The sequence below is a fragment of the Peromyscus maniculatus genome, chromosome 17 (assembly GCF_049852395.1).
Source record: "Peromyscus maniculatus bairdii isolate BWxNUB_F1_BW_parent chromosome 17, HU_Pman_BW_mat_3.1, whole genome shotgun sequence".
In the NCBI taxonomy this organism is placed as follows: domain Eukaryota; kingdom Metazoa; phylum Chordata; class Mammalia; order Rodentia; family Cricetidae; genus Peromyscus; species Peromyscus maniculatus.
In genome coordinates this window covers 39,129,907-39,395,775 of record NC_134868.1, presented here as the reverse complement: position 1 = coordinate 39,395,775, position 265,869 = coordinate 39,129,907, and the positions used below count along the sequence as shown (strand labels likewise).

At 46.0% G+C, this 265,869-nt stretch overlaps 3 protein-coding genes and 2 long non-coding RNA genes across 16 annotated transcripts; 3 read left to right on the top strand and 2 right to left on the bottom strand.

Annotated features, from left to right (window-relative positions):
• Positions 1 to 29,139: 29,139 nt before the first annotated feature.
• On the top strand, positions 29,140 to 79,559 carry Gtf2e2 (general transcription factor IIE subunit 2). 5 transcript variants are annotated; one of them, XM_076553526.1, is made up of 8 exons: positions 29,140 to 29,290; positions 34,449 to 34,618; positions 51,942 to 52,033; positions 56,337 to 56,444; positions 62,528 to 62,710; positions 64,207 to 64,300; positions 77,307 to 77,422; positions 78,835 to 79,559. In XM_076553526.1, the coding sequence occupies exons 2-8, from the start codon at positions 34,453 to 34,455 to the stop codon at positions 78,949 to 78,951; spliced, it is 876 nt and encodes a 291-aa protein (XP_076409641.1). In that variant the 5' UTR covers positions 29,140 to 29,290; positions 34,449 to 34,452; the 3' UTR covers positions 78,952 to 79,559. The 5 variants fall into 5 exon arrangements, with proteins under 5 accessions (XP_076409641.1, XP_076409642.1, XP_042118505.1 ...); XM_076553527.1 differs by lacking the exon at positions 29,140 to 29,290 and adding an exon at positions 29,326 to 29,433; XM_042262571.2 differs by lacking the exon at positions 29,140 to 29,290 and adding an exon at positions 29,428 to 29,628.
• On the bottom strand, positions 40,616 to 49,108 carry Smim18 (small integral membrane protein 18). The gene is made up of 2 exons (XM_015992799.3): positions 48,892 to 49,108; positions 40,616 to 41,966 (listed from the first exon to the last, which is right to left on the bottom strand). Exon 2 carries the CDS (start codon positions 41,929 to 41,931, stop codon positions 41,644 to 41,646), a length of 288 nt encoding a protein of 95 aa, XP_015848285.1. The 5' UTR covers positions 41,932 to 41,966; positions 48,892 to 49,108; the 3' UTR covers positions 40,616 to 41,643.
• Positions 79,560 to 86,280: 6,721 nt separating the features above from the next.
• Positions 86,281 to 247,496, bottom strand: Rbpms (RNA binding protein, mRNA processing factor). 7 transcript variants are annotated; one of them, XR_006064801.2, is made up of 9 exons: positions 247,117 to 247,488; positions 174,803 to 174,880; positions 172,690 to 172,728; positions 171,299 to 171,361; positions 139,692 to 139,842; positions 109,751 to 109,887; positions 99,855 to 99,994; positions 97,624 to 97,693; positions 86,281 to 86,406 (listed from the first exon to the last, which is right to left on the bottom strand). XR_006064801.2 is itself a non-coding variant. In XM_006973952.3 (8 exons), the coding sequence occupies exons 1-7, from the start codon at positions 247,180 to 247,182 to the stop codon at positions 97,631 to 97,633; spliced, it is 597 nt and encodes a 198-aa protein (XP_006974014.1). In that variant the 5' UTR covers positions 247,183 to 247,486; the 3' UTR covers positions 86,281 to 86,406; positions 97,624 to 97,630. The 7 variants fall into 7 exon arrangements, 3 of the variants coding, with proteins under 3 accessions (XP_006974014.1, XP_042118506.1, XP_006974013.1); XR_442677.3 differs by lacking the exon at positions 99,855 to 99,994 and adding an exon at positions 91,847 to 91,950 and having other exon boundaries at positions 247,117 to 247,486; XR_006064800.2 differs by lacking the exon at positions 86,281 to 86,406 and adding an exon at positions 91,909 to 91,950.
• Positions 86,406 to 90,278, top strand: LOC143269047 (uncharacterized). The gene is made up of 2 exons (XR_013045358.1): positions 86,406 to 86,658; positions 88,881 to 90,278. It is a non-coding gene; the product is annotated as an uncharacterized LOC143269047 (long non-coding RNA).
• Positions 247,497 to 251,153: 3,657 nt separating the features above from the next.
• Positions 251,154 to 256,186, top strand: LOC143269116 (uncharacterized). Of its 2 annotated transcripts, none has more exons than XR_013045476.1 (3): positions 251,154 to 253,492; positions 254,182 to 254,269; positions 254,957 to 256,186. It is a non-coding gene; the product is annotated as an uncharacterized LOC143269116 (long non-coding RNA). The 2 variants fall into 2 exon arrangements; XR_013045477.1 differs by having other exon boundaries at positions 251,155 to 252,997.
• Positions 256,187 to 265,869: the final 9,683 nt, after the last annotated feature.

Sequence of the window (265,869 nt, the reverse complement as noted above, 5' to 3'; positions counted from 1 at the left end):
TCCAGCAGTCCCCTCCCAGGGTCTGGGAAGAATCTACAACCAGCTGATAATTAATCTTTGATGAAAAGAAATGAATCTATGTACACAAAACTCCTTAGTTCATACACTTTATTATTCTGTGATAGTTCTCTCTACACAGCTTCTATTCTGCTCTCATGTCTAGCTCCTTTCTTGCCTGATTTCTCTCTACATTTATCTGCTGTCCCCTCTAGGTTCTATCTTAATCCCTTCATCTAGTTCTGTCCCTTCTAGGTTCTCATCTATCTAGTTCTTTCCCCTATCAGCTTCTCTCCCGTCTCCTCTCTCATCTGGCTCTTCCTCATCTTGTTCTTCCCCATCTGGCTCTTCCTCATCTTCCATCTCGTTCCTCTAATCCTCTCTTTTAGCCCTTCAATCTAGTTCTTCCCCATCTCAGTTCGTTCCTCTCAAGTTCTTACCCATCTAGTTCTTCCATTCTCTTTTCTCTTCTCTGACCTGTGCCCTGGAAGTCCTGGTATATAAAGGGAGGGTCCAAGCTAAATTGTGTAAAGCTATTACTTAACGTCCACCTCTTCTAGGCGGTGTCTCCTTGTGGAATTTAAGTCAGGAAACTTGCAGGTGGGCTGTTAATCATTGTTAGTCCTCGGAAGCTGGGCACCCACCTGGGTGGTGTTTCCTGTAGTCCTTGAAAGTGGCTAAGGGAGATAATCTGATTCCAGAGAAAGCCTTTCCAAATACCTGGAATGTGTATGTCCAGAGAGTGATCAGTCTACACTGTTAGTCCTTCTTAAGGGAAAGTCAATTGGAAAAACTATGAAGGTACACATGATTTTCATAACAGAATACAGCTGATATATAACAAGCCAAGTAACACCAAAAACTCCTTGGAATTTGGCTTCCTCTAGAGGAATTCCCAGATCCCTCCAGGTAGTGACTTTGCCATAACCAGCTGAGATCTTATGATAGATTCCTGTGGCCTGCAGCAGATGTCCTTTGAGCATAACAACTATGGCCATTTTCATCAGAGTAGACAGGACTCATTGCAAGAGACACTCAGGATGGGAAGCCTGTGTGCATTTCCTCGTAGAAGGCAGGAGTGGAGAGTCTCATCCCTCATCAGAGACCTCAGCCCCTCTAACCTGCATTTACCTGACAGCTGAATGTAGTTCTGACCCAGCTGAAGATAATCTTGTCTCAGAAGGAGCTAGACTAATAAGAGTATAGAGAGTGTAGAAAGTGAAGTGAAGAGAGTGACTCCATCTGTACAGCTATGGGAAATCTTCATCTGTGTTGGTGTGAGCCTTCTCAGTGGGGCAGCCCTTTGGGGCTTACCCATGAACCCTTAAGGATCTCCAGCTCATCGTTTTGCTGTTGGCCGTGGTTAGAGGACTGTAACTTTGATCTGCTATGACACCTTGTCTGGGTAGGTAAACATACCTCTTCCCAGGGAAAGTTCACACAACAGAACTCGTGTTTACTCGGTCCAGTCAGTGTATTGTCAATGAGTGGACCAGTGTGGTCTCTTGTGGAAGGGAAAAGAAGTCCAGTTTGCTGTAAATCAAATTTTAACAGGCTGGAGAGCACATCCCTGAGACGAGTCAGCAAAGGGGTATTGCTGGCCAGGCCAGCTGAAAGCAAACTGCTTTTAGTGGCCCTTATTGGTAACATGGACAAAAAACCCTTGCCAGGCCGTCAGGTGCATCCTGGGTCTCAGTATTCTGCTGCTGTGAAGAGACAACATAAACATGCAGCTCTTATAAAGGAAAGCATTTAATTGGGTCTTGCTTACAGTTTCAGTTCATTTTCTGCAATTTTTTTCTTTCTTTCTTTTTTTTTTTTTTTTTTTTTTTTTTTTTTTTTTTTTTTTTTGAGACAGAGTTTTTCTGTGTAGTTTTGCCACTTTCCTGGAACTCACTTGGTAGCCCAGGCTGGCCTCAAACTCACAGAGATCTGCCTGGCTCTGCCTCCCGAGTGCTGGGATTAAAGGCGTGCGCCACCACCGCCCAACGTTAGTCCATTTTCATCATGGTGGGAAGCATGGCAGTGTGCAGGCAGACAGGGTGCAGGAGAAGGAGCTCAGAGTTCTAAATCTAGATCCATGGGCAGCAGGAAGAAGAGAAAGACACCGGGCCTGGCTTGAGCATTTGAAACCCCAAAGCCCACCCCTGTGACACATTTCCTCCAACAAGGCCACACCTCCTAATCTCTCTCAAGTAGCACCACTCCCTAGTGACTGTTTAAGCATTGGAACATAGCCTATGGGGGTCGTTCCTATTCAAAACCACCACAGAAAGCAAAGGTGTTAGATTACGTGGAGCCAGAGTTGCAGACAGTTGTGAGCTGCCTGATGTTAGTGTTAGGAAAGAAACTTGGGTGCTCTGGAAAGCAGCACATGCTATTAACTACTGAGCCATCTCTCTAGACCCCTGTTAAAAAAAGTAATAATAATTAAAGTGAAATGTTAAAATCTTAGATGGACTTATAATTAAAAAAACAAAAACAAAAACCTGGAGCCAGATACTGGGGTGAAAGCTGAAAGATCAGAGAAGCAGAGCAAGCCACAGCCAACCTCGCCTCGCCAACTCCTCAGCTGATCCTGTTTCCTCAGACTGGAAGCCTCTGAGTCCTCACTGGAAAGGATCTCAGCTGAACTGCTTTAGTTCCTGTTTCCTCACACCTTATATACCTTTCTCCACCCAGCCATGTCACTTCCTGTGATTAAAGGTGTGTGTGTGTGTGTGTGTGTGTGTGTGTGTGTGTGTGTGTGTGTGTGTGTGTTTCCCAGTACTGGGATTAAAGGTGTGTGCCACCACTGCGGGGCTGTTTCCAGTGTGGAACTGAACTCAGAGACCCAGATGGAGTAATAGGATTAAGGGACAGTCTGGCCTTTGTGTATAATCTAGTGGCTGGCTCTGTCCTCTAATCCCCAGGCAAGTTTATTAGAGTACACAATATATCACTGCAGTGAAATGATAGTACAAGTTAGAAAGTAATATGGTCAAGGTTGACAGCAGGCCACATAAATAAAGGTATTTAAATGACCCCATTATTGTTTGGAGCTTTCTTTTATGGGATTCAAGAGGAGTCTGGTTACTAGGGGCATAGACTGGGTAGTTCTCTAGTTTGTTTGACATTACACAACCATTTCTCTACTGTACATGTCCCCTTCCATATTACATCTGATTATGATCGTATCCACACTCATCTTTACACAGGCATATTTGGTAAATGGGACTTTCCCTGAAGGTTCACTTTGAGGACACAATTTGCCGTATTATACATGCATCCAAACCCAGTTCAGCAGGTTAGCCTTCCTACTTCCTTCAAGTGGTAGAGTATGACCTAGTAGAATCTGTCCACATTGAATGGTTATTAAGGGGAGGAGATACTTATTCCACTATTAGGGGCTTCATGCATGTGGGGCCCTAGCTTGCTAACAGGTGGCTGGGTGCATTGTTCAGAGGAAAGCGCATGTATAGTACATGCAGGTAAGGGACTCAGTTTCCAAGTGCGTTATTAAAAGAGGAGTGTGTGTATAGCCCAAACCAGGAGGAGTCCCAGATTACTAAACTATTCCTTATGCTAGCCTCCCTCATATCTGGTAAAAGAGTTGCAGCTGGAGTTACCATGTGGTTGGGACTATGACAACCACTATCATTCTCCCAGGATCAATCTGCCTTCCGCATGGGGACATGGTGGGGTTTACCTATGCAGTATTTACATTTGACAAGATCGAGACAGATGGGTTTTTCCCACCATCACCAGTATGGAAAGTCTGCCTGCTAAACGTGTCTATTCTCTGATCTGGGGCATGGGCTCAGAGACCCATGAGGACCGGGTGTGAGATGCAGCTGAGCTGAAGTTGTATCAGTCACCTGACCTCCAAAGGTTCCCGACTCTGGTGCTCCACAGTGAGATTTTGTGTTCCTTGATGTTAGTGTCTGTTTAGAACTCGTATTACTGGGATCTTTCTCCTTTTCCCAGCAAGTAAAAGAGAATTCTCTTTAAGGAAAAATGGGGGGCGGGGGTAGACAATGTGAGGATGTTGAAAGTGGCCTGTCTGTTATTCAGGGGTTTCTGGGTTTGTAAAGTGGGTCAACCCTAGAGCTGAGGCCCTACATCTCTGTTTTTGTGATTCAAGCTAGGCTTTCTCCCCTCAATCTAGAATTTTCCACTTACACAGAGAATATGAGATTTATAGACCCGGCTGTCTATCCTACCCATAGAACACCTTGCTCTGCCTACCCTCATTAATTGCTGACTACTTCCCATTACAGAAGCAACACTCACTTGCCTTTGGCAAGTAATTGCTGCCACTTGGCCCGTCATCCTGAGATCCGGAGTGTTTTATGAGATGTTTATAGTAGGAAAACAATAGAATTTATGTATGTCAGGTCATTTTCAGATTTCCTTGGTTTATTGGTGACTTGAGATGCCAATTTTAGATTGGTAGGGAGAAAAGACAAGATGAGGATGATTGGGAAGACATTCTGTGGTGAGCAAGAAGTGACAACTTAAAACCATTCATCATCCTTTCAGAAGTATGGTTGGGGGAGGTTGGTGAGCTGGCTCAGGGGTTAAGAGCACTGGCTGTTCTTCCAGAGGACCCAGTTTAAATTCTCCAGCCCCCATAAGGTAGCTCGAAACCTTCTCTAATACTAGTACCAGGGAAACCAATAACCTAATCTGACCTCCAAAGGCACTGGGCACACATACATTCAGGTAAAACACACATACGAAAATAAAATCTTAGGGGCTAGAGAGATGGCTCAGAGGTTAAGAGTACTGACTGCTCTTTGAGAGGTCCTGAGTTCAATTCCCAGCAGCTACATGGTGGCTCACAACCATTTGTGATCTGGTGCCCTCTTCTGGCCTGCAGCCATACATGCTGTATACATAATAAATAAATCTTTAAAAAAATAAAATAAATAAAACCTTTTTGCCGGGCGGCGGCGGCACTCGCCTTTAATCCCACCAGGAGGCAGAGCCAGGCAGATCTCTGTGAGTTCGAGGCCAGCCTTGGCTACAGAATGAGTTCCAGAAAAGGCACAAAGCTACACAGAGAAACCCTGTCTCGAAAAAACAAAAAACAAACCAACAAACAAACAAAACAAAACAAACAAACAAAAAACCAACAACAAAACAAAAAAACCTTTTCAAACTTTAAGTATGTATTGGACTGAGGAGACAGCTAAGTGGATAAAACACTTGTCATGCAGGATGAGGACCAGAGTTCAGGTCCTTGGGGCCCATGTGAAAGTGGAGCAGGGTTTGGGATGTAATAGTTAAGAGGTAGAGCATGTCTGGTGTGCATAAAGTCATGGACTGGAGTCCTGGTACTATAAAAATAAAAATGGGGCAGGCATGAGACATGTCTGTGATCCTGGCACTCTGGTAGCAGAGACAGATTCTCTGGGGCAAACCTGGCTAGCTAGACTAGCCAGAATTGGCAAGGTCCAGGTTCAGTGAGAGACCCTGCCAAGGTAAATATAAGGTGGAGGAAGACACATGATGCCAACTTCAAGTCTATACATGTTGCTGTTTGCTTTTACTCTTTTGGGAGGGCCCACTGCCCAGCTCCCAAATAGATCACACATACAGGATTATTCTTAATTATAAATGCCCGGCCTTAGCTTGGCTTGTTTCTTGTCAGCTTTTCTTAAATTATCCCATGTACCTTTTGCCTCTGGGCTTTTCCTGTTCTCTTATTTCTGTATATCTTACTTTCACTCTTACTCTGTGGCTGGCTAGGTGGCTGGCCCCAGATGTCCTCTTCTTTATTTTCTCTTGCTCTTTCTCTTTCCTCCCAGATTGCTCTTTTCTACCACTACTTATTTTTGTTTTTCCCTTGGACACACATATACATAAACATAAACACATATATGTATACATACTACACACAACAACAAAACATTGTGTACCTATGACATCTTAGGTCTAATAGTAACAATGGAACTGCTAGGAAGTGTGTAAGTAAGTATTAAAGATGAAAAGAGAAAAACAAGCATGTTTTTACTGAGGGATAGCTCCACTAGCAAAGGAGTAGGGTCAGGATAAGTGTTCTGGGCACAAAGATGATAACTGAAGGAATAATTTTATTTATTTACAGATTTAGGAGATGAAAAAACAAAAAGATTTGAGTATATCAAACACACACACACTACCAGTGAGCTACACTCTCAGCCCTAACACTGAATATTTTAAAATCTTTGTTTTTCATTTGGATGGGGGTGATCTGTTTAATTCAAAATTAGGGGTAAGGATGTGTTTGTCCCCTTTAACACCATATGGACCTTAAGGTAGATGCATGGTTCCTCTGATGTATAACCCCAAACTTGAGGACTGGCTACAACCTACCCTCCCAGCCTTACCTTCCTTTTCACACACTCCACTTTCCAGTCAAACTGGAAGAGCAGCTCCTGGAGCCAGTCACCACCCTTTGTGGTCAGATAGGCCAGTTTCCTAGATGCTGCCTCTCTGTCCCTGGTACCTCGATTGCCCTATAAACCTGATCGCTCCTCAGAGTGAACTCCTCCCCACAGTGAAATCAGGCTTTCTGATGTCCTTCCAAAGTGTTTTCTTTTCTTTTTTAAGATTTATTTTTTTATGCTATACAGTGTTCTGCTTGCATGTATGCCTGCATGCCAGAAGAGGGCACCAGATCTCATTACAGAATGGTTGTGAGCCACCATGTGGTTGCTGGGAATTGAACTCAGGACCACTGGAAGAGCAGTCAGTGCTCTTAACCTCTGAGCCATCTCTCCAGCACCATTCCAAAGTATTTTCATTGAATTTCCAGAAGTCTTGGCTACCTTTTGCTCTGGTCCTTTTAGACGTTGTGATTCTTAATCATGCTGGTATTTATTTATTCTTTCTCAAGCTTAGACATGATGAATGTTTCATAATTACTTTTAAAATAAAAATATTCACTGGAGACAGGTGAATCTAGATGTCCTAGAACTAGATCTGTAGATTCAGGCTGGCTTCCAACTCAGAGATCCATCTGTTACTGCCTCCCAAGTGTAGGGATTAAAGATGTATACCACCACTGCCCAGCTACTTCTCTCTATTTATAAAGGCAATACTCTGGACATGTATATTTAGTGAGCATAGTCTGTATGCCAGGCTGAGTAATGGAGATACACACTGTTGAAGAAGTTTCTGGGAGACTTTGTCTTTTAGGGATCGTTTAGAAAGCCATTTGTATTAGTCAGTGTTCACCAGAGTAACAGAATTTATAGAATAAATCTAGATATACATAGAAAGGGGATTTATTACAATGACTTACAGGCTGTGGTCCAGCTAATCCAACAATGGCTGACAGAAAGTCCAAGAAACCAGGAGTTGTTCAGTCAATGAGGCTAGATGTCTCAGCTCAGTATATGTTGAAATGCCAAAAAGGTAGGCTTTAATACCAGTAAAGGGAACAGACTTGCTAGAGAGGCAAGAGCAAGCAGGCAAAGAGCAAAAGCTCCCTTCTTCCATGCCCTTATATAGGCCTCTAGCAGAAGGCATGGCCCAGATTGCAGGTGGGTTTCCCCAGCTCTAAAGATCTAGATTAAAAGTGTGTCTTCCTACTTTAAAGATCCAGATCAGGCCGGGCGGTGGTGGCGCACACCTTTAATCCCAGCACTCGGGAGGCAGAGGCAGGCGGATCTTTGTGAGTTCGAGGCCAGCCTGGTCTACAGAGCGAGATCCAGGAAAGGCACAAGGCTACACAGAGAAACCCTGTCTCGAAAAACCAAAAAAAAAAAAAAAAAAAAATCCAGATCAGAAGATCTTCCCACCTCTAATTAAACAAAAATCCCTCACAGGTGTGCTCTCCATTTTACAGTTCTAGTTAATCCAGAGATAGTCAAGTTGAGAACCAAGAATAGCCATTACAGTGCTATTTCATTATTGAGAGTTTCTCACTATCATGGTAGGATAGTTCAAATTTTTTAATTACATATATTTGTGTGTGGACATGCAAGTGTTTGAGTGGTAAGGGGGCACCTTGAAGTTGATTCTTTCCTTCCACAATTTGGGTCCTGAAAAATCTACTTGGGTTGTCAGGTATGGTGGCAAGCATATTAACTTGCTGAGACACCTTGATAGTTCAGTAGGATGGTTCTTTTTTTGTTCCTTTCTTTTTGCTGCTCGTTTGATTTATTTATTTATTTATTTATTTATTTATTTATTTATTTATTTATTTATTTATTTATTTATTTATTGGTTGATTGATTGAGGCAGTCTCATGTAGCTCAGGCTATATGAAGTCACACTGCAGCCGAGGACCTTGAAATCCTGATCCCTACACCTCCACCTACAAAGTCCTAGGATTTTGCAGGCCACACCATGCCTGGTTTTATGTGGTGCTGGAGATCACCCTGAGGGCTTCTTGCATGCCAGGCAAGCACATAGCCTCCTCCTATCCCCACTGATCTTGAAAAAGCAAAAACCATATTATAAACTACATCTGTAGAGGATCATATTAATGAGATTATATTGCTACCAAACCACAGAAATAGCTTAATGATTATAGGAATTTATTGGGGGGTTAACTCACAATACAGGAAATTCACAATACAGGAAATAGGAATTGAGGCATGGTCCAGCACTATTCTCTGGAGAGGTCTGCCCTGATCTGCTCCAGCATCCAAGACCACAAGGTAGCAAAGAGAGTGATCACATACATCATCCCAGTTTTTTTTTTCTTGCTTTGTTTGTTTTTTCGAGACAGTGTTTCTCTGTGTAGCTTTGCGCCTTTCCTGGAGCTCACTCTGTAGCTCAGGCAGGCCTGGAACTCAGAGATCTGCCTGTCTCTGCCTCCTGAGTGCTGGGATTACAGGCGTGTGCCACCACTGCCCGGCTTATCATCCCAGGCTTTAAGGGGTCCTTTCCAGGCAGTGCCCTGGGTTGGGGGGGGGGTGAGGTACCTAGCAGTTACCTGCTGCTTCACAAGGGGCAGTGTTTCAGGATAAGGCACAGACAACCACCCCTATATTTCCCCCTTTTGTGTAAGGAAAAAAGTTCTATCCTAACATAAAACTATATACAATAGAAATAATTATCAAGGAGAAATAAAGGCTAATGACATAAAAAAATGGAACTACAACCAACAAAAGCAACATCAAACAAGAGACACATACTAAAATCCAGAAGTCTGGAGCATGGGTAGATGGCAGGTTACAGAGATCATTCCAAAAGGTGCCCTATCCTGAAGACCCTGAATCTAATACTTAATATGTTCTACCTAAGATAGAAGAAGATTGTAACTGTAACTGTTAAGTCTTCAATCCCATAAAAGACCTGAGAAGGAATATAATAATACCTGAGAAACAGGAGGATGCAAGCAACTTTCTGGAGTCTTGCGAGAGTAGACACAGACAGCTGGCAGCCTGGACAGTCACCTAATGTTTCTCAGCATCGTTGGTGCATTCAAATTGGCTACAGGCCTAGAGTATCTGACAGACCATTTTCAGAAGCAGGAATTCTGAAAGACCATCTTACCCTGTCTTGGCAGAGTTCAGCATTTGCTTTTCCTTATATCCTGCTTGTCCAGAAAGGACAGCATTGCATTCTTACTGTCAGCAGTCAAGGCAAGGGCAGTTCTTTGCCCAGTAGGCCATTTTGTGCCAAAAAGACCAACTTCCAGATGGAAATGTCTTAGAAGCCCAACATTCTCTCAGGATCAAATTGGTGCAGCCAGAAGCAATCGTGTCTCACGTCAACAGAATTCTAAGTTATTTAAATGCCATATTCTCTAGGTCTATGAAGTGTTTGAAGATTACCTGTCCATCTGACCTATGTATCTATAAATCTGGATAACCTGACTAACTATAGAGATGACAAGCATAAGTGACTATAAATCTATAAGTCTTATCTACCGAAACAACCTAAGGACTAAGGCTTCATGTAAACAAGGTAGACAGTCTGTAAGCAAATGTACGGTAAAAGTACAATGACTTCAAAATTGTGAAAATACACAAAATATATTTATCAGAGGTAGGAATGTATAGTGCAATATGCAGTATGACAATAACCCTAAATATATATCAGTATGCAAAATATCCTAAACAGAGGTAGAACATTCATACAGTATGACAGATATAAATTTACATTTGTGTCAATATACCAAATATTTCAATTAAGCGTAGAAATATATGTACATTACAACAAATATAGTTCTGTATTTGTATCGATATACAAATTATCTTAAACAGGAATATAAACATACCTTGCATTTATATCAATATAGAAGAATCCATAACAGTGCAAATTATCTAAGGCTGCTATTTTACTAAATTTGTTTACTAGTATAAATAATAATCTACCATATTTTCTTATACCTATCTATTCCACTTTTTCTTTTCTTTATTTTTTCTGTTTTTTGAGACACTTTCTTTTCTTTCTTTCTTTTTTTTTCTTTTTTTCTTTAATGCTGAATGCCATTTATTGAAGGAGGGGGGAGGTCTTAAATACAGGCTTACAGCACAATGGGAGAACCCTGGAGGGCATAAGTTCGCTACTGATGTTTTACAATCTTGCATCTAAGCTGTTAACGCCCATTATGCAGGATACACAGGCAAGGAACTTCCCTTAAGCATTTAGGAGGGTGGAACCTGTCAGGGAATTAGCATAAGGAGGATATCAAGGTCAAGGTCAGCAAGCAAGGCAACAGTTACCCAAAATGGGAGCCAGGGCCCTACAGGTCCCCTTTTTACTAAAAAATGAGCTTCTGACTTAGGTTGTGTGGGACGTCAGCAGGTCACCTTAGCCGTCATGGAGACGGCTGGAAAACATTTTGATGTGATTCCTACTGGGGATGTGTGTGTGTGTGTGTGTGTGTGTGTGTGTGTGTGTGTGTGTGTGTGTGTGGTGTGTTACTAGGGGTGGGGGACTATGTGACCTAGCGATCTACTTCTTAGCATACACCCAAAAGAACTGGAGGAGTATCAAACATACATTGCAACATTTTGCCATCCTCCAAAAGCAGAAATAACCCTAAGTTCAACAGATAGAGACCTAAGCAAAGCGCAGTATGGGAAATCCTATTCGGCCTCACAAAGGAAGGAAATCTGATAACACGGTACACAGGGATGAAGTCTGAAGACGTCGCAGTCAGTGAAGTAAGCCAGACACGAACAGTGAAATGCCATCACGCCTGTCTAGACCAAGGCTCTTCTATTTCTCCTGCTTGCAACCTTCTTTCACCCCAGAAGTTTTTATATGGCCCTAAGTACATAGATCCATAAAATAGCTAATCATTTATTAAAGATGAAAGGATATTTGCATAGTAATGAGGTAGACATTCTTGTTTATTTCTACATAGAGAATTAAGTCTGGCTGAATACTTGATACTGTAGTACACAGAGCATCTTCAGTGTTTTGGATTTGGTCAGCATTTGATCTTACAGCTGTCAATGGTAAGATCACCACTTCACACACACACACACACACACACACACACACACACACAAAGCTGGGCAGTGGTGGTGCACACCTTTAATCCCAGCATTCAGAAGCAGAGGCAAGCAGATCTCTGTGAGTTCAAGGCCAGCCTGGTCTACAAAGTGAGTTCTAGGACATCCAGGATTACACAGAGAAACCCTGTCTTGAAAAAAAAAATAAACAAAAAAAAATTGCCACTTTATAAAAATACATAGTACAAGTGATAGACATATGTTGAGGGCCATTTCTGAAATTGTTGGATATTCTATCTTAAGCCAAATACACTGAATGATTTTTTTAAATGAAATTTAAGTCAGTAACTCAAATAGCAATTTTGAAAGATAGATATTATCATCTAACTATGTGTACATACTGTACGTCTCTATGTTAGTATGTGCACCTGAGTGCCAGTGCCCACAGAGTTCAGAAGAGGCCTTTGGATCCTCTGGGGCAATGAGTTACAGGAAATTATGAGCGACCCATTGTGGGTGCTAGAAACCAAACTCGGGTTCTCTGGAAGAGCAGCATGCCCTTTTAACTACCGAGCCACTTCTCTAGCCCTTAGATAGCAATTTTGAAAAACAAACATTCCAACACAATACAATACAAAGATACAGCAATTTGATAATTACATGCTGAAGAACGACAGTAGGAAAATAGTAAAACACTTTGTTTTCTGTAATTAAAACATTTCTTTGAAAACATTTTTTAAGATTTTATTTTTTTAATATATGTATATGAGTGTTTTGCCTGCATGTATGTATATGGACTGCACGTCTGCTTGGTGCCCACTGAGGCCAGAGGAGGGTGGACTTACAGATGGTTGTGAGCCCAGGAATTGAACCCAGGTCCTCTGGAAGAGTGGCCAAGTCCTCTCAACTGCTAAGCCATCCCTTAAGCTCTAAATGAAAGCATTGCATTTTTTAAATTTGTTATTCTCTCTCTCTCTCTCTCTCTCTCTCTCTCTCTCTCTCTCTCTCTCTCTCTCTCTCTCTCTGTGTGTGTGTGTGTGTGTGTGTGTGTGTGTGTGTATGAGCATGCATGTGCAGCAGTGGTGTGGAGATCATAGAACAACTGGACTGGAGGAGGTCAGTTCTCTTTCCACCAGGTGGGTCCTAGGGATCAAATTCAAGTCGTCAGCCTTGGGGGCAAGCATCTTTACCTGCTGAGCCGTCTCACCGGCCCCTAAACCATTACATTTCTGTAGGAGCAGGATGGAAAGTGTGGTTTATAGAATGCGCTAAGCTAGAATGAGCCGCGGTGTCTCAGGCGGTGTGGATTGACGCAGCGAGATAACATGCACAGGTATCAAGTGTCTGTGTTAGACTCAGAACAAAGGCTGCACCCGAAGTCACTTGGTGCAATTCAGCCGAGCCCTGCCCAAGACATCTCAGGCTCATTACAACCTTGGCTTTCAATTAATTTTTTGCTCTTTATATACACAGAATTTTTTTTTTTTTTTTTTTTTTTTTTTTTTTTTTTTTTTTTGGTTTTTCGAGACAGGGTTTCTCTGTGTAGCTTTGCGCCTTTCCTGGAACTCACTTGGTAGCCCAGACTGGCTCTGCCTCCCAGTGCTGGGATTAAAGGCGTGCGCCACCACCGCCTGGCCTACACAGGAAAATTTTACACATGACAAATTTTTCACACACTAATGGGGTTGCAACTCACACCCAGTTAAGCTGTACCCTAGCTAGGCTTTGGAAATTTAGAGAGTAGTAAGACAGTATCTGGGGCTGAATGGAAGAGGGAAAGGCAAGTTATTCCCAAACAGGTAATAAATTTTAGATTATTTAAGAAGTTCTTCCTTAGGTGATTGACAAGAATGGTGATAACCAGGAGGAAGAGACAAAGCGGGAAGCAGAGAGGATTTTTTTTTTTTGAACAGGGCTTCTTTATATAGACCCAACTTATATACAACATGGTGACTTTCAGCTCATACCTTCTGAGTGCTGGGATTAAAGATATATGCTACCTGAAATTTGCAGGCAAATGGATGGAACTAAAAAAAAATCATCCTGAGTGAGGTAATCCAAAACTCAAGTTTTTGCTCCTCTGAGGATATCTGTAAATGACTTCAAAGGGTGTGGGACTGGGAGATGGCTCAGTCATTAAGAGCACTTTCTTCAACCGGGCAGAGGTGGCGCACACCTTTAATCCCAGGACTTGGGAGGCAGAGGCAGGTGGATCTCTGTGAGTTTGAGGCCAGCCTGGTCTACAAAGCAAATTCCAGAAAAGCCAGGGCTGTTACACAGAGAAACCCTGTCTCAGAGGAGGGGGCCAGGGGAAGAACTTGGACAATAGTGTGTAGTGAACTTTACATGCCAGTAGAAGACATGTAATTTTATCAGGGTTTTGTCAAAGATATGAGTCTTTGTGTGTTCCAGACAACAATGTCCTTCAGGTAGGTCTCAGAAGCATCCTCGTTAGGTCTCTCTGGTGGCAAGAAGGAACAGATATAAACTCTGGATGAATCAAGTCATCCGGGGACTTAGCAGAGGGTGCTATTAGGGGCAGCTTGAAGAGGACGAGATGAACTTGGGAAAGGGTGGAACCAAGAGAGCACGTGACTAGACGTGTGTGAATTGGTTGGTTGTTGGTACCCTTATTCTGATGCTCACTTGGGGTTTTCACAGGTTCACATATGATGCTCCTCACAGTCCTATCTACCTAGGGTTCAGTTATCACATTTACAGGAGAGTAACCCAGTTCCCAACGGTTCCTTCAGCTTCTTCTGGCTTAACCATAGTGATGCTATCTCTCCATGTCTCCTGAGGAAAGTCAATGCAGAGAGAGGTAGTTAAGTTCCTTTAATTTATGTAAGTGTGCTTTTATTTGAGTTTTATTTTGAAACAGGGTCTCACCTTGTAGCCGTGGCTGGCATGGAGCTCACTGTGTAGGCCAGGCTGTCTTAGAATTCATAGTGATGCTCTTGCCTCAGCCTCCCAAGGGCTGGGATTGCAGGGGTAAAGGTATCAGGCCTCATTTTCCTTTCTTTTCTTTTCCTTCTCTCTTTTTCTTTTTCTTTTTTTTTCTTTTTTTGGATTTTGTTGTTTGTTTTTTGAGACAGGGTTTCTCTGTGTAACAGGTCTGGCTGTCCAGGAACTAGATTGATAGACCAGGCTGGCCTCGAATTCACAGAGATCCACCTGCATCTGCCTCCCAAATGCTGAGATTAAAGGCCTGACTTTCTTTCTTTCTTTTAGTCTCGAAAAAACCTAAATAAATAAAAAGAATATTTAGTTAGTTTTTATTGAAACAATGTCCCTATATATAGACTAGGCTGGCCTTAACTTGTAGCCATCCTCCTGCCTCTGTCTCCCAAGTGCTGGGCTTACAGGCATAAACCATTGTACCCACCCCTTCTGAAGAATGTTTCTTTTCTTTCTTTTTTTTTCCCCCCGAGACAGGGTATCTCTGTGTAGCTTTGCGCCTTTCCTGGGACTCACTTGGTAGCCCAGGCTGGCCTCGAACTCACAGAGATCCGCCTGGCTCTGCCTCCCGAGTGCTGGGATTAAAGGTGTGCACCACCACCGCCCGGCTCCTTTCTTTTTTTTAAAGACAGGGTCTCCTTATGTAACCTTGGGTGGCTTGGAATTCACTCTGTAGACCAGGCTAGCCTGGAACTCAGAGATCTATCCACCTCTGCCCTCCGAGTGCTGGGATAAAACACATGTGCTACCACACTTGGCTGGTTTTCATTTATTTTAAATTACATCTTTTTTTTTTTTTAAACTCTAAGGAGGTCCCTGAAAGTGGAGAATGGTTGTTATAGTACATGTTTTGGGATCACAAACAAACATATACCAAGCAATGAGGCCATGGTGTGAAGGATGCTTGCTAGCAGCCTAATCGGGCTGTGCAATTGAGACAAAAACCAGAGTTTGAGGAAATATGATATCAATGCAACTGAGAAGAGCTGAGAACCAGGATCTGAAGATCGTTCCCTTCCACTGGGGATATGTTGCCTGGGTGAGCAGTTTCCTCTGTGGACAGAACTTGCAAGGTGGGCACCCGTGAAGGAGAGCCATTGTTCATCACCACGGCTAAGCCAGAAGAAGCTGAAGGAAACATTAAGAACTGGGTTACTTTCTCTGTAAATGTGATAACTGAACCCTAGGTAGATAGGGTTGTGAGGAGAGTCATATGGGAATCCATGAAAACCCCAAGTGAGCTAATTTAACCAAAAGGGGCTTATCTCCCTCACCCAGGAAGAGGTCTGGAGGAAGTACCTGCCCATGACATCCATGCTCCACACTCTGTGCATCTTTCCATTTCACTCTCCTTTTGAAGGCTGGTTTCATGTGTGACACATCACTTCAGGTTGTATGACTACTGTTTCATCCCTCTCGTCACATCTGTGTTCCAAACAGGTTGAAGTGTGAGGAAGGAGTGTTATCTACATCAGGAAACAAAGACCTTTCTAGAAATCCCCAACAGGTTTCTGCTTATGTGGAAGCCACGTGTCACACAGACGCACTAGCTCAAGGAACCTGGCAGAGCTAACGTTACAGATGAACACACCATCTAGACGAGCATCAACCTGAGCGAAATTTAAAAAGCAAGACAGCAGGGGAATGGTTAGGAAGGGAACCAGTACAGTGCGGCGTGTATTCTAAAATATGGATGTTATTATTTAATAAGGCAGGGCCAACAGACAAAAGGTAACTGCCTTTGGAATGTAACCAATCGTCTTATTAAAATAAGAAACACAGAGCCAATGTAAAAGAGAAAGCCGAGAGGTCAGAGCTCAGAGCTAAAATCTTACCTCCTGCAGTGCTCCTAGCTTCCCCGAGAGAGAGCTTCTTCCTGTTTGTCTGTCTTTAAATAGTCTTTCTGTTCTGCCTTCTCATTGGTTGTAAACCCAACCATATGACTGCCTCATCACTGCCTGTAAGTACCGCCCTCCAGGTCTTAAAGGCGTATGTCTCCAATACTGGCTGTATCCCTGAACACACAGAAATCTACCTAGCTCTTCTAACCACCACGCTCTTGCTATGGTTCTAATAGCTCTGACCCCAGGGCAACTTTATTTATTAACATAAAATTAAAATCACATTTCAGTACAAATAAAATATCACCATACCCGGGTTTTGGGGAGGTGGCTCAGGTGGTAAAGTGGTTGCCTTGACAACATAAGGACCTGAGTTCAGATTCCCAGCACCTACCTAAGAGCCAGGTCCGGGTCTGTAAGCCTAGCACTGGGACGGGAGGGGTGTGGACAAGATAGGCAATTCCCTGGAGCTTATTGGCCAGGCAAGCTGACCCTTTCAATAAGCTTCAGTTTTAGTAAGAAATGATAGTTTCAAAAGAGAAGGTGGAGAGTGACTGAGAAAGACACTTGTCATCAACTTCTGACCTCCACACAAGTACACATATGACCTGCAACATGTGTGAACACACACACACACACACACATACACATACACACACACTCATACTGGAAAATACTGTTAGTCAGACATGGTGGCACATGTCTCCCATCTCCAGGAGGCTGAACCAGAAAGATTGTGGGTTGAGAGCAGCCTGAGACACAGAGATTTCAAGTCCAGCCTGGGCTACATAGAAAGATATTGTCTCAAGACACCAATACAAAGTTAAAGCACATAGCTATTAAACTCCTAGATCCCGAGAGAAGGAGACATGTCATCCCATGGGGTGGTGGGGATGGGGGGTGGTGGTAACCGGGGGGGACACACGACCCTGAGGAGGCAGTGGGGTCAGTCAGCAAGGTAAGAATGAAGGACAAGTGTGGACAAGAGATCTGATTATGGTTTCTATGGGAATAAACAGGCAAGGCTGGGTAAGCAGGTTTAGGATCGCCTTATCTGGGTGATTTGCACGCTCCAGGGGCACAGGGGTTATCTATCCCTCTTTGTTTGGTACCTGGCTGATTTGGGAGTCATTAGAAGCTGTGCAGAGTGTGAGAATTCAGTAAAGATGGTGGTTGGGGGTAAGGCCTGGCCTGGTTGGTTTGCGCTTGAAAGGTAACCTCACCTAGGTTTTCTTCACCCACTATTTATTGTATCTGGAAGTTGGCCAGTTCTGGGAGGGGCCAGCCACACCCAGTCTGAGGTCTTCCTCAGAGGCCAAGGCATCAGAATATGGAAAATAAATAGGGATGAAGCTCAATGGTATAGTTTGCCTAACATGCTTAAGGCCCTGGGTTCAATTCCCAGCATGATTAAGTTAAAAGCCACCTAGGTATGATGGCTTATGCCCGGAATCCCAGCATTTAGGAGACAGAGGCAGAAGGATCCCAAGATCAAGGGCAAAACCGAGCTACATAGCATGACCCTATGTCAAAAACCAAACCAGAATGTGGAAAGTCAAAGCCATGTTTATATATGCAGCATGGCGGGTCTCATTCTCTAGATAAATAATGCAAAATCATGACCTCAATAAAAATAGGGTTACCCCCCAAAATATTCAACATCAATTCTGAAATGTCCCTTGAGAACAAGATGTAAGAGTTTTTATTTTAGTGTGCATTTTAATCACAGGAAACTGAATCAAATCTAAAGCATCCCCCTCTCTCTCCTCTCCTCTCCTCTCCTCTCCTCTCCTCTCCTCTCCTCTCCTCTCCCCTCCCCTCCCCTCCCCTCCCTCCCTCCCTCCCTCCCTCCCTCCCTCCCTCCCTCCCTCCCTCTCCTCTCTCTCTCTCTCTCTCTCTCTCTCTCTCTCTCTCTCTCTCTCTCTCTGTTTTCCTGAGATAAGGTCTTCTGTGTGGCCCACACTGGCCTCACAATCTTTGGTGATCTTCTGCCTCTGCTTCCAGTAAACTGGAATAACTGGTATGAGGCACCACACTCAACTCACAGGTACTGTTATTTTTATGTGTCAAATTGCTTTAAGACTTTGAACTGTCTTAATCAAAATACTGTTCATCCATCAAGTTATCCTCCCTCTCTCCCTCTCTCCTTCCCTCCCTCCCTTTTCCTTCCTTCCTTCCTTCCTTCCTTCCTTCCTTCCTTCCTTCCTTCCTTCCTTCCTTCCTTCCTTCCTTCCTTCCTTCCTTTGTTTCTTTCTTGACAGGGTCTCACTATGTAGCTCTGGCTGTTCTGGAACTCCCTATATAGGCCAGGCTGGCTTCAGACTCAGAGATCCACCTGCCTCTGCTCTGCCTCCTGGGTGCTGGAATTAAAGACACGAGCCACCAAGCCAGACTAAGTTATTCACTCTTATATCTATGGCAATTGCTTGACATTATGCTTAATTTGGGTTTTTGACATTTGGTAAACTGATTCTTTTAGTGAGCTAGCACCATCTAGTGGGAGACCATTGGAAATGAGACTAAGTGGTCACTTTAAGAAAGGCTCTTTCCTTGATTACTGAAGTCACATCAGTTTCCCAGGATGCAGTTTAACATGGGTATATGACTAAGGCAGTGTGTTAGCCAGGGTTCTCAGAGTAACAGAACCAACAGAATTAGTATGTGTTTTAAAAATTAAAGATTTATTTTTATTTTTATGTGTATGGGTATTTTGCCTGCGTGTATATCTGGGTACCTCATGCCTGGCCCACAGAGGCCAGAAGAGGGTGTCAGATCCCCTGAGACAGGAGTTCTAGATGGGTATAAACTGCCATGTGGGTGCTCAAAAGCTAATCTTGGCCCTCTAGAAGAGTAGCCAGTGTTCTTAACCAGCGGGCCATCTCTCCAGTTCCCAAACGAGTAGATATTCTAAAAGGAGACTATTAAATTGGCTTATGCGGCAAGCAGAGCTGGTGGGCGGTGAGTCATTAGACAGTTAGGATGTCCACGTGACATTTGCCTTTCAAATATGCTCAGTTTAACCCAAACAGTCCTTACAATATCATGTTATTATAAAGATTACAAGTGTTCCATGTGAACTGACATCTCACCAAACGGAAATGCTACATGCTTCTCCTGGGGAATCCTCTATGGTGAGGGAGCTTCAGGGGTGAACTTGACCCACATCTGCCGTGAGGTCCTTCAGCTGTAGCAGCCTGGGAGGCTGGCTTTGTTGGAAGTTCCAGAAGGTTCTTGAGAGCACTGTTCAGTGGCTAGTGCTCACAGGAAGGTGGGCATGTGTGAACTCAGCGACAGTGTAGGAAACTCGCCGCTCGGCTCGCTAGAGCCAGAGTCACACAGCGGCTGGTCTCAAAGTACCCACTGGGGATGGGAATCGCAGTGGAGGCTGGAGATGCTGCTGTCCTGGGGAGCCACCTCCCAAGTTCCAGTTTTTTTTGTATTGTTCCAGTGGGCATTAGCTTTGTGTTATCTGGGCACACAGCTTAGGGCTGATGCATTAACATATCAGAGCCCGCCTGAGGCTTGGCTCAGAGTTGCCTTGTGGCTGGCTTCTTATCTTGCAAGCATTGCATTATTCCAATTCACACAAAATGGTTTTCGAGTTACACAAGCATTTCAAGTTCACTATGTTCCTAACAGCTTACACAAGAAATAGAGAGATATGAGATGTCACCATTAGATAGCCCAAACACAGCTCTGTCCATGTCATTGATACCTTAGAACATCTCTGACAAACCAGTACAAATAATGAGATTATTCTCTTTCTTTCTTTCTTTCTTTCTTTTTTTTTTTTCTTTTGATTGCATTGGACAAGGGGTTGGGGACTGAACTCAGGCATTTGAATTTTCGGTTCAAGGGCTATGTAATGACCTGAAAGTTTCTATTTTTGCAGCTGCTGGGAGAGGCATCTTGGTACTGCGACTGGCCCGAGAGACATGAGACTAGGAAGCCACATTTGGCTCCATTTTTAAAAATTAATTTAATTTTATTTTATGTGCACTGGTGTGAGGGTGTCAGATCTCCTGGAACTGGAGTTATAGACAATTGTGAGCTGCCATGTGGGCGCTGGGAATTGAACCTGGATCCTCTGGAAGAGCAGTCAGTGCTCTTAACCACTGAGCCCTCTCTCCAGCCCCTTGGTTCCATGTCTTATATGGAAAATCTGGCCCCACATTGGAATGCCACAAAAATAACAACATGGAGACTTCTTATTAATTATGAAATTAACTATTAGCTTCTTATTAATTATGAAGTTAATGGCTTAGGCATTAACTTAGGTTTGTCCCACTAACTCTTATAACTTAAATTAACCTGCTTTTTATTAATCAACGTTCTGCTGCTGGCTGAGTTACCTCTACTCTGTACTGTATGTCCGACCTCTTCAGTGTGCCTATATTTCTTCTCCTCTTCCTCTCTCTCCCTGGAAATCCCACCTATTCTCTCCTGCCTAGCTATTGGTCATTCAGATTTTTATTACACCAATCACAGCAGTTCATCTTCACACGGTGTACAAATATCCCACAACATTGCAGCAGCCAAAGAACGGGGTTGGTCCTGAAGGATGTTAAACTGATCTGAAATTTCTTTAAGGCTGTTTGAGAGCTGCTGAGGCAGAGATATTAATTGATGTAGAAAAGTCGCTGGGTGGTGGTGGTGGCGGCGGCGGCGGGGCACACCTTTAATCCCAGCACTGGGGAAGCAGAGGCAGGCGGATCTCTGTGAGTTCAAGGCCAGCCTGGTCTACAGAGTAAGTTCCAGGACAGCCAAGACTACAGAGAAACCCTGTCTTGAAGAGAGAGAGAGAGAGAGAGAGAGAGAGAGAGAGAGAGAGAGAGAGAGAGAGAGAAGGGTTTTATTTAGTCTAGCTGTTTGAGTTTTGAGTAGTGACAGATGTCTATTCTTGGTTGTCAACTTGACTATATCTGGAATAAACTATAATCCAGAAATGGAGGGCACACTTGTGATCTGGCTCTTGAGGCAGGAAGACAAAGTACTTTTGATTCGGATCTTGAGACAGATGACACAGGCCTTTAATCCAGATCTTCAAGTGGGAAGACACCTTTAATCTGGGCCACATCTTCTGCTGGAAGCCTAGATATGGAAGAAGGAAGAGATTGTTCACCTGCTTGCCCTCACCTTGTCAGCACATCCATTTCTTCACTGACATTGGAGCCTGCTTCTTCAGGTTTCCAGCATCTATAGCTAGCCATTGGTGGACTGCAGCCCGCATGTTCCAATAAAGTCCCTTATATACATATATACATACACGCATAGATACATACACACACACACACACACACACACAGAGAGAGAGAGAGAGAGAGAGAGAGAGAGAGAGAGAGAGAGAGAGAGAGAGAAGAGACAGACAGAGATAGAGATTCATTCTGTAAGTTCTGTGACTCTAGAGAACCCTGACTAATACAGTTGAATGGCCCATAAGTCCCCTTATTGGTCACCCAAACTTCTTTGAAAGGTCTCTCCTAACTGCCTATATGTGACAAAAAGGGTCATGTATAAAGGGCAGTGGTTATTTGGGTCTGCCCTGAGTGAGAGTGAGCTAGCACCCTGAGTGCTAAGAGAGGCCCCTCCATTCCCTCTAGAGTTATATAGTGCCTCAGAGGAGGGTCCATCCAGGGGCCACAATAAAATCTAACAGATGACAAGCATCCAGAACATAAGTCAGCCATTTGGAGATTACATATTTTTGGATTGTGTTGTGTGAGGGAGGCATAACTGTACAACCTTGTGGAGAACATTAAGAGACAAAGTGGCACAAGCCTTTAATCCCAGCACTTGGGAGGCAGAGCCAGGCGTATCTCTGTGAGTTTAAGGCTAGCTTGGTCTACAGAGTGAGTTCTAGGACAGGCACCAAAACTACACAGAGAAACCCTGTCTTGAAAAACAAAAACATAACAAACAAACGAGAGAGAGAGAGAGAGAGAGAGAGAGAGAGAGAGAGAGAGAGAGAGAGAGAGAGAGAGAGAGAGTTAACAAGGAAAAGGTTTTACATCAAGGTTAACTGAATTTTGTTTAGTAAAGTTAAATGTAGTTTTACAGCTGGCTGAACCCTGTTGTACCAGAGCTTGGTGAAGAATAAGGTAACTGTAATCAGCTGTTTGTTACATCATGGTGAGAAGCAAGTCAGCATGTAGGTGCTAGAGAAGGAGCTGAGAGTTCTTACAACTTGACTCACAGGCAACAGGAAGTGGTCTGAGACACTGGGCATGGTTTGAGCATATATGAGACCTCTTAATAGTGTCCCTCCCCTTGGGGCTCATTCTCTTTCAAACTGTCACATACACAAAGTGCTGTATACCAATAGATTGGAGATACACACGAATAGTTTTTCTGTTTTTGTCTTTTGAAATAATGCCTTTAAAAAAAATTTCTGTGTGTAAGAGAGAGAACTTTGGTGGTGGTATGTGTGTGATATCTCTCTCTCTCTCTCTCTCTCTCTCTCTCTCTCTCTCTCTCACACACACACATACACACAAACACACAATTTAATTTTCTGTGCACTGGTGTTTTGCCTGTGTATGCGTCTGTGTGAGGGTGTCAGGTTCCCTGGAACTGGAGTTACAGACACTGGTGAGCTGCCGTATGGGTGCTGGGCATTGAACCTGGGTCCTCTAGAAGAGCAGCCAGTGCTCTTAACCGCGGAGCCATCTCTCCAGCCCCACAGGATCACTTGTCTGTGGAGGTCAAACAGACGACTTCAGGTGTCAGCCTTTGCCTTCCTCCTTAAGTCACCTAGGTCTTTTGTCAGCCTCTGTGTATGTCAAGATACCTGGCCCATGAGGTTCTGGAGGTTCTTCTGTCTCCGTCTTCCACTTTGCTGTGGGAGCACTGTCATTACAGACACATAAACACATCTGGATTTTCCTGGGAGTTCTAGGGGGATCTGAACTCAGACCCTTGTGCTTGCAAGGCAAGCGCCTCACCTACTAAGCAATGCTCCTAGTCCCTGAGACAGAATCTTGACATGTGGCCCTGACTGGCCTGGAACTCCCTATGAAGACCAAGCTGGCCTCAAATGCGCAGCAATCTTCTTGCCTCTGCCTCCTTAGTTCCGGGGTTAGAGATGAACACCACCATGTTTGGCGAGTTGTTTACCATAAACTTATAGATGTATTATGATGAAGCAATATTTATGGCAAGCATTCCTTTAAAAGTGACGAAGGAAATGATCAGACCACTCATAGAAAAGAACCTTCAATGGCTAATATTCTTCAAAAGGAAGTAGAGGTGTGTATTGGTGATAGAGTATTTTCCTACATTGCTTGAAGCCCTGGTTCAATTCTCAGCCCTGGGGGTTGGGAGTCAGGACAAGAGTTCAACCTCCTCATCAGTCAGGCAAATAAAAATCGATGTGAATGATGGAGAGATGTCTCCGTAGTTAAGAGCAATGGCTGTTCTTTCAGAGGACAGGAGTATGGTTGCCACCACACACATAAGCTGACTATTGCTATTTGCCTATTACTCCAGCTCTAGGAGATCTGATGTCTTTTTCTGTCTTCTGTGTCACTGGCACACATGTGAACACACACAATACATATAAGTAAATAAGTAATATAAAACTGTTTTAAAAACTGATGTAAAGAGAAACCTGCAGGGTCTGGGGATGTAGCTCAATTGACAGTGTTTGCCTAGTGTGCTTGAAGCCCTGTGGTTGATCAGAGTGTTTTAAAATCTTTAAAGAAAGAAGTGTTAAAAATAAAAAGCAGCTAAATTGGTGCCTGCCAGATAAACCAAAGCCTAAAACTAGCGTTCCTCAGAAACCTGGGAAGTGGGTTTCTGTTTGTCAGGAAGAACATTACTTCCCTTCTGCCCCTACAGCCCACCTCTGGCAATGGAGCATCTAGTTACCTATCAACACAACCCCCCCCCCCACGCTCTCAGGCCTTTCTGGCCTAAAATTTTCCCCTCCCCGCAACCCAACTTCCAGGTTGTTCCCACTGACACACTTCCTCCCTCTGCTCTCGGTCTCTTCAAAACTGGCAAGGCTTTCTCTGCCTTTTGCTAGTCTCTCTGTCCCAGAGACAGCCGTGGAAGTTTTGAATTTCCCTAATAAATCTTTCCTTCTACTCACGTGTAACATGAATCTTAAAAGGTCACAAATTGCTTAACAGTCTTATTAATTAAAAAAACAAACAAACAAGCCCCTTGATTTTTGGGTGAAAGCTGAAAGATCAGAGAAACAAAACAAGCCACAGCTAACCTCACCTCGCCAACTCCTCAGCTGATCCTGTTTCCATGAATCCTCAGACTGAAAGCCTCTAAGTCCTCACCCTGGAGGGTCTCAGTTGAACTGCTGCTTAGTTCCTGTCTCCTCATGACTTATATACAGTCCTCCACCCAGCCATGACACTTCCTGGGATTAAAGGTGTGTGGGCTTTCCAAGCAAAGGCTTGAGATCTCAAGTGCTGGGATTAAAGGTGTGAGCCACCACGGTCTGACTCTATTCCCAGTGTGGCCTTGAATTCACAGAGATCCAGATGGATCTTTGCCTCCCAAGTGATAGGATTAAGGGTGTGTGCCACCACTGTCTGGCCTCTATGTCTAATCTAGTGGCTGGCTCTGTCTTCTGATCCCCAGATAAGTTTATTAGGGTACACAATATATTAGGATACACAATATATCACCACACTCGTGGAGCGATCTAGTTCAGTGGTTTCAGAGTTCCCTTGCTTATAGATCCCAGCCTACTCCCCTCTACACCCCATCATTTCTCTCTCAATCTCTGAGTGTATCAGTCTGATGGCTATTCCTGGTCATCAGCTTGACTGTGTCTGAATGAACTATAATCCAAAAATGGAGGGCACACTTGTAATCTGGATCTTGAGGCTGGATGACACACACCTTTAATCCAGACCTTGAGGCTGGAAGGCACACCTTTAATCTGGGCCACACCTTCTCTGAGAATACTATATAATGGAACTTCAGTCAGCATATCCACTCCTTCTTCGAGATCCCAGCAGAGCAGCTGAGACACCCAGCCTCGTGGGACGGAGCAGCTACTAGTTCTTGGACTTTCCATTCATAACTAGCCATTGTTAGACTGCTGCCTGTAAGTCATTCCGTAAGTTCGGTGACTCTAGAGAACCCTGACTGATACAGTCAGGTGGGAAAAGTTCTGGTTCCAATCAATGTTTATTGTCATGAAGTTACATTTCCTGAGGGTGCAGGGGACCATCACAGAGGTGTATCACAAACCTTCTAGAGTAAAATTAAAAGGTCACACAATAATAATTTTTGATATTATTTCCACATTTTAAATACAATTTTCAGGCATAATTTTATTTAATCTTAACCATTGTCTAACTTGAGTAACTCATTGTGGCAGTACTAGAGATGCAGAGGTTTATTTATTTATCTTTATTTTTTTGGTTTTTTGAGACAGGGTTTCTCTGTGTAGCTTTGCACCTTTCCTGGAACTCACTCTGTAGCCCAGGCTGGCCTGGAACTCAGAGATCTGCCTGCCTCTGCCTCCCGAGTGCTGGGATTAAAAGTGCACGCCACCACTGCCCAGCCGAAGTTTATTTTTAAAATGTAATGAGAGCCTTCTCAGAACAGTTGTACTTGACCCAAAGACCAAGGGATCTAGATACTCTGGTGAGTATCTGAGACAGAGGCCCCTGGATTAGTGTCTCACCCCAGTGATGATCAAAGACACAGGTACTCACGGACATAAGGAAATCAGAATAAGCGGAGCCAGGCAGTGGTGGCACACCCCTTTAATTGCAGCACTCGGGAGGCAGAGGCAGGCAGATCTCTGTAGACCAGGCCTACAGAGTGAGTTCCAGGACAGCCAAGGCTATACGGAGAAACCCTGTCTCAAAAAAAAAAAAAAAAAAAAAAGTAAGGAAAAGGGAGACACTCCAGAGAGTGGGAGGGGATCCTAGGAGAGAAAAAAGCCTTTACTCTCTTTGTCAAAGGGCTTTTATAGGGCCATGGCAGACATTGGAGAAAAGCTGAGGCAGCTGCTGTTGAGATCCCTGGGCTATCAGAGGCTCACCCACTGGAGGGCCATACACGCTATGCATGTCTTCCTGGCCTAAGCAGGGAGGTGAGCATGTGCTGTTAATCCGCACCCGGCTCAGGTAGGGTGGAGGAAGCCCCCTCTGTCCACCTCTGGCTCCAGCTCTGTTAGTTATTAACCTCGATTGTGTGCACGCTGTTAGTCACTTGGTTGCACCGGAGCCCTAAGACCTTGCAGGTGTTGCCGGTGCTGCTCATTATACTAAGCCTCCCGTTCCACAGCTGAGACCTGGCTGTCGGTAGCTGTTCAGCTAACTCCTTGTCTGCAGCATCGCCAGATCATCTGCGTGTCTTTCCACATGTGGGTTGAAGCCTTCTTAGACGCCATCCTTTTTTTTTTTTTTTTTTTCTTTTTTGGTTTTTCGAGACAGGGTTTCTCTGTGTAGCTTTGTGCCTTTCCTGGAACTCACTTTGGAGACCAGGCTGGCCTCGAACTCACAGAGATCCGCCTGCCTCTGCCTCCCGAGTGCTGGGATTAAAGGCGTGCGCCACCACCGCCCGGCCAAATAAATTTTTTTTGGTTTTTTTTTGAGACAGCGTTTCTCTGCGTAGCTTTGCGCCTTTCCTGCAGCTCACTTGGTAGCCCAGGCTGGCCTCGAACTCACAGAGATCCGCCTGGCTCTGCCTCCCGACGCCATCTTTATTTACAATTTGGTCCGTTACAAAAAGCTTCATCAGGAGCAGGGATATGTAAAAGAGCAACGGTACCTCGCATACAACCCCCAGGAGGGGTTTCCTGGAAGCTAGCCGGCCAGCTTGATGATACTAGCTTTGACTCTGAGCTTCTGTGTTTTCTTTTTTGTCTTTTTTTTTTTTTTTTTTTTGAGACTGTTTCTCTTTGTAGTTTTGGTGCCTGTCCTGGAACTCGCTCTGTAGACCAGGCTGGCCTCGAACTCACAGAGATCTGCCTGGCTCTTCCTACCAAGTGCTGGGATTAAAGGCGTGCGCCACCACCTCCAGGTGCTGTTTCTTGTTGGGTCTGCTTGGCTACCTCATACCCACCTTCGAGTTGGTTTCTCATCCCTACAGTTTCTGGTCTGTTTCAATGCTGATATTCTTTGTAACCTGAAAGGCCAGTCTCTGTAACATATGTGGGCAAACTGAGGTTTCCACTGGGGATCTTTCCCTTAGTAGCTTGTGCTGGATAGTTTTATGCCAACTTGGCACAAACTAAAGACATCTGAGAGGAGGGATTAAGAAAATGCTTCCATCAGATGGAACTGTAGGCAAGCCTGCAGGGCATTTTCTTCATTAGTGATTGATGGGAGAGGGCCCAGCCCATTATGGGTGAGGTCGTCTCTGGGCAGGTGGTCCTGGGTTCTATAAGAAAGCAGGCTGATCAGGTCATGAGGAGCAAGCCAGTAAGCAGTACCCTTCTGCTTCAGCTCCTGCCTCCGGATTCCTGCCCTGACTTCTCTCAGTGATGGACTGTTTCCTGGAAGCGTAAGCTAGTGATTTCACCCTTTCCTCCCCAAGTTGCTTTGGTCTTGGTGTTTCATCACAGCAACATTAACCCTAAGACCGTAGGCAAGCATGGCACCAGATATATGCAACAGGGTGGGGTGGCCTGTGCGGTAAAGAAGCTGCCAAACAGCCAGGCATGGCGACACACATCTTTAATCCCAGGAAGTGATGGCAGGAAGCAGAAAGGTATATAAGGTGTGAGGACCAGGAACTAGAGCCTTGTTGAGCTTTTAGGCCTTTAGCAGCTGTTCAGTTGAGATCCATTCGGATGAGGATTCAGAAGCTTCCAGTTTGAGGAAACGAGATCAGCTGAGGAATTGGGGAGGTGAGGTTGGATGTGATTTGTTCTGCCTCTCTGATCTTGGAATGCTGGCTTTTGTCTGACCCCCAGAAATCCCTCTATAGACCAGATTGAGCTCATTTCTGGATCTTTGGACTGACTTTTGGAGTTAGGAGAATTGTAGTTTCCTTTGGACCTGACAAAGACAGAGCTGTTAAAAGCTAGCTCTTGCATCATTAGGATCCTATTTTGGGGGAGAGAACTGAGACTCCAGGGCAACTTGTATTAATTATTAAACCACAGCTACAGACATCTGAGCACTGGCTTAGGCTGTATGAACACTCTAGGGTGCAGGATGGACCCATAATTTTACTCAATCTCCACCTCCTTCTCATGTCCATGAATCAAAAGTTTTGTCTAAGACAGTTCACAGGTATGGAAAGAGCCCATGTTTGAAGGGCAGAAGCTGCCCTCTGTTTGAATTTGCCTTTGCTATCTAGGTTTCCCCCCCCCCCCCCCACTTGCTAAAGAATGGTGGAGTAACATTCTCTGAAGTTTAGGTGCTGGTGAGTGGCATTTAAAGTAGAGTCAAAAAAGCCTGGCATGGAGCTCATGTCTGTAACACAGCACTCAGGAGCCGGAGGCAGGAGGATCTCTACAGCTTTGAGGCCAAATTCGCCTATAATTCAGGTTCTAGACCAACCAGGGCAACACAGTGAGTCCTTGCCTCAAAAAACAAAACAACAAAACAAAACAAAAAACCCTCAATAAATAACCATAAAGAAAATATTGATAATGTTGCCAGTTGGGTTGGACTCCAGAGCCCGCTGGAGGATCTGGTCCTAAGCTCTGACTTTCTGCCAAGAAAAGGCGTTTCCAATGCCGGGCGGTGGTGCATGCCTTTAATCTCAGCAAAGTCAGGAGGATCTCAGTGAGTTCGAGGCCAGCCCGGTCTACAGAGCAAGCTCCAGGACAGGTACCAAAACCACACGGAGAAACCCTGTCTCGAAAACCACCCCCACCCCACCTCCCCCCCCCAAAAAAAAAAAAGAAAGAAAGAAAGAAAAGAAAAGGTGTCTTCGCATTCTTCACTAGAGATGTGTATCTTGGCGTCAAGTTGCCCTCCGGTCGTCATGGAGACTTCGCACGCCCCAGCAGGCTCCGCCTCCCCCCTAGAGCAGGGGGCGGGGCGTGCAGTGACGCACGCACGCACGTTGGCGGAGCGGCGTCGCGGTGGTTGCCGGGAGCCAGCGTCCGGCCGCCCGGACCAGGAAGTGGAGGGCGGAGCCGGCTCCGCGGCCAGTGGCTGGAGCTCCCCTCGGCAGGTCGGCGCTGGGCGTGCGCGGGGCGGCGGCGGCGGGGCCGCGGACGAGGGGCGGGAAGCGGAGCCGCGGTGGGCGGGCGGGCGGGCAGGCGTGCGTGCGGCCGAGGCGGAGGCCGGGAGGCGGCGCGGGCTGCGGGCGCTGAGGTAGGAGCCACGGCGGCGGGCGAAGCGGCGCGTCCCACCGGGGGACTCCGCCGAGTCCCGACGCGGCTTCCGAGTGGACGCGCGTGGACGCCACGCCGCCGCCGAGCCGTTCTCCAAGCCGAGCACCTCGAAAAAGGGGCTCGCTTCCAGCCAGCATTGTCTTTTAGGCCGGAGGTCCACGCGGCAAACTTTTGGGTGGGTGGGTGGGTGGGGAGCCGGAAGATGCCCGGTGCCGCCCCTGGGCCCCGAAGTTTTCGCTAGCGAGTGTGGAGTAGTGGGGGACCCACGGCGTCCCCTCCCTCCCAGGGCTGGAGTCTGCCCTGCCTTTTCTAATCCTGCCGAACTTGAGTCGTGTGCTTTCTGCGGAGTCCGAGAGGCGTTTTCCAGATCGGAACGCTGCTTCGGTCCCTTTCCTGGTGCGCCAGTGGAGAAGCCGAAAGATAAGGGTAGACAGGCTACAAGATTGCAGATTCTGGGGTGGAAGGAACTGAGCAGTGGGAGCCTGAAGATTTTCAGTTTTAGCCTCTCAGTATCTATCCCCTGTGAAACGTAGCAACTCTCAGTTGGGGATCCTGTTTGGTGGTTTTGATTGACCAAAGTAATGTAAAGACGTGGGGTGTAGTTTCTCTAGTACAGATGCTGCAAAAGGAGGGAAAATTAGCTGGAACAGGAAAGAGTAAGCCGCTCGCTCTGGGTGCCTTTGTTGGTACCACAGAGACCTCTTCCAGCAGCGACCTTAGTTATGCCTCTCTAATTCAGGTTTTACGTGTTAAAATTAAGGATAACACTAATGCCTAGTCTTTTTAGAGTTGTGGACATTATGTACTGTCAAGTTTTTGTAAATTGTACAGCTTGGATCTGTCCCAAAGTCTTCTTTATTAAAAGGCCAGGTTAATCACCGGACCTTACGAAGTAAAATAGAAATGTTCCCTGTTTTAGGAGTTGCAGTCTGCCCGTTTCCTCGTCTTCTCACTTGTGAATTTTTTCTTATTCTTGTTTTCATGCTTTCCTTCCTCATTCGAATATAACAGTTACTTTCATAACTACTTTCTCACTTTAATAGTTGAGCCAAACATGTACAACATTGATAGCCTCCCCGCCCCCAGTGTGAAATTGAATTTGAAGCAGTTCTGTAGATTATTATTGCCCGTATGTTAGGAATTGAAACCGAGAGAGGCAGCTGTTTTACTCTTAGACCAAGGATTCTTCAACGTTTCTGACCTGAAGTTCACACTGATTTTTTTCTCATTAGGAACGCTCTCTTTTCTCTTTTGATGATCAAGGTTAAACCTGAGGCTTCATAAAAGCACACCGCCACATGCTACTGTCCAGCAAGCTAAGTCTCCAGTCTCCATCTTACTGGGTTTTTTGGAAACAGGGTTTCTCTGTGTACCTCTGGCTGTCCTGGAACTTGGTCTGTAGCCCAGGCTGACCTTGAACTTACAGAGATCCTCTTCCTCTGCCTCTCAAGTGCTGGGACTAAAGGTGTGTGCCACCCCACCCCCCTCCCCAGCCATCTTCCTGATTTTAGTACTCAGTGCATATGGAACCAGTTAGGATTCTTCAGCTTCCCTGAAGATGTGGAAGCGATATTTACTCAGTAAAACCTGAACTTGAGGTTATGATGTTTTCCTAGGCTGGTGACTTTTAGTACTGGGCTTTAGTGACGCGGAGCTCCCAATCCCTAATGAGATCATAAGGGCACCATTGATACTTCATTGTGTACTGGGTTGCTAGGCATTTATGTTCAGTACAAAGGATGTATTAAATGCATTTTGAACTTGAAATATTTTCAGTTTACCATGGGTTTATTAGGTATAACCTCATTGGAAGTCAGGGATCCTCCGTATACTGGTCTTTCCTCCTCTTACTGAACATTAAGTTCAGTACTGTGAAATTCAGTCATAGAGGCAGGTATGAGCTTTTCTGAGACCTCTGCTGTGTGCTAGGAAGAGTTGAGAAAAGAATTTTTGTAAGATTCTTTGTGGTTCAACTGTAGTTCTCCTGGTTGTGTTGCGAGTGCTTAAAATTGTAGAGTTTCGTAACTGGGAAGGAGGAAAATGAAATGATAATTTCTGCCTCCTTCCAAATCAGGAATTTTCTGTAGGACTCCTGACCCCCCACCCAGTGTCTTGTTTGGTTCTAGTTGTCTTGGAATTCATTATGTAGACCAGACAGAAATCTGCCTGCTTCTGCTTCCAGAGTGCTGAGATTAAAGGCATACACCACTATGCCCAGCTTCTGTAGACATTTTAAATGCCATAACCCAGCTTTCTTAGTTAATAAGAGAACACTGGTTCTTAAAATACACCATTTCAGCTGGGTGGTGGCGCACGCCTTTAATCCCAGTATATTGGGAGGCAGAGGCAGGCAGATCTCTGTTGAGTTCGAGGCCAGCCTGGTCTACAGTGCGAGTTCCAGGACAGGCACCAAAACTATACAGGGAAACCCTGTCTGAAAAACAAAAACAACAACAACATTTATAGCAGTTCTGGTTTTCTTCCTCCGCTCCCTCCCCCATTCTCCCTCATTGAGCCTAAATTTGCTTCCTAATTTCTGCCCAGATTTTTGTTTGTAGAGCACTGGCCCATAGCAGAAATATAATGCGAGCTCCAATTGTGAGTCATGCTTGTAATTAAAATTTGTGTGTATGTGTTTATGGTGCTGAGAATTTAACCCAGGGCCCTATGCAAGCAATGCATGTGTTCTATCAACCGACCTATATCTCCAGCTAGAGAGAGAGAGAGAGAGAGAGAGAGAGAATGTGTGTATTTTATCTGTGTGTGTGTGTGTGTGTGTGTGTGTGTGTGTGTGTGTGTGTGTGTGTGTATTTTAGACAGGGTTTCTCTGTGTATATATTTTTAAAAAATATTTAATTTATTGCCATTAAGTTACAAATCTGAATCTACACACTATGGCAATCACTGGTACTTTTCACCACTGGAAATCATGTGTAGGCATGTGGCTACCTAAGGAATATACTGTAGTCATTAAAGAAAAACAAATCAAGAATTTTGAGTACTTTAAGTGCAAGTTACAAAAGTTCCCTTTAATTTTTATTATATAGATCCCAATAGATAATATGGACATTACTACAGATTACTGAAGATAACTGTCATTCAAGATTATTATTAAATTAGTTGCATATTTTGGACTACTCTAGAGACAGCTGTTAGCATTGGTAAGGCCGCAGAGTTGGTTTAGGGTTTCTCGGCTTTTCTATAAAGTTGGCACGGTTATTATGTAGCATTCGTGTTTTCCCCTCAGCAAAACTATTTCTGCTGCTCTGTGGCTTGGCAGGAGTGGCCAGGGCACTGTCCTTTCCAGAGCTGCTTCTTGCCTTGCTAACGAAGGTGTGCTCTCCTCATCTAGTTGATAAGCTGCCCTCCCTGAAGGAGCTGGCGCACTTCATTAGTAACATGACATGCAAGCAGAAGCCAGATTCCAGGTTACCCTGTAGGCAAATCTCGTGAATGTCAAAGTATAGCAACACAGGAGGGCAAGTCCTCTGTCCACTGGTAATCTCTGCGGCCTTTTTTTTTTTTTTTGAGACAGGGTTTCTCTGTGTAGCTCTGGCAGTCCTGGAACTCACTCTGTAGACCAGGCTGGCCTCAAATCCACCTGCCTCTGCCTCCCGAGTGCTGGGATTAAAGGCATGTGCCATCACTGCCCGGCCCTCTGCAGACTTCTGAATGCCATTTATTGCCGAAATGGGGAGACTCCAGTTGGCATCTGGGTCCCCGAGGAGGCACTTACTCATGAGATAGTCCTGGAAGTCCTTGTGTATGTCTGCTCCGGCCATGGCCATGCCACTTGAGGTGCATCCGCTCTTCAGACTAGTGACACTAGATGTTTTTAAAAAGTAAAAATTGGTGAAATTGGACTGACGAGCCGGCTTGAAGTGCAGCTGCTTAGTTTTAAAAAGTAAAAGTCGCATTGAGGAGCTGACTCGGCAGGTAAAAATATGTGCTGTGCAAGCCTCAGGACTTATGTTAACTCCCCGATCTATAATCCTGTTAACTCCAACACGAAGATGGGAGGTGGAGACAGGAGGATTACTCTGAAGGTCCCAGGCCAGTTGCTGTGAAGTGTGCAGAGTGGCAGAATCTCAGAGAAGGTGGAAAAGCAAGAGCAGGTTCTTGTCCTGGCTTCCACACACTGAGGCATATGTATTCATTCCTGCATCTCTGAGGAGCTGGCACGCACACACAATAAAACCTGAAATGATAGTGAAATATGTTATTAAAAAAATAAGATCTAAAAATACTGCTTGCACATGCAATTAATACAGAGCATCCCCTTTGCACTTACAGGGTTATTGTTGGTGCCAGGTCTTAATGTCTGTGATTCGGAAACAAGGTCTAGTGAGGCCCAGGCTGGCCTTGGGGTATCCAGCTGAGGATGACCTTGAATTTCTGATCCTCCTGCTTCTATCAAGTGTGCTGAGTTTCCCAGCATGCACCACTATACCCATTGTTGAAGATTTAACTGGGGCCTTGTGTGTGATAGGCTAGCATTGAAGCAACAGCTACATCCCCAGCCCTGCAGTCTGATACCCTTTTTATACTTTATCTGAATTCTGACTAGCACATTTCAGCTATAAACAGGCACATCTAGGTCATAGTTACCACAGTACTGGACAGCGTAGCTGTAGGGCTTTGGAGAATACTTGTGTTTTTATTGACCTCACTACTGCCATTTTTTTTTTTTTTTTTTTTTTTGGTTTTTCGAGACAGGGTTTCTCTGCGTAGCTTTGCACCTCTCCTGGGACTCACTTGATAGTCCAGGCTGGCCTCGAACTCACAGAGATCCGCCTGCCTCTGCCTCCCGAGTGCTGGGATTAAAGGTGTGCGCCACCACCGCCCGGCCACTACTGCCATTTTTAAAGTGAATAAATATAAATGCTAACAAACTAAATAAATTTTATAGGAACTAACTTGCCAAGGTCTGTAGACTTGGCATGCAGGTTTGAGTGATCTCAGTTTATATTAAAGGTGTGTGTTTGTTTTTTATAGCATTATGGATCCAAGCCTGTTGAGAGACAGAGAGCTATTCAAAAAACGAGCTCTTTCCACCCCTGTGGTTGAAAAACGTGCTGTGCCTTCTGAGTTGCCCTCTGCCTCATCCAAGAAGAAGAAAGCAAAGGTCGAACATGGAGGGTCATCAGGCTCTAAACAAAATACAGGTCAGTGGGGCTGTTTTAGGACTGTTTGCTTTCTTTTTCTCAGGAAACTAGCAATGGCAAGTTTAGTTTATATTTTGAGACAGGATGTTTTAAAAATTAGGATATTAACTTTTTAAAAGTAAAACTATCAGGTCTGAAGAGATGGCCCATTGGTTAGGAGCACTGGCTGCTCTTCCAGAGGACCTGGGTTGATTTCCAGCAACCACATGGCAGCCCACCACTATAAACTCCAGTTCAGGGGATCTAACAGCCTTTTCTTGTAGAAGTAACCGTCTGATTAAATAAGACACAGAGCCAATGCAAAGATGAAAGCCCAAGAGGTCAGAGCTAAGAGCCTTACCCTTCACTGCTTCAGCTATCCTCTTCAGCCAAGAGACCTACTTCCTGTGTGTTTGTCTTTATATAGACTTTCTGTTCTGCCTTCTCATTGGTTGTAAACCCAACCACATGACCACCCCGTCACGGCCTGTCTGTACAGACCTCCAGGTCTTCTATGGTTGGTATTGAGATTAAAGGCGTGTGTCTCCATGCTGGCTGTATCCTTGAACTCACAGAGATCCGCCTAGCTCTGCCTCCCAAGAGCTGGGATTAAAGATGTGCGCCACCAATGCCTGGCTCTGCTAGGGCTTGCTATTAGCTCTGACCCCCAGGCAACTTTATTAACATACAAATAAAATCACATTTCAGTACAAATAAAATATCACCATATTTTCTGGCCTCCATTGACACTGCGTGCAAATGGTGCACGGACACACAGGGCAGAGCGTCCACACACGGGCCAGAGTGTCCACACACGGACACACGGGGCAGAACGTCCACACACGGACACACGGGGCAGAGCGTCCACACACGGACACACGGGGCAGAGCGTCCACACACGGACATGGACACACGGGGCAGAGCGTCCACACACGGACATGGACACACGGGGCAGAGCGTCCACACACGGACATGGACACACGGGGCAGAGCGTCCACACACGGACATGGACACACGGGGGCAGAGCGTCCACACACGGACACACGGGGGCAGAGCGTCCACACACGGACACACGGGGCAGAGCATCCACACACATACTGTTAAAGGGGAAGAATGTGTTCTGTGATACAGCCAGGAGGAAAGGTGAAAAACAAAACAGAAGCGCCCTTTCCTGAGGTTTGGCTTATATAACACATGGCCCTTCACTGAGGTTTGGCTTATATAACACATGATTCACATTTTTATAATGTAGCGTGGATATTGTTAGTAAATATGGTGAACTGTTACTACTGTTTTAGAACATTTCCATCATCCCTCAAAGGGCTGCTAGGTGCTCATTCGCAGTGACTTCTGACCCCAGCCCCAGATAACCAGTAATCTCCTTTCTGTCTACATATTTGCCTTTTCTGACAGTTGCTGTAGACAGACTTGTATATAGAGTGATCTTTTATATGTGGCTTATTTTACTTTATATGTTTTTTTGTTTTTATCCATGTTATGGGGTGAATCAGTACTTTATTGCCAAAAAATATTCTTTGTTCTGTGGATGTATCACCGTTTGCTTATTTATTGGTTGATGGAGTTTGAAATAGGATCTTGCTACATAGCCCAGTCTGGCTTGGAATTCACTAGGTGGGTCAGGGTAGTCTTAAATGCAATTATTCTCCTGCCTCTGCCTCCTAATTGTTTTTATTTCTATTGAATAGAGAACTTAAGAATGGAATTTCTGGACAATGTGAATTTATCTTTAGCTTTTAAAGAAACTATTAAAATATTTTACTCTTGGGATGTGAGTTGCTTTAATTTCTATGTGTTGTTAGGCCACTATATAAGAGTTACTTGAACACAAAAACTGCAGTATCTTGGTAGTGATCTGACAACCTAGGCAGTTACTTCATAACTAACATATGGGTAGCATATACAGAATAGATATACTGGAAAGAGATGACCCATGGCCCAGGATGGACAGAACAAGATAGAGTTCATCATCTTATTCAGAATTGTGGTCAGTATAAAACTGAATTTGCTGGGGCATGGTGGCATACACCTTTAATCCTAGCACACAGGTGGCAGAGACAGACTGATTTCTGAATTCCAGGCCAGCTAGAAATACATCAACCCTGCCTCAGAAACAAGCATGATTTATGAATTATTTCTGGGTTTTCCATATAATTTTTTAGGAATATAGGTATCTGAAATCATGGAGAGCAAAAATCACCGGAAAGGGGCTGTTATTCTCTTTTTTTATCCAACTTTTGAGTTCTCTTAGGACTTAGAACTCTTGTGGCGCCGGAGAGATGATTCAGTAGGTAAAGGGTTTGAGGAATTGAGCTTGGATCCCAAGCCAGGGTACTGGGGAGGCAGAGACAGGATGATGCTTGGGACTAATTGGCCAGTCTGGAAAGCTGGTGATCCCTAGGTTCAGTGAGAGACTGGTCTCAAGGTTTGGTGGTGGTTGTGGGGGGAGGGGGGGAGGTGAGGGGGAGACAACACAAGGTGGTAAAATCCCTTGCTGTGAAACCTAACAGACTTGAGTTCAGTCCCTGAAACCTGTGATGGAAGGAAAGAACAGAGGAATCCTGAAAGTTGGCTTTTGACCTCCATATATGGGCCATGGTACATGCACTTACATACACATATGCACAAATACTAATAAATAAAATTTAAAAATCACCCCTCTTTCTGACGCAGCTTCTATGATGCTTTGTTGTAATAGCATGATTACTGGCTTGCCACTGTCTTTGGCCTAAACTCTTATATAAGTTCAATAAACGTTTGTTAAATGGCTAAATTACAAGATGAAGTAGTGGGGGAATAGTAGTGTCTATTTAAAAGTCTAGAGATTAGGGCTGGCAGGATGACTCAGCGGATAAAGGTGATTGTCACACAACTCTGGCCGCCTGAATTGGATCTCCAGAACCCACATAAAGGTGAAAGGACGGACTCCACAGAGTTGTTCTCTGACCTCACATCATGCGTATGTACACAAAAGTAATAACAAAATCTAGACATGAAAGATCCAAATGTGGTTGTACTAGTGTTAGGAATAGTGCCTGGTTACATGGTATTTTATATACTTAGGTATTACAAGCCCTTTATATTATTAGTATTATCATTATTTTGAGAAATGTTATTACCATAGTCCAAGACTGGCCTGGAACTTACTGTGTAGCCAGTCTTTCTGCCTCAGTCTTCTGACTGAGGGTAAAGGTGTGAGCCGCCATGTCCAGCTTTGTGTTTCTTTGTGTTAGTTAGAAAAACATGGGGTTGGGGATTTAGCTCAGTGGTAGACTGCTTGCCTAGCAAGCGCAGGGCCCTGGGTTCCGTCCTCAGCTCTGGGGGGAAAAAAAGCAGAAAAACATGTAAAAGATAACACTTTGTGGATGTGATTGTATGCTGTCAATTAGTGAGTGTTCTTTAAAATTAACAGATTTCTACTCCCTTCTCTTTACATAATTATGCACAAAAAGTCATTAGTAGTGGAGATTTAAAAAAAAAAAAAGCCCTTTGCAAACCCTAGCACTCTCCACAATCGTGTAACAGATTTCCTAGGGAGGACACCCCCCTACCCCCCATACACATACCTAGTTACTCAAATAGGGAACTGATTGAGAGAACAAAGTACATACACTATCAAAGTCCTACTTGGTGAACCAATGAGTTTTATTAGGGTTATTTACAGGGGCAGAAAGGACTCAAAAGACAGTTGTATCACCAAAGCTGGAAAACCTAGTAGGCAGCTCAACTGGTTGGGGAGTGTCCATTCCAGATGTCTCAGCTGGTTTGGGCCTCTTCCAGGGAGCTCAGCTGGTCTCTGTTCCCAGGGGGCTTGTCTGAGTGTGACTCTTAGCAGTCTTTACTATTTATATATTCTTGGGGAAAGAGAGACCTAGTAAGTCTAGCCAGTTTCAGGGACTTCCTGTAGCTGGTTTGAGTTGTTTACTTTCTATCATGAGCTTCCCTGCAGGATGGAATGTTTTATCTCCAGGAAGCTGCTAGTCAGCCACAATCCTCTTACTGTATCAGTTAGTCTGCATTTGTCCAGTCTTTGTGTGTATAACCTTAAACTAGCATCTATTGTAATATTAACTGTCAGAGCTGGGGAGACGGCTCAGCAGATAAAGGGCTTGCTGTGTGACCGTGAAGACCCGAGTTTGGATCCCCAGCCCCTTACATAAAGGGGAGACAGACAGGAGGCTCCCTTGGCCTGGCTTGCCAGCCCTTCTTGCCAGTCAGTGAGATCCAGGTTCAATGAGAGCAGTAGAGGAGACACCTGCTCCCCCCCCCCCCCCCCCCCCCCCCCGCCTCTGCATGCCCGCGCACACATACACCAACACATACACACAAAATAAAACGGTGAACTTCAGAAGACAAAATATATTCTGTTTTGTAGTAGTATTAAGTGGCCTTTTAATCTAGTAAGCTGACTGGTATATTTAGTGAAAGGTGTATTTTCATTTTTTTTTAATATTGGAAATAACCTCTGTCCCCTGAGCTTCTTTGTTTTTTCCTTTTTGCAGTGCTGGGGATTGAACGGAGGGTGTGCAGAGTTCCCAGCCCCAGCCGCTTGCTAGCTTCCTTTTTCAGAGGGAATCTGTTTCATTTACTCTTCTTTGAACAGTTATTTCTGTGTATGAGTGTTTTGACTGTGTGTGTGTACGTATATCACAGGCATGCAGTGTCTGTGGAGGGCAGAAGAGGGTGGTGGATCTCCTGGAACTGGTGTTACAGACAGCTGTAAGCTGCTGTGGGGATACTGGGAACTGAACCTGGGTCCTCAGAGAGCAGCAAGTGCTTTTAACTGAGCCATCTCGACAACCCCTGTTTCATTTGCTTTTTAAGATGTAATTAAACATTTCTTTAACAATTACTTTATGTGTACAGGTATTTTGCCTTCATGTATGCCCATGCACGACATTCATGCCTGGTGCTTGGGGAGACCAAAAAGGGCATTTGATTGCCCTGGAACTGGAGTCATAGATATGAGCTGCCATATGGATGTTGGGAATTGAACCTGGGTCCTCTGGAAGAGCAGCAACAGTTCTTAATCCTGAGCTATCTTTCCAGCCCCTAATGTAGTTTTTAAAAATAGCATATAAAATAATGGATTTCTTTATGACCTTTTTATGCATGTATAGAGATGATTTATTCTGAGATAATTTCCTAAAGTAAATTTGTAGCTGTTGTTTATGGCTTGAAGGTAGTGTAATGGTTTTCTTAGATTTCCTCAGAGGTAATAGCAAAGCAATATTAAGATTGTAAAATACATTATCTGCATAGCCATAAGAGCACTTGCTGTTCTTGCAGAGGAGCCAGGCTTAATTCTCTGTATGTACATGGCCCTCATCTGATGCCCTCTTCTGGCCTGCGTGAGCAACAGGCATACAGATAGTGCACATAAAACCAGGCAAAACATCCATGTGCATTTAAAAAAGAAGTAAGTCAAAGGAAACTTGTGTATTTCTCTGTTTTAGCCGGGGTCTTGCTGGCCTTGGCTTGTGGCAGTCTTCTGCCTCTGCTAGGATTGCAGACATTACACCTGGCATAAACTATCACGTTCTTCTTTTTTTGAAGTTTGTGCGTGTGTGCGTGTGTGTGTGTGTGTGTGTGTGTGTGTGTGTGTGTGTGTGTGTGTGTGTGTGTGTGTGTGTAGGTCTTCCACGGAATGTGTATAGAGGCCAGAAGACAAGTGCAGGTGTCTTTCATTGGCATCCATCTGGAAACAGGGTGTCTTGTTGCTGTGTAACCCGGCTAGCTGGCCCATGACCATAAACTTCAGGAGGTTGTCATGTCTTTGCTATAGGAGCCTTGAGTTCTGGGGATCTGGATTCAGGGTCTCATGGTATGGCAAGTGCTTTACCCACTGAGTGATCTCCCAATCCCAAACAGCCACAGTTCTTAATCGGTCTCGAGTTTCTAATGCTATTATTAGAGCCAGGTGTGGTAGTGTGACCAGTAATCCCCGTACTCAGGGAGTGGCGCTTCAAAATGAACCAAACATTCCAAAACCCAGACGTGTGTATGTATTCTTTTTATGTATTATTACACTGTCAGCTCCAACAAACCCTTTCCACCTGTCTTTGCAAGTTTCTGTATTGAGTATCCTTAGGTCTTGATAGCGTGAATAAGAGAAGTAAAAATAATGAGCCAGGCATGGTGGCACACATCTTTATTCCCAGTACTTGGGAGGCAGAGGCAGGTGGATCTCTGAGTTCGAGGCCAAGCCTGGTCTACACAGAGTGAATTCCAGGACAGCCAGGGCTACAAAGAGAAACCCTGTTTCAAAAAACCAAAAGTAAATAAATAAAATAAAATAAATACTGTCTTCAATCAGTTTTAAAATACTGGATTGTAATAAATAGGGACTCTGTGCCATGGTGGCACATGCCTGTAATACCATCGTTTTGGAGGCTGAGGCAGTATGGTTGCTTCAAGATTGAGGTCAGCCTGGGCTACATATCAAGGCTATCTCATCCCCTTCATCTTGCTATAACAAAGGGACTCTGTAGTGGAAATGTCCCCCCTCCCCCAAGACAGGTTGGCCTCGAACTCAGAGATCCGCCTGCCTCTGCCTCCCGAGTGCTGCGATTAAAGGCGTGCACCACCACTGTGAGACCTGGAAATGTTTTACTCGGGATTTAGAGGCACATTTTAAGTAGGATTTTACTATCTAAACACTTCTTTTTAATGTGTGTGACCAGGCACAAGTTACTTTCTTTAGCAGTTAGCTCTGCTGATGTTGTAGTTTGCCTGGAAACTGGAGTACTGTTGCTCAGTATTCCCTCTCGTGGGTGCTGGGAATAGTTCGTGTAGTTTTTGAGATGCCGTGTTAGGTAGACAGTAGTTCCCGTCATAAACTGTGTATTTAAGGAAGGACACACACACATACACACACACAAGTGCACATCTCACTTGTTTTCTACTGGAAATCTTTGAGCCACTCAAAGTCAGCATCAGTGTTGTCCTAAGGGTTGCCCTCAGGAAATTCCGTTTTCCTCAAGAGGCAGAGAGAGGCCTATAAGCTTCTGTTGATCTTCTGAGGAGGGCTAGACCACCTCACTGTCCCGTTTCCGGATGTTGTCCATCATACTCCGGAGAGGGTTGGGCTCGCTTTTCAAGTCCTTCACAGTTTTGTTCTTGGCCCAGCAGCAGCAGTCGAGTGCCTCGTAGAGGAAAGCCAGGACGACTAAGGACACCACGGTGAACATGAACAGCAGCAGGATGACAAAGCAGGCCGTGTTCCAGTTGTCGTGGAACGGGTAGATGGTTTGCACTTGGAAGCCCAGGCCCTGGGGAACGGAGGGCGTGGTCTCGTTCCAGTGGCCAGAAGCCATCCTTGGGGCCCCACTTGTTTACTGCTGTTTGAGATCTACACAGAGGGAGAAAATGAGTATTTATAACCAAACGAGAGACCTGTGCCTTCAGATCTCAGCACTGAAGTTCCTTAGTGGATTCATAGAGTCACCGTGGGCTTTACCTACTGTCTAACGTCTAACAAAAGTGATGACTGAATCACATTTCAAGTTTTTTGTGTTTATGCCAACCAGTAAATTACACCCTAGTTTTTATGGATTTCACTTATTAGATAGTGTTTAGGACTTAGACACACACAGATAGAAGAAAATTTTACGTATGGGATTTACTGCTAATAAAGAGTAAAAACAGGCAGCTTGAAGCTTGACTAAAGCAGTATCGGTGAGCAATTATCCTTGGGAAGTCTTGTCACGCTTCGGGTGCTTCTCACCTGGGTTAGGGTGTTTCTGTTTCCTTTTGCCTCTTCCGTCAATTTGGATCTGAATCTAGAAATTGTAGCTGAATATAAAGTAACAGGAAGAGAAAAGCCAAATCCTGACAGTTTTCAGTAGGAGGACAAACTAAAGTTTAAGATGAAAGTTGTCTGGGATTACTAATTAGTTGTAGATAAAAGTCTCGAGTGTTTTATAAACCTAAGTGACTGTGGACAGTCATCTTTAAAGTGGATAAGTTTAGGGCTGGCGAGATGGCTCTGGAGGTAAAGACGCTGACTGCCAAGCCTAATGACTGACTGTGATCTCCAGGTCTGCGTGGTGGAGAGAACTGACTGTAAGTTTGCCTCGGGCCCCCAAGGCATGGGAAATGTGCCCCCCCTACAAATACAGTTTTTAAAAGCAGATAAATTGAGTTCTTTAAGAAGTGTCAGTTATTAATTTCATAAAGTAAGCTAATGAGTTAAATTTCTGTTTTTATACGAGTAGGCTCCTTCCTTGGCTGCTTTTTTTTTTTTTTATGGTGGTCCTAAATTTGGTATGTAGTTAAGGATGATTTTGAACTTTGGATCTTTTTTTCTTTGCCTATTTAGTGCTGAGATTATAATAGTATGTTATTATCCTTGCTAATTTCAGTATTTATAATGTTGTTAACCTGATACTTGTTATACCTTACATGAGAAGGTGAAGATTGAAAAATTGCTAGTATAAAATACGGTAATTAGCCGGGCGGTGGTGGCGCACGCCTTTAATCCCAGCACTCGGGAGGCAGAGCCAGGCGGATCTCTGTGAGTTCAAGGCCAGCCTGGGCTACCAAGTGAGCTCCAGGAAAAGGCGCAAAGCTACACAGAGAAACCCTGTCTCGAAAAACCAAAAAAAAAAAAAAAAAAATACGGTAATTAATTTTCTTTTTCTTTTTTGGAATAGAGTCTCACTATGTAGCCTTGGCTGACGTGGAGACCTGGCTGGCTTCAAACTCAGAGGTCTGCCTGCCTCTGATTCCCAAGTGCTGGGATTAAAGGCGTGTGCCACCATACCCAGTCCCCCATTATCTTGATTTTTTAAAAAACATTTTTAAGGAGTTACTAAATACCTATCCAGTATATAAAAGAAAAGAAAAAAGGAAATAAAAACATGATTGTATTTTCTTAATTCACTGATACTTTTATGCTTTTTCTTTACTACATACTTGTAAACAGTGTTTCATGTGTATTTACAACAAATGTTAATTACCCACTGTGTACTGAGTGGTTTTTCTAAATTATAGAGATGTCTTTTATTTGTATATTTTGTGTAAAGAAGACTTCAACATAGTACATGAAGAGTATAACCCTGACATTGTTACACGCCTGTGATCCCAGCACTTGGGAGACAGATGCAGGAGGAACCTGAGTTTGAGGCCAGCCTGGGCTACATTGGGACTTCCAGAGAGGTCTCAGCTGTACAGTGAGACCTTTATCATAAAAGCAAGTAAGGCAGGGAGGTGGTGGCGCACGCCTTTAATCCCAGCACTCGGGAGGCAGAGCCAGGCGGATCTCTGTGAGTTTGAGGCCAGCCTGGGCTACAGAGTGAGTTCCAGGAAAGGTGCAAAGCTACACAGAGAAACCCTGTCTCAAAAAACCAAAAAAAAAAAAATAAAATAAAAAAAAACAAACGAAAACAACAACAACAAAAAGCAAGGAAGAGCAAGTGCTCCAAGTTGATCTTCATTTACCAGGGTTGGCCCTTCTGTGCCTTACCCGCTTGCTTCTGTCACATGCGTCATTGGGTATTATTCAGTCTAGAAATATTTCAGTACTTATTTCTAAAAGATGAAGATGTCTCTAAATACAAGCAGGGTGTTATTTCCACACCCCAACTGTGAAGTCATATTGGTTAAATTTGTCTTCCTAATACCAGAATGTTATAACTTTTACCAAAGTTACGTTTTCTAAGTTCTAAATCAAGTTTGTTTTTACAAAATCCAATCTCTCTGGCTAGCCTCTTGCTGGCTTCCTGTATTTGAAGGTTAGATTTATTAGCTGAAGTCATAAGTAAAGGCTTAAATACATATTTTGTGTGAACTTAAGAGACTTCTGTTTCATGGTACTTGATTACTTTTCATTCTTTAGTGGGTGACAACATGCTTAATGGGTGGTATGTGACCTTTTTTTTTTTAAAGTTTATTTTATATGCATTGGTGTGAAGGTGTCAGATCCCCTGGAACAGGAATTACAGCCATAATCTGCCATGTGGGTGCTGGGAATTGAATCCAGGTCCTCTGGGAGAGCAGCCAGTGCTCTTAACCACTGAGCCCTCTCTCCAGCCCCGTAACTGACTTTTATTATTTCCGGGACATATCAAGTTACATTGTCAGTAAGTGACGTATGCCACTTCGCACTACATTTCATTCAAGCCGTGTCTCAAGACCCAGGATTTCAAAGTGACTTTATCGGAGTGGGCGGGGGGGGGGGGGGGGGGGGGGGCTGGAGAGATGGCTCAGTGGTTCAGAGCACTGGCTGCTCTTCCAGAGGACCTGGGTTCAATTCCCAGCAACCACACGGCAGCTCACAACTAACAACTGTAATCAGTGCCAAGTGATCTGACACCCTCATACAGACATACATGCAGACAAAACACCAATGAACATAAAATAAAAATAAATCAAAATTACCTTATCCTTGGAATGTTCTCTTCAGAGCAAATTTTTTTTTATAATTTAAAATTGATTTTTCTCATACAATATATTGTGATAATGGTTCTTCCCCGTCATATGCCTTCTAGTTCCTTCCTACCTTCCCTCCCATCTGGATCCATACCCTTCCTGTTTCTCCTTAGAAAACAGTTAGGCATTTCTGGAATAATAATGAAATAAGATAAAACAAAAGCAAATCGGAATAATACAAAAACCAAACTAAAAAGAGCCAAAGGAATGCACAGGAAACAGATGCAGAGATACACCCATACACGTCAGGTGTGCACACACATAGGGATCCCATAAAAACATAAAACTGGAAGCTGTAATGTATATGCAAAGGACTTACAAGGTTCAAAAAAATGCCTTGACTTAACATTATGAGCCAGAGATCCTTCAAGGAAGCTACTGAGTTCCTTTGGTGTTGACCATCTACTGTTGGGCATGGGGCCTGCCCTTAAGAGTGATTTGTTTCCCCAGTGAGAATCCCTTGGAGAAAACTAAGTTTTCATTCACAAGTGGCTATCAGTTGGAGATAGCTTCTGGGTTAGGGATAAGATGCACCTGATGCACACCCTGTGGGGCACATTTTTATGAGAAAAAAAAACAAAACCAAAAAACCAAAAACAAAACAAGCTGCCTTATGCTTTATGGTACCGTTGTCATATAATGCAGTATTAAGTTGTGCCTCTTAGGTTGTGTGGTGTGGATGCCCTGATAGGCTGATCCAGTGTATGTGTTGTCGAGGTCTCTGAGTCTAAACACCATGGACACAAACGTACAGGTACTCAGAAACTTGGTTAGAGATGGAATTTAGGTGTGTGGGTTGTGGGTAGGTGTGGTATATATGTGTCATGGCTAGGTCCTTTTTACCTGGCTTCTTTAATAAAGGTACTTGTCTATGTGACTTTACAATGTTTGTCTTTTGAAACACCTTTAAGATTTATGACACTAGTATAATGTGAATATTCATGCAAGGAACCTATCTATATATTGTCAGTTTTTATGTTAACATGAATGAATTTTCAGATTTTTTTTCCTATTTTTTTGGCGGGGGCGGGGGGGGGGGGGCGTTCTGAGACATGGTTTCTCTGTGTAACTCAGAGATCTGCCAGTCTCTGCCTCCCAAGTGCTGGGATTAAAGGCAGGCACCACCACTGCCCAGCTTCAGATTCTCTGAAGAGCAGAGGTAACAGTGATGGATGGAAGACCCAGACTTCACCAGAGCCTTGTTTGTGTTAGGAGCTCCCTGCCTTTGCCTTATATCCCCACCCTAGATAGTGTACTTTATTTACATGTGAGACTTCATATAGTCCTTATGCTTGCAATGACCGTGGAGTAACAGTATGCTTACCAAAGGCCCTTGTGTTTTGCTGGAAGTGTCTGTTTAGAAAGGAGTGTTTATGAGTGGTGGTTAGAATAAGAATGCTCCCCATCGGCTCACATATTTGAATGTTCAGTTACCAGGGAGTGGCATTATTTGAAAAGATTAGAAGGTGTGGCCTTGTTGGAGGAAGTGTGTCACTGGGGGTGGGCTTTGACATTTCAAAAGCCCCTGCCAGGCGCAAGCTCTCTTCTTGCGGATCAGGAGGTAGCTCTCAGCTACTGTTCCAGTGTGCCTGTCTGCCTGCTGCCATGTTCCTCACCACGATGATGGTGCTAAACCTCTGAAACTTTAAGCAAGCTCCAGTTAAATGCTCTCTTTCCTGAGAGTTGCCGTGGTCAAGGTGTCTCTTCCCAGCAATAGAACAGTGACTAAGAAAGACCGTGTATTCCAAGCTTAGGTTGTATGTTAGGACGTTTTGCCACTTTCAACAGTGTTGAAACTGGTGAGGAAATCAAGACATTGTTGCTTTAGTTAGCTCCTCTACATACCTGAAACAAGTCACACGTGTGGTAGACATCACACCCCACCTTCAGTTTACTGTGTATTCCTCCAAAGTAGAGAGAAGATCCAGTAATCTGTTGTGTGTTAGATTTAAGGTAAAGACTACATTTTGTGGCAACGGATTTGGTTTAACTAAGCACTCAAAAAGAAGTACATCATCAAGATTTCCTATTCTAGACTACATTTTTCCAGTTAACATGAAATTTGTTCAAGGAAATGCTGTAAGCATGTTATAAAAACTGGGAGAAAATGATTAAAAATAGAAACAATAATAGTCTTATACTTGGTGGATCCTCCCTTTATAATTTTATTATAGGAATGGGAAGCCTTAAAGCAAATCATATAATTTTAGGTAGGTTTTATTTCATGTTATTTTTGCTATGTTCCTTTTACCTGTTCAGCTTTTTCAAAAGGCCCCAGTGGAATATTTATGGTCTTGTGGTTTTGGGACCCTAGATCACCAGATTAGAAATTATGATTTAGCTCTATTTATGGTAAAAAGTTGTAAATTGAATTCTCTGGAACTTTTAAGTACACCACTTTGAAATACGATCAGTTAATCATAATAGCCTTTAAATGTAGAGCAACTCATTTAATTTAAGCTCTGAGACTCTGAGATAGGGTGTACTTGAAAGATGACTTGGTGAACAGTAACAGCCTCCATTTATGCTAATTATAGACATACTATATGAAAATGTAGGCCGTTAACGAATGCTCAACCAATTTGAAATGGTAAGGTGTAAATTAACTTATTTGACAGTTGTTCTCTGTGTTACTTGGCTCCCATATTTCCTGTGGTAAGCAAGAATGGTTTCTAGGTAATTAACCTGCTGTGCTGAACCTGAGAGATGGAGTATCTTGTTACAGCAGCCTTTTGAGTTTTTCAAGATACTGTTTGTGTAACCTGAACGCTGATGAGGAAACAAAAGGAATAGAAATTATGAAAACAGGAGAAAAAACCCAAACCTTAGTAGTAAATATCGATAGCATCGAGGTGAAGGGTGAAAGGTGGACATTTATTTGGTTAAGTACAGTCTATCGTGGAGAGCTAGCATCTGCTGAAGAAGATTGTCATCTTCAGATGCTATTTACAGAAATTTGGTTGATTACTCTGAGCCAGGAGAATAATTTTACTACATACTATTACTGTTCTTTCTTAACCAGCTCTTCTTAGGACACATTTAATTTTAAGATGTAGTTTATCAAAAATTTGTATGTATCTAATACCAGTTTAAGAATAATTTATTTTGAATTTTTATGTGGCTTATGATGAAAAGATATTTTAAAAGATTTTTGTGTAATAACATGGCTTATATTTTATGGTAAGGTAGATTTTACTGTGAGGAATTATTTTAATGAAGATGTTGGGGAAATCTGATGTTCTATAAATTATCTTTGCTTATAGTATGATACAACTCATAATGATACGTGTTAAAGTGTTTTTAATATAAAAATTATAACTGGTATTTTCTTGGCATTCTCTCTATTAGTACTCAAAGTCAAATACAAATAATTTGAATTATCTTTCTCCATAACTGCTTTTTACCAGGCAATATAATTTGTACATATAATCAGAAAGCTTTAGCCAAGGCTTTGCTATTCTAGATTTTTTTTTCTTTGAGAAACATCCTTTGTTAAGACAGACCGGACTTCTGAAATGAATTTGCTTTGAGAAAATGAAATTAGCAAAGACCCAGGTTAACATCAAATGCTTTTGTCTTACTGAAGGTCCGAATAGATCAGATTAGTAGAAAATGTAATGAATTTTCCATTAAGGGACAGATGGTAAGGATGCTTATCAAATAGCACAGGGCAGTCGTCATTTTCATGATAAAATCCTACAAAATAATGGGTTAATACATTGCTTTTATGTTTTCTGTAGGCATAATGCTTTCTGCTTGATTTTTTTTTTTTTTTCATGGTAAAATATTTTCCTACTGCTTCCGAAGGATATGGATACTGAATAAAAAGGATCAAATAAGCCTACCTCTTGTCTGGAAAGATGCTGCTGAAGCGATGGTATCGTCTGTTAGTAATGCAGTCCAGTGCACAGCCAAGATGGAGCTGTGCTTCTATTGGTTGGCTGTATAATGCAGCTGACTGTTTCCTCTGTGCTCATTTGCATGAAGTCCTGCCGTCTTGAGGAGAGAGAGGATCATTCATAAATTGAATAGAGCTGTCTGGGGTATCAGCTGCCACCCCTCTTAAAAATGTTTTTTTGTCTTTAAGCTAATTTTTCACATAGAAACAGATTGATGATTTGTTTTTTATTTTTTTTTCCTATAAAAATTCACATCCCTCTGAATAGTTCAGTGCTGGGGCTAGATTACAGTCTCTAGAGGCAGTTACCTAGGAAACAGCAGCCAAGGTTAACCACCTTGGTAAAATGCTAACAGGAAATGGATATAAAATCCCATAAATAAGCTTAAAATTAACCAAAAAAAATTGTTTTGTTTTCCCTCAATATGTTCTCAAGTCTTGACTTCTGGAGTTATGAACAAATAGTGATTGTATTTGGGAGAAATTTTGAGGGAATAGAAATAATGCTTTAGTTCTTTTTTTTTTTTTTTCCTGAGACAGGGTTTCTCTATGTAGCTTGCACCTTTCCTGGAACTTGCTTTGGAGACCTGGCTGGCCTCGAACTCACAGAGATACACCTAGTTCTTTAAGTTAGAGTTAGTTTAGGTTGGTAGTTTTTTTTTTTTTTTTTCTATTCTAAATTTTAAGATATGTTTTTAGTGTAACTGACTGTTCATTGTCATTTTTAGTTATGGTGATGAGAGTTTGGCCTAATAACAGAATCAAGAATTATTTTTAATTAAAGGAATAGCTCCTTTTTAATTTAATTTTTTTTTAATTTTTTTTTTTTTTTTTTTTTTTTGGTTTTTCAAGACAGGGTTTCTCTGTGTAGCTTTGTGCCTTTCCTGGAACTCACTCTGTAGCTCAGGCTGGCCTTGAGCTCACAGAGATCCGCCTGGCTCTGCCTTCCGAGTGCTGGGATTAAAGGCATGTGCCACCACCGCCCGACTTTTTAAACATTTTTTTTTTTAAATTAATTTTTTATGTGTACTGGTGTTTTGCCTGTGAGGGTGTTGGTGTTGCAGACAGTTGTGAGCTGCCATGTGGGTGTTGGGAATTGAACCCTGGTCCTTTGGAAGAACAGCCAGTGCTTTTACCTCTGAGCCATCTCTCCAGTCCAAGGAGTAGCTCTTAAAAGGGGAGAGCTGGGCGTGGTGGTGCACACTTTGAATTCCAGCACTCAAGTAGCAGAGGCTGGCCTGGTCTGCATAGTGAGTTCTATTGTTGAGATAGGGTCTTCTGTAGCCCAGGATAGCCCTGGACTTGTTATGTAGCAGAGTATGAACTTAAAATAGTGTGTGTGTGTGTGTGTGTGTGTGTGTGTGTGTGTGTGTGTGTGTGTGTGTGTGTAGTGTGTTTAATGGATGGATGCCTTTGGAGTCCAGAAGAGGGTATTAGATTTCCTGGAGCTAGAGTTCCAGAGTTGTGAGCTGCCAGATGTAGGTGTTGAGAACTGAATTCATGTGACCTCTGGAAGAACAGCAAATGGGTTTTTTTATTTTAATTTTTTTGAGATAATATAATTATGCCATTTCCCCTCTCTTTCCTCCTTCTGACCCCTCCCATGTACCTCCTCTTTTGTCATCCTCCTGCCTCAGCCTACCAGATTTCAAGATTATAGATTATGCCACTACCCCTGGCTTTTGAAATCGTTTGGAAATGCATATCAGTAAGGCATTCTTAATATTACTGTTAGTTTTGGAAGCATAGTAGACTTTAATATGCCAATCGAGTTACTTTTCAAAAGTATAAGCTATTTCTAAGGGAAAATTCCAAAAGACATTGCATTTTAGTATCAAAGGACAGAAAACATTCAGTAAACACTTTTTACTGATTTCAAATGGGGTATTATGTGGCATCTAGAATCTGTTTTGGATCTCTGACAATTGCTATATTTGACTTGTGGTTGTGGTAATGCAATCTTCTGTTGAAATGCTTATTACCAAGCTGATGCCAGAGATGGCTTCCCCTCTTTTTTCTTTAGTCCCACTCTCCTTGTGTATCAGCTGTGTGGGCAGTTGGTATCTGACCTGCTGCCTTGCTAATAGAATGTGTGTGTGTGTGTCGGAAATGCTTTTCTTGTATTTATAGTGAATTCTGTAATGTTTCTGTCTGGCTCAAATGCATTGTGATACAGCGATGGCATCAGGGCTCTGTCTGTAGGGAGGCGACAAAATGGTAAACATTTTGAAACAGTATGTAAAGATTTCTGAGAGAGGAAGTGGGGGGTAAGGGAGATGAAGAGGGCATTATGGGGTGATAGATGTCTATCCATCCATCACTCATTTCTTATATTTATAATGTTCTCTTGTCTAATTATTGGAGGACTCTAAGCAAGTTTAAGGTGGGAGTAGAATGTGATCAAGGTATTTGTAAGAGAATTGTATTTTGAGCTGGGTGTGGTGGCACAGGCCTTTAATTCTAGCCGAGGAGGCTGAGGCAGGTGGATCTCTCTGATTTGGAGGCTAGCCTGGTCTACTAGTTAAGACTCTTATCTTAAAACAGACAACAACAAGTTTAAAGTGTTTGTATTTGGGCTAGGGGTATAGCTCACTGTTAGAGTGCTTGCCTAATCCACACAGGCCCTGAATTTGACCCCCAGCACTCTCCTTCCCCAAACTATTTTAATGCTTTTAAATTATAGTTAGCCTAGGATATGTCATAATCTTATAGTCCCAGCACTTTGGAGGCTGAGGTGGAGGATGGTGAGTTCAAGACCAGTGTGTACTAGAGTGAGACCCTCTCTCTAAAGAAGGGTGGGTGAGGGGTGGGAATTGATGATTCAACAAACATACATGGATTTTGTGAGTTTTGCCAAAATATTACAGGATAGACTTCATTAGATGAAATAATTCAAAGAAAAATATTTTACCAAAGTTAAAATCATTTTCATTGCTCAAGTCATAATAGCATATTATATGAAAATATTATAATAATTCTTTTGAACTTTATTTTCAGATCATAGCAATGGATCATTTAACTTGAAAGCACTATCTGGAAGCTCTGGATATAAGTTTGGTGTTCTTGCGAAGATTGTGAATTACATGAAAGTAAGTACTCACATAACAAAAGTCCCTTTAGTTTTTTTGACAAAATAAAAAGGGAGTTAGAAGATGGGGTTTTCAGAAGTTAGGTATTTATATAAATATGCCAAGATTTATCAAATTATTCATTTTAGTATGTGTAGTTTATTATATGTTGATTATACTTAAAGAAACCCCTAAAATATTTAATGTTTCCAGTCTTTTGCCCTCTGTTAAACTGACATTACAGTAATGCACTCAATTATGTTTGATTTAATTTACATTATAGTCAAGTATACAACTTAAGCTCACCAGTTGACTTAAAAAGAGTACGTCCATGCAGTAGACACATGGCCCAGAAAAACATCTATGAGAAGATGGGCGTAGTTTTTAAGCTAGTTCCTTCATTCATATGAGAAATAAAAACTGCACAGTTCAAGCAGATGATGGCGACTGATTCTCTGCTTGGAGGTTAAGAAACTCACCGAGGATCTTCGGAAACATTGACTCCAAAGAATTAGAAGCTGGGTGTCTGGCTGTGTCTGAATTGTGGAGTTTGTACTTGATTTCCAGTAGGAACATCTTAGTTTGTATTTCTCCGTATCAGATGACAGTAAATTCTGACTGTTGAGTCCAGTCACCTATTGCCCTATGTGTTAAACCGTTATGACCATCTACTTCTGACAGTTGGGTGACTCCTGGAGCTGTCAGTCAGTCAGTCGGAGGAAACTGACAGTGTTTTTGCCTTCTGATTTGAGTTGCTTTGCAGTTATTGAGAAGAAGTTGATTGGGGTAGGTTGATTCAGTTCGATTTGTATGTAACAGTGATCCATCCCTCAAGGAAAGGAATGTAATCCTTTTCTTTTGGTAGTTACTGCTTGTTAGTTATTGGCAGGATGATAAAATGGAATCTGGCACCAAGTCTGCTGTTTTTAGATTTTGTAGGTTGAAGTGCAGAGAAATGAATGTTCATAAAGCCAAGATAATTCTAATGGAGGTTTTGTGATGAGCACAGTTGTCTAGGTCATGGGCCACAAACCACCTGGAGCTCCAGCTTTGCGGCAGCCATCATTTGACACACACCCCAGTGGGGACTACTGACTGTCAGAGGGTTTGGTGTGTGCTCAGTCACTGTTTCCGTCCTCAGCGTGCACACACACACACACACACACACACACACACACACCAGTGGGGACTACTGACTGTCAGAGGGTGTGGTGTCTGCCCAGTCACTGTTTCCATCCTCAGCGTGTACACACACACACACACACACACACACACACACACACACACACACACACACACACACACACACCAGTGGGGACTACTGACTGTCAGGGTTTGGTGTCTGCCCAGTCACTGTTTCCGTCCTCAGCCTCTAGAAGATGAGTCAGAAAGGTAGGAGTAGAGCTATAGTGTGCCTGTGTGAGGCCCTGGGTTCGGTCCCTAGCACTGCAACACTAGGAGACTCACAAGTTTCATCGCCAGTGGCCAGTGCGTGTGGTGGTCGGGGGACAACTCAGAAGTTGGTTTTCTCCTACATTGTGGGGTCTGGGGATCAAACTCGGGCATTGGGTTTGGCATCAGGCACCTTTACCTACTGGGCCATCTTACTGGCCTTTTTTTTTTTAAGACCTGGTCTTAAAATGTAATTCTGCCTGCCTCTGAGATAAAGGTACATGCCACTTATGGGTTTTATGTAGCATAATTAGAACAGCAAAATACCTTTGTTACCTAAAGGAAATGGCTCCCCAGTTGATACTGCTTTAGCTCTTTATGCATCTTTAATTTTTTTTTTTTTTTTTGAGCTGAGGACGGAACCCAGGGCCTTGTGCTTACTAGGCAAGTGCTCTACCACTGAGCTAAATCCCCAACCCCCTGTTTTTGTTTTCTGAGCTAATAGTTACGGAATGAACTTGGGAATCCTGAAGAGAATTAGTTAGATAAAGATTTTTTTCCTAGAAATTTAAATTTTTATTTTATTTTTATTTTGCTAGTGTTCTCTTTGCTTTTATCACACTCTCCTGAGAACAGTGTGCTCCTGGATAATACTGACTGGAATTGAGGTGTGTTAGGATTGGAAGAGGAGATAAAGATTTTTTTCCTAGAAATTTAAATTTTTATTTTATTTTTATTTTGCTAGTGTTCTCTTTGCTTTTATCACACTCTCCTGAGAACAGTGTGCTCCTGGATAATACTGACTGGAATTGAGGTGTGTTAGGATTGGAAGAGGAGAAATGGTTTAAAAGACTCAGGGCTTTGTGTGTCCTAGGCAACCACCCACTATTACTGAGCTACATTTTAGGCTGGCCTCAGATGCACTCTTTGGAGGATGACTTCTGACCCTTCTGCCCCCACCGCCCAGTGCTAGGGTTGTGTGTGTGTGGTGGCATGCTGGTTTAGGCTGTGTGTGTGCTAACCAAGCACTCTCTTCAGTGATCTCTATCTCAACTTCATTATGAGATTTTTTTTTTTTTTTTTTTTGGGACAGGGTTTCTCTGTGTAGCTTTACGCCTTTCCTGGAACTCACTCTGTAGCCCAGGCTGGCCTTGAACTCACAGAGATCCGCCTAGCTCTGCCTCCCAGTGCTGGGATTAAAGGCGTGTGCCACCACCGCCCGGCGAGATTTTTTTTTTTTTTTTAAAGATTTATTATGTACACAGTGTTCTGCCTGCAGGCCAGAAGAGGGCACCAGATCTCATTACAGGTTGTTGTGAGCCACCATGTGGTTGCTGGGAATTGAACTCAGGACCTCTGGAAGAGCAGTCAGTGCTCTTAACCTCAGAGCCATCTCTCCAGCCCTATAAATTTGTCTTTTTAAGAAATATTCTTTCACCTAAATTTTATAGATACATGTCTAACTTGGCCCCAAAACTGGGAGGTTGGGAAAGTGTAAGTATAATTGGCATTTCATTGTGTTTTATCTCTGCATCTTTAGAATATAGTAGTCAGTGCTAAAGACTTGGATGAATGAAGAGCAAATGCACAGTTAATGTTTTTTGTTTGGGTTACATTCGATTTTATGCTTTTTCCCCCTGCTTTTCATGGAACATTTTAGTTGTGAAAAGTTGAGAATTAGGAGTTTTACAGGGCTGGACTGAAGCCCAAAGAAAACAGGTTCTGTTGCTATCTGAGGTAGAGCCTTGCGGTTATTTTTGTTTTGAATAAGGAATATATCTCTTAATATAAAATGTAGAATAATATAAAAAGGTTCATACACAGAGGTCATTCTTCCTCCTAATCCTACTGTCTTATCCCTTTTGGTACCCTGTCCACCTTTAGATTGTGGATGTGTTCCACGAGAAGCCATTTTTTAAAACATTTCCCTTCACCTCCAGGTACACACCAAAATGGATGTGGTAGTGAATCTTAGAATCACAGTGTCTTCTGAGACGCCTGTTCAGGAGCCACACCCTCTTCCGAGTCACCTTTGACATTCATGAATCTCCAGTACCCTTCTGCTTACCTATGTGCCTCTTCTTTTAATAAGCCTAGGTGTTTTTGATGTCAGACCCCAGACTAGACAGGTTTTCAGGTATGAGTCCTATCTCCAGCGAGCATTGATGACTTCATTGTTTGTGTCGTCCTGAGCTTTTTGCACAGTGGAGGACACTAGAGGCCGCCTCTTGTCAAGCGTGACCATATGTGTGACTGTGGTCCAGCAGGGCAAGACCACAAAGAGAACTCCTCTGCTCAAAACCTCTGTGTGTAGTGTGGTGTGCTGCAGTTATTATTCTTGTTGATGTTCTTGTTATTGTTCTTGTTGATGGCAGGCCATTAGAGTGCATTCTGTCTTCCTTAAGGGTTGCCTGTTTCCTTCTACCTTAACCAGTGGACGCATCAGACATTGCACTCCTGATCTAAATCTCTTTTTCTGTTAATCTGTGTTTCCCTCCAAGTTTTTTCTTTTCTTTTTAATTGACTCTTAAAATGACTAGAAAAATTTGTTGTTGCTGTTGACCTCCTTTTCAACACATTGGCATCTTGTTATGTAGCCTCCATTAGTTTGAACTAATCATGTAGGTCAGGCTGTACTTGAACTCATCATGTAACCTAGGCTGGTCTTGAACTTGTAATTTTCCTGCCTCAGCCTTCTACATGCTGGGGTTACAGGTGTGTATCCCCACTCCTGGTTTACGGGTTAGTTTGTGGTATTTTTGTTTTCCTTCTGAGTTTAATGTTTGATTTTTATCTCTCTGGTTTTGTATGATTTCATGTTGTTGATCCTGGTATTCATACTTACTACCTCAGATAATAGTGTTGTACATTCCTGAGAAGATTAGTTTATGACTGACTTGATGCACTTAACATTTGAAACTTCCCTCAATAGACACGGCATCAGCGAGGAGACACATATCCTTTAACTCTAGAAGAGATTTTGGATGAGACACAACACTTGGATATTGGACTCAAGCAGAAACAATGGCTAATGACTGAGGTAAGAACGGGCTCAAAACTGTTGTGAAAAATAGGTGATTACGAAAAGAGGTATTTGCTACAGCTCTTTAGAGGGTTTATTTGGAGGGGGTTGGAGGGTGGGGGTGCTAGAGATGAAACCCCGGGCTCAGCATGTGCTAGGACATTCCACTACTGATAGAGCACTCTGCCATTGAGTCATCTCCAACCTGTAGACACATTTTATTGTTTTTCTGGGGAGAGCTGTGGTGTCTGTGTGCCTGTATGTGCGTATGTGAGTAGGGGATGGAGGGAGGGATGAGAGGGAGTCAGGGAGAAGGGGGCAGGGAGCAGGTGCAGGTCTCATTTGGTAGTCCCAGCTGACTTCTGACTAGGACTTCATGAGTCGTCACGCCTGGCTCAGAGTGTTTTTTAATGAATACTGTTATCTGATCATATTTTTACTTTTTCTTGAGACTTGATGTAGAGCCTTTGTTTAATTTAAACATGCACATTTCTATAATTTGTTTAGCTATTTTCATATAATTTTATGTTTTAAAATGTCTTTTAAGACTACATTAAAGTTGTGAAGTCAATTACCAATTTTGTTATAAATAGTATTTTGAATAATAAGCTCATAACTTTATATGGCCATTAATTGTATATTGTATATATGCTTTAGAAAAATTAAAAGCCTGTGATGTTAGGGACAGTAAAACATACTATTGCATTATGACCACTCTATATTTTGGTAGCTGAGTTATCTCTAATTACTGAGAAAAATGATCACGAATGTTATATTTAAATAATCACCATTTGAAGAAAGCCCGAACCAGTCGCGACCATGCCAGTTTGCCAGTGAATGACTTCTGTTTGGGTGTTCACTTCTTTAAGTTGATGCTGAAGCATCCTGTTTTTCGGGACCAGGGATGAGAGTGAGGACCAAATAGGAGCTGGGATGTAGTGGCACAGGCCTGTAATTCCAGCACTGAGAGGGAAAGGCAGGAGGATCAAAAGTTCAAGGACAGCATCGATTCCAGAGTGAGTCCAAAGCTGGTCTGGGCTACAGTTAAAACAACAAAACAACAAATAACACCCCCCGCTCCCGTACCCCCTATATAACCAGATGTAATAATTTCATTGATTTATTTGAGGCAGGGTCTCACTCACAGAGCTCCCCCTGCCTTTGCCTCTCAAATGCTTTGATTAAAGACATGTGGCACCAGCACTGGCCTGGTTCAATTCTTTTACCAAGGAAGGTGTAGTTCTTGATTTTTGTACTATAAAGTGGTGAGCTAGCCCGAATTATTGAAGGTCACAGTCTTCTATCAGTTATTTGGCCACTGCTAGAAGCAGCACCTGCCTGAGGTCAGTGGGGTTTTGTTTTATTCTTTTAAGTCCTGGTTTTTTGGTTTGGTTGGTTTTTTTTGTTTTGTTTAGTTGGGTTTTTTGCTTTGTTTTGTTTTGTTTTTGAGACAGGGTATCATTGTATAGACCTGGCTATCCTGAAACTCAACTATGTAGACCAGGCTGGCCTCAAACTCACAGAAATCCACCTGTCTCTGTCTCTTGAGTGCTGGGATCAAAGGTGTGTGTGACTTCTAGCTTAAATGATACTCTGTAGTTCAGGCTGATCTCACACTTGGCAGCAGTCTCCTGCCTCAGCCTCCTAGGTGCTGAGATTATAGGTATGAGTCACCACAACTAGCTTATATCTCAGATTTTAGCAACATTATAGTTTTTAATTTTTTAAAATTTTATTTACCATTATTAGTATAGGGTTGGTAGAGTTGGTTATCTAATTCCCACCTTTACCAGGGATTCAACTTGGGTCATGAGGCTTTTGTGGCAAGTGCCTTTAACCTCTGAACCCTGTCGCCAGCCCAAAGACTATTTTTATTCTTCTTGGTCTTATTCTTACCGCTGTACATTAGAGGTAAAGTTCCTATGCGCCTTGGCACTGAAGAAAGAAGTATGTAGGCTTCCTTTTTCCTTTTGTCTTGGTTTTGTGGATTGAACTCAGGACTTCATCTGTGCGAGGCAAGCGCTCACTGAGCTGTGCGTCTAGGTTTCCTCTAACTTTTTACTTGGAGACAGTTCTCTCATAGCTGCACAGGCCGGCCTGAGCTCATCTGTAACCTAGTCGTCTTGAGTGTGTAATCCTCCTGCCTCAGCCTCCCAAGTAGCTGGGGTTGCAGGTCTGCCACCAGCCTGTCTTGGAGGGCTTCCCTTCTGCTAGTAGCTGCACAGCAAAACTTGAGTAATTGTGTGTTCTCCTGACTTTACAGGTAAAGTTCCCATGTGCGTTAGGCTGGTCCTCTTCTGTTCTTTCTTCAGCTGCTAGTGCCAATTGATACCAGGAGAGGACTGACCATTGATTTCCTGCCCCCATGATGTTCTCCCATTCTAATGCCAATGTATGATAGCCTGTACTTTGGAGGAGGGATTGGCATACCATGTTCATTGTGTCTATTAATAGGTTATTGAGTGTTATTCAGTTTGTCTTCTAAAAGAATGAAGGTTCTTCAAAGCATTTGTGATAAAATGAGTGTCTCTCTAAAGAATGTATGCAAATAATGCACAGTGTAGTCTGATTTTTCTTTGGGCCATCAGCTCACAAATAATGACACATGAAAGCTCGACCTTAGCTTCAGCTTGTCCCTGTTGTGGAATATTATTTTAAGGTGTACGCTTGTTTATGTTGCATTTATTTAACTCTGTGAAACTGTGTTACTCTGTCTAAAACACCTGATGGTCTAATAAAGAACTGAACGGCTAATAGCAAAGCAGGAGAAAGGATAAGGGGGGGCTGGCAGACAGAGAGAATAAATAGAAGGAGATCTAGGAGCCAGAGGAGGAGGTGGACTCCAGGGTCCAGCAACCCAGCGATACAGCAAGCGATAGAGTAAGGGTAAGGTTTACAGAAATAAGAGAAACAGGAAAAGCCCAGAGGCAAAAGGTAGACAGGCTAACATAAGAAAAGCTGGCAGAAACTAAGTCAGCTAAGGCCAAGCATTCATAAGTAAAAATAAGCCTCCATGTGTGATTTATTTGGGGCCTGAGTGGTGCCCCCCTCAAAAAAGACCAAAAAACATGTCCTACTTGTAGATGTAACCAATCGTATTATTAAAATAAGAAACACAGAGCCAAGGTAAAAGAGAAAAGCCGAGAGGTCAGAGCTCAGAGATAAAATCTTACCTCCTGCAGTACTCCTAGCTTCCCCGAGAGAGGGAGGTACTTCCTGTGTCCCTGTTTAAATAATCTTTCTGTTCTGCCTTCTCATTGGTTGTAAACCCAACCACATGACTGCCTCATCACTGCCTGTAAGTACCGCCCTCCAGGTCTTAAAGGCGTATGTCTCCAATACTGGCTGTATCCCTGAACACACAGAAATCTACCTAGCTCTTCTAACCACCACGCTCTCACTATGGCTCTAATAGCTCTGACCCCCGGGCAACTTTATTTATTAACATAAAATTAAAATAACATTTCAGTACAAATAAAATATCACCACATTTCCCCTTTTCTATTTTAATAAAAAGAAAAAAGGCAAAAGGTTATAACTAACAAAAGAAAAACTATATACAAAAGTACAATAACTATATACAATATATACAAGTAACAAATACCTAAACGATGTCTAGTCCATTTGTATTTGACAAATCAGAGAAAATAATTCCCTTATCTATCCTATTTTAGTAAGTCCAAAATGTATCTAATTCACTTTCTATCCTAATTAATCTTCAACTATAACTAACTAATCTTCAACTCCCTCAGAGACCCAAGAAGGAAATAATATTAGCTAACAAAAATAAAAACAGGAAGTGCACAAAAGCAACTTCCAAAAATTTTGTGAGTTGACAGAAACAGCCAGCTGCCTGGACAGTCACCTGAGGTTTCTCCACAGTGTTGGGGCATCATCTTCAGCCTATAGGCTTAGCGTATCTGACAGACTCATTTGTGAAGTAGGTTGTACACAAGGTCAACAGTTCAACCTCACACTGGGTGAGAGCAGTCCATGTACCAGAAACACCTGAATTCCACTAGTGTCATGTCATGATTCAGGATTTTAAATTCTGGAAATTGTTGATGGTTTTTGAATTCAGCTGTCCATTCTTCTTGGCTGTGTATATATGGCTTCATCTAAGCATGCCCTTCTCCACATCCCTCTATTAAATGCCAGTCTACTATTGAGAGGCGTGAGCTTTCAGTTGCTGTTCCATTGCACAACAGAAGCCATCGGCCCACTGCCTGTTCAGCTGCCTTCAAAGAAAAGGGCACTGTACCTTTTCCAGATTGTGAAGGCCACTTCAGGGATGGTGCCATATTGTCCTGGCCTCAGAAGATGCCTTCTGATAAAGCCATAACCATACTTGTTTTGGCAGGAATCGGTAGTCCTTTGTTTCGTGTTCTGTCTGTCCATTTTGTCCTGTTGATTTGAGGATACTTTGTTGTCCAGTGGCTAACTTTTGCCACAATGAAAATTAACTCCATATGCAGTTTCTTCAATGCCCATATTTTCTCTTACCACACCTTCTGCATACTCCAGAAGGAAGGGGCATTCTGTTGCCATTGTTCCTTGAAGAAACATTGCTTCTAGGATTGACCTGTTTACAGTCCCTTTTAAAATGTCCTTGCTTCCAGCATGTAAGAGGCAGAGAGCAGGTGGATCTCTGTGAGTCTGAGGCCAGCCTAGTTTACAAAGTTAGTTCCAGGACAGCCAGGACTATGCAGTGCGACCATCTTTAACAACAACATATATTGAGATTTCTCCCATAAATTTAGAAAGACCCTCACCTTATGAAAATCATTGCTGATATGCAACTTTCAGCTGATCCCTTCCAATAATGGATAACCCCTTAATACTGGAGGCCCCTTACACGAAACCGAACTAAATTTGCATTATACATTTACATTCTGAAATATAAGATTAAGGATACTTGAGAACTACATTCTAGATACAATGTAAGTCAAACTTTTACAGAGCTTTTATGTATTTCAAAACTTCCTTAAAATACTGCTTCACATGTACACATTTGCTGAAATAAAACTTCCACTGCATACTAAAATATTCAGTAAGTTTGTCTTATTCATTAGTTACTTTTATATTAGATTCAGTTGTAAATGAGACACATGGGAAAGAAAAACGGAGAAATTTCTATGCTAACAAAGAATTGAAAAGTCAAGTTTAGTGACAGATTAAAGCTCGACCTTAGCTTCAGCTTGTCCCTGTTGTGGAATATTATTTTAAGGTGTACGCTTGTTTATGTTGCATTTATTTAACTCTGTGAAACTGTGTTACTCTGTCTAAAACACCTGATGGTCTAATAAAGAACTGAACGGCTAATAGCAAAGCAGGAGAAAGGATAAGGGGGGGCTGGCAGACAGAGAGAATAAATAGAAGGAGATCTAGGAGCCAGAGGAGGAGGTGGACTCCAGGGTCCAGCAACCCAGCGATACAGCAAGCGATAGAGTAAGGGTAAGGTTTACAGAAATAAGAGAAACAGGAAAAGCCCAGAGGCAAAAGGTAGACAGGCTAACATAAGAAAAGCTGGCAGAAACTAAGTCAGCTAAGGCCAGGCATTCATAAGTAAAAATAAGCCTCCATGTGTGATTTATTTGGGGCCTGAGTGGTGCCCCCCTCAAAAAAGACCAAAAAACATGTCCTACTAGCTCTTATAACTTAAATTAACCTGTTTCTATAATCAACATTTTACCATGTGGCTTTTTACCTTTCTTTTATTCTGTCTGTCCGACTCCCTCTGTCCTGTTGGCATAATTCACTCAACTAGATTCCTCCTCCTCCTCTTCCTCTCTTCCCGGGAGTCCCCCCTATCCTCCCTGCGTAGCTATTGGCTGTCCAGCTTCTAATTACACCAATCACAGCAGTATATCTTCACCCAGTGTGCAAATACCCACAAGGGTACAGGTTTTTCTTTTTTTCTTAAATAAGAAGCACTATGCTGATCACCTGTTTTGGGATCCTAGATGTCTAATATTTTAGGTCTGCTAGTTTATGTTCCCAAGATACTTCAGTTTGCCCCTGTGCTGGGGAATGTTAGAATTTCAGAACATACACATGAGGTTTCCGTTAGTAAATGTAACCTAAGTGTGGTCTTATTACAGGCTTTAGTCAACAATCCCAAAATTGAAGTAGTAGATGGGAAATATGCCTTCAAGCCAAAGTACAACCTGAAAGATAAGAAGGCCCTGCTCAGGCTTCTGGATAACCACGACCAGCGAGGGTTAGGAGGGATCCTGTTAGAAGACATCGAGGAAGGACTGCCTAATTCCCAGAAGGCTGTCAAGGTAATCTCCCTTTTCCCTCTTATATCATTACTATAATTTGAATTAGTAATGTTGTCCTTTACTTATTTATTTGGTTGTTTATTTTCTTGAGACAGGGTCTCACTATGTAGTCCTTGTTGTCCTGGAACTCACAGAAATCTGTCTGCCTCCACCTCCTGGATGCCACCATGTCCAGCCTCTTAGGTCTCTGTGTGTGTGTGTCTGTGTGTATCTGCCCACGTACGTATGTGTGGTGCTCAAGGAGAGGAGAGGGTGTTGGATCCGCTGGAGCTGAAGCTGCTACGGGTAGTGTGGGCTGCCTGATTCTGGTCCTGGGAACTGAACTCGGATCCTTTGGAAGAGCAGCAAGGGCTCTTACCCACTGAGGAGGCATCTCCAGGCTTCCCTGAGGTTTTAGACATTTAAAAAACAGAACTGAGTTATTTTTAAAGACTTTGTCCTGTATATACTGGGGTTTTACTGATCCAGTTTAATCTGAGCTTTGGCCAGGCGGTGGTGGTGCTCGCCTTTAATCCCAGCACTCGGGAGGCAGAGGCAGGCGGATCTCCGTGAGTTCGAGGCCAGCCTGGTCTACAGAGTGAGATCCGGGACAGGCACCAAAACTACCCAGAGAAACCCTGTCTGAAAACAACCTGAGCTTTGTGGGGCTGGACAAATGTCGGTTTAGCAGTTACGACAAAAGACGACGACTTGCAGAGGACCCAGGCTCGCCCCACCAACCACATGGTGGCCCCCAGCAGTGCCTAACTGCACTTCCGGGATCTGCCGCCCTCTGCTGACCTCTGACGGCACTGGGCCCACACAGGATGCACATACGTGCATTCAGACAAAACACTCATGAACATAAAATAGTCAAAAAACACTCAAAAATAAGATTTGAACTTTACTCTGTGCCACAGAGCAGGAAAGAGAATCTTTGCGTGATGTTGACAGGTGTTGGGGTTTTGTTTGTCTTTATGAAGCTGCAGTATGATCGGATTCTTCAGAAGGTTTCAGGAAAGTTTTTCTCAAAGACATGAGTGTTTCTCTTGTAACAATAATGTTAGATAATGCTTTACCAAGGAACTAGATGCATTAAAACCTAATAACATTATTGCTTAATAACCTGTCTGCTCTGGTACCCTGAAGGGTTTGCCGTAAAAGTTATGGTCATGAAGATTACATTTTCCAATTAAATTCGAGAGTCTCTTGTAAAACCTGCTTGTTGCCATTGCATGTTAGGCATAGTTAGTGCGCTCTCTCTCTCTCTCTCTCTCTCTCTCTCTCTCTCTCTCTCTCTCTCACACACACACGCACACGCACACGCACACGCACACAGACACAGACACAGAAATTCAGCTAAAACCTGGGCATGTAGACCTTAGTGGTGTACTGTAGGCTAAAGAGAAAGAAGCCTTTGTTCTTTCTCTCTCTCCTGTGTGTGTGTATCATATATATATATGTGTATATATATATATTTTAAATGAGTAATTTGATGTTAATTTTTTTTCTTTAAGGCTTTAGGGGACCAGATACTGTTTGTAAATCGTCCCGATAAGAAGAAAATACTTTTCTTCAATGATAAAAGCTGTCAGTTTTCTGTGGATGAAGGTGAGCCATTTTGTGCAGATGCTTCTTAAAATTGGAAGTTTTGTTTTTTTTGTTTGTTGAGACAAGGTTTTTTGTGGATGTTCTGGACCTCTATATATAGACCAGGCTGGCCTCGAACTCACAGAGATCCGCCTGCCTCTGCCTCCCGAGTGCTAGGACTAAAGGTGTGCACCACCACCGCCCGGCAAGAAACTAGAACTTCTTGATAGCAGTTCATGGAGCCATTGGAGGAATAGTCTTTCTGTTTAGTAATATAGGACCACGTATTTGTATACTCCTCCTGCTGAACTAGTGCTGTTTCCTGTCTCTTAGGTGCTTTGTCTGAGAATCCATTTTCTGTTTGTGTGCTCTTATTTGCACTTAGTTAATATTGCATCTAGTGTAGTTTGCCATTTTATGTCCTTAGTTGGTCTAAAATCTTTGTTATTGTTTGGCTGACAGAGATGAACGGGAGTTTTTATTCCCTCACCCCTCCAGATTGTAAGTAGTCATATACATATGGTGAGATTTCACACACCGAGGAGCAGCTTTTAAGTAGCTTGACACTTACTCTTCTAGTTGGGTGTCTCTGCACTTCAAGAAGTCTCTAATGGTGTGTGGTGTGTGACTGTTTAGCTCCCCACTGTGTATTGTGATGAATAGATTCTTAGGCGGTTGGCAGTGCTGTAGCTGGTAACTTGCATGTTGATAGTGTGTTGGTGAAGTAGCCTCATAACTCAGGAAGATACTGGAGAGGCTGTTGCGGGATACTTGAGCACACCGTGTACACCTCGAGAGTGTGTTAGTTACTGGAAAAACCTGTTTCTAGCTGTGGTATGGCTCAGCCCCAGCACACCTGTAATCCAGGAACTTCCTGCTTATTGTAAACAGGATTAAATAAAGTCAACCATAGGTCAAGAGGCAGAGCAAGCAACCAGCTGACGGGAAGAGAACAAGAAATAGCCATCGAAAGGAAGAGAGAGTCAGGAGGATGGAGAGGGACTCACAGGAAGGAGAAGGGAGGAACATTCAGTTTGAGGAGTCTTTTATGAGATGGCATAGGAGAATGGAGGCTTCTGGGACATTGGCTGAGGAGGAAGGTCAGCTAGGTTCTTTCTGCCTCTCTGAACTAGCAGGCTCCCCCCCCCCCCCCCCCCCTGCATCTGGCTCTTGAGTCTTTATTGGTAAAATCAAACGATTGAGATTTTGTTTAAAACAATAAGAGGCAGACTAAGAAAAAGTCTTGCTTCTTTTAAGATCTTTGTTGAGGGCAGGTGGTGGTGGTGCACACCTTTAATCCCAGCACTTGGGAGGCAGAGGCAGTGAGTTCGAGGCCAGCCTGGGCTACAGAGTGAGCTCCAGGAAAGGCTCTAAAGCGACACAGAGAAACCCTGTATTGAAAACCCCATCCCCACCAAAAAAAAGGTTCTTTGTTGTTGCTTCAATATATTGTGAAATGTTTTCCTAGATTTCTCAGTACTGAGCCGTGCTCACCACTCCTAGAATTGACTGACTTCTGACTGGTGTCAGATATTTGGTCTCCGTCTCCATCTTTGTCTCCCAAAGATGGAAAACGATTTTGAGCAGTGGAGGTTTTCAACCATCTGTATGGGCATGGGGAGCATTCTTAAGAAAAACAGCAAGAAAGCCCAGAGTTTCAGGCTAGCAAGCATGCTTATGGTTTTGTAAGGTTGGAAAAGGACAAGGAAAGTTAATCTTTTGAGTTAGAATTCAGAAAGGTAGGCAGGCTTAGGAGTGAAGATCTGGAAACAACTGTCTGTTTCTGGATTCTTTATAGTAATATAGCTCAGATTTTTAGTATATGTATATGTGTATGGGTGTGTACATGTGAGTGTGTGCATGTGTGTGCACGTGAATGTGTGAGTGCAGATATCCTAGGAAGCCAGAGGTGTCTGCTTCCCTGGAGCTGGAGTCACCAGTGGCTGAGAGACACCTGATAATGGGTACTTGGGTCCTGTGCAAGAGCAGTGTGCACTCTTAACCACAGGGCCATCTCTCCAGACCCATTGCTAAAATCTTTTTTCAGCTTGGTCAGTTTTCTATTTGGTGCTTTTGGGGTGTTATTGATGAGTATTATGCTGGATCTATACAAAAGGAAAGACAATAGGCTCTTCCCTGCCCTTCTCCCCTTTGTTATCAAAGTCTTAGATTCCTTGAATCCTTGAAAGCATTCACTAGGGGTATTGGGCTGGTTGCTTTTTCTTTGATTCTATCCTTAGTGTCTTCTTTGCTTTAAGTTTTCTGTCTTGTGAGTCTGTCCTAATAAGCTCTTTCTTTCAGAATCATCTATTCACAGATTGCATAAGATAACTTCTAGAACCTTTAATTCTATCATTTTACTTCTTTTTTCCCCCCCGGTAGCTGAGGACCGAACCCAGGGCCTTGTGCTTGCTAGGCAAGCGCTCTACCACTGAACTAAATCCCCAACCCCTATTTTACTTCTTATTAACCAACTTTTCATACTTGGTGTGGCTTTCTTAGTTCTTTGTCAGACTGCCATTTGACTTCTGTTGCTTGTTGTTGTGTTTTGTTTTTATTTTGTTCTTAGAGACAGGGTTTCTCTGTGTAACAGCACTGGATGTCTATAACAGCCCTAGCTGTCCTAGATCTCGCTCTGTAGACCAGGCTGGCTTTGAACTCACAGAGATCCCCCTGCCTCTGCCTCCAGAGTGCTGGGATTAAAGGTGTGCGCCACCACCGCCCAGCAGTGTTTTTATTTTAATAACGTAATCAGATCACTTGCTACCTATTAAAAGTTTGACTGCTTAATCTGACCCCTGACTAAGCAGACATAAAGGCCTCACAGTTCTAATGGTTTTGTCGATTTCCTTCAGCACTTTGTGTAATTGTTGTTCCATGTTTTCATGCATTTTATCTGTGTCTGGTCTTGACGATCGCAGTTTAAGGGCTGTATTCATACTGCATCAGTAAAGGGTTCCTTCCGGTTGTGTTGTGACTTCACGGCAGTCCAGTCCATACTCTGTCGGAGTCCGAGCTCCAGCTCATGTGTAATAACTCTCCCCTTTATTTGCCTGATGCGCGTCTGCCATCTTTTACTTCCCACTTGTGTCCATGTGGTTTAGACACTTCTCTTGTGGTGGCCCATCGTTAACCTTGGCTTTTACAGCAATTTTAATTGCTTATTTTATGTATATGGGTGTTTTGTCTGGATGTGTGTCTGTGCACCGTGTACGTGCCTGGCAAGGGAGTTGGCTACTCTGGGATTATGTTCCAGTTGTGAGCCACCGTGTGGGTGTTGAGAGTTGAACCTAGGCCCTCTCAAAGAGCAGCCAGTGTTCTCAACTGCTGCCATCTCCATCTTTAAGATTTTGAGCCTTTCTCCTTCCAAACCCCCTCGGCGCGGTCTTTCTCTCTCCCTCTTCTCTCTCTCCCCCAATAAAGCTCTAGAAAGGTAAAAAAAAAATTTGAATCAGTTCTAAATGCCATTTTTTGTTTGTTTTTGTTTTTGGAGACAGGGTTTCTCTGTGTAGTTTTGCGCCTTTCCTGGAACTCACTTTGTAGCCCAGACTACCCTCGAACTCACAGAGATCCACCTGGCTCTGCCTCCCGAGTGCTGGGATTAAAGGCGTGCGCCACCACTGCCCGGCAACGCTTACATTCTTATATATATTTTGTTATTATTTACTGTGTAGTGGCGTTTGTGAGCCATGGCACACATATGGAGGTCCCAGAACTACTTGCAGAAGTCAGTTCTTTCCTTCTACCTGAAAGAACTGTGGGTCCTGAAAATTGAACTCAGGTCACCAGGCTTGGTGGTAAGCTGAGCTACCTTAGGTCGCTTTCAGTCATGAAGCTTACATTCTGAGAGAGAAGACTATACAAATTTAAAAATACTACAGAGGATAAAAATCTGAGGAAGGGGGCTGGAGAGATGGCTCAGTGGTTAAGAAAACTGGCTGTTCTTCCAGAGGTCCTGAGTTCATTTCCCAGCAACCACATGGTGGCTCACAACCATCTATAATAAGATTTGATGCCCTCTTCCAGCACATAGGTATACATGCAGAGCACTCATACATAAAATATAAATAAATAAAATTGTAAAAAAAAAAAATCTGAGGTAGGATGTTAAGTTTTTCTCATGTTCAAGGGAGAAGGTGAGAGGTTCAGAGATGGCCTCTGTGAGAAAAGATGAGGTTAGCTGAAACCTGAGCTGGATGGAGGCAGCCTTGCAAAGCCGCAGCCTTGTGTCCACATGTCCTGTTGTACAGAGATACCCTAGTCTATTGGTGTTTGTCTAATCAGATTGAGTGAACTCTTTTTTCATGACAGCTATTTTGTAATGCTTTTACTCTTCAGAAATTTATGCAAAACATTATATAAGCTTCCTTTTAAAACATTTTATTTTATGTATATGGTTGTTTCGTCTGTATCACATGAATTCGTGGGACCCATGGAGGCCAGAAGGCGGCTTTGGGTTTCTTGGAATTGGAGTCTCAGATAATGGCTACTGAGTCATCTCTTCAGCCCCAACATGAACTTATGTATAATTTCTGTAAAAGTCAGAAGAATGCCCTAAATGTAAATGGCTATATTTAATGTTTTTCTTTGATTATTTGTAAGTACTCAGACATAGTTATGCCAGAAATGTAATATAAATGAAATAGCTGTTTACCTTTAAATGTGGAGTCACCATGAATATGATAACTATAGAAAACCAGTAGATGTTTGATGTATGGGCAAGCATATGTGCTGTAACTTGTGATTTCCTTAAGGGGTTCAGAATTCTTGAAGTTCTATAAAGTGAAAAGTATACCTTTTCTTTTTCTTTTTTTCCGAGACAGGGTTTCTGTGTAGTTTTGGTGCCTGTCCTGTATCTCGCTCTGTAGACCAGGCTGGCCTCGAACTCATAGAGATCTGCCTGGCTCTGCCTCCTGGGTGCTGGAATTAAAGGCATGTGCCACCATTACCCGGCAGTGAAAAGTACACATTTTCTGTGGTTTACAAAGGTAAGCCATTCTGTACACAATATACAGTGTTTGTAGAAAATGAAATATTAAAACACAATACTTGTAAACAGTTTTGGACTATAAACTCAGTTTACTATAAGGTATTTATATATACTTAAAAATACTATAAGGTATTTCATCAACTAATACCTTCTAGGAAAGATGTTGGGAGCAGAATTTTCACCTTTGGCAGTATTGACATTTGAGGCTGATGTTGTTGCTGTGGAGGGTTATCCTGTGTGTGTGCAGTATAGAACATTGATCTTTGTGGGGTTATCCTGTGTGTGTGCAGTATAGAACATTGATCTGTGGAGGGTTATCCTGTGTGAGTGCAGTATAGAACATTGATCTGTGGAGTGTTATCCTGTGTGTGTGCAGTATAGAACATTGATCTTTGCGGGGTTATCCTGTGTGTGTGCAGTATAGAACATTGATCTGTGGAGGGTTATCCTGTGTGTGTGTACAATACAGAACATTGATCTGTGGAGTGTTATCCTGTGTGTGTGCAGTATAGAACATTGATCTGTGGAGGGTTATCCTGTGTGTGCAGTATAGAACATTGATCTTTGCGGGGTTATCCTGTGTGTGTGTGCAGTATAGAACATTGATCTTTGCGGGGTTATCCTGTGTGAGTGCGGTATAGAACATTGATCTTTGCGGGGTTATCCTGTGTGTGTGCAGTATAGAACATTGATCTGTGGAGGGTTATCCTGTGTGTGTGCAGTATAGAACTTGATCTTTGCGGGGTTATCTTGTGTGTGTGTACAATGCAGAACATTGACCTGCATTTCTGGCAGGTTTAGCTGCCAGAGACACAGCTTCCCCATGGTGGGAAGCCATAGCTGCCTTCAGACATTGCCAAATGTCCCTTGGGAGACAGACTTACTCCGGTTGAAGACTGGGTTAAAGGTTCAGTTCATGTTTATGAAAGAAGAATGGATTGAGATATGTTCGTGACCTTTACCTTTTTCATGAGTTCAATCATTCAGCACATTGTTATAAGGGATAAAGTGAATAAGGTTTTTGTCATTGAGCTTATACACAGAGTGACATGAGACTATATAATACCAGTTTGCTAAGCTGTGCTATTCAGGATATGAGGTGTATTTTGACTTATATGTTCAACTTATAATGAGTTTATCAAGATGTAATCCCTCTCATTCTGAGTCGAACATCTGTATGGGACAAGACGTTGCATTATAGTTTTTCATCAGACAGTGCTGTAGAGGCATTGTAGGGAACAGTCATGGACAAGAGCCCCAAGGATAACATAACATTTTTCAGTTGAGGTCAGTATAGGTCACTGATGTGGAATTAACTTGCAAAACAGTTTCTGTTGGTGAAGTAAATAAGTATTTCCATGTCAAACCAATTGAAAATGTATAGATTTTGGATCTGGGGTAGAGCGTTTGCCTAGCATCTGTGAGGGTCTGCGTTCAAACCCTAGCCCTGTATCTCTCCTCAGTCATGGCACAGTTTGATATTTGCCTTTGTAGGGTTGCATCAGTGGTGATGTTGGTTTCAGCCCACTAGGTGTCAGTCTCCAGTGCAGAGCAGAAATGCTCTTGAATGAGCAAATTTCAAGCAAGTCAAGATCCTTAATTTTGTCTGTAATAAAAGTATTTTATATCCTATAGTTTGTTCTGTAGTAATTTTCGTAATCAGGGAAGTAAACAGAACACTTGGACCAAGGCATATATTTTATTTCATAAAGGCATTTATCTCCTTAAAGCAGGCTCTTACTCATTTAGATGTAATAGGAATGTGGTGGTCAAGAGAATGTAAGAGAACAATCCAAGGAATCAAACTAGCTTAGGCAAGATCCCCTCTGTAAACTGGGAATAATGGTGTCTTTACCTTGACTTTATGAAGATTAACGAGTTAAGTCAATAAAAGGGAACCTGGCACCCAGATGGCACACAGGAATTTCTAGCTGCTAGTAGTAGTATTGAAAATACAGTGTCTAAGATACAAGCTGTTTTCGCCATTCCTATCTGGCTCCTTGTTATCTTGACTCAGGTTTTTAGCTTTGTGTTTGATTAGTCAGATGGGAGAGAAATAGATCAATTTTAGTAGTGTGGGGCTGCAGTTGGAACCACCTTCTGCAGCTACATACAGTGTAGCGGCCTTGCTGGTCCTGATGAGATCCCCCAAATCTGACTATCTCCCCATTGTTGGTGTCTGTTTTAGAGTTTTTATTTTTTTATTTTTATTAGGGTCTTTATTGCTGTGAAGAGACACCATGACCACAGCAACTCTTATAAAGAAAACATTTAATTGGGGTGGCTCACTTAACAGTTTCAGATGTTCAGCCCATTATCATCATGGTGGGAAGGAAGAATAGTGGTGTGCAGGCAGATGTGGGCTGTTACATCTTGACCAGAAGGCAGCAGGAAGTTGACTGAGACACTAGGTGGTATCCTGAGCATAGGAAACCTTAAAGCAGGCCCCCACAGTGACACACTGATTCAGTAAGGCTATACCCGCTCCAGCAAAGCCACACCTCCTAATAGTGCCACCCCTTGTGAGATTATGGGGGCCAGTTACATTCAAACTACTGCAGCTGGTAACTTTTTTTTTCTTAATTGGAAGCTTGAACTGTTCCCCTTTTATCCTTAGAGTTCAAGATTCCCTCTAGTAGTTATCACTTTTGAGTCCTTACTTTTGGACTCTTGCTCTTTTAAATGGTTATTTAGTTTTATTTTTATAGTGCTGTGGATGAAACCTAAGGCTTTGAGCATGCTGGGCAGGTTTTCTACCACAAAACAACATCCCCAGTCCAGAGCACTAGTTTTGATGGCTTGGTAACATTTTGCTTCATGCATGTACTTTAGCACAATTTTTATGTACCTCTGCAGATAGAAAGCTTTACTTATTTTGCCATGTGCTATTATAAATGATGCTTGGTGTCATGCATGCATATGCCTATTTTGTTTGTTTGTTTGTTTGTTTGTTTGTTTGAGACAGGGTCTTTCTACATAGTCCTGGTAGTCTTGGGAACTCAGAGATCCATCTGCTTCTGTCTCCTTGAGTGCTGGGATTAAAGGCGTGTGCCCATGGGCGGCTTGCATATGCCCATTTTCTTGAAGAGGAATTTTACTGGGTCAAAAGACATATGTAAACAGATCTCAACATCTTGTAAAACGTCCATGGTGAACTGTGGACAGATGTAGACATTGGTACCATTTGTAAGAAGACATCTGTTTCCTTTCCTTTCATCAATAGTAGGTAGTCTTTGTCTATGTTGTCTACCTACATCCCACCTATATTGGTTCCTTTGCTCATTGCTCTGACTAAATACCTGACAGCAGCTAGAAGCAGCTTAGGAGGATTTGTTTTGGTTCACAAATTAAGATAGAAAGACAGACACAGACAGAAAGATAGATGGATAAAGGCTGTCCTGGCAGGGAGGCATTGCAGCAGGACTTGGAGACAGCTTGTCACACTGTGACTGCCGCAGTGAAGCAGAACAAGGTGCTAGTGACAGCCTGGGACCTCAGCCCTTCAAGGTAAGGCACCATCTCTATTCAGAGTGGGCCTCACCTTCCAGCTCATCTCAACTGTCAGCTTGGCCCACTGAGAAAGGGGCACTTCAGTTTGAGGAAGTGCGTGTCTGTGGGACATTTTCTTGATTGCTAGTTGATGGAGGCAAGAATAGGTTGATGTGATTAGTGTCATCCAGGTGGTGGTCCTGGGTTCTATAAGAAAGCTAGTTGAGTGCAGGGAGGAGCAGGGAGGAGCAGGGAGCAGGGAGCAGGCCAGCAAGCGGAGTTTTCCTGCCTTGGCTTCCCACAGCATGGGGTTGTAACTGTCAGCAGAAAGAAACTTTTCCTCCCTGTCTTGACAGAAAGCAAATCAGAACAGCTTTGCTTTAGAGATGCCTTCTTCACAGACATAACCAGAGGTCTGCTTTGTAGACGGCTCCAAGTCTGGTCAGTCCAACAGAAGATTGTTGTCTGTCCACCTGTCTGAGACCAGGTTCTCACTGTTTCCCAGGCCGGTCTACTCCTGAGCTCAGTCTCCTGAATCCCAGTATTGTAGTGGTGAACTACTGGATCCAGCTTAAGGAGTTTTTTAAGTGACTTGACAACCTTAAAGGAAATAAAGATTAAGCCAGATGTGGTGGCACATCCCTTTAGTCCCAGCACTTGAGAGCAGACAGGTGGATCTGAGTTCGAGGCCACTCTGATTTACAAAGTTCAGGACAGCCAGGGCTACAGAGATAAACCCTGTCTGGGGGGCGGTGGGGGGGGGGACGACAAACAACAGCAACAAAAACAGACCAAACTAAATAACAACAATAAGAAAATAAAGATGATCTTATTTTTTAATTTGTAGTTTCTTAGACCAGTTGTATAAAATTAAAAAGTTTTTCACTTTGCACCATTGTTAGTTGAGCAGTTTTCTTCCTCACACAGTTAAAAGGCCATTAAATTTGGAATCCTCTCAAACCCTATTGGAATTTTGCCTTGTGATCTACCGTTCACCTTAAATATATGTGTAGCTCTAGTGTGTCCACAGTTCCGTAGATAACAGAACCGGCAGTGGCTGTCGGCTCAGGCAAGGCAAAGCCGCAAGAAGAGGGTTTTCTCTCCAAGTTGCTGGGCATGGTTGGTGCCTGTCCTTCTAACACGGGGCAGAGGTGGGGAGTGCCTGATGTTGGAGGAGAAGGCTGGAGAAGCCCCTCCCTCCCTCCCCTCCCCTCCCCGGAGGGACCCACAGTGGAGTCTGGGAGCCTTCGGCAGGAGGGACAGCAGAGACCAGACTGGAGGTCAGCAGCCGCTGACGATCACTGCTGGAAACCCACTCTGTCCGGACGGAGCCCAAGGGGTGGCCCAAGGAATTGGAAGTTGGCTGTTGGTTACGGGTACCGATAGCACAAGAGCGTGCTCACCAAGCTCACATCCTGACTAGGTTGACTCAGTCTCTGCAGGCTCGGCAGAAGGAAAGGCGTTCCCATTTCCAGGCAGACAGACTACCTCTGATTCCAACTGTCCTGCAGAGGATGTCCTGCTTAAAAAAAAAAAGCATAAAGAGACAAAGGAGACCAATATGGTGTTGAGACGAGGGCAGAATTCTTTCCTTTCCTTTTTTCCTTTTTTTTTGGGGGGGGGGGGTCTAGACAGTTTCTCTGTACAGCTCTGGCTGTCCTGAAACTCACTCTATAGACCAAACTGGCCTCGAACTAAGAGATCCTCTGGCCTCTCCTCCCGAGGGCTAGGATTAAAGGCTTGTGGCACCACTGCCTGGCTGGAACCAAACTCTTAAGATACAGATATTTGAACTTCTAGATCCAGCATTTACAGTAACTGATAATCTTAACTGATAATGCTGTCTAGTAGAAAAGGCCAGTCCACTGTGTGATGAAGGAGAACATTTCAGCTAAGAGTGCAGGGACAGAGCTGAAGAATGGCTCCAGTAGCCTGTCAACAAGCGTGGTGTGACCAAGTGAGAAAGAAAGCCGAAATACAAACAGGAGAAATAAATAACACGAGATAAATCACCCTCTCCAAACAAGCGGAAAACAGGGAAACACCCGGCAGAGTTGGGACTGCTGAAGCCTGACGATGAAGAGAAAATAGTGAAGACAGTGAGGGGAGGAGTCATTGCAGAGGAGCGAATCGTCACAGCAGAGCTTTGGAAAGCTGTGTGTGTGTGTGTGTGCGCGTGCGTGCGTGCGTGCGTGCGTGCGTGCGTGCGTGCGTGCGTGCGTGCGTAAAATCCATGTTGAGTTGACTGTTGCTTATGGTATGACATAAGAGCCTGCCTGCCTTTTGTACTTGTAGATTCAATTTTTCTGGAACATTTCATATTTTTCTTTCATTTTTGTGTATGGGTGTTTTTCATGAGTGTATATCTGTATTCACTTATTATGTGCCTGGTGCCCACACAGGCCAGAAAAGGGCCTATTCCTGAAATGAGTTAAGAGATGGTTGTGAGCCACCATGTGGGTGCTAAGGAAGCCAGCCCGGCTTCTCTGGAAGAGCAGCTGGTGCTCTTAACTGCTGAGCCATCTCTCCAGCCACTCCTACATGGCCTTGTTCCATTTTCTGTTTGTTTTCCCCCGTTTTCTGTTATTACAGACTGTTTTACATAATGAAAATCAACTGAGCTGGGTGGTGGTGGTGCATGTCTTTAATCCCAGCACTCAGGAGGCAGAGGCAGATGGATCTGAGTTCGAGGCCAGCTTGGTCTACAGAGCTAGTTCTAGGACAGCCAGGGCTACACAGAGAAAAACCCTGTCTCAGAAAAAAAAGAAAAGAAAAGGAAAGAAAAGAAAAAAGAAAGAGAAAGAAAAAAGAAGAGTCAGCCAAGCTATTTTATTTTGACTCATGTTAAGATAATCTTATCTGCACTCTATACTCTGTTTTGTAGGATGATATTTCTGTATCTTTCTGCAGCGGCTTTGATTACTGTAACTTTGTAATGTGCTTTGTTCTTAGCTTAAGATTGCTGTCGTAGTCTTTTGTTAAGGGTCACAGATTGGGTGAGTTATAAAGAAAAGAGGTTTATTGGGGGCCTTCCTGGTAGAGTTCTTGGGTGTTGTGGGGTATCATGTGTTGAAGGTGTGGGAACATACCGAACAGTAGCTGGACTGGCTGTATGACTTCTGACCCTTGAGACAATGCGTTCGTTACATGCGTGTATTCACATGGGTACGGCCTTAGTCACCATTTGTTTGTTTTAGAATAAAAGTTTGAAATTTTTTTTATCTTTTTTATGTGCATAGGTATTTCACCTGCATGTATGTCTGTGCACCACATGTAAGCAGGGCCATGGAGGCCAGGAGAAGGTATCAGAGCCCCTAGAATTTGAGTTCTAGATGGTTGTGAGCTGCCATGCGGGTGCTCGGAGTCAAATCATGGGTTCTCTGGAAGGTAGCCTTAACCACTGAGCCGTGAGCTAGCTTGCAGAAGGAGCGTGTGTCAGCCAACAGGAAGGTTAATGGACTGGCAAGGGGAGAAGAGGCATGTCGGTGTAGGGGTTGGCACAGTAGTCAAGGCCTGCCCTGCAGCCTCTGAGCTGCGGTCAACAGGAAGCTTAGGGACCCACCTCAGCATTCAGAAAGGACCCTGTCTGTCTCAGTTCCCAGAGTAACACTGTAAGACTTGGCCATCACAGGGGTGTGTGTGTAAGGAAAGGTTGACCGGGCTGTTAATAAGCGTGGTCATTAAGGATGTCTTTAGGGGAATTCAAGTGCACGGATTTTTGTTTTGTGCATGTCCAGTACAAGAGTGACTGTGGGGGCCAGACCCTGCCTTTCTCCACCTACCCCTGCCTTTCTCCACGTTCCTATGGAGCATTGCTCCACCTACCCTGCCTTTCTCCTTGTTCCTATGGAGCATTGCTCCACCTACCCTGCCTTTCTCCTTGTTCCTATGGAGCATTGCTCTACCTACCCCAGGTTGGTTCTTTTCCTTTTTTTGCTTCACAATGCCTTGGTTAGCAGATTTCAGAACAAGGAGAAAGATGTAAACAGGCGTTGTCACAGTGCCTCGCCTCCATCTAAAGCTTGGGGCCCCTCTCCCTGAACACTTCTTTGTATCAGTGCAGAGGTGGAGGACGCTGAGCTCAGGGCCTTGAGCAGCCAGTGTTGGAAGAATTTGCCCCAAAAGGAGGGAACTGATTTTAGGAGTAAGAGTGTTAACTGCTTCTCTTCCCTTGGAAGAGGGGGATGCTTCAGCCACACTGCCCTTCTCTTACTGTTCCTGAAAAACAGAATGGCCTTTCAGATCCGAGACCCTCTGGTGCTTTGTCCAGCCCTGGAGTATTCTTGCCTCCCCCTCCCCACTCCCCTTCTGTTTTCTTTGTGGAGACTGTGTCTCATTATGTATCCTGTCTTCTTGGAGTTTGCTACATTAGGCCAGGCTATCTTTGAGCTCACAGAGGAAGGCCTGCTCAACTACATGTATTTCTTTGGTTTTTTAGTGAAATCTCAGTTGTGCTAATTAGGCGCAGGGCAGACAATATTCAGGGTGAACTTTGATTACCATGGTTTGTAAAAATCCACGACGAAATAACTGCTGTCTTGTGTATAGAGTTCCAGAAACTGTGGAGGAGTGTCACTGTGGACTCAATGGATGAGGAGAAAATCGAGGAGTATCTGAAGCGACAGGGGATTTCTTCCATGCAGGAATCTGGACCAAAGAAAGTGGTATGTAACTGGAGAGCAGTTAGTCCTTCTCTGCGCCGCCTCCTGCTCTGACAAGTGAGCCTGTGATGCCCTCTACTAGGTTTTCTCTGGGCCTCATGCATTGACTTGGCCGGAGAAAGCAGGTCATGTCTGATGTACTGAAGGCAGTGAACCTGCCTGTCGTGATGCCTGGGCCATCATCGTGGCAGCCTTGTGACTGGAGCCCCAGCCATCCTTCTTCAGGGCCTAGCACTTGTCCTCTCTGGTCCTGTGCACTTCCCTGGTGTCATCCTCACGGGCTGGTCTGTCTGCACCTCCATTTCTTCCGCTGCCTCTCCATGTTGATGTCCTGCTGATCCTGAATTGTCCTGCGTTAGGAACCACGAATAGCTGTCTTTATAGCCTTTTAGTTGGACTCCTGTGGATATTAAAACGAAGGCTGGGAAATCCCCCTGTACCTGGTAACCACTAATTTGCAGTCCAAGAACAGCAGGGTGGAAAGAACTGCCAGCACTCTAGACTTGGGGCCCTGCCATCTCCCCTTCCCTTGCATGCTTTGTAGCTTTTAGTTTTTCCTTTTTAAAGAAAAAGTGGTTCTCAGCCAGGCAGTGGTGGTGGCGCACGCCTTTAATCCCAGCACTCGGGATGCAGAGCCAGGTGGATCTCTGTGAGTTTGAGGCCAGCCTGGGCTACAGAGTGAGTTCCAGGAAAGGCGCAAAGCTACACAGAGAAACCCTGTCTGGGGGTGAGGGGAGATCAAATACACACACAAATACACACACACACACACACACACACACACACACCACCCCTTAATACTTTATCAGTGTTTAGAGTGTTCTAAAACGTGATATTTCAGGTCTACAGAATATAGAATAGTGCAAAGCTTCGTGTGCCTGTGCGTTTTCTAGCCCTGTCATTCATCAGTATTTGCCGTATTGACTTGAGCTCACTTTTTGAACTCTAAGTGGCAGGTACTTTTTAGACTTGTAGTGGAGACAAAGCACAGAAACCCACTGCCTCTTATTTTCCTGACTTAAGGCATTAAGCATAGTTGTGTTATCCTTTTGTGCCCTGCCTGTTATTCCGGTGGGGTTTGTGCCTTGTGCTGTCAGGGCACCAGGGCTAGTTGGAGGCTGGGTGTGTGCTGTGAGGGGGTGTGTGCTGTGAGGGGTGTGTGCTGTGAGGGGTGGGTGCTGTGAGGGGTGTGCGTGCTGTGAGGGGTGGGTGCTGTGAGGGGTGTGCGTGCTGTGAGGGGTGGGTGCTGTGAGGGGTGGGTGCTGTGGTGGGGTGGGTGAGGCCGGACCTCCAAGCAGGGGAAATTAAAGGGCTCTAGACCGCGAGTGTCTGCTGCGGTCTCTGGACTTGCTCGGTCACTCTGAACTGTGGTGTCCCTGGAGTCACTGTTGTTCCCCGTCTTCCTTTTCCTGCAGGCCTCCATTCAGAGAAGGAAAAAGCCTGCTTCACAGAAGAAGCGACGGTTCAAGACCCACAATGAACACTTGGCTGGAGTGCTGAAGGATTACTCAGACATTACTCCTGGCAAATAGGGACCATTTCTATCCTCAGACAAGGTCACAGACACACTGTCAAGATCTTTCCTGATGCTGGGGTCTGAAGACTTCCTGCCTTCCCGTCTGCTCCTTGGCTCTGAGGACAGGAGCGGTTGAGTTTACAGAACAGGAGCGGATTACCAAATGCAGCTACCATCATCACCCAGCAGACGAGTGGGGAACGGTTCCTGTTAACTCCTGCGGTTGCTTGGTTTTATATTTTTTCTAGAAAGACACATAGCATGGCATGCAGGTGTCTTTGCTATTTGTCTTGATTTCTAGATGGTTCTTGATTCCACGTTTTCTCGATTGCTTTAGAACAGGTTGGCAGATAGTGCTGAATGCAATCTTTCTTTATTCCAAGAGAAAATATTTATAATAAAATCAACTGTAGGAAGATCTTTAAGAAGTTAGGAAATTCAGTCTGTCTTTCTTAATTCTTGGAAATAGCAGGGAACAGCCGCAGTCACTGATTGCGTGGGTGGGTGTTTGGGATGTCCCAAAGATTGGAGTCAGTACTGTTGGCAAGTGCGTGGATTTCATCTTTCGAACACAGGGTATGACTCTGGTTAATAAGCTAAGCAATAAAATTACACTAAATGTAACTGTTAATGTTTTCTTTTAAAAAGGCTGAGTATTTAGTAAGTTAGAGTCATGGTTTGCTCCATCTTGAACAAGGATTAGGAGACGCTTCTTGCCAGGCTGAATGTGGGCTTCACCACAGCCCAGCTCTCAGGAGAGCTCCTGGTGGAGAGACCCTCTGTCACCTGTTCCTGGTCCAGTTCTGTGAGAGCCGTTACCAAGTGTGTGTGAAGTTTTAGGGTTTCCACTTGAACTTGTAAAGAGGGCATGTTCTTACTTGTCCTTTCATGACTTGCCCTGCTCCTGTGTGTTGATATCACAGGTTTCCTCTCACCCATTGAAATGGTATTATGGGAATATAAAAACCAAGTTTAATATTCTCAGAAAAGGGGTGACAGTACCCCAAAGCATTGGGCTTCCGATGATAATACTTCATATCTATTTCACGTCATCTATATGCATTACCTTTCTTACTCCCAAGCTCCAAAATATGGTCTAAGAGGATGTCACACGGTGGCTCCCACATAATTAGAAAATAAGAAACTTACCGTCTTGCTTTGTGTCTGAAGGTTTTTGCTGGTAAGGATCTATAACGCTTAAGGCATCAAATCTTTCCCCATACATTAGAACTCGCTCATCTCCCTGCAGATGCCTCTGTTTGCAAACTGTGTTCTCCAAGCTAAGTTCCGGGCCAGGTCTGGAAGGGCAGGTCTGTGTGTTTCCAAGGCCTCATCTGGCTCTAAGGAGGCAGACTCCAGACCTGCTGGACAGGCAGGTGCTCAGGTATGTCTACTGCCAGGCCTGAGCCTAGGGACTTCCAGCTAAGCCTGCTCTTGTTCGTTCCTTGAGGACTGCCCTGATAATTGATTTTCATTTCTTGCCTCCCTTCACAGAAATGAAGACATTGAAATCTAGAAAAATAAAGTATCTTGCTACTTACTAAACTTGTAAATTCTATAAGTTTGTTTCATTCACTCGCACTGTCTTGCAAGTATTGTTCCCCTGGGCCTGTAGCTTGTGTGAGTATTCTCTCTGCTGAGGCACCGGGACGGCATCCCCGGGTGATGTGTGGGGAGTAGACAGTCCAGTGGGAGACTTGAGAGCCTGCTTGTGTTCAGTGGCTCTGATAAAAACGAACAGACTCTGGCAGCAGGTCTTCTGGGTGACTGAAGACATCCCCCAGCAGTTCCAAGTAGAAGTCTGCTCTCGCCTCTGCCAGTGGCTGCCGGATCTGCTGCCATTTGGAGGCTAGTGGGACTGAGCATGGCTGGGCGAGTTAAAAGGCTGAGACCGTCTTCCGTGCATCTGATCTATAATTCATCACAATCACAGGAGGCTTTTAGGGGCTAGGTAAGAGAAATGTAGTTGAGCTTAGACAAAGTATAAAAATGAACCTCTGGCTGCTGCTGTCACAGCCTGTAAATGTGGTCAGGTGATGGTCAGACCCAGGGGATGGAGAAACACTCGATACTTGTGGATTGGAGTACTTGGGGAAGGGCAATGTAGGAACTTTGTTCCTAGTACTTCTGGGGAGCCTGCGTGTGTACAGCCCTGGGTTTCTCTTGTGAGCTCTTTGTTTGAGATCACTGGAGCAGAAGCATGTTCTGAGTACAGGCGCTCAAGGGACAAGTACATTTGGATTGCTGAATTTTCTGATTCTTGTAATGGCAGGTACCTGAGACAGAGAAGATGAAACTTAGCGTCCCCTTTCTTTCTCATTACTGCTTTGAAATGATTGGTTTGGGGGAAGGTTGGGGTTTTCTCAGGTTTGCCTGATTGTTGTTAGCTAGCTGAGACTCGTGCTGTGCCCGGAGACCAGCAGTGACCTGCTGTTCATGGCCTGCTGTCTTTGGAGCTGCATGTAGGACGGTTGTTTCCCAGTGGGTCTGTCCTGAGCGATCAGTAGGTGTTCACAAAAGGGAGGACCAGTGGGGACTTGGAAACCCTCTCAGACTAATTCGGAGCACCAGGCTGTGGCCTGTCTTGTGAATTGGGGGAGAGCATGCTGTGGAAAGACAAATTGGAATAGGGCCTGACATTGTGGGACTGCCCCTCTTCTGTTTCTAGAGTTAAAGCACATTTATGAGAGTTTTTCCCTCAGAAATAAATCTATGTGGCTGGTCCATGACTGTACTACCTTAAACATGTCTGACCTTAGAAGCCGAGTGTGATCTTTGTGGTTAATTCTTGCATGGCAGAAGTAAGTCTCTCTTTAGTAGATTGACAGGGCCCTCTGGAAGTATGGGCTGCAGTCTGGCCCAGCCACACTGGTTTTGAAGGTGGTTAGTGCATTCCTGTGACCTCATGCTTTCTATACTGGTGAAAGGGCAGTGACTTTTCACCCGGACAGACACTGCATGCACACGGCTCTAGGTTCAAGCCCTGGAAACAAAACCAAAATGTAAGTATGTCAAAAGTGATACCTGACTGTGAGCTGGTGCACGCTTTTAATCCAGCACTCGGGAGGCAGAGGCAGGCGGATCTGAGTTGGAGGTCAGCCTGGTCTACAGAGTAAGTTCCAGAATAGCCAGGGTTACACAGAAAAAATCCTGTCTCAAAACAACAACAACAACAACAACAAAAACAAACAAAACCCTGAAGACAAAAAAGTGGTGACTGAGCAAACTACAGCCTGAACTTGGTGAGGCCAGTTCTAGAAATGTCAACAAGCAGGTGGACTACTGCACTTGTCACTGGGCGTGTTTGCCAGTCCTCACACTGAAACCATGTGTTCGGTTTTCGGAGAAAAATGCGCCTTTGTCCAGGTAAGTATTTTAATTTGAACATTACTTCAAATTGTATTTAGGCCTGTTTTGTTCAAAAGACAACTTGGGTGGAATTTAAGAATTGGGCTCGATCACACCTCTCACTGTGGGTAGAGATGGGAAAGAACCTGACTTTGTAGTTCATTCATCTTGGACTTGTCTACCTTCTGCCTCAACCCTATGAATGCTGGGATCCCAGGCCTGTGCAGCTGTATCCAGCTTCTGATGTGACATGAAGAGAGCAAGGGGACTTTTCAAGTGTGTAAGTAGAACAAGAGGACCTTGTAGTTCCCTCCCCCAACCTCTCCTGGATCACACCCTTGTTTCTAAGAGAGGAGAGTAGGTGAAGTGGAGAGCAAAAGCTTCAAGTTGCTAGTTTGTGAGAAGACTTCCCTGCTCCCCCGGTAAAGCAGAAAGTTACTATGGCTAGGCTCCCCAGGTGCACCAGTGAAGGAACCCATGGATCTCACTGGGCTACAAAAGAAGAAGCTAGGAAGAGTTCTTTGTGCATGATGGCTTAAGACTTGTGAATCTGGCCAGAGCAGGGCAGTTGAACGAGGGTTGCTATTGGCAATGTTAACCCTGCAGGTGTGTTCTGCACGGGTGGTAGAAACTTTACAGCATGTTCAAGTTTGAACACCTCAATCAAACTGCCAACTGCATGTGGTTCATTTAGCACCAGTCATCAAAGGTTTCGAGCATTTTGAGGCCTAGTATTTCAGAGAACATGTCACTAACCAGTCACTAACATGCTAGCCTTCCTAGAATGTTGTAAATTGTTTTGTCATAGAGAATGGAACACTGGTTCAAAAGTGAAAGAGGAAGAGAGCATCCATTGTGCTCTCAAACCAGGGAAGAGTGCTCTTCAGTGAGCAGTTGGCTGTCGCACTCATTGTTGAGATGAATTCAGGGTGCTGGCGATGCTTTCTCATTCTTTAGTTCAGGTAATGCTTGCAATCCTGCTTCAGCCTTTTAGGTGCTGGGATTACAGATCTGTACCACCATGTCTGGCTAATTCTTAGGGATGCCTGGTGGAATGGGGCAATACTAGTTGCAAAGTCTCATGAAATAAGGACAGGTAGGCAAACACTGGGTTCAGTGAGTCCGAAGCATAGAAGTGATTAACTAGAGATGTTCTCATTTGGAAACTTAAGCTTGGCAATATTCACTTACGTTGAAATTTAGTTCGGAGGCTGTTTAATTCTAGATGCTAGATGTTGTGTTCTTGGGGTTAGTCCATTTGGCTCCGTTACTGTTCTTTTGAAGCGTGTATAATTGAGACCTTTTTTATAAGGGAGCAAGAGTGAACAAACAAACCAGTGTGCCCTTTCCTAATACCAAGTTACTGGTTCCCAAAGACCCTGCTGCTTTCCTATCTACTCAGCAGAGTGACAGAAGATACTCCTGGAGAAAGTTGATGGAGTGGGTGTAAACTGCTTGGTCAGCAGGAATTTATCCAGGGCTTGCACTGGACTGGGACACACCGTGCAGGCAGGCAGACAGGCTTGTCCTTGCACATAGCTACTGAGCGGTTAGGCTGAAGGGGACAAAGCCATCTATGATCAGTGCGCTCCATAGAGCAGTCTTAGGCATACTTCCATGAGCTGAAAGGTAACTGGAAGCCACACCAGTCTTTGCCAGGAATGCCAGATGATCAGAAAGCAGTGACTATGGCCTGCTTTGGATGGTTCGTCTCTAGAAAACTGAGTCATGAGCTGAGACTGAAGGTCGCCCGTGACTACTGAACGGGCAGGGATGCAGCTCAGCCAGTAAAGTACTTGCCTAACAGATTTATAAAGCCCTCTATAGCGTTCCCATGATCTAAGGACTGGGAAGGGGAGGCAAGAAGGATCAGAAGTTAGGGTCATCCTTGGCTACACAGCAAGTTTAATGTAAGCCTGGGATTTGTAAGACGTAGGGGGAAACTGATGAGCGTATAGAATACTGTTATCTTGGCTAAATCAGCAGCCACATTTTTTGAGATTTTGAAGCTTCATTTTTTTAAAAAAAGGATTTCATGTGTTGTACATGCACTGTGTCGCTGCCTGAAGATGATGATTGATGGACCTCGAGTTATTGCTTTGAGCCACTAGATGTAGGTGCTGGGAACCCAACCCCAGTCCTCTGTAAGAGCAGCAAGCTCTAACTCCTGAGCCATCCACCCCCAGCAGAATCCGTTCCCCACCCCCCAGACAGGGTCTCACTGTGTAGCTCTGGCTGTCCTGAACTCTGTAGATCAGGCTGGCTTAAATCTGAGATCTGCCTGCCTCTTGGGATTTAAGGTGCTCACCACCACGCCTATCAGAATCTTAGTAATTTTGAGCCCGAACTTTGTAGGTGAGGGAGGATGGTACCAACTGAGCTGAGTTAAAGGTACTCAGGTGTGTGCCGCCCTCAGTGGCACGTGGTTGTGTTGTGGTTACCCTGACGGTCACTCTCTGAATCTTGCCTAGCTGTGCCAACTGCCTGGAAATGGAAATCTTGGCATTGTGGAGCATGATTGGTTGATGTTGAGAGTAAGTTCCCAGACAATCCTGTAATAGCTGGAATAAACTTTATTATTTCTTTTTAAAAACGACAATAGAAAAGTAACTTTACAGTTTATAAAAGCATAATTGATGGGGAAGTGGCGCTCTCTTTAAAGCAAGTAGAGGAGTCTTAAAGCCAAGTGGCACTGGGTTCATGAGTGGTCCCCAAATACCACTGTGGATGTTTTACGTCCCCAGCTGCTGCCTCCCCCTTTCCTCTAGTTTCTAGGGCAAGGCCCTTACGCCAAGCCTTGGTGTTTCTTTTTCCTTTTTCTTTTTCCAATAACCTGTAAAAACTTGACATTCTTGCTTCTAATGAAAAATAATAAAACAACCCCCCCCCTCCCCAACCAAAGGTATAATCATTAAAACATGACGTTTTTCAACACAACACAAGCGGATCAATAACAAAGATACAAAGATCGTGATTATGTCTAGCTATATCAGCAGCTGGAAATTCTGAGGTCAATATAGTATTACACATGGCTCTTGTCTGAGGCGTGGGAGAAGCTGCCCTGTCACAGCCTCTGGAAATATGTTGGTATACAACACAAGACTAACTTTGGGCTTTGAAGAGGTCTTGAAGCAGGGGAAACAGCGTTCATTGTGAATGGCCACGGTTCCATGACCGACCCACCCAGTGCAGTGCAGTAGGTAGTCTCAAGATGAGCACACGGTATTCCGGAGAATGTGATGGAGGGCTGCCAGCCTTTAGAACACCAACTCAGGTAGGCCAATGCTTTGCAGAATCCCTTGAGATGTGATGCCCATTGCAGCCAAGCAAGCTGGGTGGGCAGCCTACTTCTCTTGAGGCCATGTTGGCCAAATCAAGGTCCCTCTACTCACTGGGGAAGTGAGAACAGTTTATGGAAGGTGGGTGATATATTAGGTCCCACACTCCAGGGGTGCTATCATGAACAGTAAGAACATAATAAATACAAGTACAAAATGGCAATACCTCACTTGGCACAGTTTGTATTGTGGCAGCCAGAGCCACCAGAAACCAGATGGTATGCTGTGCTCAGGAGGCATGACCTAAGTAGTAGTCTTTGCCCAGATGTGAATACACTATGACAGCAGATGCTCTGGGGCTTTGATTGTCTTGCCGAACTCATTTCTACACCATGTTACTAATGTGCCCTGACTCTGGGCCAGGCAGATGGAGTCCACATTCACAACACAATTGTGGAAATCTCAATGCTAGTCAGAGACATGCCTCAAACATGCAGCTCATTGTAGAAGAAAAACAAGATAAACGTCATTAAAAGCATTCAAAAATCAAGCGCAAAAGTGATCTAACCTAGTGTAAGAACTCATCCCTCCATTCTTAAAATGTCTGTTAGAAAAATACTAACCGTCTTGGTGTTACTGTTGTCTTTGTTCTGAGTATGTCTCCAAACTGTACAGAAATGTCAGACCATGCATTCACAAATAACACATATTTCTTAAAATTATACAGTGTAAAAGAGTAAAACACACTTTATTATATATTTTTTTGTCTTTGAGGAAAACAGATGTGTGATAGAGGCTGTGGCAAAGTCTTGAAGGGATCAAAACTGGACAAGGTGTTTTCAAACCTGAAACAGAGAGAAACCATGTTGGAGAGCAACCTTGACAATCACGTACAGCACCTCCAGCACCTTGCTAAGTTCCTGTGAGACCAGGAGTGTCAGCAGACTTGAGGGTAGTGGATAAAGATGTCAAGCTGGCGTAATCCAGCACTGGAAGCTGAGGCAGGAGGATCAGCTGGAGTTCCAGGCCAGCCTGGGCTACAGAGAGACCCTATCTGGAGAAAACAAAGCAGGGGGCCCAGCCAGATGGCTCAGTGGGTAAGCATATTAATTGTCAGGTCTCGTGACCTGAGTCAATCCTGGGGACTTCCGTGGTGGAGAGGGAACAGATTCCTGCAAGTTCTCCCCTCTCTCTCCACATGCACTAAAATGATTAAAATGAAAGCCCCCTTTCCCACAAGTCCAAACAAATGCTCGTTTACTTTGCTTTGGCAGGAGCTTGCTTTGTAACAGGCTACTCAAGCTCACAGCTCTTCCATCTCACAAATGCTAGGTGCTGCCCTGCCACTGAGTCCCTCCAGCCTAGGCTCTGGACTGTGCTATCCACAGCTTTGTAGTGCTGTCCAGGATACACTGTAAACCCATTTTTACTGTTATTCACTTTATAGTCTCCAACTCCCATGTGTTCTTGCCGTCTTCCGGTCAGGGCAGATTCGGGTTGTCCCACACAGGAAAGGTAGACGTACCAGCAGACTAGGAGTCTGCACAGAGGAAGGCTTATGTTATCATAACAATGGCCTACAAGTTTTGTTTTGTTTTTTCCCAGAGACAGGTTTCTCCGTATAGTTCTGGTGCCTGTCCTGGATCTCACCCTGTAGACCAGGCTGGCTTCGAACTCAGAGATCCGCCTGGTTCTGCTAGGGATTAAAGGCGTGCGCCACCGCCGCCCAGCAGTATGGCCTACCAGTTTTAAGGTCCTAATAGAATCACTGAGTCACTGTGGAGCTTGGAAAGCACCAGTGAGAACGCCAGCTTTGCAGAGCAGGAAGTGACATGCGGGCGCACCGTGCTCTGACCCTAAGGCTCCTCCCTCCCTCCCTCCCAGTTGCTGCAACCCCAGCACATCACCAGCTGCTTCCTGTAGAGAGCTGTAGGAATGCTGTAGCCTTCAGTGACCACTTCCTTCTCCCTGACCTCTGGCAGCAGCTTTCCCAGTCAGAAATGTTTGTCCGGCAGGGAAAGACAAAATTCAACCTCCTTTAGGAGACGCACTTTCTGCCTCCTCGGCCTCTTCTCACACGTAGTACCACTGGGGATCACATACCCTGAGAGGCTCAAGTGAGGAGAATCTAAATGTGCCCATCTCTAGGCAGGCTTGGTGGGGCATGCTTTTAATCCCAGGGGCATGGGATCTCTTGTTCAGGCCGGCCTGGTCTACATCTGAGTTCCTGGCTAGTCAGGGCTCCACTGTTAGACCCAGTTTCAAGTCAGTCACCAAAAACACTTGCAAAAGTGTTGGGGACCGACTCCGGACAGCTGCGTCACAAAAGTGCCCATCTTTTCTGTGAAACCCTGATTTCTACCCAGGAGTGGGCAGGACCCAGAGTTCCCACAAGCTAGGTATGCATTGGGTGGCATTTCCCTGGGTGGGCAGGAGGAGCGGGAATCTGGGGCAGAAGAGGACAGACGGAGTCACGTTTTAGGTGACAGCAACAAATTCTTTGTGAGCCTCTCGCCTCATAGCCTGACTCACTTCCTCACATCACTGACGTGCCAGAGGAGCTTCAGCTGAAGCACACTGGTCGGCCCAGAACACTCCTGCCTTGCTCCCCCCAGAGCAGATGTCAGGAGGCAACAACACTGGTCGCAGAAATGCCACAACTTCCCACCATCTACATGACTTGCCTCCCCCTGACCTTGACCACCATCTATCAAACCCAGGCTGTCCTGCAGGGGTTCCTGCCGTGGAGACCCTCAAGGCGCAGCACTGGGCTCCAGGAACAGGTCTGTGTGGATCCTCCTGGCTCAGCACAGCTCTGTCCTAGGACCATCTCCTCCCCACCAACCCTGAGTAGCAGAAAATGGCTCCTCAGACTTCTCCATTAGCTCCCATTCCCTAGGCCCCTTAGTACATCCTTCGAGACTGTCTCCGGGTGTTCCCCCCCTTCCCTTTTCTAGCCCCTCTCAGCATTTACAAACTGTCTTTGAAAAGTCACTTTCCTAGGCCCCTCAATCCGTAAGGGCTTTGTAGAGAAGTCCCTATAAAGCTTCTAGGCGGGAATTAAGTTGGATGTTATTTTCTTCCCCAAGACAATCCTCTACCCCAGTCGGAGCTAGCAGGGTACAGCAAAATGTCCCTTCATTAGACCCCTGGGCCCCTGTCCTAATCTGTAGTTGCCAGGCAGGGGACTGTACCTGGAAGCCTGGCCTGGGTTCTGCACCCCAGCTCTGAGGCACCCTTCTGTAGGAGGCGGATCCCTCCTGGGTGGGGTGAATAAGCCTGATGCTGGCTCTGTGACACTCCTTTCCCTCCTGCACAGGATCTTTTAAAGCTGGGGAAGGAGAAGTGCTGAGCCTATAGGTCCCGAGCATTCCAGAACCCACCCTGGAGACGTAATTCTCACATGGGAAAAGAATGTATCCACACTGCCATCTATGTCCCAGCCTGAACACAAGGTCACCAGGGAGCTATTTCAGTCCCTGTAAACAAGGAAGAGGTTTTAGCTAGGGATGGAGTTCAAACCTTGGAATGTGTTAACAAGGACGTTTAAACAGAATCCAAAGACATCCGGAACACAAAGCGCCATGGAGGGACAGCGGGCTGGGTGACTAGGGGCAGATTCTTTGCCAAAGAGCCTTTTGGGAAAGGGGGCCCAGAGCAATGTGTAAGTGGTATCTCAAAAACCAGGACCAAACAGCTGGTGACCTGGCTCTGTGGAAGCCTGACGGACAACCTTGAGGCAGCTCCGGAAAGTTGGCCTGACTTCCACACGTCCTCTGCACGTGTGTGTGCACAAGACACAATTTCAAAAGCGGAAACAATCCTGTCAAAGTTCCTCCTGTTGAGTGAGCTGCAGCTGCACACACAGGAGGACGTGGGGACTTGAAGTATATACAGTCATAAAACACTGGACTGCGGCTGCCTCTGACGTAAGATCACTGGGGCACTTGGCCGACTCACAGGGGGACGATGAAGTGGAACAACATCTGGGTTCCTGTGTTGCTAAGCTACACTCTACCTGGCCAGGTACCAGGTAGATTTTCTCTCCAAATCAAACAACGGCTTTGACCATCCACCTGCATGTGCTTGGCCTAACGGTTAGTGATTTCCCTCAAAGCTTAACTTCAGCCTCTAACGTTTATTCTTGCCAAGTCAGGTAAGAACTATTCCTCTGCTAACCTGACTCCATTTTTATACCTGTTGGCTTAATCAAGAACTCATAGAAGTGAATATTCCAAACACTTAAAGTGGTGATAGTCTTCTGCAGAGACCAGTCTCCATGTGCCCTTCCTGGCCATGTGTGTGCATGGCTCCAGCCCCTCCAGGCAGAGGGACCCTCCCTCCCTCAGCCCAGGCGCACCTCTGTCGTGGGCACCGGAAAGTCTAGTCCTGAGCCCCTTGCTGCCTCCTGCTCCTCTATTATTAGGCCCTTCTGGTAGTGCTGTGGGATGGTCTGTATGTCAAATGTGTTGCTCTGATTGGTCAATAAATAAAACACTGATTGGCCAGTGGCCAGGCAGGAAGTATAGGCGGGACTAACAGAGAGGAGAAATGAGAGAACAGGAAGGCGGAGGGAGACACTGCCAGCATGTGAAGATGCCGGTAAGCCACGAGCCACATGGCAAGGTATAGATTTATAGAAATGGATTAATTTGAGATGTAAGGACTAGATAGCTAGAAGTCTGAGCCATTAGGCCAAACAGTTTAAATAATATAAGCATGTGCATGTTTATTTTATAAGTGGGCTAAGGTACTGCCGGGACTTGGCGGGACCCGGAGAGAAAACTCCAGCTACAACCCACTTCTGCCACTGGGCTGGTAGACCTTGGACAGCTAATATTTTGGTTGTTTTACTGCATTTAAAAAATACCCAGCACCGGGGAGCTCAGTGGGAGAGCACTTGCCTAGCATACACAAGGATCTGGCTTAGGACTAGAAAAAAAAATTAACTGCACGAATGCCTATACACTGATCTTTAAATTACCCAGAGAAAGAAAAACCCTTCAAAACACAACCCATGAGGATCAAGAACATCATGGGACCACGATGAAAGGAAACAGATTACAAGGCCATATGATTGATAGGTTGTGTGATGGGTCATGTATGGGGCCTTTGACAGCTTAGTGCTACTGAAATGGGGGGAAATACATTCTTCTCGTGGCTCCGTTTCCAGGTGCAAGGCAGGCACAACGGAGCACATCAGATATGCGTTCTTCAAAATGAGTATTAAGAGGTGCCGTTCTCAGCATGAAGTCACTTAGGCCCCCCAAATGCCGTAATGACACCCTTGGTTAGCTGCCTGATCCTCTGCCCTCAGCAGCAACACTGACGTCCTTTCTGACTCATTTTTTTAACAGGCCCCCTCATAAGGAATGAAATTCGCCTCCTTATTTGGGCTGAGGCATGAAGTGACCCTGGCATTCTGTTATCCGAAGCCAAGCTCGGCACAGTCACTGAAAGCTGCCATCTGAGGTGGCAGTGAGCGGGTCATCTCTGGTAGTGTACACTGTGATTTCATTGACAGACCACCACCCAGGGCCAGGCTGGATGGCACACGCCTTGCTGGCACTCGGAAGGCTGAGGGAGGGAGACCCCCAAGTTCCACATCGGCCTGAGCTACGTAGTGAGACCCTGACTTCCAAGCCAAACTAAACCAAAACTGACGACTGAGATTATGACAGCCACCAACGGAGAAGACAGGCCCGAGATGCCCGGGACACGGAGGACCTCCTGGAGAAGCCTACAACATTAGTTTGGCTACACTCACCCTGACTTAATGTAATTGGACAGATGAGAAGGAAACGCATACACTCTATCTTAGATTTCCAACAAGCTGCTCAATTTCAAACGAAGGTTTAGGGAGCTGAAAGGGAGGGAAAAAAATCTTCATTTACTTCCAAAATTCCCTTAAGCCATGGTGTTACTTGGGAAATCAAATGTGAATGGACACAGCCTTACTTGAAAAGGCCATGGTGTGACCTGCAAACTTCACCAGGCACGATAGCATATTCCTTTCCCAGCATTAGAGAGGCTGAGGCTAGCCTGGGCTACATAGCAAGATACTGTTTCGGAACAAAAAGCACCCCACCAAGAAACCAAACTACCTGGTTACTACCATCCTGGCTGACCTGAAGTGGTCTGTGGCTGGGAGTCCCCGGAAGGGTCTGCCAGACAACCGGAGAGGGTATGCAGATACCACGGACCCCTGCAGACAGAGGCCGTGGTTCCAGGAGATCCTGGTGCCCGTCCTGCCCACACTGGTTGCCACCTGACTTTGGCACTCACCAGCAAGCTCCAGTTTTGCAGAACAGCTGGATGACAGTCGCCACCAGTGAAGATCGCATTAATACCCACAAGACAGATTGCAGCCGCCATCACACACCCGAGACCTGGGTGGACAGAGAGATCTGTTAACTGCGCATGGCAACCTTCTCTGTGGACCTAATGCTGCCCTGGGTCAGGGCGACCAGCCTGCCCTGTTGGGGCCAGGAGCCGCGCACAGATGACACGGCAGAATGACCTTGCAAGCAGCACAGAATGCAGACAGGAAAGTGGTCTGGGGACTCAGAACAATGTGCATAGGCTATTGGGCCAGAGGCAAGGGCACTCAGAAGCCACTGAGGTAGAAGCCGCCCAAGCACAGGCCGCCTGGTCCAGGTCTGTGGAGAACCTGCACCTTGAGTTATGGTGTGGGATTCCAAGGATCCCGCTAGACCCCAAGTGCCATCCCAAAGCCTGCCAGCCAGATCATTAGAGCTGAGGTCCCACACAGACTCAGGACGGCCACCAGTCCCAGGGGCTGCCTCAGACCATGACAGCTTTGGACAGCCCGAGAACCCAGCCCTGTCACGTCTGGTAACTAAGCTCTGCTGGGAGCAGGAAGTACATCTGTAACTGTCCCGTGATGCCCAAGGTGCTGAGACCCAGCCGATTCATCTTTACTACACTGGCTGCTGCTGGCCCAGGGGTTTCTACAAACTGTCTCACGCCAGAGGAGCCCAGCTCCACGGCCACGCACAGCAGACCCCGCTGCAGTGTGTCCATGAGCTCGCTGCTCTCTCTAGCTTGCAGGGCTTCCTGATGCTCTGCTGAAGACGGGAGAGGCTACATCCCGTGTGGAATCTGTTCTTCTGGAGTCAGGGGTGAGCCTGTGGGACAGGCGGCCTTCCCAATACACCTGTCTCATGAGAATAAACGGGGAAGAGCTCACTACAGAAACATTGAAAGGGGGGGTGGGCATGATTCCGGTTTCCTAGTAAAAGCTGGGTTGTTTGAGGAAGGAAGACACCTAATGTCCCCCAAGCCTTGTCACACTCCCATCGTGACCAAGGGTGCCCCCCCAAGGCTGACTGGCAATAGCAGCCCTAGGGCGCCTCCTAGGTGGCCACGCTGCACTGAGTTTTGAGGGTGCCTGTTGCTGCTGGAGTCACAGGGGTGGCTTGCTTCCTCCTGACTGCTGGGCTCACGCTAATCAGGAGGACGAACTGGCCCCATGTTCACCGGGACACGGGGGTTGACCAACAAGCTTTGCAGATCAGGGCTCGCAGGAGGTAGTGGGCAGGAGCCGGGCATTTCGGAGACCGGGACATGCCCAGAGCCCCAGAGCGCGTGCATTCTCCACGTTCTGCCAGGCACAGCAGCCCTCTGCACACCCTCATAAAATCCGAAGATGAGCGGGCACTGGAGCTGGGGCAGGGGGTCAGTACCCAGTCTCCCATCTGGCCGCTCTCTCCAAGCTTGAACAGCCGGACCCGGAACAGGTAACGGGGCACAGCTTTTGTGCACACGGCTATGGGGGGGGGGCGGGTGTAGGGACCAGCCTGGTGGTCACGGCTGGGAGTAGATGTGTTGCCTGGCAGCTGACCGAGGCTCGGGGGACCTGGGACTGCCTGGAGGGGTGCAGTATCCGGCAGGGCAGACAGAGGTGGGCAGCCCTGTCATATCCATGGAAGCACACCAGACCCTAGGCTGAGAGCAGTCAGAGCTAGATGGGCATCTCCCTGTGGAGATGACAGGCGGGCATCTCCTAGAGAAGGGCTGGCAGAGCCTTCTTCATGTGCTTCCTCGAGGCCGCTGGCCACTTCCCAAGCCCACCTAACTTTTTATTTCGCCATGGGAGAGGAAAACGGATCGGAGCGGTCGTAGTCTCCAAACACGGCACAGTGGGGTCTGCTGGGCAGCCCCGCCTGCTGAGCCTCCTACACGAAGCATGAAGGGCTGCCAAGCCCCCACAATTCCTAGCACACTCCAAGTTCCCACTCTACCCACCCCTAGTTGACCTATTATGTTCATTTTATCAATCCGTTACCCTCCTCCTCAGTCCACTCTAGTTGTTCAATGAATACATACTGTTGTGAGTTAAGTGTGACCCTGAAAAAGTAGAAATAGGAAGGGTAAGTCAGTCATAAGAACTGCCCTGGCTTCTGAGTGTACTGCAATATGGAGCACACTGGTCTCTTGTCAAGGAGAGAGCAGAGGGGATTGCTGGAGCCACAGCAGCCATCTGGGCCTGCATGAAGGCCCAGCCTTAAAGACAGGCAGACTAGGCTGTTCCTCCCAAAGAAGGTGTAGGCATAAACTGCCACAAATTCCAGCCATTTTTATCCCCCATTATTTCCTCTAATTTGGTGAGGCTGTAACGACACATGCTTACAATTTCCATGCCGTGGTTAAAGGCCAAGTGAATCTCACAAGTTCTTATGAATATTATCTCATCCCACACCAATTCCCAGGCTCTTGAGAAGACTTGTTTAACTATATTTGGATGTCCAACAAGGAAAGGCATCATCTGTTACTCGTAAGAAGTGACAGAAAGCGTGTTCTCTTGTTCTTGGTAGAGCAGGGAAATCGATGATTTTCAAAACATCGTCTTTCAAACATTATCACAGTCCTCTGTCACATGGCTGGGCCATCACCAAAACTCTATCGCGATGGGGCGATACGTGCAGGCAGACTAAACATCACTCATCTATCGACTCCGTGTGCCAAGCAAACATCAGCGGCACACTCAGCCCTCTGGCCACTCTTCCAGAGGTCTCCCTCACACCACCAGTGAGGGCAAAACCCACAGACGCTTCTCTGCCGCCTGAGCCCAGGGCATCGCAGCAGCTGTTGTGTGCATATTCTTTCTGTCAGCGAGGCCCGGGGACAACGTAGGACACATCGGCTAGAACCCACATGTACACCAAGAGAAAGGGCTAGGTTGGTTTTTATTTCAAGTTTAGTCATCTATGTCAGCACTGAAGAGCAGAGTGGGTAAACCAGAGATCCCTAGGCGGCTAGGCACAGTGCTGCACCCTTGTAATCCCAGACACTTGGGAGCCAGAAGCAAAATCACAAGTCCAGACCAGCCCGCTAGGTAAGACCTTGTCTCAGAAAACCAATCTCCCATCCACCGCCTCTTCCGGAGTAGGCCAAGGACCATCGAGGATTTGAAGGCCAGTATACCACACTCTAACACCAGAAGGGATGGTATGACGCCAAGCACCCCTACTGCCCTCACGGTCTGTTCCAGTACCATTTTCTGTGGTATGAAGTTGGCCACCTGGCCAGCATTGGCCTTTCTGACATGTGTTTTGGTTTCCTGAGTGTCCCTATTAGCTCATCCAGCTAAGAGGGACAGATCTGTTTTCTATTCCCCCAAATTGCGTAGCTTGGATTATTAGCTGACTTGGAAAGGACCCGCTCCGAGACTCTGGAAGGCGCTGGAATGGGGGCTGCACATGCCTAGCTCCACGCGACAGTGATGGGCACTGCTACCCAAGTTCCTTCTGGACTATCTCCACATGACACACACCCCGAGACCTTCTCACACCCCAGGCAAGCTCTGGCCTGTGGCCCATATTCAGCTCAGAAGAGATGGATTGTGTTCAAGAGATGTCACATTCTTCGGTTCAGAGCTTTCTCTGTGCTGAGGGCAGCAGTCCCTAACCGGCTTTGGTAGCTGCGGCCACCACCAGGCTTCTCTCTGACTGACAGCGACTGTCATGGGTCTGGGAAGAATAATGATTTCCGGGGGGGGGGGGGGGGGGAATGTGAGCATGCTCGTACAAAGTGTAGGGTCTTTTAAAACGGGACGCACATAATCGCTTAAAGCCTATATAAACAGTAAACAAAAGGAAACAACAAAAAGAGAAAGAAGCTTTGTGCCGTCGACATTCGCCAACTTGCCCACCAACTGAAACCAGTGTCCCTCCAGGACCTACCACTCTACCAGCAGAACCAGATGGCTCTCTGCCACTCTGATTCCATGACAGGCATTCCTGCAGGCTGGTAGCCCCGCCCCGCTGCCCGGCCCCGCCCCGCCCCACCACACCGCCCCGCCCCCAGGCCAGGAGCACACTTGGGAAACACTGACCTCCCAGCACTATGCGGTCTCAGCAAGTGCAGTCAACACCCAGCATGACTGCTGAAGGTGACCCATCACCACCTAAGCCTTAGGGCCAAAGAGGCTGCTGCTGCCTGTGGCACCTGTCCTTTCTCCTCCGGAAGACAAGGCTAGCCCCATCACCCATCAATTCTTACTTCCTCTTTCCACGGGCGCTCACAAACACGTCGAGGTAAGCCGCCACAGACTCGTTCACAACACACGGGAGCTCTGCAGAGTCTCTCATGACCTAAGGAAGTCCCGAGCCTCTGCCTCAACAGTGGGAGAAGTATCCGCTTATGTGGCCCAACTCTCAGAAGAGAAGGGCTTGAAGATCCTGCCACTGTCAGCATCCGGACCAGGGCCGAACACGCTGCCAGGGCTGCCTCGGCGTCTCAGGACCCAAGCCTGCTCCTCCACCCACTCGCTTCCCTCTCTGGTTCATAAACGGCTGAGGGATCTAGCGGAGAAGGTGACTGGGGAACCGTAATGCTGTTCAGTTCAGTCACACGCCCCAGTTCCCACCACGTTCAGAACTGCGGTGCCCAGTGCTTAATCAGAAATTCAGTCAAGACACCAAATTACAGAAGGCATCGGTGTTTTTGCATACGCTGCATTTACAAGAAATAATTGATAGCATTGTTGTCCGAGGCAAAGTCAGGACTAACCCGGCACAAAGAAACCAGTTTGGGACATGGTTTATGACCACACTTAGGTTGGCTAACACTACAACTCAATGGGACTTCTGTAGACTTTCTGTCTCATATTGCTTGTTTGGACGTTTGGCTTACTTATTAGTTTCCGATTTTTATGGGGTTTGTTTTGGTGTGTCTGTGTTTCTTGTGCTTTTTCTTTCTTTAAATTCTGGCTTGGTGTTTGTTCGTTTGTTTGCCTGATTTCTGTGGGGCTGGTGGGGAGGTAGGAGGAATTCAGGAAGGAAAACTGTGATCAGAATCTGCTGTACAAAAAAAATATTTTTCAATAATTGAAAACAATGAATTTTTAAAATGTGGGGGCTGGAGAGAGAGCTCGGTGGGTAAGAGCACTAGTTGCTCTTGTACAGGACGTGGGTTTGCTTCCCAGAACCCACATGGTCACCCAACCACCTCTAACTCCAGTTCTGGGGGTGTCAGATGCCCTCTTCTGGGCTCTTGGGGTACTGCATGCACGTGGTTCACATACAAACATGCAGGCAAAAAACTCATACATGTAAAGAACAAATCTAAAAAATAAAAAGATATTTTAAAATCTTAAGGCAAGTCTTGGTAACAATAGCACACTGCCTTCTATTAGAAAAAAATCTGTGTTTGAGTGGGCAACATGTCCTCCATATTGGGAAGGGTTTTTGTTTAATGCTGACAGCAGGCGAACCACAACTGAGTCATCATTTTCCTGATGCCTGATCTGTAGACATGTGCACTGATGATAACTTATGGGATGATGGACGGGCAGGAATCTGATCCCCAAGTGAGAGTCAAGCAGCCCTGGGCCTGTTCATCATCTTCCCATTCCAGGTGAAAATGCCCTGGGGAGGTAGGTACCCAGGTTTCTCCTGGATGGAGGAAGCTGCTGATCACAGACATCTGCCATGTGCGGGCTAGGTGCACTGAACAGCCCCGGGAGAAGCCCCGGGAGAAGCCCCGGGAGAAGCCCCTGGAGAAGCCCCGGAAAGCCCCTGGAGAAGCCCCGTACTCACACAGCCTTCAGCAGAACTGTCGGGACTTCCAACCCTGAGAAGTAGCCTCGGAGGGAGGGAGCCAGCGCATCTGGAAAGACAGGAAGAGCAGTGAACCAGGGGTCCCACCTTGTTCTGGGCGGGTCTTCAGCCCCCCCATCACTGTTCCCAGATGGCCAGGGTAGGATTTCCTGCCCAGGGCCGAGAAACACCACAGCAGCATCCAGAGAGACTTGCCTCGTGCCCTGTGAAGGCACCAGCCAAGCTTACAGAGGGGCACCCACTCCAGCTGGCACCGGGGTCCCGCCAACTGTCTTTCCTTTTCAGAGATAACGAGCATCAGAGGCCCAGGATGACGCTGTGGATCCTCCCCTCAACACTCCCCTAGAAATACCCAAGCCGGGCAGAGCTGCCTAATGGTTTCCTAAGCACAATACAAGGGAGGGGGCACTTCATGACTCCTCCCGAGGCCGGCCTGGCGGGAATTCAGCTTTCTCGAGAACCTGTTCTCTCAGGAAAGGGTCGGCTCCCTGGCATGGTGGGGTGTCTGTCTGGAAGACCAGGCTGTGCTCGGTGCCCCAGAGGTGCCTGGAGCCGGTGGCAAACAGTTAAACAGAGGGCAACAGCAGTCTTTAACAACCAGGCTGAGGGATGCCTTCTCCACCCGGCAGATGCTCTGGGTCCCATGAACAAGAAAGGCGTGAGCTTTGCATTCTTAAACACCGGTATACTGATGCCAGTCCTGTCTGTAATCTGTTGGGCAGAGGGAATGTCTGTTTACCGCTGTCTCCACCCCTCATGCCCCTCCCCCCCCCTTTTTTTTTGAGACTGGGTCTCACATAGCCCAGGCTAACTTCTAACTCACCATGAAACCAAGGTTAGCCTTGAGGGGCTGGAGAGAGAGACCAGTGGTTAAGAGCACTGGCTGCTTTTCCAGATGGTCCTAAGTTCAATTCCCAGCACCCCCATGGTGGCTCACAACCGTCTATAATTAGATGCCCTCTTCTGGCATGAGGTATACATGCAGGGCGCTCACACATGAAATATAAATAAATAAAACTTAAAAAAAATTAGCCTTGAACCCCGGATCCTTCAGCTTCTACTTCCAGAGAACAGGCTTACTCTACCTCTCCTCTATCAGGGAAGAGGGATGGCCTCCCACCGAGTACGGTGAGCAACACAGGAGACCACAGGAGACGCTGCTGGGGAATGCAAATGACAGCCAAGAGGGGACGCTTGGTTTTTTTTTTTTTTTTTTTTTGGTTTTGAGACAAGGTTTCTCCATGTACTTTTGGTGCCTGTCCTGGCTCTCGCTCTGCCTCCCGAGTGCTGGGATTAAAGGCGTGCGCCACCGCCACCCAGCTGAGGGGACACTTGGGAAGTGGAGCCAGGACCTCCACACATGGCTCAAGTATGGAGATGGAGCAGGCACCATTCTGGCTGAGGCAGAGGTGCCATGGGGCCAGAGGGAAATTACAGACAACCATAGGAAGACCCCAGGGTCTCAGGGATTCAGGCAAACCTGCCCCGTCCTCTCTTTCACAAGTGTAGGAAGCAACCTGTCCAGTCCAGCTCAGAATGCAGAACCAGGAGCTGCTGGACCCTGCACACGCTAAGGGCTGAGAACCCAAGGGGCTGGACCCTAGGGAGAAGCTAGTTCTTCGACTTTTGCCCTGGTTCCCAAGCAGTCCTGGGGTTTTCCTGCCAACTCAAGGACGCCCCCACCCCCATATTAATGGTGTCTCCTGGTTGTCAGTGTAGGACAGGGGGCCACACGAGGGGACTCCACCTACTAGGTCAACTTGGGGGTAGAGACTTCTGCTCTGATTTGGGACATATGTGGCTTTAAGCAAACCCCCGGGGATGAACTGTAAGCTTCTGGCGCTTCAGAGTCTACCTCAGGGCATCCCTGGGGCCATCTTGAATATGAGGTGTCCTCTGGGGACCATGTCAGAAGAAGTCATTTCCAGAAAGCAGAGAGCAGCTAGCCAGAGGCTCAAAGACTGTGAGGGGAAAGGCATGTTGCCCAAGAGTCCCCAGAAGTCCCCAATGGTCTTTGAAGACAGGCCAGCATCTTTCCCACAACTCATGGCAGGAGGGGCCGAGGGACCAGAAACTTGTCCTGGAGGACAGACTAAACGGGCACACTTGAGTGTCTATAGGACAAAAGAAGCTTAAAAGAAAAAATCAAGAGGAGAAAATGCGGAAAATCAGGGTTAGGAGGGCTAGAGACAGAAGAGACCAGTACCTACCCATGGCTCATGGCTCGTGCATTCATCCGAGTCCATTTGCTCTCTAAAGAGAGCAGAGTTGGCGCTGCCTTCCCGCGTCAGCTGGGGAAGGTCAGCCTAGGGGCCGGGGCCCTTAGGCAGGGGGCGCGGGGACCCGAAACCTAAAACGGTCCGTGTGCACCGGGGTCAGTGTGGAGCGGCAGTGGCAGTTGTGAGGCCTGGGTGTGAGGTGGGGATGTAGGGCCCCCGGGGCCACCATGGGGATGGTGTTCATTGAGGGGACACAGGAATGAATGGGCCGGCAGGAGGGACGGTGAGCCGCAGGGTAGATGGCACGGGTCTGGGCCAGGTGAAGGTGACTGTGAAAGAGGCCTCCTCCTTGCTGTCTGCCACTGTAACGCACGCACGCACGCACGCATGCACGCACGCCCTCGATCACACAGCAGCCGCCTGAGAGATGGACTCCCAAGCTCATCCCTCTGTGGTTCACCGCTAGGACTCCACAATGTGCTTTCCAAGAGGTGGTGGCTCTTGCTGCCGTCCAGATACCCGAGGCAACCCACCTTCCAGCAGGGGGCAGTGCCTGGCAGGCCAAACCGAGCGGCCTCCTGTGCCTACACCCACAGCGGGGCAGAGTCCGAGGGGCAGAGCCAGGAGTGTGGGCAGCTGGCCCAGGAGAACAAGCAGTTTTGTGCTAATCACTACTGTTTGGAGGGCAGCAAGGAGGTTCACCTTTACACCCCGCCCCCCCCCGCCCCCCCGTTTGGGCTGTCAGCTCTGCTGTAGCACCCCCCACTCCTGTCCAAGCCCCGAGGCTACCATCTGACTCCTCATTAACACCTTACTGCAGGGGCCACAGGCTTCCCCAGACTTCCTCAGAGTCAGCTCTTTAGGAACATTTAAGTCTACATTGTAACCATGTGTAACCACGGAAGAGGAGCTGGCCTCAGGGTCATCCTGCTCACTTCTGCACTGAAGAAGCATGTACACACACACACACACACACACACACACACACACACACACACACACTTCACAAGCTTGTATACTATTCCGGGGGTTTGAGGTCCCCATAAGAACTTCTAATACAATATTTAACCAACACTACCCCGGAGTTAGTCTGTGCCAGAGGTAAGTGTCAAGCGGTATCACAGACTTAGAAATCTAGAAACCTGAAATTTCTCCAAGTAACTGAGTTGTTAAGGGGGTCATTTATTGTCCTGGGGCCACACTGTATGGATTCCGCCACCCTCCATCAGGAATGCTGCTTTAAAACACTCCTCATAGAAAGGCAACATTGTCTCGTCAGGGACTAATATCCCAAGTGGTGACAGGGCTAGACGTGAGTCAGACACCTGGGAAGCAAATAATTTGGAGAAAAAAAATAAAACATGCCAGAGAAAGTAGCAGATACCCGCAAGACACAGCACGGAAGCCCGACACTTGAACACCACTCAGGATTTGTTTCAAATGATGATGCCAAGGGCAGAAAGGCCTGCCTGTCTCCAGGGTGGAACCCCCATTCAGCACACCCTCCCTGGCACCCCCTGCAGGCCGGGCACCTCAGGGCAGGGCAGGGATGACTATCATTGGCTCTGACTCTCTCCTCTCTAGTGACTGATTCCCACTGTCACCGTCCTCTTCAGATTCAGGAGGAAGGCTTCCAGGACATAGGGACCACTATAGTGAGCGGACATCCTTTGGTGGCTTTCTCTGCAGACCACGGGGGCAAGTCCTGAGCTGCAGTCTCTGGGCCGCCAGGCTTGCTTCAGCCCGAATCATTTTAAACATCGGACCCCATGTATTTGTTTATGAATTTATTTAGGTGTATGAATGTGAGGAAGGAGGGCAGCCTGGCCGAGCTGGTTTTTCTTTCCACCAAATGGTGGGAGCCAGGGATTGAACTCGGGTCATCAGGCTTGGTAGCAAGTGCCTTTACCTGCCACGCCATCTCACTTGCATTGCAAAGTGCCCTCTGGGCTGCTGGCATGCACATGCTCATGTGTGAGGCCCTGCTCTTGATTTAGACTTCTAGAAGCATGCCTGGAACATTCTAGAAAGGCCCGGCAGCCCAGTAAAACTTGAGAGCTGTTGACACTCTCCGTCCTTGGGTGGAGTCAATGTGGAACAGTGCCTGAAAGGTTCTGCTGGGATACGGGACTCACCCCGGGGCTCCCCAAGGTCACCTGGCCAAGAGTCTTTTGACTCTGTACCAGCTTAATACCCATGGAGCTGAGAAATGCCAGGGCGGGCCCCTGCCAGGGGTCATGAGGTGGATCTAGGGGGCCAAGGTGCATCCAATGTGGCACCCCAACTCCTAACTCTTAATGAAACTAATCTAACATTTGAAGATGACCACACCAGTGACATCCCGGTCTAGTCGCTGTGGAACAAACCCTAAAGCAAACCTATCCATTTTGAGCCTAACAGTTAAGAGAGTACTTCAAAAAAGGATTTTCAGGACTGGTAAAAGGCTCAGTGGCTAAAGGCACTTGCTGCCTAGACCATTCACCTGTGTTCCATTCCCAGCACCTAAGAATGGTGTGACTTGTCTACAGGGAAGTCTACCATCTTACTCATCCCGGCAGCTGGACAAGGACCAAGTAAGAACATCTCGGCTATAGCCAAGAGGTAGCTTGATACAAATAATCCTAGCACTCGAGATGCTGAAGCAGGAGGATTGCTGCCAGTTTGAGGCCAGCCTCGACTGCCTGGCATACACCATCTCAAAATATCAAAAAAAGTCCCAGCTGGAAAAGACTGGCTCTTCAAAGGCTCCTAGGCAGGATGACAAGTGTGTCAGTCACTGGGATCCGAACCTCAAAACCAAGGTCCTAGGATCATGAACCCATCCTCAAAGACCAACCACGCCGGGACCAAGCCCTCGGGGCTGACTCTCCATCCTGGGCCTCGGCCCTCCCTGGCTGATCTGAGAATTAAGTTAGGCTCCTGTTTCCAGATAGGCGTGCGAAATGTGCTCCGATGTCTCCAAGTTCACCGAGACGCGGCTCTGGTTGAGGGCACCCGAGCGTGAAACACCCTGCGTCAGATTCGGTCCACCGTGGCTGCTCGCCATCCGTATTTAATCTTGTCAGCCTGTTAATTTTTAACTATGTTTGCTAGCGAGGGCCATTAGAGGTCCCTGGGAGCCGAGCTTAGTGAAGTGGGCAGAGCTCATGTACAATGCATGAAGCTTAAAGTTGGGGTGTCCTACTTTCTCACCCCGTCACTGGGTGCTGGCTATCCCCCACCGGCAGCACTAACTCTGAATAAAACATGATCCCATTTGGAGTCAATTTTCCTTTTGCTCCCCGTCACAACTGGTTTTCTTCAAAGAGAAAAGTTCACTTTCTCTCTTTTTTTTTTTCCTGACGCTGGCATTAGGTAATTACTAAGTTTCTTTTCGGCTCTGTTTCCCAGACTCCAAAGTCACACAGCGAATGGTACCGGGAAGCCTGTGTCTGGGGAAGCATGGCACCCACGGTGGACCGCCAGCCTGGCCCCACATGGAACCTCTCCACCCACTCCACAAGCTCCAGGCGACCTTGGTCCCTCCTGCTGCCCTGTCTCTGTACCCCCCAAACCAAGTCCAGCACAGGTTTCTCTCTCCAGGCGCTACTCTGGTGTTCTGCGCCCTCCACATTTATTTCCCCTGCTCACTGGAGCACTTGGGAGCCTCTGGCAACACCAGGCTACAAAGGGAAGGTGTGGAAAGGCTCTTTAGTAAGTCCTGTATGCCACCCACTTTTGTATTCTTCCTCTTAAATTAACCTCGTGAGACAGGTGTTCCTTCTTCTATTTATACAGAAGGAAACGGAAGGTCAGTAGGATGAGAGACACTTGCCTAAAATCTCAACTTTAACAGAGCAAGTAGCAACTGTCATTTAAAAAAAAAAAAATCCTGTTTCTGGGGCTGGCAAAATGTTTTAGCAAATAAAGCGCTTGTCCTGTAAGCCTGAAAACCCGAGGTCAAACCCTGGATCCCACACAAAGGTGGAAAGAAAGAACCGATTCCACAAAGTTGCCCCTGACTTCCAAGTGCGCACCCCTGTATATACGCCCAGACACACACTTCACAGACGCACAAAAATAATGAGTAATTAAAAAAAAAATCCCGTTTATGAGCTTCAAGTGGTGGCATACCTGTAATTCAGGAGGCTTTTCGCAACGGAAGGACCATAAATTTGAGACCAGCCTGGGCCAGAGTAAGGCCCTGTCTCAAAATTACTGGTGTCTTTTGGGAGACTCTGGTCTTCAACTAGTGATCTTCCTGCCTCTCAGTCCTGAATGCTGGGCTCACAGGCCAGATCGACTATGCCCCGTTTATAATGTTGCTGGAGATCGAACCCATGGCCTCCTGCACTTGAGGCAAGTACTCACTAACGGATCTCCAGTCCCATCTATCCTGTTGGGGCTGCTGAGAGTCCTAGTTAGGTGGTAGGATCTCCCCACTGTGAAACTAGTCTTTGGTAATAATCCTGAGGGGGTGAGCTTAACAAGAGAATCTAGAGGTGGAGCTCACCGATACTCAGGCCTGGGCTTCATCAGAGAGCTCAGGAAAAGCCTGCAGATGACCCAGAGTTTCATTTCACACGGGGGAAATGAGGACATGTTTAGAAAACCTAAAGTCACAGGCATCAGAGAACGCAGCGCTGCTGTGCCCGGTAAAGGAGACCCTGTGAGCTCTCTCCTCTTGACACCAGTGACGAAGAAGCTGATTGCTAGGGCGGTCTTTTTCTGGACTCAGAGACCCCGAACCAGTGATGAAGTCACAAGGAGAGAGGGTGTCTTAGCCAGGAGCAGGATCCCTGGGCTCCGATCACAGCTCTGAAGTGTAGCCTTCCAAGGTGCCAGACAGGACCATGGAGCCAGGAGCCAGAAGGAGCAGGTGTGAGAAGGCCCCAGAGCTCACAGACATTTCTCTTTTGCAGTTTAATTGACAGAAGAAGAGGGAAGGGCCTTGGCTGTGGGGATCTGGGATTTTCCAGCATCCTCTGCTGGGCGAGGCTTTCTACAGGTGGGTGGGTCCTGCCTTGGCTGGGGGACAGAGGTGGTCTAAGAGGTGGCAAAAGGAGGAACGCACTGCTGGGAGGAGCTGCCTCGCCTGGCCTCCACGGAACACTCGACATGTGGTACCTCATCTCTCCCTGTCCACCATCCTTCCAGCCTCCAGCTTTGGCGGATCTGGGCTCTGCAGACAGCTCTTTTTCTATCATCAAGCCAGAGGAGAGGTTTGTTTTTTTTTTTTTTTTTTTTTTTCGAGACAGGGTTTCTCTGTGTAGCTTTGCGCCTTTCCTGGGACTAACTTGGTAGCCCAGGCTGGCCTCGAACTCACAGAGATCCGCCTGGCTCTGCCTCCCAAGTGCTGGGATTAAAGGCGTGCGCCACCACCGCCCGGCTCAGAGGAGAGGTTTTAACTGCTCCTCCTTGTGGGCAGCTTGGGCTGAGTCCTAGGTCTCCTTCCTTCCTGCACAAAGCACAAACATTCCTTAAAAAGGCCCCTGAAGGGGCTAAATTTGAGGGCTGGGGGGAAAGCTTTTGAAACAATTCAGGGGTGAAATGCTTGTCTAGAATGCTCTATCCTCAGTCCTAAAACAAAACAAAACAAAACAAAACACAAAAACAACAACAACACAAGCCTAAGGAAAAATAAAAAAACACAAAAAAATCCAAACAGTGAGCATTTACTAAGTTGCTACGATGTAACAGATGTTACTAATGCTTTATAACTAAGAATTCTTAGCCCATGTTCCTGAAGCTATTGAGAGGCTGTACACCTGTCAACTAAGGCAGACGGATTGAGAATGAATCCCCTCATCCCCCTCATCGGCCTCAGACCTCCACATGCATGTAAGCCACATACATGCACAGCACGCACATAAAAATGGAAAAAGGAAAAAACCAGTGACACCCCACTGAGTAAATGCCCAGCTATGGCGACAATGGGTACAGACTTGCCGTGCCCATACTGCCTCTGGGTCCATCTGTCCCTGTGATGTCTACTGGGTCTGCCTGCGGCTCTTTTCCCGTGGACTAGTTCTGAATGTTTCCAGCCTGTCACGGGGATGTCTCCAGGGGCACACCTCGAGAAGTCTGTTATCATTTACAAAGTGTCGGCCCCTGCTTGCAGGAGAGGCTGCCCTGCAGCAGCAGCAGTGAGCTGTAAAGCATGGTGGCACAGGGTAAAGTGTCCCCGGAAGTAGCGGCACTCGGGACCTTCTCCGCCCTGTTTCCCTGACGACTTCCACTTCTGCCCTGCGGTGAATGAAGCCAGAGTCAAAGGGCAGAGATGTGAACAGGGGGTGACAGGTGGGTCTGCACACTGCCTTCGCCTCCACAAAGTCGAAGGTGAAATGCACCTCTTCTAGCCAGTGACTCACACAATGTATTTAGTACATTCCAGACATCGGTGACCTTGAGGGTAAACCAGATGGCCATGTAAAAAAAAACGCTAATGCTAGACATTGGACATTGGCTACACACAATCATACCTCCTTCTGTAAAAATATTAAGGTGCTACCCTGTGCTGTCTTGCTACTTTATCCAATTTGGAGCAGGGGGGCAATTAATTAATCCTAGCCCAGGCTGGCTAGGACTCTGTCTCCCAAGTGCAGGGCATGACAGGTGCATGCCACCATTGGATCAAAAACAATGGGATGTGGTGGCACGTAAGTACCTTTAAACCAGAGCTGAGGACTGTAGCTCAAGACTAGAACGGAACTAGAAATGAGATCCCACTCTATATTAATAATGTCCGGGGTCTTCCCTTCCCTGGGACCAGAGCGGGCACACAGGGAGCATGTGTCCACTAGCTGGATGCCAGCCTTGCTGGTGCTGATGCAAGGACTTCTGGGAGCCGATGACCTGCTGGCACGAGGATCTTCTAGCATGAAGCTCGGGGGTTGGTTCTGAAGCTCAAGAAGATGGAGGTGGTATCGATGAAACCCTCCGCTGGGCGGCGCGGTCTTCTGGAGCGCTCTTTCGGAGTCTGCTCCCGTGGAACATACAACTTAGCTGCTCCGGGCCGGGTTCTCACAAACCTCAGACAGAGATGAAATACTTTTGCTCCAAAATTGTAGGGGCCAAGAAAACAAAAAACTCTGTAGTCTACTTGAGATCATTTTTTGTTTTTTTGCTGATTAAAATTTTTATTGAAATCTCTCAAATATCATCAAGAAATAAGTTTTTTGCAAAAGGGGGGGGGGTCCACTAACAAATTCAACATGGGAGTTCCCTCTGCTGCTCTGCAGTAGGTTGGTAAGTGACAAACACATTCCCAGAGACAAATCTAATTTGCTGCAGAAGTGGACAAAAGACAGGTGTGTTGGGCTTTGCCTCTGGAGGGAAACACTAGAAGAAAAAAAAAAAAATCCATGTCTCAAAACAAAGCACAACATTGCAAAAAATAAAAAAAAAAAGCCAAACTAGAAGACTCTCTGAAACGCTCAGTTTCCAAAACAAAACCCGAGTCACCTGGGAAGGGGCCCCCACTCTGCTCCGCTCCAGTGAGGATTCTCGGAAGCCATCTTGGCCTCCAAGTCTCTCCTGACAGATTTCTCATCTACTTAGAGAAGAAAGTTCCAAAGAGTCACCGGAGCGTGGCCTCTCCAAAACGCCGTCGAGAGTGAAAGTCTGCGGTGAGTCAGCACCTTGCTGTGTTAGCCAGCCAAGGGCAGCAGGTGACAGCCCTGCTCTAGACCGAACCCCTGTGATCTGGGGCAACTCTCCATCTCCTCAGGCCTGTCTTCCTCATCTGTGAAAGGGGCTGGCCGGACCAGCTGTCTGCAAAGCTTCTATCAGTTCACCCCGACACGGACGAATAAATTTAGTTAAGGATGTTCATTCAAATGACTCCAAAGAGGTGAGACTCGAGTCACAGGGATCACACCAGCAGATCAGAGTTCCACCCAAACTAGGGCTGAGGGATGCAGGCTGGGCAAGTCTCAAGAGAAGGGGGCCATGTGGGAGATGCATGCCAGTGAGGCGCACGGCCACGATCCATCAAATCCCGCACCCTCTCCCCATCCTTCCTCACAGTGGTGTGGGCTTTCTAAACCTCCTAGGAGACCCCTGGTAGAACCTTGGCCCTCCACAGTCCTCAGATCTCTCCAGATTTGAAGCCACATCATGACCAAAGCCAGTCTTCCCGGTCCTTTCTGGACACTGCCAAGTCTTGATCCTCCAAACAGCAGTGAATGGCTCTGTTGCTGACTACCTGAAGCCACATGAGCCATAAGGTGGTGGTGGTGGGGCAATATCTCCACAGGGGTGTGGGGCGCACCAAGGGGGTTCCTGGTTGGTCTTTGTTGTCAACAAAGTTATCCATGGCATATAATGACTCAGCTAGTGACAGCCAACTTAGCTGCTCCCGCCTGCGACCTGTCGGTCATGAGGGTTACTGATCACTGATGCAGAGACACCGGGCAGAGGATCGGAAGGCAAAGAGCACGTCTAGTCCTTGACTTTGTTCGTTTCCTGTACCCAGGGCAACTCACTAACACCGTCTGCACTTCTCCTCGCGCCCCACGGGCTTTCTACCGCCCCATCCCCGCAGGGGACAATGTCTGTTCCTGGGGCACAAGACACCAAGGGCTTTTCTCCGGACTCTGCCTGCCTGGAGCCGGGATGCCCCGGGAGACAAGCTCAGGAGGCCAGTTGCCAACGCAGCCAAAAAGGGCCGGAGAAGCAGGCTCAGCCCGCCGTACCCCTCACACGGTGGCTTGGGAACACTCGCGAGGGCTGCTCACGGGGGTCTTAATCAGGGCTGTTCTGTGTAACATGAAGGTGTTTCATCCAGTCTTGGAAACACATACCCGGCAAAATACCCGGCCCCCACCTGACCAGCCCAACAATTTAAAAAGATTCATTGTATTTGTTTATAGTGTGCATGTCTGCGTGCGCACGCGTGTGGAGGGCAGGGCAGGAGGCAACTAGCAGGACTCGGTTCTCCCCACCGTGTGGGTCCTGGGGGCTGAACCCAAGCTGTCAGGCTTGGCAGCCAGTGCCTTTGCCCGATGAGCCATCTTGCCAGCCCGGAGCCCGGCAATTTTCGAGAGGCCAGGTCAAGCGGCTTATGTGTAAGGCAAACAGACGCCCTATTGTATTTGTTAACGGCCCGCACCTGTCCACAGGCCAATTCAATAGTGGTTCCTTCCCAGGGTGAAGCTCAGCTCTCATTATTATCCTCACACCAGGCAGATCTCGGGGAACCATGGCCTCCGGGGGAGAGGAAGCCTCTCCCTGTATTCGGGGAGAAGCAAGGAGTTTGTTTATAAAACCCAGGCTGTTCTTAGTTAAGCAAGGAAACTCCACTGCAGAGATCTACCCTTGACATGTACCTTTCCTCACACGGCAATAAGCGACCTTTTGTCTCCCCTGCAACGGGCATAAGGATCAGGCTTCCTCTCGGAAGCCGCCTTTCGGTCCCTCATCTCCCTGTGGACAAGAGAGCAGAAGTCTCTTTATACACGCACACCATACACACATTAAACTCTGTGCCGAGTGCATGCCTCCCTTCCATACCAGGAGCGTACACACACACACACACACACACACACACACACACACACACACACACACACACACACTTATGCCCCTGTGATGCCCTCTTGCTAGCTGGGAGCCAAGGAGGGAAGCCTGCCCCGGTCTTGGCGTGTGAGATGAGGGTGAGATCATTAAGGAAGAGAGAGGTGTCCTCTGGAGGAGACATCAGGCAGTGGGGTGGGATCATGGCTGTCAGACGGTCCCCCCCGTAAGTCCCGGAGGGGTGTCAGCTCGTTGTAGAGGGAGTTCATTCACTTCCTGAAGGTGGATCTGTTAGCTGGATAGGTGTTAGTCACGTGGTGTGCTCTGGGGAACCGGGTTGGCGGGGACCGGTGGTGGAGTGAGTGGGGTGGTGGCCGATGGGGATCAATTACCTGGGCATGCAGTGAGGCGGGATAGGTGAAAGCAGCAGCAGGAGGAGGAAGAGCAGGCGCTAACTCCGCTGGGTACAGAGGGTACGGGGCCCACACTTCAGGGCTACTGGGGTAAAGTGCAGGCACTGTGAGCTCATCTGCAAGAAAAGAACAGGGGAGAGTTAGTGCGTCCCAAACAGTGGCGGCTGTCACGTCAGAGAACAAAACCACCAGCAACCCCGGGCCCAGATCAACGGCGGCGGAGGCGGAGGCCAAGGGACTCTCCTTCTAGTAACAACCTGTGGGCTCTGCTTCCCCAAACTCTAAGCAAAGGAAACCCTAAGTCCGGAACACAGAAGGCCAGCACGTGCTGCCTGGCCAGCAGGCCTGGGCTCCGAACACTGTGATGTCTCTCCGGCTGTAGCTGGGACCCAAGAACAGTGGGAATTTCCTGCTAACAGAGAGTGTGGTCCCCTGAGGGATGGAAGGGAGGGAGGGAGAGGGAGGGGGGGGGTGAGAGAGAGAGAGAGAGAGAGCAAGCAGGAGACATCTCATGAGAACCTTCTGTGTGCCTTTCAGAGAACAATGGGTTACTGGCAGGACCCCAGCAGGCCAGAACTCCAAGACGCGTGTGGCTATCAGTATTGCTACGGACAAATAAACCACGATAAAGCACTTCCCATTCCGTGCTCGGAAGTTCAGGGCCAAATTCTGGGGACCACAGGACACTCAGAACACGGCAAACTCAGACAAGAAGCATCTCGAATGTCCCCGTGAAAGTTAGGCTCAGGGAGAAAGATGGGGTAGGAAGGTTGGCAGCGGCTGTTTGTTCCGGCTGCCTGGTCTCAAAGTTCCTTGGCTAGCTCAGACTCCATTTGGGTCAAACTGCAGTCGCCAGATGGAAGGTCACTTGCCCAGCTGCCTGGTGCATCAGGAAGCGAGCTGATAAAAGTCGAGGCCGGCGCACCAGTGAGCTCGGCACAATTATTGCTCAGTCAATGCACTCTGTGGGGCAGCACGTCTCAATATTTGCTTTTCTCACCTGTCAACATCTGAAAGCAAGTATCCCGAGGATGCTTCCCAAGACAGCTGAGGGAGGCGGGAGAGGGTGGCTGTAAAAAGCCATTAGTGAGTACCATCCTGGACGATCCAGAAATCGGGGGGGGGGGGGGGGGGGGGGGACGTGACCCGGGGTCAAGCGTCCCCTCCCTCCTTACCATTTCCGGGCAACCTGCCACCACCCTCCACCCTCCCCAGCCCTAGAAGTGCTGGATCTGGCCAGGACTGCCGATAAGGGAAGGCCATGGAGGACAGCAAACCGCGGTGCTGGGTGTGCCGTGGCCACGGCTCTATGGAGCAACCAGGAAATCGAGGGAGGGCCTGCAAGGGCATCACATGAGACAGGCATGGGGAAGAGGCAGGCGTCTACATGGCAGAGCTTCTCCTACGATGGCGGGGAAGCTGGATCACATGCGCTCAGAAGTAGTGCATGCTCACCTATATATACAGGATCCCAACGCTGGCTAAATGTACCACAGCTGCCCCTCCCTGTGTCCCATCTACACGAGGACCCTGGTGACACCCTGGTGACAGAGACAGGCTGAGTATCAAATGGCAGAGACCAACACTGATCGCTACGTGTGCCACCGACTGTTACTATTGGCCAGGGAAACAGCAGCACCAACTAGTGTCTTTAAACACGGCCACGCCCACGCATCTACTTCAGGTCCTGGGGGGTGTGGTGCGGCCCGAGGCTCAGGGAATCCCTCAGAGGGCTGAGAGAAAGCCTTGCAAGACCCTGCATTTCCGGCCATGCAGGGACCACATGTTTCCCCCAGCGCTGTTCTTGTGGGAGCCTGCCTAGTGGAAACTCACGGCTGCCAAAACAGGGACCTTTCATTTTAAACAAACAAGCACTCACAAATGGCAAGCTATTCTTGTTGTCGTCGTTGGTATTTTAGCTACCAGGCTATTTTGGGACACTCTGTGTCTTTTATAAAAGTCAAGAGAGTCTCATGCCCTAGTGCACTCATAGCCCGCTCCTGCTTATCTGGCCGGCTGTAACAGCAGGAACCTTAGAGCCGGACCAACCGGTATCAACTGGTGGAAGCCACCAGCACAGGGGCACGCTTGAGTGTGGCTAGTCTGTGGTCCCTGATCACAATGGCACGGGATGACCAACTCCAGAGGCCCGGGGGAGGAGCCCCACCCGAGCAGAGTGCTTCCTCCTGACAATCCGAGAAATGTAAAGATCCACCTGCAGGATATTCTCACCGGCTACTGGATAAACGTGACGTGTTTAGTAGCTCTACGAACACTTTAAAGAGAGGGAGAAATCCCACCATTTTTTAAGTAATTTTTGTTTTGTTTTTCGAGACAGATTATAAATGATTTTTAAGAGGTGAAATGATTCTCTGGTTGCCTATTTTTTGGTGCAGCCATAAAGTAGTGGGACGCTGAACCGCGTCTCGACAGTATAATATTTCTCAAGTCGGTGGGTTTATCACACCCACAAGACAGAGCACACTACATGGGAGGGAGAGAACGCTGAAGGCGTGCGTGGTGGACTCAGACTTCAGTCTTGATCTGACTGATGCGGGAGTTAAGATTTCCATGTAACTTCTAGCACATCCACCTGGTCCTCAGCGAACATTTGGGAAAAGGCAGCCTGCCCAGCAGAATGGGGTGCACCCAACGTCCGCTAAATGTGGGTGTTGAGCTGACCACATACAGTGTGGTTAGGGGGAACCTCACGGAACACCTCAGCATTCCTCTCTACCGGCTTCCAAGGAGGGATTTATGGTTCCATGAATGACTGGAGACGGCTGGTGCCTGGGTGACAACCTACACCTGGAAGCCATCCTCACAGGCTCTTCTAAAACACCCTCTTCCCGAAAGCTGTCTTTCTGCTGGCTAACAGAGAAAATGACAGGGCTTCAGAGGGGTCCTGTCCTGAGTCACACCTCCCCTAACCATCATTTCTGCTCCAGCTAACACGAGGCGAAGAGAACGGGAAGCCCAGGGCCCATCGGATGAACCTCAGTTTGGAGGGAGTCAGATCCTCTCGAGTGCCCACACAGTAGGCAGAGGGAGGCACCAAGACCTTTCCATCTAGACTTAGTCCCACCCTCTTGAGAAGCTGGGCAAATCCCTTCACACCACACAGCTCACCCTCCAGCCCTACACCGTCTCCCTTTGCACGTCTGGGTATTTGTTAGAGGGCAATGTACTGCTCAATGCATCTTCAACAATCCCGAAACCTAAGAATATCTGATCCAAGAAGCTCCGATTCTGTTTTGAGGGACACAGTCTAGAGGCTTCCAACTCCTCTCCAAATGGGAAGTGCTGATGGAGGTTTGTGCGAGAGCCCTGGAGGATATCACCTTAAGTGAGGACACGAGAGGCCAAGCTTCCGGTCCAAGGAGAAGCTTTAAAGGAACTAAGGCCAAAGAACTTCCGATCGGTATTTATTTGGCCTCCTAGAAGGTTCTGCTTGGAAACACTGCACACTAATATGCTCAGCTACATAAGAACACGCTCGAAGCAAACTCATCTGTCTAGCAGCCTGCCCGCCTCCATCCAGACTCTCTAGTCAGGCTACCCCTTCGACTGCCTGCCTGAGACAGGCACACTGGATGGTCACCTTGCTTTCCCTGGGCATTGATTTGATGTTACCACACACTCTGACTGCAGCCACCCACACTGTATTAGAGGCAGTCTCTTTAAACTCTCCTGCTTGGGACCCTGAAGCCAGCGTGACTAAAACACACGATCGGTCTCATCACACTCCCCTTTCAAAGTCCCCGTGATGCCCCCTTCACTCATAGGATGCACTTCCTGTTTTCCCGGTGGTGGTCGTCGGAGCCGGGCCTCTCTCCTGTCCCCTCTGGCCTCCAGGACCTTCCCAGGGCAGCTCTTGAATGGACGCCCCTTCTTGCAGTCTGGGCCCGAAACCTTGCTTGCTTTCCACTGCATTCCTGTCCTACCCAAGCCAACCACAGGGCCCTCCTGGGAGGGAAAACTTACTCCAGCATCCCAAGCCTAGCACAGGACTAGCCGACAGCCAAGTACTGGCAGTTAATAAATGAAGCCATATCCTCCAGAGTGCAAATACATCGCAGGTCATTTCCTCTCCGGTGGGAAAGAAACCCGCAGAAGAAGCACCGAGATTTAAACTCCCAGTTAGTTTACAGGAAGCCAGGTCTCTTCTTTGGTCACACTCAGAGCTCATCCACCCCAGCCCAGGTCCTGCACATGCGCGTGCGTGCGTGCATGCGTGCGTGCGTCTGGTGTATTACTCTCTGCCTTATCCCTCTGTGTCAAGATCTCACTGACCCTGGAGCTAGGATAGTGGCCAGCATTCCCCACAATCCTCCTGTCTCCACCCTGTGTGGTGCTGGGGCTATGGGCCCACCAGCTTCTTAAGTGAGAGCTGGGATCTGAACTCAGGCGGTCCTCCTGCTCTCCAGGGAGCCATCTCTTCCGCCCCACAATGCCCTCTTCTAAGCGTTTCACTATAAAAGTCTCCTCCAGGGGCTGGAGAGATGGCTCAGTGGTAAAGCACACCGGCTGCTCTTCCAGAGGTCCCAGGTTCAATTCCCAGCCCCTACATGGCAGCTCAAAACTGTCTGTAACTCCATTTTCAGGGGATCCGACACTTTACCAGACACGCATGCAGGCAAAACATGAATACACATGAGATAAAAATAAATCATTTAAAAGTGTCCTCCACGTCTCATATCCAGTTGCTAACTCCTAGTAACAACAAAGACAAGTTAATGCCAGGAGCAGAATACTAGTTAACGCTGACTGGGTCCACTCTGTGTCCAGTGCTACTCATCGGGGGCATCGGCATCCGCTCTGTTTCATTCTGGAGAAACGGAGGCAGAGCGCGTGTCTAGCCTGGTCACTCCAGCATGTGAGAAACGCAGACCCCTCGCTCCTGGACCTCCTTGCCTCCTCATCTACATCACTCACTGTCCTTCACACTCCTGGTTTCTTTCCTACTTCGGCTGAGCGGGGCCTCCTCTGGCCATCTGCGACATCCACCACCTCCCCGGGTGTTTCCGAACACAGCAGCAGCTTGAACCTGAGTGACGGCAAGCTGACGCACAGGGCCAGTTTGCTGAGCACGTGCCCAAGGCTGCCTGCTCTTTACTCGGGGCTCTTAGGGGCTGTCCTGATGGCCGCGGCCACAGTCCCACACTGTGGCCCAGCTGGTCCATGGGAAAAGGCCATTCAACGCAAAGAATCTGCTTCCTTTGTGAGAGGTGAGGGAACACCAGGGTTCACACAGGAAGAAAACGGTCTCTCCAGGGACTCGGGGTCACTGGTTTTCTCTTCCTGTTCCCTGCATGGGGACGTTTTCCTGCCCCTTCCATCCTGTGGCCTGCAGCTGCGGTGAGGAGAGAGAGTGCTCCCCGGCAAGTCCACTCCCAGGCCTGTCAGTGGGCTTTAAGCCTCTGTCAGCCACCTAGACAGCTGTGATCAAGCCTGGATGTGGATGAGAAGCCATGTTTTCATGTCGCACGCACAACATGGAGACATTTGCTCCGCTCAACTTGACAAAAGCTGGGATCATCTGGGAAGAAGAGACTTCAAGCGAGAAAACGCCTCCATCAGACCGGCCCGTAGGTATATCTGTGAGGATTAATGATTGATGTGGAAAGGCCCAGCCCACTGTGGGATGCCACTGCTGGGCAGGTAGGTGGTCCTGAGTTGCTTAAGAAAGCTTACTGTGCAAGCTAGCAAGCAGCAGATCTCCATGGTGCCTGCCACCACGTTCCTGCCCAGACTTCATTCCATTATGGACCGTGATGTGGTTGAGTAAACCAAGTGAGCCCCCTCTTTCCCAAGCTGCCTTTGGCTGTGGGGTTTTATGACAGGCATAGAAAGCAAATGGAACACTGGCATATACCTGCTAATGTGTAAGTAATTCTGAACAAATAAACAGACATGTGAATAAGTTCCTAGTATACCTTCCACAAACCAAGAAATATTAACTACCTTTACAGACACCATGAATCACAATACCTAGCTTAGGAATTTTGTGTGACAAGGGGGGTCTTTCTTACCACTAGAAAGCAAGTAGCCCAAAGGCTAAAAAGAGGCCAATATTAAACAGCCATTAAGGTCCTACTTGAGAAAGAGTAAAAACACTGTAAAAATGCTTTCCGTATTCTCACAGGAATTTAAATGAACATGGCAATTAGAGTCCAGGAAGATGGCCAGGTCCATAAAAGAGTTTCTTGTGCAAGTCTGACGACCTGAGTCTGAATCCCTAGGGCCCATGGGAGGGTCAAACGCAGCAGCAGGCACCTGTCACCCAGCGATCCTGTGCTGCGATGCGAGGAGACAGGAAGACTGTGCAAGAAGCTTGGGGGCCAGCCAGCCTGGAGCCACAGGGAGAGACCCTGCCTCAAAAACAAGGTGGAGGGTAGGCACCAATTCCATGTGGGCACTGCTCAATCAATATCTCTCTCTCTCTCTCTCTCTCTCTCTCTCTCTCTCACACACACACACACACACACACACACACACACACCTATAAACTCAGCACTTGGAAGGCAGCGGCAGGATGATCAACCTGGGAGACCTAAGACCCCCGTCTCAAATAAACAACAGCAAAGCAAGCCAGTTTGTTCAAGGGAATGTCTTAGACATTTTGATACCGAGATACTCTGGGCTCCTAACAATAACAGCCCGTACCCCACCCTTCCCAGGATATCCGCCTCCTTCCCCACCCTCCTGGATGCAGGACACTGAGACATATATCTGAGTGCAAACTGAGGCCAAGTCAAGAGAATGGCATTTGAAATGAATGTGTAGTCAATGTCAAAAGGTCCTGGCACACACGAGAAAAACATATGTCCCCACCCCTTCCTGCCCCAGCCTCTGAAGACTCACTGAGGGGGCAGAAGACATAGATGATGAGGCCATCCAGAGCTCAGGGAATGGGACATTGTCTCCAGAAAAGACCCTTTTCCTCTGCCAGCATTTATTTTTAGTTGCTAAGAACAAGGAGGCTAGTTCTGCTAGGGAGGTAATGAACTTAAAAGTATCTGCATGTTTACCCAATGGTATTCTGTATTAACAGAAAATGTCCAGGAAGCTACAGAACCTTTCTACAAAGTATCAAAAATGAGGTTTAAAAAACAGAATGGTCCTTAGGGCAAAGGCTGGGGAAAGCTCAGATGCACCTCTTTTGTAGACAGGTTTTCTCTGTGTGAGCCTGAGTGTCCTGGAACTCACAGACGCAAACCTCTAAATCACAGAGATCCACCTGCCTCTGCGCCACCACACCTGGCTAAAACTGCATCCCTTAATGTTTTTTTTTTTTCAACAATGAGCTGTCTACTCATAATTAAGAGCCAGGGAAACACTGACAATTTTAGAGAAATGTATTTAAACAGTACTCGTGATGACTCAATTTCTAACTTAAAAGTTTGTTAATGGAGCTGAGAAATGTTTTATAAGCAGCACATAATCACCTTATGTCCAGTACTTATATCCATTCGGGGACGTTTTGTGACTCGTCCAAGATGACACAGCCCACCTGTGGGGGTGTGGGGGTGGCCCCGTCAGGGGAGGAGACATCCTAGACAGACAACTGGACCTTTTCTACACTGACAGATGATTCAAGGGACCCCAGAGAACTAGTTTCCTGAGATACCTACGAGGGGAAGGGAAAGCCCAAACTATAGGTGTGTGTGTGTGTGGGGGGGGGAGCTGGCCTGACAAAGCTCCACAGATGGTCCCGACAGCTCTACCCACAGCTACATTAGCACGTGTGCATGTCCTGCCTCTGCCAGGGAGCAGGGTCTGTCTGTCTGTCCCTGTGTGGAGAATCCGCAAATACGGTTTCCTTTACCAGTCTGCTTCCTGATTTAAGATACAAGGAGACTGTGTCGTGAGTTTATGAATCTAACACCCGGGAACAGAAAGACAGACTAGTCTGCTTCTACAGGTCGGCGATCGGCTTAAAGAGTTCTTGTGTACCGTGAGGACCAGAGACAGACAGACAGTGGGGTTTGCTAGCTCGGGTTCAGAGAGAGACCCTGCCTCGAAGGGAGAGGTGAAGAGTGACAGCGGACACTATACATGCCTTCCACGTGCACACACACTCATGCCAATGAATAAACCTTAAAAAAAAAAAAAATCTGCTTTTAAGGGCTGACTGAGTCAGGAAAGGGAAGAGACCCCGAGTTTGATCCCCAGCATCCATGTGGCTAAGCTCTGTAGGACCCACTGGCCAGGCATTCTAGAATAATTGCTGAGCTCGAGGCTATGAGAGGGACCTTCCTGCACGGAGGTGGGTGGCATTCCTGAGGATGACAGACATTGCCTGAACCGAGCATCCATGCATATCTTCAAAAGGTCTGCTTCCAGGGCCTGGTTCCTACGGAGGTCTCCTCCTTCCCGGAAAAGTGTTTACTTTTTTCTGGGCTGGGGGAGACGGCTCAACAGTCACAGGCTGACACAGGATGACCATGTGTTTGGGACCAGCGCGGATCGCACAGCAAGCCAATCAATAGATCGGTAGATAGACAGACAGACAGACAGACAGACAGACAGACAGATGAAATCAGCCTGCACTATAGGACAAGATCTTATGTCAAAATAACAACAACAACAACAAAAAAAAAAAAAAAAAAAACACCCAAACAACCCCCCCTCCTCCCACACCCCTGTAGTTTTGTGGGGGGTTCTGGCTTGAGAGGTAGACAAGGCAGTCTAGGCCTCACGAACTAGACAGTCTCCAGGTAAAAGAAAGAAGCTAGTCCGTCTGAATAAATAAAGCCCACAGACTAGAAATACGTCAGTGTAGTCAGGGCCACACTCTCCAATTTTATCACTGTGCCGGTCAACACCTTCAGTATCTACTACGAAAGGGTTGTGAACCAAATGGCAGGTGGATGGTCTGGTTTTACGTTTTCAGTCCAAGCAGCTTGCTGATTCCTGCTAAAACGGAGTGTACCCTGGAGACCCCAGCACAGCATCAGAGCAGCGTACTTCGAAAACCAGACGGGAGAAAGGGAAGCAATTGATTCCACGGTGGCAGGCTATTAGGAAGACATGGTTCGTCATGTGGGAAGTGCCCAAGAGCTGTGGGTCTCAGAATTGGGGCGGTGGAGACTTGAACGGGTCCAGGACAAAAGCATCCCTACTATACATGAGTGATTCTCGAATGTCACCTGTGGTGGCAGCCGCACAGGAACGTTACTGGGTAAGGCCAGCCGCTTGAGGGACAGAACTGAACCAAACCAAAGACAGGAAAACAGGAGAGGACTGGAAGAACAAGGGGCGGGTGAGAAAGGGTGATGAGGGGATAAGACAACAAACTACTACACACATGAAATTGTTCAAGAGTTGGGGGCACACCTAGCTGGGCTACAATGAATAAATAAGAATCTGAGGTACACACAGCAGGTTCATAGTGACTGGCACCTGCATGAGAAAGGAGCCGGGATACCATCAGGAGATGTAACCAAGGTTGCCATGCCATGGGAATTCTCTTCTTCCTAATTCAAAGATGTTCTTTTATTTTTATTCATGTATATGTGTGGCTGCCCGAAGCCCCCTAAGCTGGAGTTACAGGCAGTTGTGAGCCACCTGATGTGGTGTCTGGAAGCAAACTTGGGTTGTCTGGGGGGATCAGCGAGCATCTGTAAGCATCATCATCTGTAAGCATCATCATCTATAAGCATCTCTCCAGTCTCAGAAGTTTATCTGTCACGCAAGAATGCAGCAGGGCATCAGATGATGCCCCACGCCTACCCAGACAAAGCAGCGCTGCTTTGCCATGCACCATTTCTTCTTTCTTTGGGTCTCAGTTGTCTTGTTTAGCTCTTTCTACAGGGAATTATGTTGCTATCAATGTCTAAGAGTCGTGTTTACACTCTTTATATTGCACCACTGTTTGCAATCTTGTGTTTAAAATGCATGGGGCTCTTTAAGACTAGAAGGCAGCCGGGCGGTGGTGGCGCACGCCTTTAATCCCAGCACTCGGGAGGCAGAGCCAGGTGGATCTCTGTGAGTTCGAGGCCAGCCTGGGCTACCAAGTGAGTCCCAGGAAAGGCGCAAAGCTACACAGAGAAACCCTGTCTCGAAAAACCAAAAAAAAAAAAAAAAAGACTAGAAGGCTTCCTTTAAAAGGATCATGCCCTCTAGCTGTGCCCAGGGACTCAGGCGTATTCTACGGTCCAGCTCATTACACAGCCACTCAAGTGCCTCTGGGGCATCTGACTCCATTTCCCTGAGCATCATCCAAGGCCCATGCTGCATCCATGGGGCCCATGCTGCTTTTCCAAGGCAGCCCGGGTGCCCATGCACTCAGTCCTGACTGGTTATGCTTGCCTGTATTCTTTGCTACAAAAACTTCACAAGTTTAAGAGCTATAACAGAGGCCTAGATGTCAATGATGCAGACTGTCACACAGTCGACTTCCCAGTCAAACAGGCAGTTAGGACTTTGCAAATGCTGGTCTCGGCAAGTCATCCTGTCGTCCTCCTCACCCCCCCCACCCCCCCACCCCCCCCCCCCCGCCGCCGCCACCCCATTCCTGGGCAGTAAAGGACAAGCAGAGTCCATCTGCAGAAACAGGGCACCCTAGCCTGGTTAAAGGCAATTAAATGTGGAAAGGAAGCGGGAGGAGTTTAGAGCAAGGCTCTGAGGAGCTTCTTTTTGTCTCAGGATGGCCTATGAGCCAGCGATCACAGATGGACTTAATACACTAAAGGGCTCCCACCTTTTCCTCCAGTGCGACTCCAGAGGAAATCGGGGAAATGTGTGTGGTCAGCAGGACGGTCGCCAGTGGCTTTTCAGGGCAGGTGAGACACACAGGAGCCCTGTGAGGACTTCTGGGGTGTCTTAGCCATCTCAGTGTCGAAAAAGGTTCACACTACCCTTAGGTAAATCTCAACTCCCTTCTCTGGCCACATCTCATCAAAGAAGGGGAGGGTGTGCGGCTGTTAACTCAGGGGCACAGCACTTGTCTGGTATCAACAAGGCCCAAGGTTGGCCAGCAAAAATAAAGCATGCATTTAATTTCATTTTAAAAACTAGAATCAAGGAAGAAGCCTTGTTTTCGTCAGAATGGCACGGGCTTGTATTCCCAGAAGCAGCAGGCCTAGGGGCTGGTATTCCTGTCCCCGACTAAAGCAGGACGCTAGTCCTACATGCAACTCTGCGGCAACACAGCACTCTAGGAGACTTCTGCTGCAACAGTGTGTGTGCGCATTGCCGGGGTTGTACTGGACACAGTCATGTGATCTACCATTTGCTTACTACTGTTCTGTGCAAATCCCTCATACCTATAAACACATCCGATGTTTAGCCACTCACCATGACTTTAATATGCCATTTCGTAGTTATTTAACTGACCTCTAAGGCGTGAATTTGGGAGCCTCCCTTAAGTTTTTTACGAAACTCTGACAACCTTTTTTGTAATGCTTAATTAACCAGCTTCCAGCTCAAAGTCTGGGCAGACCTTTTCCTACACCAGAGAAGAGGGAGATAGCAAGGAAGACACTGAGCTGAGGCTAGCCCTGGGCTGTCTGGAGCAAACACACCTACAAATATACAAACACCCAAAGAAGCCAGGCATGGGCAGGAAACAATGATTCCATTTATACAAAGGAGCTTGACTGGACAGGTCCACTGAGAGAGAGGGGAAGGTAATGGTGCCACTAATAGTTGGAATCTGAGGTGATACAAAAATCTGAAAAGAGCTAATTATAAAACACTATGTAAATAATTAATGTTACTGAATGACTACATTAAAATTGTTAAAAGTGTGTGTGAGAGTACAGGACGTGTAGGGGTCAGAGGACAGCTTTATGAAGTCTGCTCTCGCCTTTATGTGGGCTCTTGTCTGCCTGGTGAGTTATTATATTTAAAATAGAAAGTTTTGTTGTATTTACCATAGGTTTGGTTTTGTTTTGTTTTTGAGACAGGGTAGCTCTGTGTAGCTTTGCGTCTTTCCCGGATCTCGCTCTGTAGCTCAGGCTGGCCTCGACCTCACAAAGATCCGCCTGGCTCTGCCTCCCGAGTGCTGGATTTAAGGGGTGTGCCACCACCACCCGGCTATTTACCATAGTTTTTTAATGACCAACAAAAATACAGAAACCCAATGAATTGCATACACAGGAAATACCTTTAGAGGAGAAGCAGTTCCAAAGGGGCAAAGGGTGCCGTAGAGAAATATAGGTCAAGTGAGTCCGGGGAAAGTTCTGTGGGCGTTAATTGGCCCCTTGTGCTATTGAGGATGTAGCGCCCAGCCCTGTCTGCATGGTGCTCTGCACTCTCCTACTGGAGGTGGCACCCTGGACCCAGCCAGGGAAGGCAAGTACCCGACCAACTAGGCTGTTGCCAAGCCCATGTGATGCGCTCTCGGTCATCTCCTTCATTCTCCCCTCCAAATTAAAAAACAAAACAACAAAACAAGCTGGGCAGTGGTGGCGCACGCCTTTAATCCCAGCACTCGGTAGGCAGAGGCAGGCGGATCTCTGTGAGTTCAAGGACAGCCAGGGCTGCAATACAGAGAAACCCTGTCTCAAAAAAACAAAAACAAAAACAAACCTAAGGGGGGGGGGAGAAACAAAGCCATACTGCCTTTATAAATTATTTTGCTACTTTTATTTATATGTATGGGGAGGTCAGAGGGCAACTTGTCAGAGTTGGGATTTTCTTCCACCGCGTGGGTCCTAGTGACTGGCCCAAGTGACTGGCTCTGTTTCTACTTTTCATTGGTCCCCTCAGTTTCTTCCTTCCTTCCTTCCTTTATTTTTGTTTTTTTCAAGACAGGGTTTCCCTGTGTAGCTTTGCACCATTCCTGGAACTCACTCTGTAGCCCAGGCTGGCCTCGAACTCACAGAGATCTGCCTGCCTCTGCCTTCCAAGTGCTGGGATTAAAGGCGTGCGCCACCACCGCCAGGCTACACACTTCACTCTAAAGAACGCACCCTACACCAAGTGCATTCGGGCAGAATTGCGGGGCTCTGTGTTCCACCTTCTTGAGACACTCTGCTTGCCTTTCCTTCCGAGGAGGCAACCGCTTCACCCTCTTTAATCAGTTTCTCTACATACAACCTGCCTTTGGTACAAGAAATCACTCTTCTGGGGAACCCGTCCCCAGATCTGGATTCTCAAGGGCTAGCGCATGCAAGGAAGCACAGGTGTGTTTCTGAGGCCAGGGAGCATAAGTTCAGTGTCCAGATTTTGGTCTGATAGCCGCAGAGACATGGCTAAAATTAACTTTAACACGTATTTTACACACGACTATGTGTCAGACACTCTACAAAGCCCGCTCTTTATCACAAAGGGAACTTAGAGGCTAGACTAAAGGATAGAAAGGCCACTGGGAGCACGCACTCATTTGTGATCCCTCCACTTGGGAGGGCCAAGGCAGAACCCGTGAGTCTGGGACTAGCCTGCGCTACACAAGACCCTGTCCCACAAGGAAACTGGCCATTTCAACACAGTATGACAGGGTTAGCTAAAGTAATAAACAGTTCTACAGGAGCAAGGCCAGACGGTAGGACAGTTAAGGCCCCGGGCGGAGTCCCAAGGGGTCTACAAAATAATTGACAGAAAGGCACCTCCAGAAGGACAAACAGCTAGTCGTAAGGGAACTGAATGATGGCCAGGGACTAGGAGTCTAAGGAAGTCAGAAGCAGAGAGAACATGGTAGACTCTTTGGTCTTTGTACACTTCTCTAGACAGCAGAGCCCCTCGCCTGGCAGTGAGGATCAGTGGTGTGCCCATCAGAGCCTGCATGCTGGGAACAATCTACTTAGGGGTCATGCAGCTCTCTGTCACTCCACAAATCTCCATCTATTAAAACACGGGTTTTCCAAAAAAAAACAAAAAACAAAAAACAAAAACAAAAAAAAGCCGGGCGGTGGTGGCGCACGCCTTTAATCCCAGCACTCGGGAGGCAGAGCCTGGTGGATCTCTGTGAGTTCGAGGCCAGCCTGGGTTACCAAATGAGTTCCCGGAAAAGGCGCAAAGCTACACAGAGAAACCCTGTCTCGAAAAACAAACAAACAAACAAACAAAAAAAAAAAAAAAAAAAAACACGGGTTTTCAGACCCTCGAGATGGCTCAGCTAGTACAAGGAGCTTTTGACCCAAGACCAGTCCTTGGAAGCCCCACGGCAGAAGGAGAGAAGAAACTCTCCAAGTTGTCCTCTGACTTCTACACACATGCCACAGCATGCACACGGATGTGCATACACAAATCAAAAGGATGTATTATTATTATTATGGTTACTATTAATCTAGGACTAAAACAGATCAAACTTTTTTTTTAAACAATTCAACACATACACACACACACACACACACACACACACACATACACACCCAAGTGGTGAGGAATTCTTTTACACACCTATAGGTGTTCAGAAAAGAGGCCAAGGGAAGCCAGGGGCTAGGCAGCTAGCCCCAGGATTAGAGCAGAACGGTGTTGTGTGTGTGTGTGTGCACGTGCGCAGCTTGAAGAGCAATGACTAGCAGCCATGGAGGATGCTCTCTCTGTCTGGCTGGACAACCATCACCCATAAGTCTGGTAACGAGGAGAACAAATTCAAATGTCTTTGCCGCTAGGATTAACCTACCTCTTGTCCCCTCCAAGAGTTTCTGCTCATCCCATCTAAAACTCTCATAACTGGATCAGCTACAGACCCAGCCGAAGACAAAGGAACCAGTGGGAAAGGCACATCATGGTTCCCAAGCAAGAGTCGGGGGCTGGCTCGTCTGTACTGTGGCTCTAATGTAGGACCTCGGAGTAGAGGCTGAGACTCCAGGGACATCTGCGTCTGTCTGGTGATCAGCGGCCCTGAGGGTACCTGACCAGGGAGATTTCTAAACATTCCACAGGGTTGCTTCAGGTTCCTCAGGGAGAAGGAAGAAGGGTCAGGGGGAAAAATGATTAGATGTTTTCCATTTTTTTTTCCCCAAAGAATCAATCTTTCCTGGCATTTGAAGCTGAAGGCTGTTAACCGCTAAATTTAACATCTCACAATTACTGGGTTATTTATTCAGTTAACATTTGTCCGAAGTCAAGTTAAATTGCTATTTTAGGGAAAGACCTTAAGCAAGTTAAGAAATGTTTATTATATAATAAAATAATCTTTTAAATAACTTTTAATGACAGTTTATCAAACACATCTATACTAAATTTATCCAAAGGAGATCTCCATTGAAATAACAAAGTGCTAGGGGAAAAATCGTCCGTGCTTAGGGAAGATGATGGACTAAACCTGGAGCACATGCCTATGTTCCTGGTGTTGGCACTTTTTATGGACAGAATTGCTAATTGTCCTTAAAAGGCGCAGTAGACGGCGGACCCCGAAAACAATTTTATTAGCAAAGGTGGAAACTGAGATTCTAGAGGTACGGATATAGTCCAGTGTAACTCTTGACAAATGCCCGTGAGTGGAGCAGAGACAGAAACAAGACTGTAGTGTATATCTGAGCTTCAGCTACGGCAGTCAGTACCACGTGACCCGTGGTGAACCGAGGAGGCCATCATCTTACAAAATAATGGTACGATGCTTTAATGCACAGCTGATAGCTACAGTTAAAAAAAAAAAAAAAAAGGCTTTATATAACATTGGTTGATAAATACACAATTCTTTAACCTCAAGAAACATTCAAATAAAGGACAAGGACATAACTAAACATAAGAAGGAAAGAATAATAGTGTATCCTAACCGACCACAATCACCAGAGGTAGGCAGTTTAATATTCCGCAGCACCATTGACAGAATGCTCCTGAAAGCATCTAATCAGCATCCTTTGCTCACTGATTTATGCTTATTTTACATGGAAAGGCATCCCAACCCCAGGCACACTGCCCAGGCAGGGTCGCATGTATCCAGGATTGGCCTGCAGCTCTGTATGTAGCTGAAATCTGTGATGCCCCTGCCTCCACCTCCCAAGTGCTACTAGTATTTTAGCCCAGTTCGTGGGACTTCAAAGACATTCGTTTTTCAAGTTAAATTACAATCACCACCACCACCACCACCACCACCACCACCACCACCACCACCACCACCACCACCACCACCACCACCCCTTTTTTACAGAAAGGGTCTCTCTCATGTGCTCCAGGCTGAACACAAAATGTAGCTGACGATGACCTTGGACCCCAGGCCCTCATACAGCTACATCCAGAGGATTGGGATTACAGATGTGTGGTGGTAGAGGCTGAATGGAGGGAAGGCTTTGTATACTCCAGGCAAGCACTCTAAGTGGGCTGCATACCCAACCCTAGTGTCTTTTTTTTTTTAATGATCCCTGCAGGAGGTACTTCACTTTAATTTCACCAGAAGAAATTACTAGACATGTAGAATTATTTTCCATGACACTATTGCTGAGAAAGCCTGAAAAGTGAGAAGAAAAAGCCAATCATATACAACCACTTGCATTCCCAGTGTGCAATGGCCGTTCTTAATTTAAAAATCTTAATTAAAACACTTCTTTTTGAAAGCTTTTCTAGGGAAAGCCACCGAGATGTCCTCTTCCGTGGATAAGAGGAACTGTTTTAGTCAGGTCCGTAGGCAATTCTGTACTCGACACTCCCGGGCACCCAGGAGCATTAGTCCTGAGCCACACAAATCCTCTCATTCCTGTGTGTGAAACACATCCTCAAACTTGGCCTCGCTGAGGTAATGAATGCTGCATCTCCTTCCATCAAAATGCCGCTCTTTCCCTGCCCTGGGGCATCAGAAAGAAGGCTGCTTTACTGGAGAGCACCCTGAGAACACGTGAGTCCAGAACACTCAAAGGTGGGAAAAAAGAAAGGCATGGAAGCCAAGTGGGTAGCCCAGGCCTTTAATCTCAGCTCTCAGGGGACAGAGGCAGGTGGATTTCTGGGAGTCTGAGGCCAGCCTGGTCAACAAGGTGAGTTCCAGGACAGCCAGGGGTACACAAGTGAGACCCTGTCTCAAACACTGAAAGAAAGAACGAAATTAAATGAGCAGATTTTTCCCTACAAGGGTGAACATCAATGGAGATAAAGTCACATCAGTCTCACACTGAAAACTCACCAAAAAAGGGAATGGATTCATGCGGGTTGGGGGAGAACTACCTGTAAACCTGCAGGATCAGGAAAGTCATGTTTTAGCTCCCAAGGAAGGAATAGGGGGGGGGGGGCAGGGGAAGATCAATGGACACGCCTTCCAGATGAAGTTGGTATGGTCGTACAGACTTATGATTCCAGAATGAGAGAGAGAGAGAGAGAGAGAGAGAGAGAGAGAGAGAGAGAGAGAGAGAGAGAGAGAGAGAGAGAGAGAGAAAGAAGCAAGTTCAAGGCCAGCCTGGTCTACACAGGGAGCTCCAGGCTAGTCATGGACATATACAAGACACTGTCTCAAAAAAACAAAGAATAAAACTGGTAAGGACGGTAAGATGAGGTGGTCCATCCTCATCACCTGAATCCAGACTCTAGTAGCTCCTGACATGGACTCAGCTTCCCAGCAGTCAGGGGAGAGCCGTCCATGTGAACTCAGGACGAATTCCTCTTCATAGGGCAAAGGGCAAAGGGCACTCCGGAACTCACCAAACCCTTGATGTTATTGTCCTTAATTTGGTAGCCAACAGAGGGTCATGAGAACCAAGAAAAGACCATGAAGATGAAGAAAATGGACAAGCCCCGAAGGAGGACCTTTCTCTCCAGAAGGCTAACACTTTATTTTTAAAAATCAGTGTGAAAATGAAAGACAGGAAGAAACACTGCTCTATACTAAAACCAGTTAAGAGTGAATACCATATTGCCCCGACAAAGTAATAACAATCACAGAAACACTCCCCCCGTCCAGTGATTTTAAGTAAATATCGGCCAAAAGTATGAATGGTGCATTTCTGTTATTGGTTACACTATTTTCTTTATATTTCGTGTGTGTGTGTGTGTGTGTGTGTGTGTGTGTGTGTGTGTGTGTGTGTGTGAGAGAGAGAGAGAGAGAGAGAGAGAGAGAGAGAGAGAGAACCAAGTCCAAGCCCCCAGCAGAAATAAACTCTTTTCTGCACAAGTTTCCACTGGGTAAGAAATAGCTCAGTCAAGTGAAGTTTTGAGAGCTTGTCTTGAGAGCAGGAGGTTCTGAGTTCGATCCCCACAGCCCATGTAAAAACACCAGCTAGCCTCGCCTAAACAGTGAGTCACAGGCTAATCAGATTTCAATCGTTTCAAATGACGTAAAAATGGCAGCCAAAGCTGTCCTGTGGCCTCCACACACATGCATTCTCTAGCCCCAGATACATCAAAACCAGGCTTCCTCTTTAAAAACCATTAACAGACTCCATGCAGTGTGGGTCCTAAGTTCCCCACTGCCCAGGGAAGGTTTTGGCCAACAATGTCCTTTCAGTGCATTGGCCTTTTCCTCAAAGGCACAAACTGTGGGCTTTTTAATACACATCTTCCTTTCCTACTAAATTCAGGCTTCCAGCAACACCTAAAAGATCCTGCTCTCCTCATGGGGAGGGGGCGGAGGGACTTGGTATTCAGCTCACTCCATGCTACTTCGTGTGTCAAATAGAGAGGATCTTGCCTCACACAGTGAGGGGTTAGCAATTACGGATGGCTGCATTATGGTAGTAGCTAGATTAAACAACAGTGCTGTGGGATGTCTTTCTGTATACGTGTTGACCTGATGGGTTGATAAATAAAGCTGCATTGACCTATGGCAAGGCAGGATGTAACCAGGCAGGAAAATCCAAGAGACAGTGAGCAGAAAGGAGAGGAAGGAGATGCCAGCCACCGCCAGGAGAAGCAAGATGTAAAAGTACCGGTAAGCCACTGCCACGTGGCCACTTAATAGATTAGTAAAAATTGGCTAAGTTATAAGTGCTGGCTAGCAAGAAGCCTGCCTTAGGTCATGCAATTGGTAGTTAATATTAAGCCTCTGAATGATGATTTTGTGAGTGACTGTGGGACCACGGGGGACGATGGGGCCTGGGCAGGACCGGAGAAACCTTCTGACTACACAACGGCTTAAAAAAATCATTCTCCTAGCCACGCACTTACAACCTCCAGCTCCCAATCTCTCCTATAGCTCTAGAACAGATAAGGTCAGAGCCTGGCCAATACATTCATTTTTGCTCTGTACAGTCCACAGAACAAAGGACCTCGCTAACTAACCCATACCTGGATCTCTGACCTACGGAATCTGGGATAATAAAAGATGTTTTAAGCAAAACGAAAATCATGCAAAGGGTTTAAAAAAAATTGGAGGGGTACTTCGGCAGCACCCTGTCATGGTGTGTTCTGGGACGGGGTAAAACCTTAAACCTTCTGTCTGGCATGCAACGTTCCTAGAGCCAGCACGTAACTCGCCTGCTGTGGCCACTTCCTTTTGCTGAATGCAGCTCTTGGGTGGAACCAGCTGATGGGCTGATGGGCTCCTGTAAGTTGGGATCTGTGCATGGGCTTCTCCACTAGCCTGGCCAGCTTTTTGTACACATTCTGCTTCCTGAGATCTTCCCCATGCTCAGCTAACAGGTTGAAAGTGTCTGAAAGCACCCCAGATGCCCCTTGGCCATCCTGTCCACGGCCCTTAGCATCACCGGAAGTTACGTCTGTAAGGCCACTTTCGGCCCTTGTCTGTGTCATGCTGACGGTCCTCACAAGCCTGTTTCCTCTAGAGTAACAGGTGAGCAGACCTTCTCTCCCCTCCTCTCAAATGTTGGCTAAACTCAAGTGAGAGAACTGGACAGGAATTCACCGTTGCTTCCTGTACAGGGTTGTTAATGTTTGACAAGCTTGATCTCTTTGACCTTCAAGAGGTATTTCATTAAAGGACAGATAGACACTCCTCCACCTCCCGCCACTAATTAAACTATTTTGTTGAAGCAGACACCCTTCTGTTAATATAGCTGAGCTCCTAGAGGGTAGCTCACTGCAGGATACAGCGGAGGAGACCCCAGACCTAGTTGGCAAGTGCATTCTACCCAAGGCTTTCCTACTCCCTGACCCCAGGCTTTCCCACTCCCTGATCTCTCCCAGCAGACAACACATCTGTAGATCTTTCTGGAAAAAGCCTTGCTTACAGGGAATTCCTTGATTAGGTATGAAACCCACAAGGCCTAAAACTGGGAATGAAAAAGATGATAACATCGCAGGAGTAGATAATCCCATTCAATCAGGTATCCCGAATGTTTATCTGCTGTTATTCATCCACCACACTAAAATATATTCTCCTGGAATAACATACTTTTCTGCATCTAACTTCCAAATATACAGACACTGTTAAATCAAAACAGCTACATTATGGTGAGGGAAGACACCAATGAATATGTGCTGAGGGATGTTTTGTATGGTGTGAATGTGTTGCTCTGATTGGTTGATAAATAAAAAGCTAATTGGTCAGTAGCCAAGATAGGAAGTATAGGCAGGATAAAAGACAAGGAGAATTCTGGGAAGTGGAAGGCTGAGTTAGGAGATGTCAGCCTGCCGTCCAGGGAGCAGCATGTAACAGCACACAGGTAAAGCTACAAAACACATGGCAACATATAGATTAACAGAAATGGGCTGAGTTTAAATGTAAGAGTTAGTCAGTGGTAGGCCTGAGCTAATGGCCAAGCAGTTTTAATTAATATAAGCTTCTGAGAGGTTATTTTATAAGTGGCTGCACGGGTCCATTTGGCTGGGCAGGACCAGAGAAAACTTCAGCTACAAATATGAAGAAGTTATATATACACATTTTAAAAGCTATATTATGAGGCCTTCAAACCACCATGCTTTAAAAAGTTGAATGTCTAAGTTTCCCGAGATACTGGCCTTGGTAACAGAAATGGGAGGTAGGGCAAACAGCATGGATCATTCATTCCCTAGGAGTATCTTTGCAAACAGGCGATGAGCTCTACCTGGCACAGGTGTCCTTGCCTCAGAAAGGCAGAAGGCTTGCAGAGCCCCAGGCCCATCCAGTCCATCTCTACTGCTGCCAAACTCCGTTGCTGGCCCATGCAGATTCCCATGACCACGTAACCAGGAACAAACGCTAACTTTACATGTTTGCCAATGGTCTTTTTTGTTTTGTTTTAAATCTCATTTATTTTTAAGTGGGTGGCTTACAAGAAAGTCTTGAGTAGCCCAGGGTGACCTTGAAATTCCAAGCCTCCCGCCATCCCTTTCGTAATACTGGGATCCCAGATGTGCGCCACTGTGCTTGGCTTCCCCAGAGCTGGAGGTAGAGCCTAGGAATCAGGTATGCTAGCCATCATTCGTTTATCTTAGGCTGGCTTAGACCCTCTCTACACCTCAGGCGGGTTCCAAGCTCGTCTAGAGGTAGAGGCTCCTGGGCTTAAATTTAGTAAGAGTAAAGATGTGTGCGGGGGAACACATCAGTGAAGACAAACAGGAAGGAAAAAAAAACCCACCAACGATTCCACGTAACATTGATACCTGCTTTGCTAAATGTACTAAATAAAATTATTCAGTTTAAAAAAAAAAGCCATTAATGTAAATAGAATATTTAGGAAAGAGGGCAGGGCACCCCTCACATTCCAAAACAAGTAAGGTTTTAGTTCCACATTTTTGCAAATCTCTTTAGTGTTTAGTTTATTAAAAGACAACTAGAGCCTCACATCTGCTTCTAATTAAATCTATCTCAACATACTGTTTTGGTTGTAGTACATGAGAAAAATATGGCCTCAGAGCGTTGTCAACCCAACGAGACAAGCTTTAGACACCCTTTATGGGTGCTCTCTGGTACTACAACAAAACTTGACAAAAAGACCAATTCTCTTTAAAACTAACTTTCTAAGTTAGTGAACATAACAATGGGCTGTGATGTATATTTTAATACATTTATTCCTCACTGTCTCCACCTCTCTGTCCAACCCCCCCCCTCCCCGAAGGTCCTCTCCCTCCCCTAAGACCTCGTCTGCTTGATGTCATAGATACAGTCAACTCCAGATTCCACAGAAGAGAAAGTGTTCTATGTGTCCTTCCTGCAGAGAAAGCATTACCCCCTCTGCCTTTAGCCTGGGCAAATAGTTCTGGAGGCTATGTTGCATTGTGGAATCTAAAATGTCATTGAACTTTCATATTCTGCTACCTTAAAATCAACTGTTACTTCTAGAAGGATTTTCTTCCTCGTCCATGATTTTGTAATAAATCATGTCATTGGAAAAATACTGGGTGAGCTATGTGGATCTTCCAAATGTTGACTCATTTCACTATGCAAAAAAAAAAAATCCACTAATTGCACAGCTATGAGTTGGAAACTCACGGGAGTAGAAAAGCTTTCTCAACTAAATTTTCAATTAATTAAAATTTCTAATTAAAGCTTTAATTTTATTGGTCGGCAGTTATTTTCCTTAAAATGACAAGCTTATCTTGCATATTTGTGGGAAAGCCTGTCTGCCAAATATTTATGTCTGAAGAGCCACAGTTTATCAGTATCCAATAATAAGGATGTAAAAAAAAAAAAAAAAAAAAAGCAGCCTTCACTTCAACTTACAACCACAGAAGTGTGTTTTATTTTCATACATACATGGATGCGCGCACACGTATACATGCGCGATTCACTGGTGCACTTACAATTAAGATGGATGACCGTGTGCATTTGTTTTTGTAGTTCTCGGGACCCAACCATGGGTCTCACTGACTCTAGCCACGTGAGCTGAATTACTAGCTCAGCTGAAAATGCCATTTCAAGGTCATTATTAGATAAAATTTTATCTTTTAATAGTAAAAGTGTAAAGAACATAGTTTTAACTAGCAAATGCCAGTGTCACTGTCCTTGAATATAAAGGCCAATAAACTGAGCATGGTGGCATTCACTTTTAATCCCAGCACACGGGAGGCAGAGGCAGGTGGGTCTGTCTCTGTGAGTTCAAGGCCAGCCTGGTCTACAGAGTGAGTTTCAAGACAACAAAGGCTATAGAGAGAAATCCTGTCTTGAAAAGCTAATAAACGAATGAATGGATGAATAATGAATGAATGAATGAATGAGCCAGAATTGTGTCGGCCACTGTACAGTGAGGAAGGGAAACCATTCTCATGAGGATATTTGGGGCTTAGGGATACAGCCCATGGTGCCAGCAGGAGTGAAGGACAGGGAGGGCTGAGGCCGGGAGGAAACAGCGTAGACTTCATGACTACCTGGGAACGGGTCAGAGACCACCTAAGGGTGGAGGGCCACACTGAGAACCGCTGTACTGAACAGGCAGCACCTGCTATTTATCTGGGGACCACGAGGGTGGGAGGCAAGAAGAAACAGGAATTTGCAACAGTGGTTAGCAACAGAGACCCGATAGGCAATTGAGGAAAGACACTTGGACCTCAAGAGTGGAGGCACAGACTTGGAAGGTCAAGGCCAGCCCGAGTTACAGGAGACCCTGCCACAAACGTAATTAAATAAAGGCTACCTGCGTCTCCTGGATGACTCCTGTATACTTAATGCTTACATAAATACTTACATCAATTGAGTTTACAAAGCACAGGTGGGAGAATTATCTGGGTGACAAACAAATTCTATGGTTTTTTAAAAGATGGGCTAGAGTTACTGAGATTTTAGTGCCGATTTTAAGCATTGCAATTAGGAAAAAGAAAGGTATTCGGCAATAAGACGTAGCCCAGGATGTGGGTGTGGACTTCTGTCCACGAGAGCTACTGAAACCCTGACTCCTGCGATTGAGTTCACTCTGATGATGAAACAGATACTAAAGTAGGCGTAATCTCTTGGGGGTTGAAGGTAGAATGATCAGGAATTCAAGGTCAGCTGTGTAACAACTTAATTTCTATTTTAAATATACTGAGTTAGACACAGTATCACCAAAACTGACCGCCTCATGCTATTTTAATGTTATCATTAAATTATTAAAATCATAAACATCAACCTAAGGTGCACGTGGGTTTGAAGACAAGAGCAGGATGGAGGTAGACAGTCAATGTTGTGCTGGACTGGATCTGAAATGTCCTCCCCGGAGGCCATTTTACAGGCTTACTGTACCGAGTGGAAACTTTTAGCGTGACCAAATGAGGTCTCCTGGTCACGGGGAGCACGCCCTTTCTTTCTTTCTTTGCCTCTTGGTGATAAACTGAGTGTTTTGCTTGGCCACATGCTCGAGCCATGAAGAGCATGGGCCGTAGGCAATGGGCCTGAACCAATCACAGACTCAAAATCATGAGCCAAAATAAACCTCTTCCCTTTCTAAGTCAACTTCCCTCAGGTATTTCACCACAGCGAGAGAAAGCGATCAACACTCAGTTAGAGATGGCTCCTCTTTTAGAAGGATGTTGTTGTGGGCTGGTCTGGCTCTCCTTGCCTTCTGGGACCTCGGTAGCGGGCGTCTCTAGAGTATCAAGTGTGTGGCCTCTTGGGAATACACCTCCTTTGTGGTGTCGATCACTGTCATGTTCCCAAGTCCGCAATGGCCTATGCTGTGTTACTGCTCTGAAGAGAGCATCACAGAGCGGCATGATGATCACCGGGAGCTACCGACAGGGAGGATTTCCGCCCCAACCCGCAACTTACTTCACAGTTCCAAACTTGCACAAAATCTCTTCAGATGTAAAGCTTGGACAGTATGAAGTGGGACTCTCCAGGGGTGTGGCATCTCTAGGGGTGTGGCAGGCAGATAAAGAAGGGTCTGGTTCTTCTAAGGGTTGTGCCCTGCCGTTAATGTAATTACATGCATGCTTTGGAGGCGGGAAGGGCAAAGGGGAGTTACAAGGAACAGGGCAAAGGTTGTTGTTGAATTCCTTGGGTCACTGATGATTCCCAAATACAACTGCACATATACTCACCCAAGGTGTGTGGTGGTATTGTGTTCCCCAAAATATTGTGTACCCTAATAAACTTATGTGGGGTCAGAGAACAGAAAAGCCACTAGATACTTAGGATAGGCAGTGGTAGCACACGCCTTTAATCCTAGCATTCCAGAGGCAGAAATCCATCTGTTCAAGGATACAGCCAAGCATGGTGACTCATGCCTTTAATCCCAGAAAGCGAGCCTTTAATCCCAGGGAGTGGTGGTAGAAAGCAGAAAGATATATAAGGCGTGAGGACCAGAAACTAGAAGCATTTGGCTGGTTAAGCTTTTAGGTTTCAAGCAGCAGTTCAGCTGAGAGCCATTGGGATGAGGCTACAGAAGCTTCCAGTCTGAGGAAACAAGACCAGCTGAGAAGTTGGCCAGGTGAGGTTAGCTGTGGCTTGTTCTGGTTCTCTGATCTTCCAGCATTCACCCCAATACCTGGCCAGGATTTGTTTTTATTAATAAGACTCTCTAAGATTCATGCTACAAAGGTGTGTCTAAAAATTCAGAGGTAAGGCCAGGGAGACAGCTTGGTCAGTAAAGCACTTAGCTCATGGGCAAAGGACCTGGGTTCAATTTCTAGGGTCTACACAAAAAAGTCAGGCTTTGGTGGACCATGCTGTAATCCATGGGTAAGTAGAGTCAGGATTGGAAAGCTGTAGGTCCCATTGAAAGACATGCGTGCGCGTGCAAAGGGGCACCACCTGAGGTTAACATCTGGCCTCCACATGCACTTACGTGTGCACATGCACTATCCTCACATCTGTACACACAGGTCAGAGCTAAATCCTAGTTCAGATGCCACAGAATCAAAGCCGCCTCGGGTTGAAACTCGGGAAGCTGGTTTACTGCAGAGTTCTGGAGTCCACAGACAATCTGCTCAAAACTGAACTTAGGGTCAGGGACACAGCTCGGCTGGCAGAGGATTCAATGCCCAACACTCCAAGAAACTTGGCCATGGTGGTGAATACCAGTTACCTCAGCGCCTGGGAGGCGGAGGTCAAGGTCATCTTCAGGCATTTACTGGGTTTTAAGGCCAACCTGTCGTTGTATTTAAAAAAAAAAAAAATGGACAAGGAGATCTGTTTACTCTAAGCAGAGGCCCTAAGTAGGTGTTGACTGCCTCTGCCTTTAGGTACAATAGAATGTGAAATATAAGGTATGCTGCACACAGTCTAAACTCAAAAGCATTTATTCAGTTAAAATCCACGTGCACAAAGATAAACACGACTTAAGTATACTTAAGTATGTGCACTTCAGTGTACCCCAAAAAGATTATATCCTGGCGCGGAGGCTGCTAAATGGCTCAGCAGTTAGAGCGCTTGCTCTTCCAGAACCTGAGTTCGGTTCCCGGCACTCACAACAAGCGGCTCACAAACCACCTTAGCTCAAGGGGATCTGATACCCTCCGCTGGCTTCCACAGCCATGTGCACATACGTGGCACACAAACAGACACGCATTTAAAGACGGCCCATTTTTATAGATCTTCACTCTGGGGCTCCTCCCCACATTTGCTGGCAAAAAGCAATTATGATCGCATTTAAAAACATAAAAGCAAATCCACGACATGTTCCAACATTCCAGGTACCCTTCTCATTGATCGATGTGGAGCGTACAAAGGCAGACAATTACAGGAGCCCTAACTGTGAGGAGCAAAAGGCACATTTTTATGCACACATACCAATGTGATTACATATGGCTGGGCCTGGTGGTGGGACAGGACCACAGTACCAGATACGCAGGAGGCAGAGGCAATCCTTTCAAGTTCAAGGGCATGACGAATTATATGATAAGGGCTATAAGGAATACTAACTTCAAACTAATTTTTTGTTTTGTTTTGTTTTTGTTTTTCAAGACAGGGTTTCTCTGTGTAACTGCTCTAGCTATCCTGGAACACAATCTGTAGACCGGGCTGGTCTCAGACTCACAGAGACCTGCCTGCCTCTACCTCCCGAGTGCTGGGATTAAAGGTGTGCTCACACTAATGGCCTTATTAGTGAAAATATAATTAATCTGAGCACAGAGACACACACCTATAAATAGCACTGAGAGGCAGACAATCAGGAGAATGTCCTCAAGTTCAAAATATACTGAACTATTATACTATTCGGAAGCTTCAGGCTAAGGCTACACAGAGAGACTTTGGTGAGGCAGACATACTACTTTCCTGGAATTGTACCATTTATGTTTTCTCCTAAACCTACAAGGAAGGAAAACTGACTGTAACCACACAATACTGATACCCGTCAACTAACGGGAAAGAACATCAACCCAAACGCTCTATAAAAATAAAACTGGACTACATCTTGCCTTCACCTGCTACCCAACACACATTTATGCCTTCCTAATCCTGACATGGGTGATCTCGTGATACGGCTTTATTAGCTCTTAGAACCTTCATGTGACTAAAACCTAACTGTCTTCTTATAGTTGAGAGGACAGGAGCACAGAAAGATTAAATGCCTTTGTGAGGGTCACTAGACTTGACACAGCTGTCAGAACCAGAACTGACAGATACCTTGCGATGTACAGCCAAGGCCACCACCACCCTCACACTCCACAGACCTGGTTCCTCGCTCTTTCCCCCAGCATGAATGAAGCATGCATGATTAGCCCACATAGCAGTCGGGTGCCATCTAAGTGAAGCGATAGCACCTTTCTCATGTCCTTCACAATGGGGCCAAGATTTCCTAACCACTGCGACTGCCTCCAACTTCTTGGATTGACCGACCGCTCTGTTGGGCAGGGACCACAGCTTCCTTCTTTCCCAGGATGGAGTGCACTGGGCCCCCATTTCAGTTCAACAGGTAGTGATTGAGAACTGAGCGCAAGTAAATGTTTGCTGTGTCATCCAATCAGAGAACACACTTCCTTTAGGGATGACAAAGAACACTTTCCAGGCTCATCTTGTGAGAGCGTTGACAAAAAGCAGCATTCTCGTCCCTCTGGGCTTTTCCCACCTCCCGATTCTCAGCCCACTGCATCTCCACCTGACACGGAGTTAAAGGGATCAACGCTGTACGGTGTAATGGGACCGACCTGTCCACATCCACTCAGGCATTGCTAGTCTGTGATGGGGCTCTCAGAAACCAGTGACAGGGGAGGACATGGAAAATGACAGTTCCCAGAGGGACGCTGACGGATGACAAGGTCAGCTGAGTTACAGTGGAGGGCTGTTTGTCAGGGCCTCTGTCGTAAAACGGAGCTATATAAAGAGAAAGCACGCTAACTTTAATTTTCCCAAGAAAACACTATTATCTGATTTTTCAAAAAATAGCCTTTTGGTTGATTTGGAGGGATAGGGATGCCTTTTTTTTTTCCGGTAAGGGAGGGGGGCTGAAACCCACTATATAGCTTAGGCTGGCCCCAAACTTGTGGCAATTCTCCTGCCTCATCTCACCAGCACCCCCACACTGCCCCGGGCCTGTGCTGGGAATTACAGGTGTGAGGTACCACACCCAGCTTCCAGTCTGTGTTGCCAGGAGCGGCCGCAGCAGTTTTGACTGTCCCTTAGAGTTCTGCTCTATTCGAATGGAAAGGAAATGTGTAGTGTGGCCAGGCAGCCGAGCTCTGCTGACATGCGCTCCTGGAACTTCAGGACCCAGAGGATGGCTAGTGCGCCCCCCTGCAGCTTCCCACCAGCCTTGGTGAGCAGGCTATCTGGTCCCTAGCTACCAGCTCCATGGGTCTGAGTTCTCAGTAGACATGAAAGGCTGGAGCTTGGTTTGTCACTAGGGTGACACTTCCTGTTTGAATGAATCATTTCCAGTGACGCTGAGATCCAAGGCAGGCATATTTCTTTTGCACACAAAAACCAAGGCACTCTAAAAGTATTCTTTGTAAGTGCCCTACGGAAGAAACTTCCAGACACAAAGATGGATGTCAATGTTTCCAGAATTCAGACAGCAAAATTTAAAATTTCAACTTACTCATCCACTTAACTAACTAACTAACTGTGTCACAAAGCACTGGTCTAAATGGTCAAGATGAGTATATGAGATGTCCTTACAACCTTCTGTAATACAACTATTCCATGGAGATGAAGTTCTATTTACATTTCTTCCCTAAATATTCAAGTTACTTAGGATATGAAAAAGTAAAATAATTTTTCCCCCTGTTATGACTTTCTTTTCTGGTTCCATAAAAAGCGTTGTGTTTGGCAGTGGGAGGGGATGAATCCATTATCTACTGTTTCCACGGTCAGTACCAGCTTTCTCAAGTTCACTGGGCTCCAAGTAATTAGCATCCAGGAGGATCTGATTGATTTTGATGTGCACATGGCACAGGCGAGCAGAGCCCACGTGCCTTCTCACGGCACTGAGAAGGGCATCTCCAGGGAAGTACACAAGGGGATCAGAACTGCCTGCTTTGGAAAGATCAAGAACCACGAGACAGAACATTCCAGATGACTGTGCGTAACCTGGACTTCTTTGAGTGCCCTGCCATGTTAATCACGTATGGCTCTGTAATGAAAGGAAAGATTAAAAGTCCATCTCATGCCTCACTTCTGCCACGGACGGAGCTTCAGAAAGAAAATGAAGCCAGCCTTTTCAAGTTATTCACTCAAAGGCAGAAGTCATAGTCTGCACCGTTAAGGGCATAAGCTCGTTCATGTGGGGTACGAATCTTGTTCAACAATTAGCCAGTGTCCTTACATAAATAATTCAAAACAGGAAACCTAAATGTCTCTAAAACTCGACTGATCTCAGAGTGCTAAGCTCTGATTGCTCTGGATCTACAAATTTTCTCTGTGTTCATTACTTTCCTGAAGGTCTCAAAACAGGACGCCTTGCTCCTGCACATCTGCTTCTTTGACTTTTAATATTTTTCTGAAGCCAAAGAACGGATGTCCTTCAGCAGAGTAAAGCGGACGCTGAGAACCAGCTGCTCTTCCCCAGGATGGGGGCAGGGAGGGCCGTAGGGACACACTCGCAGTGGCCGATGGCATGTCAAGGAAACCCAGAAAAGGAAAGTCTATCTGGAAGGCGCAGTTCTGTTCAAGCTGAACCATTTTTTTTTTTTTACAATGGCCAATCAACAGTGTCGTCCTCAAAACTTAGGTAGAAGAACAGGCTGTTTTGTCACCAGAATGGAAACCGAGAACCGCTAGCTTGCCATCCCACAGTGTTATCTCACGAGCAGCTTGCAACCATTCTTTGCCGGGGTTGTGGTTTCCAAAAGGCAAAGCAGATCAACTTACATGGCTCTCTGGCAATGAACTGAGGTACGGTGTTGGGCAAAGGAGCACTGGGGTTGGGAGTCCCTACGAGTTTGTTCTTGGCCATCTTCGTGTTCGCCTTGGCAAATTCTAGTCGTAGTGTCTGCGGGATTTCCGGATCGAAGCGGATGCCCTTTGGGAAGAAGAACAAATGGAAGATGTAAACCAGCATGGTAACAAAATCAGCATACATGTAAACCCCGGCAAGGCTCTCTTGGATTTACACACGACATGGAAAACCCACAGTACAGCGTGGCCAGAAAGCCGGGCAAACTTAGCTCGCGCCGCCGGAATCTTCAGTTACATGGATGTGCAAACATCCCTGTTCTTCCTGGACACTGTCCAGGGCGCCCTTTCAAATGCAGACCAGCAAATTCGTAATACAGCTTAAAAACTTTGACTGGTGGCTGCTACTGGGACCGGAAAATAAGGCTTCAACCCCGAGAAGGACATGCTGGGCAGCAGTGGAGTCTGACACCTGAAATCCTGAGCGGGCTGCACTCTGCATGATACTGTAAACAATCAAATTCTTCAGTGCTTTTAGTGTCCTTACCTATAAATAGAGGGAAAGAACTCTGTCTCCAATTCAGTTTTACAAAGGTAATACAAGTCCCTGCATACTCAGAACCCAGGAATTAGACAGCTGCAGGACTTTAAATGTAACTATTATCATTTAATCCCAGTTATTGCATGAATTCGCTAGGCTTGAAGTGGTGAAACCCTGATTTCTTCTATGGTTGGTTTACAAGGTATGAGGAAACAAAAGACTCCCCATCATTGCCTTGCAGTTGACCTTTCAGAAAAAAATCATGTTTCAGCCCGAGCGAGGTGGCGCTCGCCTTTAATCCCAGCACTCAAGAAGCAAAGGCAGGTAATCTCTGAGGCCAGCCTGGGCTACAGAGTGAGTTCCAGGACAACCAGAGCTCCACAGAGAAACCCTACCCTGAAAAAGCAACAATAAAAAATCATGTTTCACTAAAGCAGATTCCAGGCACTCTAAACTACAAGATTTATGTCAAGTAGATTTCAGGACCTTCTCAGTCAAGTATGTCTCCATTACCAAGCAAAACTAAGAGTCTAATGAAAACCATTCAAGGCCAGGAATTCTAGACACGACCATCTGTGTCAAAAAGGCACCCTGGATTCAGACCTCACATTTGTCTCAGTCCTAAAAATGGAGTATGCCAGGAACACAAGCTTTTCATTTCCGTGGGCCTGATGGTCTCTCACATCCCTTCTTTTCTTTTAATACCTGATCTTTGGAGAACTTCATCTATGAGTACTATATATACATCATCCCCTGAACCACTTTCCACCTTCCTTCACTGTGAGGAGAGTTAGGGCTGTTTCTACAAGAAATTAGTAAGAATCTCTGTAGACAAGAATGAAGGACTCTGAACTTCATTCACAGGTTCAGTTCCAAAGACACAGGGAACAGTGGCTGATGGGAACAGGAATGAGGACTAGGCAGCCTCAGGCAAACAACAGAGTCGCGATCCAGAGATACCCCGGAGGGAGAAGAATTTATTCCTGACTTAGTTATTTTGGGGAAGAAAACCATTAAGGCTAGAACACAGGGAGAGGTAGGGAGGATTGCAGTTGTATCATCTAACCAACAAAAGAGAAAAAGGGAAGTATCAGTTTTGTGAAGTAACAAAACAAAACAAAAACACAAACCAAAGAGAACTTCCGGGTCCTTACTTAGGAAAACCTCTGTATTGTATTACCAGAACATACGCAAGGAAACGAATCTGAAGCTGCGTTTGCCTCCATCCCACCAACCACAACTGAGACATACTCTATCCTATCAGAACTATTATCACCGGTTCACATCAGTAATTTTAGCACTTGGGAGGAAGCTGAGGCTAGAGGATTATTAGCATGAGTTCAAGGATAGCCTGGGCTACAGAGTGAGAGCCTATCTTTAAGGAAAACAAAAACAAAAACACAAAAGAGGCGGGTGACAGTGGTGGCGCACGCCTTTAATCCCAGCACTCGGGAGGCAGAGGCAGGCGGATCTCTGTGAGTTTGAGGCCAGCCTGGGCTACAGAGGGAGTCCCAGGACAGGCACCAAAGCTACACAGAGAAACCCTGTCTCAAAACAAAACAAAACAAAACAAAAACAGTATAGTTACCCTCGCAACAAATTCCCAGATAAGTGTCTTTGCTGAGAGGCAACTGTGTTCCTCTGGAGGCCCACACCAAAGCATGGCAGACATGCAGCAGCAGCAGCAGCAGCAGCAGCAGCAGCAGCAGCAGTACACACTTCAGGGAGTCCTCTCCAACACTAACCTCCGCCAACCTTCTTTGGAAGCATCTTTTTTAATCCCAAGCCTACAACAACCTGAAGGCCTGATAACAGCCTCCTGGGTCCTGTCAACAGTCCGCTGGAGCGTTTAACCTGAGATCACGGGGATGAACCTCTGAATTCTATGCTTTAGCTCACTTACTCACATTCTACAATTCCCCAAGACCATCAACGTGCTCGCCTCTTGCACAACCAACCTGAAACATGCTGGACCGAGGCTCCCTCCTCCCTGCCCTCTTCTCATACCCCTCTCTTGTTTGAGCTAAAATAACATCAACATCATGTTCCAAATCAAAGTTCCAGCATCTTATTAACAAAAACAAAACAAAGCAAAAAAGCTCAGAAGTTAAAATGACCTAATTTGTTTGGCAGCTTATTGGGAGGCCAGAGGCTCAGCATACAAGCCCCATTCCGCCAGCATCTTTAGCAGCAATACCATATTTGGTAATCAATATCCTGCTCCGCTAGGTTTCTATCCATAGGGATTAGCCAAGTCCCAAACATTTTAAATGGTACAGGATGATGCGCTGGGGGAGGGAAAAAAGAAGATAGACTATGCCATGGGGGGGGGGGATACCTTGTGCTTTTAATTAAAGCCTAGTAAGAACCCTCTCTGGCTACAGTAATGTGGTATTAAATGCTGTCAGGGTGAACGCACACCCAAGTGAAGCAGGGACTCAAAATCAGCCTCTGGCCCCCCAGTTAACAATTTATCACAACACTATTATGATGCAAAGAACCTTTCTCTTCAAAGAACAAATGGCAGCGAGGTTACATGGACCAGAAGAAGATACACTCTAGACATCAGTATTAATGTGGGGATAAAGACACTGTTATTCACAAGCCACCCAACCCAGCTGCTACAGGGGCAGGCCAACAGTCTCCAGCAATTCAGACTGGGTATGACCTGGAGGCGGAACAGGGCAGCCTGTGTGAGATGATACAAGGTTACAGACAACTGTGGATCCTTGGTAGTCTACGGCATATCAGAGAACACAAGGGCAGTTTCGTGAAAGGCTAAGTGCCTGGGAGTGGGGGGGGGAAGTATGGTGAGAGATGAAAGAGCAGAGGGAGTGGGCAGAAGCAAAGGCGAGATCACGCAGGGGCTGTGCAGGCAGGGGGGCTCTGCGGTCCACGGGTGACTGAGGTCCTCACACTGGGATGCACTCAGGATCCAGTCCGGGACTTGCTTTGTTTGCGACGCGGGGCCACTGCAGCATTTCTGGTCTGGGACTGGAAACTGACACATCCAACAGACTGTTTTGTAACATTGTTGCTGCCCGTGCAGTGATCACGTGACTCATGGCCATCATGGTCTTTTTACTGTGGCAAGGAAGACACTCTCCAAGGGCATCCACGACAGACCAGGTAGGAAGTAATCAGGGCAGCTGGTCGGGAAGGCAACCCAACTGGTCCTCCTCTAGACTGGGCACTGGGGAACCATTGTCTGGGCACTGTGCCCTTGCTTTTCCGACCATAGCAAATTACTGAAGGTCCGGACAGACGCTCCCCTAAGTGACCGAATAATCTTTCTCTCTCTTGGGACTGAAACCTTGAGACACAAACATGAAGGTGGCCAGAGCAGTCACCTCGCCTCTCATGGAGAGTAGTGTCCATTAGAGGTTCTCACGGCACGCTAATGCCTGGGAGAGTGCTTCAAGTCTGTGTCTACCAGCCAGCCCAAGCTACACAGTGAGGAGTTCCCCAGTTAAGTGGTCTATCAGTCCTCAGCAGTGAGTTTTTGGAATAGCAGAATCATTTACAGAAAGAAAGAAAGGAAAAGAAAAAAAAAAAAAAACAGTAAAGAACGAGGCAGTAGTGATATATACACACCTAAAAGATGGCCATGGGTTATATTAAGCTTTTGTTGTAAGAAAAGAGACACAGACTGGGTTATTTGAATTCTTACATACATTAATTTATAGTTATGATTGATAAATTTATAAAACTCAACACAGTTATTTTCAGAAAAAGAGTCAAGGCTGGTGTGATGCCCATGAATCACGTGATCAGTAAGATGGCTGGCTGCCAATTCTGATATCCTGAGTTGGATCCCAAACACACATGGTGGAGACAGAGTTTTCTCCTCTACTTCCACGAGCTGTCCTCTGACATACTTGCTGTAGCAAGCACAAAAATGAATAAATTCTTTTTTAAAAGGTGTTTGCCATCTAAGAGTGATGACCTAAGTTCCATCTCGGGAACAAAACTCACTCTGCAAAGTAGTTCTCTGGTCACACGTGTCATGGCCTGCCCGCCTGCCTTCCTCCCTACCCATCTTTTAAAAATTACCCAATTTAGACAACAGGTACGTGGTACCAAGAATTCCCGCTACTGCACACGGGTCCCTGAAACGCCAGCGTTATTAGCACACATACTTCATCTTCCTACCACTCTTCTGACTCTATACATAGCTTGTACCACTATTTTAAGTTTTTATGAGTAATGTATAATGTTACTGCAGCTTGACTTCCTAAAAAGAAGGACCGTTCTGTGTTTTCTGACCCAAGATCTAATCAAGAATCATACAGAGCACGTACCTGTCACCTTGACCTTTTCAGGGTACTGGCCCTTTGTTTTTAGACTTTCTCATTTTACGTGTGTGTGTGTGTGTGTGTGTGTGTGTGTGTGTGTGTGTGTGTGTGTGTGTTTGTTTGTGTGGTTTCTGGTTTACATTCAGTATTATTTCAGTAGGCACACGATGTCATTTTGGACTCTCCATTAGTGACAGGAGCTGGGATCACTTGCCACATTTCCTGAATGTAAGGTTTCCAATGTTTTGTTTCTGAGTTTGTTTAAGGACAATGAGAGGCGCTACCTTAGCCTCCACAACACTGGGGTTACGGGCCATCCTCAGGAGCCACCATGCCTGGCTAGCTCTTCCTAACTGCCAAGTTCCTTAATAGAATGATCCCTTCAGGACTTAGGAAAAACCTCGCTTCTCATCACACCTATCATTAATGTAAGATTTACTTCTGATTCTTACTGGCTGCCGAATGGTGGTTTGGTAATCTGATCATTCCTTTTTTTTTTTTTTTTGGTTTTTTGAGACAGGGTTTCTCTGTGTAGTTTTGGTGCCTGTCCTGGAACTCACTCTGTAGCCCAGGCTGGCCTCGAACTCAGAGATCCGCCTGCCTCTGCCTCCCGAGTGCTGGGATTAAAGGCGTGCGCGACCACCGCCTGTCTGATCATTCCCTTTTCGTGTGTTGTCTTTTGTCTCTCTATGCAGCTCTCTGGCTGTCCTGGAACTCACTCCATAAACCAGGCTGTCCCAAACTCAGGGATCCCTTTGCTTCCCAAGTGCTGGGATTGAATTGCGCACCAGCAAGCATGGCTCATTCCCTTTCTACGTGGTAATTTCCTATTCCCAGGAAAGCCTTCCAGTTAGACCCTTTATGAGCCAACCATATCAGTCCTGACATACAGGTTCATGTTGTGTGGCTATAATTCATTCCTGTATGACTGCCAGCCTCATTCTACCCAAACCTTGTCTCAGAGGCCTTCCCATCCATGGATTCAACTGTTTGCAGACTGAGAACAGGTACCATCAAAAAGGAAAAAAAAAAAAATCCAGAATACTACTTTTAAAAAGATTAAAAATATCCAGGAGAGCAGTATGTGGTGTGCTAGTTTTTATTGTCAACTTGTCATAACCTAGAGTCAGATGGGAAGAGGGACACTGGAGTGAGGAACTGCCCAGATCAGACTGGCCTGTGGCCATGTCTGTGAGAGATTATTGATGACTGATGTAGGAAGGCCCAGCCCACTGTGAATGGCAACTGGATATAAGAAAGCTAGCTGAGGCTGAGCGTGGTGGCACACGCCTTTAATCCCAGCACTCGGGAGGCAGAGGCGGGTAATTTCTGAGTTGGAAGCCAGCCTGATCGACAGAATAAGTTTCCAGGACAACCAGGGCAGTTACAGAGAAACCCTATCTCGGGGGGGGGGGGGGGGGGGGGGGGGAACAACCCCAAAACCCAAAAAACTAAAACCAAACCAAGGAGGGCGGAGGAAGCTAGCTGAGGATCAGGGTTCAGTTCCAGCACCAGAGTATCTTAACATCTTGACACCCTCTGCCGGCCTCTGTGGGTTCTGCACACACATATGTACAAAATACTTATACACATAAAATAGACAAATCTGGTTGTGTATGGTAGGGCATGCCTTTCCATCAGTGTTTAGGAGGCAGAAGCAGGAGGATATCGCTGACTTTGAGGCTACCCAAGTTTACATGACAAGCTCCAGATAAGCAGAACTACATAGTGAATCCCTATCTTTAAAAACAAAAAGAAGAAAAATTAAAAACGATGAAACAAAGAGCGGAGCCCCTTATCTGAGCTAGGCACTGGGCGGGCCAGCAGAGCTCCCCCCCAGTTTCTGTTTGAGTTCCTGTCCTGGATTCCCTCAGCGATGGACTGCAGCCCCTTCCTCCCAGAGCTGTCTCAGTCAGTGATGTATCATGAAGGAAAGCAAACGGCGCGTAGCGATGCACACCGTGAACCCCAGGACCTGGAGGCCAAGGCCACCCTAGCAAGCAGGCAGGTACATACTTTAAGGACACTGCTCGTGTGCTGTCTGCCACACTGAGCTCCTTTCTTGTCGCTGTTCCTGAACAATACCAGACAGCTACTATTTACGCTGCTGCAGAAGGAGCTCTGAGCTCAACCTCCGACTCTGGGTGGAGACACGACATTCTACACTGCCCCAAAGATTGTAAAGTTACAAAAGCATACAAGTGTTTTTTCCCTTAGGCGTTAGTTGGAGGAGGCCTGTTAACTGAGCATCGGGGAAACCACCCCGTGGGAAACTGATGCTCCTGAAGATAGCTTAAGTATTGTTACCTTTTTAATGAGATGTGCTCAGGCACCCCTCACGGCGGGTCGCTTACAGATTCTCATTGCTAACTAAGTCTGGTAGTTCTTCTGCATTCTGACTCAAGAAAGAACTGATTCTCCCTTCCCACCTTTTATCTCCTTTGGGCACCAGCCAGAACCCTCAGCCAGCTGCCCAAACCCTCCATGTCCTCTCTTCTGGAGACCCGCTCCCTCCACACAGCTGCTGGCAGACCTCTGCTTTCTTGTGTTCTAACTCAGGGCTTTCTTCCTCTTCTCCACCTTCCTCTTCCTGGCAGCTGCCGGGAATTACAACCTGCTTGCCCTGTCGAGCTAATAAAATGGTCCTCAGGCTTCCTTCTGGGTTTGTTTTAAGATGCTTTTACCACAAGCCTAAGAACTCACAAAGGGAAACCATTATTCCCTAGTAAGCTCTAACCCCCAGCCCCAAGCTCTAATTAGTTTACTGATAGGCAGGGTCTTACGCGCTTCAGGCTGTCTCCAAGTTCCAGTCCTCTTTGCCTCCCCTTCCCAAGTGCCTAGATAAGATTATGGGGTGCCACCACACCCCAACCCACCAATTCAAATGTGTGCTCAGAAGAGCGGCCATAGGGAACTAACTGCCTCTGTTGGTGACCAGCACACCATTTCCACGCTCCCTGTCCACTCGAGGCCACTTGCTTCTTCTGGTTAAGGGTGATGGCCACTTCCTGTCAGCATACCCACTTGCTCACTCACAGTCTCACTCACATGTGTCTCTGAGACACATGCACATCAAACGAAAATTACAGCAGAGGACATGTCCCAGGCTCAGCTTGCCGAGACTTCCCTGGCCGAGTCTAGCCTTTCTCAACACTCAACTCCAGGTGGGAATCCTCTTCAGCTTTAAGGAATGTGGGGGGGTTCCAAAAGCAGCCCAGCCAGGTGTGTATGCTGAAGGGGGAAGAAACAGCTTTTGCTTAAGCAATAGTGTTTACCTGAGCCATTCTTACTTTCAAATAGAGAGAAGCAGAATGCGGGGAAATGCGTTTCCTTTTACAGTCATCTGCTGGGCTCATCCTTAGCCTCCTGGACCATCTGACTCAAGGCTGGAAAGGTGCCTCAGCCAGCAGTGGTAGTGCCCGCCCCTCCTGCAGAGAACCTGGGTTTGTCAGCACCACCTCCAAGAGATCCAATGCCTCTGGCCTCTGTGGGTACCACTCACATGCACACAGACACACATGCACGCACGCACGCGCGCGCACACACACACTCACACACTTAAAATTAAAGCAAGCCTTTTAAAACATCATCTGACTGCTATGAGGTTAAGAGAACGTCAATAGAACTGCCATCACAGATCCCAGGAGGAACCCAAGAGGGCCCTCCAGTCAAAGCCAGGCTTGCTACTGAGCTAATGACCTTTCTAGACTAATAACTGAACGTGGATTGTCTATTGTCCTGTCCGCTGCACAACTTCGAAGTTTGGCTGAAATATCTCAGATTCTGGAGTTCTGCTAGTATCTTCTGGCTTTTCTAAGCACAGACCCCAGGAAACACTCAAGGCTGCTCCCCAGCCCACAAGCGGCCTCTTTACGACCTGGACATCATTAGTTATGTCTTATTTCTCTTTACAAAGGCAGCACTCTCCTGGAGGGCTTAAGAAATCAAACACTATAGTGTGACAGGAGGGAGGGGCCAGGAAAGTGATTTCCTGTCCAATCATCAGTAAACACAAGCCCTGAACAATAGTTGAGTCAACAGCCTTGGTTACTGTAAGCAGTAGCAACAGAAAACAGTCCCCGGGGGAGGAAGCTAACCCAGCTCTGGGTAAACAGCGTGGTGAGCTGCCCTGATCCTGTGGAGGTTTTCCTAGGTCTTTAGATTCAAATTCCGTGAGATCATCAGTTGGCTGGGCTTTACTAAAACAGTGACTGGTTTCCCAGCAACCTGCTTCTTCTATAAGAAAGTCACTTCTCTCCCCTACAGTTGACCAGAACCAGATAATAACAGTTGAGGGAATGACTTGTTACCCGTGTTCGGAAACACTTCAAACTCAAGTTTTCCAATCATAACAGTATGTGGGAAAGCCATGGGCAAAATATTCAGAGACTGGAGGGGGTTTAATTATACAATATTATGTTCAAAATATTGCTGTTGGCTGCATGAGGCGGCACTTGAGAGGCCAGAGGAGTTCAAGGTCAAGGGCAGCCCGAGCCGTGCAGTGAAACCCCGTTTCAAAACAGATTTCTTCTACCGCAAGAAATGCATCTGAGACTTTTCCTGCACTTCAAAAGCAAATTCTGTACCATTAGTAATTATTCTGTCTCCTTTTTCTCTTCCAACTCTCCCCGCAACAAGGACTAATAATGATGGTTTCAATCTGTATGAATTTGATTATCTAGGTTGGATAATTTGAAAGAAATAAAATGTAGCCTGTAGTCTTCTCTAACAGGATCCTTTATCAAGAATAATGTTTTCCAGGTTTATTTATTTATATATTATTTCAGGTAGCACAAACAGTTATCTCACTGATTTCTTATTGTTGAATAATATTCTATTGTCTAGATATTAAATAAGCACATGTCACTTAACAGCCTTTTTTTGTTGTTGCCTAGTTAATGGCACTAGACTGTTGATTTATGTGCGCACACATTCATGCATCTTGGTGCCTGTATGGAGGTCAGAGGACAACTTGTGGGAAACAGCTCTGTCCTACCACCAGTGGCTTCTGAGAATCAGACTCAGGTTGTCACGCATGGCCACAGGGACCTCAACCCACTGGTGTGGTAGTATTGTGTTCCCCAAAATATTGTGTACTCTAATAAATTTATTTGGGGTCAGAGAACAGACAGCCACTAGATACAAAGGCTAGAAAATGGTGGCACTCACACCTTTAATCCTAGCATTCCAGAGAAAGAAATCCCTCTGGATCTCTGTGAGTTCAAGGCCACATTGGAAATAGCCAAGCATGGTGGCACACACCTTTAATCCCAGAAAGCCAGCCTTTAATCCCAGGGAGTGGTGGTAGAAAGCAGAAAGATATATAAGGCGTGAGGACCAGAAACTAGCAGCATTTGGCTGGTTAAGCATGTGGCTGGTTAAGCATTCAGGCTTTTGAGCTCAGCTGAGAGCCATTGGGATGAGGACACAGAAGCTTCCAGTCTGAGGAAACAAGACCAGCTGAGGATCTGGCCAGGTGAGGTTAACTGTGGCTTGTTCTGTCTCTCTGACCTTCCAGTATTCACCCCAATAACTGGCCTCGGGTTTGATTTTATTAATAAGAACTTTTAAGATTCCTGCTAAACACTGGGCCATCCCACCACCCTGTTCCAACTTTTTTTTAAACTGTATTATGAATAAGCCCACTACAGATACTTGGAAATAGGCTTCTGTATGAACATATATTTTTACCTGTCTTTGAGTGGAACTTTATCATAAGGTAATTCTACATTAGCTTTTCTAAAGCTATCAGGCCATTCCAATTCCACCACAAGCATCCTGATTTTCCGAGCACCCTTCCTTGGCCAGACACTACCTGTTGCCTATCTGCTCACAGCCTACAGGGTGTGAAATGATACACTGTTAGAGTTGTGATTGGCATTCCTCTATGTGGCTGTATTTCAAAAGACCTTATAGGAAGAGTAAGTCTACTGTTTGGTCCCAGGGAGGAAGAAATATCCTGGGGACAAGCTTTCAGCAGAACAGAAGGACATTAAAAGGAAAGACCTGGCTTTTACTTTTAGAAATTAAAAGCTAATTTAGAAATAAAAGCTGCCTTTTAACGTTGTTGATGGGTGTGCCGTTTCCACCCCAGGCCAGCAGGTAAATATACACTTTAAAGATGCTTTCGAGGTCCTGCAGGGGCTGAAATGTGAAACAGATTTATAGTTTTCTTGAGTGTTATCAGCTTTCCTGTCTGCCAGCATCATAAAGTGGATTAGAAGCAGACTCTACACAGCCTTTATGCAAAGCTCTCCCTAGAGGTCTGTGAAAACAACCTTTTCATTTAAACACTGAGTGGCAGGGCAAAGACAAACCCTCCGGGTCATCAATTACCCCGGAGTGGGTAGGATTCAGGATTCATTCAGAGACAGCAGCCTGCAGCTAAAGGAAGAGCACCAGCCTGTTGCCACTAAATCAAAGGAAATAAAGGGTAAAGAAATTCACCACCACAAAAATATCTCTGGCGTTGCTGTTATTTCTGAAGAGGAATTAGAAACTGTCTAATTAATAAACACCATCACGTCCCACCCAGCGAAAACGTGCAATGATTTAAGAAATGGTGCAGATCCCTGAAGAAAGCTGAAGGAGGGCAGAGCTGGGTTCTCTGGTGCTCGCTCAGTAGAGAGTGATCTGTACAAAATTCACACACTTGTAGAGCTGTGAATTTTGGAGACTTCCTAACCTAGCGTGTTCAGTTGCGGACAGGGCTCAGGGCTGTTCGCTGGCCTTGCTTCCCAGCCAACTAGGGATAATTGGAACTAACTGTGAGGGTGATTGAGGGCTGCTGACCACCCGGCATTAAGTGAGGGGAGGGGGCGTGAACCAGGTCTACCAGGAACAGTATACACCTCTCTTGAGGGCCTGGGGTAGAACTCAGAAGGAAGTGCCTGACCAGCATTCATTCACAAGGCCTTGGGTTCAATCCCCAGTAGGAGCTGGAGGGTTAGGTCAAGAGCTTCTGCCACGTGAAGAAAGGAAGAGCCATCTGCATTGAGTAACCCACTCATATCCCCAGGTGAGTGCTTAGAAGCCACTAGAAGTCAACTTTCTGTTTTTCCTGACCGGGACAGGTTTGTTTTATAAAGCCCACATTGTTCAGATCATAATCAAGGTGGTTGTTCATTCTCCACTGTGCTGAAACCTGGGTGTATGTGGCTTCCAGAAAAGAATGAACAATGGGAAGCATCCATCAGATGCGACTGCACCTCATACCTTTCCTAAATAAGGATATTGCTGGCAGAAACATCAGGACTGTTCATACCGCGGCCCGGGCTGCTGGGCCGGTGCCCGCTGAGAGACTAATGCAGACCAATCACACCCTGTTCCTCTTAATCCAACCACCTTCAAGAAGTGCTTGCCCTGGCTTCAGCTCAAAATAATCTAATTTAAGGCTCACTCTCTGTGCTTGAGTTAGACCCACGTGACAGCATTTGTACCTCTCCATTAGTAAGATGTTGTTACACTTCAATAAACAGACCCCCTTCCAAGGCTGTCTATGGACATGTGGCTGTGTGGCCGCTGGATTCGGCTGACGTGGGGCTACGAACTCAGGTCCTTCTCCCACCATTTTAGTCAGCGAATGAAAACTTAAGAGGATCCTTTAAAAATCTCAAACTTTATATTGCTTTGAAGTGACGGACGGGAAGGAGTATTAGCCCATGCCTAGCCTAGAATGGATCCAGAGGCTTAGCCATTATTTCCAGAATGTGTACTTCTTACCTCTGACAGACTAAGATTTCTGAGTACTGCAATACACTAAACTTGACTGTGCCAGGAGTCTAAGCTCATCCTTCATGAACCAATTGAGTCTGGGAGTTGGACGATATTTCCTAGTGACCAGGCCACTTCGTTAAATGCAAAGCACCCTCAGCTTGCTCTCATTTATGTGATGAAATGGCGTTCAAACCCACCCCCACATTACCACCCCCCCACACTAAGCCTTATGTGATGAAATGGCATTCAAACCCACCCCCACACTACCATGCCTCCCCCCCCCCCCCGCAGCCAGATGCCTCAGGTTAAGGATGCATGCATGTGTCTGAACAGTAGTGGGGGACCCCTCATTACTGCCCCAGGTGGTCTTGCTTAATTCCCTTCCACTTTCTAGCCAGAGGTAGTTAAGAAAGCCAGTGGTCCAGGAATATCACCAGCAGTGGCTAATTACGAAGGCAATTATGAAGTAACGCCTCAGGTAGAGGTCACCGCTCTGTGGGACTTCCCTGCAAGCAAGCTTTCACTCGGTTTATGGGGAGAGGTTTGGGCAACTACAGTTGCCTGGAAGGGACCACTACCTTCCCCTGCTGGGCTCTGCATCCTGGACTTCTCAGCTATAGGCTGAGGACACCTGCAGGACTTGCTGAATTCTCCCTGTGGGTGGTTAGACACTGGATGATGATATTATACAGATCCCGGAGGCCCAGCACAGGCTAGTCCTCCAAATTCGAAGCTTCCTTCCTTCCTGTCATCCCTCCCCCCCCCCCCCCGCCCCCCCCCAGCCTTTTTTGGATAGGTGTTTGCATCACTTATGGAGGCCAAAGGAGGGCATTCATACTGGGCTAAAATTCCCTGCTGGGAGTCAGCCGTGAGACCCCTGAGCTGCTGCTATCCAATCTAGTGTCATGCAGTTTGAGAGAATTCTTTTAGTCCACATGGCTTTTCTTCCTCCACGAACGGCTAAACTCTGTTCTACCTTGAAGGCCTCACCTCTGCAGGGCTACAGTCTGACTGCTCCTGGGGGCCCGGGGAAACTGACAGACATTGGATCCTCTGGATCAGGACTAAGGCAGACGCAGGCTTGGCTATCCACACAAGCTCAATTAATTTTCATCGGGACACACATACTTCCTGTTAGCCAGGAACCCCTGGGCGCATAACCAGGCCTGAGGAGAATCTGCTTTGTATAGGATGACTGTGAAGTCACAACAGGGCCTTTGAAGAAACTCCGAACTCCACCTTTAACATGTCAACACAACCAGAGTTTATTTTCCACAAGGTCAGGAGGTCACGAGTGTTTGAACTTTTGCCTCTATATTCTCAATGTCTCCTGAAAAGGATGATTGAAAGACCCGTACCCTGACAATGACAGGACGGAGCCATCTACAAGCCAAACACACCCAGACAGCTACTCATCAAAGCAGAGTTTTACAGCGTGGCTTTGAAATAGATATTACAGGAAAAGGAACACGGGCCAGAGTTCACATAGTAAGTACTCTTTTACCCAGGAATTCTGACAATACCATTTTCACTCCCAAGAACCCCGGAGGTAAACAGGGGCCCCTGCTCTGGAAGGGACAGATGTGTCCTGGGTATCACAAGCACACAAATACCAAAGTGGCTGTGGCAGGCCTCTGAGCCCACACTCATTATCTTCTCTGCCTTCCTCACTGTTGGGGCAATAAACACATCTAAGCATTGACCTTTCCTCTGTCACGAAGTCAGGTTTACTCCTAATATTTCCATTCAAACAAATGGGAACCAAAGGAACACTTCAAGGGGGCCAGTGAACGCAGCTCAGCTGGCAGAGTGCTTGCAGAGCAGACAGGACACCCCAAGTTTGAGCACTAGCACCCCACTATAGCCGAGTGTGGTGGTAGATGACTGTGGCCTTAGCATCTGAGGTGGATGCAGAGGGATCTGAAGTTCAAGGCCATTCAAAATTACACGGAGTTGATTAAACAACACTGTTTCAAAACAGAAATCCAAACAAAGCCCAGAATGTACAGCCAAGCACAGGGCCCTGGGTTCAAGTCAATATCATCATCATCATCATCATCATCATCATCATCATCCTCATCATCGCCAGGATGGGGTGATATACAGAGCAAACTTGTGAATAAACTTCTTCAGTGACCTACATGTGCTTAATGTTGGCCAGAGACACTGGACACCAGAGAAACTGAAACACTCTAGTTTTTTTGTTTTGCAGGGCAGCAGAAGGAATCACTGTGTGTCTACCTAACCAAGTACTTTACTGTACTTGACCAAGGGCTATGTGGGACTTGGCAAAAATTCCTGAGAATAGAAATCGGGTAAAGAAATATAAACTAGGAGGCTGTAGAGATGGCTTGGTGGATAAGAACACCTCTGGCCTCCCAGGGGACCTGAGTTTGGTTCCCAGCACCAATGTCGAGTGGCTTACAAACAGCCTGCACCTTGGTCACCTGCACTCATATGACACAGACAGACAGACACAAATTTTTAAAAATACAGACTAACAGACAATAAGTAACTCATCGGCCTCCATGTTCACACAGGTGACCTTTACTAAATGCAGTGGGACACAACCAGAGGAAAAGAAGGTGGGAGGGGCTTGGAAAGAAGGGGATCAGGAGAAGGTGATGGTGTAAAACCCAAGTGTGCACACACACACACAAGTACATATGTGTACAGGAAATTGGGAAAGAATATATGCATTATTAAAAGAGAAAAATCAAGAGCAGAAACAAAGGTCTGCCAGTGTGGGGATGTACTGGTCTCTACATTGTATGATCACCTATGAACACATGCTTAAATCACCGCCCTTGTTAGCCGGTCTGGATTACTGGATGACTGAACCACGACAGTCAACAACATGTATGTCTCTGGTCACAGTGTAACTGACAAAAAGCCAAGCGGACTATGTGTGAATTCACTGTACGCTGCAACTTAGAAATGAGCTGAACAGTCAACGAGATGCTCGGTGGGTACAGGCCGCCTGCCCACCTCTGCCGATCCGAGCTCACAGAGATCTACCTGCCTCTGCCTCCCAAGTGCTAAGAATAAAGACATGTGCCACCATGCCCAGTATCTTAAAAAGTTAAAACCTCAGTGCTGGAGAGATGGCTCAGTGGTTAAAAGCACCGACTGATCTTCCAAGGGACCCAGGTTCAATTCCAAGCACCCACATGGTGGCTTGCAACTATCTGTAACTCCAGTTCTAGGGGACCCAATACCCATGGCAAAGACACCAATGCACATAAAATATTTTTTGAAAAATTAAAATCCTCCAACAAAACAAAACAACAAGCTGGGCGTGGTGACACATACCTTTAATCCCAGCACTCTAGGGAAGCAGAGGCAGGTGGATCTCTGTGAGCTCGAGGACAGCCTGGTCTACAAAGCGAGTTCCAGAACAGATGGCGCTGTTACAGAGAAACCCTGCCTTGAAAAACACAAAAACAAAAACAAACAAAACCAAAGTTCTTTCCCAAGTAATGGCAGGCTGCAAAGCCGCTAGCTTCCCCAAGGCTGCATGCGCTCAGTCAGACGGCCTGTGGAAGCACAAAGCCCGGGATCACTCTGGAAGGACTGTTTCGAATGCTCGTTCCATAAGCAATTTGTACCCGACTAGACAGATGTTTTAAAGACACAATCGCTTTTGCAAAGATAAGGAAGATAAGCCCTGCCAGTGCTGGGGCTCGTGTTTTAAGCATGTTTTGTCTTCCGATTATGGGAAATGAGGTCTGATTTTGCATGTAATGCATATTATCTTTACAACAGTGGAGCAAGACAATGGCCCTAGGTACGAAGGGCACCTCACAATGTGGGGGCTTGTGTACTGCCTACCACGGTACAACATGATGTCTCACAGTTATAAAGACCAAGTGTGAGTGCACCCATGTCTACTGTTTAAAACTCACGAAGAATAAAGCTTTGGAAGGGAGGCAGGCTCACGTGTTAAACATGCTCTTCTCCCAATGTTACCCTTCGAAGTGCTTGTCGGGTCATCTGAGGACCATTTGATTTTCTATGCTTAAAGGATCATTCTGGAACGTTTCCTTTGAGCTTTTATTAGTGGCTGGTGTAGAAGGGGGCTGGGGGACAGGGGAGAACAGAAAAACAGCGCCGATATAAACAAACGCTATAACTGAGAAAAGACAGTTGCCCGAGCGTTCCAGGGCCATTTTTAAAAGGCTCCCATTTTAAGGTCAGACATGGGCCACGGTGGGCCTCATGTGTGTTTTATAGGCCCGCTCCTGCGTTCCCATTCCCACACTCTGTGCACTCCCAGGGTTCACTACCATTAATGAAGAGCCACGAGAGGGAATCCAGTATGCACATCCTCACAATTATCTTGAAGCTACACAATAAGAAAGTGGAGAGTCCTCAGAAGGGAAAGGTTTATTTTACACTAAAAATTATGTATGTGTGTGTATATATATATATATATATATACACACACATATATACACACATATTATGTATATATGTAAATGACTTCTACTTTACTATTAATACTACTTTATTACTACTTTTTAGTTATTTAGTACTACTATTCATTACTACTATATATATACTATATAGTACAAAAATATACATATACTATATATATTACTATATATATAAATATATATATATATATATATATATATATATATATATATATATATGACTTCTACTTTACTAAGGATAAAACTGATGCCCTCCACACCAGCTTGTTTACTTATCCTCAAAGTCACCTATTGACACTCATATAGACAAGGTATTCATGATGGGGTGAGACGTAGGGAATTTCAAGAATACAGGAAAAACTCAGAACAAAGTGGGTAGAATTTACACCTTGAAACTTTCTGTTTCTTGTCTTTGATTAAAGAGGGTCTCCTGCACCCCAGGCTTGCCTCAAGCTCACCACACAGCTGAAGCTGACACCCAGAGCTCTGAGCATGGCAGGTAGGCAAGCACCCTACCAGCTGAGCTATGTCTCAGCCAAACACTTTTCTTCTCAATGCTGGGGCTGGGGCCCACAGCCTTGTGCTCACGCAAGAGGCCTGGATTCTACCACTGAGCCACACAGCCCACTTTTTAAAACTCCCCACTCTGCCCCGAGACAGGGTTTCTCTGCGTAGCCATGGCGGGCCTGGAACTCATAGAAATTGGAACTATTTTTAAACCGTCGGCACAAACCATATATAGCTTACGCACTCGTTCCAATGAGAATTTGGAGCTCAGGCCCAATTGGTTGGAAATGATACAAACAGTAGAGTCCACACTTTAGGACACGGGAGAGCACTTCCTGTTTTGCTCAGGGAGCAAACAGTGGGGCAAAGGGCATCTAACCCGGAAGGGGCATGTCAAGGCTCTTCCCTCTCCACCACAAGATCGTTTGCGATGACAGAGAGCTGAGGCTGTGCCTCCCTTCATACAATAAACTCTAAGTCAGAAATCTCCCTAGCACTGAATCAAGGGGAGGTGCTAAATAGAAACCCACCGGAGCTAGACACGGCCAGGGTTACAGTGTTAAAGAAGAAGAATGGACTACGGTACGATTGTCTGCTTCCCAGTATTTCCGCCTGGAGACTACTAAGGACCCCAAAGAGACCCGAGGAAGGACAGACGAATTGACTGGTGATTAATTGTGAGTCAACATTCACAAACATTCTGACCTCAGTGGAACTTGGAATTCCAAAGAAGTTATTTTGGAACCATTCTGTAGGAAAGGGCACTTCAGGAATAAATAGCGGAGCTCTCTGAAGGTCGTCATCACCATCCATCACCTTGTCTCTACCATAGCGAATGCCAGTTCCTACACAGCACTCACTTTGAGGGGCCGCCTAGAAGGCTCAGCGGCCAGGGATGCTGAGTGTTCGGTCAGAGGACAGAGCTGATGTCCCTTTCTGGTCTCCACATGAGCTGTTGCATGCACACACCTGAACACACAAACACACACATACACACACACACACACACACACACACAAATAAAACAAATCTTCAAAAATTCATTGAATTTGATGAGACTACGCTTGGAAGCAGGAACTGTCAACCACACAGTGTGTGGGGAGAAGACTGAGGATTAAGGAATCTGAAAACATTAGGTTACAGAGCCGGGATTAAAGCAAAGGCTAACTGTGACCTCTTCAAACGTGGTTAACGAGAAGGTGAATCTGAGGCTGGTAGTGTGGGTCAGTGGTCGAGTCTGTGCTTCCCATGCAAGAGGCCCCAGGTCCACTCTGTAACACTGTCCTTCCTTCCCCGATCTCTCATTCAGTTCAGATTGGGGTATGTATGTTTCTACAGGTATGAATTCTAACAGTGTTACATACAGTAACGTAAACCATCCTAACACAGCCACTATTGGGAAGGTTTTCAAGCCGGCAGTTAACGTAGTTTAAACCTGAGGTACTGGTAGCAGGTTTTCTGAAGATGCTGAGGAGGGCAGACATAGTTGGGTCATGCCTGAGATCCTAACACTCAGGGGCTGGGGCAGGAAGACCGAGCTGCAGGCAGTGTCCAGACAGCAAGAGGACACAATGAACGGACGGGAAGAAATGGTGCTTTCCTGTGGCCGTTACCTAGGCCACAGCAAGGTCTGGCTCAGCATTCTGAGATGTCCTCGGAGTTCATCCAATTATCGGTGACCTGCTCTACGCATGGTCATTCATCTAAAATCATGACATCTGTCTCCTAAGTGAACACTGAAATTCTAGGGGAAGTAATGCTGCAGGATTGTGTACAGGTCCTATATTTTATTCCTTTTTTTCAAATATGCATAGAAATACTACTTTTAAACTTTGTTCCTTCATTAGAATGGAGTCTCTTCTCCACCTAAACTTACTTTCTTATCTCATAATATCGTTTTGAAACTTACTCTTTCCGGGTTCCTGTATATTCATTTACTTATTGATGTCGTATAGGCATTAAGTAAAGGGGAAACATCAGTACAGACTCAAAAACTGCACGAGAATCACCAGTTCCAGCTGATGTAAGAATTTTCTACTTAGCTGTTCTTCCGGGAAATGTGTTGTGAACATTTAAAACAATCTTCACAATAACTTGCCATGTAAAACCTAGGAAAAATTACTTCTGGATGCTTTTATAACATGGCTCAGTTTCTCAGGGTATCACCTTAGCTTTTCAGAATGTTCTTTTGTTGGGAATTAACACTCTGTTTTTAGATTTTATGCTAACACTTTAAGAATAGACTTTGTCCAGATTTCACGTTAAGAAGCCTCATCACATTTGTTAAAATATTTATTATTATTTTGCTTTTTCTCTCTTGGTGTGTGTGTGTGTGTGTGTGTGTGTAACATACACATGTGTGTTGGCGTGCACATGCTCACGTGTGCACACAAAAACCAGGGGAGGATGGCAGTGGCCTGCTCCTTTGCTCCAACTTTACTCCTTTGATTTGAGACAAAATTAAAATCCCTCACTGAAGCTAGGGCGAGGCTGATGGCCAGCTAGTCCCGGTGACCCTCCTGTCTCTGCCCCGCTCCATACAGAGCACTGGGGTTACAGGCAAGTGTGATCCTGGCCAGCTTTGGGTACTTCGGCCCTCGTGCTTACAGAGCAAGCTCTCGTTCATTCTCCACAGACCTTGAGTTGGCTTTTAAATGAGGTCCACCTAGCTGAGGCTGGCCTTTTGCCGTGTAGCTAAGGCTCGCCCAGAACTTCTATCCTCCTACTCGATTTTTTATCATATTCAATTTTTTATCATATTCTTTCTACTCTCACATTTACTAAACATTAGATTCCAAATTCTAGAAACATCTGCTCTCTTCTTAATTACTTACATACAAGAAATCTTAGCTAACCTTGTCTTGAAAAAAAAGGAGAAATCTCTTATGAAGGGTTGCCATTTGAGCTTGGCAACCCAACACCACTCAGCACGTGACAGAAACTGGGTCCAATCCCAACACTAACCAGTAAAGACATCGGTAAAGTCTGTGGTTCTCACTCAACTGCCTGTAAAGACTTTTAGAAAGGCACAAAGCTTGTAACTGGTTATAAAGAAATGATCACATTTGATATACCATCAATTTAACAATGTCCTGTCTAATACACCGTTCCTCTTCAAAGAGGCCAAGACTCGCTCTGCCCCATGCCCAAGATTTAGAAACAAGTTCTAGTTCATTCTAAGGGCAGGTTTCAGACTGCAAGTGCCCCTGGGCTGGAGTCAAAATCGCCGGAAGGGTAGAGGAGACAGGAGACAGTAGAGTGACTTTGGGGTCCAGCTGTGTTGTAAGAAATTCGGACATGCAAATTCCACAGCTGTCCCTAACGACACACTAGCTCTCTACCTGCCACGGTCCACAACCACATTTGTAATACTGGGAAATTAGACTCTCAGCATCCTCTGAAGTACCTAAGGCACTGTGGAGCAAGGACAATATCAAATACAGTGTCTTCTTTTAATGTAGTTGAAATACGTTGAGTAGCAGATGCCCAAATAGGACCGCAATGATAATTTAGGAGGCTCACACAGGCACATGGAACATGATCATCGTTTTGTCTACAGAACCTTGAGGTGTCTGTGTAAAGGCAACATCATCGGGCAGTATGAGGACCTGTGGTCCCTTCCTGCCTGTTTCCCTGAAGGAGGATCCTACCCTTCCTTCTTATGATCTGCAATTTCTAGTTTCACACTAGATGCTCCAGAAATAACACAACTCTTCTAAGGCAAAGACTAACCATAGGAGTCAAACAAACGTCATACTTCAGCAAAAGATGCCAATTTTCTCCCCAGCACAACATCGACTTATTAACTGATTGATTGATCCATTGATTGGCTAATGATTGAGATACCACTGTTCGCTACATCCCAAAACCATCTTCCTGACTTGCTCTCCCTAGGAATTGCAGGAAGGAACCACCATTCCCAGCTCTCTTTCCTGAAACTTTTAAGCAGTGTGCGATATCCCCCGAGAGAGAGACTTAATAACCATCCCAAAACACAGCGCCACTGCACATCCAAGCTGAACGGAAGAAATCCTAGGACTCCGCTATCACGCGCTGAGCACCGGCTGCCTGGTGCTCTTTTGGTTTTGTTGTTTTTAAAATGTGCTTGGGTTATAAGCCATTTTGGGTCGTTTATTTTTTATGGTAAAGTGGGCGGAGGGGCTAAACCGGACAGACTGTCATGTGTGCTCACATGCATTCTGTTAAGTGAATATGGACATCAGAGGACACCATTCTGGAGTAAGTTCTCTCCTACCAGAGGACCCGAGGATGGAACTCAGGGCACGAGGCTTGTACCTGGTGAGCCATGTCCATGGCCTTTAGGTGGTTTTTGAAGCCCCGAATAATGCACAAGGTTGAGAAAGAGAAACAGCTCCATTTCAGGAGGCTCTCTATGCAAGCATAGGCCCAGCCCCCAACGCTGTGACGTCAAATGGCTGTTTTAAAACTCTGCAAGCCAAGAGCAGGCAGTTATAAACAGATTGAACAGATAAACACTGGGTCAGGCTCATGATCTCATCTGGCAGTCCTGCTCATTTCCCATCCCAAAGTCCCAGCTGGGCTCTCATTAACGGAGGCCTTTCAACTACCTTGAGCAATAGGCTAAAGGGAACGAAGGGAGAAAATTTCAAAAATGATAAGAAACACACTGACATGGTGCCGCACGGGGGTAAGGAAGGATGACACAGGCCATCTGGACGCTTGCCTTTGGGAGAAGTTTTGTTTTAGTGGAAATAACCGACCCAACTCACAGGCTGTATAAATAATAAGATCAAAGGTCCTAACGTCCACAGCTGTCGGGGAGGCCTGGGTTCGGGAGACAGACGGACAGCAGAGCATCTGGCTGACCAAAGCCTTCTTCATGCCGCCTGGGAGTCCTCCGGTACCTGGGGAGCCCATGGTACCCAAACAGCCGACGGCTCCACCTTCAGGCTAAGAAAGCATTCCCTGGCGGAGGTAATGGCATGCTCACTGGCAAAGGTTTTCGATCGGCAATTCCCCTTAACACTTTAGAATCAAGCACCACCTCACTTTACAGAGGAGGAACCTGGCCCAGGACGAACGGATTCATGTGCCTCAAGTTGAAATTACGTCAAAGGCTGGAATCAGTGCAGATAAATAATTGGTTACTGCAATGCCTGCTTGAATGTCAGAGTCATGAAGATTTCTTGATGATACTGTTTTTTTTGGGAGGGTGTTTTGTGGGGGTGGCTGGGGTGGGTGGGTGAAGGTACAACAGGTGGTACTACCCAGGGCTTTTTAAAACATGTTTTAGCTGAGCGTGGTGGCTTGTGACTTTAATCCTTTGAAAGGCAGAAGCAGGAGGATCTCTGCGAGTTCAAGGCCAGCCTGGAACAGGGAGTTCCAGGACAGCATACAGGACTACATAGAGACCCTCTTTCAAAAGACAAACAAACAAGCCCCAAAATTTTTATCATATATTACTAAAACTTTTATAATATATTCATTATATTGTTAAAGCAAATTTCCATAAAACCAAGGCTTAATTGCATATTTCCATATACATATATATATATATTAACTTCATCATTCATGAGTTGGTCTTCCCCTTCAGTTACTTATTAAAGGATAAAATACACTGTTCAGGGGCTGGGGATTTAGCTCAGTGGTAGAGCGCTTGCCTAGCAAGCACAAGGCCCTGGGTTCAGTCATCAGCTCCGGAAAATTAAAAAAAAAAACAAAACAAAACCAAAAACACTGTTCAAGGGTAACGTGGCTCCATCAATCAGATCTGCCATCATAGAAATGGTACTGGTCCCAGGTAAACACTGAAAGTCACATGGGATTCAAAAAGAATTGAAGCACACCACTGAAGTCGGTCAAATAACTGGGCTGTCTAGATGGGTAAAGGAGGGTACCTGCCACCAAGCCTAACGGCCTGAGTTTTTTTGTTGTTGTTGACAAGGTTTTTCTGTGTTGCTTTGCACCTTTCCTAGAATCTGCTTGGCCTAAGTTTTATTCCTGGGTCCCAACCATGGAAAGATAAAACCTGCTCCTACAAACTGTCCTCTGGCCTCCACATGAACACCCACAATAAACCAAGAAATGTAACAAAAATTAAACTGGGCGGTGGTGGCGCACGCCTTTAATCCCAGCACTCGGGAGGCAGAGCCAGGGGGATCTCTGTGAGTTCGAGGCCAACCTGGTCTAGAGTGAGATCCAGGACAGGCACCAAAATTACACAGAGACACTATCTCAAATAAATAAATAAATAAATAAATAAATAAATAAATAAATAAATAAGTAAGTAAGTAAGTAAGTAAGTAAGTAAATAAATAAATAAATAAATAAATAAATAAATAGCAGCAAAACTTGATGACAAAGACAAACATCAAGGATTGTGAGAATTTTAAAAGACAGTAACAAGTATTGATGAGGACATAGAGAAACTGACAATCTCGTGCAGCTCCACTGAGAAGGGAAAATGGTGAAACCACCATAGAAGACAGTTTGGCAGTTACTCAAAAAGCTAATAATCACAGAACTCTAAAATTCCACCCCCAGGTGTGTACAAAGATCACAAAACAGAGACCCGTACGCCCAATGGGTGCACTTGTCTCGGATCAATGGATGGATGAATGGATGGATGGACGGACGGACAGAAGGACAGACAAGCACTGCCAATGTTCACTACACAACAGTCAAAAAGTAGAAGAAAACAGGTCAGACAGTGGTAGTGCACACCTTTAATCCCGGCACTCCGGAGGCAGAGGCTGTCTGGTCTACAGAGTGAGTTCTAGGACAGCTAGGGCTACACAGAGAAACCATGCGAAGAAAAAAAAAAAAAGGCAAACCAATTCCAGTGTCCATCAACAGACGAATAAACAATTATATCCATATAAAATGGAGGACGTTCTTGTCATTACAGGAAGGTACAGAGCTGCCAATACAGGTGAATTAGTGTGGACCACCGCGTTTGAACCCCAGAACTTCTAATTACTTACTCAAAGAAAGAAAGAAAATAGATTATATTCTAAAAAAGTCTCCACACGAAGAATACTTCATATATCATCACACCAAGGAAGGAAGAGGCAGAAACAAAAAGAGAAAGAGAGAAACCCGTCAATATTTAGAGTTTGTAACTTTAGGCAGCCAGAAAAGTAGATCAGAGGTGAGCAGGGACTGGGGGAAGACAGAATGTCTTTTCGAGTGAGGTAATGAAATGGTCTGGGAAATAGTGAGCATTGCACAACCCAGTGAATTATATGTTTAAAGGCTGTTCAAATGGCAAGGGTTTGTATTCACATAATTTCAAAATACTTCATGTGAATGTAACCCAAACCACTGAAATGTATGGTGCGTGAATTATACCAATAGTTATTTTAAAGCAAAAAAAAAAAAAAAAAACCAAACACCCTACTGTTAACTAGGGTTCACGCAGATCGATGAGTACATTCTGAGACTGCACAAAGGACCACACGAGCTCAATGAAGATAAAAACATACTGTCAATCAGAGATCACGGAGATCAGTGAGCACACTCTGGGAATACACAGACCTCAACTCACTAGCTTCACTGAATGTGACTAGCAAAGGCAAGGTGGAGGAATACGTTATAAACTTGATTCTGTCAGACCTCTCCAGTTTTAGAAACCCTAGACAAGGGGAGGAGAGACACCCGATTGACAGCATGTACATGAAGACGTCACAGCTCTTCATGAGCCACTCATTTCCAATGCCCCCGTGGAACCCAGGCGAGGGTCCTGCTTACCTGTTGTCTGACTCAGTAATTGCCAACATTAGTTATTAAAACAAGGATCCTATTAGGCAGTGATGGTGACAGTGAGGTGCTCGGTTACTCAGAAGACCCAGAGGTAGCATCCCACGCTGCTCAGGGGCTTCACCCTTAGGCCTGTGTGCTTCTGCTACAAATTCCACGAGCTGGAATTTTTACTCAATCGGGCTCACCTTGCAATTATCACTTTATGTACCTTCTAGAAGTACACACAAATCCTACAAGCAATTTGGTTCTAATGAGCTTTCTTGTCCATGTTCATGGGAAGGACTAAGTGTCCAAAAGTGACAATGTATAAAAAGGCAGAGTAGGCTGGACATTTTGCTGTCACGTTCAAAGATGGAAGAGGTTTCTAATCATGTGACTAATGGAACCATAAGCAACCACAAGGGAAATCTGAGTTTGAGTTGTTCAGAGCCTAATATGGGAGCTTTTCCTACAAAAGCAAAATATACTCCTTTACTCTGGGGGATTGTGAACAGCCTCAGAACACAGTTCATGCTACCCTAACCCGAGGGGACTGTCCAGAAAGACTGGCCAACTGACTGAGGCGCAGGCTGGAATCGGCAGAGAAGCCAACGGCTTTAACAATCGTTTGCCTGGGAAGGCTGACACTAATTACTGAGTTAGGCGGTCACCAAGACAAAGCACCAAGGAAAGCTGCGAACACGGAAGTGGTATGTGTGTGCCGGTCGGCTAGTCCATACGAGGCTCTTTCTGGATCAAGGTTTACATTTCTCAAGAGTGGAACCAAACAAATATTACACCACTCAACTATTCTCCAAGGATCTGAGGGAACGCTTTGAAAAGAGCCTCAACAAATGACCCAAGGAGCGTTTTGCAACTGCTGTGAGCAGCACATGTTTTTAACTCATCAATTACAAAGGATGACCCTGAAAAGGACCCAGAGGTCGGCGCCCAGAGACAGAATCAGAAGCTTTATGTTTAAGTGCATTGCCACGAATGGGTCCATTTTCGCTACGGAGAGAGGTAGCCAAGCTCCACGGCCACACACAAACTTGACCATGGTTGTTTGTCCCGGACAATGAGAAGTGATAGTCTATAGCTGGTACCAGATAGTGTAGCAACGAGCCAGGAGAGAACAGACAGGACTAAGATGGAGGGTCAGACTCTGAGTCACCTCCCAGCTCCATCTCCGCACTATCCTTACTGAATCGTTCGTCCCCTCCAGGTGTGGTTCTCTAACTGCACGGTTGCAGAGGTTTCTACAGTGCATCGAAGCGCTAAAGCGACACATGCATTTTGAAATCATCAAGAAAGGGTGGCAGCAGCACGCACCTTTAATCCCAGCACTCGGGAGGTAGAGGCAGGCGGATCTCTCTGAGTTCGAGGCCAGCCTGGTCTAGACAGTGAGTTCCAGGATAGCCAAGGCTACACAGAGAAACCCTGACTCCAAAAGCCAAAATAAATAAATAAAAAATCAAGACATGAGCCATTCGGTAGATGCCATGTGTTCACAAGTCAGCCCCAAACAGCAGCAAGCCCAGGCTCTCTGGTACACACACACACACACACACACACACACTTAGATTGCTACGATTTGAGGTTCTCAGCGATCCACACGAATGAGTATGACCAGGGGACAGGATACTGCTACAAGGCTTGCTGCCCAAGAGGAGAAAAGAGAGCCAGGCACAAGGAGACTAATAAACTATGACTAGACTCGAAAGCTCAGGGTCCTGGAACTAGCTGGCATGGGGCAAACAGAACACCCCTGAGCACCAGCAGAAACTAAAATGATGTAAATGATGTTTGCTGGGCTCTACTCAGTATGGCAAGGGATGATCACAGCTTGACAATTACTGTGATTAAAACAGTAGCTTCGCTTATGTGTTAAAAGCCAACATCGACACCCCACCATACCCCCAGGGAGTGGGGAATGCTGCCTCCTTACTGACAGTGTCTCTGCAAAAGCCTACTGTTCTCAGGACAGAGAGTCGGAGGCACCAGAAATAAGGCGAGGCAGCCAAGAGCTGCACTGGCCATTCCTCCCTTTACAGGAACAAATATGTCTGCATGGTTAGGATAAAAGAAACAGCCTGAACGGAACTGGGAGTTGTCGTCTAAAGTTTGGTGATATTGAGAGTATTTTGCTTACATCAACATACAATGCAAAATTCTAAAATATTTTTTGTGGAGCTGGCAGCTGAGTCGGGGCCTCCTGCATGCTAGATACACCCTCTGCCGCTGAGCTCCATACAATAAATGGCAACATTACAATGTCCTACAATATACTGCGCTTCGCCAGGTAAAGCTGGTGTTCAGTAAGTAACTGGCTTACACATTGTTCTGTAGAGGGCAGTACTTCTGAGCAGAGATCATTAACTCAACAAAGGGGAGGTTCTACAACCTCAGGGAGATGCCCTTAGGTGCTGTACATACAAGACATACACAATTCAAATTCTAAACCCTTCTAAGACTGTGCCACCATTATGCAGAGTAAACATTCATTAGGTTCTTTTCTTCCTTTCTTGTTGCTTTTTGAGACAGCATCCCTCTATGTAGTCTAGGCAGTCCTCGAACCCAGAGATCCACCCACCTCTGCCTCCCAAGTGCTGGGATTAAAGTGTTCGCCACTAGCCAGGACTAGACTTTTTAAAAATCTTTTATTTATTTACTTGTTTAGTGTTTAGTTATTTATTTTTTTACGGCGGGCTACACTTTAATACAACTTAATAATGCAGCATGTCTCGTGGGAAAGCTTTATGTGTAAATTTTAATCAGCCATAATAAAAATTATGATATAAAAAGGTAAATAAGATGAAGTAAGAGCAGCCAAGGTTTTGATCTGTTCCTGGCTTATCTGTTTAGAGCACAATGGTGGCCAGGCTATATGCTCTGTATCAGCTCTATGCAGAAGACAGACACAGCTGTGTGCCACCGCAGATGTGACAGACCCAAGTTACAATGCGGCCCAAACCAGATGATGTCAAGCATTTACTTAACACTCTGTCTGCTTTTAATCTAGGGAGAGAGCTCAGAGGCGTAACTGAACTGAGAGGTCCCTCTCTGTTGGACCTGGGCACTCATATTTCCTCTGTAACCATCCTGGCAGGAGGGAAAATCTTCTTTTTCTCTCTTTTGTAGTTCGGAGGACTGGAGCCAGGGCCTTCACATGCTGGGCAAGTGTTTGACCATGAAGATCTATCCATGAAGTTTTGGGTGGGTGAGATTGGAGACAGAAGAATATCGGGTATCCTGTATAGCAAAAGCTATCCTCGAAGTCTCTTTGAACTTCTGAGCCTCTTGTCTCTAGACCCCTAAATTCCTGGATCGCAGGCATGCATCACCATACTGAGGTGTTTTTGTTTTTGTTGGGAGGGGGGCGTTCAAGATAGGGTTTCTCTCTGTAACAGCCCTGGCTGTCCCGGAACTGTCCTGTAGACCAGGCTGGCCTTGAACTCACAGAGATCCCCTTGCCTCTGCCTCCCAAGTTCTGGGATCAAAAGCATGCGCCACCCCCACCCAACTCACACTGAGTTTTTTTTTTTTTCTTTAAATTTATTTAATTTTATTTTATGTGCATTGGTGTGAAGGTGTCAGGTCTCCTGGAACTGGAGTTACAAACAGTTGTAAGCTGCCATTTGGGCACGGGGAATTGAACCTGGGTCCTCTGGGATTGCAGCCAGTACTCTTAACCACTGAGCCATCTCTCCAGCCCCACACTGAGGTTTTATGTCACAATGGAGCGCAATGCTAGGGCTTCCTACATTCTGGGCAAGCAACAGGGCTACAGCCCAGCAACAAGGATATTCTAAAGAGAGACAGGCACTGTACCTCACCCCTTAGCTATCAGACTATTGAAACAAAGGTCCAAGGCAGTGGAATTTCCCTCCAAAGTCTGATACTGGGAAAGAAAAGCCTGAGTTCATTGTGCCAGCAAGGGAGACTGAATGCCCAAAGAGACTGCACCGAGTTCTGACAGTCAGCAATGCCAACCAGGAACCAAGACAATGAGGCACTAAAGCTGGGCGGGACTTCTGAGCTGTGTACACCTCTAGGCTGCTCCTTAAAACTAAACCTCACATCAGAACTCTAAAGATGGGAGTTTGGTGGGGGATTGCTAGGCCTCCATATTTGTCCCATTTCCTGGTATGGCTATACTGAAGAAACCTCCTTGCTCCGTGTGGTGGTTTGAATAAGAATGGTCTCCATAGGTTCATATATTTAAATGCTGAGGGAGTGGCACTATTTGACAGGATTAGGAGGTGTGGACTTGGAGGAAGTGTGTCACTGGGGGTGGACTTTGAGGTTTCAAATCCCATGCATGCCAGACCTAGGCTCTCTCTGATGGCTGGCTGTGGATCAAGATGTAGGACTCTCAGCTACTTTTCCAGCACCATGTCTGCCTGCAGCTTCTCACTATAAGATAATAGACTAAACCTCTAAAACTGAAAGCAAGCCCCAATTAAATGCTTTCTTTTTATAAATAAGAGCTGCCATGGTCTTGGTGTCTCTTCAAACAACAGAACAATGACTAAGAAAGAAACTGGTCCCAGGAGTCGGGTATTACCGTGACAGGCCTCACCATGCTGTTTGCTGGAAGAATATGGGAAGGCTTTGGACTAAAAAGACAGTTGAATGCTTTAAGTGGGGCTTAACGGGCCATCCTACTAGGAGCATAAAGGATAGTGCCTGGGGGCGATTTGAACTGTGGGGGCCCATCTCAAGAGGATTCAGAGAAGAGTATTAGCAAGCACCCTAGAGACCATATTTGTGGTATTTTTGGGAAAAAATTTTTTTTACTAAAAATCTGCCTGCAGCTAAATTGAGAAGTGTGGGATTAATGCACAGGCAGGAGATTTCAAGAGGGCCAAGTATGGATTGTGTTATGTGGTTATTAGTAATCACGCTTATGCAGACCTATAATGAAAAGGAACAATCTGGACAAAGAGAAGTACAAAATGTTCAGTTTGAGGAGAAAAGGAACACCAGGAAGTGTCATGGAGCTAAGTCCAGTGCTCAAGGAGATAAAGAAGAAAAGCATGATGCTAAATGAGATAAACGGTGTGGTGACCTCAGGGCAAGACCCCAACCCAGCCAAGCTCCAAATTTATGAGAAGGAATTAAAGAAAACGTTAAGCCATGAAGGAAGTCATCAACAACAGAAGGCTGATGCACGTAAAAGTGAAAGAGGAAGCCATGTTCCAGCCCCAACAAGCGGCAGAACCTGGCAGCCTCGGCCATGTGGTTCTGGCTTTAGAACCAAGGGTACAAGAAAGGGGTTGTGGAATTTCTGTCCAAGGCTAAGGAAAGTCCTGAGACTAGGCAGTGTCAGGGGTGTCCCTGCATGGAGACCCAGAGAGGTCATTGTGTGAAGCTGTGAAGGTGAAGCCTGGATTGTATGAGAGACCCCAAGATGTTGGACATGCCAGAGTCGTGGGAGAGCCGCAGACCGGATGGGGAATCAGCTCAGGAGAGTTAAGCGTGTTGCAAGTCCACAAAGCTGAAAGGAGTTGGAAATCTGAAACATGCTTTGACGTCAGACATGGAGATGCAGAATTTGGGGTTTCCGCAGCAGGCTTTAGGTCTTGCTCTGCTCCCTTTTGGAATGGTGACGTATATTCTGTGGCACTGTGTTAGAAGTATGTGAGCTGCTTTTTGATTTTGATTTTACATGGGGTTGCAGTTAAGAGTTTGCCTTGAGTCTCAGGGACTTTTAGACAGTGCTGAGACTGTGATAGACTAAGGGGACTGTCGAAGTTGGATCGGATGCATTTTTGCATTATGATATGGCCAAAAGCCTGGGGGCAGGGCCAGGTAGCGGAATATGATGGGCTGAATGAGAATGGTCCCCACTGGCTCACTGACTGAACGCTCAGGGACCAGGGAGTGGAACTTCTTTAAAAGATTAGAAGGATTAAGAGGAAATGTGATGCTGAGGTTTCAAAGGCCCATGCCCGACCCAGTCTCTCTCTACCTGCTGCTCGGGCACTGTGCATGCCACCATGCTCCCCCACAAGGTGACCATGAGACTCTGGAGCTGTAAGCAAGCCCCCCAGTAAACGCCTTCTTTAGTAAGAATTGCCGTGGTCATGGTCATGGTGTCTCGTCACAACCGAACGATGACTAAGACTCTGTTCACTATTCCTTGTCTCTTTAATGGCATGTGGGGGACAAGGAGCTGGTGTGGCTTGTCAGGGCTGCGGCAGCCCGGGCTTTGACATTAACAACTCCAGTTCCACGAACATGGGACTTCTGATCTACTGGATCCTACTGTTTCCCACGACCTAAGGAAACGCACACAACCAGAGCGATGCACACTTGCAATCAGAGCGATGCACGCTCACAGTCAGAGCAAAGCACACTTACGTTCAAAGCGTTCTTGGCAGCTTCTGCTTCGGAGCGACTGTCGAAACTGACAAAACCTACGGGCTGTGGGAAAGAGAGAGAAACGTCAAGAAAAAGCAGCCAAAACCCAAGGGACGCCTGTTTTCTAGGTCAAGGGTAGTGTCTAACTAAGGAGCTAAGACAAAGAAATGACCACAGGCAATGGGTGGAAATCAGAAAGCCAATCCCAAAGAATCAGGGCCTGGTGGCTCAACCAGATTTCTCACGTGAATCAAAGGGATGGTGAAGGCAGTCTTCAAGGACACAGCCAAGAATTTAGAGAATCGCTTTTTTAAAAAAGAAAAAAAAAAATCAGAGGTGGTTGGAAGGTGAGTAGCAGTGACCAGGGGACAGAGGGAAATCTGGGTTGGAGAGACGCTAGGTTCCTAAATCAAATTCACTGTACCTCAGCTTCTTCGTCTTTTAAAATGCAAAGAGAAACGGAATCACCTTTTGGTTCACTGTAAGTGCAAGGAATATCATGACACAATGGTAAAAAAAAAAGTCCTATGTTCTCACTGCGCAACCAACACTACCAAACGAACCTTTCCATCACGGCCAAAGCCGGGCCTTTCAAGACAGCTCGGATTTACTCAGGCATGGCAGGACACTGCTCAAAGACCTGGGTCCCTCCCTTTAGATCTTTGCAGGCTGCCTGCAGTGTAGTTCATTTCTGACACAGCACAGGGCAGTGACTCCAGAGCGTTCAGCTTCAAAGGTAAGAAACGTTAAGGCAGCCTCTCTAAACTCTAAGAACCCCATGGCCATCAATTCCCACCTCTAGCCTGTACTTTTTATAAACGCGATTCCTCTGTGCTTTTATGGGTTCGGTGGACAGCACGATTCCTTATCATATAATATTTCTATAAACTACAAACGTTCCGTGAAGAGAACTACTCTGTCATTTTGAGTAGAGCTGGAGAGACGCTCAGTGGTTAAGAGCGCTGGCTGCTCTTCCTGAGGACCTGGGTTTTTGGTTTGATTCCCAGCACTAACACGATGGTTCACAACTGCCTGTAACTCCAGTTACAGGGGACTGACACCCTCCTCTGTCCTCTATGGGCAATGAATAAAGAGACATAGAACAATAAACTTCAAAAAGTTATGGCTACGAATCTGGATAATATAGTTTGTTTATTGAAGAAACAAATTATTTTCAGTGTAACTCTGCTGGAGGCACTATGTACCTTCTGACTCTGAAAAAAGTCCTATCTAGAAATGATGGAATTATATACCATTTTCCTATAGTAATTCCCAATCAACTTCACCTTTAATTCTGATAACACAGAGGTCAAAATCTAGTTGAAACAAAAGAATATTTATTGGGCTTCATTAGCAAAAGGTGATGATGTTCAGAAGTTCTAAATTCTTACCTGTTTAGATGTGAGCTTTATAAGAGACCCCTCATAGCCCTGAAAAATAAAGAGCAAGTTTAGAAGGAAGAAAGAGAGCATGACAATTCCATCTTCCTCGAGTAAGGGGAGTAGTCATGGAAGACTGGGACTCTCAACTATGTTGCACTTCCCAACGCCTTCAAAGTTAGCTGGGGACACACGCTACGGACAGACAGAAGATGCGCGGGGTGCGGAGCGGTGGCCACGTGGAGCTCAGGGTCGAGTCCTTGCCCAGCATACAAAAAACACAAAAGCCTTGGATGTAGCCCCCAATATTGCAAAACAATACAAAACGGATAACCATACGAAAACTACCGGGAAGGGCTGAGCAGGAGACACAGCATTGCGCTGAGCTCTGCTTGCTTCCTGAAACAGCCCATTTCCACGGTGGAGTCTGATGAGAACAGGAAGCACTCCCCTATGTTACGATTCCAGCTCATCCTCAGGCGTCGAAGGCATTCCTGTCTTTCTCTAGCTTATTTCTCTTGTGCTTATTTCTAGAAATACCAATAGCCGGTAGCACGCGCTGACAGGTGATACAGGGGGAAATACACCAACTGATATGATACACCAACTGACATGAGCCACCGCTAAAAATATCGGGGTAGAGACAGACCAGGGTCAGGGATGTGCTAGTGATGTTCCATGGTCCTGACTTCAGCACTGTGGTTTCTGGGCAGGGTGCTGGGACTGGGTCATCCTTGCCTCTTCCCAGCAGAAAACTGAGTTATCAACTAGCTACTGTGAACATTTCCATCCAAGGCCTTCAGTGCCTCAGGACTCCTCTTCCTACTCTACAAGGGGCACCTTCTCTTAGAGATCCCAGAGATTTAAAACCTTGCAGGCCTCAGATGTAAAGGACAAATGGTATTTTCTCAGGTAAGGCAGCACTCACAGGGTCACACGATGTTCAAGTCACAAGCAGGAATCAAACGGTTTCTCTCTGCAGTCACCGCTACTGATGCATTATGGGGACAGCTATCTATGCACACTCACACACACAGTGCCTTCTGGGCACATCAACTGCCCTTCGCACCTTGGCGGGTTGTAACCAGCTGTTTCCTGAACCTCTCTCCTTGCCAACCCTCGCATGTTCTGTTGCCACATCCCTACCCAGCTGAAGCCTGTCTCTCAATTGTCCTCCAATCAGGTTCGTCTTGAATCAGAAACCCCCATCTCTTAAGTGTCCCCACCAGGCTCTGGTGATCTTCCTACTGCTAACAAACCCCCCTTAACTCACAGGTCCGGAATTCGTGATGCCTTCCGGGCCATATTATAGCTCCCAAAGGCCAACCTTCCAGGCTTCCTCTTGACAGCATAGTTATTTCAATTTTTGGCCAACTTTACAGTTAAGGTGAAGTTCAGCTGTTAAAGTGTCAATCCAGCAACATTCGGTATCTCTAAAATGATTGCGTTTCCATAGGAACAACGGGAAACTCCATTCGGCAGTTCATTAAACACCAATTTCCCTTCCGTTCATACAAAGTGAGCCTGTAACATTTTGTTCTGTTGAACAGTTATGACTTTTGGTGTAAAAGAAGCACAAGGTTGTTAACCCCAAAGAATGCTTGTTCAAGTCCATACAGACCTGCCGAAAGTGCTATTCCAGCCAAGAAAGGGCACCTACCCACAGGGCTCAAACCCTATTGCTGGATTTCAACTATAATCATGTAGTAAGTTATTTATATCATTTTTTGAGGAGGGTGTGATGCTGGGAAAATCAAACCCAGGGCCTTGTACACATTAGGTGAGTGTTCTACCAGACAGACAAGCATACTTCCTCCTGATCCACTCTGGAACTCACATGCTCTGCACGTAGGGACATGCCTCTAACTGAAGGTTACTAAAGCTGACCTACAGGGAACAGAATGCTGGGGCCAGGTGCCTCTCCACAGTGAGAGAAGAGACTGCTCTGAATTCACTGTCAGAGCCAAGGGCAATGTTAGATTCCTGTCCCAGTGAGACTGTATGCCAGAACACTGATGTTCACTTTCTTTCGCTTATTAGCATCTTTAAAAGAAAAAACTGTTACAGGCCACATCCTCCAATATTTTCCCCCTCTAAAGGCGACGATGAAACACCCATAAAGTACCTTGAATGGTCTGAAGAGCAGGTAAAGCTCCCGGGGTTTGATGTCCAGAGGCAGACCACTGACAAATAGTGTCCGGACCTAGAAAATAATGTGACAGGTGAGCACGGGTGTGGAAAACCCAGAGGCCACTTCTCACTTCTCACTTCTCATTTTAAATCAGCGGATCCATGGCTCCTCTAACAAAGTTCTGTGACGCGGTGAATTGAGCACCTCCCCGCCCCCCATATAATTTCACCATTAGTTTAAAACTATGTTACGAGGACAATAAATTTTCTACACTGCTACTCTACCACAGCAGTATGACAGACTTGAAAAGAAAAAAGTGCTGGGCAGTGGTGGCGCACGCCTTTAATCCCAGCACTGGGAGGCAGAGGCAGGCGGATCTCTGTGAGTTCAAGGCCAGCCTGGACTACAGAGTGAGTTCCAGGGAAGGCGCAAAGCTACACAGAGAAACCCTGTCTCAAAAAACCAAAAAAAAAAAAAAAAAAAAAAAAGGTAAAATTTTCATTTCTCTTGCTTTGGTCTCTTGTCACTGTGTCTGTCCCTTGATGGTGTTGATCACCATTATTTTAATAAGCATGAAGGGGCCGAGATTTCCTCAAGCACTCTACCCAGGAGCTCCTCTCGTTGACTGCTGTTTCTTCTGTGTTCTATGACACAACCAACTCATAGACCTTCAAGGCACCCGCTAGGTGCCAATGACAAGTCATTCAGGACGTGTGTCTAAACACACAAAGTGGGTGGGAGACACTGAGTACAAACTCTGTGTCTGGTGTCTACTACCGTACACGACACTGACAACATGCTTCTGGCTGAAAATCAGAGAAGGCAAGTTAGCATCTCAACTAGAGCCTCAAAGAATCGGTAGGATTTTTCCAGAGGGAGGAGGGTGAAATGGGGGTAGGAACGTGCAGGGCTGCCCAGTGCATTCTGGGGGCAGAGTGGGCCGGACTACACAAGGAACCCAGGGTCAAACCACAGGGCACACGTAAGGCCTCCTGGCTTGGGAATCTGACCTGGAATCCAGAGGCCAGGAGCGGCCAGTGAATGGGCACTGCCCGGCTTGAGAGGCCAGGGCGGCCACAGAATGGCACTGCCTGGCTTACAGTCCTCACTTTTCTCTCCTCAGACTGGGACAACACACGACTGCCTCCTTGTTAGACATTGTATCCAATCTTTAACCATACATGGATGACGAAGAGGGAGGATATATGTGGAGTCAGGAATGGAACTAGATTTCCAACACTTCCCGTGTTATGTACAGAATCACAAATCAGTAAGGCTTTTATATTGGTCCAGCACAGTGCACAGAGTATGATGTCAGGCTGTTTCCATGTTCACACATGTTGTTGTTACACAGCAACCTCAGAATTCTGACTGGTTTCTTTAAATTTATTTATTCTAAACTTCTATGCTATATGTCCTGAAAATGCAGGATTTGTTAGGTTACACACACACACACACACACACACACACACACACACACACACACACAGTGAAACCATCACAACTGAGACAATCCATCACCTTTAAAGGTTTCCTCATGCCTCCCACACCACCTACCCTTTTAGAAACAGGATCTCCCCACACAGACCAGGCAGGCCTTGAACTTACAATCCCCTCTTCCTCAGCATCCTGAGTACTGACCAGGATTCCAGGGGTCTGTCCCCACTCCATTCCTGACTTCACTTATTCCCTTAATCCTTCCTTCTAGCCCTGTCCCGCCATCCCTGGGCAACACACATCTGCTACCACTGATGAGTAGTATGTATTAATATGTATCCCAAAGTCAAAACGGAACCACAGAATATAAGTGCTGAGTCTGTCTCAATTCATTCACATTGACATAAAGTTAATTTCAACCATATTGATACGTCTATCCAAAGTCCATTCCTTTTTATTACCGATTAGTATTCTGTTATATGGATGTACCAATCCACAAACCTGTTGATACAAACAGTAAGATAAGGTTTGACTTAAAAACAAACTCTCCTTCCCTTCCTTGTCTTATGACTCCGAGCACTGCAAAGGTTCTCTGAGTTCTTTAAACAATGTGTGCTTCGCTGCTGTTGGACGGAGTAGTCCAAAACAGTCAATCAGGTCAAGTCTGTTGACCAAACTTCTTATGTGGTCCTCGTGTCCTCTTTCATCTTTGTCACAGAGAAAGTTCCCGAGGAAAAGGCGAAATGACTAACGAGCACACGAGGGACTCTACTGTCCACTAGGCCCACCTGCCTTCTCATAGGGAGAGACTGAATAGCATCTGGGCCGTTCTGACCAGGACAGGCTGGACTAGAGAATTAACACTATCTTCCAGTACCTACCACATCCCTAACCACATGCTGAGCATGGACTGGACTGAAGATTTCACAGGAACGACATGATTTGCAGACTGTGTTTTACAGTTACATCACCTGTCCAGCAGTACTGCGTGTTGTGACATGTATCGGTCATGCTTAAGGAGTTCACCCATGCAATTAACCAACGTTTCTACTATTGTTCTAAAGAAAGGTTTACAGTCTTGCTAGGCAATTTACCAACAGAACTCACCAGACACGTGGGGATTGTGAGCAAAGACAACTTAATTAGTTGTGGTTCATCTATAACATAATAGTATATTATATCAGCAATTAAAAAATGTGTGAAAACAGGGTGTGGAGGTGGCTCAGAGGGTAAAGGCACTTGGCAGCAAGCCTAACCACCCATGTTCTGGAAAGAACCACCTCTCCTGTGGTGTCCGCTGACTGGCAAATGCCTGTACTCACACACACAAAAGTGAATAGAAAAATGTGAAATGTGTGCAAGGAAAAGATAGACTTTGATTTCAGAATTGAGAGAGGGCAAAGATCTTTTGGGATACAGATGCCTGCGTCTATGAATCAGCTGTGGTTTACAATGGCTTTTGTGTTTTTTCTTTCTATGATAATAATATTCCAATAGCATGCATTATATGTGAAGGTGTTTGCAGGGTTGTTGTGTGTGCAGGGTTGTTGTTGCTGTTGTTGTTGTTGTTGTTGTTGTTGTTGTTGTTGTTGTTGTTGTTAGACATGGTTTCACATAGCCCACACTGGCTTCAAACTTCCTATGCAGCCAGGGATGACCCTGAATGATCCTAGTGCATCTACCTCTAAAGTGTTGGGATTACAGGCACATCCTACATGATGCCTGGATTAAACACTTCAGGTTTTTGTTGAGAATTGCCTTGATTTATTATCTAATTCGTCTTCAGAAATTAGAAGAGGTCAATATTTGTATTAATATAAATTGTCGTGTTAATGGAGGAAGCCTTAGGTAAATATCCTAGACTGAGATGTGAACGAGTTTTGTTTTAATGTTCCAGTAAGAAACTGCTCCATATGGGAGAAGAAAAGCCAACTCTTGGTTTGCCCAACTTTGCAAATCTTCTATAAACACAAAGGCTCTAAACCAACTCTTGTTCAAAATGAAGGCAGCTAAGGTTGGCATTTCCTGTCAACATAGACAAAAAATGGCATTTCCTCGAGTCGACGAGTGCTCACCCCATCTCAGAAGCACACCACGTTATCTCAGTCTCTCATATTTCCTGCCATGACTGAGCAGACGAAGGAATTGCTGAGGGGAAATAATTCTTCAATATTTACATTATACACTGCCATTCAACTAAAGGTTACTAAACTCAAGAGTATGATGGTTTACAATCCTTTTTAGTCACTCCAGATTTGGTAAATTTAATCAGTCTCACTAAAGAAGGAGGAGGACGAGGGAGGAGGAGAAGACCAAAGAAAGAAAATCCAGATAATTAACAAGGGGAAAAATAGCTTTCTAAATCCCAGTCACGCTTTTCTGTGGCAACCAGGGGAAGAGTCATAGGATTTAAGACACATCTCATCGCCGCGCTCTCTGCCTGGGTCAGCACATAGCAATGCACTGAATGTGTGGTGTCTTTCCTAAGTCTGTGGAAATCAGAAAGATTCCCTCGCCTGCAGAGAGCTTACTGTCATAAACTCAACAGTCACCTATGGCAACAGAAAGCTTAGCTTGGTCACATGGTGACCCAGCTGGAACCAAAGGGTGAGATAAACACTTAATACTCCAAATCCCTCTGGTACCCACCCACCCCCAATAACAAACAAATGCCGCCACATGAACTTATGGAGGGCAGTCCTTAGTTTCCCAGCACTGTTTATGGACACAGACGTGCTGGGCACTGGGCCTTTAACATATACATCTTCCCTTCATAAGGCAGGAAGAGGCATTTCTCAGTCAAGGACAAAGAGAAGTCCAAGAGAATGAAGCCGCTGACAGCTCCATCCCCAGGGGCTCCAATGGATCCTGTGGGCGGGACTCCTTCATTTTTGCCCCAACAGGGCTGAAAGAAGAAATGACATCATAAACCACTCTGTGGGACAAGATGAGGATCCGTGGCTTGGCCACCATCCAGCACCACTGCAGAGGCCACAGCTGGGCTTCATTCAGGTGAAAACCACCATGTAGTCTCTTCAGTAGGGCTGCTGCTTTCCCCCTGGGAAGACAGCCTCATTGGAGCGACCGACTTACTCAATAAACGTCAAAAGACATTGTGCAAATCGGGGACTGGCCTGGACCAGAAGGCTGACAACACGCTTTGAAAAGAAAAAGAACCCTTTGTAAAACAAAAAAAAAAAAAAAAAAAGCCTCACTTGAGGATGGGGAGACTCGGAGCGGTGGGGGGCAGGCTCATGGTGGTGTACATTTGTAACCAATGGTCACACTTGATGAACATTTGCCTGAGAGTCTGTGTATGTTTTGTTTATGATAGTTTTAAGGACTACATCCAAATGTTCTCAACTGTGTTAAATCACACTACAGGAAAAGGCCAGTTTTCCCTTTCTACGGACCCGTGGTAGCACCTCTCTGCTTATCTAGCCCTCTACAAACTTGAATGTTCTCTCAGTTTACCTTTTTTCTTTTCTTTTTGACAAGGTCTTACTAGGCAGCACAGGCCGGCCTCAAATTTACAACCCGCCTACCTCAGGCTCCCCAGCTGGGATCACAGGCATGATCAACACACTGGGATTCGGTGTGCCAGACTGGTGCGCACAAGTGCTCACACTTAAGTGTGTGGACACATGTGGAGGTCAGAGAGTAATTTTTGGAGTTGGTTTCTCCTTCCACCACGTAGGTCCCAGGAATTGAACTAAGAACATCAGGCTAGGCAGGATGTGCCTTCCTTCACCTCGAGTCTATTCATTGACCTATATTTCACCTTTTAAAAAAAAATTGATTTATTTATTATGTGTACAGTGTTCTGCCTTCATGTATGTTTGCAAGCTAGAAGAGGGCACCAGCTCTCATTACAGATGGTTATGAGCCACCATGTGGGTGATGGGAATTGAACTCAGGACCTCTGGGAGAGCAGCCAGTGCTCTTAACCGCTGAGCCATCTCTCCAGCCCTATTTCCCATTTTTTATACCTACAAATAGACTCCAATTAAAAGAAACTTGTAAGTGTGCTGTGTGAATGAATCACCCCTCTGTAGAAACTATTCTTTTGGAAGCCAAATCCAAAGGAAAGGCTCTCTCTCAGGTAGTGTTACCCAAAGGTTCTTTTTTGCCGTCTTTCACACAGTAGGCGGCACAGAGGACATAGTATCTCTGGGCTGATCACGAGTCTTCAGAAAAAACATCCAATTTGGGTGCTGGTGGCGCACATCTTTAATGCCGGCACTCGGGAGGCAGAAGCAGGGCGATTTCCAAGTTTGAGGCCAGCCTGGTCTACAGAGGGCTCCAGGACAGCCAGGGCTATACCGAAAAACCCTTTCTCGAAAAACCAGAAGAAAAACACATGCACCCAAATGGCATGAGTGTTTGCTTGTCAACGGTTCTGAAGATTTCATGGCAAACAGGATGAACGGTCTGATTCCTCAGTCACAATCACATAGCATCAGTAATGACACCACCAATGACAAACCCTTCATGTGACAAGCAGGCATACAGATCAGTAGTTTTTAGACTGCCCTCCAATAAAATTAAGAATTAAAAAAAAAAAGGATAAGTCATGGACTGCTAGATGTGGTGGCACACACCTGTCATCATAGCAAGTGACCAGAAGTTCAAAACCAGCCTGGTACACATGAGACCCTGCCTCAAGCAAGCAGAGGCCAAAGACTGAAAGAGACATAACCACACGAGGAAGGAGGAGTATGCAGGAAAATACCCTCTAAAAAATACATTTCAAGGCTATGTACTCTCATTAACAAGGATAGACTAATATACACTTAACAATAAAATCACTCATGTTTCTACTCATGAAAGAATTCAAATGTACTTAAGGGATATAAACAAATTAAATTGTAAATAATAATTGTAGTTTTTAAAAAAGATGTTTAACTTGGTGGTGGTGGTAGCACGTGCTTTTAATCCCAGCACTCAGGAGGCAGAGGCAGATAGATCTCGAGTTCAGCCTGGTCTACAGAGTGAGTTCCAGGTCAGTCAGGACTACACAGAGGAACTCTGTCTTGAAAAAACAAGAGGGGATGCATCATCTACACATCAACAACAAAGAGGAGGGTGGAATTATAAAGAACTTTCCTCTGCCATACATGGCAGGCATATGTGGGTGGGTGGGAGGGGGTGCCCGATGCCTCCAATTCCCTCAAATATATAAACACAGGATAACTAACTACACATCCATTTCTGTTCTTGGATTTCACCACCACCACCACCACCACCACCACCACCACCACCACCACCACCACCACCACCACCACCAAACAAAACAAAACAAAAAAACTGAACCACATTTGTGCAACATGAGTCACATTTCAACTCTGACCACAAGTCAGTGTTTCTTTTTGTTTTGTTTTGCTAGGTTGGCCTGGAACTATGTAGCCCCTGGCCAACCTTGAACTCTTGATCCTCCTGCTTCCCCATCTCCCAATGCTTCCATTACAGGCATGTAAGTACCAGTTAAGTCCGTGTTTCCTAACATACTGACCAGAAAAGGTCGCTGGTGACTCTCGGTGCGGCCCGGGGTGGAGGACCAGCTTGGTCCCTGTCACTAGGTTGTTCCTGCTTGAGGACTGGCTCACTCCAGAGATCACTCTACACCAACCAGGGAGAGGCTCGGCTTTAGGACTGAGACAGAACGACTCACTTAGGACAGGGTGCTGCATGCCTTCCATCTTAGCACTGGGAAGGCAGGGGCAAGTGATCTCTGGGAATGAGGCCACCAGATCTCCATGGTGAGCGCTAGGTCAGTCTCCGGAGGGAAAAGAAGGAAAAAGAATGTCCTGCTTATCTAAGCACTACCAATCCTAAAGGGCGTGAGTTGTTTCAACACTGAGGGGAGAGAGGGAGACTCAGTCCCACTAATATTAAACACTGGTTAGATTATTCTCAGTTATCTAATACTAAATGGCCAACCCTGAAAACATACATACAAGTAACATTATGCAGACTGACTACATGCGCGCACACGCGAGCGCACATGCACTCGAGTCAGGCGAGGTCTACTAGCCAGGTCATTGCCAAAGAAGGTTTTGTTTTGGCTTGCTATTCATGTGGTGTCAGCATGAAAACTGATTACTCACAAGTATTAAAATGGTCTCCTAGGCATTTGAGTCTGATTACAGCCAAGTAGCGAGCGACTAGTCTTTCTCAATTTCCAGGTTCTTATTCTTTTGCAAAGATTTATTTTATGAGGATGAATACTTTGCCTGCATCTATGTATGCACACTCCATGTATGCCTGGTACCTACAAAAGTCTTAAGAGAGTCCAGACAGTCCTGAAACCGGAGTTATAGGTGACTGTGAGGCATGATGTGGGTGCTGGGAACCAATGCCAAGTCCTCTGTAAGAGCAACAGGTGCTCTTGACCTCTGAGACATCTCTCCAGCTCCAACTCAATGCCACCAGCTTCAGGATGGAGCTGGTAGCCTCACAATGTCCTCAACATTAGACTTAAACTCACTCCTTTCCCATCCCTTGGGAAAGTATTTTCAGGACAGCAACTGTAGGAGCAAGGACTGAATGACCACAGGATGAAAGGGTCACTATATTGTTGTTATGATGCATTTCCTGCTTTATCTAAATTATGTGGGGAAACCCAAACTGCCCATAGGCCATGCCTCCCTAATTTCAAGAGATCTATCAGTATTTGCCCTAAGCGATACCAAGGGAGTCGACTCAATCCACACTGAACAACCAAATGCCCTGGCATTATGCTGAGGTGCCCAGAAAGTTCTAAAAGGCTCAGGGCAAGAAGGGAGCGATGTGAAAAAAACATTCATTCAAGCAAGGCCTGAGTACTGGAACCTGCACAGGAAAGGGGGTCAGGTCAGCATTGGGTAAATCAAGTCCCCGTGTTCAGTGCTGACCTTTCTTATCAGATGGCTCATAATCTTTCCATCTGGTAAGTCTCCCCTAGGCTATCTGCCATCTAAAGGAGAAAAGCTGTTCACACACGTGAACACTGGAACCTCATTACAAACCAATTTTTAATGCTACAAGAAATCAGGAATTTGGGGAGTTTATTAGTGTAAATAGAAAACAGAGTGTGTGTATACACACATATACACATATAGTTTAAGAGCTTCATCAATGAAATTAACTTGGGGCCTACTGCTAGCTTGCTCTGGCTTCGTTTCCTTTTTTAAACCAATTTTCCAGTGCCCTGCTGCTGCTGCAACCCTGACTGGCCCACAGAACCTTACTCTTCATTCACACACCCCTTACACCACTAAATCATGACGGTTTAGAACACACACGCTCAAGTAGCACGCTGTGACTAGAGCTTTGCCTTCTAACTCCCTAGAGTGTACTTGCTGCACCCTCAAGACCTGTCAAAAGAACAGCACAAAGCAGACTTTCTCATGGATGGACAGCGTGAAAGATAAGCAGGAAATATGAAGAAGATTCTATTGTAACTCCCAAACCTCCCTCCCCCCTTCCTTCTGCACAGAGACTGGGTGACTCTTACTTTACAAGCCAGATTTAAAGAACACAGTCCTTCTGCAGATCCTAAACTACACAGAAAAAGCAGACAGAACACAGAGATGCTCATGGTCACTTTAAGGAATAGTAGGCACAGGCAGATGCTGCCCCCAACACTGCCCAGAGCATTTACTATTGACAGCAGCGGTGGGCACCCTCCACTGGAGGGAGGGCCTGCACTCCAGTGCCAACTGGGTTTGTAGGTGTGCCCAGTGACTGTGTACAACGTCTCAGCGTCTTCACACCAGAGAATGTGTAAGAATTGCAAATGAGGACATCTGTAGGAAAAGCTTTATCATGGTAGTTACCCAACACCCAGCTGAGAATCCTTCAGTGCCAGCTCAGTTCACCTTCAGAGAGCAAGTTATTCCCCATAATAAAGTATCGGGTTATCTGTACAATAAATTAAATGAGCCGAGGCCAAGCCTTAGTGCAAGAACTAGGAAAGAGAAAAAGGAAGGAAGGAAGGAAGGGAGGGAGGGAGGGAGGGAGGGAGGGAGGGAGGGAGGGAGGAGAGAGAGAGAGAGAGAGAGAGAGAGAGAGAGAAAGAAAGAAAGAAAGAAAGAAAGAAAGAAAGAAAGAAAGAAAGAAAGAAAGAAAGAAAGGGAGAAAGAGAGAAAGAGAGAGAGAAAGGAAGGAAGGAAGGGAGAGAGGGGGGGAGAGAGAGAGAGAGAGAGAGAGAGAGAGAGAGAGAGAGAGAAAGAAAGAAAGAAAGAAAGAAAGAAAGAAAGAAAGAAAGAAAGAAAGAAAGAAAGAAAGAGGGAGGGAGGGAGGGAGGGAGGGAGGGAGGGAGGGAGGGAGGGAGGGAGGGAGGGAGGGAGGGAGGGAGGGAGGGAGGGAGGGAGGGAGGGAGGCCATGGGTCTTGCTTGGGAAGTCGCTAAAGTTGGCAGGTGGTTGCCTTGAATGTGGAAAACCCTGGGTTTGATGCCCAGCATCACATAAACTAGGTGTACTTGGGAGATGGAAGCTGGTGGGTCATGAAGTCAAGGTCATCCTTAGCTATGTAGGGAGTAAGGCCAGACTAGGCTAGAAGACGATGTTCTCTTCCCAGCCCCTCCCCGGACACACTTAAGATATCCAGACAGAGGGCTTGGGATAGCTCAGTCCACCAAGTGCTTACTTCTCAAGCATGAGGACCTGAGTCTGATCCCCAAACCCACGTAAAACAAGGATCTGGGGATATACAGGGAGGAGTGGCCTACAATCCCAGCACTGAACAGGTGGATCCCTGAGGCCCACTGGCTAGTAAGCCTAGACAAATAAATGAGCCCCAGGCTAGCGAAACACACACACACACACACACACACACACACACACACACACACACACACACACACACAAATATCCTAATAGAAATGGAAGCATACAAATACATATACACATACATACATACGTGTGTACATAGGTAGGTAGATAGCTTTTTACATGGATTTTAGGTGTTTTACAAATTTTAAAAATCACAATTTGCTTGCCTGCTGCAAGAAACTTCACCTCTCCATTCCAAAGCTTCCCCATCTTAAGCCATGCTTACAATTATTTGATGAGCAGTTTTTTTTTTTTTTTTTTTTTTTTTTTTGGTTTTTCGAGACAGGGTTTCTCTGTGTAGCTTTGTGCCTTTCCTGGAACTCACTTGGTAGCCCAGGCTGGCCTCGAACTCACAGAGATCCGCCTGGCTCTGCCTCCCGAGTGCTGGGATTAAAGGCGTGCGCCACCACCGCCCGGCTGATGAGCAGTTTTTTAAATTTTTTTTTTTTATTTTCTTTTTTTGAGATAGGATCTCACCTCACTGTGCCGCCCCAGCTAGCCTGGAACTCACAGAGAGCTGCCTGCCTCTGCCTCCACTTCCAGAGAACAGCAGTTAAAGGCACGCACCACCATGCCTAGAAGGATAGACATCACGATTCTTTCCTTCCTAATTTTGAACATTGTGTGCTTCATGACTCCTTTAAGACCCACAGCTGACGCTATCATCTGATATACAAGAAATCAGGACGTGAGAAATACTGGCAGAAATGGGGGAATAGGCCCCCACATGTGTTGCTGGTGGGCATAATCACTCCGGAGAAGTTTGACGGCTTCTTATTAAATCTGCAATTACCATGCAACCTAGCAGTTAACTGTCCAGTGGTGATTCACTTCTTTTTTTCTTTTCTTTCTTCTTTTTTTTTTGAAGGGGGGGGGGGGGGAGTCCAAGATAGGGTTTCTCTGTGTGGCTGTCCTTGAACTCAGGGATCCGACTGTCCAGAGTGCTGGGACTAAAGGTGTGCACCCCCACTTCCCAGTGACGGAATGCACTTCTAACAACGAGAGTAGGCAGCCAAAGAGGAGGCCGGTGTGGCTTTCAGTTCGGTTCCCTTATCAGGAGCTCGAGGGGACGAGACGAGCAGTCAGACCGAGGTGACACTCAACAGTCCCCATAACGAGGCTTTGGGGATAATGGTGCTGGCCTCTGGCAAAAAGTTAGATCCCCGAGGCTGGTAAGGCCTTAGATGGTGTAACCTGTGCTAAAAAGGTCCTCTTGCAACCTTGAGACCTTGGGCTGGATCTCAGGAGCCAAGCTCTCCTAAACAGCTGCCTCTCATCAACTGTCCCATGCTTGGGGCGGCTACGTTTCGGGGTAGCTTTTTTAGTTGCTACAAGAGTAAAATGAATTCATTTGTGTGAGTACATATTACACCTATAGAGATGGGGAGCAACAACGGGGGCTTCCTCTGCCTGGGAGAGGCCTGAGGTGATCTGTGAAAAGGGTTTAATACTCGATTGAAAATGCTACAGAATCATGCAAATCAAGAGACTGAGACTCTAATCTTATCTTTCTCTATGAGAACCATGAAACCACCCAGGGCATCATGGGTAAGCATATCCAAGAGGCCACGAAGTATGAAAGATGTCACTTTAAAGAAGCCATGTGTGCTGTTCCGGGGTACAATGGTGGAGTTGATAGGCATGCCCAGGTCAAAGCAAAGAGTGGGGCTGGACACAGGGTTGGTGGCCAAAAAACAGAACTGAATTTTTGTTGTGCCTGCTTCAAACTGAAGAGAACAATGCCGAACTTAAGGGTGTAGACAGATTCTCTGGTCACCGAACACATCCAGGTGAAGAAACCACTTAAGATGCACCGTCGGACTAGAGTTCACGGCCAGATTAACCCGACATGAGCCCTCTCCTGCCCACTCCGTTGATTGATCCTCATTGAAAAAGAATAAACTGCTCCTATGCCCGAAGAGGACGCTGCATAGGATGAGAGATCCCAGAAGAGTGAGGACACAAAAACATATAACATGGGGATAAATTCTGTGCAAAATAAATGCAAATAAAAGCTTAAAAATAATACAAATAACACAGTTTACAGAAACCAAGCTTGTATTTTCCACTTTGTGAATGAATGTTGTTTTTACCCAAATTTATCCACTCTATGTACACACACACACACAGACACACAGACACACACACACACACACACACACACACACACACACACACACACACACACACACACACACCCTGCAGGCCTTGGCTCTCTCCTTCCATTTATGGGTTCCAGGGATGAACTCAGGTTGTCACAGGCTTGGCGCAAACACCTGTACCTACCGAGCTACCTTGCTGGTGCATTTTAAACAAACGAGGCAGTTTCTAAAGCTGTGCTTTCCAACCGGGAAAGTATTTTTCAAAACTGTCTGAACCTAGGGGCATGTGAAAGATCCTTTCGAGTGGACATGACCTGGCCCGTCGGCGACCTCTGGAATCCAGTGTGCCAGCTCAACTCTGGCTGGAACACGGATGAAGATATGTGCGAGCAAAACAGCCCTCACCGTGCCAGAGAGAATGCATTCTAATATGACCAAATAAAGACACAACCGACAACATCCCACACGGGCAGTTCCATCGTGCCAAGGCTTTTCAATCACCCTTCCAAACGGCCACATCTAGGCTGTTATAATTTCCTCGGATCTAGTGGAAGAATTTCTAAGTCATCTAAATATAATAAAGGGCGTCATCAGAAAGCTGAGACAGCATATATAGACACAGAACAAAATTATGCTCATTATTTAAAAAACATATCTTTTTAGTGTGGTCACTACCACAATACTTTGCCCTCCTAACTGACGTTGGGTCAAAGGCACATGGACCGAGAGAGATGAAAATGGATCTGAACTCTGCACCTCTCATCTGAGTAAAGGAGTGTCTGGACGACCAGCCTATAGCCCTCTGGTGATCTTTTACTGATACAACTATCATTTTGTTGTTGTTGTTGTTGTTGTTGTTGTTGTCTAAATAACTTAAATCTGTGCTGTGGGCTACATCACTCATTACTAACCTTCATGTGTGATGCCCTCTTAGATGAAAAAAGTCAACATGTTTAAAAACCAAACAATGAAAACCAACTAAAGGCAGCTGATTCTGGCTCACGACTGTAACTCCGTTATCCAGAGGCTGAGGCGAAAGGGACAGCAAGTCTGGGAGCCGCAAGGCAGCTTAGCAGGACCCTGTCACAAAAGAGAACTCAAAAAGGACTGAGGGTGTAGTTTGGTGGGATCTTATTTTAGCGTGGGACCTAGGGAGACGATAGAGCACATAATTATAAAAGACACCCATCTGGATTTGGGAGCCAGTTCTTGAAACGACACAACAATTCCACTGCTTTTCCAACCTCACTGGAAGCACTGTTGACATGCACAATGGGCATCAGGTCCTTCCTCTTCCGTTGGAACAGAGTCCCAAGCCGCTTGTCTTCCACTGTCCCACACGACAAGAAGCCTTCCCTCCCTGGGCTCTGCTACACCAGCCTCCTTCATTTGGAATGAAGGCCTTGGCTTTCTTAGTTTTCACTTCCAAAGAAGGCTTTCTTCGACTTCTAGAAGCCCAAGTTAAACCATGCTCCCCCGAGAGAGGAAGGGGCTCTGCTGGGGACCCCAAACTCTCTTCTCTTCTGCACTCACGGCATGTCTGCCGTCACTGCTGATTCTCCAGGCTTCTTCTTCCAGGTAGATATCTGACTGCACCTTACTCACCTACCCTTTGAATGCTGAATCAGAGGTTCTGTTTTAAGGATCTAAGTTTGTGCCGGGTGGTGGTGGCACACACCTTTAATCCCACCGCTCGGGAGGCAGAGCCAGGAGGATTTCTGCAAGTTCGTGGCCAGCCTGGTCTAAAAAGCAATATCCAGGACAGGGATCAAAACTACACAGAGAAATCCTGCCTTGAAAAATCAAAAACAAAAACAAACAAACAAAAAAAATCTAAGTTTGTATGTACATCTGATATTTAAAGATGAAAGTATTCAGAGAAAGCTTTAACTGACCACTACTTAAATCATTTAATTAAAAATCATCAGGATTTTAGTTGAGGGAAAAGACACTCTATTAAAAAAAAAAGAAATTTTTTTTTTTTTTTTTAAGATTTATTTATTATGTATACAGCATGTATGACTACAGGCCAGAAGAGGGTGCTAGATCCCATTACAGATGGTTGTAAGCCACCATGTGGTTGCTGGGAATTGAACTCAGGACCTCTGGAAGAGCAGTCAGTGCTCTTAACCTCTGAGCCATCTCTCCAGCCCTAAAAACAAGAAATTTAAACTCATAAAAATCAATCAATCAATCTATCATCTATCATCCATCCAGGAGGGATTTTTCTATGCCCGCTCTGGAACTTACTATATAGACCAGATTGACCTCAAACTCATAGTGAGCCACTGGCCTCTGCCTCCTGAGCCAGAGACTAAAAGGTATGGGCCACGACATCCAGCTATGTATAAATTTCAACAGCTTGAAAAATCTCAAACCATACAGTACATAATTTAATCATGGATCTATGTGTGGGAATAACAGATTCAACGGTATGCTAGGCAGCAGTATCCTGTGTCTGATATTCACCTTTCTGTGTCATGTCAAAACACAAGTCATTCTCATCCACAATTATTGACCAACACCACTTGAGTCTTCCCAAAAGGCAGCTTACCTCTTGTTGAATTCCTAAGAATGGCGTTATACTTTGAATTTGCAATACTCCCAAATAAATAAAGGCTGAACCCAATTCGGGGATGGGAGTGGGGCTTTGGGGAAGGGGCTGAATAAGGTCCATGACATTCAATTTGGTGACAACTGGCAAATGCAGAAAAAGGAAACGGGAGGCATGTCCTTCAAGGGATGTTGTCCTGGACCTCTTCCTGGCTGCCATGGTGACAGCTAAGCTCTGTCACGAGCTCCCTATCTTAACGTTGGCTGGGCCCAAAATAATATGAGGCTCAAATGGTTCAAATCCTCTAAAACCAGGAGCTGAGACAAGCCCTTCATCCCCTAAGTTGTTGTTGTGGGTATTTTGTCAGTGATGAACAACTGACTGATACAAATAACACAGGAGCTAATTATAAGGAAATGGAGGACTGGTTTCATTTCTTTAGCTACTTAGTAGTAGTTTATCCCTGTGGTTAAAGCACATCTGAGAATTAATGTAAGAAAGGGACTGTAGGATGAGAGCTGACAAGTCACAGCTGGACAGAGAGGCACGCTGTGATCCCAGCACTTGATTGGTGGAAGCAGAGGAGCCAGAAGATCTCCCAGGAGGCGGGTGAGAAGGGGAAAGAGAGAGAGGCTAGTTGGTTATATATAGCCCCTCCCTAGATGATCCTATCCAAACACAATTGCCACACATCCTCATGTATTCCGTATTTCATTGTTTTCCTATCTTAAATCTTGTTTTCCCTGCAAGCCAAGTGAATATTAACATATGGCATGCTTATAACGCTTTTCAAAGAAGTAAGTATGAAATGATGTATCAACGCACATTTTTAGAGACTTAGAAAAACAATACTGTGGGGGGGGGGGGCATGAAACCTGAGTCAAAGACAGAATGAGGTCCTGGAGTGTATGGGCACAGCCATGTCGAAGGCGGATGCCTCGGACCTGTGGAAAACTGGCCTGTTTGTGTAAGGCCTGACACGGCACACTTGGACAATGGTGTTGGGTTTTCACAAACCACATAAGAACATCCATTTATACCTACCCCACTTGGAGGAGGCTGGGGCCCTCGGCTTCATACTGCTTAGTCACTGGGCTTGCCGGAGAGGTGGACTTTGAGCCAAGAGTGAATCCCACACAGGGAGAAAATTAGGTCTTTCTTATGAGAACAGATTTTGCAATTAAGTTTTATGAGGTACTTCTGACTTATTTAGGAAACCACTCTATCTCTGCCTAATCTAGTGAAATCATGAACTTTCGTATTATTTTCATTTACTCTTTAGTGAATATATTGAATAAAAGAAAATACTCTTCTGGAAAAAACTCCCCTAAAAATTTCTGAGAAGCTGAAAGTCTGTGTGGGGAGCTGTTTTATTTTATTTATTACTAAATACACTGTAATAAGAGAATAATTCTTCTGAGACACTTCCTAAATTTCTAAGAAACTAAACGTTGGTGGTTTTGGTTTTTTTATTTTGTTTCAGGAAGAAAGTTTGAGAAGCAGATCCACTTAACCAACAGGCAATTGTTAATTAATGACAGCTGACTAAGAAAGTTACTCAATCTTGAGCAGGACTAGTATCAGACAGAATTTTATCAACTAGAATTGGACTCTGACTGGGGAGACCTAATGGAACTTAGGCAAGAATCTGCACCAGTAGTCTCAAATATTAATATACATGAGATATTAAAAAAAAAACACAAAGATCCCCGGGGCTGGAGAGATGGCTTAGCGGTTAAGAGCACTGACTGCTCCAGCCGAGAACCGGGTTCAATTCCCAGCACCCACATGGCGGCTCACAACTGTCTGTACTTACAGTTCCAGGGGACACAATACCCTTCCACAGGCAAAACAAATACCAATGCACAAACAAATAAATAATTTTTTAAGGGGGTGGAGGAAAGAAAGAGTCTCAGTCTCCTTTCCTGCATATTCAGGTGAAGTACTGCCAGGCCTCAGGAATCTCACCAGGACTCACTGTTTAAGTAAGGGCATTAATGACCAGCACAACCAATCTATAGAATACACATTAAGAAACAGCTAGAAAGACATGGTTGGGGAACTGGAGAGATGCCCGCGTGGGTAAAGGACATCTTTACAAGCTTGAGGACCTGAGGAAGGCCTAAAGTGGCTTCTGACCTACACTTCCGGCTCTTACTCCCACACACAAGGCGGATCGACGTAAAACATTTAAGCCTGGGTGTGGCTGTGTCCATCTGTGAGTCCAGGTCTGTGAGGGGAGAGACAGGGATCCCCAGGGCTCGCTGGCCACCAGGCCTAGCTTCCTATCTGGTGAGAGACCCTATCTCAAGAGGGTAAGGAGTGCCGGAACAGGACATCCCACACCCTCTCTTGGCCTCTCTGCACACACATACACTGCTACATACACACAGACAGAGATTTGACAAAGTTACTAAACTTTAGTATTTCTTCCCCAGGAGTTTATAGGAACTGGAAACCACTGGTACCTGTCCCAGCTCACAATCTGCTCTTAAAGACTGGAGACAGACATTTCAGGAAGAAAAATTCTGGGGACAATGCCGAACAGTAATGGCTAAATACGAAAAGGTTATTTTTAGACAGATACTACACACACATATATTTCATAAAATACAAAATACCAGGGGCCAGCTTCCCACATAATCTCTGATTGTAAGTTGGTTTTATGGTAAAGAGGGCTGCCCTGTATAAGCCTTCAGTACAAACAAGTAACTAGGCAGTTGGTTAGAATTAGAGGCATAAGGATCATTAACAGCCTTCCCATCTGGGCATCCTTATAGAGGTCAAAAAGGATAAGAAAAGAAGTGAGAAGGCTGTCTGTCTCTATGTACTAACAGTTTCTGTTGTTGCTTGTGGAGACAGGGGCTCACTATGCAGCTCTGGCTGGCCTGGAACTCACTATGTAGACCAAGCTGGCCTGAAAGTCATAGTGATCCATCCACCTGCCTGGGCCGCCACACCCAGCTCTTATCAGAATTTCTGAAACTCCTGTAGGGAGTTGAGGGAGACCTAACTAGAACTGCACCGATCGCATCTATCTTGTCTAGATAAAATGCCAGTGAAGAATACTTAACTCCCACCTAGGGATTCTCTACTGCCTCCCCCCCCCCCCTTACAGCTAGCATACTTTGTTTATTACAAGTTGGATGTCTTCTCTGGAAGTGATAACACCTGGTACAACCAACCCCGCAAACATGAGGTGTTCATTCCCCCTAGATCTCCAGTCTGGATTTTCTGAACACTGGTTTCTGGCCACTTCTGATGGCCGAGGGACAGCCATATTATCGCCATGATAACTAACCGAGCACCAGCGACGTCAAATGCACTGCTCACTGCCTAACCCCACCTATCCTGGGCTCTCACACGCAGGCTCTCACATGCATGCAGCCTTGATCTCACAGGAAGAAGTAGAGATGTGGAGGGAAGCACTTCCCGGGGAACTGCATGCATGGTCCACTACTCATGCCTTCGGCCACTGCTTCATCGAGAACTGTCATTTGCCAGTATGACATCTTACTGAGCACACTGGCTATAATACTGGGATGAGCATACAAAGAGAAGAGACACAAAGTCAATCCTTTAGTTAGAACCAGACTAAGGACAACTCTTAGAATAATGCTCTCGGTGGCTTCTCTGGTCCTTGGAAGATGGGAGAGACTTGAACAATTATTAATGATTTTAAAAAACAAACAGGCTACATGCCTCCCTGCAGAAAACCTGTCTCCCAGGCCTGTGTAAACGTCTCCAGCCTCTCACTCGTTCTCCTTCTTCACAGAGTATCCATCACCAGCAGACGGTCTCCTGCTGGGAAACATCAGGATGGTGGCAGTTTTCCCTGAGAAAGACACTAGACCCATTCACACTTCCAGAGCCTGAAACAATGTGAGGTATTTCCAAAGAGAAAACTGCTCGAAAGGGGGAAAGATCGTAATCTGCATCTATCAAAATCTCAACTCAGTTCCTGGGCAAAACATTCTGGCTTTGCTTGACAGACAACCTTCACATGACCTATATCAAAAAACACCCCCTCCACAGTGAAAGACAGCGCAGCCCTGCGTAATCAGCAACAGCCCTCGAGTACAGACCCTGTGCCGACAGCTGAAGAATTCCTGATATGCATCCTTCCATACGTGAGGTTCGCTATAAGCAGGGGCAGCCAATGGCAGAACATAAGCCAGAGATCTGAGGGGTTCTGGGGGGGCGGGGGGATGCAAACACAATCTTTCCTGCTAAGGGCACCGAGATGGCGGTGGAGTCCAAAGACACAGGTCTGCACTGTGAAAAGCCTCTGCTACAAACCACGGGAGAAGAAGAAAGGAAGAAAACGAAAACGGACGGAACGGTGGTCTACACCAGGTAGGTGTGCACACTTGTGAGCCCAGCCAGCACTGGGAAAGCGGATGCAGGGAAATCAGCATGAACATGGGACCAGCTTGGGCTAGACAGCCAAGGCCAGAGTGAGACTCAGTCTTGCAAACCGAACAGGCTGGAGAGACGGCTCGGAGGTCACCAGCACCTGCTGCCCTTCCAGAGGAGCTCGATCTGGTTCCCAGCACCCATGCGGTCTCCAGCTGGGGGGATGTCAGGCCCTACTTTGACCACCATGGGCCCAGGAACACACATTTTGCGTACATATATATGCAGGCAAAACATCCATACATATAAATCTTTCTGAAGAAAAAAAAGAAAGAAATACAGCGAGGAAGGCCTAGGGGGAAAGAATCTGCTCTGCTTTGTCATCTAGGGCCTGTTCAAAAAGCCTTGCTTATTTTGGCATGCAAATGATTGTTCTACCTCTGGGGTTGTAAGACAATCTGTGTGTTGTTGTTTTTCAGTTTCATTTTTATTCAGTGTAGGTAGGTGGGTGCTTTATGCCCTAGAACTGGAGTTACAGACATCTGGGAGGCGCCATGTGGGTGCTGGGAATCAAACCAGAGTCCTCTGGAAGAGTAGCCAGTGCTCTTAACCACTGAGTCAACTCTCTAGCTCCCCCCTCCCAATCTGTGTATTTTAAGTACTAAGATATGCTCTAAGCAAATGAGAAATAAAATAAAAAAATATAAAGTATTGGCTACGTTGTCTGCTTTTCAATCGTGAAGCTCTGGAAAAGCAAGAGTTTACATGGTGTCTCCCTGCCCCACACCTCCAGCCTGAACTGGGCAGAGGCCACCACCAAAGCTGCCATTTGCTTTAACCTCAGGAACACCCAGCCACAACCCAGGTGTGCAAATGTGTGCTCACACCCTCAGGTCCCTTCCACCAAAGCCACTTCCCCATCTTCACCTCAAAGTCCAGTTCTGGGCTGAGGGAGCAGAAGCAGACACCTCAGGTTAAAACAGCTGGAACTAAGTCTACCTGACAGGAAACAGTAAATCCAAAGTCCATCCAAACCCGCTCCATGCTGGTATAATCAGCCAGCATGCAAGGGACTACATATTTTGCCTTTAGGAAGACACTGTTTCCTTTTTTGAGAGAAGATACCCCAAGATAGCCTTACACTCCCCATGTAGCCAAGAAGAATGACCTTCTGGTCCTCTTCTTCCACCTAGGACTACAGGCATGAGCCAACATGCCTGGTTTTAAGTAGTGGGGATCTAAAGGATAGCTTCAGATAGCAAAGTGCCAGCCTTTAATCACAAGCACTCGGGAGGCAGAGACAGGCAGATCTCTGAGTTTAAGGCCAGCCTGATCTACAGAGTGAGTCTCAGGCCAGTCAAAGCTAAACAGTAAGACACTGTCACCCTGCTCCTCGATTTTAAAGTATCTAAGTATAGCAATATAAATTTACATACTTCTGCCAAGTACAAATTTAAAATCCATTTTCCTACCCCTCCTTTGGAGAGGAAAGTTTCTTGGGAGAAGGAATTTATTTTGCTGTGGCAACCTGTCTTCCATCTGTGTCCTCCGTAATACCTCTCCTTGTTTAAAAGAAAGATAAACTGTCCCTTTAGAAAGGGTCAGAGCCCAGTCTCTAAACAGGACATCCTAGTTGACGTGAAGGGTAACTAAAAGTAAATTGCAATTTTTCATCATTTTCTGCTGAAACCAAATCCTACTCATAAAACTGTAGAATCTGGTCCCGAGGGGTTCATTTTATAACAATGGAAAAGTACTTTGAGGACCAAGGCCTAAGAGACAGACAGGGGAGCAGAAAGCCCCAGACCTGACCACAAGTGTCAGCTGAGCGGTGACATTCCGCCCATGACTCGCTGAGTGCCAGTGCCCTCGCCCAGGTGGTGACTGCCTGCTCGGGTCTCCAGGTGAGGCGGGTGGCAGGAGGAAGACAGGCTTAAGTGACAACTGAGGGGACCAGGACAACACTGAAGCTGCTTAGGACAGGAGGATATGGGACTGAGGCAGGAAAAGATCATGTAGGACAATCTCAAAGAAGAAAAAGTTTACATGTAAGGAAGAACATATTGGAGTTCCCTTGTATTAAAAAAAAAAAGTCATTTAAAGATCTAAAAAGTTGCTGGGAGATGGTGGCACCCGCCTTTTATCCCATCACTAGGGAGGCGGATCGCTGAGTTTCTGAGGCCAGCCTGGTCTACAGGACAGCCAGAGCTACACAGAGAAACCCTGTCTCGAAAAAACAAATAAAGAAGAAATCTATAAAGCTTGTTTATTTCCCGTTTTCCACTCTCTTTCATCTCCACTTCGACACAGCACAACGGAAGGTGGTGTTAGCAAATTAAAAACCCAGTAAAACTAAAAGTAGTGGAATTAGCACTGCTCCTGGCTGCCGAACACCCTGGCAGCAGCCACTACCACACTTCTAAGCCTTAGTACCAGGCAGGCAAGCGAGCCAGGCTGACTCACAGAAGAAACTGAAGCTTTCCTATGGTCGATCTTAGGTAGTTCTGCTGCTGAACATAATACAGATCAAATAAACATTCTACCAAGCACTTTGCTTCATGCACCATTTATTTCATCATAACCCCACATAGGTAATCAAACTTATGTTTCTGTCCTTGTTTTACAGATAAAGAAACAGCCAGAAAGTAATGGGGCCGAGATATGAACCTTGGACAAGATCTGGCTGCAGAGTCTGGAATCCTCGCTGGCTTCATCTGTCCCGCCCGCACTCTGGACACTTCTCCAAGGCCTTCTGAAGCGTCGTCACACACTGCCTTCTTTTTCTCTGTGTTCTATTTCCATGTGCAGAGTCTAGCACTAGATACAACAGACGCCTCCTTCACTTCAGAGGCAACAACCTAACAGAGGAGAGGGAACCGGTTGGGAGCTGCTTTTAACAGAAGTAATGCTGGCAATGTTGGCACACACCTTTGATCCCAGCATTTGGAAGGCAGATGGGTCTCTGTGAGTGAAGCCTGCCTGGTCTACAGAGCAGGTTCCAGGACAGACAGGGCTATAGAGAGACCCCATTCAAAACAAGTAGTATTGAAAACAAATGAGAAGTGTGGGCCCTCAAGCCAATGGAAGGAAAGTCACAGGGGTTAATCACAGAGACTCTATCACCTTGCAGTCAAGCTGTGGAATTTCTACCTCAAGTTATATGGTACATCCAAATATGAGCACATGGGAACTTCATGCAAGCTAAACGTTACAGGAAAAAGTCCCAGGCACGGAGGTTACTTTTCTAGTACTTGCCCAACATGCACGAAGTTCAATTCTAGCACTTTAACAAATGGAAAATAACTCTACAAACACTGTCTAGAATTAAACACCAGTTTAATTTCTGCAGGAGGCCTTGCAGTCAGTTGTCAAGCATCTTACTAATGTTTGCTGATTGCTCTGAGAAGAATGTATTTTCACAGGAAAGAAAAAAAAAAAAATCAGGAATTTGGCCTGACTATACACTTCTGAGACAAGAAAGCGGATGGACCAAGAGGCTTTAGAAAGCTCCTGTTTATGAGAGCTGTTTACAATCCATCATTAAAAAACAAAACAAAACAAAAAACCTTTACAAATGAAGTATATGATAGTTACATTAACAGTAGTGTTTGGAAATTCCCACCTCTCTTAAGTACCATATAGCATTTTCCTAAAAAAGAAAAAGTAACTTGAGGGCTGGAGATGTAACTCAGTACAGTGCTAGCCAAGCATGCACAGAACCCTGGGTTCAATTCCCGCCACTGTAGAAACTGGGCATTGGTTGGCCTACGCCTGTTTATTCCGGCACCAGTTTGGGGCAAACCTGGAGATCCTATTTCAAAATGAAAGAAAAAACAAACAAAAAGCAGTCTAACGGTCACTGTTGGGAGTGGAGCATGGCACATGTGGTTCCCTATACCGACAGGATAAAAGCATGTAGCTCAATGAAAGGTGGATTTTCTTCCTGTGTTTTATTCTTGTAGCCCTGCTTGTGGCAGAGCTGGAGTTCAAACCCAGGTTGTCCTTGTGCGTGCTGGGCAAGCACTCTCCACCACTGAGCTACATCCAGGCCATGTGATCTTAAAAGTAACTATATATCCTTACAAAGCTTTTCCTGAATTAAGTTCCTCCACAACTGCCAAAGAAGAAGAGAATACTTTCTAGGGAAGCTGGATTTGGTGGTTTATAGTCCCAATGGCTACATAATAGGCTTTCTCGCCCCGACTCTGATGAGAAACCACAATTCAAACATCTCATAGACTTCAGTCTCAACTGCCCATTTCCTACAATATTTATTCTTCTAATTTCACATACGAAGGAATTTACTGGGCACATAACAGTCTAAACTCCCAGGCTGATGAGGACAGGGACTGTATTGCTCTGTTCTGGCCTATGCGGTGGACAGAAGTGATTATCTGTAACTTTTAGGCTCTGCGTGGAAAGCAAATGTTCCTCTCCTCTTTCCTGTTGAGTACAACATGACCACGGTAACTGAGGAGCACAAGATGACAACAACCTGTTGAAGACAGCAGAGCATCAAAATGGGAAATCAACAGCCACGCTTGGCAGCTCACACCTGTAATCCCAGCACTTGGGAGATGGAGGCAAAGGGCCAGGATTCAGGAGTTCAAATACCCACTGCTATAAGGCAAGTGTGAAGTAGGCCTACACAAGAACATACTTTAAAAAAAAAAAAAAGAGGACTGGGCAATGGCTCAATGGGTAATATATCTGATTAGCAAGCATGAGGACCTTAGTCTGGATCCCCAAGCACCCACATAAAAGCCTAACATGGTGGCCGCACCTGTAATCCTAGTCCTGGGGAGTAGTTTATAGTCCACATTTTTTCTGCTCCTGTGCCCAAGTTCATACATACGTGCATCTGCTCACCAGGCTTGAATACTATAACTGCCATCTCAACACTTAACTCATCGTGAGTGATAAGTGAGAATTCATCAGCTCGTATTAAACCTTAACATACAGGTCTGGCAACACGACTCGGTGGGTAAAGGTGCTTGCTGCCAAGGTCCACCACCTGAGTGTGACCCCTGTCACCCACGCAGTAAGAGAGAGAACGGACCTCTGGCCTCTGAAAACAAGTCCTTTCAGTTCTTGATCCTGCTTCCATTTCCAGGTGATAGGTAGCTCTAGAAGGACTGCTGGATTACATGGTAATCATTTCTGGGTGTTTCCAACCTGCCCCATTTTGCATCCCCATCAACAATACACAAGGGTTCCTGGGGTTTTCTTTCTACTCCAACACTTCTTTAAAAAAAAAAAAATCAGTAGCCATAATCGCTAGTGCTTGACAACCATAATGATCAAATAGTTTTTGAGCAACTGGGGGTGTACAAATGGGAGGCGTGAGTAGCTAACCAAGAGTTTACTTTTTTTTCTAGGCACTCCCTACACAACTGTAGGCGTTCTTTACAGTGGATCCAGGCCGAGGACTATATTCACTCTTCATTCTCAGTCGCCTGCCCTGAGGATTTTCGGCCTGGGTTTTAAAAAAAAAAAAAAGAAAAGTGTGCTATGGCCATGGAAAGTGTAGACAGACCCCAAACTTGGCAGAACTATTAGAAAAAAAAAAAGCTAAGTTCAGGAAAACAGACTGTAGACAACGCATTATTCATGTCACAAGAGCTTACACATAACAGGTGTAGAAGTACTGAGACGTTCCTTGCCCATTAATGGAAATGCTCCTGAGACTACAGTCAGGAAGATAGATAAGGTGGTGTCTTCCCTGATTCACCACGCACCCCCCTCCCCCATCCCTTTCTTTGTTACATTTTCTTTTCCTTTTAACTCTGAAAGATAAAACCTCCAGAAAATTAAGAAGAAAAAAACCGTGTGGAAAGCCTTGGTGCCACCAGCATGTCTTGCTCCTGAAGTAGTCTGTCTCCTAATACTAGAAGTAAATTTATAATCTGGTTCCTCTCGACAGCACACTTTTGAGAGAACCTGGGAGAACCGGACAGAAAAGCAAGGGAAACGTTTTTGACCTCGGTACATACAGTGGCTAACAATGCTAGGCAATGTGTTCTGGGTCTCCGTGCACCCCATTTCTCTCTGGTCATGCAGGCGATATTAAGCTAGAGTATGAAAGAAGCATCCAGACTCCTTGCTACCGAGACCCAGAGAGGTGGTGAACGATGGCTTTCCAACTTTGAGCCTTGCTTTGTGGCTCATGCCCTGCCCTAACTCCCGCTCTTCCGCGGCCATCTCCACAGCGTGGGTCTGCGAGGCCTCGGTCCCGTTTCTGCCGACCTTCAAGTCCTGCAGCCTTGCCCACGACATCCCCATCCCCTCATCGGACTGGAAGGCTTTCCTGTTTGGTCACAGCGGGTCAGTTCTCCTAGGGGCTCTCATCTTAAAGCTGTAGTTTTTCTCTTGCTCCGGCCCCTGGTTGCAGGGGGAGCTTCTTCGGCCGCATGGACGGGAAGCGGAAGCCTGGGGCAGCAGCTACACTTCCGGCACAGCCTCAGAGGCAGCCATCGCTGACAAGTCAGGCCAGCGTCTCAGTACCAAATCTCACTTCCTCCCATGAGTTAGGCAGAAGAACCACGGGCACCAGTGGCTGTGGCTACAGGAGAAGGCCAGGGAAAGCCTTGGTGGTCAGGTCTCCATGCGGGCGCCATGCTGCCTGTCATGAACCCCATTCCATTGACAAGACCAGTGCTCATAGTCCTAGATGAAGGGTCCTTAAAATGGCTTGAGCAAGCTTTCTCCAGCCAAGTTGCTTACAGACCTGAGGTGATGGCATTTGGGGCGGCTACTGCTATTCTTACCCCCTAGGAATAGTAGTAACCACAGTCGACTTCCTGGTTCCACTTAGCGTTATTTTCCTTGACTACCCAAGAAGGATATAAGAGAAAAATATATGTATGCTCTGTATCTGATAAAGGTTATAGAGACCATCCTAAAATGTGGAAAGAAAACAGAACAAGATAAGCAGTTGGCTCGTACCTTTACTGGCCATATTATTTTTAGAAACATGTTCATTTTCTGTTCTTTTTACCAAAAGCCAAGAGACAATTTGTCAGCAAGAAAAGGCAAAGACAGGAACGAATAGCAATAAATAGCTAAAATTATACTCCAGACAAAAATTGCATAACAGATAAATCAACTCCTATGTTTAAAAAATAGTTCTCCAAAAGGGGGAAAAAAAAAAAGGACTGAAACAGAGTTGAATACAAAACTCATCTGAAGTACGCATGTTTTCCCAAATGTCAACCTGATAAAATCAATTTTAATGTTTTGACCTATAATCCGGACAACTAACTCCAGGTCAAATTGCTACACATATCATGACAAGGGAGTACAAATATTTAAAGGCTCATTATTTATTCAGTTACATTTATGAAGCAAGCGCCTACGCACAAGGACCTCTGTTGGTACAAATCCAGTTCTATGAATTCAACATGGTGAATTACAAAAAAAAGACACAAGCAAACTGTAGCTGTGTGGAAGACTGGCAAGGCATCAACAAGCTCTAGCCCACCACAATCCCCCAGCCTCAGACAAGCACAAAAGGACATGACTGAGAGAGAGTACTACTACTGTAGACCTAAAGGACCATGATAGAGCCAACTGGCCCTATTTAAAAGAGAGGTTGTACTGAGAAAAAAAAAAAATTCCACCAGTGATGGTGGTGCACGCCTTTAATCTCAGCACTCGGGAGGCAGAGCCAGAAGGATCTCTGTGAATTCGAGGCCAGCCTGGTCTACAGAGTGAGATCCAGGACAGGCACCAAAGCTACACAGAGAAACCCTGTCTTGAGAAAACCAAAAGAAATATTCCATCTAAGGGCTGTCAGAGAAAAGCTGGAGACCCAGTGAAGAGAGAGTTATCAGGTCAATTAAGTAACTAAAGAGTATGACACACAACTTGTTAGGAAACAGTAAGTTTCCTAACAGTAAGTAAAGATGTTTGCCACCAAGTCTGACTGACAACCTAGTGTGACCCCTGAAACCAGGTGATGGAAGAAAAAAACACAATCCTACAAGACTCACATACACAAGGTGTCGCCTAGATGGGACATGACTAGCTTTGCAACTCCCAAGACCAGATGGATGATGGGTGTCTTTGGAAGTCCACCCCTCGGCAAGGGTTCAAGACCTCTTCATTTTCTGTCATTTATCCTAGCAGAGACTGCAAATTCCTTGAGACCTTGATGGTCACCTAAACCAAGAGAACATTTAGTTTTTAGTTGGTAGTTCCATGGGTTTCTGCAAACTCACCAACAAAAGGAAAAGGAAAAACAAAAAGCCTAAGAGAACTAAACAGCATATACGCACGCATATCATGATGGGCCAAGTAGGATTTTTAGAAATGTTAGCAGAATCAAAAACTGTCTTATTTTTGTTCCCAGTAGGAACAAAAGATGACCAGCTCCCCTTTTCCTATTCTCACATACAGTCTTTGGTATGTATGCCTTATGTCCTAGGTGGAAATGAAAAAGATTCCATTCCTGCTACTGGGCTTAACATCACAGAATTTCAGAACATGACGCTTTCTCAGAGACCTTTTTGCAGGCTAGACAGGTAAACGACTCAGAGCTCTGAGGAGGCTGTCACTGTCCATCCCTACAGACATTGTCATCTTAAAATACAGACAAAATGTAAGCTTACACTGCTTAAAAGCCATGGCCCTAGTTTGGCCCTGCAATTAGTGATTAATTCAATCATCTTATGCTAGAGATTACTTAGTTATCACTTAGAACATATATATATGCAATAAAGACAGAATCTGGAATTCAAGCCATGTACCTTAGTCAACATGTCAGAAGTTAATCAGTTTCTTCCATACACTAGACAATTGATCAGATCCTGTGCATAATGTGTGTATATATCTTTATAGATATAAATATACAATCATCCCAACGAACCTGACATTGTAAGTGTTCCCACCTAACAGCTAAAGGTAAATAATGAGGCTGTGTGCCCAGAGCCTATCCTTCAAAGTATGGGTTTAAACCTAGGCTGGGTGACTGCAAATCCTTTGTTCTCTTTACTGGCCTGGGCCACTTGAAGCAATGTCTCACAGTTCTTCAAAACTGCTCCAGGTCTCCAAGACCCCATTTCCCGTGTGTTTGAAAAGGTACAGGAGGGAACGCTTCACTGCTAAGAGCCAAGGGCTTCAGGCCCTTGACCTACTGGTTCAAACAATCCTAGAACAAAGAGCTATTCTTAGACGGGTATCAGCAAATCTTAGTAAGTCTTACGGAATTAGTTTTTCATAAATTATTACCCTTAAAAGTCATAGGACAATGTTCAGGTGGATAACTTATAAATTATCCCAAATGTTGTATAAATACCCTAGAAAGAAAAAAAATGCACCCACAGGGGAAAAAAAAAGGGATAGTTCCAAAATCAAAATAGAAAATACTCTATTTTGCTTCCCTTGAGGGTATTTATTTGTTCCAGAATTAAGTGGCCATTGGAAGATAAATTTTTTTCAACATTCTGTTAAGTCATCTTAAATTAGGCCCCGGAAAGAAATGGAATCTCTTTTAGTAATGACTTGTTTTCTTTGAAAGTTCACGTTTGGGTCAGCCAAGTTTTAACGGTAAAATTATATTGCTTGTGTTGTTCGTCAAGTGGGGAGGGGGAGCCGCTGGCTGTTTGGATCAACTGCAGGACGGCTTATCTGGCTGCGATACTTGAAAGGGTCTATTCTTAGGCAAAAGGCATCATGGTCTGAGAAAAGGCTTGCCCAGGGTTTTTTATTGGAGAGTCCGTATAGAAGACTCAAGGACAGGTCAGTTCTCCAACAAAGGGATGTTTCCAGAGTCAATCAAATATCTAAATTAAAAGAATTTGCTTTTGTTATCTTATGCTGCAAGTGAGGAAGCCAGCTGTGGTGTGTGTGTGTGTGTGTGCGTGCATGTATTTTTTGCTTTTGAGACAGTCTTGCCGTATGGCCCAAGCTGGCCTGTAACTCTCTATCTCCCTGCCCCAGCCTCCCAAACGCAGGGATTTCAGGTGTGTTCCACCACCTTCTTCTAATGCAGCCACCCTCGTGGGGCCATCGCCATAATGAGAAGGACTCCACTCCAGAAAGGACAGTAAGTAGTGTCCCATGGCACTATGGAGTCCTCTGTGACTGTATTTAGTTAGCAGAGCACAGGGTGAGACGTTTTGCTTAAAGGTAAAACAGAAAAAAAAGAATGAGACCCAGGGCCAGCTTTCCTGCCGTTTGCCATCGAACAGAAAAGTTACAACAAGCATCTTATCACAAAATGAGGTGGAAAGTTACACGTTTGCTCTTGTCTGTTTATTTAAACAACAGAATTACTTCAAACTAAAAATCCAGCAATTGGAAGCAGAGCCTTGGAAGCTGAGTTGTCCCTGTTCCCAAGCAGGAGAGCCAAGGTGCTCCTGCTCTCCACCTGAACACACTGCTCACCCACATCCCACCCTGCAGCCACGAGTCAACTAAAGCTCAGCAAGTTCAGAGTCCACCCCTGCACTCCACGCCTCTCACTCACGGTCAGGTGCAGGATGAGACTATTAAAGCACACTTCTAAATACCATAATCCACGCTAAAACTCACACAAATGATATATCCCACTATAATAGAATACATGTTGTTTATTGGTACATAAGTTCTCTTTTCACTGCCTTACCAAGCAAGAAATAGGCTTGCTCTGTCGCTAAACTTCAGCAGCTTGCATTGTGTTCTAACACATGAGAGTGTTTGTAAAAGAAGTGAATGATAAGCTATTTTAAAACAAAATGCGCCGGGCAGTTGTGGCGCACGCCTTTAATCCCAGCACTCGGGAGGCAGAGCCAGGAGGAGCTCTGTGAGTTCGAGGCCAGCCTGGGCTACAGAGTGAGTTCCAGGAAAGGCGCAAAGTGACAGAGAAACCCTGTCTTGACACACACCCCCCCCCCCCCCGAAAACAAAAAACAAAAAACAAGCAAACAAACAAACCTGAAATGCATATAGCTCTTCCATCCACACTTAGGTAAACAACCATGTTGGCCTGGAGGACAAACTACTGAACACAGTACTGGTATACAAGCCTCACATGTAAGAGAGTTAAATAAATGGCCACTCCATCTTTACAGTTAGTGACTGAGACCGGCCACTAGGGGCGCCACTCTTCATACAGCACATTAAGTATCCCGTTACTGCATTTTTGTTCTTTGATAGACTTCGTACAGGACTTTAGGGGTCAGAGTTACTGAGTAACTCACTCAAGACTGGTTTCTTTAGAAGATCTGAAAACTGCTCCCAAATACATTTTCCCGTCATGCGCAATTAAGCCCCTGCATTCATCATGAAAGCACCTTTCCCACATTATAGAAAAGCATCAAGACACACAACTCCATTTGTTTCCAGCAGCGGTCAAGTCTACAGGATGATTTTCTCCCGTGCTGCCAACTCACATTATTTCAGATTTTTTTTTTTTAGATTTGCCAAGCTTATGTGTATACTCTATCTATACAACTATAATCAAAAGTATGTTTAATTTTTCTCCAGCACTGGGGGGGGGGGGTCACATCCAGTCTTGGCATGTGCTAAAGAAGCGTCCTGATAAGCTACAACCCTCCTCTTTTTCTGGAGATGGGCGGCTCACTATATCACCCCAGGCTAATGTTAAAGGCTTGGGCTCCATCACTCCAGACTATGCTTTGAACAGTCACCGATTATAGGCATGGTCTCGGATTCCTTCCTAAGTTAAAAGTTGGGTATTCAATTATTAAATTACTAATATTTACTTTCTCCTCTCCCTCCTTCATGTTAAACCTAGCACTAACATCACAAACTGGCAGACATTTTGAAAACAGAGGACAGTAACAAACGTGCATGTCGTTTTCAACATGGAATCTAGAGATAACATGCTGTATGCTGGGCCACAAATCTTCACATCTGCAGCCACCACCAATAATCCAAAGCACAAAAGGGAGGAAACCAGCTGCCAGAGGCATTTCACATCTGCCCTCATGGGGTGAACCTTTGATATAAAATAAGATGACTGAGTGTTTTTATATTCTGTTGCAAAAACTTTGGGCTGTGTGTTTATCATCCACTGGGGTGGTTAAGGATTCTGGCATGTCATTATCCAAATTGTCCTTTTTTTTTTTTTTTTTTTTTTTTTTTAAAGGGGAAAACTAGCTTTCAGGAGGCCAGGGTTTCACTGCTTTTAATTGAGGCAAGCACAAGGAAATACTGTAAAAGGAAGCTTCCTAGATACAAGCTGTGTGTCTGAGTATAGGGTCCCCTACAGAGAATGAGGACTTGAGTCCCATTCGCCCACCACGTTGTCACTGACACAGACCCTCTGCTCTCACTCCAGCTCCAGGGACCTCTCTTCTTTTCTGCAAAGGGAAATAAGGCATTGAATTTTTTTCAGATCTAAGATAGGATGATCATTATGACTTTCACAGGGTATTTGTGGCCGACAGACAAAAGGCATTAAGGAAAACTACACGCTTGATAGTTTGGTAAAAATCACTGCATTCGATTTGCTTTAAAAGAAGGGAACAGCCGGGCGGTGGTGGCTCACGCCTTTAATCCCAGCACTCGGGAGGCAGAGCCAGGTGGATCTCTGTGAGTTCGAGGCCAGCCTGGGCTACCAAGTGAGTTCCAGGAAAGGCGCAAAGCTACACAGAGAAACCCTGTCTCGAAAAACCAAAAAAAAAAAATAAAAAAAATAAAAAATAAAAAATAAAAGAAGGGAACAAACGTCCTAAATGTCACAAATTAAGGCTACAAAAGGTGAGCTCGCTGCCCTCTCTCCTCCAAAGCTTGCTGGGGCTACTGAGAAAAACATGCTGGGCTCAGCCAGGCGGTGGTGGCTCACACCTTTAACCCCAGCACTCAGGAGGCACAGCCAGGAGGATCTCTGTGAGTTCGAGGCCAGCCTGGTCTACAGAGCGAGATCCAGGACAGGCACCAAAACTACACAGAGAAACCCTGTCTCAAAAAACTTTAAAAAAAAAAAGTGGTCTCAACAAGAGGTTTTCAAATATATTAAATCATGAGAATGTACAGAGGATTCCCTGCCCCACCCCCTCAAAGCCCACAATACGAGTCAAGATGAAGAACCCTCAGCTCCTTCTCCAGCACCACGCCCCACCACAATAATGGACTAAACCTCTGAACTGTAAGCAGCATCCTCAATTAAACGTTTCCCTTTATAAGAGTTGCCGTGATCACGGTATCTCTTCACAGCAATAGAAATCTTCACTCAGACAAAGCCCTATGAAAATCTACACTTCTTAGCCAGGGCATGAGGGCACACACCTGTAATCTCAGAGAGTCAGGAGGCAGATCCAAAGGGAGAGGGGTCTGGGGCCGGCAGGGCAACGTAGCAAGTCACTGTCTCAAAATACAAAATGGAGACATACACTTTCCTAGCAACCTCCGGCCCTGCAAGAAGAGGCCCACGCTGTGATGTAAACTTGGGACATGCAGAATCAACTCAGTCTCTCAACAGTAATACTGCTCCGCATCACTACGTAGCGGGATGGTTTAGCGCATGCTCAGTCCTCCAGCACAGACTCAGTGGTCTCCACGCACTGACACAATTCCCCCAGGCCCCTGCAAGTCTACAGACGAGGAAGCAGAGGCACCCAACGGGAGACTCACATCTCCAAAGTCATCGAGTCAGAATCTGAATGCTGGCCTTTCACCCCCACACCCCACGTGTTTAAACCACGGCTGGCAAACTCTCCTCGCACCTGACTCTGCGCTGGGTGATCAAAGATGCTGAAGACAAATCCGTGGTTTGTAGGCAGTGGAGCCTGCCAAATCTATAAAAATAATTACAGCAGGATACGTGGGCTGCAACAAAGGCCTTTAAAACTCACTATGGAAACGGGGAGGCTGCCCGAGTTCAGGAAGGCCCCATTCTGACCTGGGTACTGAAAGATGAGCAGGCATTTCTGGGGTGAAGAAAGGAAAGGGCATTATGGGATGTGCCAGGTGCACAGGGGTGAATGAGTTCAGGGAATTCAGGGGGGGAGGGGGAGCGATACACCTGAACAGAACAACTGGACTCCTTTTCTATCGATTCCTATTTGGCTACTGGCGCCGACACACACAGTCTGCCCCCTGGATTAACACCCGAGTCTGAGAGGAGGTTTAGTTTAGGTTCATCCCTTCGATGGTCACTTCAGGCAGACTTTAAAATGCAAAATAATTCCGTGCGAGCAAAAGTTGTTAAGTATAGATGGTCGGAGCTTGGTCCTGCCTCAGCTGAATGTACCAGGCTTTGCTGACTCCTCAAGGGAAGCCTTACCTTTTCAGGAGGGTATTGGGCGTGCGGGGGGGGGGGGGGGGGGGGGGGGGGGGGGGGGGGAGACAGGAGAAGGGATGAGAGGGGGATCTGCGGTTGGTATGTAAAATGAATAAAACATGTCTTAATAAAGAAAAATTAAAATTAAAAAAAAAAGAATAGATGGTCCCAGGTTTGGGATCCTCAGTACATAGGCCCTCTGCTAATTCAAGGAGCTTTGTGTAATAAACCAACCCCCTGGGATTTAGAGCCAAGAGAGCACACACAAGCAGACCAGCGGTAAATTATTTTCCTGATCAACTGTACATACTCTAAAGCCTAAGTCTGTGACCCTTAGAGGGTTAGGAATTAACAACGGAGATCCAGCAGGGGTCTCAACAGATTCTCCAAGATATCCATGTCCCCCACCCCAAACAACAACAACAAACCAACGAACACTTCGATCCCAGCACTCTGGAGGCCCGCCTGGTGGGTCTGTTGTGATCTTGCTTTTTAAACAGGCTGGAACTGAAACCTCCATGTAACTTATCATAACGTATACCCAGAGAAAGCCTTAGAATGGGGTGGGGGTAATCACTACCAACAAAATGTGCAAGCCCTCCCCCAACGGGCTCTAACGCACACTGGAAACCATTTCAAAACACTTTAGTGGTTCAAAGGCCTTTTCAGTCACGGTGGCACTCAGGAGGCAGAGGCAGGCGGATCTCTGTGAGTTCAAGGCCAGCCTGGCTATAGAGTAAGATCCAGGACAGCCAGGGTTGTTACACACAGAAACTCTGTCTCAAGAAAACAAAACAAAACAAAACAAAACAAAACAAAACAAAAAAGGAAGGAAGGAAGGAAGGAAGGAAGGAAGGAAGGAAGGAAGGAAGGAAGGAAGGAAGGAAAAAGAAAAGGAAAGAAAAGAAAAGAAATAAGACCTTTTAGATGGCTCAACAGCTAAGAAACTTTGCACATCCAGAGGACCCGGATTCAATTTTTAGCACCCTCCCGACAGCTCATAGCCATCTGTAACTGTAGTTCCAGGGGATCTGGTGCCCTCTTCTGGCCGTCAAAGGCAACACACATATATGCTGGCAAAAAAACTCATAAAAATAAAAGGTTTTGCTGGATATCGGGGCACACAGTTAATCCCAGCTCTCAGGAGGCAGAGGCAGGCAGATCAAGTTCAAGGCCAGTCTGGTCTACAAAGTGAGTTCCAGGACAGTAAGAGCTCTGTAGAGACTGTCTCAAAACACCTAGACCAGATAAATTAGATAGATTAGATAAGATTAGATAGACAGACAGACAGACAGACACACACACACACACACACACACACACACACACACACACACACATAGTGTAGGGGGAAAGCCTGTAATCCTAGCACTGGTAGGCAGAGGCAGGTGGATCTCTTTGAGTCTGAGGCCAGCCAGGACTATTAGTGAGATTATGTCTCAAAACAAAACAAAAACAAAAACAAAAAACACTTGTTTTCCAGCCTTTTAAGGGGCTGGTGATGGGTCAATAATTAAGAGCACTGGGTATTTTTCCAGAGGACCAGGTTAGATTCCCAGCACCTACATGGCAGCTAACTACCACTTGTAACTCCAGTTTTAGGGGACCCTATACCTTTGAGGGCAATGCATGTGCATGGTATAAAGACATGCATGCAGGCAAAACACTCATATGCATAAAATATAAATAACTCTGAGATTGTGTGGTGGTTTTAATGAAAACATCCCCCCATAGGATCATAGGGAGTGGCACTATTAGAAGGTGTGGCCTTGTTGGGGGAAGTGTGACCCTGGGGGTGGACTTTGAAATTTCAAATGCTCAAGCCAGGCCCACTGTCATTCTCTCTTCCTGCTGCCTGAGGATCCAGATATAGAACTCTCAGCTCCTTCTCCAGCACCATGGCTACCTGCATGACCCCATGCTGATAATGGATTAAGCCTCTGAACTACAGCCAGCCCCAATTAAATGCTTTTCTTTATAGGAGCAGTCATAATGTTTTTGTTTGTTTTGGTTTTGGTTTTTTGAGACAGGGTTTCTCTGTGTAATTTTGGTGCCTGTCCGGGATCTCACTCTGTAGACCGGGCTGGCCTCAAACTCACAGAGATCCACCTGCCTCTGCCTCCCAAGTACTGGGATTAAAGGTGTGTACCACCACTGCCCAGCCAGTCATGGTGTTTATTAACAGCAACAGAAACTCTAACTAAGACAGCACCTATAGGTTCATATTTGTGTGTCTGGTCCCCAGTTGGTGGAACTGTTTGGGAAGGATTAGATGGTATGGCCTTGTTGGAGGAGGTGTTCCTGGGGGTGGGTTTCAAAAGCCCACACCAGGCACAATGTCTGTCTCTGTCTGCAGATCAGGGTGTAAAGATCTCAGCTACTTCTCCAGCACCATGTCTGCCTGCTGCCATTCCCCCTACCATGATGATAATGGACTAATCCTCTGAAACTGTGAGCCAGCCCCAGTTAAATGCTTTCTTTTAAAAGAGTTGCCTGGTCATGGTGTCTCTTCCCAGCAGCAGAGGTAAATCCCTCATGAACATACCTCTTCCACTAAGACTGTGCTGCTTACCTAAGTTAATCAGGTCTTATTATGAATGTCTGCCATATACAGGGCTCAAAATGCTCACTATTTACTCAGAAGATAGTGTCCAACCCTCCCCATTTGTAATCAAATTTTCCTTGAAAAAAAGCTTTCTTTCCAAACGGGGAGAAAGGGTGGAGAAATACGGGCAAGCTGGAGCCACAGGCTGGGTACCAATTTTTTTTTTTCCCATCTCATCTTTGAAAGCAAACTTAGAAATATACCACACTTCAGTAGAACTCATTTTAATTTTCAGACACAAGATTAAAAAGGATGACTGCCCCTCACCCACAGAGGAAAAAGTGTCACCAAGTGTGAACCCAAGAAGCCTTACTTCACAGTTGGAGTTAGAACCCTGGTGGGGCATGAATGTAGGCCGAACACCTGTCAGTATTCTTCAATTTTACATCACCAGCACCCCTACACCGAAGCCCCTGCTTTCCAGGTCCTTGATACCAGCTTGAAAGTAACGCCCATGTCAAGGGAATAGGGGCGGAGGGATCCGCCTTGAGTAAGGGAGCCAAGCCCAGCGTGGTTAAGTACACCACTGCTGTGGGCCATGCAGCTCAGTGGGAGAACATGAGCTCTACATGAGAAGCCCTGTGCTCACCGAGCAGAGAGAGAGAGAAAAAGAACAAAAAGATTAAGAAAACGGAATGGGAGGGGTGGAGGGGGAAGGGGGCAAAGGAACTGCCATGGTCGTTAATGAATACCTGGGTCCAGCCTGGGTCCAAGCGATGTGAACCTGGGTGAGTTACCTTCTGAGCTGCTTATTCACCACAAAAGGAGGTCTCCGCTGTGCCTCCTCAGCCTGCTGAAGACTCTGTTTTGGAGCACTATCCGGAAGTGAGCAAGTGTTACCCAAATGTGCCGATTTCCACAATTCCCTGTAGCTCTGAACGAGACTGGTGAGGGAAAGCGCGTTCAGGGTTACGCATGGCTGTGAAGACAGCTGTTGCGATGCAAACAGTTGATCTGGCAATGGAGGGGAAGGTAGTCTTCTTCCTTCCGTTCTGTTTTGTGTCTCAAGACAGGGCTTCTCTATGTAGCCCTGGCTGCCCCCTGGCTGCCCCGAAACTTGCGCTCTAGAGCAGGCTGGCCTCGAACTCAGGAATCTGCCACCATACCCGGCTTAGGAAAGGTATTTTAAAGAAAATCAAGAAACCAATATAGGTTGAAAAAGCTCTTGGGATATGTGAATGCCTGTGCTGGATGTTAAAAACCATCTGAAGACACCACTTTCTATGAAGAAATAAGAAGTTGATATCATTATTTTATTGTGTGTGTTTGCGCACCATGCCACGAGAGCAGAGGTCAGAGGACAACTTTTGGGAGTTGGTTCTCCCTTCCTCTGTGGGTTCCAGGGACTGAACTGAGGCGGTCAGGCTTGCAGAACAAGCACTTTTACCTGCTGACCGATCTCACTGGCCCGAAGAGTTAATATTTAATAACAGGCTAATGCTGGATGTTTGATTTCAGCTGAAAAAAATAAAAGAAGCATCAAGTTTGGAAACAGAATGCTCGTGTTTCAAGGACACTGCCAACGAGAGTAGTTAGCTACTGAGCATTAATTGCTTCCCCAGTACTTTACCGTAGAGGAGCTGGGCCCACTCGGTGTCAGGACATTTGGAAGTAAAGAGTTATTGCCTCCCGCCCTAGTTTCTTGCACACATATTTCATTACACACAAGAGTGCATTGCGTCTTACACAGTAGTATCTCCTTTAAATCATCACAACTCCACCAAGTAGGCACTGACACTCACAAGTGGAAGAAGTGAAGTTTAGAGAGGCTACAAGTTGCCAGTCAGGAGGCGGGAGAGGTGGTTGCCGCAGGGCTGAGCCCTTAATTCGTTCCCAGCACCCATGTGGCAGCTCACAACTGACCGTAACTCCTGTTCCAGAGGATCCTGGGAGCCCTCGTCTGGCCTGGGGGGGGGGGGGGGGCACCGAATGCATGCGCTGCACAGACCCAGAAGCAGGCAAAACCACTCACGCACTTTTTCAAGAAGCTATCCAGCCGGTAAGTACAGACACACTAATGTCAACCTAACCTACAAGACACTGTAGGTAACTGGGTTATAATGAAGTTTCTGATTTCACAGACACTGGGCTTACAAACTAATTTCTCCACAACGGTCTTCATCTCCCGTCTCAGCCCTCTTCCAACATCAGTGGCTTCCCACTCCCGACTCCATTATTCAAATTCTATCAGGGCAGGGTCTTTATAATTAAAGATATTTATTGGAATCCAACCATCAGTTATATTGTTACTCCTGATTGATACAACAATTAGCCTCCAAGAAACTAAGTAGTTCCCCTTTCTGACCCAGGGTTTCATTCTCCGCCTGTTTGGTAGTTACAGTAACCTATGGTCTAAAACTATTAAATGGAAAATTCCAGAAATAAACAAGTCGTAAGTTTTAAATTGCATGTTCTTCTGAGTGTCATGACGAAATCTCACCCAGGATGTGAATCATCCCTTTGTCCCCCGAGCACATTGCCATCTATAACAACCCATCTCTCATCTACAGCCATCAAGTCAGGGTACCAGGATGCTTCAGACTCTCTTACCTAACGGCCCCAAAAGGAGATATTCCAGGGAAACCACGAACGGAATCCTTTTCCCGGAAAAGGTCAAATATTTTAGGCACTTTTTTTCCCCTAATTGTCATTGCACTAATCTTATCCTAACTGTGAAATAAAGATCGTTGTTCATCTGCCTCAAGGATTAATTAAACAGTAAGTACTGGGACTAGAGAGATACTCCGTGGTTAAGGCAGCTCTTTCAGAGGATCGGAGTTGTGTTCCTGAACCAGTCAGCCAGCTCAGAACCGCCTGTCACTCCGTCTCCGGGGGAATCTAATGTTCTCTGCTAGACATTACACACACACTCTAAATATGGGGGGGGGGGGGGGACGGCGCAAGGCTTGAGTGCACCTTCCTATATCAGATCCAAATAGAGGTCAGTACCACTGTGCCTCCCAAACTGAGCTAAATAAACCTACTTTCTTTGTATTACACATCTTCTGGTCTTAGATTAAACCGTGAAAAGGCCAATACAACGGGCACTACCCGCAGTTTCGGACACGCACTGGGCGCCTCGGGACGGACGGACTTCCTGTGGATCAGGGGGGTAACAGCTGGTAGGCAGCAGCTGTAGCTTGATTTTTTCCGGCCTTGCCCACAGTCAGGACAAATCTCTGTCACCCGCCAGTCCCACAGCCGCTCAGACCCAACCAAATAAACACAGACACTTATATTGCTTTCAAACCGTATGGCCGTGGCAGGCCTCCTGCTAACTGTCCTTATCTTGCTAACTGTGCTTTTATCTTAAATTGATCCATTTCCATACATCTATACCTTGCCATGTGGCTGGTGGCTTACTGGCGTCTTCACATGCTGCTGGTCATGGCGGCGGCTGCAGCCTCTCTGGTCATTGCAGCGGCTGCAGCGTCTCTGGTCATTGCGGCGGCTGCAGCCTCTCTGGTCATTGCGGCGGCTGCAGCGTCTCCTTCTGCCTTTCTGTCCTTTTATATCTCCTCTCTGTTAGTCCCACCTATCTTTCCTGCCTAGCCACGGCCGATCAGGTTTTATTTATTAACCAATCAGAGCATACAGACCATCCCCCAGCACAGCCAAGTGCAGACCATCTCAAACACCTGCACTCAGGTCCATGGTCCTAATCATCCTCTATACGGACCTGCTGGGTAACGCCACAAAGAACCTGAGAATGGGCTCCCACAGGACCTACAGAACATCCCACAGCACTTCCCCTTTCTTTTTTTTTTTTTTTTAAAAAGGAAGATTTTAACTTTTACACATCTCCAAAGCCAGCTTGGTATATTTGGGAATTTGGGCGTAGCTTCTCTTAACTACTTCCTGCTGGAGGGGGGCGCTGTATCTTATGGGGATGCAAAGAAAATTTTAGGATCATGGAGTAGTCCGTGAGACCGTATCGTCTGAGCCAGTTGCCTTGAAACGATTCTGGATGTTGGATCATCTGGGCCATGGTGTCATCGGAGACCTTTCAGGTGGTCTTGGCTGGTCAAACCTGATGTATCTTAATCTGGAACAAATCCATAGCCTCTGGCTTTCTGTAGAGACAAAAACAGAGTCTCCTTTCCAAAGTAACACATCCTTATATCCAAATTTTAAAGTCAAGATATCTTTAATATATACATATTGGTTTAACTCAACATCTTTTACGATCAAATGTTTTTCTGTAGTTAAAAATCCCAAAGACAATATAATCCAAACTCTCTGTGTGATATCCATCTTTACATGGCTTATTTTTTATATTACTTTTACTTTCTCTAACGACTTTATTTTTTTAAACTTTCTATTTCTTTATATAACTGTCTATGTTTCTTTTCCTCTCTCTTCCAAGCCCCAGGAACCCGCCAGTAACTCAAACCGGCGGCTGCCGCTCATTTGAGAGAGAGAATTAGGAACTGTGGGGCGTTTACCGACGTCACCGTTCCTGGAGAACTTACCGACGTCACCGCTCCGTGTGTTGAGTTCTGAATCCTCTTTACCACCACGCGAGGATTCTTCTCAGATCACACTTTATTGGAGCGCCTCTTGGTTAAGGGACTTTGTCTTTAGTATTTTTTTTTTTTCATAACACCGGCCTTTATCCCTGTTCATTTGTCCTTTTTCTTTAGTCCCTTTTTTTCTTTAACCCTTTTTTTCTTTAGCCCTTTTTTTCTTTAGCCCCAAGTTCGGGCGCCAAATGTAGCTTGATTTTTTCGCCTCGCCCACAGTCATGACAAATCTCTGTCACCCGCCAGTCCCACAGCCGCTCAGACCCAACCAAATAAACACAGACACTTATATTGCTTTCAAACCGTATGGCCGTGGCAGGCCTCCTGCTAACTGTCCTTATCTTGCTAACTGTGCTTTTATCTTAAATTGATCCATTTCCATACATCTATACCTTGCCATGTGGCTGGTGGCTTACTGGCGTCTTCACATGCTGCTGGTCATGGCGGCGGCTGCAGCCTCTCTGGTCATTGCAGCGGCTGCAGCGTCTCTGGTCATTGCGGCGGCTGCAGCCTCTCTGGTCATTGCGGCGGCTGCAGCGTCTCCTTCTGCCTTTCTGTCCTTTTATATCTCCTCTCTGTTAGTCCCACCTATCTTTCCTGCCTAGCCACGGCCGATCAGGTTTTATTTATTAACCAATCAGAGCATACAGACCATCCCCCAGCACAGCCAAGTGCAGACCATCTCAAACACCTGCACTCAGGTCCATGGTCCTAATCATCCTCTATACGGACCTGCTGGGTAACGCCACAAAGAACCTGAGAATGGGCTCCCACAGGACCTACAGAACATCCCACAGCAAGCAGCCCACACAGGAAACCAGGTGTCAAAGCAAAGCTAATGGAGTGTAAATGCACCGACTACAGAGAGCGTGTGTCTGCATTGGGTGGATGCACAGCCCTAAGGCCCTTGGCACCGCGCTCTCCTCCCCCCAAAGGGTCTTCTCTCTTCACAGCTGATTTATCCACAGCTTGTCTCAGAAGAACCTAGACCAAGCTTAACTTCTCCAGGAAATCCTTCACCCACCAACTTATCCCACAGATTCTCTGGTCCAGGTGGTCACAGTGGACTTGAGACAAAAGCAGAAATGAAAAACAGTAAGAAAGGACCAAGACAGGATCGTGGAGGCAGAAACACAGTAGATGGCCCTAAGCTCTGTGACCACACCGAGAAGGAACTCCAGCTTCTCCTCTGTTTCCCCTCTCCACACACCAGTCCTCACCGGGTCCCCTCAGAGGTAGCTAGGCAACCAGGCCCTGCACACACAAAGAAGAAAAGGTGCCAAGCCCGGCCAGACAGGTCTTCAAACAAGTGCAGAATGCAGAACCGGTAACCTATAAATACCCACAAGGTGATGGAAAACAGATAAGGGCCAAGTAGTACAGAGATGTCGGATTCTAGATCTCCAGCAGCGGAAAGGAAAAAGAACCCGTGGAGACACTGTTAGAAAGGGAACTGGTCAAGGAGGCCATCAAGAAACAGCAGGCTTGATTCGGTACCCAAAGTATCCAGCTGAGACCGTGGGAGGCTCCCAGTCTCATGGCGGGGGAGGTCTGAGCAGCGATCTTGTGGGAAACACTTTACTGCTCAGAGACCTGGATCCAGATTCAGGTCCTCAGCCCATTTGGATGACTGAGATGAACAGAGACCCCCTCAAAAAAGAATGTCAGTTAGAATGCATTCACTCAACTTGCTTTACTGATATTTACTGAAGACAACTTTTAGAAAAAACACATTCACTTACCACCATCTAAAATGAAATTGGGGGATCATCCACCCCAGAAAGACTGAGCCTAGAGGGCTTTGCTAGGGCAGTGTTCTGCCAAAGAACTAGATCCCCAACCCTCCATTTTTGTTCAAGAAGACATATTTGTTACATATTTTGCCCTGTGGCTTTTTTTGTGTGTGTGCTAATTTAAACAAGTAAAAAAAATTTTTGAAAAGAAAGGAGCAAAGAAACTGAGTCCAAATAGGTCTTCTAAAAAAACAACAACAAGAACAACAAAAAACTATCCTCAGTTTATCTGTTTAAATTTGCTCAGAAAAAAATAATGTAGCTTTCTCTGAAACCCGGTGTGGCTCCTTCAGAGGAAGTGCTGAGGCGGCTCATGCCTAAACAAACAAAAAAGATTTGTGTGTACAAAGCATCAGCTGGTAACCCTACACACCTTACTCAAATGTGATCCACTGTCCCTCAGTCTCCTGCCTGTAATGACTACTTTGCTCAGATTTTTGTTACAGTCATGAGCCTTTCCCAGACTTGGGGGACACAGTCCAGCTTGCTAGCCCCACCCCAAGTTTGAGGGCACACAGTATGTACCTAAAATGAAGGGCTTACCTTCCAGTTTAATATACATGTAATGTTTGGATACATACACTTAAAAATTTGTGCTCTGAGGAAAGGTTCACGGGTAGTTCCACTCGAACAAAACACTACAGAAGATTCCTGAAAGTATGAACATGAAGTTGAGGAATTTATATAGAAAACGGATCCCTGCAGACTTGCCTGTCCTGTGCTCAAGCTGAACCAGCCTGGTTGGTGCTGTCTGGTAACAAGTTCCTGAGTGCCGGGAAGCTGGTTGGTATGTGATCAAACACACTTTCCCCCATAGCTCCACGTCAGATGCCTGAATTTGCCAAACAAAAGGTTCTGCAACTGGCCAGCTCATGAGGAATACACACATGCCCTGGGGCAAGCCGACTAATTTTGCCAAATCTTCCTGCCCGTCATTCCACACCGGCTCCTAATCTCTTCTAATCTCCACATTTTGTCTCTGTTTTGTTCATAATTCAGCTGAAACCAATTTAAAGAAAGAGCTAGATGGTTCTGGGGGCGGGGGTGGGGGGTGGGGTGTGCTTGCCACCAAGGCTAATGGATGCCCCAGGTTGGTCCAGGAGACCCAATCAGTGGAGAGGACAGACTCACAAACACTATCCTCTGACCTGCATGTAAGCACGTACACATGTAAAATAAACATGAGAAAAAATAAGTAAAAAATAAAGCATAGAAGTAAAATTAAATAAAAAAAAAAAAAGGAGTTGGGTCTTTTCCTGAGTTTAGCAGACATCTTAAACTTGATTCGCAACGTTCCGGAGTGACAAGATGAGTGTCTCATCTGTTGTCATCTGTGCCCCAGGGACCCTCTTCCCTTCCCACCCCCACCTCTGAACTGCTCTCCTCTAAGTGAGGTGGTTTTCATGGGGAAAGAGAACGTGACTAGCTGGCTGGATTTACGTTAGCTCTGTCTTCCCTGTACCCCCAGCTCAAGCCTAGTGAATGTGCAGATTGCCTGCACCAATTATTTTCCCTTTGACCTTTCTCGTTGGTGATGAGAAATCCCCGGATGCCCTGCTACCAGTTAGAACTGCATACCAACAGTCCAGAACCTGGGACGTCAGCTGAGTCCCTATTTCATAGTTGTTCTCAAATTGTGGCTTTTTTCACAAGTTCCATTAGGTCTTTCCATTATATTCAAATTCTAAGGATAGAATAAATAATAAATAAATGAATGAATAACAAAGCTGGGCAGCAGTGGCGCACTCCTTTAATCCCAGTGCTTGGGAGCAGAGATAGGAAGATCTCTGTGAGTTCAAGGCCAGCCTGGTCTACAGAGCAAGTTTCAGGACACAGGGAACATAGAAAAACCCTGTCTCAAAAAAAAAAAAAAAAAAAAAAAAAAACCAAAGAAAGCATAACTCTAGTCCTAGGGGACTCTGACGCCCTTTTCTGTCTTCCATGGGAACCAGGCACACACATGGTGAACAGACTGTAGGCAAAACACTCGCACACATAAAATAAAGATACTTTAATAACCAAGGAATGAGCTACAGCTGTCCATAGTGACATCTGTGAAGCTAAGACTGTCGGGTCAAAACCCAAAAGCTGGGTTGGTAGCACACGCCTGTAACCCCAGTACTTGGACTGAGGTAGGAAAACAGTGAGCCACAGCCTGGGCTACACAGGGAAGACATCCAGGACTACTTGAGAGACCTGGCATCAAAACAAACAAACAAATGCTTGCTGCTACTGACTGTATTCTGACTTTTAAAAACAGAGACTCAGTCTGGTCCAGGCTGAGCTTGAACTCACTGTAGCCCAGGCTGGCCTTGCACTTGGAGATCTTCCTACCTCAGCATCTCCAGCACTGGGATTTCAAGACCCCACACCTTCCTCATCTTTTTATTTTTATTTACTTCTTTGTTTGTTTGTTTTAGTAAAAGAAAAAGCAAGCTGTCATGGTGTCTAAGTTTGGTTTGTGGGTGGTGGTGTTTTTAGCTTTTTGGAAGCAGGTCTCTGGAGAAACCACCACTGATCTTATCAGGTACTTGGCACTAAACAGGGAAAGCAGTTAAGAAAGCAAGCAGATGCCGGAGTCCTGTAAAAACAGTCATGTTGATGGACTGTTTCGCTTTTATGAAAGTGAAGTAGTACCTGAACATACCAGCAAACTCTTCTGTGATCATAAATAACCAAAAATTTGACACACGGTATCTATCTGTCCCCTTTGAAAAGTAAGCTGGCTTCACCAAACCTGGGGAGCAGAAGCAAGCATCTGTGAGGCCGCAAAGCACCATGGGCTAACATTTACGCAAACACTAACTCCACTAATGGACGACTTCTACTCTTTATCATTTTGTTTAGTTTATGTAGCTTGGAGGATACCAAAGGAACTGAAGAAGCAGCAGGGGGCCCGGCTAGGCTATCTGCCACACTCCCAACTCCCAAGTCACTAGCACATCCGGAATAAACACTCTATATCCTGGCTCACAGGGATTTCCCAATTCTGAAAATCCCGATGGCAATGTAACATCGCTCGGCTGTTAGAAAGGAGACCCATTGTATTTCCCTAAAATCTAGTCCGGCACGCAGTTATTTTAAGCAGAAGACTAACACAAAGCCAACTGTAAAACATCAGAACTTAGTTCAGATAAGGAAATCAGGATGTCCTGGGGCATCGGCAATGGACTCCCTCTAACGTGCAGGAGGCCGCAGCTAGATCCCTAGCTCGGCTAAAACAAAACAGTCAGGATGTCCTTCCTCTCTGCAGGAGTTTTGCTCTGAGGAAAGCAGGGGAGTCTGCAGGAAAGGAGCCACGGGGGAAGCTATCTGGGCAGGAAGCTCAGTCGCAGAATGACAACCATTTGCATTTCTGCCCTTGTGAGGAAGACCGTAGGAAGGCGGGCCTGGAGGCAGGAAATGGTGAAGTTTTTCTGGAGGCTGGACTGGACCTCTGTCCAGGAAGACGGAGTTAAATCAACCGTCTGTAAGAAGTTGGGGAGCAACGACGTCCAACGACGGGTTAATACAGGAGAGAGACGAGATGGAAAATCGGGTGAAGGAGGATTTCTAAAGACGGGGACACAGGAGGGCGGATCTGGAAACAGGGATAAAGGAAATCAGTTCCACGGCATTTGAGGAGAGTGGGAGACATCCATCTGGATGGAGCTGATGTGGACGGAGGTGTTACTATTTAAATCTGGAGCTCTCGGGACAGAGTCTGAGACGAAGACGCCACAGGTGGAGGTACCGGGTAGAAGGAAAGAAGACCCGGGACAGAGGGACAGACAGCTAAGGGACATTAACATCTGCCAGGCACTCCAGGGGGAAGGACGGCCAAGGAGCGCGTGGAAGTGGCTTGGAGGAAGAAAGTCAGCTGAGTGTGGTACCACAGAAGCCAAGAGGACAGCAAGGATGGAAAAATCCAGAATGTAACCTCTGTCAGCACTAGAATAAAAGGCAATTTGCGTTTCCTTCCTCATACTTTCCCAGGATTCTCAACGCTGTCATTTACTATGCAAAACTTTTGTTATGGTTTCTTCGTAAATTCAAGAGCCTCAAATAGTCCACCATGCACAGGGCATATGTTTTGAGTTCTTTTTCAGGGTCCGTGGGTGGACTCGCACTCATATATCCGCTGTCCCAGCCTCATGACCAATGACACACACGGCCCAGCCTCTGGGCCAAGGTCTGGGATCCCAGCAGGGTTAGCTGACCCATCCCCAGTTGGCCCAGTGACCTTGAGCCCATTAGCATACTGTTCTAATCAAATGAGCTAACCCGAAACAGACCCTGCCCAGCTTGTCCCACTGCCCACCAGTACTCGGGCCAAAGTTCCTCAACTCTGAACCGCTTCCTATAAACAAGTGAGTGCCTGCAAACATTGACCGGGCTACAGGAGGTCCAAGGCTCACCAAAAATATTTGTTCTTTGCCTCTAAATAGGGCCGATGACCCGGTAAACAGATGCGTATTGCTGATGGAAATACCGGTAACCAATGGGACAGCCTACAGGGTGACCAGTAACCCAATGCCTGTTGTTCTGGCAACATTGAAAAAAAATAAAAGTGGGGGTGGGTGGGCAAAGGGATGATCGAATACTTTTACAAGTCAACAGGGATTTAAGAAACGATGTTCTACCACCGTCCACCAATCCCTTGACCCTCCTTCCAGTTATGAAATATCTGATATTTGTTTTTAACAGCATTCGCCTGCAACAGCATTCACCACAGCACAATCTAAGTATCTGCCTCATCCTTCTCACTTTACACATTTAAATATTCAAATGTTAATGTCAGCACACTTTCCTGAGAGAAACAGGCATCAGTTAGAACAATGCCAGCTGAAGTACTGTAGCTTTAAAAAAAGAAATGCCAGAATGAGGACCTATGGAAAAAGTCAAGTCAACCAAAAAAAAAAGATAAACCAGGTGGCTGTGGCGTTTGGCGGTACACACCTCCTTTAATCCCAGTACTCGGGAGCCAGAGGTGGGGGGAATCTCTGAGTTTGAGGCTATGATGGTCTACAGAGTGAGTTCTGGGACAGCCTGGGCTACACAGAGAAACTCTGCCTAAAATTAAAAAAAAAAAAAAAAAAAAAAAAAGAGCCAAGTGGAGGCCACCAGACATCAGAGCTTCATTAATAAGCCCTGGGTTAGTAAGAAACCCTGTCTCAAAAACCAAGATGGGCTTCACCTCAAGAGAACTTCCCTCTGCTTGTGCAAACACATGCAGAAGCATCCCATACCTAATCTAATCCCCAGCTTCAGCTCCCGTGAAGGGGCTGGACAAAAGCATCTGTATTTAGGTCTTAAACGCTCACCTCTCAAAACCCTGTGACAGTACAAATCTTTATCATTACACTGGCAACCATGAGAAAAAGCTGTAAAATTCACTTTTGAATTCTGTAAATTTCCATGTTTCCATACTTTTTTTTGGGAAGAAATGTCGGTCCCAAAGAAAGAAAGTGAACATACTTTCGTAACCATCTACATCCATCAAAGGGCTTGAGGATACAGGTCTATTGGTAGAATGTGTGCCTCAACTCACACAAAACCCTGGGCTCGATCACCAGCACTGTGTCCAGGCAGTGTGGTGGCCTAGGAGTCTAAACCTTGTGACTGAGCACTCACTGGGTGGAGGCCTAGATCAGAAGTTCAAAGTCACAGTCAGCTATGAACAATGATGAAGGTGGAGGTGGGAGAAACTGGAGATGACAGAGACAGACAGACAGACACACGAGACTATCTGGGCATTCCTTGAACTCTGGATATAACTGGAATTACAGCTGTGTCCCCCTGTGCTGCCCAGTGCTCTGCTGGGGACCAAACCCAAGGCTATGTGCATTCCAAGGCACTAAAAATATATTCGAACATACTCATTTATTGATTTGGAAAAGTATATAAAGCACTAATGAGGAATGTCTCCCCCCCACTCCCGTTAGGGTGTTTTTTTTTTTTAAAGAGTAAGTTTACTAAGTAATTCTTGGGATTAGTGACCTGTCTTTCCAGGAAAAGAAAATGTAAGAACTTTGACTGAAGACTCCGATTGAAACAGATTTTACTATAATTGGTCTGGAGAGGACAAGAATCATGGAGATGGGGTGCTAAATATAGATGCTGTAAAACTCGGGGGGGGGGGGGGAGGACATACTTGTAAGCCCAACACTAACAATTAGCAAAATGTGGTATCACTAGTATTAAAATAGGAAATCTGAGCCCATTCCGGGAACACTGTCGTGAACTGCCATAGTCACTCAGACTCTGGGGTGGCTCAGCACTCCAGGTCCTCAGCCCAGGGGACAGCCTTATAAGGAAATTGTGCTCCAGAGAAGATAAGAACACCACCAAGTACTTAACATTTCCAGAGGCCTCTGAAATATTAACTCATTCATTCTCATGGTGTTCTGGGCGAGCTACGCTATCATTCCGACTTGTGGGGGAAAAAGATCCTTGATTAACGACAATTACTTGTAGTAAGGTGGGAAGGGAGCTGGCCACCTTCCTTCGGCACCTGGCTCCGGGCCAGACAAGCATAATGAACAGGAGGGCGGAGAGTTATTTCTCAATCTTGACAGCAAGTGAGGAACAGGCCCCCGCTCCATCTCCTATCTCCCACAGAGTCCCCACAAGACTCCAGACCTTAAAATAACTGAGACTCCCACTTGAACAGTCTAGGAGAAGAGTGAGGCCCAGACCAGGGTCTGGTGCAGACACACAAAAGGGTGTGAAATGTGCTTTCTCCTTTGGTGAAATAAACTGAGCAACTATGATTACTATGCCAGCAAAAAAATAAACAAGCCGAGTGTGGAGCCCACCTTTAATCCCGGCACTTGAGGTAGGAAATCTCTGTTGAGGTCGAGAGCAGCCTGAGCCTGAGTTCCAGGTCTTCACAAAGAGACCTTGTCTCTCCCCCCCACCCCCCCAAAAAAAAGGAAGGAAGGAAGGAAGGAAGGAAGGAAGGAAGGAAGGAAGGAAGGAAGGAAGGAAGGAAGAAGAAAGAAAGAAAGAAAGAAAGAAAGAAAGAAAGAAAGAAAGAAAGAAAGAAAGAAAGAAAGAAAGAAAGAAAGAAAGAAAGAAAGAAAGAAAGAAAGAAAGAAAGAAGGCAACAAACAAACCATGCAGTTAAAGGAGGGATGAAATGGCCTCGTCAAACTTTTAAACTGAGCATACTTCAAAATGAGTTATGACTGCTACAGAGTTGAGAATCTATAGGCTATCTTGAAGTTGGATGCTCTAAAGAAAAGAGCAACCACTACACATTTCAAAAATGAAGCCAGATGCAGTAGCCTGCAATCCTAGCAAGCAGGAAGTTCCAAGTGGGGGGGAGATCAGGAGTTCAAGGCCAGCCTGAGCCCCATGGGACCCTGTCTCAGAGCACAGCAAGGCAAGGCCAAACAGAACCCCAATGACACAGACAGTTGGGAGAGGCTGAGCAGCTGGGAGGAGGCTTGGCGTGTCCCAGCTGAAAGCCCCAGCGGCTTCACGACACAGAGAAGCAGAAAGGAAGTTAGAACTGGACACTGCTTTCCAGCGGGCCACCATCACACCAGTCATGAAGAACCACCATGGCTTAACTTTTCCTTCCAGGTGGGACCCATGAGCTACACCGCACCTCTAAAAGATCCACCACATTGGAGCTGAGGTCTCCAGCACATGAACTTTGGGGGACGGACTCAAGTTCATCATCCAACCAGAGCAGAGATATGAAAGGATTAAGTAGAAACAGTAGGCAGCACAATGAGGACGCTAAGTCAGCACCCAACTGCAGTCCTACAAACACAAACTAAGAAGGTCCCATGGGTAAACTTGAACGGAAAGTGTAAAGGTACGCTTAATACTGAAGACTGCACACCAGGCCCTAGAAATCCAGGGCGTTGGAGGTCAAATGTCAAAGGGCTTTGCAATAACTACCCCCACCCCAAAAAGGGCAAAGACACAAAGTTCCTCAGCAGATGAATGGGTCAACAAAATAATTATCACCTTGACAAAAATCTAGAGTCACCTGGAAGATGGGACTCTGGATATGCCCAAGCGGGATCATTTTAATCGCATTAGTTGAGGTGGCAAGTCCTGCCCACTGTGGGCGGCTCCATTCCCTAGCTTGTCCTGGACTGTAAAAAGAGAAGGGGGGGGGGGGGAGGAGCTGATCAGGGCATGTAGTCATGCTTCTCTGCTTCCCTATTGTGGATGGGATTGCTCAACTGCTTCAAGCCTTGGCTTCCCTGCCAGGATGACCAGAATCCTGAACTATGAGCTAAATAAATAAACCCTTTCTCCCTTAAGTTAACTTTAGTTAGACTATTTATCACAGCAACAGGAAAACAAGCTAAGACAACCAAACATCAGCAAAGGTTATTTACACAACTCTGCTAATATGCTAAGAATTATTCAACAGCCAGCTGGGAATGTGTAGCCCAGTGGGTAGAGTTCTTGCCTAACATGCGTAAAATCTTGGGCTCACGATTTTCTGTGCTGTGTATTGAATATGGCAGCACACATCACACCTGCTTTTGGAAAGTGAAGACAAGGGGGTCAGGAGTTCAAGTTCATCATTGGCTGTTTATTAAGTTTAAGCCCAGACTGGACTACCTGAGACCCTGTCTCAAAACAAAACAAACAAAAACAAAACAAAACAAAAAACAACTCTAGGCATGGTGTCGAATACCTTTAGTCCCAGCACTAGAGAGTTAGAGGAAGGAGGATCTCTGTGAGTTCCAGGACAGTCAGAGCTACAGAGTGAGACCCTGTCTCCAAAAACAAAAACAAGTAAGAATTATCCAATAGCACTTTCAAGTGTGAATTTTTAAGTAAAATAATAAATTACAGCTCAATTAAATTCAATGTTGCCCACTAACTCACCTGAATAAAACAGAGGTCAGCTGGGTGGTGGTGGCACATGCCTTTAATCCCAGCACCCAAAGGTGGATCTCTAAACTGGAGGCCAACCTGGTCTACCAAAACAAGTTCCAGGACAGCTAGGACTACACAGAGAAACCCTGTCTCAGAAAAAAAAAAAAAAAAGAAAAAAGGACTCAGCCATTAACAAGAGTCCACTGTGGGTCCAGGACTCTGACTTACAGTCCACTCAGGAGTGATGGGGAAGAGTGAAGGATTAGATGGTAGCTGCCTTGTGTTGTGTGTGGTAAAGAGTTAACAGCATGAAGCAACTTGCTTAGAACAGATGGAAGGGCGACCCTGTCGTTCCTGTCAACTGAACACATCTTCACAGTCCTCATCACTGCGTCTAATTCTCTTACAGTTTTGTTAACACACACTTGGTCACTACCACCCAGGATGCTCATTTTACTGCATCACCACAGAATTTGGGAGTCTGAGACTGAGAGACTGAGAGCCAGCGCCATGGAGAACAGTCCGGCCTGGTATTTGCAAGAGGCAGAGGCGAGTTTGAAATGAGTGTGGTCATGGAAGAAATGACTTCAATGAGGTGTGGAGGGGAAAAACCGCTTTCTTTTTCTTATCTGAACAGGTTGCATGGCCTTCCATGCATAGTGTTTTGTTTGTTTGTTTGTTTGTTTCTAAGGAAAGGTGAGAAAAAGGCTTAGCATGTTCGCTAAAGTGATTGGTTGCGTATCAATCACCTGTGAAACAGAATGGAGATGCCAGCGGCATGGACAGATAAAAATTCTTTAAAATCTCCCCAAATGTGTATCATTCACTTCTCATTCATTTGAAAATCACTAGACAGACGAGACTTCTCCCTGCCCTATCATCTCCCTGCCTTTTCTAGTCTCAATTCTTTTTTTTTTTAATTTTATTTTATGCATGAATGTTTTGCCTACAGGTAAGTATGTTTACCATGTGCCTGGTGCCTGTGGAAGCCGGAGGAGGGCACTAGATCTCCTGGAACTAGTCAGGATAGTTGTGAGGTATATGTGAGCACTGGGAACAGAACCCTGACCCTTCTGGGGAGGAGCAGCCAGTCACTGATTTCTGTTCATCTCTCCGACTCCGGGACTCATGTCTCTGCCTATTTAACTTTTCGAGTTTCCCCAAGCCCTCTACTTCCACAAGGCCGGCTTCACTCTGCCCCCCCCCCCCACTCCTCTGCCTTTATTTCTAAGCCTGCTCCACACGTATTTCTCAATACTGTCCACTAACATCCGATCTCAAGTCACTATCCTACCCTATCCTGAGTTCACTGGGATCCTTCCAACTAGGCAGGAAGACGATGTCTCACTCACTAACTACCTCTACATCCCCAGAAAGGCCAAGGCAATGCCAGGCTGTCCACTTGCTGTCTTTAGCAAATACCATTCCTGCTTCCCAAGGGACCCATTCGGCCTCCCCACTAATGAACTTCTCTTCGCCATCTGTCAACCTGAATCGAGGAATTCAAGGAAAGAAGGCAGGCACTTACTTGCCAAAGAGCTTCCAGTTAGTCTGAGAAAGGCGCCAGGATGCATAAAATTTCAGTCGCTTCACGGACTCATTGAGAACTCACACTCAAATACTCGTAAGAGCAGAAAACGCCAAAAGCGAAGCGAATTCCCCTCACAGAACAGAAAGGATGAGTCAAGGCAGAGGTTTCCATTACATCGGCTCATTTCCTAGACTCACACTCAAACAACATGTGTGCTGCCTTTGTGGAGGGTGTGCGCCACAGAACGTTCTGGTAACAATTAAGGAGGCCTGTGGGCTGGGGTTAATGATGGCTGCCCTGCCCACAGGAGGAGACCTGAGCTACACTCCTCGGGCAATGTTTGGCTCTTGGTATGCTGTGGGCATCTGCAAAAAGCCCCTCCTGGGGGCACAGGAACACCCTGACTGGCTTAGGAATCTTCTACACTGGGGCTCCTCGTTTCCTCCTCTCCTCACAGGGAGAGGCAGGAAGGGAATTTTCTTAAGTACATGCACACCATGACCAATCCCAATCCCAAGGCCTTGCTATTTAAATAATAGCTCCTTTGGAGCTGGAGAGATGGGTCAGTGGTTAAGAGCACTGGCTGCTCTTCCAGAGGACTCAGGTTCGATTCCCAGCACCCACACGGCAGCTCACAACTGTCTGTAACTCCGGTTCCAAGGAATCTGAAGCTTCACACAGACACACACTCAGGCAAAACAAACACACACAAATTTTTTTTTTTTAAAAAGCTCCTTCCAGGTGTCAAATTGGCTAGCTGCTCACCAGCTGTAGGTCAAACTGACCAGAAATATCTACTCTTGTCTCCGTCCTCACCCCAAGGGCAAGCCAACCACGTGACTAGAAAATAAAAAAATATAGGACAAAGCCACAGATCTGAGACACATGTCCCTGCTGAGATGCCTATAAGCCAGTATGGATATAGTGCTGCCTCAAGGGAGGTGTCATGAACCCACTCGAAAAATGCTGGAGTTAATTCAAGAAATGCTGCATGAGAAGAACCAGGGGTGGGTCCAACTTTAATCCCAGCACTAAGGAGGCAGAGTCTCTGTGAGTTCGAGGCCAGCCTGGTCCACATAGAATTCCAGGACAGGCAGGGCTATGTAGAGAGACCCTGATTCAAAAAGGAGTGGGGGGCACCGTTGAGGAATAAAGAAAGACTCAGACCCAGGTTTAACTTCCAGCGCCCACATGGCAGCTCACACCTGTCTGTCACTCCAAGTCCAGTGGATGCTCTGCCTCCTTCTGACCTCCAAGGGGACCAGGCACACAGTGGTGTACGGACATACTGTGGTAGTTTGCATGTAATTGGCCCCCATAATCTCATAGAGAGTGGCACTATTAGGAAATGTGGCTTTGTTGGAATAGGTAGGGGCTTGTTGGAGAAAGTGTGTCTCACTGTGGGGCGGACTTCAAGGTTTGCTATACTCAGGATACCGCCACTGCCCAGTGTCTCGGTCGACTTCCTGTTGCCTGCAAGATGTAGGACTCTTAGCTCCTCCTCCAGCACCATGTCTGCCTGCATGCCGCCATGCTCCCCGCCATGATGATAATGGACGGAACCTCTGAAACTGTAAGCAAGCCACCCCAATTCAATGTTTTCATTTAAGAGTCACGTGGTCACTCTTTTAAGAGAGAAGAGACTCATTTAAGAGTCTCTTCACAGCAATAAAAACCCTAACGAAGAAACGTACATTCAGGGCAAAACACTCACATACATAAAAGTTTTAAAAAGGAATGCCACACACGCACATCAGAACTGCTCATCAGCACCCAGGAGCAGCCAGTAAAACACATCAAGTACCCCATAGGCATCACAGAACCAACGTTTCTCCTTGTGTCCCCTGAAATTATTGGCTAATGTGCTAACTACGGTGGTACCTACTACAGTATTAGAATCAATGCTTTTGAGAAGGGGGGGGATCACAGTCTGTCACAACAAGGTGCTGCACATCAATCATGAGCATGGGAAGACTGACCATGAGTCACACAACAAACACAATGTGACCAACGGCACGACCAAGAGGCATTTTATGAATCCCTTTAAATTTCAGGGGCATGGGTTGCGGATTTAGCTCAGTGGTAGCGCAAGGCCCTGGGTTCAACCCTCAGCTAAAGAAATAATAAATAAAAAATAAATGAATGAATGAATGAATGAATTTCAGGGGCAGGGGCTGCAGGAACATAGGCCTGTGATACTCTTGGTGGGAGTACTCAGGGCAGCGTTTCAAGAGAAGGCTTGGCAATAGACATCAAATGTCTTTAAAAGAATGCATGCTCTTTGACCCAGAAATTCCATTTCTAAGACTTCAAGCTAAGGAAATCACTTAAGAGTATACACACAGTTTTAACTAGGAGCACATACAGAACTATCTATACCAAGAGGCTAGAAGCCAGCACCCAATCATCAGGAGTGGGCTAGATGGGCATATTCATGCTATGACACAGTCCGAAGAACTTGAAAGGTGGCCACAGAACGGTCTCTGCTCGGTCTGCCATCAGGTGTCAGGTTGTTTAAGAAGACCCTCAAATAATACCCAAGACATGAGCCAAGGAGATGGACGAGGGAAAAAGTCTTTCACACAGAATGAGGAGCTAAAGAAAGTTGAGAAGCTAAAATCTGAAGACACAGGGAAGGCCCCCTGGCCATAAGCGGAATCAATACATTTGGCAAAAGCTGGGCAGTGGGGGCCCATGCCTGTTTTCCCAGGAGTCTGGAGGCAGAGGCTGGTGGATCTCGGAGTTCGAGGCTCTTTAGTCTCAAACCCTAGGCAAACGGCTGAGGTGCCTATTTAAGCTATCAAAGTGGACCTGGCTGCCGGGTTCTCCCAGTGTCCCTCAGGTCCTACAGTTACCCTGAACTCTCCAGCCCAGGGACTGGGCGGCCCTTCCCCCAGAGGCTCTTCCCTATATAAGCCAGACATTCTGGTTACCCATCCCTCTCGGTACCTTTGACCTCTAGGCTGCTGCACCTGGTTCCCCTCCCCCTCCCCCCATATGGTCATGTCCACTCCGGACTCTCCCGGATGTCCCTGCCTCTGGCTATGCTCTCCCTCATATCCGTAATAAACTTTCTCCTCCACCACACCTAGGAGCAGTCATGGCCTTTCTTTTCCATTTTCTTTCATTCAGAGGTCAGCCTGGTCTACCAGAGCAAGTTCGAGGGCTGCCAGGACTACACAAAGAAACCCTGTCTCAAAACAACAAACAAACAAAACAACAACAACAACAAAAACCCCACAAATCTGGCAAAAAGCAGGCAGTTCCTTGTGCCTATGATGGCAACTCTCTTCCGTTCTTTTAAACATCTAGATTCCCGGCTTGTCATATCTTTTGCCTCCTACAGCTAGAATCAAGTGTTGTCTTACATTGTAATAAACACATCTCTACTGACATCTCTGTTAAATGAAAAGCATTCAAAACACTCAGATTTCATTTGTTAAAAATGTATGTGTGAGCCGGGCGGTGGTGGCGCACGCCTTTAATCCCAGCACTTGGGAGGCAGAGACAGGCGGATCTCTGTGTGTTTGAGGCCAGCCTGGTCTACAGAGCCAGGGCTGTTACACAGAGAAACCCGGTCTTGGGGGGTTGGGGGGAGAGTATGTGTGCAGACAAACCTAAAGTGTTCTGTCTTTCTCTCTTCTCCTCTGCCAGGATCTCAGTCAATAGACCAGGCTGGCCTCATCTTCCTGTCTCAGTTCCCAGAGTGCTGGGATTATAGGCACAGGCCACCAGGCACACTCTTACATTTTTCTTTTCTCTTTTTCCCTTTCCTCTCCATTTTCTGATGGGGGTAGATAACGTAGAAGAATGTATCTGTCAGTCAGAGAAAAACATTCCATAACGAAAGGAAAGTCCCATTAGATGAGGAGCGGATGATTTGACATTGTCAATCCTGAGTATCAGATAAATTATATAGCAGAAACAATCACAGACGCCTGCCTCAGTGTCTCACTTGTGGAAGTAATTCCTGCAAATTCTTATTATACAAAGACCAAAAACAAACAAACAAACAAAAAACCCACCACCACCACCACCACCCCCCCCCACCCCCCACCCCCACCCCCACCCCCCCGCCATGAGCATCCTACCCTAAGGGTTTAGGAACAGCCTCGGGGCTTTCTCTTTGCCCCTGCGCAGGAGAAATTCCCTAAATTGTAGGGGTGAAGTTAAATGGTGGGGAGGTGGGGAGGACATTTACTGCAGGCTCTAGGGGGAACAGAGTGCAATTTCAATTTGGCGAGTGCAATTAATGCTTGTTAAGTTTGTAGAGGCTCCCAGCGAGCCCTGGATGGAACGGGGACCTGGGTCACACGGCACCTCTCAGCCTGTGTTTCCCTGAAGTATATGGGAAGAGTACTCTTTCACTTCTATCAGGATAAGGGCACACCAACAGGATGATTCATCTATGTCCAACGGTGACCCTTGGTATTCCAAAAGACACAAGCAACCTTTGTCTTGCCTACAAAACACCACAACCAAAAACAAGCTGGAGAGCAAAGGACGAGGGGCACAGCTCTCGTCAGAGAGGGAGCTGGGGCTGGAACTGAGAGAGAGTCCTGGAGGGATGCTGCTTACGGACTTGCCCTCCGAGGCTTGGTCAGCCTTGCTTTCTTATACCACCCAGGACCACCTGCTCCGTGGAGGCACCGCCCCCAATGGTCCAGGCCCTCCCACATCCACCATTAATCCAGAAAATGCCCCCCTAGCCTGGCCCACAGGCCAATCTAAGAGAGGCATTTCTCTGTGGAGGTTCCTCTTCCCAGATAATCTAGCTGGTGACAGCTGACTTAAAACAAACCAGGACGGACAGCCCCCAGGGCGTTTTCTGGAACAGGTGGGGCGCTCAGCGGTTAAAACATTTTGGATGGGGCTTCAGGTGCAACTCAGTGGTCAAGCTCACCAAAACCAAGTAAGGCCAAATCTTAACTTTGGATTTGTCAAAATCAGAGGCTCACAGCATATCCCAAAGCCTGCCCCCACCCCACCCCACCCCACCCCCCTTTCTGTCTCTTGATTCAGAGCCACCAGGCTGAGTGCACTCTGACCAAATATAGACACTGGCCCCACAATGGGCCAGACACTTGCTTACCTTACTTAGATCAGCTGAAAACATGGAGAGAACAGACAAGCATCCCTGATTTTCATTCTGATTCTGGGTTTACCAGTAGTTCCACAGATGTGAAGAGCTACAGACAAGTGACGGTAACCCCAACAGAACCAAACGCTACACTCAACACGTACACCTACAAAGGAACCTACGAAGCACACGCTGCTTGTGACTGACTGCTCTTCCGGTCCATCCTGCAAGGACAGTGGACCGGTTTCAATACACAGAATCACTGGAGTGTCGCCATTCTTCTGCTCTGGATTTGGCTCAGGGGGAAAGAGCTGGGAGAGTGGATCCCACTGCTACTGTTACAGATCTTTTTATAAGTTCAAGTCATGTTAATAATGCATTAAAAAAAAAAAAGCAGCCAGGTGGTGGTGGTGGTGGTGGTGGTGGTGGTGGTGGTGGTGGTGGTGGTGGTGGTGGTGGTGCACGCCTTTAATCCCAGCACTGGGGAGGCAGAGAACTCTTCTGAGTTCGAGGCCAGCCGGGTCTACAGTTCCAGGACAGCCAAGGCTACACAAAGAAACCCTGTCTCAACAACAAAACAACAAAAAAAGCATATACACCTAAAGTAGATGGTATATGACCACCTCCAAGTAGATCCAGGTCAAAATACACTAGTTAGGGCCAGAGGGGCCCCCAAAATGGCAGTACTAGTAGTCTCCCTGTCAAAAACAGGACTTTGGCCCAGTCAACTGAAGGACTATCATCAGGTAAACAAGTCTAAAGGTGGGTTTCTGTTTACCAGGAAACCCCTCCCCCTTCACCCAACCCCAAAGGACAACCACCTTGGCAAGGACATCTAGTTCCGGGTCAGTGTGAACGGTTGGTCGCCTCAAAGATGCTCACCATGTTAAACTCAGGTAAAAATCCGCCTGCTCTGCAACTATCTTGCTTCTCCTCTGCTCAGCCTTGCGCCAGTTTGATCCCCAATAAACCTTTCTTTTCTCCCCGTGGCGTGGTCCGGTTTGGTGGTTTCATTGTGCCCCTCACTTACAACTTACCTTTCTTAAAAGTTTGTAAAAGGTATTAAGGCCTGGGGTTATAGGCTGGTGGAAGAGACAACATCTGCATTGGGTTCCAAACCCCTCACACAGCAAACAAAACAGGTTGGGCATGTCGGTGTACACCTTTAAAGCAGAGACAGGCAGATCTCCCTGAGTTCAAGGCCAGCATGGTCTACAAAGCAAGTTCCAGGGCAGCCAGGGACGTTACATGGAGAAACTCTGTCTTGAAGGGAGGGACAAAACAGGAAAGCTAGGGAAATGTTTCAATGGCCTCAGACACTGTTGTTGATTCAGCGAGACTGACTTTCCCCTATAAACTGAATTTCCAGTGCTCCCTTTCTTTTAAGCACTGCCCTGGACCTCTCCATCTAAAATACAGAGCTTCCCAGCACACTGAGCACACAAACAAAACCCTGCAGAATTGACATCTGAATGGCGGCTTTAATCTTATCTCTGCACTTAGCTGTTGGGAGCTGTTAACTGTTTGATGCCAGAGAGTAAACACCGAAGATCCCTCCACTCCACCCCATTCCCCCACCTCCCCGACACACACACAGGCTGTGCACAAAACATTATCAGCTGGCCTTCTGCATGTAGCAACTAAAAAAAAAAAAAAAAAAAAAAAAAACACAAGTCTAAAAACATCCTCTACAAAGTTGCTTGTCCTCTTCCGCTGAAAACTAAGAAAAACGCAAACCCACTTTCAACAAAATGTGTGTTTCTAGTTATTGGTGGATGGGTGCTCCTAAAAAAAAAAAAATCTGGTAAGATAAAACTACTTAGCTGGTAACATAAACCCAGGACCCTGCTGTATGGATTCTGATCTACTAGTCACTTTGAAGTAGAGGGGTCCAGTGATTACAAACTGTTTCACTGTTAGCTTAAAGACTATGTACTACAGACACCATCTACTGTGGGACAGTCAGTTCAGATTAAGAAAAGGATCTGGTGGGTTTTGTTTTTTTGTTTTTTAATTTATGCAGGGACAGGGTCTCACACTCTAGCCAACCCCCTGCCTCAGCCTCCTTACTGATGGGATGGGAGGATGTCTCCTGAACCAACACACCTGGCAAAAGCCCTTTTGTCTGCCTCCCCCATTGTGATTACAGGTGGTCAGCGCTCTGATGCTCACGGGCTTTTAATTAAGCAAAAGCTAGAAATCAGAGTAAAACCTACAGGCTATGTTGGGTATAGCTCTGGACAGCGGGCAACCCATGCTCTTTTTCCCTCCTTGGGGTAGGAAATCTTGCCCTCCTAAAGGGCTGCCAGTCCGCACTCATATTTCTTGGGCTCTCACACTGAGTGCTGCCTGGCGTGGCCGACATGAGACGCTAGAGCAGCGGTTCTCAACCTGTGGGTCGAAATACCTTTGGGGGTGTCACAAAAATCAGCTATTTACATTACGGCTCATAACAGCAGCAAATTTACACTTGTGAAGAATCAAGGTAAATCGTGTTATGTTGGAGGTCACCACAACAGGAGGAACTGTACTGCTAAAAGGTGGCAGCATTAGGAAGGCTGAGAACTGCTGATTTAGAGGTTATTCACCATAGCAGATTCTCCTCCCATTCCCCTCTCGAAGAGAATAGCTAAAGCTGGGATTCCAAGTTCTGGTTTTCTGCATAAAACCCCCCTCTCAAAGCACAAAGACTCAGGATGGGCCTGAAATAATCCTTTTGTTTACAGAGGGTCATTTCCTGCAGCCAGCTCACACCCACAGAGTCACACCCAATCCTCCAGGAGAGGCCCTGGTTTGCTTACCAAAAAAACAAAAATGAAGCCTCTGCAGGTAGGCAAACCAGGAGTAAGAAACTTCTCTAAAACAGAAAGAAGTTCCAAAGCCTAGGGCGCTCTGGTTTTTCCTCACTGTATTAAAATCATCTAACAAATAAGATCTACTGGGTTTGCAATCTGAAAAGGCGGGACAATGTTCTCTCCAAATGGCCCACTAGGGACTCGGCTTGGCATCCGGTGTCCCAGTTGGGAAATGGAAAAGTGGGAAGCTGGGATTTACAAACTCCTTCAACACACAGCAGACAAGGTCTGGACCATCACTCTCTTTCAGTTAAGTAAGGAAAGGGAGGCCTGCTTCCCTGAACAGCTCAAGTGACTTGTCCTCTGTCCCACAGAGAACACAGAAAATGAGACAATAAAACCGAAGGGCAGCCACAGGCTGGCCAAGAACCGACTTCTGTAAGAACATGTAACTTTGGTTGTGAGATTATCAGCCGGTGGGTGACCAAGGGATGTCAACAAACACCCGATCTAGGTCAGGTTTGGATTTAGTGTGCAAATGAAGACATTCCGAAGGCCAGCATTCCACCGCTGTCCCCATCTGCTCAATTAACAGCTGCTTTCCTTCGGAAAGCTAAGTAAATGACAGGGCATATTTCTTCAGTCCTGGGATAGTACCTCTTCTGCTTCACAATGAGAAGCAGAAATAAAACAACAATAACAAAAGAGCCAAGTTTATAAAGACAGGTGGGTGCGGCCTGGGGTGGCTCCCTAAGGATTCCTTCACACTGGAAGCCAGGTGCTTAACATGTGATCCGGCCACCCAAAGCCAGACTGGCTCTGAACTTATCTCTCTTTGTAGGCCAAAGGAGGAGTTAACAGAGCTAATAGGCTGGACTTAGCCAAAGGCTCAGAAGTGGCCAACCTCACTCTAAATCAACTCCATGTGGCTATAAACATGTAACCCTCTCAAGGCCAAAGTCACACCTGGCAAAATTTACCTGGCTCTCCAACTCCAGGAATGATCTCATTCCAGCCACGCCCCCATTTCTGTTTAAGTGTAGCTGGGTTTAACTGGACCAAGGGAAGAATTCCTGTGTGTGTGTGCAAAAAAGCCGAATTTCTGTTTAAGTGTAGCTGGGTTGAACTGGGCAACAGGAAAGAATTCCTTTCCGTGTGCAAAAGGGCCGCCTGCCCCTGCAAGGGATCAGTCATATACCACCCAAACAAAATCTCTGACTCAAAAGGGTGTGAAATGATCATTCTGGTTTCTGATGTAATCAAGTGGGGAGTGGGGGGTGGGAATCAGAAATATTCACCTCAGAGACAGAAACAATTAAAACTTAACCTGAGCCAGGCACGGTTGCTCAGGCCTGGATCCCCAGCACTCGGGAGGCAGTTAGGTGGATCTCTGAGAGTTCAAGGCCAGCCTAGTTAGTGAGCTCCAGGACAGCCAGGGCTACATAATAGAGAGACCACGCCTTTAAAAAAAAAAAAGTGAGGAGAGAAAGAAATAAGGAAAAAAAAACCCAAAACAATCTGGAAACGGATGAAAGGCTCTATGACGATGTGGTGGATCACACAGATGTCTGCCTTTGAAAGGCAGGTTTGTGAGCATTTCACAAACAAACGCACTGGACAGTTCTGGGCCTTGTTCTAGGCTATGGGGTTTTTTTAGATATTAAATAAGACAGAACTCCATCAGAGGCGCAAGATAAGCAAGTCCAATGGCACATAGAACGTGGCAAGAGACACCACCTGGAAAACAAACGGATGACACAAGGCAGAAATGTGGGCTACTTTAAACTTGTAGGTCACAGGTCTCCTTCTGGGTGACACAGGAACAGACTAGGACAAAGGTCAGGACTACCCTGCAAGCAGACAGACTGGCTGGCACCAAGGTCCTGCCTGCGGCAGGAACAAGTCTAGCAAATGGGCACATCTAATGAGGACCCGAGGAACTAAAGCATTATCAGGTGAGACTGGGATTCCCAGGAGAGATGGGGGTCAGAGGTCCAGAAGGAACCAGCCACATGAACCTTGTGTGTCACTGGAAATTTTTTTAATTATCTATTTTTATTTTACATGCATAGGTGTTTCGCCTGCCATGTGTGAGGGTGTCAGAACTCCTGGAGCCTGAGTTACACACACCGGTGAGCTGCCCTGTGGGTGCTGGGAACTGAACCCAGGTCCTCTAGAAGAGCAGCCAGTGAGTGCTCTTAACCTGTCCTCTGTCCAGCCCCCAGTCTTTGGACACTTTTAAGTTCCTGCCCACTGGCTGTAAAACCTCATAAAAATTAACCTAATTTCTCAGCATGCTTCAGTTTTCCTAAACATCCTTAAACATGGCGTAACCGTTCAATTCCTTTAAGAGTAACGTTAATAAGCAGGGCATTTGCACCACACACTTACTTACACAGACCAAAAAAATAAACCTACAATCTCAGCAGGTTGGGGGTGGAGCCAGCCTAGGCCTTTAAGAGCCCCAGTATCTTAAAAGAAGGGGCAGGGGCACAGTGGACTAGTGTCCACTTTGGACTAGCTATATAAATGCTCTGTCACTTAGCATGGACAAACACAAGTGGGTTTTTTTTTTTTCCCTCCAGAGACAGGGGTTCTATGTTCTCTATGTAGCCCTGGCTATCCTGGAACTTGGGTGACCTCAAACTCACAGAGATCCACCTGCCTCTGCCTCCCGAATCCTGGGATTAAAGGCGTGCACCACCATGCCCAGCCATCTGAGATTGAAGAGGAAATTTTGACATCTACAAGCATGACCTGCTAGCAATTCTGTTGCTCATTACTGGAAAAGTACTCAGTGATGCCAGGTAAAAGTAGAAATTCAACTCAGAAGAATGGAGAGGAGAGGTCTAAGTAAGAAACACAGGTCCCCCTGATAACCCAGGCTAGCCCCTAACCACCCAACATCCAAGGGCCTGTAAGGTGGTCCTGTCTTGCCCTCCCCCATCTCAGGATGCCGACTGGAGGATCGCTATATTCAATAACAGACGCCTTTGGAAACTCACACGTCCAAAGTCTTGTAAATGGCACACGCTGGGTAAAAGCAATTACACCTCGGCAGCACTTCCCCTCTGAGCACAGAGCAAATTCTGCTCCTTCAGTAATAGGATAGCACTTGCGCCTGTCCCCTGGTCCCCAGCGGCCTCAAGCATGCAGCCCTGAGGTGGCAAAGAGGAGTTTTCGCAAAATGAGATCCTGCGGAGTCAAGGACAAAATCACGTGCAGGATTTCTCTCGGGATCACGCTGGCCAGTGGCCAGCATTATCTACCTGGTGACATAAAGGAATGTGGGGAATGAGAGGACCCTCATCACGAAGACTCATTCACTCCTGAAAAGTAAGGACTAATTCAAGGTGGGAGTTTAAGACTTGACGAGATAAACCTAGTCTATCCTGAGACGCTCAGATTTCTCATACCTTTGCAAAATCCCAGGTGCTGCCAGGATTAAACCAGGCTGCCTAAGCATTTCTTTTGCCTTTTAAATTGGTGCAACAATACTGCATTACAAGCTGAAATCCCGGCCTCTCTTCCCGGGGAGACCCACAGTTATTCTATTCCTGCCATTTCTTTCTCCTCGTCGCTATTCATTAATACGCATCATAATGGCTGCCGTGGGGTTAGACATCCGCAAGAAACACCACAGCCGTATGTTGTGGATGGTTTTCTTTTTTAAGGGCCTTTCCAGGATGGCTTTTCGGCGGCAGACGGTTAGCAGAGGACCAAACAAAACAAGACAGCGAGCCTGCAGGGAGTAAGTAAGTGAAAATAGGGCCCGAAGAAGAGCACATGGCCTTGGGCGGCCAGTGGCTCAACTCAGCCTCTCTAGATGTTATGAGAGCTTGGCCTGCAATGATTAGAACTGCAAGTCTGGGAACTCATGACAAACCCAGGGAGAAAACACATTCCCTGGACTTTGATGAAAGCAAACAAAAAAGCATGAGAAATACTACATATACCTATATATTGCTGACTCCTCCCGATACCATTATAATCAGGCAGTTTCTAAGTAACACATCTTTATGTATTAAAATGAGTCCCTTTTCCCTGAGGACTTCCAATTCTCCACCTTCTCCCAGAAGCCTTTTCTGTTCTCCCAGAAGCCTTTTCTCTTTCCGTAACTTTCATCACAAGGTTTCCTAGGGATTGGAATTCCATTTCTGGACACTCATCCACATGACCCACATTTTCAATGACCAAGCTATATGCGAACTGTTCTGAAAAATCCGATTTTAACATCTGGCCTGGCCTGTCACCCCAAACTCAGCATCATCACTCTTAGCTGCCCTATACCTAGTTTGTACGTCTACAAACCAACCATTTATCTCGTCATCCAAAGGAGAACCCAAAGAGGCATGGGGGTCGATCCTTAAATTCCTCTCTGGTACACTTCAGATCCGGGCTCTTGCAGCCGGGGCCTCATCGACTCTTCCAAAGCTGGCTGTGTGTTCTGTTCCACTGGATCAAGAGGATACTGTGTGTTGCACGTCCACCCTTTGCCCTCTAGCAGAGGACAGAGGCCCCTTTCCTACCTCAGAAAGCAAAGGTTCCCATCACCTGCTGGCCAGTGTCCCCTCTAAACTTACCCCTTTCCTCTCTGCCTTGCTTGTCCCTCCCCAAAAGGAGCCTTTACCGGGACTCTTTACCTGTCAACTTTCCCTCCACAATCTTCCTCATGGGTCAAAGTCTTCGGGTTCAGCTGGATCCCTGACCTCTTCCTCACCACCCTCTCAGGAGTAGGCTTGTTTCCAGTCCAAACCACCTCCACCTTGCTGGCATGCTTTATTAAACCTGTTAATCTGTGCACAGCCATCCCTCCATTAAACAAAGCAACTGAAGAGGAGGAAATGTTCCCCCTAGATCCTAGCACCCCTTCTTAGGTAGGTCTTCACCTGATGGCCCTGGTCAATTAGCCACACTTCACAACACCTCGGTTGCCTACCCAAAAAACGGACACAAACACCCGCATCAGCTGAGTGTAGTGGGACACACCTGTAATCCCAGCATTCAAGAGGTTGACACGGAAGGGATCCTGTGTCTGCTGGGCCAGCCTGGTCTACATAGCAAGACTGTCTCAAGCATACACGCACGCGCACTCACACACACACACAATGAAGAAAAAACAACAACAAAACCCTACATTAGTTTGTAAGGATAAAAGAAATGGTTATAGGTGGTCCAGTGCTTAACTTGTAATACAGCACGCACGCGCGCGCGCACACACACACAAACACATACACACACACACAAACACACACACACAAAAAAAAAAAGTAAGCAAGAGTCAGTGATTGGCCAAGCCGAGTGGCTTATGCTTTAATCTCAGCACTCAGGAGGCAGAGACAGGAGGATCTCCTGAGTTCAAGGCCAGCATGGTCTACGTAGCAAGTTCCAGGCCAGCCAGGGATACACAGTGAGAGACCCTGTTTCTCTATATAAATAAATGAATACTAGTGACTACTATTTCTTTAGTCAATGTATAAAAATATTTCTGGCATTCTCATAGGGTAGATGATTCTGGCAGTTCTCCGTTCTGCAAACTGGGCAACTTTATTCTCATAAATTCAAGCACATATATCCTCCAGGCAGCTTCAAGGTCCAGGTCTCATCAAGCAACCCCCACTTTCTCCAACACACACACACACACACACACACACACACACACACACACACACACTGCATTAAAGTTGTTTAAAACCATCTCCTGGTGCACATTAAAGATGGACAAAGTTATACCCGTTATCCTCATACAAGCTTCTCTCCATCAGGGTCTGGGGAACGTTAGGGTCTTATCAATACAGCATCAACTTAAAGAGCTGGTCCTCCCAGGCTTCCAGTCACTGAACTATGCATCCACTTCTGCTCTAGCTGTTAAGGTCCATTCTCCTCATTCCTTCCTAAGTTTTTTTTTCTTTGACCAAAGCAAGTACTGTTCAAGAGGGACATTTGCATTCCCTTTCCACTGCCCCCAGGCAGACACTAAGGTGCCAAATGAAACTGAACACAAACATTCCAAAGTGGCTGTCACACAGTGCAGACTTGTTTGGGAACAGGGGGAGCTCACTGCTCCTCCACATAGCTCAGACTTCCGGAAGCCCATGACCAGAAGGTCAAAAAGGAGTTCCACGGGAGAACCCAAATTCTAACGGGGAGAACCCAGTAGTTCCATGGGATGAGTAAGCACCTCTGAGGGACTCACTTGTACCACCGAGAACGACAGGTGAGAAAAAACTTTTCCCAACAGGTGGAGTCACAACCTTTTGAAATCTCTAGTAGGCAAAGGACTCTCAGTATTAAGCAGGCAGCTGGTGTGGGTGTGGGTGGGTGTGGGTGTGTCTGTCTGTCTGTCCATGGAACTAGCATGGGGAAGTCTGACCGTTAGGAATCCCGTTAGATGATGGCATGCATCTCTTTTGCAAAACTGCCTGACAAAAGGCGAGGATGGCCTAGGAGCTAAGCAGAGGTAACAAAGAACTTCCTGGGGAAATGACGCCTCCATGGAGGTGGAGGGCAGGCCCATAAACACAGAGGGGACAACTTGAATCCTGCTCAGCTTGGGCCAGAACACAGAAGTTGGCAGAAGGGTTCTTAGAGGCATATTAGAACAATCCTGAGTGTCCAGTGTGGACTTCTGTTCTGTGGACGTCAGAGCTGTGAGGAAAGATTTGGGATAGCATGAGACCCAGCTGCGCGGCATCATGCTGGACCGAGGAAGGCTATTAGAACCTGGGGGTGCAGCTGAAGATCACGAACATGATCCAGAATAAAAGAAGGTGGGAAGAATCTCATGACGAAGGGCCCTGAGGAGCAGAACAGGCCTGCGTCCTGCCCAAGTCAGGCTGGTAAGCCAAACCAACCACCTACATGGATCACAAAAGAATTTAACACAATCTTTTAACGAAAGCCAGAAGGCATCGTCACTGGCTCACATCGTCATTTTGGAAATGCAGAGGAAAGCCATTCACAATGATCTGTGTGTAATCCATCGATGACACTCAGTTTCTTTCTATCTGGTTTTACATACACCCTTGTTTTAAAGAACTTGAAAAGCATAGTAAGGGTGTTCCACGGGAGGGTGTGGAGGAGGTAGAGGGAAAAGGGAAATGAGATCATTACAATCTCAACAAATTAAAAAAAAATATATTAAAACTTGAAAACTCCTGCTTGCTCAACAAAAACACACCCCTCAGGATGTCTGGAGCCCGCCTCTTCCCTAACATTTTCCAGGAAGCAATGGCCTGCCAGGACCCTGTCTTCAGATTTTTCGTTTTCAGACCCATCTATTGTTATTACATATATTACATACACAGAAACAATCTGTAATAAATACACGTCAAAGAACGTATCCTCTAAAGGCTGGAGAGCATGCCCTCTGGAATTACAATGATTGGCTTAGCAACTTCCCGTTTGTGGAACGGGCTCTGAGAATTTTCGCCATCACAACTGCAACAATCCCTCCTAGAAAGAAATGTTTATTACCACCCAATTTCCTTAGAGTAAATTCTTAACAATACTGGTACTAAATCAAAGGGCCAGAACATGTTTTGATGGCCCCTGCCAAAACTCCTCAGAACCACAGTCCCAACTTCATTACCGATGACATGTGCCCAGTTTATTGCCCCAGCTCTAACACTTACTCAGGCCTCCATAAAAGAAGCCTCTACCTCAACCAAAGGACCAAGTCAGAGCACTTGCAAACGCTTCCAGGCACCACCAGCAGCTTATTGGAGAAACTGGAAAACCACTTTTGGCCAAGGAGCCAAAATGCATGCTACATTCGGCAGTGGCTCTTCGGACATCATTCTACCACTGAGGTCACATTTCCATCCAAATCACCGCCACCAGCTCCTGCTCCAGGACTGAAACAAGTTTGCTGTGCTAGATTTGGTTGGCAACAATAGGTTAAATTGTACAAAGCTATATCGATCTTTCCAGAACCCGAAGAATCTCAATATGGAATGAGAAGTGGGTTTCCACACCACTGACAGACATTCCCTTTCCTGTATGCCAACTGTTTCAGACAAACAAACAACTTACAACTCCAATGCTCTGGCAAAATACTAAGCACTCTAAAAGATCTGAAGTAAAAATTGCATGACCCTCTTCAGATCTGACTTGATTTGATTTCTGCCAAACATCCCCATCAATGCTGCCCTGCCATGTGGCCAACTCTTGCTTCTCTGATTTAATTACCCCTTACACTGCTTTCCCAGAACTGAGATGTATTTTAAACTGCTTCAACATAAAGGTGATCCACCTAAAAAGTATCCAATGACATGAATGAAACTAAAAATATAACTAAATGGCATGTTTATCTCATATCCAACAAAGAAATCAATGGCCAATAAGCTTCTGTAAGACAGGGTCCTAGTATGTCTGAACACATTGAAACTTACTAATGACAGTTGATTATGAGACAAATTATAAGTTTATTACCTACATACTTATTAACTTAATAAAACCTGATCATACGTACAATTGGAGACACATTCTAAGAACTTTTTTGAAACTTTCGTTTAGAGACAGTGTCTCACTATGCAGCCCTGGCTGGGCTAGAACTCGCTATGTAGACCACGCTGGCCTCAGACTCAAAGAGATCCACCTGGCTCTGCCTTACAAAAGGAAGGAATCATCACCACGCCCAACTAAGAACTTCTGTTTCAAAACAGAGCCTTGCTATGTAGCTAAGGCTGGCTTCTGAATGTTCAACCCTCCTCCAGCATTATTTTCTTTAAAGTGAGGTGATGTAAGAAATAATCCAACAATCTGCACATACACACAAAACCCTGGCAACTCTCAGGTCCCAGTAAGATCGACAACTGGTTGTCCTTCCAGGAAAACTTACAAAGAGCATACACAACATGCTAGAAGGCCAGATGTATTGTCTCTCGCACAGCTGCAAAATCTTAAAATGACTCCCCTTGGTTTGAAGTGCTATACAAAGCTGCAGCTCCTCAAAAACTTCTCAACCAGTAATGTCATAACTGCAGAATAAGCCACGGGACTCAGGGTTAAAACATACTGGTTGATAAGAGGAGCTGGGTTCAAACATAGGAAGAAGAAAACCTTGAACGAAAACTCTCCAGTGTAGAGAAAGTCCATGGTGATCTATGAGATACGGTTTTCTCTTAGTGATGGGTGGACTCACTTTTCCAACTCAGTTCAGCAGCCACGGGAAATGACAATAAGCACATTTCTCTTCTTCCTACATGTACACAGGGTGTGTGTGTGTGTGTGTGTGTGTGTGTGTGTGTGTGTGTGTGTGTCCACTCCAAGGCTTTTCAATGCATCTGAACAGGTGCTGGTCCACTGGACAGGCAGGGCATGTGTCCAGTGTTGTGGTTTTGTATAATGACATGCACATTCATGGAACTCACCAAAATACTGTACTTATTTGACTTTTTGTGGCTTCCAGGATTGGGGGGGGGGGGGTAGAATGCCTAGGAATTTTTCAAAAACCAAGTCTACAGGAGAACGGATAAGTATGATAAAGTTACCTGGATCACTAACAATTTCCTTTCCCTATTATGCTAGCCAGGTGTGATGGCAAATATCCTTAACCCCAGGACTCTTAGGCAGGAATTCACGTTCATAAGCCAGATGGTGTGACTTGGGAAACCCTATTTTTAAATAAAAACGCATAAAGTACCTACTAATAGGGTGCTTTGCCTGGCATGCCTGTGGTCCTGGGTCCATTTCCTAGTAGAAAAACAACAACAACAACAACAACAAAACCACAAGTAACTAAAGCTCATTTTTCATGGTGTATGTGTTTTATACACTACCACTAGTGTACAACCTGAGCTCTGCAATCTGCCTACCCCTCTTATTTCTTAAATGTTTCCCTGTGAAAGATAAACACCTCCTAGAACCACATGCCATCCCTACCTGACAAAGAACACTCCCTGTCAGGGCGACCCGGCAGATGATCACACCAACATGGTCCATGGCTAGGCGTGATCACCCGGAGGGAAGTACTGTTAGGATCTGCAGCTTAAGACTCATCAAGAGAAAAATCTGACTTGCCGTAATTGTTAGGCAAGTGGGTATGGAATCTGGAGACAAACCTGTTGTTATCTACTAAAACCTGAAGAAAATAAAATATGGGGTTTTGTTATTTTTCCAAAATCATTTTAAAAGGACCAAAACTTGGGTGTTATGCGCTCTTTCCCAGCTGCAACTTTTCTGAACCAGATGGAGGAAGAAAGATGGTTTCCTAGGCTCCATCCTTTAGCAGGGATAAGGGTATTGCTAATCTGAAATGAGAAATTACCTTGTTGTGTTCATTAAAGCATGCTAAAAACCCAGAAATTTCTTTAAAAGCAAATGGGCATCTTTTTTTTTTTTTTTAAATGTTTAACTTGTCAGGAAATACACTGAAAAGCAGCCGGAACTTACAGCTGGCTCCCCGGCTCTGTTATAAAACAGCATAAACAAAACTTTCCAAAGCAAGACTTGCTGAGAAAATAGGTAATTTCTTCAGGTGGGGAGGCAATTTTCAGCTTTCTTCAGTTCCCTGAGGGTTGCACCCCACGACAACTGTGAGCAAACTCCTACTTTGCATTGTTTTGCATAAGTCTGGGTCTCTTTTGTCTTCCCCATTAAATAGTTCCCATTTTACCAGTGGACAGTTCACAGGTCAGAGAGATGGGTGGATGGATGAACTTTCTTAATGTTTGGTTTCAGTCTCGGTATCTTAGTTTGCACACGCCGTCCCAATATTCTCACCATCCTAATCTCGTCACAGCCAGTTTTGAGTTGTGTTCACCCTCCTTATTAGGATGTAATTTACCTGTAAGATCGTTTTTTACCCTATAGTGGGGTTGGGCACTTTCTGCTTCTGCACTTAATTCTGGGAGACCTTACAAAGATAAATACAGTTTCTTGGACCTCCAGAGAACCCACCTGCAGGAGTGAAGTCAGGCAGGGCAGGACAACCACAAAACCGACAAAATTCACCGAGTCCCGTGCACACCCCATCCACACGCATTACTCAAGTGTTTTCAGTAAGAAACGCACCACAGCCGCAAATTGTTTTTAATCATCATTTCGAGTGTGCCACATAAAGTTGTGATTTTCCTATGAAAACACCCTCCATGCGCCTTTGCTTTGGGGAACCCAAAGCTTTTAGCCCTTGTTATTCTACCCACCCACCCACCCCCACTCCACATCGTCCAGGTTCGGCAGGGGTCTTCGACTCATCGGAGAAGAATGCGGCTGATGAGTTATCTATTAATCCAAAATGTCTCAGCTAGGAAGATATTTCACCCAGCACTTTTAACACCGAAAGGGAGAGAGGGAGGGAGGGAGGGGAGCTGGGGTCGGAAGTATCTTTTAACGAAAACTTTCCCAGAGTTTCTTCCTTCGACCATGCCTCCCTCCAATTTCCAGCCGCAGACGCAGAACCCAAATCTTGACCCTCCCCGATCCCAATCATCTGAGGTCACCCGGGAGTCAGCTCTCGATTCCGCTTTTAACATCCCGGGTAGACAAAGCTGAGCATTCTACTTACAAAAAAGTCTCGGGAAAGTCCTCAAAAGTTATGCAATGGGAGGCAGGCGGACGCGCGTGGACACAGCCCCGCGCCCTCGGGACGCCGCGTCCCGTGGCACCCCCCTTCCCTGTGCGCCCCGAACCCCCCAAGCCGGCCCCCCTCAGTACCTCCTCCTCCTGAAGGTTGGCCTCGCTCGGGGTGTTCTCCTTCTCGGCTTTGCCTCCGCCGTTCATCTTCCCGGTCCTTGGTCGCCGCGCGGGGCTGGGGCGAGGGCGCGCTCGCCCGCTTGCTACCTTCCCCCGGGCGAGCCGGGCGGGCGGGCGAGCTGCGGGGCTGGAGCCGGGGCGGCGCTGCTGCGAGGAGCCGGGGCGGGCGGGCGGGCGGGGACCTCGGAGAGGCCGGGCGAGCCCCGGAGTCGGGAGGCGGCCGAGGCGGAGGAGGCGAGGCGGTGGGCGCGGTTGGGACCGGAGCCGCCGAGGGCGCGCTGCTGGCAGGCTCTGGGCAGCGGGGCCGCACGCAGCGCGCTTTCTCTCGCCTTCCACCCTCCTCCCCTCCCCTCCCCTGCCCTCCCCTCCTCCCTCCGCCCTCCCTGGACGTGCGCGGCCGGCCGCAGCCCTGGAGGGACGCTGCTCGGGACCGCGAAGCCCCCCGCGGGAGGAGGGGCGCGGGGCGGAGCGGTGGACCCCGGGGCCCGGCTCGGCTGGAGGGTGGGGGCTGGGGGGGTGGAAATGTCACTGGGGTCACGAGGCCGTGGGGACGGCGGGAGGAAGATCGGGTCCGCCCTCTCCAACCCCAGGGCCTCGGCGTCCGTGCAGGCCGGTGCGCGTGGGCTTGGAGAGGGGCCTCGGGGCGGGGGCCAAGCCTGCTGGGGGGGTTGGGGTGGGGTGGGGGGACACGGAGACTGGGGTGTGCTACTTTGCTGTGCTTGCTTTTCACGACGGATGTGCACCTCAACCCACCCTGCTTGGCAGGCACCCGCCGAGACTGGGTTCTAGGTGCCAAGACACGCGGGACAGCCCACCGGCGAGCCCCGCTTTGGCAGGACACGGCTGGCAAGCCCACGGCCGGTGCCGGAGTCCGGCGAAACCTCCCCAGCCTTCCCCCTCCTCGGCCGCTGTCGCTCTCTAAGGCTTCCGGCGGCCCCTGTTCAGACTCGCACAGCCGGCACCAGGCTGTTCTGGAATCGTTTTGTTTACTTCACTCTTGGGGGAGCCCCTTCCTGGGATACCAAGACCGTGCCCTGTGTATCCGTGGCACCCCGCCCCTCCTCAGCTAGGCTACCTGGAGCATAGTAGGCACTCGCTGTCTATTTGTTGGCAGTGTGTCCCTCCCTGCCCCTCAAAGGGCAGGACATTTATCTCTAGAGAATCAAAGCAATTTCCCAACACCCTGATGACCGCACAGCTTCCGTTTCCTCCGTCAGAGAAATGGGAGAATATTCATCTCCCAGGGTTTTAGAGATTATAGATGGGCAAGCGCAATCCTCCTCTCCTAGCACTCAGGCTTGTACGATTATGGTTTACAATAGGCGGAAGGTAGCATTATTGTTAAGGAAGTTTCCATTTTCCTGGTCCTACAGAACTTTTCCAACAATAGATCCTGTCAACTTTGACGAGTATGGACAGACCTTGAAGACCCTCTCGTATCAATGGGTCGTGCCTGTCTCTCCGAGGAAGTTTGTCCGGCATGCCGCCCCAATCACGATTTCTCATTTATGCTCCGGTTTAACTGTTTATCTCTTTCTCTTCCCCCCACTCAACATTCTTGACCCTTCTCTGCTCGGAGTGCTGCTGGGGGTGGGGTGGAGGCGGGGGTGGGTGGGGGTGGGGTGGGAGTTGGAGATAAGGGCCCTGCCTGCAGGCAATTGAAAGTGGTGTTGTGGAGACAAGATACCCCAAACAACTCCAAGGCAACATAATCGCTGAATCCTCGTTCAAATTATAAAGCAAGATACATGCATCCTTCTTCTTTTGCTTTTAAAGGCGTTTGTGACTTGAAAATCCAGAGTGATCCTTAGGTTTTTAGATGAGTTTTTTTTTTTTTTTTCTTTGAAGGGCTGTGGAGATGTGGGAAAGTTTCTAAAGGAAAATAATGCTTTAAGTTGCTGTCATAATGTCATGGCCCTCTATAGTAACAAAGGCACCTCCTGGGAGGAAATGAAACACCAGTCTTTGGAACTGCGGGAGAGAAAGTTCAGAAGCTACAGTTAATCGGAAACGTTGCCCGGGTGTTGATCTAGTGATTGTGTTGATTGGCAGCTCTTTGCTCGGCCTGCTTTTCATTCCGTTATAAGAGGAACCACGAGGGGGCAATGTCTTCCTGAGCAATGGCGGAGTGGTGGGCTTGGGTGGCTGGACGGGCCAGTAGACCCTTTGCCCTCCTTGGCTGTTCTTGCCTATTACTGCATACGCTCCACAGAGAGACATTGTTTTGCTAGAGCCTGCAAAGACCCCCCCTCCAAAAAAAAAATGGCAAGCTAGACTTAATGGTTCCAGCTGGAACCCATTTAGAAAAAGGTGAATGAGGGTTTTTTTTGTTGTTGTTTTTATTTTTTTGTTTTTTGGCTTTTGTTGTTGTTGTTTTTTTGTTTTCGGTCTTGAAGCCAAACCAGAATTTCATCTTTAGTTTAAAAGTTAGCAACTTCTGGTATAAGAAACATTAGTCCTATGAGAGGAACTTGGTCCGACATCTTCATTGTAGGTTCCCAGCGTTTAGACATAATAGATCTCAGTTATTTTTAATGAATAAACGGAGCAGTGGTGGTGCTCGCCTTTAATCCCAGCACTTGGAAGGCAGAGGCAGATGGATCTCTGAATTCCAGGCTGCTGCTGGTCTACAGGGTAAGTTCCAGGACAGTCAGGGCTACGCAGAGAACCCTGTTTTTTTTAAAAAAAAAAAAAAAAAAAAAAAAAAGGTGTGTAAGCATGGTCACTAGACAGAGTTATTATTAATTTTTGATTTTTGGAGGTTGGAGGGTGTGGCCTGTATGGAGTCGTTGCCCACAATAGGACTGAAAAAAAAAGAGAGAGAGAGATTTAAGGGAGTAAAGGTAAAAATCACACCATTGTATTGACACAACAGGCAATAAAGCTGTCAGAGGCTGTGGACATACTGTCTCAGCACAAGGTACAAGGATGAGATAATACGCCTGGAAGGAAGGGATTTCATTTTCTATCCTTTCGGCAAGGAATGGTATGTACTTATTTGGAAGAAAAATCGAGGAACATAGGAACAACAAAACCCAAGGAAAATCTGTAAACAGACTTCCACTATTTATAAAAACGCCATGGCTGTAGAGGAAGGAAGGGGGAGGGGGAGAGAAGATGGGAGTTATATATTCAGCCAGGCTTTAAATGGTCTTTATGACTTATTTACTATTTCAACCACGAAGTTTCAAGAGTGAGAGCTCCTTGGTAGCCGATAGTTGCCGGGCATGCTAAGAATTATAAGACAACAAAGGGAGTTTATGTCCTGAAAAAATTGGGCTATTGACCGGGAGACCTTTGGCCTCTCACCTGCCCGGCTGCTCCGCCATATTTCTGCCTGGCCTGCAAGGCTGAATACCAGGTTGAAAGGGAAATATTGTGTGCACCTGTAGTTTTTGTTACTCATCACTGTTAGGCTGGCAGTCTTCCTTTTGAGGCTTGCCTTAAGAAATCCAAACCCATAATTATGTCTTAAACGTTTGTTTCTGGGAATTGCAGGCATTAAAGGTCTATTTGGGGACTATTGGCATTGCTCAGAGTTATGGATCTGCATTAAAGCTACATCTACGTGTGTGTGTGTGTGTGTGTGTGTGTGTGTGTGTGTGTGGTGCGATCCAAAGTTTTGTTGGCTTTTTTCATCCTTGACAACTCACTCTTCCTCACTCCCTGCCACTCTCCTCTTTGGGTGTTTATGTTTTTTTTTTTGTTGTTTTTTTTTTACTTTTTGATAGTGGCAAAGGACACAAAGTTAACCCTCTTAACCAGTTAAATGAACACTCTGGTAGTGTTAGATATATTCACTTTTATGGCATCCCCTGATTTTTTTTTTTTTTTTTTTTTACCATCTCCTAGTTCTAAAATCCTCTCACTATTTTCACAACACAAACAGCCACAGGCTGGATCAGATAAGGAAGAAAAGGGGGGGGGGGCGGCTCCCAGCTTGCAACTCCAGCCAGTTTCTCAGCAGAGAGGGTGGGTACCAGTTGGCCAACCTTGCTGAACATCCTATCTTGGAAGTGAGTCCTCCAGCCTCAGGTGAGCTGTCCCGATGAATACCACATGGAAAAAAAAAAAAAGATATCTCCAGCAAATGCAGCCCGTATTACAAAATGGTTAGTAAACATACTTTTAAGTGAATTCTGTTGTTTTATACCACTAAGATTTAGGTGGCTTTTAAACTGCACTAAACAAAGGAATATAATTGTGTAGCCACAAATGGGGGTCCTGCTGTAAAACAAAACCAGGGTAATTTAAGGCTTTGGGGGGGGGGTATGAGGGGTGGAAACGGGAAGAAGTTTCCATCTTGAGGAATCTGTTAGCAAAAATCACTATTCAAGGGCAGAATTATCAGTCTACAGGCTGCGTCAGACTCAGACGCTGGAAAAACAATTAGTTAAATTAGCTCGCAGTCACAGGAAAGAGAAACAGTACCTAATGAGCTTGTGGATCTGGCTGTTGCGATTTCTAGATAGAATGTTGCAAGGGTAGAGGGGTTTTGTTTATTTATTTGTCAGTACCGAGAAATGCAGCTGGCAGGCACACTCCCACGGTGAGCACTCTACTGCTCAGCTGTGCCCACAACCTGAAAGGTTTTATTTATTTTCTACATTTTTGTTTTGTTTCAAGACAGGGTTTCACCATGTAGATCCGGCAGGCCTGCAGCTCTCTGTATAAAGCAAGCTGGCCTCAAACTCACGAAGATCTGCCTGCCTCTGCCTTCCGAGTGTTTTCTACATTTTTAGTATACATTCATTTTACAAAATAATGGGGTCATGCTATAACATTTTCATACCCATATCTTATGGGCTTGGATTGCTCTCACTGCCCCATTAACCTGTCTTCCCCCAGCTGCCACCAAAAAAACAGTAATCTCTTTCCTGTCCCCAAAGAATTCCTCTGCTATTTTTATGTCTTCTTTAACAAACAAAAAAACCATAGATTTCGTGTAAGAGCAATTCTGTTGTTTCATTTGCTTCTCAGAAAACGTCTAATTCATACCAACCTCGTCAGTTCTCCTAGGCTTTTCTGTTCTATCAGAGTCCCATTCAGAAGGCCCTGCCCTATGTTTTTTATCTTAAAATGTCTTCCCCATCTATTCCTTTAGCACTTGCAAAAGTTCATACCTTACATTAAGATCTTTGATCTGGTTTGAATTAATGTTTGTACATAGTGAGAGGTGGGGATCTGACTTTATTTTTTTCTATATGTAGATAGCGTTTTGCCACTATGTGATAAAGAAGCAGCCTTTTCTCCAGTGAGGTGTTTTGGCACTTTTGTTGAAAATCAGAAGGCTATAGTTACATAAGCTGATTTCTATCCTCCATTGGTATGCTCTGGTGCCATGCAGTTTTTGTTACTATGGCTTTATAGTATAATCTGAAATTGAGTATGGTGAGGCTTCCAGCCTAGCCCTTCCATATGAATTTCAGTTATTTTCCTACTTCTATGAAGAATGTCATCATATTAGGGATTACATTGACTCTGTGGGTCATGATATCCATGAACATAGGATATTTTTCTATCTTCTGGTGCCTTCTTCAATTTCTTTCTGCAGTGTTTTAAAGTTTTCAAGAATGGCTTCTTTGAGATCCTTGTACTCTCCCTTGAGAGAAACAAAGTGAGCTCTCTCTGCTTCCTGTGTACACAGGAAATGAGACCAGCCAGCCTGCCACCGTGCATTCCCTGCCCACTGCCAAGTCTTCCCGACAGCGATGGACACTCCCTCTGGAACCGCATAGCCCAATGTGTGATGAGTCTTGGAAGACATTTTGGACTTGGACTTTAGAGCAACTCTGGGACAGTTAAGACTCTGGAAACTCTTAGAGAAGACTGCTTTTGAACGGTGAAATGGGCTAGGGGCGCCATTGAGGGCTAGGGGTGGAATGTGAGAATGAGAGCCACGTGTTCAATCCTAGTTCTCAGTGATCACAGTGAGAGATGGGACAGTCTTTAGGAGGTGGGGTCTAGTGGAAACTTTCGTTAGGGACATATTCTCAAAGGGCATTGTGGGACACGCGTCTGTAGCTCAAGAAGGAAACTCTGAGAGAATGAAGTCCTGAGTGAATATGTATTGTTGACATGGGCACAGCCATCCCAGGGACCAAGGCCTCAGGCCCATGGGAAATTGGCAAAGCTTTTTCCCATCCATATGGGTCAAGCTTGAAATTGGCAAAGCCTTCTTCCTCCAGGCCACGTAGGAGTATTTTGGGACAATTGTCAGTGTATAAAAAACCAGCAACTATATCTTTCTTTCCTGGAAAGTTTACAGCCTGAGAACCACTTTCCTCCAGAGACCTCCTACCAATACTAGCTAACCCCAACCCCTGTGCTATGCAGGGTAAGTAAGCATGCAGAGGTGCTGGGTTTCACAGAGAGTAGATAAGGCTCCGTCAGAGCATGCAGCCACTTGGCTCCTGCTTTTCTGTGTTTATATCTGTGTGTCTATCAGTTCTTCAGTGTCTGTTCTTTTCCTCATTTCTTACCATATCAAATCCGGGTTACAGGACCAAGATGTGGGGTTTAGTGGGGATGTCAATTTATTAAGGACACACACTCTGAAAGTGAATTGGGGGACATTATCTTTCTCTTCCTGACTCTTTCACTTCATAGTCGTGAGAAGAGCAGCGCGTACTGCCCTGCATTTCCACCAGGATCCTGATTTTCCCCAGGTTCAAAATCAGTGGCACCAACTGATCATGGACTTTTGGAAGCCATAGACCAAATAAATACTTTTTTATTCATATGAAGAGAGAGATTCTAAAAGGGGGAACTACTCCATTATTGCATCTGATTTTAGAAGAAGCAGAAGCTAAAAATTGTGGGAGTTAAAATAAAACATTGGCCGGGCACAGAGGTAGTGCACACCTTTAGTCCCAGTACTCAGGAGACAGAGGCAGTCAGATCTAAGTGAGACTGAGGCCAGCCTGGTCTACAGAGTGAGTTTCAGGACAGCCAGGGCTTCACAGAGAAACCCTGTCATGAAACAAAACAAATAAATAAAATAAAACAAAACGTTCTCACGTTTAGCTTCTTCAGACAACAAGGCTCTCAGAATGAAAAGTTGCCTGGGAAAAGAGCCAATCAGATGCTCCCAGGACACCAACCATGGCCATAGGTAAATTTGGGGACAAGGATGTTGTTGGAAGACACTCTGGTAGGCAGCCTCTGTACAAGTCCATAGTCACCTTTAGGTACTTCCACCCTGTGGAATCCCCTCCCCTTTAGTGTCAGCACGGCACGACATGGCGGTGTTTTCCACGCCCTTTCTGGCTCTCTCACTTGCTGCCTTTGACGAAAGCCAGCTGTCAGGAGATAAACGCCCAAGGAACTGCGGAGGTCTCCCCGGCTAAGAGCCAAGGGGGAGGGAGGAACCGCCTTTCGGTTCAGCATCCTTCATCTCTCCCGGAAGGAGTCCTGCCCCAACTGTGTGAGTGAAGGAGGAAAATTGGTTCTCCCTAAGTGGAGTCTGTACGTGAAACTTGTGATAGACAGTGTGTGTGTCCGGGGGGGGGGGGGGGGGGGGGCTGTGTCCTCCCCTGAAATCCATATTGTCAAACCCTGACCTCCAAGATGATGGTATTGCAAGTAAGCCCTTCAGAGGGAACCAGATTTAGATGAGGTAGGAAGAAGGTGTCTGCTCCGTAATGGAGTTAGTGTCCTTATACTTACAAGAAGAGAAAAAAATTGTCTAAGTCTCTCTCTCTTTGTCCTGTCTGTCTGCCTATCTATCTATCTATCTATCTATCTATCTATCTATCTATCTATCTATCTATCTATCTATCTATCTCTTTTTGTCTCATAGAGGAAAATGTGACCATCTGCAGCTATGAAGAAGACCCTACCAGGAACAAAATTCCCTTGCACCTTGATTTTGAAATTGCCAGCCACCAGGTGTATGAGAAATGACTGCTGTTTGAGCCACCCAGTACGCGGTACTTTCTTATGACAACCCGCATTAAGACAGTAACTAATAAAAGAAACAGGTCGATGCCATAATTAATAGCTAAAAGTGTGGAATAGCTCGGGACTGATGGGTGGATAGGAGAGTTTTGATTGTACATACAACAAAAAGTCCAAGATTTCTGTGGAAGGGTTAGCTATCAGAGGTGACCCTGATGGTGACTGAGACAGTAGAGTGAGCACTATTAAAGCCCTGTCAGTCATCTGAGAGAACACAGAAGAAACATTGACGGACTGGTGAGACAAACGTGCAGTAAAGATCACTCAAATAAAGCCTCGGAGGGAGAAGAAGCCGGTTTGGAAAATGTGCAAAGTCCGTCTTTAAGACTGAACTGTGCACTGAAATGTGTTGTAGAAGCGAGGACTTTTCAAGAATGAAATTGGATATTTGGTTTCAGAGATTTCTAATGAAAGTGTTGAGGAAAGAGTTCTTGGTGAAGCTGGCAAGATGGCTCCCTGGGTAAAATGCATGGTGGGTAAACTTGAGGGCTGGAGTTTGATTCCCATCTAGGAGGCGGGGCTAGGTGTGAACACACCCACTTGTAACCACAGCTCTGGCCGATTGGGAAGCGCAGAGACTGGCAGATCTCAGCGCTTACTGGTGGTTAAGTATTGGATCCCTGGTTATTGGGTATCCTCCACCGATGCAATAAGCCAATCAAGCTGAATTAATAAGTCCAGGTTTAATAAACAGAGCAAAGCAACTCCCGAGTGACTCTCGGAAAGGCAGGAGAGAAAAAAAATCACATGGCAGGACAGGTCTGACTACCAGTTCTTAAATACCTTGAAAGCGTGGTCTTGAGCAGCCCTAGGGAGGGGCTGACCCTTGGTAGGCTTTCTTTGGGCAGGGTCTGGAGAGGACAGCTGTGGGGGAGATCCCTAACAACTGACCCACAGATTTCAGCCATTGGTGAGATGCAGGCAAGTCCACCCAGGCTGAGCCACGTCTCTATTCCCAGCAGGACGATTAAGCCATAATAGCAATTGATATTTGAACTTGTTTGGCTTTCATCACCCCTTTCAGCCATCCTGTTTCTCTCTTTTGGAATGAACAACATCTTTACTCTGCTGTCCAGCCGTTCTATTTTAAAAGCATATAATTTACCCAGTTTTACAGGCCTGCAGGTAGATTGGAATTTTGCTTCAGGATGGATTGTACCTATATCTGATTTCTATGGTATTTAGACCTGTGCTGGGGTGAATTAAGGAAGACTTAAAGTACTCTTGGGATGGGATGGGATGACCGTATTTCACACATGGGATAGAAATGAATTTTGTGGGATAATGGTGGGAAGGATGAATAAATTTACACCATAGGCTGGCTGATACTTAGTTTCAACCTTGGGGACCTGAGGTGAATATATTCAGTCAAGCAATGTCCATACTCCTTACTAACAGAAGCTGAGATCCATAATCAAGTTTTGGGGTAACCTGTTAGGCAGAAATAGGTGAATTGATACAAGTTTTTTTTTTTTGCTTTTTTTTTTTTCAAGACAGGGTTTCTCTGTGTAGCTTTGCGCCTTTTCCTGGAACTCACTTGGTAGCCCAGGCTGGCCTCGAACTCACAGAGATCCACCTGGCTCTGCCTCCCAAGTGCTGGGATTAAAGACATGCACCACCACTGACTGCCCGGCTGATACAAGTTTTAAGGTGGTAGTTTTGAGTGGCAATACATCTTGTCAAGTGCATTTGTAGGTGATTTTGTCACCATATAAACATGCAGCTACAGCATCCATAGTGATAAAATCTTATCAGACCACAGACATCAATGTGGTCCATCATTGACCAAAACATAGGGCATATGACTGTGTCATACAGATAGATCCCTTGTCAACTAGACAAGGAGGCCCCAGAGCCCCTTATCAGTCAAATATGCCCAAGGCAAGAAATGGTGTGTTTTGGAAAGAAACAAGACTATGGGTTTTGTTTACAGGAGAGATTTAAATAATATCTACGATATGGCAGTTTGTCTCTTTTTTTGTTTTCCCAGACAGGGTTTCTCTGTGTAGCCCTAGCTGTCCTGAAACTCACTCTGTAGACCAGACTGGCCTCCAACTCAGAGATCCATGTGCCTCTGCTTCCTGAGTGCTGGGATTCAAGGTGTGCGCCGCCGCCGCCGCCGCCGCCGCCGCCGCCGCCGCCGCCGCCACCACCACCACCACCACCAGGCTTTTTAAGGATCTCTACAAGTGCACATTGAAATAAATACTGTTCATAATGAGAAGCAGCTTTAGAGCCCACCTTTACAGCTAGGAAGAATCTGCAAATATTGGCTGTTTCCAAAGGGAAAGACGACTTGGGAGACAGAGCTAAGAACTAGTGAGAATCATTCCAAAGAGCAGGAGTGGCTGAGTTAAAGAACTGATATTACAGAACTAGCTGGATCACAGAATTCCCTGGGGTTAGTTCCTTCCACATCTCTCCCCTTTTCTCCCCTGACTTCCCCTTTTTTGAGACAGAGTCTTACTATACACAGTTGGGGCTGGTCTCAAACTCACAGTCCTGCTACTTCAGGTTCCCAAGTGCTGAGATTACAAATGTGCATCAGGACACACCTCGTTAGTATGCATGAACCACATGCCCAACTCCTCTTCCTCCTCCTCCCTCCTCCTCCTCCCTCCTCCCTCCCCCTCCTCCCTCCTCCTCCTCTTTGGTATAAGTTTCTATTAAGTGTTTTCTAACCCTAATATATTTTCTTGGTGTTGAATGTATAGAGAGCAGGTATTTTGTCTTTTTAGGTCCTGGTCCCTTCTAGTCAAGCAGTCTGATAATAGGTGACAACCCAGGATCCCATATCTGCAAACAGAGATCTTAGGGCATAGTTCACAGAGCTGAGTCGAGGAGCCATGTCTCTCTGGACCCAACTTAGATAATGGTATTTTAGACCAGGGATTGGTGAACATTTTCTGGGTAATAAGAGAGTATATGATTTTAGGCTTTGAAGAACATATGTGTAATGATGCCTATTGTATAGTCTCCTTTGTTTTTATAATCCTTTAACAAATATAAAAGCCATTCTTATCCCAGGGGCTATATAAAAAATAAGCCACAGGATGGACTTGGCTTTGGGGCTGTGGTTTCATCATTTCTGGCATAGATTAAAAACTGATTTATTGGGCAAAGGGGGATGGGGGACTGAAGAGATGGCTTAGCAGTTAAGAGTATTGCTGCTCTTCCAGAGGATCTGGGTTCAATTCCCAGCACCCATATGGCAGCTGATAACTGCCTGTAACTTCAGTTTTATGTGATCTGACAGCTTCACACAGACATACATGCAAGGAAATGAGTCCACATGAAATAAAAATTAAGAAAACTGGGGCTGGAGAGATGGCTCAGTGGTTAAGAGCACTGGCTGCTCTTCCAGAGGTCCTGAGTTCAATTCCCAGCAACCACATGGTGGCTCACGGCCATCCGTGGTGAGAGGTGGTGCCCTCTTCTGGCCTGTAGGCAAACATGCTGACAGAATACTGTATACATAATAAATAAATAAATATTTAAAAAAAAAAAGAAAAGAAAAGTGATTTATGATAGAATGAGCTACACTGATGTCTTAGGGATTAGGTAAGTATGGTTTTTACATGGGAAGAGCATTCATTGTGGTCATAGAATGAATAATGGTAGCTAGTCTTCCAACAAAGTTCCAAATAATTCACCATAACATATATGCACACATATGTAACACATACACACACATCACTCTTGCCATCAAGAGGGAACTTGGAAGCTGGAGAGACAGCTCAGCAGTGTAGAGCACTTGCAAAGAACATGTGTTCAGTTCCCAGCACCCACATCAGTCCCACAACTGCCTATAACTCCAGTCCCAGGGAATCCGACCCCCTCAGACTCCTACAAACACCTGCACACACATGGAGCACATCATACACATAAATAAAAGATAAGCCTGTTTTTACGCGGAGGTGCGCACAGTCTCATAGAAGGAGAGTGGGGGGGGAGGAAAGAGGGGGGAGGGGTTCTCAATTAAAGGGGACTTGATGAAAGATGATGTCAGGATGCTGGGTGGGTGTCCAGGGGGCAGGCCAGAATGCTAACATTTATGAAAAAAACAACTTGTTTTAAGCCACCAGGCTTTGAGGCAGTTATTTATGTAGCAATAGGAGATGGAAATAATATGAGCAAGGCCCTGAAAATCAGAAATCATTGGGCATTTTCAGGCACCTAAGCCTGATATAAGAATAAGCTCTAGGGTTGGAGAGATGGCTCAGAGGTTAAGAACAGTGGCTGCTCTTCCAAAGGACTTGGGTTCAATTCCCAGCACCCACATGGCAGCTCACAACTGTCTGTAACTCCAGTTCCAGGGGATATAGCATCCTCACAGAGACATGCATGCAGGCAAAACCCCAGTCAGTGTACATAATAAATAAATAAATCTTAAAAAAGATATCTATAAAATAATAAATTCTGCTTATAGCTCTGATGGACAGCAAATGTGTGTGTGTGTGTGTGTGTGTGTGTGTGTGTGAGAGAGAGAGAGAGAGAGAGAGAGAGAGAGAGAGAGAGAGAGAGAGAGAGAGATAACACATGTAATCCTTTGAGACCCTTAATAGAAATCCCCAAATGTATGATAAGTAAAAAACAAAATCAGGTCAGGTCAAGGTGTGGCTGCTGGGTAGCTAGCAAACAATGTCCTGAGTAAGTGACTTTTCCTTTGAAATACCACCTGCGATTTGAATTTGAGCCCTGGGAAAGGAATAAATGGCAAATGTTTCTGAGGAATCACAGTCAAGTGGCACATTTACAAAACTGAAACGTTTACAGAGAATCCACAAGTGTTAGGAGACAAGACTGAAGATTTAAATCATTTAGTCATTAGTACTACCCTTCAGAGGAAGCATTTCACTGTCCATCTCAAGGTGGATTGAAGTCAGACAAGGAGGAGCTGGAAACAGGCACGTGTGATCCCTCTATGAGAAAAGATGGTTTGATGGTCCATCGTCTCAACAGATGGACAGATGCTGAGAAGGTTGGTAAAGCACACTTCTGAGTGTGACGGTGAAGTCATTTCCTGAGAACTGAAGGAGGAAAGGCCCACCCTGAGTGCAGGCAGCACCATCTGATAGGCTGGGCCTCCATGGAATTGAAGTAGAGAGGAAGCCATCCAGCAACTTTCAAAACAAAAGCGGAGGCAGGGGAATCATGGGATATAGAAGGTAAAATGTTGTGGCTATGATATCTGCATGTATCAAAGCATCTTGGGGCTGGAGAGTTGGCTCTGTGATTAAGAATACTAGTGGCTCTTCCGGAAGACCCAGGTTCAATTCCCAGCACCCACATGGCAGATCACAATTGTCTTTAACTCCAGTTCCAGATCCAATATCCTCTTCACAAAGCCTACATGCAGGCAAAACACCAATGCACATAAAAAATAAAATGGATGGGGCTGGAGAGATGGCTCAGAGGTTAAGAGCACTGACTGCTCTTCCAGAGGTCCTGAGTTCAATTCCCAGCATCCACATGGTGGCTCACAACCACCTGTAATGAGATCTGGTGCCCTCTTCTGGCCTTCAGTCACATATGCTGTATACATAAATAAATAAATCTTAAAATAAAATAAAATGGAAAGAAAAGAAAGAAAAAGAAAACAAAGAAGTAAAAACTTTGTAGAGTCAATTCTCTTTCCTGTGGGATGGTCTTTCTGTACGCTGTGAATATGTGTTGCTACTATTGGTTAATAAAGAAGCTGTTTTGCCCTGTTTTGTAAGGCAGGATAAGAAGCAGGCAGGAGAAATACAAGAGAGATTCAGGGAGAAGAGGGCGGAGTCAGAGCAGATGGCACCCACCACTCAAGGAGCGACATGCCAACAGACCGATAATGCCACAGCCACATGGCAAAACATAGATGAATAGAAATGAGTTAATTTGAGATGAAAGAGCTAGCTAGCAAGAAGCCTGAGCCATAGACCAAATAGTTTGAAATTAATATTAAGCCTCTGAGTGGTTATTTTATAAACAAACTGGCTGCTGCTGTGGGATAATGCCTTTGTACACTGGTTTAATAAAACATTGATTGACCAGTAGCCAGGCAGGAAGTATAGGTGGAGCAAGCAGACGAGGAGAATTCTGGGAAGAGGAAAGGCTGAGTCAGGAGTCACCAGCCAGACACAGAGGAAGCAAGATGTCAAAGCAGAACTGATAAAAGGTACCAAGCCACGTGGCTAAACATAGATAAGACTACAGGCTGCTGCCTGGGTGGGACCGGGCAGGCAGGACTGAGAAACTTCAGTCTACACTCTCCTTCCACTCTCCTGCGAGTTCCAGGGTTTGAACCCAGGTCAAATGCATGTCTGGGCAGGAAGCACCTTTACCTAATGAGCCACCTCATTGGCCCAAGCTTAGCTCCTCTAGAGTGTGTGCTCTGTTGCTGCTTCTCCAGCCTTAGAATGCAGACTCACACCGGTGACTCTCCACGAACTTAGAGGCCATCGGTGGAGTCCAGTTTGGCTACAGTTTGCATTCCTGGTTGCCCTTTTCATAAGGCTTCCAGTTTCTCTAATCTGCCCATGCTTTAATAGTGTTCCTGGGTTTTTTTGTTTTGTTTTGTTTTGTTTTTCGAGACAGGGTCTCTCTGCGTAGCTTTACACCTTTCCTGGAACTCACTTGGTAGCCCAGGCTGGCCTCAAACTCACAGAGATCCGCCTGGCTCTGCCTCCCGAGTGCTGGGATTAAAGGCGTGCGCCACCACCGCCCAGCAATAGTGTTCCTGTTACAACAAATAGACCTGTTACAAAGCCCTGAACCCATCCTTTTGGTTCTGTTCCTCTAGAGAACGTGACTAACACCAATGCAGAGGAAAGCCTTTTCTAAGAGGCAGTCTGCACGTTTGATAAACAAACGTCAGCTAGGGGGGCTACAGGACCGCCAGCTGTCTGTTATGGTTTGAATAGGCACCCCTTAAAAACTCATGTGTTCAAGGCTTGGGGCCTGGCTGGTGGATGCAGTTACCGAGAAGTGATGGCGTCAGGAAGGATCTGATGTCATCCGTGGACTAACTCACTGATGGATTCCTGTTTGATGGCATCAGTGGGAAGCAGTAGAAAATTTCAACATGGAGCCTGACGGGAGGAAGGAAGTTGCTGGGGGCCTTGCTTCCTGGCCTCTTCCACGTGTTCTCTCTGCCAAACAGTCTGTCTCCCCTCAGGCCCAAAGCAATGAAACCCGCTGACTTTGGACTAAGACCCAAAACTATGAGGCAAATATAGCTTTTCCCCCTTTTAAATGGTTTCTCTTGGTTATTTGTCATAACAATGAAGAAATGACCAAACAGCATCTCAGTCAGACGGAAGACAGGAAAAAAAAAAAGGACTAAAGGGGCCCGGGCAATGGCTGAGTGACTAAGAGCACTGGCTGCTCTTTTTGAGAACCCGGGTTTGATTCCCAGCATGCACATGATGGCTCACAACCATCTGTAACTCCAGTCCACAGGCACTGCACCTGCATAGGGTACAGCCATACATTCAGGCAAAACATTCACACACATAACCAATAAAAATTAAGTCTGTTCTCTGTTGGAGAAGAAAAAGAAGAAGAAGAAGAAGAAGAAGAAGAAGAAGAAGAAGAAGAAGAAGAAGAAGAAGAAGAAGAAGAAGAAGAACAAGAAGAAGAACAAGAAGAAGAACAAGAAGAAGAACAAGAACAAGAAGAACAAGAACAAGAAGAACAAGAACAAGAACAAGAAGAACAAGAACAAGAAGAACAAGAACAAGAAGAACAAGAAGAACAAGAACAAGAAGAACAAGAAGAAGAACAACAAGAAGAAGAACAACAAGAACAAGAACAACAAGAAGAAGAACAAGAACAACAACAAGAAGAACAAGAACAAGAAGAAGTCTTAAGGATCCACAGCAGAACTTTGTGGATGCCAGGCAAGCACTATCCCCATCCCTAAAATGACCTTGAACTTGTGACCCTCCTGCTCACACCTCCTGAGCGCTAGGACTACAGCATCCACTACCATGCCTGGTTTTATACATCTCTGAGGATGAAACTGAGGACTGTGTGCACACTAGGCAAGCACTTTACACTCCAAGCTAGGTCCTCAAGCACCAAAACATACAATTTGAGACATTTTATTTTTTTTAATTTAATTTTTGGAGACAGAACCTCTCTATATAGCCTTGGCTGTCCTGGAACTTGCTGTATGGAACAGGCTTGGCAAATCTTCTCATAGCACCTGTAATTCCAGTTCTAGGGGACATGACGCCCCCTTTTGGCCTCTTCAGCTACTGCATGCAGATGGTGCACAGACATATGTAGCCGGCTTTCTTCTGGGCCACCAACCAGCTCCCAGATAAAGACACAGAGCCTTGTTAGTAGTTATGAATGCTCAGACTTATGCTCATCCCACTGGCTCTTAGAACTTAGCCTGTTTCTCTTCATCTACATCTTGGCTCAGAGCTTTTTACCTTTCATTCTGTGTGTCCTACTGTATGTCTGGCTGGTCCCGGCGTCTCCCTCTGTTTCTCCCTTGTTCTCTCCTCTTCTCCTCTTCTTTCTTCTCGAGCCTAGATTCCTCCTATTTATTCTCTCTGCCTGCCAACTCCGCCTATCCCTCTCCTGCCTAGCTATTGGCCGCTCAGCTTTTTATTAGACCAATCAGGTGCCTTAGGCATGCAAAGCAACACATCTTCACGCCGTTAAACAAATGCAGTATAAACAAATGTAACACATCTTTACATTGTTAAAGTAATATCCCACAACAGGCATATGTATGTAGGCAAAGCACATATACATAAAATAATAAATAAATAAAGCTGGGCATGGCGGCACACGCCTTCAATCTCAGCACTTGGGAGGCAGAAGCAGGAGGGTGTCTGTGAGTTTGTAGCCAAGCCTGTTCCATACAGCAAGTTCCAGGACAGCCAAGGCTATATAGAGAGGTTCTGTCTCCAAAAATTAAATTAAAAAAATAAAATCTGTGTGAATACTCATAATAATTGCATACGTGTTTTCTTAATGTTGAAAATTTTTGAGATAGTCTTGATGTCTTAACTCAGACTGGCCACACACTTACAATCCGCCCAAGTGCCACTATTGCAGATATGCACTACCATACCTTGCTTCCTTGAGATTATTCTGTTCTCATTAATTGGTGATTCACTCTTATGTCACACAGATGGCTATTAATCACTGTAGCGAGTCCTTAGAAAACAGTCGGTAACAAGGGAGGTGCTGACCCTCCCTATGCCAGACAGGTTATTAAACAGGCACATGAAGAAATGTGTGCAGTTATTGCAGAAGTTCAAAATTCTTGAGAGTTCAAAAATACAGCTAATAGCTGGGTGGCGGTGGCACACGTCTTTAATCACAGCATTTGGGAGGCAGAGCCAGGCAGATCTCTGTGAGTTCAAGGCCAGCCTGGTCTACAGCGCGAGATCCAGGACAGGCATCAAAACTACACAGAGAAACTCTGTCTCAGAAAACACACACACACACACACACACACACACTGGGATGGGGACCTCAGCACCTTCCAGACGAAGTGATGTTGCATTGAGTACAGAAGGATGGATGGGCAGACGTGGCCAGTTAACAGAGGAACAAAGACAGTACCAACCAGGAGCAGATACTGAAAGGCTTTTTGGCTGGTGAACTGAAACCACCAGAGAGAGAGAGAGAGAGAGAGAGAGAGAGAGAGAGAGAGAGGAAAGTTGGTAAGAGATGAGTTTAGAGAAGAAAAAAGAGGGGCTGATTAGTAAGCGAGCAGGTCATAGGAGGTTGTATGTGCTTACTAAGTCAGGGGTCATTGAAGAGTTTCAGCTGTAACAACACAAAATGTATGCATCGGCTACTTTGTTCTTTTTTTTTTTTTTTTTAAAGATTTATTTATTTATTATGTATACAATGTTCTGCCTACATGTATGCCTGCCGGCCAGAAGAGGGCACCAGATCTCATTACAGATGGTTGTGAGCCACCATGTGGTTGCTGGGAATTGAACTCAGGACCTCTGGAAGAGCAGTTGGTGCTCTTAACCTCTGAGCCATCTCTCCAGCCTGGCTACTTTGTTCTTATTGTCACAAAATACCTAGTGGAAACAAGCCAAGGAAAGAAAGCTGGTTTTTGTTTGTTTGTGTCAAGCATTAGTTAGGGTCCATCTTCTTGGGGAAGGTATGGCCGGGTGACTCCGTTCACAGTGGTGGTGGCACTCAGTGCAGACTCTCCACATCACAGCCCTTCAGAAAGCAGAGTGAGACAGGAAGTAGGCAGTGATAATATGTTCCCAAGGACTCGCCCCCTCCCTTCCCCCTCCCCTCATCCCCCAGAGTGACCGCGGACTGGGTCCTACCTCTTCAACTGTCCACAGGCTCCAAAATAGTGCCACCAGCTGGGAACAGTGCTCGCTCAAAACACGAGCCTGTAGGAGACATTTTAGATTCAGACTGTGCACACTAGGGCCCTTCGAAGGAAACGTTAAAATGTCTCACATGCTGAGCAGTATGGTGCCTGCCTTACTCCATTGTTTCTTCTCATGCTGCTCCTTTGAATGTGTGGCTCCCCTCAGGACCACATGATCCCTCTCTCCTGGTCCTAAGGTTGCTACAATTCTGAGTCTGATTGCTACAATTCTCAAATATTATTATGGTCTAGCCTTAATAATCTTCTTCCCAGGGGCCCAGGAGAGAAGCTACGGATGGCGAGAATTATTTTCGGGAAAAGAATCTAAGTACACGGAGCTCTTAGTCTGTCTACTTTATTCCTCTGGGATAAAATCCTGTCTACACAGCTTCAGTTCTGTTCTC

What these genes read in the sequence shown, in the direction of transcription:
- Gtf2e2 (XM_076553526.1), top strand. Translation starts at nt 34,453, where the DNA reads ATGGATCCAAGCCTGTTGAGAGACAGAGAGCTATTCAAAAAACGAGCT. An exon ending in ATTCCCAGAAGGCTGTCAAG is followed by an intron (nt 62,711 to 64,206) that starts GTAATCTCCCTT and finishes TTTTTCTTTAAG; the next exon opens with GCTTTAGGGGACCAGATACT. An exon ending in AATCTGGACCAAAGAAAGTG is followed by an intron (nt 77,423 to 78,834) that starts GTATGTAACTGG and finishes CTTTTCCTGCAG; the next exon opens with GCCTCCATTCAGAGAAGGAA.
- Smim18 (XM_015992799.3), bottom strand. Translation starts at nt 41,931, where the DNA reads ATGGCTTCTGGCCACTGGAACGAGACCACGCCCTCCGTTCCCCAGGGC.
- Rbpms (XM_006973951.4), bottom strand. Translation starts at nt 247,182, where the DNA reads ATGAACGGCGGAGGCAAAGCCGAGAAGGAGAACACCCCGAGCGAGGCC. An exon ending in CCAACCTTCAGGAGGAGGAG is followed by an intron (nt 174,881 to 247,116) that starts GTACTGAGGGGG and finishes ATTATTTTCTAG; the next exon opens with GTCCGGACACTATTTGTCAG. An exon ending in CTGCCAAGAACGCTTTGAAC is followed by an intron (nt 139,843 to 171,298) that starts GTAAGTGTGCTT and finishes TTCTTCCCAAAG; the next exon opens with GGCATCCGCTTCGATCCGGA.